This window comes from Monodelphis domestica, chromosome 7 (genome assembly GCF_027887165.1).
Source record: "Monodelphis domestica isolate mMonDom1 chromosome 7, mMonDom1.pri, whole genome shotgun sequence".
NCBI lineage: Eukaryota > Metazoa > Chordata > Mammalia > Didelphimorphia > Didelphidae > Monodelphis > Monodelphis domestica.
Window position 1 is genome coordinate 65031965 of NC_077233.1, and position 288358 is coordinate 65320322.

The following is a 288358-nucleotide window of genomic DNA, read 5'->3' on the forward strand; positions in this document are numbered from 1 at the left end:
GGTCTATCTCAGCCTCATTTATTGGGTCATCTTTCAAGTTTCTTCTTGTATGATTTCTCCTTAAACCTGCTCTGGGCTTTCTTCTCACCTCTTTCTATATCCCTTTCAGCAATCTCAGTGGGCATTTCACAGACCCATTTATCATATAGTTATCCAGAAGAGCTAGTTATATGGCACTTTGAGGTTTGCAACCTGCCTTACAAATATTATCTCAATTCGACACTCACGGTAATGATAGCTACTTTTATTATCTCCATTTTAGAGATGAGGAATGGAGGAAGACAAAGGTTAAGTGATTTGCTCAGAGTTAAACAGCCAATAAATGTCTGTCTGAGCTCAGGCCTTCTGACTGGCTCTGGCACTCTATCCACTGTGATACTTAGCTGCCTTATATCTATGTAAATGATTTCAAATTCTATATGTTGTTGTTTTTTCGGTCATTTCAGCTGTCTGACTCTCTGTGATCCCATTTGGCATTTCCTTGGCAAAGTCCTGGTTTGCCATTTTTGTCTCCAGCTCATTTTGCAGATGAGGAACTGAGGCAAACAGGGTTAAGTGACTTGACTAGGATCACCAGCTGGTAATTGTCTGCAGCCACATTTAAACTCAAAAAGATGAGCTTTTCTGACTCCATAGCTAGCTACATTTATATAATTATATACACGGGGGTATATAATTATATAATTCTAAACATTTTGCTACCTAACTGTGCCCCCAACCCTACTTCTATAATCTAGCTATTATTCCTCTCTTGATTTCTAGTTCTGCTTCTCTAGTGCCCTGTTAGACATTTCTGCCATAGATCCCAAAGATATTTAAAACTCAACCTGTCCAAAGTGGAAAGTATTGTCTTCCCCACTAAACCTGGGCTTCCTTCAAAGCTATTTATTTTTGTGAAGGGCACCACCATCCTTCAAGCTATCCAGAATCGATGCCTCACTCTCTCTACCCCTCTACTCCCATAGCTGATAAGTTGCCAAATCTCATCAATTCTCTCTCTACAACATTTGTTCTTGTCCTTTCTTCCCATTCACAAATCACTATCCTAGTACAGGCCCTCATCACCTTGTACACAGATTATTGCAACAGTCTCCTAATTAAATCTGCCTGCTTCCTGTTTCCTCCAATCCACCTTCCACATAGCTATTAAAGTTATCTTAAAGCAGAGGCCTGACTATGTTCCTTCCCTGATCAAGAATTATGCAAGAGTCTCTCTAGCTCCTAGGATAAAATGTCAACTCCTCAGTGTGGCCTTTAAAATTCTTCTCATTCTAGGTCTAGCCTACCTTTCTAGACTTATTTCACTTTAACCTCCTTTGTGCACTCTGGGTTCCAGCCAAGTTGGCCCACTTTCACATAACTACTCCTTCTTGAACTCTGTGACCAATCTCCTTCCTCCATCTCTTTACACAAACTGTCTCATATGTCTGGAATCTATTCCTTCTTCATTTCTAACTCTTAAAATCCTTTGAGTTTTTTTTTTTTTCCAAGGCTAAAATCAGGTGTTACCTCCTACAGGAAGCTTTTCCTGATTATCTTGAATTTTACTGTTCTCTTTGCTCCTCAAATTATCTTGCCCTTACTAATTTCTATAAACATCCAGATAGTCTTCCCTCCTTGGCCAGGTTTTCTTCCAATTTCCATTCCAATTCCTGGATCCTTTTTTCATTATTAGTGACAAGTATTGTTACAATTGTTCACAGCTGAGGCAGTCATCACTAATAAAGAATCTATATAGCCCTATAAGGTAAGGATAAGGGATAGGAAAAATGCATGATTGTCTTTAAGAGGAAAGAAGGAGAATTTAGACACAAACCCTGGGAGAAGATTTCTCAAAGGAGAGGAAGATCTTGGGAGTTTACTGGGTTTAATGTTCTCTCCTGATCTGGCTTTCCTCTGAGTTAGTAAGGAGGATCTTTGCTCTGGCATCCCTGGGAAAAGACTAATCTTGTGGAAAGATTAGGAATTCCTGGGTTGGAGAACTGCTTTGGAGGAGACCTGCCTTTCCCTGAAGTACAGATATCAAGATCTCTGAAACAACTTGGTTAAAATAAACCCAAGAGTTTTGTCACCTGGGACTTTGGGTTTACCTAGGAAGCCAACCGGCTTTGGGTAAGGTACATTTGTGAGTCCTACATCTTCAGCCTTTTAAAGACAATCTATAGTATATAGGTAGTCAGATAGCTTTTTGGAGTCTAGATAAGATCAGGGAATGAATAAGAAGGGCTTAAGAAGACCAGAAGAACAAACCCTGTGAGGGGGAGAGTAGATTGGTAGAAGGAGTTATAATTGTGAGATTTAGGACTTATTATTATTGTGAGATTTAGGACAATAAACAAGCAAGTTTATTGAGGGTAATCATTTCCCTACCCTCAATAAACTTGCTTGTTTTTTTTTTTTTAAATAATTTCCAGGGTTGTAAAAAAAAAATAATTTCCCGGGTTGTGCTTCACTGGCTCTGGGAGGTTCCTAGTTAGGTTTTCTTTTGACATTTCCAATCCCTCTAGGTCCTTTCCATTAAACTCTCTCCTTTTGGAGGTACTTTTCTCTTTCAATAATACCCAGGGTTTATAACTGGGGACCTGGAGACCATGGCCTAGGAAATGGACTATCTGTTGGACTGAAGGGGGCCTATCTCATGATTCAAAGCGCCAATAATTATGAATTTCTGCATGTAGAATTAAGGCTGTGATAGAACAAGCTCCAACATGGGTGGGTCTAATTATTATAGAATATTGAAATCTTTAGCATAATCCCCATTTTGGAGGCTTCCTTTCTCAAGTAGAAGAAACATTTATATTAATTGTGTATTATAATAATTTCATGTTGAATTTATATTATTCTTTATAATATATTATTCCCTTTGTAACATTTCTTAGAAACTTTACTACATAGACTTTGCCTGCATGCCCTTACTCTATGATAATGATAGCATTTTCCAAGTTCATTTTCGAGGATTACTCTTTCCTCAGAGTCATTGCCATGGAGATCTGGTGGGCTGAGATGTCAGGCAAACATTATGTAGGCTACTCAAATTCCTGTGGATTTTTGGACTTAGAATGGATTTCCAAGAAAAGATAGTGATGGCCACTGTGAAGGGAATGGGATCCAGACAGAACTAGCATTCTACACTAGCAGAGCAGTAATTTTTGGCAGTTTCCCAGTTGATGAACATAAAATGCAGTGAGATGAAGACTAGACTAGCTTGCAAGTTAGTCAAACCAGGATAGGGGCTAGTGAGATGTACGTGTCTGGTCTCCAATACCTTTGTCTTCATTTCTAGATAAAGAAGCCAGACTCTGAATACCAGTTACAACTAATTGCCATAGCTCCCCCTCTGAGCAGTGAGAAAAGGGAAAAGGTGGGAGAAATGTAAGTTCTATCTCCTGTGGACTATAGCTCCATGCATTCAACATTTGGATAAGGAAACATAAGGAAGGTTATTCCTTAATTGCTTACTTTTGTTCTCTATGCTATTTGAAATTGTTATAAAACCTGGATGGCCATCAATCAGAGATTGCTCGAAAATATGTGGGCTAAATTAAAAAAGAAGAAATTGGAGTTTGGTGTGAAGAGGAAAGATAAAGGAAGATAAATCTGTCTATCCGTTTGTTTACTAATTAATTCGTCTATTTTTTTATTTGCCAGCTAAACTGGAGAGTCAAGGGAAGAATAGTTACCATAGCCCCTTGCTAAAAGTCCAAAGAAGAGGTGATATTGATTGTATCACAACAAAGAGTACCTCACAAAAAGAGACCTTTAGCCTTCTCTTCTCATTCCACAAAGTGACCCATTCTCCTTGGCTCAATCACCATTCCTCTTTGAGATAATCCCCAATCACTAAAATCAATAAGAGATTGCTTTGTTATCCCAAAGTAAGAGTGTGTCCTTCAACAAAAAGCTAGTACACATGCCCAGCTCTATCACTATTACATTAATATAATTATTACTTACATTGGATAGGCTTTAATTAAAAAAAAAAAAGTCCTCCTCACCAAGGGACCTAAGCAGTACCTTGTGCATAATGACTACAGCAGGACTTGGACTAGTATTATTAGTACTTTATCAGCAGCATGATATTGCACTTTAAATAATTTGTATTGGTCTACCCTTGGCATGCATATGAAGATTTTCCCACTATAGAAAGGGTAGATGAGAATGATTTGTTCCAATGGCCAGGAAGACAGTGTAAGCAGGCACTATGGAGTGCTTAGAGCTTGGTTAGACATAGACATGACCATCCACTGCAATCTGAGCCATACCAGTCAGCTTGACCTTTGTCTTGCCTCTGAACTTTGATGACTCTGGAAAAACAAGTGAGGCTGTTGACTTTGTGCAACATTGCCTTGCTGAAATCTAGTTTATGTGAGAGTCAGAAGATATCACCAGTGATGCTTTTTGGTCCTCTTTGAGTACAAAGAACAATCAACCAACAGTCTTAGAAGCTAATATCTGAAAGACTTGGAAGAGGAGCAGGTTTGGAAGAAAATGGTCTTATTTGTTAACTAGTCTTTGCAAAGATGCATAAATGAACAAAAGTAGCCAGCACAACTTGAGATATCTCATTAGAACTGTTAAGGAGTATTTGAAAATGTTCATCTTTGTTTTTTGTTAGGAAGTTGTCATCTTGAACAATGCCATAACTAATGAACTTCTCTTTGGTTGATGTGTTCCTCTTTTCCACTTTATTTTTTCTCCTTCTGAAAAGTTACCTCCCAAAGTTCCTGAAATGTATTATCCTTTGGCTAATTATGAGAAACTTCTCAGAACACTTCCCCCATCTATATAACCATCACCTGTGCATAAAGCTACTGAGAAAAGCTGCTCAAAAGATTAATAATGAGTTTAGAAAGACTGTCCACATGTTTTTCAATTCATTTTTAAAAGGAAATTTAATGTGATGAGCATTTATTAATCATCCACTATATGTTGGATACTGTTTCAGGTGCTGGCAATATAGATATTAAGAAAAGAAGAAAAGGAAGAGAAAAAGAAAGAAAAGGGAGGGAGGAGGATAGGAGAAATGAGAATAGAAAAATAGTTCCTATCCTCAAGGAGCATCCATTCTCCTGGAGGCAAATTATTCATTTTATTATTCACCTTCAGTAAACCACTCCTTTGAAAATGTCCCATGGGACAATAGCTTATCACAAAAATTTTACAGAAACTATGGACACTGCTTATTCCCAGAACCCTTCCTAGTTAACATCAAAGTGATTTCCTTGTTTTTAACTATCATAGAAAATAATTTTCTACAATAGTTGTTTATCTAAGGACAAAAGAGAGCTTGCCAGGCTAAGGGCAAATGGCCCACAAGAACCTATTTCTCCAATTTTAATCTTCAATACAAGGGAACACAAAGAAGAACTTGAATATGATAGGTGGACGTCCAGTCGTGAATATGTAAGAGGATACAGACAAGAGTTTCGCAGTCTTGGTAGGCATGGATGGGTTGCAATCTGCATCAATAGAGAGAATAGCTTTATTGATTAGGTCACAATATTGTGGGGTGAGGTGAAGTGTACTAAAATGTAACTTCCCATCAATCCTAGGACACAATAAGCTGCAACCACTTGTTATGAGAATGGTTAGCTTGTCAAGCCTCCCTAAAAACCACTTTTTATGCCAGCAAATGCTAGTGTACCTATAATCCCTACAGCTGAGCAGAGACATTAAAAATGAACTGTACACCTTTCCATATCTAGGTATGTGCCTCCAGAGCCAAATGAAGGTTTCATACACATAGTTACTAACTGCTAATAGTGGCTAAAATGATTTTCACAAGTTAAGATGGGTGTAATCCTCTTCAGAAATTCCTTTGAGAGCCAGAAGGTATCTTATGAAGAGTCCTTATTCACTTACCAAAGAAAGTTTGTTTCTAAATAGAGATCTGTCCATTAAGAAAAAGTGGCGGAACTTCCGGTTAAGATGGCGGCTTAGAGAAAGCTGAAGTTCAGATCTCCGGAAAACCCTTCCTGACCAATCTCAAACTAAAAGCTCCTAAGGCACCGAAACTCAAAACGATCAACAGCACAGACCCTGGGAACCCTCCTCCTGGACCTGGACCCGGTTCAAAAGGTACGGCTCCCCTTAAAAGCCAGAACCCGAGATCCCTCGGACCTCAGGGGTAGGAGCGCAGAGTCCAAGGCTCCAGGAAGCCGCAGCCGCGCCCGGCTCAGAGAGCAGGGTCTGAGGAACAACAACCCTCAGGGTCTTCTACCCAAGTCCCAGTCCAGGTGAAAGTTACTGCCTGGGGCTTCCGCTGCAGAGAGCCGGTCAGTCCGGGTGAAAGTTACTGCCTGGGGCCTCCGCTGCAGAGAGCTGGTCAAAACAACAGCAACCCTCAGGGCGGGCAAGACAGCCTCACGGGCTGGATCCTGCTATCCAAGTCTCAGTGAAAGTCTGTGCTCTCGGAGCTTGGGGAAGCGGCAGCCCATCCCCCCGCAGGCCGACGAAACAGCCTCACGGCCAGGGATTCTGAAGGCAACTTCCGGAAATCGAGCCAGGGGGAGAGTGTGGCTTCGTGGTCTGACCCTTCCATTCCAGTTCCAGTGAGGCATATTCAGTTTAACCCAGGGAACGCTCATAGAACCAACATCTGCCCAGGACTAAAGCCTCTGATCACCAGACAAAGACAAGAAAAGCCAATCCTCCACGTTCAGAGATGACAAACTCTACAGAAGCACAGAAGCCCCAAAATACCAAGAAAAATAAGAAGAAAGGGGCGACTCTGGACACATTCTATGGAGCCAAAATACAAAATACAGAGCAGATAGAAGAAGATATACAAGAAAATTCTCCAAAATCTTCCAAAGGAAATAGAAACTCTCCACAAACCCATGAAGAATTTGAATCAGAAAGGACCAAAAAGATGGAAGCCCTCTGGGAGGAAAAGTGGGAAATGATGCAAAAGAAATTCACGCATCTACAAAACCAGTTTGACCAAACTGTAAAAGAAAACCAGGCTTTAAAGCAAGAACTAATAAAGCAAAGCCAAAACACCAAGAAATTAGAAGAGAACATAAAATATCTCACCGACAAGGTGATAGATCTGGAAAACAGGGGGAGAAGAGAAAATTTAAGAATAATTGGACTCCCAGAAAAGCCAGAAATAAACACCAAACTGGACATGGTGATACAAGATATAATCAAAGAAAATTGCCCAGAGATTCTAGAACAAGGGGGCAATACATCCACTGACAGAGCTCACAGAACACCTTCTACACTAAACCCCCAAAAGACAACTCCCAGGAATGTAATTGCCAAATTCCAAAGCTATCAAACAAAAGAAAAAATCCTACAGGAAGCCAGAAAAAGACAATTTAGATATAAAGGAATGCCAATCAGGGTCACACAAGACCTTGCAAGTTCTACGCTGAATGATCGTAAGGCATGGAACATGATCTTCAGAAAGGCAAGAGAGCTGGGTCTCCAACCAAGAATCAGCTACCCAGCAAAACTGACTATATACTTCCAAGGGAAAGTATGGGCATTCAACAAAATAGAAGACTTCCAACTTTTTGCAAAGAAAAGACCAGAGCTCTGTGGAAAGTTTGATACCGAAAATCAAAGAGCAAGGAATACCTGAAAAGGTAAATATTAAGGAAAGGGGAAAAATGTTATCTTCTTTTACTCAAACTCTCTTCTATAAGGACTACATTTATATCAACCTATGTATACTAATATGTGGGGAAAATGTAATGTATAAATAGGGGGTAAAGAAAGACCAAATAGAATAATGGTTCTCACACAAAGATTCACAGGGGAAGGGGAGGGGAAGAAAACTCCTATAAGAAGGAGAGGAAGAGAGGGGGGGGGGGTTACTTAAACCTCAATCTCAGGGAAATCAACTCTGAGAGGGAAAAACCTCCAGATCCATTGGGATCTTGAATTCTATCTTACCCAACAAGGGTAAGGAGAAGGGAAAACCAAGGGGGGGAGGGGGAGAGGGAGAACAAAAAGGGAGGGAAAGAGAGGGGGGAGGGGGGAGGGGGAGGGAACAAAAAGGGAGGGACTAAAAAGGGAAACATCAAGGGAGGGGACAAGGGGGACTGATTCAAAGTAAATCACTGGACTAAAAGGTAGAGCCGAAGAAGAAAAGGTTAGAATTAGGGAAGGCAATCAAAATGCCAGGGAGTCCACAAATGACAATCATAACTTTGAACGTGAATGGGATGAACTCACCCATAAAACGTAGACGAATAGCTGAATGGATTAGAATCCAAAACCCTACCATATGTTGTCTTCAAGAAACACACATGAGGCGGGTTGACACCCACAAGGTCAGAATTAAAGGATGGAGTAAGACCTTCTGGGCCTCAACTGATAGAAAGAAGGCAGGAGTGGTAATCATGATATCTGATAAAGCCAATGCAAAAATAGACCTGATCAAAAGGGATAGGGAAGGTAATTATATTTTGTTAAAAGGGACTCTAGACAATGAGGAAATATCATTAATCAACATGTATGCACCAAATAATATAGCACCCAAATTTCTAATGGAGAAACTAGGAGAATTGAAGGAAGAAATAGACAATAAAACCATACTAGTGGGAGACTTAAACCAACCATTATCAAATTTAGATAAATCAAATCAAAAAATAAATAAGAAAGAGGTAAAAGAAGTGAATGAAATCTTAGAAAAATTAGAATTAATAGACATATGGAGAAAAATAAATAGGGATAAAAAGGAATACACCTTCTTCTCAGCACCACATGGCACATTCACAAAAATTGACCATACATTAGGTCACAGAAACATAGCACACAAATGCAAAAAAGCAGAAATAATGAATGCAGCCTTCTCAGATCACAAGGCAATAAAAATAATGATTAGTAATGGTACATGGAAAACCAAATCTAAAACCAATTGGAAATTAAACAATATGATACTCCAAAACCGTTTAGCTAAAGAAGAAATCATAGAAACAATTAATAATTTCATCAAGGAAAATGACAATGGCGAAACATCCTTTCAAACCTTTTGGGATGCAGCCAAAGCGGTAATCAGAGGCAAATTCATATCCCTGAAAGCTCATATTAACAAACAAGGGAGAGCAGAGATCAATCAATTGGAAATGCAATTGAAAAAACTCGAAAGCGATCAAATTAAAAACCCCCAGCAGAAAACCAAATTTGAAATCCTAAAAATTAAGGGAGAAATTAATAAAATCGAAAGTGATAGAACTATTGATTTAATAAATAAGACAAGAAGCTGGTACTTTGAAAAAACAAACAAAATAGACAAAGTACTGGTCAATCTAATTAAAAAAAGGAAGGAAGAAAAGCAAATTCACAGCATTAAAGATGAAAAGGGGGACAGCACCTCCAATGAGGAGGAAATTAAGGCAATCATTAGAAATTACTTTGCCCAATTATATGGCAATAAATACACCAATTTAGGAGAAATGGATGAATATATACAAAAATACAAACTGCCTAGACTAACAGAAGAGGAAATAGAATTCTTAAATAATCCCATATCAGAAATTGAAATCCATCAAGCCATCAAAGAACTTCCTAAGAAAAAATCCCCAGGGCCTGATGGATTCACCTGTGAATTCTATCAAACATTCAGAGAACAGTTAACCCCAATACTATACAAACTATTTGACATAATAAGCAAAGAGGGAGTTCTACCAAACTCCTTTTACGACACAAACATGGTACTGATTCCAAAACCAGGCAGGTCAAAAACAGAGAAAGAAAACTATAGACCAATCTCCCTAATGAATATAGATGCAAAAATTTTAAATAGGATACTAGCAAAAAGACTCCAGCAAGTGATCAGAAGGATCATTCACCATGATCAAGTAGGATTCATACCAGGGATGCAGGGCTGGTTCAACATTAGGAAAACCATCCACATAATTAACCACATCAACAAGCAAACTAGCAAGAACCACATGATTATCTCAATAGATGCAGAAAAAGCCTTTGATAAAATACAACACCCATTCCTATTAAAAACACTAGAAAGCATAGGAATAGAAGGGTCATTCCTAAAAATAATAAACAGTATATATCTAAAACCAACAGCTAATATCATCTGCAATGGGGATAAACTAGATGCATTCCCAATAAGATCAGGAGTGAAACAAGGATGCCCATTATCACCTCTACTATTTGACATTGTACTAGAAACACTAGCAGTAGCAATTAGAGAAGATAAAGAAATTGAAGGCATCAGAATAGGCAAGGAGGAGACCAAGTTATCACTCTTTGCGGATGACATGATGGTCTACTTAAAGAATCCTAGAGATTCAACCAAAAAGCTAATTGAAATAATCAACAACTTTAGCAAAGTTGCAGGATACAAAATAAACCCACATAAATCATCAGCTTTTCTATATATCTCCAACACAGCTCAGCAGCAAGAACTAGAAAGAGAAATCCCATTCAAAATCACCTTAGACAAAATAAAATACCTAGGAATCTATCTCCCAAGACAAACACAGGAACTATATGAACACAACTACAAAACACTCGCCACACAACTAAAACTAGACCTGAACAATTGGAAAAACATTAACTGCTCATGGATAGGACGAGCCAATATAATAAAAATGACCATCCTACCCAAACTTATTTATCTATTTAGTGCCATACCCATTGAACTACCAAAATACTTCTTCACTGATTTAGAAAAAACCATAACAAAGTTCATTTGGAAGAACAAAAGATCAAGGATATCCAGGGAAATAATGAAAAAAAACACATATGATGGGGGCCTTGCAGTCCCAGACCTCAAACTATATTACAAAGCAGCAGTCATCAAAACAATTTGGTACTGGCTAAGAAACAGAAAGGAAGATCAGTGGAATAGACTGGGGGAAAACGACCTCAGCAAGACAGTATACGATAAACCCAAAGATCCCAGCTTTTGGGACAAAAATCCACTATTCGATAAAAACTGCTGGGAAAATTGGAAGACAGTGTGGGAGAGACTAGGAATAGATCAACACCTCACACCCTACACCAAGATAAATTCAAAATGGGTGAGTGACTTAAACATAAAGAAGGAAACCATAAGTAAATTGGGTAAACACAGAATAGTATACATGTCAGACCTCTGGGAGGGGAAAGGCTTTAAAACCAAGCAAGATATAGAAAGAATCACAAAATGTAAAATAAATAATTTTGACTACATCAAACTAAAAAGCTTTTGTACAAACAAAACCAATATAACTAAAATCAGAAGGGAAACAACAAATTGGGAAAAAATCTTCATAGAAACCTCTGACAAAGGTTTAATTACTCATATTTATAATGAGCTAAATCAATTGTACAAAAAATCAAGCCATTCTCCAATTGATAAATGGGCAAGGGAAATGGATAGGCAGTTCTCAGATAAAGAAATCAAAACTATTAACAAGCACATGAAGAAGTGTTCTACATCTCTTATAATCAGAGAGATGCAAATCAAAACAACTCTGAGGTATCACCTCACACCTAGCAGATTGGCTAACATAACAGCAAAGGAAAGTAATGAATGCTGGAGGGGATGTGGCAAAATAGGGACATTAATTCATTGCTGGTGGAGCTGTGAACTGATCCAACCATTCTGGAGGGCAATTTGGAACTATGCCCAAAGGGCGACAAAAGAATATCTACCCTTTGACCCAGCCATAGCACTGCTGGGTCTGTACCCCAAAGAGATAATGGACACAAAGACTTGTACAAAAATATTCATAGCTGCGCTCTTTGTGGTGGCCCAAAACTGGAAAACGAGGGGATGCCCATCAATTGGGGAATGGCTGAACAAACTGTGGTATATGTTGGTGATGGAATACTATTGTGCTCAAAGGAATAATAAAGTGGAGAAGTTCCATGGAGACTGGAACAACCTCCAGGAAGTGATGCAGAGCGAGAGGAGCAGAACCAGGAGAACATTGTACACAGAGACTAATACACTGTGGTATAATCGAACGTAATGGACTTCTCCATTAGGGGCGGTGTAATGTCCCTGAACAACTTTCAGGGATCCAGGAGAAAAAAAACACCATTCACAAGCAAAGGATAAACTATGGGAGTGGAAACACCGAGAAAAAGCAACTGCCTGAATACAGAGGTTGAGGGGACATGACAGAGGACAGACTTTAAATGAACACTCTAATGCAAATACTATCAACAAAGCAATGAGTTCAAATCAAGAAAACATCTAATGCCCAGTGGACTTACGCGTCGGCTATGGGGGGGTGGGGGGGAGGAAAAGAAAATGATCTATGTCTTTAACGAATAATGCTTGGAAATGATCAAATAAAATATATTTAAAAAAAAAAAAGAAAGAAAAAGTGGCCCACAACCCAAGTGAATTCAAAGGATAAGACACTCTTCAGACCTTCTACTTAGTTACCATCATGACCATTTGCAGCTAAAGAAACTGTAACTTACCTTCTATGGATATCTCAGAGACACTTCTTGCCCATCACTTGCTACCTCTGAAAAGTATGAAGGATAATTTGATTTACAGTGGATTTCCCCCTTCCCATAAACATTGAGAATACTTTTAAATTCCTCTATATATGCACATATATAAGATCGTGACCAAAATGATAAACTGAGACTTGATAACATCTTCCTCTCTATCAGATGGTTATGCCTTTCTCATGACAATATTTAACTCAATACTTTGCAATAATAAATGCTCCTCATGCTGACTAGTCATGTAAGCTATGTGTTGCTCTCTGCTTTCCCTTTTTAATGGCATGGTGGTAACACTACATAACCATCCACCGACAGAGCATTTGCTGCTAAATGTTAGAGAATGAACAAGAGAGATTGATGACTTCTCTTCCCTCTGAAATTATGTCCTCAAAATCAAGACAAAATCCAAAGCCGTCAATGCCCCAAGGTACAAATTTAGGATTTCATTTGGGAGAGGTAAAGGTGAAATACTCTTTGTTGGCCATATTTTTATTTTAAACTTAACCAAGGATAAAGACTGTAATGAAATGGGGATGTCAATTGTGAATTTGGGAGTTGAATTAAAGGCTGGCTTGCATTTTTCCTAGGCATTTAGGAATAACTGTAATTTTTTATGGATTTCTTTTTATCCTTCCCCCTTTAGGTAGACAAGTGAAAGATCTAGTTTAGCAAATAATTAAATAGGAATGTAGATCAATATAGCATCAACAGCCTGGCAGCAACTAGGAGGGTTTCTGATTGGCTGAGAGCTAGCTTAAGGTTGTAAATTGGGTCCACAGGGACCTGAATAATTCCCAAATTGGTAGGACTGGGGATGGCAGAGGGAAAATGTCAAAAGAGGGTAGCTGTGCATAAATACTATTAAAAACCAAAAGGAAAAGACAAGAAATAGAGCCTAAGCAGATATTCAGGAATTTGAACCACATTAAGAGGCTCAGACAAGTCAGAATATTTATCAGACTCAGAGTTCCCAGTTTTAGGCTTAGCCCTGCCTTGACTTACTGTATAGCATCTTGAAAATCATTTCACTTCTCTGTGTTCCTAGTGTCCAGTTTGTTTGTTTTTTTAATGGAGGGTGTGGAATGAGGCGGGATAAATTGAGCACTCCTGGTTAAGTCCTTAACATCCCCAAGTTTCAGTTTTCTCAGCGGTAAAATAAGGAGATTGGACTTGATGACCTTTAAAACTCCTTCCAAGTCTCATCATCTATGAGTCTTTGGGATATAAATTCTTAATATGAAGTCTTGGTTCAATGTTCAAGAGTTGTGGCTGTTCTATAATTTTGCACAATTTACTTATCCTTCATCTAAGAAGGGCTTTCTTTCCTCCATCCCAAATAATAATGATTTTCTTGGGCATGAGAGTTTGCTAAGTAATAATAGCCCTTTCAGATTTCAACTTCTTGCATATTGGAAATTTTCTTTTTTTCCTCCTCCTTTCAATAAATACACCCCAAATTAAAGTGGTTGTCTAATGTAACTGGTAATTAAATCCTCTACAGAATTTTATTTGCTAATTATGTACAACATAAAATTGAACAAAGTAATAGAAGATCACTAAACACACTCTAATCTGTTCTTTTTATTGAGATTATTCAATTTCCTTGAGTTTGACAGAGCAGATCCAAATGAGTTCCATTCTAATTAATAGCAATGTAAAATACTCACAGACTTAGTGCACCCCCAATAGCTATCTAATGCACTCTGAGTGTGCCTGTGGTGTGAGTGCATGCATGGATCTATTTGTGTCTGTGTGTAAAGGTGAAGAGACCATAGCACACTGATGCTTTAAATTGCCTTTTCCCCTAATGGATTCAGAAAAGGTGCTAAAACGGAGATGACTTATTTATCAGAAAGGAGAGTGGAGTGAGAAGAATTAGGAATGAGGGGAGTGAATGACATGACAACAGCTTGTCTGAGGAGCCCTGATTTTAAAGCGTCATGTGATCTGAGATCCTTTCTTTGGCTGACCACAAGGGGAAAGGGCACCATGAGGTTTCCTGTTCGAATCATTAAAAGAGCAGATGGCTGTCAAGGAAGGTTGACTTTAGGGATTATTAGACTTGCTTCAGCTCTAAGGAGAAGCAACTAGCCAAAGCCTCACCCCAAGAGATATGTGAAAAAAGAAAGAGCTGTCGAAACGCCCAAAAGCCTCCTTTGGGATCTGGAGTGAAGAAGTGGCCCTTCCTCTTGCCAAGGTCAATCCATCTATTAAGGGTTCTTAACTATGAGCTTTAAAAATATTTTAATAATTTTATTTCAATATATAGTATTTAGTTTCCAATGTAATCCTATGTGAAAATAAATAAGATTACAAAGGAAGCTTATGATATGCATGTAAGTTTATGCATTTAAATCAATTTATGCATTTTAAAACATTCTGCACAGGGATCCATAGGCTTCATCAGGCTGTCAAAGAAGCCCGGGACACAAAAAACGTTAAGCTTTGCTCTACATACATTTTTAATTTTTATTTTTACACATATATAAGCATTCTTAAATAGTCCTTCTCCTATATTCTCCAGCAGAATTTCCCTACTGTCATTTCTACTCTCTTATATGCAGTCAGTCATTCCCCTTCCACTGATTCCAACTGTTGCCTATATAAACACATCCCTCTCTTCCTCTACCCCATCCTTAAAAATCCCTTCCCTCATCTTGACCATCCATACCAGCTGTTATTCTATATCTTTCCTCTATTTTTTAGCTAACCTCCTTGAGAAAGTTGTCTATATACTTAATACCTCTTCTGTACTCTTCTAAAAACCTCTGCAGTATGACTCCCAACCTCATCATTCATCTGAAACTGCTCTCGTTAAAGATACCAATGGTTTCTTAATTGCCAAAGCTAGTGACCTTACTTGAATCTTCAACATCTCTGCAGTATTTGATACTGATAACTGTCTTTTCTTCCAGGGTGGCACAGGGGATAGAACTCTGGTCCTAAAGTCAGGAAGACCTGAGTTCAAATCTAGCCTTAGACACTAGCTGTGTGGCCCTGGACAAATCACTTAATTTCTCTGTGCCCTAGTTTTTTCAGTTGTAAAATGATTATAATAATAGTACCTACCTCCTAGGGTTGTTGGAAAGATCAAATGGGACAATATTTTGTAAAGCACTTAGCATAACATCTGATCCTTCCTTTCTTCCTTAATTCCTTCCTTCCTTCTTTCCTTTTTCCCCGTCCTTCCCTCCCCAGGTTTCCACAGTAGTGCTCTCTCCTGGTTCTCCTATCTGACCATTTTGGAGTCCCCTTTGCTGATTCTTCATCCACTGGATGTCTAGCAAGCCTATTCCTGGGCCCTCTTCTTTTTTTCACTCCATGTTATCTCACGTGGTAATCTCAGATTACATCGGTTTGATGATAATCGCTATGCTAATGGTCAATAGATCGAAACATAGTCTCTCTCTTGAGTTCCAGCCTGTCAATATCAATTGTCTTTTGGGCGTTTTGAACTAGATGTCCCATTGCCATCTCAAACTCAATATATCCCATAAATAACTTCTATTCTCCCCCAAACCTTCCCTTCTTCCTAACTCCCTCATTTTAAAAGACATTTCCATCCTCCCAGGCATTCAGTTTTCCAGTCTCAGTGTCAGCCTTGACTTCTCACTTACAGTCTGTATGTCCAAACCACTGCCAAATCTTGCCATTTCTACCCTCGTGCCATCTTTTGAAGGTGTGCCCTTCTTTCCATTTACCTAGCTGCCACCTGTATCGCCATCATCACCTGCCATCTGGACTAATGCCGTAATTTCCAGCTGCTCGTCCTGTCTCAAGACTTTTGCCTCTTCAATCTTTTCTTGTCAATGGGGTTTTCCCAAAGCACAGACGTATCCATATCACCTCCCTGTTTGGTGAACTCCAGTGGCTCCCTATTATCTCCAGGACCAAATATAAAATTCAGCATGTTCTCAGATACTGGCATGGGAGTCACAGAAAGTTTACAACTTAGGCCTGGCAGAGCACTACACTTAGTAATTGATAAAGGTTCATTCTTACAAGAGGAATATCTCATTGGTTTTAGGTCTTATATACCTGTTAGAAGAGAGAGAGGGAGTCTCTATCTTTCCCTTCTTAACATTAATAATTCCATATTAGGGGGCAGCTGGGTGGCTCAGTGACTAGAGACGGGAGGTCCTAGGTTCAAATTTGGCCTCAGACACTTCCCAGCTGTGTGACCCTGGGCAAGTCACTTGACCCCCATTGCCTAGCCCTTACCACTCTTCTGCCTTGGAGCCAATACACAGTATTGACTCCAAGATGGAAGGTAAGGTTTTTAAAAAATAATAATAATAATTCCATGTTAGCATATTTCCATTTCAGTGTAAATGGGCATCCTGCTAGACCCACAGAAACTTCTCTTTTTTATGAATCAACTGATACTTTTCTCTGCCTTGGCTTATAATTACAGATAAGGTAAAGCCTTTCTATTGACTTGTAGCCTGAACTTTAAGCAATTGCTTTTCTTTCCATGATACAGCTGCAAAGCTGCACAAAAATAGTGCTAAGTTAACTAATTTATGCTCTTGTTTTATGAAGAACTATGTTTTTACAGAAAAGAAAAGAATATTGGGATGATTATGTCTTAGATTCTGTTAGACAGCTAGACATATGGCTCTAAAGAACACACCACTGTCTACCAGGTTACAGAACTATTGTCTAAGAGGAACTCCACAAATTGTAGAAGGAACACTGTAAATCGAATCCAACTAAGTAATGATTGCTCTTCAGTAATTGTTTAGTCATGCCCAACTCTTCATGACCCCATTTGGGATTTTCTTGGCAAAGATAGGAGTGGTATGAATTTCCTTCTCCAGATCGTTTTGGGAAATTGAGGCAAACAGCGATTAAATGACTTCTCCAGGGTTACACCGTTTATAAGTGTCTGAAGCCAGATTTGAACTTATAAGATGAGCCTTCCTGACACTATCCACTGCACTACCTTGCTGTCCTAAATAATGGTAAATGTTACCTTCTGAGAGTTTATTATAGTATAGGAGTCTGCATATATACATATCCATCTATACATTTCAGTGTTGAGCATTTATATCTCCTTTCCATTCCCACTGCAATCATGCTAGTTTGTCCTGTCCCAGACTTGACCCATACAAAGATAAATCTGGAAGCCCCAGAGAGAAGAGCATGCGCCTAATGGTTACCCTAAACATTATCTAACAGAATTTCCTTTTCTCAAATTATATGATATTGACCACTAATCCTTTCCACCTTCCCCTTTAGATGAACTTTTTTTCTTCTGTTGTTTACTCATATTTCTCCCTTCTTTACCCCCTTGTAGTTGCCTGTAGTCTTGCTCCCCTCATTTTGTGCTGGATCTGTGAGTTTGGGCTGTTCTGTCCTGAAGGGGTTTCTTCTCTGTTCTGCTGTTTGATTGCATTGGTTTGATCTTCCCTGGCTGACAGTAGAAGCTAAAAAGGAGCTGGGCTTCCTGCCCTGTTGTCAAGGTTGTTTCCTGTAGTTTGTTGAAGACTTTGCCTTTGGAGCTTAGTCAAAGAGGCTCTCAGATCAGTCTGTGGGAGAAGAGTGTTAGAACTTGAGCTTCCGTGTCCTCTGAATGCTTCTTATCTGCCCTATTGATGAGATTGAGCCAGGGTGGAGATGATTTGCAAATCTGGCTGTGCCCTGAGGCCAAAACCTCCAGAAAGGGGGCAGGACAAGATGGAGCATTTTGGCTGCAACTGGGCTGCCTTCTCTGTGCTTCTCCTCTAGCTGCCTCTATGCTGCCTGTGTTCTAAGCCCTGAGCCTGGTACAGCTTTGCCAGCAAGGTTCTCCCTCCAGACTAGCACCCTTGCCCACCCAGAGATTCCAGCCACCCTGGAGGCTCAGTGCTATAGGTGGAGTTGGGGTCCTGGGACCTTCCTTCTTCCTTCCCCTTAAATCCACATGTTCTAGAGTTCAGGCTTTTGGGGGAATATACCTTTTAAGTTGGGTCCAGAAGGAGGGTTCCCTAGCTCTGTCCTATTGTTAGATTTGGTTTTCAGTAACCTGGAAGCATTGTATTTTTGATCGGTGAGGAAGGGTTTGTGGAGGTCTGAACTTTTGCTGCCTCTAAACCGCCATCTTGACTTCATCTCTCCAGATGAATTCTCTTTTGAGAGCACAAAGTTTCTCACTCTTCTCTTTGCTGGATCATTACCCAGGGCATGCCCCCAGAACTCTATCCAGGGTACTCTGTTCTTTTCCTCCACTCTTTTACTTATTCTGTCTATGTTATTGCCTGACATCTCTACTTGTTAAAATCCTATCCATCCTTCAAGGCTCATGTCAAATGCCACCTCTGGGCACTCTTTCCTTTATTTTCCCTGCTCCTACCTTAGCCCCCAGGGATTGATCTCTTCCTCTGAATATCTACAGTATTTCCACAGAGATATCAGATGTTAGAGTGAATCTCAGAGACATTTCAGGGCAGGTCTGAACTTGGGGTTAGTGGATCCACCAGGGGAACTATGGAGAAATTTTAGGGGATCTATGAATCTGAATAAGAAAATTATACTTTTATTTCAAGATAGTTGGTTTCTTTTGTAATGTTATTTTTAAAGTTTCTGCATTTAAAAACCTTATTCTGAAAATGAGAGGATGCCCTCTGGGGAATGGCTGAACAAATTGTGGTATCTGTTGGTGATGGAATACTATTGTGCTGAAAGGAATGATGAATTGGAGGAATTCCATGTGAACTGGAAGGACCTCCAAGAACTTATGCAGAGTGAAAGGAGCAGAACCTAGAGAGCCTTATACACAGAGATGGATACACTGTGGTACAATTGAACATAATGGACTTCTCTACTAGCAGCAATGCAATGACCCAGGACAATTCTGAGGGACTTATGAGAAAGAACACTATCCACATCCAGAGGAAGAACTGTGGGAGCAGAAACACAGAAGAAAAACAACTGCTTGATCACATGGGTTGATGGGAATATGATTGGGGATGTAGACCCTAAATGATCAGCCTAGTGCAAATATCAGTAACATGGAAATAGATCTTGATCAATGACACATGTAAAACCCAGTGGAATTGCTTGTTGGCTATGGGAGGGGAGTGGGAGGGAGAGAGAAAGAACATGAATCATGTAACCATGGGGAAATATTTTGAATTAATTAAATAAAAATTTTCAATTAAAAAAAACTTATTCTGAGAAGAGATCCATAGGATTCACCAGACCAATTAAGGGTGAACCCAGTAAAAGTTAAGAACCACTAGCCTAGACCAAACTATCTATCCAGGAATCCTCTTTCTAGCATCCTTGTTGAATGAGCATTCTACCTTTTCAAGACCTCTTACTGACACTTTGGCAATGACACTAGTTAATCTCTACTTTGTATTATACTTATCTGTATACTTGTACTTGTAGTGTGTTCTTAAGAGTGCCTAGGTGGCACCATAGAGCACAGAGTGCTGGGTCTGTAGTGAGGAAGACCTGAGCTTAAGTCCAACCTCAGACACTAGCTGTGTCATCTTGGGCAAGTCACTTAACCTCAGCTGTAAAATGAGGATAACAAAAGCACCTGCCTCATAGGATTGTATTGAGGATTAAATAAGATAATATTTGTAATGCACTTAGCACAGTTTCTGGCATATAATCAGTGTGATGTAAATGTTTCTTTCCTCCTCCTCCTCATCATCCTTATCATCCTTTTCATCCTCCTCCTCCCTTCTGGCTCTTCTTCCTTCTCCTTGTTCTTCTGATGAGATGATGTACTTGGCTTGTCTCTCTCACCCATCTTCTTGAGGCCAGAGACTATATTTTCTTCTTTATATGGCCCAGAGCAGGACACCCTTTAAGTCAGGTGAATAAACTTTTATTAAGTGCTACTATGTGCCAAGCAAGGAGCTACATAGTAGGTACTTAACAGCTGAACTTTTATAACTTTAGACTTTGTTATCATGTATTAATTCAACAAATATTTCCTGAGGCCTTATTTTATGCTCACAGCGAACTAGGCTCTGTAAAGGAATAGAAGAAAGCAATGCATTCCTGCCTTCTAAGAGCTTACAGAATGCTTAGCAATACAAGACACATACATGGAACACAGCGTAGAACTTTCAGTAGTGTATGTTAGTGTTACAGTGACTAATGCTATCCGAATAGATAGAGGCAATTTCATTTACTCTGAGATTGATTAGTATCTAGTTTGTGGATTACCCAGGCTCTGCCTCCCATCCATCTCCATATGTTTAAGAGACTATACAAGGGTATAAGAGGAAGGCATAGAAATCAGCTGATTTAGCACACTGTTAGCAATAAGAGGTTGATTGGAGAGAATGTAACAATAACAAAGGGAATGTTGGGCGATAGATGAACAGACTAAGGTACCAGAACTGGAAAATACCAAAGTTCAAAAGGGATTCAGAGATCCTTGCATCCAACCCTTCCATTCAATAGTATCTTTAAAAAATCACCTAGGATCTGCATGAAGATTTTTTAAATAAACTTTTATTTCAATTATCTTAACATCACGATTTCTGAATATATTTTCATGAATCTCCCAGAGTAAAAATAAAAGGTGTGGTGAGGGGGGGAGGGAAATTCAGCAAAACTAATCAAAGTGAAAAATTCTGACATTTTATATGGTGCTTCATACCCATCTGCATGAAATTTTTATGTCACAAGGTACTCATTGCTTTCATCAAAGGTCTATTCCAGTTTTGTTTAAGAATACGACTCCTTAGATCAACACCTTGCACCCTATACCAAGATAAGGTCAAAACGGGTAAATGACTCAAATATAAAGAGGGAAATTATAAGTAAATTGGGTGAACATAGAATAGTATAGTATACCTGTCAGATCTGTGAGAAAGCAAAGAATTTAAGACCAAGCAAGAGACATAGAATATTATAAAATGTAAAATGAATAATGTTGATTACTTTAAATTAAAAAGTAGTTCTACAAACAAAACCAATGCAACCAAAATTAGAAGAGAAGCAACAAATGGGGGGGGATTATAACAAAAAAAAACAGACAGACAAAAAACCTCTGACAAAGATCTAATTTCTCAAATTTATAAGGAGCTAAGTCAGTTGTACTGTATGTGCTGTAAGAAGTGATGAACTGGAGCAATTCCATGTGAACTGGAACGACCTTCAGGAAGTGATGTAGAGTGAAAGGAACAGAACCAAGAGAACCTTATACATGGTGGCAAAATTGAATATAATGGACTTCTCTACTAGCAGCAATGCAATGACCCAGGACAATCCTGAGGGACTCATAAGAAAGAAGCTATCCACATTGACAGAAAGAATTGTGGAAGTAGAAATGTAGAAGAAAAACATATGATGGATCACATGGTTCAATGGGTATATGATTAGGGATTTAACTTTAAACAATCATTCTATGGCAAATATAAATAATATGGAAGTGAGTTTTGAACAATGATGCTTGTATAACCCAGTAGAATTTCTTGCTGGCTCCAGGAGGTGGAAGGGAAGAGGGAAGAGAAAGAACATGAATTATGTAACCATGAAATCATATTCTAAATTTTAAAAATTTAATTAAAAAATTTAAAGAGTAAGACTCCTTGACTTGTCTTCTCTGAGGAGTTTGTGGTCATCTGCATGCTGAAGTCCATTGTTGATCAACATGGAAGTTTTGACTTGTTCTTTTTCTAACCTTGGTCATTTCATTCCTTCTTAGGCATCCTAGTGACCCCCCTGCCCCAGCTCCCAAAGGCTTGTCATGTCAGTGCTCTAGTTTGTATAGATATCTGATCAGCTTATCCCATTGCAGCTCAGAATTCCCTAGCTCAGGGAATCCCTTAGCTTCCACTTCTCTGGTAGCAGAAATTACAATCCAAGGCTATATATAATACTTTCTTTGGAGAGGATGGATCTATAAATCCCAGAAGACCATTATTAAGTCTTGTCTTCTTTCCTTCAGGATAAACATCATCAGTTACTTGAATAGACCTTCATAGAGAATTATTTTAGGCCCCCTCACTCCCTGTCCCTAGTTTGCCAATATCCTTCCCAGAATTTGACATAATGTTCCAGATGTGGTCAGCTGAGAAGAGTAAAATGGTACCATAACCTCCCTAGCTCTGGATGATAGGATTCATGAATGTAGCCCAACATTATATGATCTTTTGTGGCTGCTATGCCACACAGTTCACTTATATTCAGCTTGCATGCCACTAAACCCTCCCCCCAGGTCCTCTTCAAATGATCTGTTATCTAGCCACATCTTCCCCATCCTGTACCTATGACAGTTATTCTTTTTCTAACCCAGAACTGAGCCAAGAACAGAGCCTCTTAAGAGTACTCCAGAGTAATACTCTAAAGCATATTAAGACTTTCTTCCGAGTGGAATTTAATACTTTGATGGATCTGTAATTGATCAATGTGAATATATCCACAATCAGTATAAATTGAAAACCCATTTGTAGATGACTTGTCATCCCATCTGATTCTTGTCTATGTCTTCCCATTAATCTTTCATGAAAGATTCATTCTATGTGATGAAAGCTATGCTCTGCTTCTCTTGATTTTGTGTAGCTATATGGAGCAGGGGGTAGAGTGTTGGGCTTAAGAGTCAAGAAGGCTTCAGTTCAAATCTTTCCTTAGACATTTACTAGCTATATGGCCCTGGGCAAGTCACTGAACTCTCAGCCTCAGTTTTCCCATCTGTAAAATGAGGATAATAAAAGCATCTACCTTTCAGGGCAGTTGTGAGAATCAACTGAGATAACATATGTAAAGAGCTTTGCAAAACTTAAAAGCTATTTTATTGCTATTATTATTATTATTACCAACATGGAAAACAGCATGTCCATCAGTTATCACTATAGACTATTGCATGAGCAGTTCACCTTTCTCAATCATATATACTTTTGATAATGTCTTTCATATTGAAAGACATCATGGCAAAGTAGAGAGAAAGCTGGTCCCAGAGTCAGAAAAACCTAGGTTCTAGTATCGCCTTTGAAATATACTGGCTGTGTGACTCTAGATTAGTCAACTAGCTTCTCAATGCTCCCAGGCAACTCTACAGAATAGTTGCCAATTCATGAAGGGAATGTTCTCATTTGGAATTCCTTATACTCATGACTTCACAGATCTGGATCAAAACCAAGTTATTTCATGATGCTTTTCTGGAACTATCCTTGATTAGTAATATGCCACAACCTATTCACATCCAATAGAAATCACTCCAGTGACCTTTGCTAACCTGTACATTTAATTCTTTGGAGACTATAATAGTCCACGCTCTGTAGTTCTCTAGCATCAATATAAGAATATTGGGGGTTTTTAAATAGTCTATTGGTTTAGGAAAAATCTTCAAACTGTTAATGCATAATACTTTAATGTAATCCAAATCAAGTCAAGAAACATTTCTCAAATGCTCACTATGGGCCAGATACAGTACCAAGTGCTGGGAATACAAATACCAGCAGAAGTCAAGACAATCTCTACCCTTAAGGACCTTACATCCTAATGGTGGAGGGCAACATGCAAAAGGAAAATGAAAAGGCATTGGGGGAAGATATAGCAACATAGCATAGAAGCATTTTTAAAAAAAAACCTTTTCCTTCCTTCTATCCCAGAATGAATACTGTGTATTTATTCCAAGGCAGCAGAGTGGTAAAGGCTAGACAATGGAGGTTAAGTGACTTGCCCAGGGTCACACAGCTTGGAAGTGCTGGAGGTCATATTTAAACCCGGGACCTCCTGTCTCCAGGTCTGACTCTCAATCCACTGAGCCACCTAGTTTTGCCCTACCATAGGAGCATTTTGTGAAAGTTTGGAGAGTCAAGAGTGTAGCATGGAGAGGAATGAAGACATGGCTAGCCTCGGTGTCCTCCTTAAAACAGAGATGCTAGAAGAAACTAGTCAATCAGAGAGAGACTTCAAGGGCAAAGGATACTTCTGATGTGAGAAGTGTAGCAGTGAAGTGAGCTTTCAAGGTAAAGATGTTTTTTCTGGCAAGGTAGAGAAAATCCAGAGTGTCCAGATTATAGTCTCACTTTATTATAGTTACATTCTAGACCAGTGTATTCCATTTTCAATATGGACTAAAGGACTAGCCCTATGAGCTTTTAATCTAACTGTGTATCATTGTCTAGACAATATATATTCTTTATCAACTTGTTTTTTTCTCATGTAGATTGTTGGGTCAAAATCTTTTGAATGATTATGGAAGCTTTACAACCGTGCAAATCTTGATGTCATAAGCATAATACCATCTGCAAACAAGAGCATCTGAAGCATCTTACTACTAATCGAGAATCTCTTTGAATTGGATTCTGATGTGGGCACCATCTGCCATGACAACGGCAAACACATTTGATGAGCATATGTCTCATTGTCTGATATCTTACCTGATACAGAAGTCATCAATTCTCTATTGTTGAACCTTTCAAGATAGCTTGCATTTAAATAGTGTTTGAGGAAAGTCATTAAGGAGGCATTTTATTCCATTATATCAAATGCTTTTGGATAGTCAACAAACATTAAGCACAGATAGATCTTGAATTCCTGTGTTATCTATTTTTTTGGTCAATTGTGTGACTTTTCAGATGTGTTCTGCTATAGAAAATATTATAGGGATGGAAAAGTAAGTATACGGGTTGGTAGTTATTAATGTTTTTCATATTTGGGGGTAGCAATAGGATTTTTGAATTTTTTTCAAGAGCTATTTTCTCATTTTTTCAGATATCCTGAGAATAAATTCTGCAACACTCTCAAAATTGTCACCAGCCTGGGTCTCCTCTATATATAATTGGTCTATCTAGTTGTCCTCTCTATCTTTGTTTCCTTTAGTGTCATTTCTATTTCCTTATTCAGCAAGCACATCAGAAAGTAAATATCCTTAGAGTCCAAATGTAGTGGTTCTACTGCCATTGATGAAAAGAATAGCTTGTTATAGTAATCTTGACAGATCATTTCCATTTTTATCTGTTGTCCTCCTTCCAGTTTTATCCTTAAAAACTCTTGGCATGATATGTCTTAATTGGGTCTTCTGCCAAGATATTTGTAAATTTATTTTTTCCTCCATTTGCCTCTTGCTGTTTTATGGGGATGATGCTGCTCATAAGATTTTACAAACAAGTTTAAATTCTAAAACAGCATTGCTTTTGGCTGCCTTATTTTTCTGTTGTTTTTTTGTTGATGATAGGAAAAGCATTGGCTAAGGAAAATTTTAGACTCTTTTAGGCTCCTTTTTGTGGCATATTGATTTTTAGCTGTTAATCTTCCTGAGGAAATGGTAAGAGTCTATGTCAGTGTCTGTTCTTGTATCTGTTCCCATTTTTGGTTTCAGCATTTAATGGGAAAGGATTGTGTTGCAGTTATTTCACCTGCTCATATCATACATTTTCATTTTTATTCTTTCTTCTAACTTGGAATTGGTTTTGGTATTTGCCATAACAAGTTGATTGTCTGACTGTTCCACAGTTGATTTAAAAATGACTCTTACATCGATAATCTGCCATTTCCTGCCCATAAAGGTAGAATCAATTTCATTTCATGAGATTTGGCATGTTCCGCATTTCCTAATTCTCTTTTTGTGGAAAGTTCTCAATACATAGTTAGTCAATTGATTTAAGATTTCTGATTCTTATTTCTGAAAAGTATTTACCAATATCTTTTTTGTCAATCTCCCCATGTCTAAATTTGTACTGAAATATGCTGACATGATCAAGAATTTATTTTGAGTTCTTTAGAACATTTCCCCACCTCCTTTTTTTCTGCAACATATTTGGGGTATATGATGGATTTAACCTCATGGCTGCCTTTTTATTCATGTTCATTTTTAACACTGTGATATGAGATAACCAAATGTCCCATGAAATAAAAATTTTGACTGACTTTGGATACACAACATCAAGTTCATCAACTCCTTTATTGGTCTCTTCAAAGAGAACGTATGAGTTGCACAGTGTCTGACACACAGGAAGCACTTAATACATGCTTATTGATTGATAGATTTGTTGTCTTTTCATTTAACTATAACTTCCTTTTGTCTTCTACTTAGCATTACAGTAAATGTACAAATCTTGATACAGTTAATTTCCCCAGGATTATGTTTGGTTCTCATCACTAAATAGGGATCTAATATTTAATGTCCTAACAATTCAGCTTATTTTTATGGGAAGTCTGAAATTTGCATGATATTCTATGATATAATATTCTTTTTTGACACTGTCACCATAGCCACATAAGCAGAAAAGGACCACATGGGATTGCTGCCATTTTGAATCCTGCTTTGTTTCATAGGTATTCATAATCACTAGTTTTTCACCTGGTACTAATCTAATAGTAATGAGTTTTCCAATTTTAACACAGGATAATCCTTCAAAAGCAGAAATAGTATAGCTAGGGCCCCAAGACTTTCCAGAATGTGGTAACTGGTCAAAGTTTGTATTCTGCATATATAATATTCCAGAACTCAGGACTACCTCTTACCATGATGAAGTACCAGAGTAGAAACTTGTGACTAGGTGGATGTTCATCCATTAATCACCACTTTTGGTGGGGGGGTGGTAGGGAGAGATAGGTCATTCAATTACTTCCCAATCCATTTAATTGTATTATCACATAGTACACATCTCTTCATCTTTTCCAAAACTGTGTAGAGATTTTTTCAAATACCTTACCGAAATGCAATTATGTTTTATCTATGACAGTCCCATGATACCAGTCTAATAACCCTGTCAAAAAGCAAAATAGAAAAGAAGTAAGATAAGTCTGGAGTGGCATTCTTAATTAACCCATGTTGACTCTTAATGATCACTACTTCACACTTTTAATGCTTCCACAAACCATTCTTTAATAATTCATCTGAGAATTTTGCCAGAAAACAGTCATATGCTATGGTTAATAGTTTGAAGAATCATCCTTTTTTATAAAAACTGGGTCATCATTTGCCTATCTCCAATCCTATAGCATCTCTCTCCTCTGCCATGGTCTCTCAAAGATCACCAATAATGGCCTAGCAATAATATCCTTTAGTTTTTTAGGGATTATAGCTTAGAATTTGTCCTTGCCTGGTGAATTCAACTCATTAAAGGTATAAGTACCAAGGAGAATGAATAGATGAATGAATGAAGCACTTATTAAGCATTTACTGCATGCAAAGCACTGGGGTAGAAGAAAAACAAGACAATTGCTCTTTTTCCATAACTGAACTCATTTGGGGTTTCAATTTCCCATTATTAATTTAGTTTTCCAAGTTGGAAGGTCAAAGAATCACAACATTTCAAAATTGGAAGTGATTTCAGGGGTCATCCAATCCAACCCATGTCCAAAAAAGGATCCCCCACTAAAATATTCCCAACAAAGTAGACAAGTAGCTTCTGTTTAAAGGCCTTTAATTATGGGACATTCATTTATATCCTGAGGAAGTCTATAATATTTTTAGAGGGCCCTAGTTTTTTCCCCTGAAATTAAATCTGAATCTTCTTCTTTGAACTTCCATGTATTGCTCCTGGTTTTCTCTTCTGGATCCCAAGAGAACAAGTCTAATCCTGCTCCCACTTAACAATTTTTCAAGCCCTTGAAGAGATCTATTGTGTTCCCTCTGATGCTTCTCTAGGCTAAACATTTCTAACCAGTTTTTATATAGCTCAAGGCCCTTCACCAGCCTGGATGCCCTTCTTTTTTATTATTAATTATTAGTAATAATTATTAATATCTTTCCTAAACTGTAACAGTCAGAACTGAATTCAATTATCCAGATGCAATCTTACTAAGCAGAGTGCAATGGAGCTTCCATCTCCTTATTCCAAGAAACTGTCTCTTTTAAAGGAGACTAAAACCGCATTAACTTTTTTGACTGCCAGATTAAAACTATTGGCTAGTTTTTTGCATGTGGTCTCCCCTTTTAGTATGTGAGCTTCTTGGGGGCAAGACCATATTTTTATCTTTCTTTGTATTCTTGGTGCTTAACAGTGCCTGGCATCTAGTGAGCACTTAATGTTTTTGACTGACTTGGTAGAAAAAGCAATCAAAATAAAAGTTAAGTACTTCAACATTTCCTTCATCACATATGGCCATAAACCAATCCACCAAACAAGAACACTATTTCTTCTTTGACCCTTCCCTTGTCCCCAACATAATTTTAAAGCCCATGATTATTATCCCAACATCAATCAAAGCTTTAGTTTATTCTGGATTTTGGCTTTCCTGAGATCTTTACAGGCTCACCCTATTCAGATAATTCATCCTCAGAGACATCTTGCCATGGTTCCATGATCTCTTGGGAATCCATAGGGTTCTCTACTTCATCAATTATTGATTAATTTTCCTTTGTTTTGTCATGCTTATTTTTAGATGTTGGAATTCTTTTACCTGCTTTAGAGGCCATATTCCCTTCTGTTATTCTGTGAATTATTCCTCAAAGAATCATCACAAAATGTTAGAATTGGAAGAGACCTTAGAACATAGAACACTAGAACACAAAACATGGTTATAAAAGATTACTTGGTCTGGATCACTCCTTTGCATCCAACTTGCTCTGCCTTGATGCTGCCCTTTATGTTTGTGTGCCTGTTTTATCTCTCCACTCCCTACTCTGAGAGACTGCAAGCTTTTTGAAAATTAGACCATGTCATTTTGTCATATTTCTATCTTTAAGGCCTAGAAAAACTGTTATGTAGAGCAGGCATTCTAAAAATGTTCCTTGATTATGCCCAAAGGGCTTTAAAAGAATGCATGCCCTTTGATCCAGCAATACCACTAGCAGGTTTGTACCACAAAGAAATAATAAAAAGGATAGTTCAAAAATATTCATAGCCACGCTCTTTGTGGTGGCAAAAAATTAGAAAATGAGGGGGTGTTCCTCGATTGAGGAATGGCTGAACAAATTATGGTGGTGATGGAATACTATTGTGCTGAAGAAATGAAGAATGACTTGATTTCTATGTGAACTGAAGAGATTTCCATGAACTGATGCAGAGTGAATGAGCAGAACCAAGAGAGTACTGTACACAGAAACTGAAACATTGTGGGATGATCCAATGTAATGGGCTTTGCTACTAATAGCAATGCAATGATCCTGAGGGACTTATGAGAAAGAATTTTTTCCCCATTGAGAGAAAGAACTGTGAGAGTAGAAATGCAGAAGAAAAGCATACAATTTATCACTTGTTTATATGGGTAGATGATTTGGGGTTTTGGTTTTAAGATTATTACACAAATGAATAATATGGAATTGGAATTGCTCATCAGCTCTGGGAGGGAGGAGGGAAGAGGGAAGGGAGAGAAAATGAATCATGTAAACATGGGAAAATATTTAAAAATTAAAAAACAGGGATAACAAATATAAACATAAAAATTTCCTTGAATTGACTTGAATTCCTTCTGACTTCCATGGCCATACTTCTTGGAGTACAGGAGTGGGGAGAAGAAACAAACACATTTGGTGAATCAAACTCTGTTTTGTGACTCTACAGAGGGGACAGATAATCTTCTCTAGAGCAACCACCTTCCATTTTCTCTTTCACTTTTACCCTCTGCCTCAAAACTATAATTAGGGGAAGTCAAGTTAAATATCCTCCTCAGGTACAACACAGAGAAGGACATAGTGATAGATACCTGTGCATATATACAACACCATCACTACCAACACACACAAACACACACACACACACACACACACACGTCATATTTTTAACGCCAGTAAATTTCATTCTCCCTGATACACAGGGATTTATTTTGTGATAAGTCAGATAGTAGATATCTGAGTCTGAGAGTCAGGAGTCTAGAGTTCCAATCCTAGCTCTGTCATTTACAAGCTATATAAGTTTGATCAAGTTATTTTTTTCTGAAACTCTGTTCCCTTATCTTAAAAATGAAGTTAGTTTAATATTATATCCTGATCCTGGGCAAGACACTTTTCTCAATGCCTCTGAGATCATGAGTTACAAAGCTGGCACCAATTGGCATTGGCAAAGGGAGATTCCTCCCTGGAAGTTCTCCATAGTAATGAAATCTCAGGTCTTTCACACACATGTAACTTTAAGTGGCGTATATGGGGTGTTCAGAGAAGATTAGTGCCTCCAGGGTGAGGGCTGTTTCCTGGCTCCACAGAGGAGGCAGGTAATCTTTTCAGAACTACTCATCCACCTTTGATGTCACTGAAGAGATTGGAATTGATGAAAAATTGCCACATAGGCATATATGATTTTACCAATAGATATGACATACAATAGAATATTCCTGCAATCTCTGAAATACCAAACCATTAGACTCTATTGAATATAACTGAATCTTTCTTTAGCAATTCAGAAATTATTCACTTTGGGAGCTACCCTATTCTGCTTCTTACCATCTATAGTGTAAATTAAATATCTGGGCGACTTCCAACATAGTCTAGTCTCGAAAGACTCACCACAATAAGTAGTCATGGGAGTCACAGAGTCATGTGTCTTACTTAATCTGCCAGGAAGGCATGTCAGATTCCTAACTGGCAAAAGTCACAGAAGTCAGGAGATATGATGTATAGCGACTGAGGTGAAATCTTGGGTTAATTGAAGGATCCTGTGGGAGGGCTTAGACTGATCTTGAAAAGCCAACACGTGAAGCTCATGGGTTTTCTCTGCCATTCCTTTGGACTCGTGAAAGGATCTCTCTCTCTAAACCACCCAGCTTATCTATTTAGTCATCTATGTCAAGTGGTGTGACAAGGACTGGGCTAGGCTAGAACCCTGGACCTGAAATTAACTTGGCTGGCAACTTATTTTAAGTTAGAAAGGCTGGAAACCTTATTTCTCTCTTTCTTTCTCTTTACTAATTAATACTTATAAATTTAGTGTAAAGTCTCCAAGATTAATTTTTATTCATAACACTGTAGGACTGTAGACAAGAGACTTATCTTTTCATCAAGAAGCATTTCTCTATTTATAAAATAATGGAGTTGGACTAAATGACTTCCCTAGTAACTTATCTTTAAGTATGAAGATTCTATGCAGCATAGCCTCTATTGATCACTGGGGATTGTGGGTTTTCAAGAAGGAAAGGACTTGCTTCCCTGGTGGGAGGGCATGATGAGCCCTTTTCAAGGGCTGCCCATCTATCTCTGGTGTCTACCTATCACTTAACTCTCATTTGTGGCTTCAAGAAGTTGCAGTATGTATAATGGCCACAACTTGGTGAAACCATCTTTGTAAATGGGCTAAAACAGGTTGAGGGTAATTGATGGGCCTCAAATCCATCAGTGAGTTTGGGGGATGCCTACCTCAAACATGTGAAGGCTTCCCCCTATGAATTGGGCGAATGAGGACAATTTGTTTCAATGGCTATGAAGGCAGCTGAAACAGGTGTTAGAGCTTGGTCAGGAATTGAAGCCACCAATGTCATTCATTTTCTCTTGGGCCATGGCCAGCTGTCTGACTTTTGACTTTTCATTTTTGTCTTTACAATGGCCTTCAGTGACTCTGAAAGAGAGAATGAAGCTATTGACTTTATGCAAGCTCTGCCTCATTTGAATCCAACTCTCTTTTAAGTCAAAATATTACCCTCATTATCAATGATCCTCCTTGAAAAATGAAGAATCAACAACATCCTTTAAGTATAGGCATGGATGTATAAGCACATCTTGGTACAGAGTAGTGGTAAGGATAATAAGAGTGGGTACCACCTGATATTTGTACAGGGCTGCATGGCTTTCAAAGCACTGTTCTATCTGGTATTGTATTTTAGCCTATGGATAGAAGCAATGGTACTATAAAACTACATATTGATTACACATTTCTCTCATTTCATGTACATATAATCCATTGCATATAGTATAGTCTGTCAGAAAGGCTTCTAACATGAGCAGGGCTATAACTAGCAATTATGGTGCCCAGAACAAGTGCCACAAGATTCACTGAAAGCACTCTTCCCCCCCCCCCCTTTTAAACCCTTACCTGCTTTTTAGAATCAATACTAAGTATTGGTTCCAAGGCAGAATTGACTTGCTCCAGGCTGCATAGTTAGGAAGAGTGTGAGGCCAGATTTGAACCTAGGATCTCCTTCCTACCAAAAGCACCCTTAAATCAACCTTTTAAGACATGAAATAGAGGGAAGGAGGGAGAGGGAGGAAAGGGGAGGAAGTGGGAGAGAAGAGAGAGAGAGAGAGAGAGAGAGAGAGAGAGAGAGAGAGACAGAGACAGAGACAGAGACAGAGACAGAGACAGAGACAGAGAGACAGAGAGAGAGACAGAGAGAGAGAGAGACAGAGAGAGAGAGAGAGAGAGACAGAGACAGAGAGACAGAGAGAGAGAGAGAGAGAGAGAGAGAGAGAGAGAGAGACAGAGAGAGAGAGAGAGAGAGAGAGAGAGAGACAGAGAGAGACAGAGAGAGAGAGACAGAGAGAGAGAGAGAGAGAGAGAGAGAGAGAGAGAGAGATGTCTGTGTTTGGCAAGGGATATCAAATTTTGGAACACAAGGTTCCTTGAAGAAAGGATTTTGATCCCCATGGATGGAGTCCACAGTATACCAAATGGATGGAGAGAAGAGCAAAGCCAGGCTGGATAGGGGAGGAGGAGTATAGGTTAGAGAAGGAAGGAAGTGTGCCATTTATTAACTTTCCATTTGAATAAATGATTTCTCCTATCTTAGTGCTAGGCTCAATTGTGTCAACCTATAAATGAGTAAAAGTGCTATCAATCCCTCTCTAAACTCCAGCACCTTGTAGCAAAACCCTAGTCACTCTGCCCTAGTTATATCTCTGAGCAATGGGCCCAGTGATGTCTGTCATTGAAGGAAGAACCTAGCTTGGAAAGCACATGGCCATATTTGGCACTAGTTGCTTTTTAACTTAGACCCCGAAACTAATTGTACCATTTAGGCAAAGCAAAGCTGTGATTTGTACTAGGGGAGGGGGGAACCCCACGGACAATACTGTACATACATAAAGTATTAGAATGGTGGACATGCTCTGCACCATGGGCATAAACCTTCCATTGGCAGATAGAACAAGATCCCAAATAGGGAACCTTAATATTCTCCCCCGAAGCTAGCAAATGTCAAAGAGGGCCATTCTCGCCTCCATCTGAACTTACTTGTCCTTATGTTCAGCACAGTAAGGAACACTGACACATGAATTCAGAGCAGTTGGCTTTGATTCAATATTCCATGAACATTTGCTAAGTACCTACTATGTATATATCAGGGGCTGAGTTTCTACAAGAGAAAATAATACAGTCTGTCTTCGTGAGGACTACAATATAGAAGGGTCCCTCAGAAAGAAAGAGAAGGCCAGAAGTAGTTCCCACTTGGGCAGAGTATTATTTATCCTGCTTGTTTGAGGTTGGAGCTAACAGTTCCAGTAGTTCGGAGAGGCCTGAAAGTTCCTCAGGTTATATAGGCAGGTCCTGCCCTTAGATTTAATGAAACATCTTGAATTCCAACAGTGACTAGATAGAAATACTCAAAATGGAACTCATAACTGCACCTTGCCCCTTCCCAGCTCTCTCCATTCCCATCCTGGTATATCTGTGTCTAAATTTATCCAGGGATCTTTGGGAATATGCAAAATACTGGACAGAGCTAGATTTATTTCACCTGTTAAAACAGCAAATTCTTCCTTTGAACCAAGAGAAGTTTGTCCAAACGCCAAATTACCCTGGGCAAGCGTATTGGCCCCATCTTCATTAATGAGTGGCACAGGGGCTTCACTTTCTTTCTGTGTGGCAGGCACTGGAGGTAGAAATACAAGGAGTGAAAAAAACCCTTATTCCTAAGAGGCTTACTATTTGGATTACACTGGCATTCGTCATACCTGCTTTAAATCATACCTCTGACACTTAGCAGTTGTGTGATTGTGGGCATACATCACTTAGCCTCTCTGATCCCCCTTTATTTCTCTACAAAAGACCAGTACACCTCCTTGTTTTGATTTATTTCACTTTTTCAGGTATCAGTCAATTGCCCCCGACTCCAATAATCAGCATTTCTGCTAACTTCTTGGTTCAAAACACTTATTTGCCATTGCTCTTGTATATGTCTCCTACCTTATTAGAATGTAAACACCCAGAAGTCAAGGATTATCTGACTTGCTTTTATTTGTGTCCCCAGTGCTTAGTCCAGTGCTTGGCACATCGCATTTAAAAGAGGTTTTTACATCCATCCCTCTCTTCCTCTATCTATCCCTCCCTTTGCCCCTCCTTCCATTTATCCACCCATCTATCCATCCCTCCCTCCATCCCTCACTCCCTCCCTCCATTTATCCACCCATCTATCCATCCCTCCCTCCACCCCTCCCTCCCTCCCTCCATTTATCCACCCATCTATCCATCCCTCCCTCCACCCCTCCCTCCCTCCCTCCATTTATCCACCCATCTATCCATCCCTCCCTCCACCCCTCCCTCCCTCCCTCCATTTATCCACCCATCTATCCATCCCTCCCTCTCCCCATCCCTCCCTCCCTCCCTCCATTTATCCACCCATCTATCCATCCCTCCCTCCATCCCTCACTCCCTCCCTCCATTTATCCACCCATCTATCCATCCCTCCCTCCATCCCTCCCTCCCTCCCTCCCTCCATTTATCCACCCATCTATCCATCCCTCCCTCCATCCCTCACTCCCTCCCTCCATTTATCCACCCATCTATCCATCCCTCCCTCCACCCCTCCCTCCCTCCCTCCATTTATCCACCCATCTATCCATCCCTCCCTCTCCCCATCCCTCCCTCCACCTATCCATCCATCCATCCCTCTCTCTATCCCTCCATTCTGTACCTCTCACAGGGTTTCTAAGAAGATCGAATGAATTCATGTACATAGAGCATATTGTACCCTTCGGAGTGCTACAGGGCTGCCTGGCAGTAAAGTGGGCAAAATAACACTTGTACTTCCTGCTTCGTGGGGTTGTTGGGAGCAAAGCCTTTGTGAAACTGTAAGACTATAGAAGTGTGACTTGTTGAGCATCAGCTTTGCTCTCTTTCCTACTGCCACTTCTTTACAAGAAAATATTCCTTTCTTGTTCCCCTCCTGGAAGTTAGACTAGCAATTTGCTTGATCATGAAAAATAATACCTTCCATTTGCATAGTGCTTTTTAACTATTCAAAGCACTTTCAGCTCTAGGGCTTTATTATTGTAAGGAGAGGTTTCTGTATTGCACATTTCCAGTTTTTCTCTAACCCATCATTAAATCAGCAAAATGATTTCCCCTGGCGCTTCCTTCCTAGCACCAGATCTACAGGGCTTATTTTAAGGGCCCACGATTGGAGGAGCCTGCGAACTTGGGCTGATGGGGAAATTGTAGGGTTTAGAGTCAGAGGACACGGGTTCACACCCTAGCTCTGCCACTGACTGGGTGGTTTCAAATAAGTCCCTTTAGGCTCATTGGGTCTCTGTTTCCTTATCTATAAAATGAGGGGTATTTGAGGTCAAGCCTAGCCCAGGCTAGTCCAGTGATTCAGGCTCGGGATTAGAGTGCAAGGAGGTACTTGTGGGTCAGAAATGCGATAGATCCAATTTCAAGTCACTTCTGCATTCACCATAGTAATAGTTGGGCATTCTCCTAAAAGCTTCAGAGCACCAAGTCTCTGATGCTGGTGGGTCCTATCTCCATGAAGCACGGAAGTCGGGCCAATAATTCAAGTCCTAGTCCCTTGGGTCCAACATTTTCTGTCTTTTTTTTAACCCTTTCTTTTTATCTTAGTAACAACTATAAGACAGAAGGGCAAGGCAAACAAGGTTAAGTGACTTGCCCAAGGTCACACAGCTAGGAAATGTCTGAAGTCACATTTGAACCCAGGACTTTCTGATTCCAGGTCTGGTACTCTGTCTACTATGCCACCTAGCTGTCCTTAGGCAAAACATTTAAAATTGACCTCCTTGCCTTCTTTTTTCAAAATTTTCATTTTTTTTAAATTGCATGTAGAAATAATTTTGGACAATTGTTTTCTGACATTCTGTGATTCTGTTTTTCCCCTCCTTCTCCCCTCCCTGAGGCAGTAAATAGTTTGATATAGGTTATATCAGTGCTTTCATTCAATCTGTATTTTCATATCCCCATGTTGTGATTAAAGACACTTATCACAAATACAATAAAAAACTCATGAAGGAAATAAAGTGAAGGATGACACGCTTTTTGATCTGCAATCAGCTTCCAACAGTTCCTTCTTCTCCTTGTCTTCTTAAAGAGAAATAATTCCAGTCGATATAAAACAAGTGCCCCCTTTACCATGGTGGGACTGGACTCAGTTCATCTGTAAGGTGGTATATTCTAACTCAAAACCTGGGAGACATCTTTCCATAAATGGAGCCTAGAATCCCTAAAAACCAGGAGTTCTCAGCCTTCTGTGTGTCATGGACCCCTTTGGCAAGCCAGTGAGCCTTTCTCAGAATGTTTTAAAATATATGAAGGAAATGCTCAATTTAGTAAAAATCAAGATGTGGTTTTTCTTGCATCCCAATTCAGAGATCTCCTAAGATCTATGCATGGAAATCAGTGGAATCTTTAAATCTTGTAAATGGTTTTCATGCTGAAGAAATAATTACCTTGTGGAGGGGGCAGCTGGGTAGCTCAGAGGATTGAGAGCCAGGCCTAGAGACAGGAGGTCCTGGGTTCAAATCTGAATTCAGACACTCCCTTGCTGTATGACCCTGGGCAAGTCACTTATCCCCCATTGCCTAGCCATTACCACTCTTCTGACTTAGAACCAATACACAGTATTAATTCCAAGATGGAATGTAAGGATTAATAATAATAATAATAATAACCTCGTGGTCAGCCTTTCAGAAATAAACTTCTCTGGATTATCGTGGCTCACTGTTGGATGATACATCAGACTTTAAATCTTTCCTTGCTTGCAAAGAACTACAGCCATGGAATGTTAGAGCTGGAGGGAACCTTACAGATTACATAGCCCGATGCTTTTACTTTACAGATTGGTAAATTGAGGCCCAGAGAGGGCAAATATTTTGCCTAAGGTTATATACCTAGCCAGGAGCAAAGCTGAGACTAGCTCCAAATTGGTTGATTCTAAGTCAAGCGTTCTTTGCACAGTACATCATTTTTTCCAAAGTTGCTCTCCATTGACTTGGGTCTTTGGAACATGTTCTCCTGAATCCTGACATAGAATCATGAAGATCTATTTGAGGCAATCTGTTCAGGCAAAGTCCCTTCGCTCAGGAGGAGGACAGATAGGCAGGAAAAAAGAGCGTGAATGACTGATACTGAATACACAACTGCCACCCTTGAAACCCATCACCAGAGAGATTCTAGCAGCTCCATATGCATCATCTATGGCCATTATAAACAAAAGATGAATGGCTCCTGTTTGCCTTAGACCTGGGCTTAAAAAAAAAAAAGACCCTCATTCTGTTGTCTTTCCTGATGTATAAAAGAAGTCTAACACCCAAAGGGTTGGTGGAGGGCCTCTGGGACTCACCCTGTAGTTCTGGGAAGGATTGGCTCTCTGGAACTGCTACCTTTGCCACTTTGCCTCTCATAGACCAGAATCAGCTGATTTGGGTAGCTGCTGAGCTCACTGATGAATGTATCTTTGCATCCTTTTTGTAGGCAACGTCAGGATTCAGGCTGAGATCTCAGGGAACATATTAAGTTGTCTATTATAGGAAATGGTCTTTTAAAATCAATCTAGAAAAACACTCTCCACACTCAGAGGAAGAACTGTGGGAGTAGAAACACAGCAGAAAAACAGCTGCCTGATCACATGGGTCTATGGGGATGTGACTGGGGATATAGACTCTAAGTGAACATCCTAGTGCAAATATCAATAGGATGGAAATAGATCTGGATCAATGACACATGTAAAACCCAGTGGAAATGTGCATCAGCATGGCAGGGGGTAGGGAGAAGGGAGGGAAAAATATGAATCTTATAATGAATCTTATAACCATGAAAAAATATTCAAAATTAATTAAATAAAAATTTTAAAAATTTAAAAACAAAATAAATAAAAATCAGTCTAGTAGGAGAGCAGCTGGGTAGCTCAGTTAATTGAGAGCTAGGCCTAGAGACAGAAGGTCCTGGGTTCAAATCTCACCTCAAACACTTCCCAGCTGTGTGACCCTGGGCAAGTCACTTAACACCCATTGCCTATCCCTTACCACTCTTCTGCCTTAAAACCAATCTACAGTATTGATTCTAAGGCAGAAGGTAAGGGTTTAAAAAAATCAATAACCTGAGTCATCTGGGTTCAAATCCTGCCTCTGCCATATTTTCTCTGTGACTTGGAAAATCACTCCTTAGTGTTCACAACTATTCTCTTGAGATGGCAAGTTAAAGGCAAGTTGCAGATCTGCATTAGAGAAGGGAGTTTCCGCTCTGGGAGTAACCCACATGAATGACACAAATACAATTTATATTGTATTGCACAGTTTGCAAAACACTTTAGATGATCTCATGTGATCCTCACAATAAATTTCTGAGGTAGATGCAATTATTTATCTCATTTTGTAACTGAGGCAGACAGTGGTTAAATGACTTGTCCAGGGTTACACAATTAGTAAGTGCCCAAGTTAATCTATGATAGTTCTGGATGACCCCTCCTCCCCCTTAAAAGTGCTAAGGCCAAGAAGCGCAACTAGGTGGTGTAGTGGAGAGAGTGCCAAGACCGTGGCAAATCCATCTTCAGACACTTACTAACTATGTCACTTAACCCTGTTTGCCTCAGTTTCCTCATCTGTAAAATGAGATGGAGAAGGAAAGGGCTAACCACTCCAGAATCTTTGCCAAGAAAATCCCAAATGGGGTTATGAAAGAGTCAGACACAACTGAAAAACACCTGAACAAAGCTAAAGGCATGGAGCACATTGGGCTTGTGTGTGGATGCCAGGTCCAAGAAGCTCTGGTCCTTGATTACTTACAGTCAATCCATTTTAAAGCTTGAATATCTTATTGTGTGTATCTAAGAGGGCTCCCCCCCCCCCCCACGCTGGAAGGATATTGGTAAGGAATGTACTCGCTGCAATAAATAGCTACAGTAAAGAGAAGCAGCAGCATCAGGAAGAGAGATCTCTGCTTTTAACAATGGCAGTCGAGATTTCAGCACAGCTCAATTTGGCCGTAGGAGAATGAGAGAGCTTAGAGTTCAAGGGGGACACACAGGAAATGCACAGCACATTCACAGCAGCCCAGTGTGGAGAGCTGAGACAGCAGTGATGACGTTCTAGCTTGTTAGACAGTTCAGCTTGTTACCCACAATGACAAGTTACACTTGCTTACCAGTGGGGAGGAGAGCGAGAGAACCGTCCTTGAGTACTAGGGATGAGAAGCAAGCTCTGCCCAGGGGAAATCAGCTCCAATTCATCTTGGCTTGTTTCATATGAGAGGATCCATCTGAAGAAGTAAGGAGGGGTTGCTAAGTTGGGTGCCATGTTGAATCTGTCGCTTCACATTCTAATGGGACAGACCACATATAAGAAACTACGTTCCTGGAAGATATTGCCAGAGTAGTGGATGGCAGGTGATCTGGAAGGGAAGGCTCACTTGCCTTAGATCGGTGCATTTGAGAACTGTTTCAGCCTTTTTACCCTCTAAAATAAAACAATGAGAACCTTAAATGTTGGGCCCATAAAGAATCAAGCAACAGTTCTGAGAAGGGCTGAGTTTCTCACAACTATCACCCAATCTGCTTTGTTTCTCAGGCACCAGAATCCGGTTAGATTGAGTGGCTGATGAGACTGAATAACACCCATATTCTTGTCATGTGTGTATCACTGATGGTTTTTATATTATTCAACAAAATCCAAAGGGGCAGGAGAAGGGAGGAAGAGAATAAGCATTTCTGTATCATTCCTACTATGTGCCAAGCACTGCATTAAGCACTTTACATGATCTTATTGGAGCCATACGATAACTCTGTAAGGAAGCAGCTCTTGTTATTTCCATTTTTACGATTGAGGAAACCAAGGCAACCAGAGCTTAAGTCACAAAGCTAGTCTTCGAGGCTGGATTCGAACTCAAGTCTACCTTACTCCAAGTCCGTGGCTCTATCTATTGCACCTCTATAACCTCTTTAAAATATCAACTTCTCTGTTTGTCATTTAAGGCTATTTATCTTCTTTCTTCTCTTAACACACTCTACGTAGTCCAGCCACACTATGCTACTTGTCACTCAATGCTTTACCTCCTCTCTCTGTACTGATATAACTGTTTTGACACTTATATAGTGGTAGTCTCTCGGTGACCGAGAATGACTATTTGGATAATTCCAAGTTCAGAGGACGGTATTTTAGGGCTAGTAATCTGGCTGGGGAAGGGTAGACCAGCCCAGGGCAGGCAGAGCTAGACCCTGAGCTAATAAACACAAACAATATGTAATCTCAGGACAGTCTGGGTTTAATAAATAAGGGAAAGGTGGAAAGGGGTTTGGGATAGCAAAATTAAAGAATATAGACAAACCTCCCACCAAATCTAGCTGGTAGCTTCAGAGAGATGCTATCGGTGCTGTCAGTTCCGTCTCTACCTAAACAGCCCAGTTCCTACAATAAAACACACTCCACTAACCCTAACGCCCCCTTAGACGGTGATAGAGGTAATCCGGTTGGAAGGTAAGCAGGAATGGGGCTCAAAGGGAAGGACTCCCTGACAGATGGCTTTAGGTGTCACAAGCAGCTCTGTAGGAATATCTCTCAATCAGCATCAACAGGATACACGGGAACAGGGAGTTGGTAAGATGGAACACAGGAGAGAGAATAGCTAGTTCACCAGGTCCACCCTAGGAGACCAGACAAAACTCAGCCTCCAGCTTAACAGCCTGTCAGGAGAAGGCAGGCCGGTCACTTCTCCAGAATTCCAGAACCTTCCTGCTCCTGCTCATTTCCTTATAACAGTACCTTTGCACTGGCTGGACCTTATGCCTGGCATCCAGTAAGTGCTTAATTAATGCTTACTGGTTCATGGATCCTCAAGGGCAGCTCTGGGGTCCAGAGAGTAGGAGATACAACTCCATGATGCTCAAATCTGTCTTGCCTCCATCTCATTACAGTTATGCTATCTTCAAAGCCTTAAGCAAAATTTAAGAATTCTAATAAAATTTTCAAAATAAACAAGATTTAAGAATTCTGAGGCTGTCCGTGTTTCTTGGTTCCTTGAAATAAAGAACCAGACTTTGTTCCCAGGGTCTTAAGCTCAAGAGCTCATCAGGACTCTAGAGATCATCTAGAAAAGGACATTTGCCCCACATTGGAGAGAACAATGACTTCCCCAAAGTCACACAGCTAGGGAGTGTTAGCACTGAAATTTGAATTCATGACTCCAAAGTCCCTCCCAGGCTGCTGGAGAGATGAACTCCATTGATCTTCCCTAACTACAAACATCAGTTCTTTCCAGTGTCCCATGAAGCACTTTTCTGAGAAAGCATATAGCAAATCAATTAACCAAAGGGTAGGAGTCTCTGCTTTATTACCAACCCTCCCGAAATGATGATTATGAACTCTTTCACAACCAGCCACCTTATATTCCTCTGTCATGGAAACCAAGGTAGGTTGGACCAGATGTCATCTTGCTTGTTGGCAGGGAGAGTACTCGATGTACTAAGTGAAGTCTGGAAGGTCTTGTGCTTCTCATACTTGGGCAAATAGCAGGACAAGGGCTGCAAAAGACCCTTCTTGGATTCCTTGGAGGCTGGCTGATACCCAAGCTTGCTGCTCTGCAATGGGGAGGGCTGCCTGGTCCTGATAGGGGAAGGGAGAGGAAACAAGCACTCCTATAGTGTTACTATGTGCCAGCACTTGACAATCTCATTTGATCCTCACAACCTTATGAAGTAGGTACTATTATGATCTTCATTTTATATTCGTGGAAACAGAGGCAAATCGGTTAAGTGACTTGCCCAGGGTCACACAATTAGTTATTTGTCCAAGGTCAGATTTCAGTGCAGGAAGAGGAATCTTCCTGACTAAAGGCTCAGTGCTCTATTCACTCCTCCACCTAGCTACCTCTGATAGGGCCTGCTTGGTACATTGTCATTCTCGGTCACCAAGAGACTATCACTACTACTACTAACATGATGGGGTAAGGGAGGAGAGAAGAGACATTTGAAAACCACTAAAAAGTCAGCTATTTAAAGGCAGAGACCATTTTTCCTTTTACATTTCATCCAGAGCACTTAGCAGAGTGCCTGGCATGTTATAAACATTTAATAAATGGATTGATTTCCAGGATCCATTCAGATCAGCTTGGTTTCACATTTAGAAGTAGCTGACTGACATACTGAATAGACTGTTGAGTCTTCAAATCCTTCCCCAGACACTTATTAGCTGTGTGACCCTGGGCAAGTCACTAACCTCTGCTTGTCTCAACTGTGAAACAGAAAACAGCATTAGAATCTACCTCTTGTGAGTCTCAGATGAGATAAAGCTGTAAAGTGCTTACTTAGCATGGGTCCTTAGCGAATGCTAGGTCCTTTCTTCCCTCCCCTTCCTAAGTTCCCTCCCTCCTTTCTTTCTTCCCTCCCTTCCCTCCTTTCTTCCTTCCTTCCAGATGGCAGCTCACTCATGTCTACTTGTCCACAATCACCCCTTTGCCTTCCCTGCTTTCTCTTGACATTGTTGGAATACTAATGAATCAGCCAGACTGCCTTGGTTATCCCTCATTCTTTTCACTTGGTTGGTCCATCTTTTTCTGTTCATGTATTTCTTTGGTGACATCCATTACTTTGATGACATACTTTCCAGTTCTTCTTTGGTTCGTTTGGGATGAGTGGTACCCTGCTGATACCACACCAAGTGCCTTCCATTGTCCCCTGGGTAACACGTCTACTTCTAATAAAGTGAAAAAGTAAAAATTGTCTCTGCCATTAAAAAGCTGATGTCGCCCCTCTCCTTCCTCACTCACCAAGTCATAACCAAGCAGGTCCTATCAAGGGTAGCTGGCTAGGTGAGGAGAGTAGAGCACTGAGCCTTTAGGGAGGAAGACTCATCTTCCTGCATTCCAATCGGACCTCAAACAATTAGCTACTTGCGTGACCCTGGGCAAGTCACTTAACCTGTTTGCTTCCATTTCCTCAATTGCGGCTGGCCATCCTCAATGCCAGATATGTGCACTCTCCTTGCCTCTGCCTCTCAGTTTCTCTCTTCCTTTAAAATTTAGCTCGGTCACCATCTTCTACATGAAGTCTTTCTTCTTCCTTTCTATCCGTAATACCTCATAATAGACTATTTTGAATAGATCGCTATTAACTCTAGATTTGTATTACATATATTTATATAGGCATTTGCTTCCTTCATTAGAACATACACTCGTTTCTAGTAGGGAAATGAAGATGCATCTATTAAGTACATACCCTGTGCCAGACCCTGGGCTAAGTGCTTTACAATGATCTCATTTGATACTAAGGATTATTCCATTCTTTATATTTGTATTTTCAGTATGCAGCACATTGCCTGGCACATAGTAGGCGCTTACTTCTCATTGATGGACTTGCAGCCCTACAACGACCCTTAAAATCCTAAAAGTGAGTTTACTGAGTTAATATTTTGCTCAATCTATTCCTAAAGCCTAGAAATGCCTATTTCTGCCTACCAATCTAAATTCTACCCATGCTCTTCTACCATGCTTTCCCCTTGGCTATTTTCCTGATATAGGCATTAGGAAAACAAAAAAAAAAACCTCTTCCTAACAATTAGAGCTCTTCAAAAGTGGAAGGAGTTGCCTCAACTGGTGTGCTGGTGAATGTTTAACCACCGGCTCTCTGGGGAAAAAAAAGATATACACTCAATACAATTTTAAGTTTAATTATTTATTAACTAATTAAGTTTAATCATTAAAATTTTCTCATTCACTTTCTTAAGCCTAGACAATTGATAGAACAATACCCCAAGCCCTGAATTGGAGCATTTGTCAGTTTTTGAAGTATAAATGCTCATACTGAAAAATTAACAATCAGTTCTTCAAGCCGGCTCCAAGATCTCTCCGGTTCCTCCTCAAATGAGGTCTTTAAGAAAGGCTGAGCATCACTCCATAGGCATGTTGCAGAAGGGATCCATTTTCAGGTGCTGGTCAGTCAGTCAGTCAACAATCACTTACTAAGTGCCTACAATGTGCCAGGCACTGTGCTACATGCAAGGCATACAATGAGATGCAAAAAATCATTCCTGTCCTCAAAGGAACTCGCATTCTAATGGAGAAGACAATGCAAAAATGATGTGCAAGATATAAGCAGTGAAAAGGAAAAGCAATCTCAATTGGAATAAATGGTCTTGGAAGTCTATGAAGTCAGTCCTTCTCTTTAGGTCCTCAGTGTCCTCCTCAGCCTGGTGTAGTAGTAAGAACTGTCTTGGATGTGGAAATTTTGCCTTGTTGCCCTGAATCTGCTCTGATGTCCCAAGTGGTCTTGGACCTAAAATCTGCCCAAGCTTTGGGCTTTTAATCTGTAAAATGGGGAGAGCAATACTTCCAACACCTACCCCACAGGGTTGTTCGGGAGCAGCATGGTCTGTAAATTGTAAGGCGAAAAAGAATGTGGGAGCTACAAGCTGTAAATATACCTTCTGGAAAAGGAGATGGTTAGACCAGATGATCTCTAAGCACCTTTTCAATTTTATGAGTTGATACATAAAGCAAAGGAATGGGTCTCTGTGTGTATGCCAAAGGGATGGGTTTGCCCTTGAGGGATAAGCTTCAGAAAGCATTAAGAGCAACCTCCACTTCTCCAGGCTTTAATGAGAACAGAATGGAAACTCGATTGGTGAGGAACGCCATGTTGAACTCTCTTTAGTGGCTGCAAGAATCATCCCAAAATAACAGGCACAGGAGGCACAGCAAGTGAGAGACGGCAGAGTGCCGCGGAAAGGATGTCAGCTCAGGAGACAGACGACCTGAGTCTGCATCTGGGTTCTGCTTTTTGCTAATTTGTTCAGTCTTGGATAAATTTCTTAACTTTCCTTGGCCTCAGTGGTGTGACTTGTGAGATTGGGGGAGTTGAACTTTGTGGTCTTTAAAGTCATTTCCAGCTCTGCCATTTCTATGATGCCAGAATCTATATTTGAATCTTCAGTGCATAGCAGAGTGGCTGGTCCATGATTAATAATAAATGCTTTCTGATGTGTATTTGGGGTATTTGTTAACTGAAGCTTACATATCATATATAATCAAATAGGATCTGGGGTTTTCGTTTTAAAAGATGGACTCTATTACAAAAATGAATAATATGGAAATAGGTTTTAATATATGTACAAGCCAGTAGAATTGCTTGTTGGCTCTGAGAGAAGGGAGGGAAGCGGGGAGGGAGGGACCATGAATCATGGAACCATGGGAAAATATTTAAAAATAAATAATTTTATATATATGAAAATCAAGACTCATTCATGTGGGCAACTAGGTGGCTCAGTGGATAGAGAGCTAAGTCTAGAGACAATGGAAAGTCCTGGGTTCAAATCTGGCCTCAGATATTTCCTAACTGTGTGACCCTGGGCAAATCACGTAACCCCAACAGCCTACTGCTCTTCTGCCTTAGGATCAGTTCTAAGAAAGAAGGTAAGAGTTTAAAAAAAAAAGAGTCAGTAATGGTCGCATGCTATTATAGAATCTTATACAGCTTTATTAAATAAAACAAGTAGAAATGCTCATACGTACATCCAAGTTGTCAGTTTCAAGCTCATGTAGTACACAAGGCACAGTTCTTCCTTCCTTATGCAATGAAAATAAATTATATAACCTCACTTTGAAGGATTGGAGGGACATCACACTGCCTTCTCAATGGTTAATTACATAATATATCCCCCCAAAAGACAACAAAAGTGTCACGGAGACTGTCGGCTGTATAGATCCACAGCTCCAGGGTGGGGGGACCCACAAGATCATCTCATATATTTGCAAGTTTTTTCTCTTGAAAAAGGGCGAGTGGATTTTTGACTGTGGTGAAAAATCTGTTTAATTCTGTTTTCAGGAGGGCCATTGCCCACTCAGCCAATAGTCACCACTCAGTGGACAAAACCAATGTTGGCCATGTTTTAAATCATAGTCTCAGGGGTCTAAAGGTCCATTTCTGAGAGCCTTATGTGGACAACTAAGAAGAAAGTTTTCTCCAGGAAAGAGTAAATGTTTCAGTCTTCTGAATGGAGTTCAAATCTTTTTGTTGGGGTCGGTGGGGGCACTGTCCTGCCTCCTTCATACCCCACCAACATCCCTAACCTTCTCTCAAGCTCCCAGTGTTTTCTCAAACCTTCCAGCCATTCTCTTCTTCACAAGTAGCTTCTGAGGGCTGAAGCAACCTGCCCCCATCTCCCCCCACCCCATCCCGTCCCTTGGTCTAGAAGAGCTCAGTGCATTTTGTAGAGAGGCCAGCAAATCCCGGATTCACTCAAATGAGATTAGCTAGAGGACTCTCAGACAAAGGATGATGATCCTTTTTACAGTGGAGAAAGACAGAGGCTCAGTGTTTGCTGAGGTACTTGGATGTCTAAAAAACAAATTTAAAACACACAACCACAACTTTGTTTTAGCAGGACAAAACAGCATCTTGAAAAAAGGAAAAATCAAAAGCCCCTAACACGTCTCATCCTTCGGATGCAGAGTGTTTTCTGAATGTGAATGCACCATCCTTGCACGAAAAAGAAGCCAACTAAACTCTCTAGCATGAGATATCTGCTACACACAGTAAGAGCAATGGTGATAGACAAAAGTCACCATGTTAATACTTATTTTTCCCTTTTTTTTAAACACAGAAGACAGACACTATTCACATTTGCAAAAGAAAATAAATGCCCATTTCTAAATGATAATTCATAATCACATTGTAAGGCTAAAATATTGAGAGCACCAGTAAGGCAGTGCATTCCTGAGTCTTTCAGACACTTCGATTTAGACTCAAAAAGAAAAATTGGGGCCTTCGGAACACAGGACATTCACATTATTTTTTTTTTTACATTTTACTATTTCCCTTACTTAACAACCATGCTAAGGGGGAATTAGTTTTCACAGGGAGAAAATGAAATGCAAAAACAGCCCCTTCCCTAAGGCCTATGGCCTTGCCACATTAGATTAGCCTTTAGCCTTCTCTATCAGACTTTAAATGAAGCCTCGAACTGCCCCCGGCAAGCAGGAAAGCACAATTTTGGTGATGTGAGAAAAAAGAGCAACCTGGACCTAAAACCAAAGGCCGAGGCAGCGAGTTTCTAGGAATTCAAGAACCGATGGGTACCTGGGAAAGAACTATAGTTTTTTGTTTAAGAAGCCTGGGTAAAAAGCCAGAACTATCAAATCCAGACTTGCATGAGATCCAGTGAGATTTGTGCCACGCTTGTTGGGATGTCTCCAGTGTGAATGCATTTATCTATTATTAATAAAGGCACTAAAGTCTTTCCCCCAATGGTCGTTCACTCTGTGGCCAGTTTCTTCCATCGGACTCTAATGGGAAGCATAATCGGGGCTCCAGAGCCTGGACGGTGGGCTGGTTTTTCGATTGTGGGGCAGGGTGCTGAAAGGCATCGGCGCGGCAGCAAGGAAACCTAGGATGGAAAGAGAAGAGAGGCAGTGATGGGAAGAGAGGCTTGCTGCCGCAGCAGCCTACCGTCCACAGAAACTCAGAGGCTGAAAGGAATCGGTTGCTGGAAATTGTGTTTCACTAATAGAACTTTTCCCGAGTCATTTTTTTATCACTTGAAAAATTAGATGGTTTCTCCGCATCCCTCCGTAACCTCATGAATTGATGGCATGATGAAATGTCCAGGCAGTATATGTGCATGGAAATTTAGCTCGTGTAAATAAAAAATGGGATATCATTACCTTAGGCTTCATTTAATTCATAAGATCTGACAGGACATAATTTAATATAATGTTTCATACCCAGAACATATCCTGAGATGGCTTCTCCCCAGTCCTCTGTTACAGAGTTGCTAATTCCAAACAGGAGCGAATTTGTCTACTTATCTGGAGTGACTAGACCAGGAGCTAGAAGATCTGGGTTCCTGTTCCAGGTCTACCACTAACCTGCTATGTGCCTGGGGGCAAGTCCCTTTCTAGAACTCCGTTTCCTTATCTCTAAAGTGCCACAAGCACTTGTTTTAGTACTTTGCCCCCAGTGGTTGCTTAATAAATAAAATAAATAAATAAAACGTGGGTTGGATTCATCGAATTTACGAGGTTGGGACAGACGGTCTGAAGGGTTCCTTCCAGATCTAACACTTGTAATTCTGTGACTCTCTTCTCTTGACCTCCCTGACTGTCTGGATTTTGGCTGTGGTTTAGTGCTGCAGTGTTCTGGAGCTAATGAGCCCAATTCATGGCTGGTCAATGATGTCTGAATTCATTAACTACCCACTAAGAATCATGTTCTCCAGCCCACAGGAACAATGAAAGAAAGCCCTTTTCCCTGCAGTTGAGAACATTATCATTTAGAATCACCTGAGTATTAGGACTGCAGGGGTTTTAATGTGGTGTCTAAGAACTTGAGTTTTAAGCGATTTTGATAACCTACTTTCAATCTATAATTTTTTTTTGGTAATCCTACGTATTTCATCTTACACTTAAAAACATTATTCTGAGAAAGGATCCACAGACATCCGAAGACTGCTAAAGAGGACCATGGACATTGGCTCTCTCCCCTCATTTTACAGATAGTGAAAGAGAGAGAAGGAAAAAAGGGAAATGACTTGCTAAAGGTCCTACAGAACTAGTGGCAGAGTTGGGATGAGACTCTAGACTTCTTGGCTTCTAATTGTCTTTGTATTATATTATGCTGGAAAGATGCCAGAGAACTGAACCAAATTTCATTTTGTTCCAGGGGAAAACAATCTAGATGTAGCAACGTTGGGGCTTCAACATTTACTGGCACTGCCAAGCATTCTGCCAATTCATTTAAGAAAGATTCTGAGAAAGGCTCCTCTGCCAACGTTTAGTGTTCCTCATGAGACTCAGCCTGTGCCACGGAGTACCTTATGGGTACAAGGCACACATGTCTTCAGCAAGGCTTCCAGGAAGGCTGACTTAAATATAATCGCCAATCACAGATGCTTCCAGTGTGTCCATTGTCCCTGATCATTTCTCGACAGTCATAATCCACACCAGCTCAGTTAAGGAAGGTGTCAGATTTCACTAGACCCATCAGCATTTTTCCTTTTCCTGCCTTTCACAGTTACTTTTCGAGGAATTAACTGGTTTTCATCGTTTGCATTGACCAGAAAGGTTCACCTAGTTCCAGCTTTCATCTTGCAGATGAAAAAACTGAGGCTAGTTGAGGCGAGTCAAGCAACAAATATTTATTAAGCATCTACTGTGTGCCAGGCACTGGGCCAAACACTGAGGATACCAGGAAAAGAACAGTTCCTTCTCTCAAGGAGCTCCTAGTCTAATGAGGGCAGAGTGCATGCACAGAACTATACACAAACAAGATCAAGAATGGATCGATCAATTAGAGGAGAAGGGTAGCCATAGAGGGAAGGTACTAAGATTAGGGAGGACTGGGAAAGGGGAGACTTTGGCTAAGACTTAAAGGCAACAGGATTTGAAGATCTCCTGACATTGCTTGGGTGTATCAGACCGCCATCCTAGAGAGGCAGTCTAGTGTTGTGGATAAAGGTTAGGAAGTCTCCAGTTTGAATTCCTTTTCAGATACTTACAAGCTGGTGACCTTGGACAAGTCACTCAACTTTTGAGTGCCTTTGTTTCCTCATATGTAAAGTGGTGATAATACTACTTACCTCTTGTGCTGAGGTTCAAATGGGGTAATGGAAAGCATTTTTAGATTCATGGTTGTTGGTTGTTAATATTACTTTGAAACAAAATATTTCTGGATGTTTTCAAATGAGCATATTGGTGGCTCTATTAAGTAAAGTCTGGAATTGATAATAATTTTAAAAAACACTACCAAGTATTTCTCAAGCTGTTTTAAGTGAGCCATCTCTAATACTCAGCTTCCCTTTTTTTAGTTACTTTCAACCACTGTCAGGATGTCTGGAAGTATTTAACATGCAATTAGATCTCTAGGTTCCATTATTTCCTTTCTTGCCCCCCCCAAAAAAAATCCCAAATGAACCCCTCCAATGAAAAAAAAATAAAAAAGTATCAACTAAAGCAAACAGCTAAGCTAGTTCCTTAGTTGTGGTGGTTTTAACACCTTCTAAATAAAGGAAAATGAAGATGCTCACTTTCAAATGCCCCTTTAAGCTGTTTCTGGTATGTTTTCCTATTTCTAGATCTTGACAAATGGAAGGTAACAGCTGAGGCCATTTTCTTCAACCAGATTGGATTGTTCTCTGACCTTGAAACATCCCCTATGAGTTCCTGCCTCCATGCCTTTGCTCATGTTCTCTTTTGTGCCAAGAAGATGCCTCCTCCCCTTCTTCACCTGCTAGCTTTCTGCCCATTGGTTATGATAAATATGGGATAGTATAGCCATCCGTGGTGATGTCACCTAGACTCTCTATGCTATAAGCTTCATGAGGGCAGGAATCCTGCCTTATCTAAACTGGGCATCTCCCCAGGACCTAGTATGATGCTCTGCATTAGGAAGGTCCTTAACAAATGAGTGCTGAATGAATAGTGAATATTTCCAAGGTGACCTTTGGATGAGGACCTTTTGAGTTCTCTTCCAGCCCTAAATCAATCTGTTTGAGAAAATAGGTGCTCTCATTCTCTTGCAATAGCAAGCAATGTGATGTACCTAAACATGAGAGAGACAGAGACAGAAATACAGAGATAGAGAGAGAAAAAGAGACAGAGATATAGGCAGAGAAAGAGGGAGAGAGAGAAAAAGAGAGAGAGAGAGACAGAGAGACAGAGACAGAGAGAGAGAGACAGAGAGAGAGAGAAGAGAGAGAGAGAGAGAGAGAGAGAGAGAGAGAGAGAGAGAGAGAGAGAGAGAGAGAATGTCTGTGTTTTGCTAAAGGAGAATTTAATTGCAGAGCAATGCTAAGTTTGTCTGTGAACAGAACTTGTTCCATTGTGGCCATTCTGTTAGGGAAGAGTTTACTTGGGTCATCATCATCACTATCATATTTTTTGTTCTCCCATTTACTAAACTTACACGATAGTTACTTACTGTTAGGACTCTGTGAAGGGCTTGTTCTCGGGGTGAAGGCGGGGTGTGTATTGTGTTCTTTGGGCGAGAAAACAGCATGGTAAACTGAAAGACATGCAACAGTTCATTTAGATCAGGTGGCAGGAACAGAGTACAAGCTGAGAAACATCAGAATATAATATTTTACCTATGATCATAATAGCTGTCCCTGCCAGCAGTGCAAAAAGCGTGAAGAACATGACTTGATAGGAGTCGAGGAAGTGTTGGAATAGGCTGGCTCCTTCTGTGGAATCAATTGGAAAGGAAATCTCTGTTATTGTACAGATTATAAATAGTGTCCCAGCACCTTAATCTACTCAAACAAGCCTTCTCTCCCTGCCCTGGGCTCATACACTATCTCCTTTGGGTAGACGTGCCTCATTTGAATCCCCTGATTTGTTCAGATTACGAATGGGAAGCCACGTGCGCTCTGAATGTGCCTGTCAGTGATAGCTCAGGATAGATGGAGCTGCCACAGAGGCTGACACCACAGCCTAGAAATGCAAAGCAGTTTTGAAAACTTGAAGTCCTAGGTTAGATTCATGAAAAATTGGGCCACAGGAGAGGAAAACTGGCACCTTCGGGCAGCTACCAGCTGGCTGGGAAGGGACAGAAATCTTCAGAAAGGAAGAAACTAATCTTCTAATTTGAGCTGGGGGAAGGAAGAGGTGTTGTATTTGGCATCCTCTTATCTCAGACTCATCTAACTGACTTCTAAATAAAAATTATTACTCAAAAATCTTTAAGGTGCACCCTCCCTCCTCTATACCACTACTCTTAGGCGACAGAAGTAAGAGAACCCATCCAGTCCCCAAGGGCCAGAAGGTCACAGAGATGAACTTACGCTGACCAGGGCCTCCTCGCCTGTCGGTCACATAGACCACGGTGACTGGGAGAGAGATGGACTGGTCCGTCATGGGGCTGGAGATGGTCAGCGTGGTAGATAAGGACCTCTGGGTGAGGACTATTGGGTCAGAGATGCTGACAGTGTAGGTGACAAAGCTGGGCAATCCATAGGACTTCTCCTTCACAAAAGCAATCACTGCTGGTGACCCAGATTTCACCTAGAGAAAGAAAAGCCTTCCTTGGGAAAAAATGCAGATCTTGAAGGGCACAAAATGGTGACCTGATACTCCAGGTTGAGGTTCTCTGAGGTTATAATTAGTAAGGATATTCAGATCATCAACATCATTATAATTAATGATACTCTCTATATAAAATGGTACTATAAAAAAAGGCAACAATGACCCAAAGGACAGCCAGCCAGCTTTACAGTCAGAATGATACTGATACAACCCACAACTGGCACATATTGACCAGGGGACCTTGGTCAGCCTACTTAACTTCTCAGAGCCCAAAGTAATTCTCTAAGAAAGCAACATCAAACAGGGGGCAGGAGGCTGAAAGTGCTCAGAAACACTCCTGAGTGTAGCCCAACTAGACTGACATGGAATTGGGAAATCTTTGATGAAATAAATAAAAATACAGTAGAACAAAAATAATTATTAATATATGGTTTTCTAAGCCAACTTGTGCCAGCAGGGATCCTCATGTAGTTTCCATCTGAGTTTAATGCCATTGGTCTGATTCAGTTATGCTCAAGGCTGTTGCCACAGAGAGCCCTACTTAGGCATGCTGCAATGTGCCCACTTCCACCCTGGTGCTGATCTTTTAAGATGTTTTGGACTGAAAAATTCTTTTGTTCCATCTTTTTGTAGGTTCCACTGCTGAATTTGTTTTGAGTCATATCATTATTTGGAGGGTAATTTGGTAGCAATTAGGTGAGTCTATGTCTCTTTTCTGCCGTCTTGGCCAACACCACTGCTCTAAGACTAAAATTTCAGGAGCTAATCTTCATTTGCATGAGTTTCTACATTGGGGAGCCCCTTATGGGTGAAATCAAAGGTCCAGATCAAAAAAGAACCTCTCCCCAATTAAAAAATACATACGAAACATCCCTAATATCAATCATAGCATTAATTAGATGTCCCTGGATAGAAGGATGTTCTTTGATCAAGTCTAATTTTATCTTATGCAATCTTGAAGAGAAATGGACTGTACACTTTACTATGGAGGACAGGGGAATAGGAAGGTCTTTTGTTTTCTATTCCAGTCTGATGGTATGCTGGTGTATGTTTAAGGGAATGGAACACTGCAACTTATCCCACAAAAATCTGGCTCTTCTTCCCTTAAAACTCCACCTCCAAACAATAAAACAGAGAATGACCAAAAAAAAGAAAAAAGAAAAACAACAAAAAACACCAGGGAAAAAGAAAGACTTAAAGGAACAGACTAACTAAGGACCATTTAAGGAAATGGTTTCTCCTGATACTAGATGAGATAAAGTTTAGAGAAAAGAACACTGGATTTTTCAGTCAGAAGACCTAGATCAAGCCATGGCTTCACCAGTTATTGGGTAGAGAGGTGGCCCAATGGATAGAACCTTGGGTCAGAAAGACTTAAGTTCAAATCCAGGGTCAGATACTTCTTAGCATTGTGACTGACCCTCAGCAAGACACTCAACCTCTGTCTCCCTTCCTCCCTCTCCCAAGGTTATTGTGAGAATCAAATGTAATAATAAAGTAAAGCTCTTACCATGGTGCCTGGCAATAGTAGGTTCTTAATAAACACTTATCTCCTTGTTTTCCTATGTGGTGAGCCATTTTATCCTGAAGAACTTCTATTACTTCATGTGTAAAATGGGGATAAATAATAGTGCTTGGGCTATCTTCCTCTTGGGAATTGCTATCAGGAAAGTCCTTTGCCAACAGTAAAGCATCACACACGTACCTTCATATGACTGTATATAAGCACACACTAATGATAATGATGACATTCAAGAGTAATGTGACATCTGTCTCTTTCCTATATCAGTCTTTTGATTGTGTGTGTGTGTGTAGCTACTCAAGAAAGACTCAATAAATTGGACTGAAAACTATTGCAGTGGTCCATCTTACCCTATTTAACTTGAATTTGGTCCCAGAGCAGTTTGCACAGGAGATCTGAATACTCCAAAAGGACTTCAAAAGGACAAATCATGATATATAAATGTAATACCATACTATTATGCCCTAAGTTATAATAAAGAAGAATTCAGAGAAACAGGAAGATTTGTATGAACTGATGCAGAGTAAAGAAAGAGAAAATATCAACTATGACTATGTAAATGAAAGCAACACTGATGAAAACAAAACTCAGGCTGTACATAATGGGCAATATTGGTTCCAGAACAGTAAAGCAACACAGTTCTGTTTAGTCAGAAATGGCAAAGTAGAAAAATGGAAAGTTCTATGTACTATCAGATTAGCTGTAAACACACTATTAGGTAGTCTTGCTTAACTGTTTTTATGGAAAAATATGGAGAGGTAGCCTTTATTAGCAAGTAACACATCAAAGTGAAATGTATCAAAAATTTCACAGAAAAAATGAAAATCAAATGTGCGATTTGGATTAGCATTACCTACTTAATTAAATTTTATGAAATTCTCCAGGCCTGCCTAAGGAGACCCCAAATTAGAAATCTACCACTTAAAACAACAACAAACCGAAACCACTCACCTCTAGATTCTCAAGAATCTCTGTGGCTCCAAATATCTTTATCTCTGTGCTCATGTAATGGTTACTTAAGAGAATTTCTGCTTGGTCAGCATAAAGCCCAGGGTTGAAGGGCACTTCAGCACTGGTCTGGTCTCCAGAGAAGTGGCTGTCTTGGAGAGAAGCTGTGACCAGGAGAGCTGTCTTCTTCATGCTGAGGTGTTTGAGTTGCTTATCAGTAAGCCTGTGCATCATGATGGAGCATGTGTACTGGCCTGGAGCAATGAGATTTCATACCTTGTATGTAGAAACACGCTCAATGGTTAAACATTCCATGCTTGAATCCCTGGCACCTTCTATGATGATGACTTTGTCATCTATGATGCTATTTCTGTGTGACTCTAGGCAACTCTATAAGACTACAAATGGCTGAGAGGATGCCAGATCGCATCAGGAGATGGAGTTTCCTTACATGGTAGTTCTCTAGACTGAGAACAGAGATGCAATCCTTCTCCCCATCCTATGATGACATTTCAGTTCTGCCTGACATAGTTCCTGGCTCAGACAGAGACGGTGCTTAATAAATGCTTGTTGATACATGGATTAATCTATGATCCTCCCTTCCCATCATCACCACATCCAGTTAACTGCTAAGCCCCAACACTCCTACCTCCATTTAAATCCATTCCTTTATTGTCTCATCCTAGTAGGAAGCTTCAAAACCTTAAGTCAACCCCTTGAATCCCTTACCTCCCTGGCAGAAGGTGGGTGGCATGGCTCATCATCAGTCTTCTGTAGTGATAAAATGTTAATGGGTCTCTCTTCCTCCTAGTCTATATTATAGACACTGTTGCCATAACACTTCTCTACTCAAAAAATGTGAGAGGCTCCCCTTTGCCTACTGAGTCAAGTCCAAATACTTTAGCCTGGCAATCAAGGCTGATGGAAAGCTAAAAGTAAACTACTCGTCCAGTCTTGGCTCGCATTGCTTATCTTACACGTACTCAATGCTCTAGTCAAAAGGAATTACTCTCTATGCCATGAATGTGACCTACCTTCATGATTTTGATTTTACTCTTTTTAATGACTAGACTGTTTTCCCAAACTCTACTCATTAAAAATCTTCCCATTCCACAAGATCCAGATCAAATGTTGCCTAACCAAGGATATCCTCTCCTTAATCTATCCATATCTGAAGTGATCTCTCTCCACCCCGAGAACACATTTTTAGAACTTGTATTTGGATTCCCTAATTATCTGTATGATTGTCTTCCTGGATTTTAAGTCTCCTTAGAGCAAATGGTATGCCTTAGGCATTTGTATCACCCTTAGTACTTAGCAAAAAGCAGCCATTAAATATTATTGAATTTATTTCTTTTTGAATTATTGATTTATTGTTGAATTATTGATATTGAATAATTATTGAATTCAATATTATTGAAATTATTTCAAATTTATTGAATTCACTAGATCCCATGATGTTTGCCGTGGATCAAACTGTGTGCCAGGCTTGGTGCCCACTGCTGGGTAAATATGATAAAGCCTTTGGCAACCAAGAGCCTAAAGAAAAATGGCACCAGGGAAACCACCGAGAAATAAAAGTTTGTGTCAAAATGACTTCTGTCCAGCTGCCAGTGCTGTTAAAGATTGGAGCTTTTGCCAACTAAGGCACAATGATGGAAGAGAGAGCCAGCCAGCTGCCAGGTACATTTCCACACCTAGACTTTCTAGGAGCTGGCCCTGACCTTGCTGAGTTCTTGGAGCTTGCTTGTGACTCAGCAAGAATCAACTTCTCCCTCATTGTTTTAGCCTGGGTTCAGATGTCCCTGGGCAGGCATCTGCCCTTCTCTAAGTTAGCTGTGTGAGGACCGATGCAATGTCCAAGACCAACAGTTAGGTACCCCCTTTCAACCAAAGCGCTTCTGAGAATCACAGCAAAAATTCTTGAATTATTCCCGAGAATCATGACAATAGCAACGCTAATGATGACAAGAGGATGGGACATTTTAGAAAAAATAAATTCCTTGTGGCAGCAGCACTGAGCCATAAACCCAAGTGCCAACATTAATTTCCTCGGGTTGAATTGTCAGAATCATAGGCCTGTCTTGGTAGATGGCTTCTGTTAAACAAGAGGTCTTGTCCCATGTCTTGATATTTCCTCAAGTTACAGCTACTGCCTGGGACAATGTCAGTGCTTAGAGCTTGGCAAATTTACCTAAAGATGCATCAAATCCAGGTTCTGTTGTGAAAATATCATACGCTGGAAAATCGAATACTTCTTGGTTGAACTGGAGATGACAGGTGATGAGGCTTTCGGGATGAAGTTCGACAATGGTTTCCACCTGGACCGGCGAGCATTCCCCTAGAGACAACAGGTAGGAATGGGATGAGAAGGGACAAGAACAGGTCATGTACGAGTGGTCGCCATGCCTTCCCGTCCTTTGGACAAAGGCTTCTTCTTTTTTTTTTTTAATCTTTATACATTTCCCTCTCATTACAAGTTCTTAGTGTTTTCTAGATAGGAACAGGATAGTGCCTGGACCTATGATTTCACAGATACAGGGACTTTGCAGGTGAGGAAATTATTTCTCCCAATGTATCTCAGTCCCTTCTCTATATCTTAGAGTAGCAATTCATGAACTTTTTGGTCTTGAGACGCATTTATACTTTTTTTTAAAAAAAACTAAATTTTATTACCAGTTCCAGACTTTCTCTTTCCCTTTCTCTTCCCCAACCCAATGAAAAGAAACACAGTTTCTATGTGGATTCCAATATGAAGTCAGGCAAAATAAATGACCAAAATTAGCCAAGTTCTGGAAAAAAAGAAAAAGAAAGGAAAAAAATATGCTTCAAGTCACACTCTAAGTCCATCAGTTCTCTCTCTCTGGAGATAGAGAGCATTTTTCATCATGGGTCCTCTGGAACTGTGGTGGGTCATTGGGTTGATCAACATTACTATGTTTTCCACAGTTGATAATCCTTGAAATACTTTTACTGTGACTTCTTTATCTTTACATTTTTAAAAATTGTAGAGGACTCCAAAGAGATTTTGTTTATGTGGTTTATAGCTATTAACTTTATTGTAGAAGAAATTAGAATAATATTATGAAAATTGTTTTGACCTCTCAGACTTTTTGAAAGGGTCACCAGACCACACACTTGGAGAACCTTCTTAAGAGTCTTAGAAACTTGTCTCTGGTCCTAGATGATTCAGTGACTTGTCCAGGGTCACACAGTATGTGACAGAAGTGGGACTTGAACCCAGGTTCCAAGATCACTCATTTCTCTATCCACTTGTTTTCTAACCAAGTCTTATTATAACAAATATGGGGAGCAAAAGTATTACTGAAAGCTCTATAATAATAGCAGCATTATGAAAGGAGGGGCATAGATTGGTGCCACGTGTATAAGTCATACTACATCACCAACAATTTCAGTTTATTTCAGCATCTGTTCTAGATCTTGTACCTCATGAGTGAGGTGGCTGAACGAGTCCCACTAATACAGTCTTCTCCCCCCCCCCCCCATCAGTCAGAAAGAGGGATAATTTATTTCTGAACATCACTAGGCCAATAGTTCTCCAATAATATACTAAATATCATTTCAACAACAGCATAATGTCATGCACTTGTACTATGTCGAAGAAAAAAAAGGCCACGGTGATGTAATAAAGTCTGGCTCATTAATCAGAACAAGAATGGTGATATTTAATTTTACAAGTTAAGTGGCTTTAAAAACAGCATTTTTTGTTGTTGTTGTTGTCAAGGCTAGTAATGGGCAAGAGAGAACAGGCTTAATGCTGGTAGAGTCACTTTTTAAAAGGTAATTATAAAAATCAAAGCCTGTGAGAGGCTTGCTGGTGGTTTATTTCTAGAATTCTCCATTGCAAGGTAGAGCTCTCCTTTAGCACTTATGAGGTTGAAATGCATCTTTTATTCAAAGTGACAAATTTCAGTTAAGCTATTGTGTGTACAAATATTGTCCTGCCAAGTACCCACATGAAACCCAAAGTTCAATTAATCCAAAAAGGAAAACAGGAGAAAGGGGAAAGTTATGCGGAGGGTCTGTCTGTCTTTGCCATTTATTAACTGTCGAGTCTCCAGACTGTGTCCTCATTTGAAGAACACTGACAAAAGTACTAACCCTGAAAGGTTCATCAAATCACAGATTTAGGGCTGGGAGAGACCTCAGATTAGAGGCTAGCGCATCCAACCCCTTGTTTTATAGATAATAAAGCTGAGATACTAGGAAATTAAGTAATCAAAAAACCATTAAGTATCTGAATCTGGATTTGAACCCAGGTCTTCCTGATTCCAAATATAGTGTCCTAGACACTATGCAATGATATCTTTCCATCCCAGAACATCCTTTGAGCTGGAATCAAGTGTAAGTCATCAGTATTCTCATTAGCAGGAATACCTAGAAAACGACAAACACTGATCATTTATATACTTTCAATATACAGCACTTCAAAATAAAATTTCGTCTTTCTCTAATTACATGTAAAAATAATTTTTAACATTAAAAAAATTTGAGGTCCAAATTATCTTCCTTCCTCCCCCTCTCTCTCCTTCCCTTGCCCCTTCCCTGCGACAGTAAGCAATCTGATATTGATTTTACATGTGCGAACACTGATCATTCACAGCCCACTTTATGGTATAAAAAAAGGAGTTGGCTCACCATCCCCTATGAAGGAAGAGCTGTAAATATTCTAGAGTTGAAGCAATGGAGGCTCGAGGATTGAGAGATTTATCCTCAGGTAGCTGGGCTACTTTGTAGCAGAATTAGCCCATGAGTCCAGAACTTTGAAAATCAGCTCCGGAGGTATCCTTTCCATGATTCCACCCTTGTCTCTACCATAATCCAAATGATTTGTTTACTGCCACGGCTCTGCCGGACCTTTTCCAAGGCCCTCTCCTTTTCCAGATCTTATACTGAGGTATGTATAAAAGTCCAGGAAGTTTCCTCCATTTAAAACAGCACAGTGTAAGTGGCAAAGGAGAAGGTGTGCAAGCCTTGGAGTTGTACCATTTTATTTACTGTCAGACCCTATCTAAGGTGCTTCATCTCTTTGAAAAGCCTCTGTTTCTTCTCCTCTAAAATAGGGATAACAAGACTTGCATCTCCTGACTCTTGGGGCTATTCTAACAAAAGTGCTGTCTGAAACTGGAAGCGCCTGGTGAAATGTTAGTCATTATTATGATCATTACCTCTCAAGTTGGTACTTCCCTCTCCAGTGACAACTATCACTTTGGAGGCAGTGATCCCCTGAAAGTTGGTTGGGATACCACTGATGTGGGTGGCCACGATCCTCTGGGGGCTGCTGATCCAGATCTAGGAAATAAACCAAAAAACAAAGACCTCTAACACCAAACCAAACAATTGGCTTCTGTAAGAATCCACACCTTGCCCTCTGGAGGCCATGTCAAACAAGCAGAAATTAAAGCAGGAACAGTTGTTTGTAAGGTGGGCATTGATTTTTGCTGGAGATTGTGAGCCTCCTAGCTTCTCATAAAGATGATGTTTGTTCAATTGGGTGAATTGGTTTTTCAGAAAAGGAGGGGAAAAGTCATCTTATTTTATTACCATTAATTTGAAATAAATCAACCGGCTTATGAAACAAACAAAAGGTTGTACTTCACATCCCAGTACCAGGGTGGGCCCCATTACTCCTAAAGACAGACAACAAATATTTACATGGTGCCATCCCTTTGGCTTTCATGGAAAGGGGTCTAGGCTGAGTAGAGGTCAGTATGCAAGGCTGAGTCTTCCCCCAAAAGCAGCTGAATTCTGTTAGTTCTCCCATGCAAATACTGGAAATTCATTCACACAATCAGAGCTTTATTAATCTGAAGTTGTTCAGCATCTGCCTCTCTTATGCTGCAGAAAGGGGAATTAAGTTGCTGCCTCACGGAAACCAAGCTAAATATGCAAACTATTAGGTTAAACTCCCTTATTCAATCCAGCACACGCTCACTATAAAAATGAGATGCATTTGGATAGAGACCAGGCACTTTCCATTGATTCACTCTGGTTTGCAGATAAATAGTAAAGAAAGAGAAATGACTTTGTTCACCTCCTGGAAGATTCAGAAGGTGACTTCCTAGGGAAGTTTTTGCATTTAGTAAGGAAGAGGTTGAATCCTAACAAGCTTGAATATCTTACCCCCACAGCCCCTCTGAGTCCTTGATGGCTTCTTGGCAAACTTCCAGCCACAGTCATTCTAGACCCTTCTGTGGCTTGGCAGCAACCCCCTCTCAATGTCTCATTTCCCAACCTTGTGACCAAAAGCTTTAGAGAGCAAGCTCATCTTCAGATGGAAGGGTTTTTTAAACAGAATTTGACGTCGAGTTTTTCTTTAGCCCCTGTCCTTTCTTTTCTACACATCTATCTGCAATAACATGAGATGGCTAGAAATACTCAGAGGGAGAAAGCCCTGGTGCCTTACCTCCTTATATGTCCTGAGAACTCCAGCAATCTCATAATAAAGAGTCGCCGCTCCAGAGTCTCTTGCCACAGCCACACCAGTCTTGGGATCAACTTGGAGAATATTACTGGCTGAAGAGCTCCATGTCCCTGAGAGACCTGGGAAGGAGACCTCTCCTTGTTAGAGGATGTTTTAGGTGTCTTTCTCCTGGTCTAGGTCCCTATACCAGCTGAAACGTATCTCAAATAGAAAATTCATGATAGCATGTTGCAGGGGAGAAAACTGAAGCCCAGGTTAGGTGAGTAATTTGCTCAAGGTCACACAGATAATGGGCATTAGAGGTGGAATTTGAACTCTTGTCTTCCAGGCATCAGAAACATCCATCAAGTCAGAAATGGGGATTTGTAACAGGGGCATCTTGGGTATCTCTTACCATCTGGGTTGATGAGGACCGTGCTCAAACAGAGGACATCTCCTACTACGACAGTCTCGGTTAGTTCTGGAGAGATGACCTGCTGGACAGGCAGTGGCACATAATCTGAGAGGCCAGCGTGTTCCATGTCCCATACAGCAAGCAGAGTCAGGCCGACATTGACTGTGCGGATGACGCAGGTATTATTGGTAGTTCCCTTCCCAATCTGGACAAAGTCATCTCTGGACATTGAAGGAAGAAAAATGTGTTTCCAAGAGTAATCGTCACACCTAAAAGAATACTGGACTCCATCCAGAGAAGGATGGATTCCAATCTGATCACTTATGGGGGAGAAGATGACTAGTTAGTTGGACTCATTGTTTCATTTTTTTAAAAGTGTTGTTTTCTTTTCCCTTGCCTATTCCAGAAGTGTGATGTGATCTAGTGAAAAGGGAACAATAGAAAAATCAAAACCCCTGGGTTCTAAGCCTGGCTTCATCACTTTTTTTTTTGTTCTTCAGTTATTTCAGTCTTGTCTGACTCTCTGTGGCCCCATTTGAGGTTTTCTTGGCAAAGACACTGGAGTGGTTTGCCAGTTCCTTCTCTACATCATTTTATAGATGAGGAAACTGAGGGAAACAAGGTTAAGTGACTTGCCCAGGATCACACTGCTAGTAAGTGTTTGAATCCAGATTGGAACACAGGAAGATGAGTCTTCCTGATTCCAGGGCCAGCACTCTATCCATTGCACCACTTAGCAGCCCATCACTATTTTACCTTAACTGTATCATTTTTCTTCTCTAATAATAAGGAAAAAAACTCACTATTTTAGCTCAACTACATTATTTTTCTTCTCTAATAAGGGGAAAGAACCCACTATTTTACTTCAAGTATATAAATTTTCTTCTCTAATAAGCCTTGTCTTAACCATCTATGAAATGGACCTGAAAAGAGGCCAGATTCTCAGTGAATATAGCCTCAAAGGGAGCCTAATGACAAATTTAACTCAACCATATCATTTTTATTCTCTATTAAGCCTTGACTTAACCATATGTGAAATGGGCCTGAAAAAGGGGCCAGATGCTCTGAGTTAATATGGCAGCTTTATACTCAAAGGGTTAGCTCAAGGCTGAGATGGTTTTGATAACTCCCTGTTGCTTATCTTCTATACTGATCTTGAGATTTAAATATGTCTATATCAGCTCCTGGGAAGAACTGCAAGAAACCATTTTTGCTGTTGTTGTTGCTGTAATGAGGGATTACATAGAAAATGTCTCCAGTTAAAATCTGAAATCCGGCCCTCATTTTCCTGTTTGAATTTCTCTAATGAGATTGTTTCATTAGAAACTCCCTCTAATTTCCATCTCATAATAAATTCAACAACAAGGCTGATACATCCTACTGGCTTTCTTAGCTCTTGTCTATGGCTCAAGTTAGAAACTGAATAATGTCTGAAAGCAATCTGTTTCTTCAATTTCACAGCTTGTACCCTCTCTTCCTATCACTGGGATTTCCTCTTTTTTCCTTTCTGTGTTTACCACATCAGCAGTGAGAGTCACAGAGCTATAGAATTGGAAGAAGCCTCAGAGGTCCTTTAGTCCAGAATTGACCTGAAGCATGACTCTCCCCACAACCTTCCTGGGAAGCTTGCTGTCAGATAACCAGTGGGGAGAATGGCCCCCATTCAAAGGCGAGAGCCACAGAGTAGCTAGGTGGTACAGTGGTTAGAGCATTAGACACCACCTAGCTACTCTGTGGCTCTGGTCTTTGAATGGGGGCCATTCTGACTTCAAACACTAGCTGTGTGACTCTGGGCAAATTACTTAACTCCTATTTATCTCAGTTTCCTCATCTGTAAAATGAAGAGTAAAAATAGCATCTACCCCCTAGGTTGATTGTGAGAATCAGATGAGATAGTAATTATAAAACACAATGTCTGGCATATAGTAATCACTATAGAAATGTTAATTAATGTTTATTGAACGTATGAAAAAAATAATGGAAAGGAGTCAGAAGACCTGAGTTCAAGTCTCTGCTCTGCTGTATGGTAAATAGGTGATTTTTACCTGCATGTAAAAATGGGGACAATATACACTAGTGACCTAAAGAAATACTGTGATGATTTATTAATTTATTCCACATTCATTTGCTTTCCATTAACTAGGCAACAAGATAAAGTGCATAGAGGGCACTGTGGCTGTCTTTTTGCCTTTCTCTGTAAATCCAGGGCTCAGCACAGTAATAGACAAATAGTAGGTGCTTAATAAATACTTTTGAGTGAATATACCACAAAAAAAGTCATTTGTTTTTATCATTACTTTGACTGAATCCAGAGATGGATATCAAGGTCATAGCTCAGGAAGTGTCAGTGTTTCATTCAGGATGTTCATGGATTCCTTCCTTCCTTCCTCACATCTCACTCTGACAGTCAAAGAAAAGCCCCAAGCTCTTTTTGGAAAGATTTGAACACTCTAAAATTCCTCAAACTATTAATATAGATGGCATGAAGGGTCCTTCAAATGGTCCATTTGTCTTCTAGTTTGGAAAGGGAAATCTGGGTGATCACCAGCTACCTGTTCGTTGCAAAGTTGAGGACGGAGTTATGAGCATGGAAAATCTCTCCAGAATTGTCATGAAAATGCACAGTGAAGGTCAGGGTCATTCCCAGAGGCAGAGCTGCCAAAACCTCCTTATTCTGGGCATGCAGAATGGGGCTCACTGAAATCCTCAGGTATGAAACAGGAGACACCTAAAATGCGTAGTCCAGGAGGGAAAAGAATGCAAGTTTAAAATTGTTCACCTGGTCTTCCCTGATCCCATTGAAGACAGACTCAAATCTTATACTGAGGCACAGTTTGTTTCATATTGAATAAAATGTAGAATGTATATCATATAACAATATATTCTTCATATTACTCTTAATTCTTCATATATAACAGAAGAACATGGTTTGATTGCTGCCTGGGGATCACATCTTTGGAGGGGATCATTTCCTTCATGACAGAGAAAAGATTAAAGCTCCAGCCACATTCTCTGCCTTCATCAAGCTCACTGACTCCTTCAGGTTCCAAACACAGAGGCCACGCCAAAACTCCAAGATGGGCATCCTGGTTATGCTATTTTCTTATACCAAAATCAGGATATACCAAACAGCTAAATACATTTTAGAAGGATTCTTTGCTTTTAGGAACAGATTCAGGGATCTACAGGGGTTCTTTAAATAGATAGGTCTGCTATGGCAAATAAAAACATGATTTTTGATGGAAAGAAAAGAAGTCTTCAATGCAGAGAACTCTTCAATTTATGTATCTCTCGACTGGAAAAGAAGGCTAAGATGGGGAAGAGGGAAGGGACCTTGATTCTACGAGGTCTTAAGCTGGATCCCAGGAGCTAACCCAGCATCAACTCACTGGATAACCTTATTGTTTTGGGAATCTGGTTTCTTTCTTTGTAAAATGAACAGGCTGCATTTGCAAATCTATGGCTAATTTCAAAATTCGTCCATACACACTGGCTCTAAAAGTGCTATCTCTTCAAGACAAATGAATGCACAATCAATTTTGACCTGGATAAGAACTGGATGGGGTGAGGGGTCTGGGGGGTGGGGAGTTAGGGTAAGCCTTTGCAAGTCAACTCTCTTGAGAGAAGGATCTGTTAATTAATGAAATAGGCCAAGAGTGCTATAGGAAATGTCTCAAAAATAAAATGAATGTATTCCCTATTGGACAAGATTCTAGAAAGAGATTAATAAAAATAAGGAAAGGAAACTCTCTTTCCTGACTGGGGAGGCAGGATCTTGACTTGCCTGCCCACATCAGCCTGAAGTTTCTTTCAAGACTCATCAACTGTGAGAAATAGAAGGAACTTAAAAGATTACCTAGAATGAGGGTCCACAGATTTTAAGGAGTCTATGAACTTGAACAGGAAAAAAAATGTATATTTTACTGCATTTGTTTTTCTTTGTGATTCTATTATATTACATGCATTGAAAAACATTATTCTGAGAAGTGGTTCCATAAGCTTCACCAAACTGACAAAAGAATCCATCACACGAAAAAGGTGAAGAACTCCTGTTCCCTAATAACTCTCCCATTTTACAGATAAGAAAAACGGGGCCCCATGAGGTGATAGCTTACCCACAGTTACATAGCGAGTAATTGTTAGAGGCAAGAGCCAAACCCATAACTGCCAATGCATAATAGCAATCAAATAACCCACAGCTAGTAACTGTTTGAGGCAAGATTTAAATCCATAGCTAGTGCCGCATATAAGAAATCTAGTAACTCATATTCAGTAAGTTTTGGAGGCAAGATTCAAGCTCCGGTCTCCTCTGACTCAGTTTATGATGGGACTTGCTCACATCATAGTAAACAGCAGAATCCAAACTGTTATCCAGGTCCTCTGACTCCAATTTTGAGAACAAAAAAGTCTATTTACCAAATTGAATCTTAAGGACTTCCACAGCCTGGCTCCATCTTTATTTTCCACCTTTTTTCATAGGACTTCTTTTCAAGGTCATTAAATTCTAGCTAATCTAGGTAGCTGGCCATTCTGTGGCCTCTGAGTTCATTGCTAGGGTCTCTGCAGACCTATCTCAGTGGGTTTGGGGATCTATCTAATATTTTGTCATGCAGAGGGGGACAAATGATGATAGGGAACCTTTTGTAGATATCCATGAGATACTAGAACCCAAGGAGTGTTGGCAGAATCAGGACAAGCATTTGCGTACCCCCAGTCAAAGCTTGGAAACTGTACCCCGTGGCTCGCTTATTCACCAGAGTTCTCATTGAAATATACAGGATGCGACATCATCAGGGATAGAAGAATCTGGCGAAAGGGTGTTAAATTAAGACTCAAGAGAGAGATTTGGGAATGAATCTTGCCTCCAAAAATTACCAGATTTGACTGTGGAACAGCTATTTAATCTGTATAGGTCTTGGTTTGTTCTTCTCTAAAACAAATAATAATACTTCACAGTTGTGAGAAAAGAACCTTATGAATAGCATTCCAGAAAAATCAGTTATCAGGGAAAAAAACCCAACTATGGGCCAAGGAGAAATGAAATTTCTGATAGTAAAGCATATGCATTTATTTAAAATATTTCAAAGCACTGAGCATTTTGCCTCCATGTTAATTATATCCTAGGTGGTTGCCTATCTTACCTAAGCCTGGTTTCAGCTCTGATCCCAGGCTGGAAGGCCTAATAGAGACCATCCATTCTAATCTCCAGCCTTCAGAAAGCCAGGAAATCACTTGGCTGATTATTTTCTTTTATCACGTTTATGTACCATGCAAGTCAAGTAGCAGAAAATGAGATTAAATTGTCAACTGGTAGCTATGCATTGTGGGAGATGAAACTCTTCAAGGGAATTAGCCAATGAAAGAGAAAAAGATGGGCCCTTTGTGAAGTCATGCTCATTCTATCTGACCCATTCTTTCTGACAAGCAAAATGCTGTCTGAGGAGACAAAGGCTCTTTAATACAAGTCCACAGATCATGGATTTAGCCCAGAAGGCTCAGGAAGTTAAATGGCTTATGCAAGGTCACAATGGCAAGATTTGAACACAAGTCAAAGTCAGAATTGAAATAATTTTTCAATTATATCATGCTCCTTAATAGTTCTAAAAGAATAGCTTTCTCTGGGTGAGAGAATAGGCATCAATTTTACCGCCAAATAAGCAGCACAGAAATATTCATTTATTTGATCATTAGGCAGCCTGTATAGTGGAAGAGTGTTTGTCATAGAAACAAAGTGCCTATATTTGAGAACCAGCTCTGCTCTTTTAACTAAGTGACGTTAGATGAGTCTCTTCACTTTCCTAGTCCACTGGTAATTATTCCCACCTGAGAGAAGATGCTCAATGTCCTCCTTTCTCATATGGGAATAAATTATCCATGCATGAGGACTCTCATACGACCAACAAGAGAGACCTAAACATTTTCTTTGATCCTCATGACCTCTCAAATCTCTCCATAATAGGAATTATGTTAAAGAGATGAAGCAATATCTTTATCTACATGGTCTGAGACATCAAGAATTCAACTAACATCAAGGAAGGCTAATTTCTATCTACTCACAAAGCTCCATTCCCCAACATCCACCACCATCAGGCAATGGGACTGTATAAGCTGCCCTATAGACTTGCAACAGAACTCAACTCTACTTCACCTCTTCTCAGTGACAGCAAAGCAAAAAGCAGAAGTTTGCTTAGGTTGGAAGAGTGGCATGGTGCTGCAACAGAAGGAACTGGTTTAACATAAGTGTGTATGTTTGTATCTATGTGTATATGTATGGAACTAAACCTGAGGGAAAGAGTCCAGCACTCAATTGGGGCCAATTCTGTCCCTTCAGAAATTACCTCAGGCTGACTTGAAAGCTAGTGAAATATAAATTATCAAATGTAGGAAGGGGCCAAGATGTTTTGAAGTCTAGCCTCCAGAGGAACTGCCACCAAAGGGGAAGGAGTTAAAAATAGACGAACTTAAGGGGGGGAAAAAAGATCTCAGGAGGAAGAAAACTTAATAAGAGATCTTGAATATAAACAGAAAAATCAATGGGGAAGAATATGGTCTCCTGATCAGGTAAAAGAGTTCAGACAGCTATGAGGAAAAATATAAAGTCAAATGAAAATGGCATCAACACCTGATGAGGCAGGGGACTCTATAGATTAAAAAAAAAAAAACTGAAACTACAGCCAGATAGTCCAGAATGGTTTAAAAGAGAATTAAGAATTGTGAAAGCAGAATTTGTGGCCTGCACAGCAGAAAAAATTGTCAGAATAAAAAATTTTGAATCTAAGTGGAAGATCTCATCAAAGAAACAAAAGTGAAAATTGGGAATGCAAATATACAGAAATGAAGGACAATCTGAAAGAAGATTAGCAAAAAATAATCAAGTTAATCACTAATTTTTATATGTATAAATCTTGGAAATCTAGGAAAATAAAAGTAACACCAAGAAAAAAGTAATGGAGTTAAAAGACATGATCTCTACACAAGTGAAAAATAGTGATCTCTGACACATAGAGATAACATGAAGAATATTATGGGGTCTGTTAAAAAATGTGAACACTATAATGCAAGAAGTAACTGCCCAGCCCTTTTCAATACAGAAAGCAAAAGGCCAACTGAAAGAATCCACAGATCATCTCCAGGAAAAAAAAAATCAATTCACCACTTATTCTCATACAGCAGTTGTCAGGGAAGTGCTTTTAAATCATAAAGCACTATATAAATGTGAACCAATAGTATTATTCATGTGACTTGTTTACCACTCAAGTATGAAATGGTTTTTTTCTTTAAAAATACAACCATCTGGTCTCTATAGAGGTTAAACTTCACATACTTGCAAGGAGAAAGAATGTATAAATCCAAAAGATTTTATTATTCCAGGAAGAGAAGAAAAGAAAAATCATTCTATCCTACCTTCACAGCTACAATAATTGTCTGGTTGACTCCAAACAGCTCTTGTGAAATCACTTCAATTGTTGATGTCCCAATCAGCGACCCAGATACCAGGAAGCCCTTTTCATCGACATATACAACAGGAACCTTTTCTGGTCCATCCAGAATGCGGTAACTCAGAGATGCAACTCCATCCCTCAATGAAGCAAAAACAGACTCTTTTAAGAAAGATTTGTTTGCACAGGAAGCTGAAGAGGCTGATGGGGTCAAATCAGGGAAAAGGCTGGGTGGTTGTGACGCTAACAGACTGGATCCAAAGAGCTCTGGTATACAATCTAAAGATCTCCTTCACAAATTCTGATTTCAGACTGCTGAGTGGAGAGTAAAAAAGCCTTATCTTGCCTTGGCCATGTATCAGGACCTACTTGCTGTCAGCTCTTCAGCAGCCTCATCACTCACTGATAGAAAACTTAATTTGGAAAACTAATGGTTATAAAGGACAACAGACCTCCTCAGAAGTTATTTGGTGAACAATGTCTAATGGGGATTAATCTGCCAAAAAAAGAAAGAAAGGCTGAGAGGCCTAAACATCCACCAGACACAAGATTTTTAATCACTTCAAAATATTTTGAAAGCACTTGACACCCTCACGGAAAGCCACAACTAGACCCAACCTTCTCCCTTTCAGGTCTTTCATCTGGACTCCAGATCTGCAGTGTTTTCAGGCTCCAGATTTGGGTCTGTTGCTGCTATCACCACATCTGGCCACAAGGGGTGCACTGAGCCCTCCCAATGTTGATACCACTTGGAAAATCTGACTTTCCCTTATAACTGGGGCAAAGGAGGTTGGAGGTTTCCAAAATGAACTTTTACTAGGAGACTGGGAGTTGAGGAAATAAGTAGCAAGTGGGCAAAAGCAGAGAAAAGAATGAATTTTCTGAATTTAGCTAAAATTTCTAGCCATGCTTTGGCTTAAGTGGCTGCTTACAAGGCACCCCAAACTCTGTTGCACTTCCTCTTTGGGTCTGAACCAGGAGCCTGTCTCATACCCATTGGTAGAATGAAATGACTGGGAGTTCTTGAGTTTCAAAAATACTCTATGCTTTTCAAGGTAAGAGAACACACATGCATGAATTATTAAGATTCCTCTCAACAGCCAGATTTGAAACAGATCTTGGGGATGAGCTGAACAAACAAGAACATATTAATGCAAGGGGATATTATTGTACTACACAAGGATGAAAAGGAGGAATTCAGGGAATCACAGAGAAACTTGTATGAACTCATGCAGTGTGAAGTAAGCAGAACTAAGAGAACAATATAGTTAGTGGTTTTGTGAATGCAAATGAAAAGGGCACTAAAAAGAAGTCAAACCCTCCATGACTGTAAGGATCAATCTTGGAGATTGAGAGAAATGATAATCAAATGTTTCCCTCCTCTCCTTAGAGATGGAGAAGCAGGGGTGGGTGCAGAATGTTGCATACTCTGTTAATATGATTCTTTGGGGTTTAGTTTTGCTTAGCTGGGGGAGGAGTTCAATGCCAGGGGCTAGGGGTGATACATCCACAAATGACTGTGAAATAAACCCAAGGGACATCACAAAACATTTTTTTAAATCTACCAATAGCTAGGGTTTTTTCCTGGCTCAGTTTATTCATCTGTAAAATGGGAATAATAGTAATAATAATAATTTCCTATGAATCTACTTAAGAGGAAGCAGGATATTGAGGATAGAGAACCAGCCTCAAAGTCAGGAAGACTTGGCTTCAAGGTCAACCTTGACATCTATTGTCTCACATGCCCCTGCACAAAGCACTTAACTTCTCAGTCTTCAGAGTAACTCTCAAAGATTAAAACTGCACAGAGAGTGCCAACTTGAAAAGGAATTTTCTAACCTGGGAGTTCTGTATACTTAATGACAGTTCCAGTCCATCTCCCTATCCCATCTACTGCATAAATTATCAGAAAAGCTCTTTGTAAATTATAAAGTACTATATAAAAGTGAGTAGTTATTCCCTTGACAAATAAATAAAATGGGGGTAGCTAGGTAGCACAGTGGAGAGGACTACAGGCTTGGAGTTGAGAGGATCAGGGTTCAAATCTGACCTCAGACAATTCTTAGTTGGGTGACCTGGGAAAGTCACTTAATCCTGCTTGCCTCGCCCTTGCACTCTTCTGTCTTAGCATTGGTACTAAGACAGAGAGTAAGGGTTTAAAAAATAATAACTAAATAAATACATAAAATGGATACCAATAAGCATGAGTTCAATTACTTTGAAAACTCATCAGTTTGAATACTCCAATATAGCAAATTTCCCTCTTTTATGTAGAGAAATTTGACTAGATACCTTTACTATCTGTCCATTTGAAAAGGCAGTGCCATATACTGGAAAGAATTCTGTATGGAGGAGGGTCAGAAGACTCAGGTAGGAGCCCCCCTTTCATCTTACTAGCTGTGTGATGTTAGGAAAGATTCTTTGTAAGTTTCCTCCTCATTAAAACTTCCTTATTTATCCCAAAGGATCATTGATAAGAATCACATAAAGAACTGTATGTAAAGTGTCCTGTGATTCCAAAGCTTTACCTAAAGGCGAGTAATTCTATAGCCCAAGGAGAAAAGTAAAGAAAGAATATGTTGTAAAGAACTAGGGAAGGAGGAGAAATGAGATGAGGCATGTAAATTTTTCATGCAATATTATAGAAAGCCATACAAGGCATTTCAAGTTTTCACACACAGACATAGACACACACGGTCATGTACCTGTTTGTCTGAAGCTTTATAAATGAGTTTGGTGACATTAATATTTGTTCAGCTTTTATTTCAGGATTAAGCAGTAGAAGCTTTTCAAATACCTATAAAAGAAAGAAAGTTTTATTACCTTGAGGACCATCTGAGTCACAAACATCTGTTTAGATTCCCTCATGGGGTAGGAGCCAAGAAAAGTGAGAGAACAGAAGGCCAGAGCAATTGTTTCAAGCTACTTACAATCAAATAATTATTGAACTTCCCTTTAACAGTAAACTAAATTTTTCAAATAGGAAGAAGATATGATGAAAACAACTGAACAGGCCACTTCCATCTGTCCTTTATTACAATAAAGGTGGGGCAATAACTCCTTTAAGCAAGGACAAATCTGCAAAGAACACCTATTTGATATTGCTACCTAAAGTTCTATAGTTCTACTTAATAATGTTTGCAAACGGCTGGGCTATCAAAAGCTGGCAGAATGAGGACTTTAATGTCATTCCAAAGATGATGCCTCCAACACCAAGACCTCCTTCTCCCCCACCTCCCCTTCTCAATAATATGGTCTAATTTCCATTCCCTTCATGATAAGTGAACATCCTGATCATCACGGATACCTGCTCAGACTCTGATTTCCTGTTTCATCACTTCACTGCCTTATCTCATCCCTTTCCTATCTTGACACATTCTGACAGTATCTACAAAGATCCAGGCAAGTGGCAAGTAAAACCACCCTGAGATGAATTCAATCAAGCAGATAGTGAATCTTAAAACTCAGGCCCAATGTTTTCCCTCAAATGTCAGTAGCCTTACCTGGCTTTATTCCAACTTAAGACTATGGTCTGTCTGGATTCAGTATTGTTAACTCCTAGAGACCCAGGCTCTTTCATTGGCTTACTCAGCTTTATCACACAGTTGTGCCACCAGACCAGTATGACCCAGTACAATGATTGTGGAGAGACTGCCATCAGAAGTAGTATGGTGGAGAGGGTCTCATATAGAAGACTCTCCCAATTATTACCTACATGACTGGACAAGTTGCCTAACATTTTTGGACCTGTTTCTCTATTTGTAAAACAAAAACAGTAGAACTAAGTAATCTAATATTCCTTTTAATTCTAAATCTCTGATCCCCAAACTTGAGTTCTGGTATTGCCACCTATGATCTGTGAGTCCTTGGACAAGTTACAGCTTCTCTGTTTCCCAGTTTTCTTATGTATAAAAAAGGATTTCTACCATATAAATGAAGAGGTCTATGGTGAAGATCAAATAAGGTAATATATGAAGAATGTCTTTATAATTGTAAAGAACCCCAGAAATGTTAGCTATCACTATTAGTCCCCTGGGTATGGAGGGAGGAGGGAATATGGGACACTTCCCGATTCCCACCTGTACTGTCTGCCCAAGTCATTTGTCTGCCTCTTATTTCTCTTTTCTAAGGCACCACCTTCTTGATGATCTTCATTAACATATCCTTCTCCTAGGATATCATAAAGATATCTCAGAGCAAACAAAGGCATCTGCTTTCAAAAAACATACTCAGAGGCCCATTCTCCATCCTCGTACATTCTCTGAGGCTTAGGAAGCCAAACCAGGAAGGACAGAATTAATAGTCAATGGGATAAAGGCAGGGGAATGTGGGGAGTCAGCTCATGAACCAGCTCTTGAGAGCTGATTGTTTAAAAAAAAAAAAAGCAAATGCTACAAAAACAAGGATTGATTTCTTGATTATCTAGACGTAAGAAAGTAAAGAAAAATGCTAAAAATGCAGATTAAACTTAAATGGTTGTTATGGGAACTAGCCCCCACCCCACCTCAAAGATCAGAGTTATTAAACATTTACAACATCCCCCTAGATAGTCAGGAGGTCTGGTTTCCAGTCCTAGTTCAGAACCTTATGGTCCTGGTTCCAGTCCTAGTTCTGAACCAAACTGTCTGGATACAAGCATATCTTTCATCTCCTTTAGCCTTGGTTTAGTGTTGTGAAGAAAGGACACTTTGAAAACCAGGAAGGCAATTTATCAACCATAAAACCCCAATAAATATAAGCCATTTATTATTGTTGTTAATATTCTCACCAAAGCCTAAGCCACTTATAGAGATCTATAAGAGAGGTACTCCAAGGGGACATAGTGCATGGCAAGAGTTTCTGGGATGAACTGAGAAGAACCATGGGGAGATTTTCTATTATATAGCACTTTGTAGCTTGCAAATCAATTTCATATACATATAGTTTATGTACATATACATATATGTAGCTGTTATTCTACATATTATAATAGATATTTATGTGTGTGTAAACATATACAAATCACCTCATTGGAATTGCACAACAGTCCTGTGAAAAGAAATGACATTATCTTTGCTCTATACATGAGACCAAGGTCCAGAGAAGGTAAATATGTTCTCTAAGGTCAAACAAGTAATATGTGATAGCATGTAAAGTCCTTGAAGGCATGGGGCATCTTACTTCTCTCTTCGTATTTCCATCCCTAGGACCATGACCAGCAAATAGCAAAGTGCTTAATAAAAGCCTGCGCATTAATTGGTAGAACCAGATTTCAAATCTGGGTCTTCTAACTCCAAAGGCTGGCATTCTTTCCAGTGCTACATATTTCATGAACCATTGGGTCCACTGTTGACTGTCATTAGACTCAGCCAGGTTTCAATTAGGGCCCGGATACATGGGCCTGAATTCTTTTTATTGTTCTGTCTGTCTGTCTGTCTGTCTGTCTATCTGTCTGAATCAGGATTAAGTGACTTATCCCAGATCACACAGCTAGGAAGTGTCTGAGGCAGATTTAAATCTGTCTCCCCAACTCTAAAACTGGTTGACTCCATTTGCTATCTAGTTGCCCCTGCATATCTATTTCTAAAATAATTCTATTCCCAAAGAATTGGGAATTCGCATCCATTTCTTGTAAAACTCAGTCAGTGTGTGGGAGATGAAAAGAATTCTTTCCTAGAAATCTCCATTTGGAGAAGAAACCAGTGTTATCTCTGAGGAAGGGTCACTTCAGCTGCCGTGCTCTCTGAAAATGAGCAACACTAAACCTGCTTTTTTTTCTGCTTCAGTGAATCTGTGATCTGTACCTCAAAATGAGCTCTTTCCATTTCTCTACTCCACTGACCCCACCTGCCAAGTGAAAGAGAGCCTGTTTGGGGGTGGGGTGGGAGTGGGGGTGGGGGCCCAAGCAGTATCTGTTAACAACCTTGTGCTAGGAGATCTGGCCAAATGTCAGGGCTGAAAAGGGCAGGAAATCAACTGCCCATTAACCTCAAAGGCTTAGGCACTACTATCTCCAGAGATGACTGGCTAAGAGATAACACTTGGGAAAAGTAAATGTCCTTTCCCTTTTCATTGCTATCCTCACCATTACCATCACCTCTGCTGCCTTCTTCAGGACCATCAGTGCTTATTTGGACACAGAGATGCTCAAGACATCCCAGAGAATTACAGCAAACACCCTCTGCTTTCTGACCTGGCTCAGCTGTTTGTGGGCAGCAGAGGGTAGTGAAAGTTCCCAAGCATGGTCTGTTGTAAGGGAATCATTCCAAAGTGGTCAGGGAAGGGGACATAGGCAAGAACTATCAAAGAAGGAGCAAATCTCAGGCAGTATCTTTAACTGGAATTCAGTCTGTAGCCGTGTAGGAGAGGAGTAAGATAAGGGGTTATTGACAAATGTGTCAGGAAACATGGAAATCCAGAATGGCTCAGCTGATCCACGCTTCAAAGACTGGCTCTGCTCCTTTGTACAAGGGGTTAGAGAAGGCTCCCTCCCTGCTCGCCTGGGTCTCCTCCAAGGACCGGATCAGCGCCATCTCCTGTATGAGGCTTTTCCTACCTCCTCTAGTTATTAGCACTCTCTCCCTCCTGAAATTACTCTTTACATAATCAATCAACAAGCATATATTAAGAATATGCTCTGTGCTTATTTTTATTATTCATTCACTCATTTTTTGGTTTATTTATCTAGTACTGTGCTAGGTAGATATTGAGGATACAAAGGCAAAAATGCTGACAGTCTCTGCCCTCAAAGAGAACTCTTTACTAAATGGTTGGCATCGAATAAGCACTTAATTAATGCTTTTTCACTTATTCATTTTATCAGGGAAAACAACATATACACACAAGAATGTACTACATACCTGTTTATGGGGTATGGGGGCAGGGGAGGCAGCTGTGCCTGGGGTAGGGCACCAGCTGTTACTGGGGTGGGAAGAGGGGACAATCTTTTAGGGGAGGGATTAGGTAGGATCTCAGGAAAAGTAGGAGGCTAGAGTGAAGCTTTGAAGGAAACTAAGGATACTAAAAGGGAAAGGGAAATACAAATGTTTTCTATTCACTAACTTTGTGTATATATTGTATCCTCCCAAGAAAGAGTGAATTCCTTGAGGGCAGGACCTCAGGGTTTTGTCTTTGTACCCCTAGTCTGGAAGAGAGTCTGGCTCTTTAAGAAATATGGGTTGAGGGGCTGCTAGGTGACTCAGTGGATTGAGTAAATGTCAGGCCTGGAGTTGAGGACTTGGGTTTAAATCTGACCTCAGACACTTTCTAGTTGTGTGACCCTGGGCAAATCACTTAACTCCATTAGCCTAATCCTTGTCCTTCAGTCATAGAGTAGTTAGGACAACAGAAAGTAAGGGTTTAAAAAAAAAAGAAAAATGGGTTGAACTGAAAAGATAAGCAGCAAAGGGTTGGAGTCTTTCTTTTTTTCACTGCTTAAGACTTTTTACCTATTCAGGCTCCAACTCCAGTAAAAGAAAAGCTCTCCAAGGACAGACAATGTTTTGTTTCATTTTGGTTTCTGTTTTTGATCTACATATTCCCAGTGTCTGACACATAGTAGGTGCTTACTACACATTTGTTAAACCGAATCACTAATCAGCCATCACCTACTACTGAGAAATAGACTTCTTGAATAAAATATTAGATTTGGGAAGGAGCTTAGCATCAAAGTCAACCTTGATTTTGATAGACTGTCAAACTTGGGTACAGAGACAAATTAATGTGCCCAAGGTCTCACCCTCAGTTTACCTTTCTAAGCTAACTGCTCATTATTCCCCCTCTACATTCTGACTTGTCTAGACTCTACAGTTCTCCATACACAGAATGCTATCTTCCACCTCTGTGTCTTTGTGAAATCTGTCCTCTATATCTGAAATGTCCTTCCTTCTCACCTCTTGGTTTCTGATCAAGTGCTACCTCCTTTAAAGGGTCTTTCTGCAACTGTCATTTCCCCTACACAAATCACTTGGTATTAATTTTGTATATATGCTGTATTTGCTTATCTGTGTTTATTTCTCATGTTGTCCTCTCTATGCCAGGGTAAAATGTAGGTTCAGCAGGGGTAAGGACAAATTCACTTTTGTCTGTGCTCCTAGAAAATAGTGATATATCTGTTGCAGAGTAGTTGCAATAAATTCTTACTGATGGTCTAGAGAAAAATCTAATCCAAGGAATCAGAGGCAACAGTGTATAGCAAAAGGCACTGCCTTCTGAGCACACAACCCAGGTCCTAGGATTGAAATGGATGATCCATATGATTCAGCTTTGAAATTCTGTGAAACTAAATGATTCTCTATAAGAATCATGTGCCCAAAGGACCACTTTGTAGCACAGCTCCAAGGAATATAAGCTTCATGGGGAAACTACTGAGATTAGCCATTTTCTCTCTGAGCCTCAGTTTCCTGAGCTGTATAACTGAGGAAATAATCCTGCTTCTCAGGATCAAATAAGATCCTATCTGAAATCCTTAAAGCATTGTACAAATATCAGGGATGATGATAATGATTATAGTTGTAATTTATATAGTCCTTTATAGGACTTGAACTCACATTTCCTCTGCTACACAAAAGACACAACTGTTATTTGCTATGAGTGAATTGGCACTATCATGACTTACTCATTTAAGACTAAGTGGTACTACAAGGCAAGCAATGAATTGACCTACAATGTCCAGCTTTCCATGGTTTCTCCTCTGTTTCAGACAATCAGGGAAGAAAAACATATAAGCAAAGAAAGAAATGCTAATTAGCCCCCTTCTTCTCCCTCCCCCCCCCCCCAGCTTCTTGGTAGCTGGGTTACTGAAGGACTAAACCAAAGAGTTGCTGGGCTAGAATTCCTACAGGTAGGAAAGATGGAGTCAGTCATAATCTCATTCCCTAAGTGGGAGGAGACCTTTGAGCTCCTCCAACTCCAACTTGAGGCAGGAATCCTCTCTATAACATCCTGGGAAAACATGATTCTTGACATATGTTAAGTCATAGGACTTCCTTGTATCTACACTTTGTGAAATACTCAGACAAGTACCAAAGTTTGACTATCATCCTGGCTCCCTATATCCCTGAGAATGACAACAACAACAACAACAAAATCAGACCAGGGAATGGCATTTCCCTATCCAAATAAAATTCTAGTTCTTTTTCTTCTTATAGTATGGCAACTTCCTGTAGTCTTGGCTGCAAATGGGTAAGTGAAATATTGCTGCATTCTGTCCTACATGCTTGTGGGATTAGAAATTACTTTATTTGGACCCTAATACAAGGGTCTGTTAGAAATTTATTAAACCAAAATAAGGGCCTATTTTGAATTTTTTTTTCCTTTCTCCCAAAAGTTTTAACTTTCTTCCATTTCTCTTTCTCTCTTCATTATGTTTTTGTTTTTTGTTTTTCTCTTCTTTTGATAATTAACTCATATACCCCCATAACTCAACCATGCATCCTAACCTGAACTGGATGTTTCTTAACACTCACTTCGGGGTGGGTGTGGGGGATTGTATTTTAATAAAAATACAAGGTTTTGAAATTTTATTAGAGAAAAGATCTTCAAGGAAAGAAGCTTGCTAACTCCTAAATCCTGAGAATGAACTGTTGCAGAAAGATGCCAGAAAACCTACACTACATCAAGAAGATCCAGAATGAGCTTTGGGTGTGGTTGATTGAATTGAATTGAATTGAATTGAAGTTTGACTGAACATTTATTTGAATGTATACTCTTATGCTAAAAGGGGACTGCCCCCTAATTGGTTTTTGTCAATATGCCCAGCAAACATTCGTTTTGCTGTCTGTCTTTCTTCTATTTCCTTCTTCTATATAACTATTGTAATTTCCTCTTAGAAGGTAAAATTATGTATGCACCTGCAGTTAGAAAATTTGGAGGTGCAGGATGATTATGTTTAGTGATCAATTGGGGAGACTAGTTTCCCAATCATCATCAGGGGGTTTGTGAACTTTAGATAACTCCACCCTACTTAGTCTAACAAAAACAGGAATGTCTACACCCATACTTAAGGATTAAGTATTTAGAAGGATGGCCTATGACAGACATGTGCTAGCAAATGAAAAATCAGAAACAACTGACAGATCCCTGGGCTGTCCTAAGTCAAGCTTAAGCTACCATTGGTACATGTGAGATGCAGGAAAGTGATGTAAAACCGTCTATATATTTCACGTCACTTCCTCTTTCCAGACTCTTGGCAGAGAGGTGGCTCTGGTGGCAGCTTGCTGAGCATTTCAGCATCTTGGCATGGTGGCAGCTATTGTCCAGTTTTGGCGGTGAATTTTCCTTGATTCGATACTGGGAGAAGCTGAGTAGCCTAGTTCAAGTGAAGCATCTTCACTGAGCTTTCTTGGAGTTTAGGCTGATTCTTTTCTCCTTTAAATTCCAAACACTATACTCTTAGAAAAGCCTCTAATCTTCTTCAAAGACCTCATAGCAGAGGTCTTTGAACTCCCTCTGGCACAGGCCAAGTGGGAGGAATTCTATACCCTCTTCTCTCTCTTCTCCTTAATTCCTTCCCTCTATATTAATTAAAATCACCATAAATTTCCAAACTGACTTGGATATTTTATTTGGGGGTATATGAGTTAATTATTATGGCATCCAAATAAATTTAGATTAGGTCACAACCCTAAAATTATCCTTACAGTCCTCTGCTTAAAAATCTATAGTGAGAGGAATTCACTGATTTCTGAGACAGCCCACTATGTGATTGTTGCTCTAAATGGTATGCAGTTTGATTTTACGTTTAGCCAAAGCCTGACTCTCTTCTAACTTCCCCTCTTTGTCCTATTCCACCATTTGGGTGTATATGTTGTGATGCCCATCTCCTTCTTTTCCAGAATAAGTCTACTCCCTTTTTGACATGGCAACCCTTCCCATACCTGAAGATAGTGATCAGATTTCCTCTCCCCAGCTTCAGACACCCCTAGATCGATTTCTTGTGTTTGCTACTTCCCTCTCATGTGTCCTTGTATTTACCTGGATTTGGATTTCATCTGAAAGCTCTTTTGCCATGCCAAAGAGCTGTCCTTTTGAGGGGTCCAAGGCTTTGACCACAACCTTCAAACCAGTTCTCCCCTTCACTCGGCCATAAACACTCATCGCGAAGTTATATTTGGATGGGAGCCGGAGAGAAGCCTGGAACATGGGGAGCAGAGCCAATATAATTAAAGCAACAATCCTAATCAACATTCTTTCAAATACAACACCTCCTGGTTTCTGTCTAAAGGAATAGGCCTTTTTCAAACCCCAACTTCAAACTGTTTCAGGGTATAGCCTAGGACTCAAGTGGCATATCATGGTTCTGGTGCCAAAGACCTAGTCTGGTCTTTGCTTTCTGTCTCTATTTCTTCCTTCCTATTTCTTTCTGGTCAAGATAGCTCATAAAACAATGAAAAAAATAAACTCCAAAGTAATGAGAAATAGCAGTCACCAATAAAACAAAGACAAAATTAGAAACCCCACTCTCTATTCCAAGCTGTACATTTCCTCAGTTACTACTCCTGGAAGCAGATTAAGATATTAAGAATAATGCTAGATTTGGAATAATGAGACTAGTGTTCAAATCCTGGATCACTCTCCTTTACTATGTGATGTGATCAAATCAGCTAAACTCTCTGAATCTTATTTTCCTCATCTAGAAAATAAAGACAATAATGTTCTGTGAATAATGGGCATTGCAAACCTTAAAGAATGATAAAAGCTTAAGTTAATATTAGTTTTTTCAGATTCATTTATGAGCATAGAAACAAGGATTTTTGCTTAGCTACTCAGAAATCTCTAAAAAGAGAAACCCTAGCTTTTGATTCACTTGTATCTCTGATTTACAGATAGGATGCCTCCTATTTATTCATATCACCCACTATGCTGGGAAATGAGCCCAAAGCTATGAGGATTGAGGGCCTCTTCTAGGTCATCTGTTGGCAACATGGTGACCCTAGTGAGGCATAGATAAATACCTCATTATGTCTTGCTCTGACATCCAGGATGTCTCTCTTGGTGACAGACCAGTGAAAAGTTAGCCCCGGAATGGCATTCCCAAAGGAGAAAGGACTTTGGCTGTTGGTGATACCTGTGACGTAGACTGGCATCTAGGAGGGGAGAGGACAAGATGTATCACTATTAGAAATGAAATGAGATATAATAGAAGGTAAGTATTTACATTTTTAGCATAACACAAAGCCATGTTATAGGAGAGGCACTGTGATCCAAGTGGATTAAAAAGTGGCCTCCACATTTGGGACATCCCTATACCAATCAAATCATAAGTTCAGGATTTAATCCTATACCTAAGACAAGGCTGTCTTCAGATACAAACTGTCCTGTTTTGTTCTCAATTGCTTCGTCTCTAAATATGATCCCTAGTCTGCAAGCTTGTTGAGGACAGGGACCATGACTTTTCCTCATTTTTCACTTCTCCCCATTCCTTTACTGTTATTCCGCCCTCTTCTCTAGGGTCTAACACAGGGGTAGGAAAACTGTGGATACTCAGTACTTAATGGTTGAATTGAACTGAATTTGGGTGGGGGGAAGAGGCGGAGGCAGAGACAAACCCATATTGGCCATTGTCCCTCACCCCTTTGACCATGTCCCAGGGAAAGGAATGAAGAACAAAACCTAACCCAGGTTATTTGTTAATTCTATATTCATTTGATCCAAGAGAGATAAAAAAAAGGAAGTTTGTCTTTTTGATTTTGTTTTTTTTTTAACCAAAGCATTTCAAAGCATTTTAACCAAAGTATTTCAATACCAGAGAAATTAAGTACAAAATCCAGCAATGATAGAAAAGAGTGTCAGGATCCCAAAATCTTGAGTGCAAGATGCTCTAAAGAAAAAGATGGATTCTTAAAGTTGGTGAAATTGGTGAAGATGGTTAAGAAGATCCTCCAACCATCATCACTACCCTCAGCTCACTCCTCCAGGAATATGGAAGTGGAACCAGAATATACTCTAAGGATCCTTACATCTTTAATATTCTATGGTTCCATGGTTCTATGACCCCAAACTAACAAACTAACATGAGGAATAAGATTATGACCTAACAGCATGAAGGAATGAAAAGGATCAACATATACACCCCTTTGTCTCACCTGGGTCCCAGTCTTCATTCTTGTGATTGGAGCTCGAATTCTCACAGCCTTGAGATATACCACCTCCACATCTACTCGATCCTTTTAAAGAAAAGGTTTAGAATCTCTGAATGGCACAAAGGCCATTAAACAGGCTTCGAGTTAGGTCTTAGGGCTGAAGGGTGTGGGCAGAGGGTCTGGTACTTGCCAACAAAGGAGGCCAGGAGGAAAAACCATTCAACTAGATAGTGTAGTTAGGAAAACTGGGTTATAGGACCCAGGAGACACAGCATTAGTAGTGGACTGTGTTCAGATCTCCAAGTTGCCAACCCTGGATTCAGTTGGAGCTTCCTACCTAACTATCTCCCTTTTCATCTGTCTGAGATTTTAGAGATTCCCCTTCCCAACAGTACTCCAACTCTAATGAAGATACAGATCTGTAGAGAGGGAAAATCATTTATTCAAAGTATTACTTTAAATAAGACCAAAGATTTAGAGCTGGAAGGAATCTCAAAAAGACACAGATGAAAGAATTCACTCTCTTTACATGGTCCCTTTCTCATCAAGTTTCTAACAGTTTCAAATAAGATGGGTGACCTTTTAAAAATCAAGGCCTTGAGGATAGAGAATTAATTGCATGCTTAAAATAAAAATCAATTCCAAAGCATTATATCTTTAAAAAAATAATAATAATTCCAGGGGCAGTTGGGTAGCTCAGTGGATTGAGAGCCAAGTCTAGAGACAGGAGGTCCTAGGTTCAAATCTGGTCTCAGACACATCCCATCTGTGTGACTCTGGACAAGTCACTTGACCCCCATTGCCTAGCCCTTACCACTCTTCTTCTGCCTTGGAGCCAATACACAGTATTGATTACAAGACGGAAGGTAAGGATTTAAAAAATAACAACTAATAATTTATTCTAGTATGTTAAATTATATTCCAAAATGATAAGCTATCTAAATATAGATGATCAAACCATAAAAAATGTAGAAAAATGGATGGATACATTTTCAAAATTATGTCTAGGATGGGGGTGGTGATAAAAGGTAGAATTCTTAACCAAAAGAGATAGAGAAGATGACAGCAGATAACACAGACAAATTTGATGACATGACATGGAAATGCACAAACAAAATCAATGCAGCTCGGCTAAGAAATAAAACTCTAGATGGGGGGGGGGGGATCTTATCACATATCTCTAACAAAGGTCTGATATCAAAGCTATGTAGAGATGAAACACAAAGGCACACATATCAAGTCATTCCTTAAAAATCATTAGTCAAAGTACATGAGCATATAAATCTCCAAAGAAAAATTGCATACTATTAACTGTCATATGAGAGATTGCACCAAATCAGTAATAGGAGAAATACAAATGAGAAACTACTCTGAGATTTTACTTTATGTCCAGCATATTGGCAAAGATGGAAATAGTCGATTCTGGAAAGACTGTAAGAAGATCAGAATGCTGATAATGGAGATATAAACTGTCCAACCATTATGGAAAAGAATTTGCAATTCCATTTTTAAAAAGTGGGCTAATCCTGCAAAGTATGTACCCTGAAGAGATAAGACAGAAAATCCTTCAATGCATGCCAAAAGATTCATAGTAGCATTTTCTTTAATAGCAAAGAACTAGACAAGAGAATACCTATCAACTGGGAAACAGCTCACATATAAATTGTGACATATGAATATAACAAAGTATTATTATGGAATATTTCCATCTTTCCTGCGATATGTATACCATGGAACAAATATTTATATTGGGAATGCCATCATCTCTAATGCCACCTCATTCTACAGGTTAATTTCTGATCTTTCTCCTTAGTACAATTAAATTTCTCCACTGGTGGAAGGATATAGTAAAAGAGCTTCATTTCTATGGCCCTATTTCAAACTTGTTTCTCAACCAAGTAAAAAAACCCAATCCATGTCCAATCGAAAACCCACTATAATTAAGCATGAAAAAAGTCTACAGCTTGGGAGGGAAGAGAGCTCCTAAGAATCTTCCTGGAATAGCCAGGTTCTCTGTCTGCCCCCCTTCCTCGCTTTTCTAGAAAGGAAACTGAGTTATAACTGGAGGCAACCAGATGTCGAAAAAGAGATAGAAGATTGCTCTCTAGGCAAACAGTGGAATTTGGGGAAAATTTCCCAATGGATAGCAAATTTTAGTTGACATAGTAATGAAAAGATATAGCCTTCTAAATTCTTCCCCAATAGAAGCAGGAGATTGTTTGGGGATGTTTGGGTCTAAGAGAGATATACATCCTGGGGCTGAAGGATCTTCATTGTAACAGGTATATTAAAGGACAAAAGCAATTTGGAATCACTTAGCTAGTCTGGCTTTTGCAAATGTCATGTGCCTTTTGATTGACTAAATATTTGTTCATGAAATATATTCTTTTTTCCTCAGGAGCATAAAACCAGGCATAAAATCTAGTCAATGCTCAATTATTCATGCTAATGATAGTCAGGTCTAGCAAGATTCACTGAAATGGTGTGGATAATCTATATATATACTCTCCCACCCAAATTTCCACTAGGATTATTAAATTTAAAAAGCAAAGCAGACAAGAGAATTTTAGTTCTTTTTCCTTCCTCTTCCTAGCCCTCCATGGACATGCCAATGACATAAAGGTCAGTGAAAGGAGGAGGAGGAAGAGAAAAAGGACAAGAAGTAGTATTCCACAATAGCCTGAGATAAACAAAGAATACTGAGGGGGTACATTACCTGAGACACTATGATAACTTTTCCAGTCTCTGCATCAACAGCTTGAACAAGCCCTGATACTGTCCCATTGCCAACGGCGAGGCCCCTGACCAGACCAGTGCTGTTCACTGATGCAATCTTCTCATCACTGATGGAGAAAATGATGTTGGATTGAGGTTGGGGACCTCCTTCTGAAGTGATCTGGAGTTGTAGAAAACAACAGTGAGCACCAGCAGCATCTCCTCTAGTCTTGCTCTGCTCTAGTTAATACTTGTATAAATTTCCATTTTGCAGATATGACGGGTTCATTATAGACAGCAACTCATCTTCAGAGAGCTGACACTTATTTTGCTGAAAGCATGTTGACTGTATCCAATTTAAGCCTCCATTCTGACAACAAGTTATAACAGAAAGATGGCCAAGTGTGGACATGTCTGAGAGTTGGAGAATCTGGGGATAGGAAAAACAGCCCTCCACAGAGGGGCATGGATACAACCCAATCTATGGTCCTCATTAGAGTCCAGCACAGAAAGACTAGAGGAGTGTGAAGGGTCAGTGAGTGGCATCCACTGGACACAATGTCACAAAAGCACTCTACTCCTGGGGTAGGACCACCTTAAAGCAAGCAAAAGAAAACTGATTCTCACCTGCATCATTGCACCAATTATCAAAGTAACTTTTCTTGGTATCAGTCTGAAGGGAGGAAAAACCTGATGGTGAAGAAAGAAATGAAAACAAGTGGCTTTATGTTCTTGTCTCAAACCATTTCAGCCAAAGCTCGGTCTGGCAGTGAAAACCCTGAAAAATCAATCTTTAGACTATTTTAAAATGTTCACAGTGAAAAAAAAATGGATCTGGAGTCAGAGGACCTTTGGTCCTGCCATTTCTTACATTGTGACCTTTGGGCAATTCACATAGGGTAGTAACTCTCTCTCTCTCTCTCTCTCTCTCTCTCTCTCTCTCTCTCTCTCTCTCTCTGGGTCTCAGTTTCTTTTCTACAAAACAAAGGGGAACAAACTTAATGGCTTCTAAGGTCTCTTTCAGCTCTAAATTTGTGGTCCTATAACTTGATGCATATCAGTTTCCTTTTCACAATCTATATTAAAAACACAAAATGACCTACTCAGTGTTTGCCAAACTCAGCATCATCTGTCTCTAACTTTGCACAGGATGTCACTCAAGGATGTAATACACCCCTTCCTTTCATCTACCCATTAAAATTTCTGGCATTCTTAAAGGTATAACTTATGTACCACTTCCTCCAGAAAGTCTTCCCTGATGCTCCCAGCTGTGAGTGCCCTTCTTTTTCAAATGATCATGTCTATACCAATCTGTTTATGTACTGCATGCATGCATTAGAAAGTTCCTTGAGGGCAGAGGCAGGTTTTCATTTTGCATATGTATCCCTAGTGCCTAGAGAAGCAGTGTGGGAGTAGTGGATAGAAGGCCAGCAACAGATTCTTGACCTGGATTCATGTCCTCTCCCTGCCACATGTTAGCTGTGTGACCCCAAGGGCACACTCTGTGCCCCTAAACTTGTCTCTAACGCTATACATTACAGAAAAGATGCTGCTCTGAATTAACTAAAGGAATCTCTTCACTTGGAGTTTCCTTAGACACATAGATCTGGACCAAAATGAAAAACAGAGACACCAATGCCTACTGAAGTGCCTTGCACATAACACGCTTACTAACTGATGGCTGGATTGGGTGGATAATTAACAATTCCCTACACGTACCCCCAAAGCAAAAGGAAGGTAATCTTTACAAAATCACCCTGTCAGAACAGCTGCACGTTCCCAAATTACTTTCATGCTTCAAAAGAGAATAATAACAATCTTTCACATATGCATAGTTGATAAATTACTTTGTATTTCTTTTTTTTCATAATTTGTATTTACTTATTGTATATACGTATCCCCTAAGTCAGGGGCTTTTTCTCTTGCTTGTTCTCTCCTCCTGCTTTGTCTCCAGTGGGTCCAGCATAGTGGTTGGCACATTACAGGTTTAAAAAAACATAAGTTGAACTGATCTGAACAAACTGATTTCACACTCATTTTTGCACCAGGGCAAACAAACTGAGGTTTTCTTAGATCCTGGTTGGCCTATGACACTTGAGATAATTGCAATGCAATACAACCTCATTACACTTGGCACCCAAGTGACTCTGTTTTGTTTGGGACAGTCTAGCATTGTACCTCCAACGTCTATAACCTAGAATATATATTATATATGTTATTATATATTATGCTACATGTGTACATATATTTATATACTATAACTTAAAATAATTTTCTTCCTTTCTTCAATTCTTCCAGATGTTTCATACTGATATAATGTCTTAGAATTGTTTTATTTTTAAATCAAGTTCATATTTGCTGGTTTTGCTTACTAAACTATGCTATATAAGCTCTTTAATGGTACTTTTTGGTTTATATCTTTCTTTGTATTCAATTGAATGAGCATTTAACTAGGTATCTGCTAAAATGCTAGGTGCTCAGGATACAGAGACAGAATGGAAAAAAACCCCATCTCTGCCCTTCAGAAAATTGCATTCTACATGAGGGAATGTAACGAATGTCTAAAGGGAAAAGTACATATGTGTTTATTTGGGTAGGGAATTACAGTAGCAGCTAGGAGGCACTGAAGAGGCTTCTGGAAAGAAGTGGCATCTACAGGGATTCTAGAAGTCAGAGGTAAGAAGGGCATACATTCTGAGTTTGGGAGAGATCCACGAAAAAGCCAGAAGCTAGAATGTTGATTTCTGTGACCAGCTAGCAAGTAGGACACAGAGTTTGTGAAGAAGATTAATAAACCTATAAAAAGTAAGCTGATGAGAGATTGTGAAAGTCTTTAAATGCCAAGCAAAGGGACACAGACTGGACCTGGGATTTTATTGTAGAAGGCACTCTAAGATAAAGAAACTCCCTCTCCAAGAAAGAATAGTACCTCTTAATAAGTGCTGAAGAGAGCTGCCCATAGCACCAAGAAGTTCAATGACTTTCCCAGGATCCCATAGTCAGTGTGTGTCAAAGGAAGGACTTGAACTCAGGTTTTCACAACCTCAAGGATGGCTTTCTAAGCCACTACACCATGCTGCCTCTTATCAAACCAAGGGGTTTGCAATCTATTGCAGAGATAATAGAGAATCCCTAAAAGTTCTTGAGCAAGGTCAGACATGATGTTAAATGAATGGATGATGTAGAATCAGAGGATTTACCATCAGAAAAGACCATCTATCTATCATCCATTTCAACTTCTCCTTTTACAAAGGAAACTGAGGGAAGGGAAGTGACTTGTACCAGGTAACAAATAGCAAGCTCAGAATTTGAATCCAGATTTTCTGATTCCAGATGGACATCTCTTCCCATTTGCTCTATGCTCCTCATAGAAGACAGCTTCCTTGTGGAAGAACATAATATTTTCTGTAAGAGTATTATTTATCGGGAGAAATGCATCCCATTCCACTAGAAATGGTTTCATCTGGAGAAGCAAACCAAATTAAAGGGCCTGTCAAAAAAGCCCAACAGCACATCATGACAGCTACAGAGGAAGTGGAAAGAGAGCTGGGGTGGGGGGGAGGGGAGGAGCCAGGCCACAAGTTCTAATCCTAGCTCTGCCACTAACTCACAGGCTGGCCTTGGCTTAATAATGTCCCCTCTTAGGGCTAGGGTTTTTTTACCTGTAAAAAGATGGCTTGGGACTACATTCTCTTCAAAGTCCCTTTGGGCACCACATTTTATGAATAATTCATCACCAGCTTCTAGATGACATTGAGCTCTCCAGAAGATGCTACAGTAAACAATTAGAGGTGATTTCTTGGCCAATATCACTACAACCTAGGGCACCTGAGATGTAAATAGGTGTGCACAAGCTCCTGGGGAGTTCCTCCTGGGTGTGAGCAGTTGCACAATCATTTTTATACAACCATTTCTCTTCATCAGAGATGCTCAGTCCTGACTATCTTGAAGGGCTACAGACATTTTTAAGGGGGTTAGTTCTGCTCTGCAAAGATCACAAGGAAGTGGGAAAAATCAGGTTTTCCTCCCACCAACACCCATGCAGTCTGCATCAACTCCACCCTTCTGTCTCTAGCAAATGCAACAGTGCATGCCAGTCACAAGGTTGAGTGTTCGTAGGTCCAATTTGCCTGTGCTGAAAACTGCTAGATTTTCTAACAATGTGCCTCCTGCATTTGCTTAGGCTGTGTTTTTTTTTATTTTTTAAAAATCATTTATTAAAAGTCAATTATTACATGATAATGTACTTATTTGAACTTATTCCTTCCTCTCTAGAGCTCGATGTACTGTGGAGAGACACACTGAGAGGCAGTACATCCCTCAAGTCTAACGCTCCCTTGATTGGCTTTCTTTCTCCTAAATCAGCCTTATTGCTTGCTGGCTCCAGCTTCCTTTGGGGTCTATTAAAATCCCACATTTTACAAAATGGACATTACCATGTACAGAGAACCATGCAAATGAGGAACTGATGATCATCTGTTTGCTTCATTTTCCTAAGCAGCTGCAACATTTTAAAAATCATAAAAATCTTAATCCACTTGACTTTTCTCTTAAGCCCTTCCAAACAAGCCCTTGATGATGTGACAGCATGCCAAGTGTCACTCCTTACCTCGATTTGCTGTGGGGCAGAGTTGATTTTTTGTCCAACTTTATCAGTCACAGTTGCTGTCAGGCTAGTCTGCCCAATGGCAATTCCATGGACTAGAAATGTGGCAGTATAGTCATCTAAAGCTTCGCTGAGAGCCCTGACATAGAGAGGACAGAGGATGAAATAGAGACCATTAAAACATATGAATTCACTGTAGGGACACGGGGGGTTGGCATCACACTGATACCCCTCCTTCCTAGCTGAATCTTGCTCAGTGTTCCCAGGTCCCATTCTCAGGAGCCAGTGCTAGACATAATGCTGGTGTCTAAAAGCCAAAAGGATTCCAACATTTCAGGTGCCCATGAGGGAAACTCACTCTAATGTGACAATCTGGGATGCTGCTCGGAGTCTTAAGTCCATGAAGGAGAAATACTTGGTCAGAAAAGGCTTCTTGGAGAAATCCAGCACTCGGACATATGCCTTGACACTTTTCCCAATCTCCACCTGCAATACATAATGGATAAAATTATTGATGCTTCCCATAGAAGGACTGCAATGTCCAGAGTAAAGAAAGCATATCCTTAATAAAATCCTGACTTATGCAGTAATTTATAATATGGATTTATAAAGATGAAGAAGTTGTAAAGAATACAGAGTGCTCCCTGAACTGACTGGCTCATGAATCAGGAAGGCCTAGGTTGATTCATTTCCCCTCTCTGAATCGTGGGTCTTGATCCTGGTTAAGTCATTTCACCTTTTAGTTGTCACTAGAAGAGAATTTCCTCACCCTAAGTTGCCTATTCAAAAGAAAGCAAAAGTCTACAGGGGAAAAAAATATGAAGATCATCTAATGAAAGCTTAGGTCATACAATAAAAATTTATTAATTAAAGTTAATTAAAATATGTCAATTTGGACAATTTCCATATTAAAGAAATCATAAAAGGAAAAAAATCTTTGAAAGACTTTACATTCTAGTCAATGCAACGACTAGCCAAGACTCAAGAGGACAGATGATGAAGTGTGCTCCCATCGCCAGATAGAGTGGTGAGATACTCTAGGTAGAGAAGGAAAAATTTATTTTTAGATATGGCAAATGTGTGGATGCATTTTCTTTGGCTAAGCTTTCTTTGCTAAAAGGATTGTATTTTTCAATTTTTTACTTGGTGAGGATAAGGGAGCTAGTAATAGCAGTGACAAGAAAAGAAAAGAAAGACAATAGGGTCAATGAGCCATTTCAAAATTCAATGAAAGGAACAGAAGGCAGTTCCGAAAGACACAAAGACAAGAGGGACAGCTTTGAAAGTGATATGTTCAATATAACATCTGCTTTGAAAAAAACTAAGGATTTGTAATAGATTCAAAATTTCATGTATAATTTTTTCATTCACTTTATATTCAGAAATGTTCATTTTTAAAAGTGTTTGTTAAATTCAAAATGTTTAAAAATTAAATAAAAGAATATATTTATTTGGAATTTGTAAGAATTCTCCTAAATTATTCTGCCATACCTTTAATGTCCTAAAGTCTCAATAGGAGTCAACAGGATGAGAGGCAGTTTAAAAGCCAAGGCTATGTCAACAGGAATAAAGTGTACACAACTGGGAAATGTTCTGATTTCCTGTACTTTGACCAAACAACCTGTTGAATATACATGTAGAGAATTCTAGCTCTTAAATGTTAGAAGGGATATTGATAAGCCATAATGAATTCTGAAGAAAGTATACATTATGGTGCAGGAATTCAAAACCATATTATAGGAAGATGAATTGAAGGAAGTAGAAATTGTCAGATTATGAAAGAGAAGACGGGAGAGTAGGGGGTAGGAAACTGGTTCGATCATTTAAAAAATATAACTGAAAGACTGTGAAAAAGAAAAAAAGAAGCCTTGAGGCTAGTGGGAAGAAGTTTTAAGGAGGGAGAAATTGGTTCCATATGAAGAAGACTTTTCTAACATTTAGAACTGCCTCAAAATTAAATAAGCTATCTCAGTAGGGAGTAAGGTCTCCATCATTGAAGGCCTTTAAGTAGGGATTGGATGACAACTTGTTATAGAACAAATATATGAAAAGGTAACTAAGATTAATATATGGGTGATATATACCAAATGAGGATTTGGCAGATGGGATCCTTGAGAAGGAGTGCCATTTGACAGTTTGAAATCAAAGAGGGAAATGCTGGGAAAAGTAGCATGAATGCCTTAGAGTTCATGGAAATATATTTTTAAAAATCCTAGGAAAAGATAAGTAAAACCCCATGGCCTAAGTAAGGCTCTAAGAGGGAAGAAGGCCCAGGAAGAATTGGCAAAAGCTGGAATTTATCATGTCATAACCAGAAATGATTCTGCTAAACAACAACAACAAAAAAAGGAGAGGTGTCTAGAGAGTCCATTGTGGCTATACAATGTGCTTACTGTCAAGCTCAGATTTTTAAAGGAAACACATAAAGGATGGAAGCAAGGTCAGGTAATTGAGGACATATATGATGAGTGGCACTTACATAATCCTATAAGAATAAAGGCCAGAATGGTTAAAGACTAAAATGAATTGAGCCTTCTGATAAATACTAAGGATAACAAAAGGATTTTTTTATCCATACTAGATGAAAGAGAAAGAACAAAGGAAGAAAAGTACTACCATTTGGAATGGAAGGAAGGATGATAATAGGGTATGGATCATAGGATCCTGAATGCAGAGCTAGAAGAGAAATTAGAGGCCACTGTGTCCAAACATTTCATTTTATAGATGAGGAACTGAGGACCCAAAACATTAAGATTCTTCCCCAGGATATGGAAAGTGTTTGAGGTAGGATTTGAACCACCAGTTGTCCTGGCTGTTTTATTAAGAAAAGATCATAAAATCATACATTTAAAAGAGGAAAGGACCTCAGGGGTCACCAAGTCCTACATCTCCATTTTATAGATGAGAAAGCTAAGGATTAGAGGGGTTAAGTGGCTTGCCCCCGCCACACAATGAATGAATGTCAAAAATGAGATCTGAACCCAGGCCAGTGCCTTTCCACAATGTGATGCTGCCTCTCAAAAAAGAAGTCTTAATCAAATGTAATCTTATTTTTCTCAACCAATCAGAAAGCTTTTCAGAAGAATAAAAGAAGAAAAATAGCTAGTGAAGAATGAAAATTCAAAATAAATCAAGGAGTGAGAAGAGATAATGCTAGGATTCTGTGATTCAATGATGGAATTATAAAAGTTCAGAACACTGAGAAAGAGAAAACTTGTAGGTCATGTGGGTGTAGAAGGCTTCATGGAAAAGCAGCAGCCAATGAATAGTGCCAGGAAAATGTTTCAGGCTATGCAACAGAGCAAACATTTTGAGCAATCTGGAATTCTTCAAAAGTGCCCATTCATTTATAAACAACAAATTCTTTTTCCATATTCATTAAAACAATGACCCTAAATAATTCTACTGGATAGTTCTTTGTTGGCTTACTTCCAGCTCCTGTATGTACTTTCAGTGACTAAATTTCACTCTTCTAAAAATATTCCATAGTTCAGGGTTTGTGCTAATTCGGTCCATATTATTATGGTTTATGCTATCACCATTAAAATTTCACCAAGAATCAACAATGCACTGGTCCCAAGGGAGAATAACCAGACACGGTCCCTAACCAGCTGGTTTTCAACTTAAATAAGCTACTGGGCATAAATTCTCACTCAAGGCTAATAGGAGGGAGAAATGTACAGAATTCATACCAAAATATAACGTCAATAGAAATGAATAATTCTGACATAAAACCATTTATTTGCATCAGTTGAAAGACTGAAGATAAAAGAGTGCTTGGAGCCCACTTTCACTGCCAGGCAATTAAACAATTAATGAATTAATAAGCATTTATTAAATGTCTATTGTATGTCTAGCTCTATGGTGGGTGATGTGGATACAAACGCAAAAATCAAACAGTCCTTTCCCCAAAAGCATCTCACATTCCATCGGGGAGTATGTCAATATACGAGAATATACAAGATAAATATAAGCTAATTTGGGGGGTGGAAGGCACTAGCACCTGTTTGGGAAGGGGGCAACAAGGAAAGGCTTCATGTAGAAGATAGCACTTAAGTTGAACTTTGAAGGAAATTAGGGATCATAAGAGGCAGAAATGAAAAAGTGGGGCATTGCAGGCATGAGGAATAACCTATGCAAGGGCATGAAGTAAGAGATGGAGTACAATGCATTATTAGAACAGCAAAAAGTCAATTTAGCCAGATTGTAGATTGTATTAAAGGGAGTAATACCTAATAAGGCTGGAAAGATTGGTGAGAATCAGGGCATATAAGGCATTAAATGGTCATCAGAGGAGTTTGTCTTTCATCCTAGAGGCTATAGGGATCTGCTATATATATATATATATCCTTATATTTTACTGAGTAGTATGACAAGATCAAACATGTACTTTGGGAAAACCACTAATGATAGCTATGTGAAGGATGGATTAAAGAGTGGAGACTTGAGATGGGGAGCCTAATTGCAATGAGCTATCATTGCAATTATCCAGGAGAAAGGTGGTGATAAGGGTGGTAGCCACATGATTAGAGAAAAGAATGGACACAAGGTGCTGTGGTGGTCAAATAAATAAGACTGGACAACTGAGTAAACCTATGGAGTCCAGGATGGGGAGACATGGATAACTCCAACTTTGAGGACTCGGGTAACTAGAAAGATAGCAGTAGCTTGGACAGAAATAGAAAAGTCAGAATGTGGGTTGGGTTTGGGATGAAGAGATTATGAGTTTAGCTTTGGAAATCTTGAGTTTGAGAAGCTTACAGAGTATTCCATTTGAATTATCCAATAGGCAATTGGAGATGCTTGACTATAGCTCAAAAGAGAGATGAGGGCTGTATATACATCTGGGATTTGTCTATACTGAGAGGAAAATGAAACCCATGGGAACTGATGAGGAGTTTTGGAATGAGAAAAGAAATGGAGGCAATAAGGGTAAACAGCATTTTCAAGATCTTGGCTGTAAAAGAAAAGGAAGATACAGGATAATAATTTGAGGGTCTAGTAGAGTCTGGTGAAGGTTTTATTTTTTAAAGGATGGGGAAAACTTGGGGTATTTTTAAAAGGCAATATGAAAGAAATGACTGGGATTGAAGATTAAAAAGAGGGAGATGATTTAGTGAGTAATTTACTGAAGAAGATGGGAGGAAATGTGATTAAAAGAACATGTAGAATGACTGGCCTGAGCAGGGGGAAGCACAAGTCATTATTAGAGACTGGCAGAAAGGAAGAGAGGGTTGGGATGATTGCAAAAGTTGAAGAGTCTTTCTTAACCCTTATAGGAGTCCACATATTCAGAGAGGGATTGGTCTAGGTAAGAAGAAGGGCCACCTTTTCATGGAGTTGCTGGTGAAATATGCCAAAGGGTTTTTAGACACAGAGATGGGGAGGAGAATCTCTCCCAGTTGTGAGGCTTATAATTTTCCCAATTTAAAAAAGAATAATTCTTCCAATAGAAGAAATGAATTAAATCTTAATTAAATGCTTGCTGAACTGAAATGAAAAATTCATGCATTTGATTTTTTTAAAAAGAGAACAAAATACAATAAAATTAAGTGCTGGCACAGCTATGGTAAAACAGGCATGCTAATATACTGTTTGTGAGTTGTGAATTGGATTAATCTTTTGCAATATGGAAATTTTATTGTTTCTCCCACGATTCCTGCCAAAATTGCAATACTATTCATACTTATAGACCCAGTGATCCCACTACTAGAACTATAACCAAAGAAGATTATTATCAGAAAAAAAAGACTCATCAATTCAAAAATATTTAGTAATAACAAAAAACTGGAGGCAGACTACATGTCCAATGATTAGGAATGAGTTGAAATTATGCCACATGAATATTAAGGAATAATTATTGTACCACAGATAACAAAGAAAATGAAGATTTCAAAGAAATATGGCATCACTTGTATGCAGTGAATCAAAGGGAATAAATCAGAACGAAAAACCAATATACACAGACTACAACTATGTAATTAAAGGCAATAATAACAGCCATAAGTCTGTGTCAAATACCCAGAAAAGGAGGTCAAAAAAGGTCACAAAAACAAGTAAGATGATGTGGTCCCTACAGTATTAAAGGCAATATACACAGTTCTTGTTCAGGTTTATCAACCAGCAAATAAAGAGGTTTATGTAAACATGCACAGTCATTACAATCTCTCTTCTTTTGTTTCCATTTCATTCATTAATTCTTCTTTCTTTCCTTTAATCCTTATTTACATACAGGGCTGTTTGTATATCTCAGTTTTTAAAAGTTGTTTTTTTTTTCTTAAAGAGAGACAGAAGTATTTTCTGGAGTGTTTTTCCTAAAATATATTAAGTATCTGAAAGAGGGTACAATACCATAAGCATGAAACCACAAACCTTGTCAACCACTCGGACATATAGTTCCTGAATATCCGATACGAAGATTTCAGCTTTCGCAGGGGCTGGAAAGACCAGACACAAGTCATGAATCATGACTGTTAACATTCCTGGGAAGAGCGGATACACCTGAAATGCCAGAAAAGAAAAGGAAAAAAAAAGCTTATTTTAACAATACTACAAGGCTTCCACCTTTTCCAATTCAATCCTTTCCCTCTTCTAGCAAGGACTAGTGATACCTCACTGATAGGGCTTCCTCATGCAGCTAAATCTACTCAGACAAATTCTGAACTTGATTCTGAAACCATGGAGAAGACAAAGCCTCACTCGGACATCACCCTGCCTGCCATCTTCCCTCCTACAAGAGGATCCAGATCTTGGAAACTTCAGGTGAAAAAGACTATTAATCAGGGTTAGCCCTAGAGAGCATTATAATAATCATCATAGAGCAACGTCATAATAATAACTAACATTTCTATGGAAGTTAAGTGGCACCATAATGCACAGAGTGCTAGACCTGAAGTAAAGAAAATCCAAGTTCAAGTCCAGTCTCAGACATTACTAGCTGTGTGACCCTGGACAAATCACTTACCCTCTGCTGCAAATCCCTCAACTGTGAAATGGATATAATAACATTACCTTCCTTGCAAAGGTTATTGTGAACATCAAGTGATAATATTTGTTAAACACTTACATAAATGTTCATTCCCTTCCTCCTTCTTTCCCCTTTTATGGATTACAAAATCTATCTACTATCTTTCTATCTATCTATCTATCTATCTATCTATCTATCTATCTATCTGTCTGTCTGTCTGTCTGTCTATCTATGAATATATGTTTTTGTTATTCAATCATTTTCGTTATATCTGACTTTTTATGGCCCCACTTTGGGATTTTCTTGGAAAAAAACATTGGAGTGGTTTTCCATTTACTGCTCCAGCTCATTTTACAGATGAGGAAATGGAGGCAAACAGGGTTAAATGACTTGCTATGGGTCACACAGCTAGTAAATGTATGAGGGCAGATTGAACTCAGGTTTTCCTGACTCTAGGCCCAGTGCTCTATCTATTGTACCACCTAGCCACCCAGAATACACACATACATGCCTGCATTTATATAATATATGGGTTTTTGCAAATATACTCATTTGATGCTCAAAGTAATAATGAAAAGTAGGGGCTCTTATCCCTATTTTATAGATGAGGAAATTAAGGCTGAAAAAAGTTGTGAGGTATAGGATCATACAGATATTAAGTATCTGAGGCTGGATTTGAATTTGGGGCCTTTTGGTTTCCAAATTTGATCCTCTAACCATTAACAACAGTGGTAGTCCTTATACATGATTCACATTTTACATTTTATAAAGCCAAATGTTAAGTACAGTAATGTTATCTCATTTTATCCTCATAATAACCCTGTTGGGGTGGGGGGGGTGCACCTGGGTGGCTCAGTGGATTGAAAGCCAAGCCTAGAGATGGGAGGTCCTAGGTTCAAATCTGGCCTCAGACATTTCCCAGATGTGTGACCCTGGGCAAGTCACTTGACCCCCATTGCCTAGCCCTTACCACTCTTCTGCCTTGGAGCCAATACACAGTATTGACTCCAAGACGGATGGTAAGGGTTTAAAAAAAATAACCCTGTGAGGGAAGTAGCATAAATAATGTTATACCTATTTTATAGATGAGGAAGTCTAAGTTTAGAGAGAAAACAGGGATGGGATCATGAAAAGTAGGGCAGTAAGCTTTGATGGGAAAAGTAGAAGTTAGAGCATGGTGAATACTGCAAAGACTGGGATAGACTGGAAGAGATCATGTCAAATGAGGATGGAAGGGATGTCCATGACAAGCCCCAACTACTTCACCATTTCCTGATGGAATAGCCTTGGAACTAAAGTTAGTCTATAGCTAAAACCAAGGGTCTCTGGCCACACCAGGCAGCTTTCATAGCCTTTAGGAGCTTTCTCTAATGAGTTTCCTCAAGATGGAAACATATGCCCCAATAAAGAAGCCATTGCCTCACTTCGTGCCCCTTTCCCCCACCCAGGGTCCATTCATTGCTCCAAGTACTTTTCAATGTTCTCTAATGAATGAAATAAAGAATGGATTCAAGTTTCCTTCTGTTCACACTGGAATTACAACCTCAGAGGCCACAGAATTCTGGCTGATGAATTCTGTACCACTAACTTACCTGCAAACTCTTGCTCTCACCACCTATGTGATTAGTCACCTAGCACCCTGTAGATGATTTGGTCTGACTCCCACACACCTCTGGAAAAATAGGTGCCATGTAATCCACGATCTTGATTGTCAAAGGTGTCATACCAACTCATATCAACCATATATACCTTTCCTATTATGAAATGGCAATATTATCTAAAATTACAGTTATTTTAGAATTGAAAGGGGCCTTGGCTATTAACTCCTCCAACCCACTGAAATTGTAATATCTTGTTTTTATATCACCTTCATTTTGTAATATGTCACCCTCCTCTTCCTTGTTCAAAGAAGCATCACTTATGATGAAGAATAAAACAGGAAAAATTTCACTTTGGCCGTTAATCAGTACACGAACCAAGTCTAATGTTATATACATTGTTCTCCTCCCATAATACCCCACCTCTGCAAATAGAAGTGAGAGGAATATTCTCACATCTCTTCTTTGGAAGCAAGCTTGGCTATATATTGTCTGACTAATCTTGAAAGATGGGAAAACTAAAGTACCTTGTTCAAAGTTTAAGAATCCAATGGCTGGAAGATTATCTAGTCCAATCTCCACTTGAAACATGAATCTCTTCTATAACATTCCAGCCTCCACTCATATAGCTCCAGTGATAGGCAATCCTCTCCATTTTTGGATAGGTCTCATTGTTGGGAAGGTTTCCTTTATAACTAGCCAAAGTCTACCTTCTTGTAACTGCTACCCATTAATTCTGGCTCTCCTCTCCAGGTCAAGCTCTTCTTCCTGATAAGTCTTTGAAATAATTGCATTACTAAGTGACCAGATCAACATCAGAATATAGATTTTTGGATTCATAATCTACCACTTTCTCATTTCTAAGTTCTCCCCAGCTGGACCCTTTGTCTTGGAGAGCATAAAAGAAGCCATTCCACCATTCCAGGTGTCCAAAAACTGGACTAGCTGACCTCTAGATCTGGGATTTTACCAGTTGAGATTTCTTGACAGGCAAATCCCAGTACTGTTGACACCATGTATGACTTCCTTTGAGATAGCAGCACATTATCTTCTGAGGGCTTCCTTTTCACCTTAAGGCCCTGACTTAAACAGCTGCCTCCTGTAACCAGACAGCTCCCTGTCACTCTGGAGAAGAGATCCTCAATGGAGGGTCAGTAGGCTGAGAGAACAGCAGGAAGTGCTTTTAAAAAATGTGCCAATAATGGAAAGATCCAGTGTCAACAGTCAATCTAAGGTATTAGCAAGGCCACCAGACAAGATGAAAGTAAGTGCAGTTGATTCAATAATGCAGCTGGCTGGATGATGCTTGAATCATTTCACATAATAGTTTAAAATATATGAGGAAAGGTCCCCTAGTGCATATCACAAGAAATAATGAGGTCCCTGTAATGGGAGCCCTCACCACAGTAACCTAATATTAAATACAGACTAAGAAGCTGGGCTCACATACCATTAGGTTTCTGAATTGTCCAAAGGAAATCCGCTAGGGCCTATTACATTTCCAAAAGAAAATTTCTTTAAAAGAATTAACACACACACACACACACACAAAAGACCGAGTGCTTTCTCTGAAAAGATAATCTGAGAACCCAATTCCTGAGACATTGCAAAAGCTGCCACGCCACTCAGATGCCGGGATGCTCATTGGAACATGCTGAAATTACACAGGATACACAAGTGTGTTAAAATGCCGACAGGTCCATGTGGGAGAAGGGTTGGAGGTGTTCATTTTCAGGGGAGCAGCTATGTAAACTTTAAATGGAGACACAAAATGAAAAACACATGGAAAGGTTTCTTCTTCTAGATGGTGCAGCAGTTTCTCAGCAAAGGGATTTCAAATCAGCTTTCTGCAAGCAGTAGCAACAAGATGAGTGTTTGATGCTCATTCATTTTTTTTCCTAATTTACAGTGGAATTTTAATCTTGGGGGAAAAAAGTCATCATTCTGAATGAATTCTAATTTCTAAGTGTTGAAGGTGCCACCTGAGAATGTCTGTGAAGAATAAGCCGGAGGGAAAATCCTGTCATCTCTTCATAGAAGATGCATGTATTATTGCTGTTTAATAATGCTGCATCCAATAGGCAAAGTGAAGTGTGGAGTTGAGGAGATGCTCTGAGATGTTGATTAAAATGGAGAGAGTGAGTCAATCATTCCTGCTCCAACCCCAATGCCTTCACCCCATGATTTGGGTTCTACCTGAATTACCTCAGCTTCCATTTCCCTGTCAGTGAGTAACACTTGCTACTTGCCCCTTGCTAGTCAGCATTTGTAGACGAACTGTGAAGTCCCAGTTTCTTCACCTACAAAAAATTTTAAATGTCACTGAAGCAATCAGCTTGCATTTTCTATATTGCTGAACTCCTTCGGTGTTCTTATAAATCTTGCATGATGGCACCAGAGCTTCAGTGCAGATAAAAGTCTAGCTCTGACGTCACTACTTAGCAGTCTTCAGAAGTCTGTGGGGGATAATACCAGGCACAGCTTCTGCATTTTCTAGTCCGGTGGGCAATCTACCGCCTGGAGCTCACAGTGCTATGTTTATATGAAAATAACCCAGAATCTGAAAGGTCTTGGCACTGGTATGAACAATAGCTCATCCAGCACCCTCAGGAACGCTGAGGAGGTTTCTGTGGGTGGGTGCTAAGATTAAAGATAAGTTATTAAGCATAATTACTCAATAATTACATGATTTTCAGCTTCCAAGGCTTTTTTCTTAATTAAAAATAACACCACCACTGGAAAGAACTCCATTTTGGAAAGAAAACTTAGGCTTGAATCAGCTATAAATTTCTTTCAGCAAACTGACAATAGGGAGAGGGGTGGAGCCTATGATTTCATTAGCATAGGGAGCTTTTGACCAACATTGGTTGGGGCTTTCTCAGTAAAATCTAGACTTCAAAAATTTGCTAGAGTGCTGATTGGTTAAGTGCTTTCCAAGATTCTAACAAATTAGGAAAAAAATGGACCAGAGGAAGGTCTTCTTGAGGCCAGCTCTCTATCCAATACACTGTATTTTCTTTGACAAAATAATAAGGATGCTGATGATGATGACAACAATGACAAGGAAGGTAATCTCAGATATGAACCATGGCACAATGGGAAAAGCACTGGACTGAGAATCAAGAAACCTGCATTCAAATCCTAGCTAGACGTTCTCTAGTAGTTAGGTGGCATGATGGATAGAGTTCTAGGCTTGGAGTCAAGAAGACCTGAATTCAAATCCTGCCTCAGACTTTTATTTGTTATGTGACTCTGAGCAAGTCACTTAACTCTATTTGTCTCAGTTTCCCTAAAATGAGTTGAAGAAGGAAATGGCAAACCACTCCAGTATTCTTGCCAAAAAACAAAAACAAAAAAACAAATAAGGTCATGAAAAGTCAGATACAACTGAATGAGGACAAGGCACAGATTTTATTTGTGACCTTAAATTCTGTCTCACTAGACTTAAATTTTCCCCCATGGGTCATTTCCAGTTTAAATATTCAAAGATTCTTGTCAAGCTCTGACATTTCATCTTCTAGGTATCTTCCCATGACGTTCTATATTATAAGGCAGAAGTGTCAAACTCACAGTAGTGATTCATTTTACTCCAGAAGTACCAAGGCAGATTAAAATGCATTTGGGAGTGCAGCTAGGTGGCTCAGTGGATAGAGAGCCAGACCTGAGGATGGGTGATTCAAGTTTCAAAGCTGGCATCAGGCACTTCCTAGCTGTGTGACCCTGAGTAAGTCACTTAACTCCAATTGCCTAGCCTTTACCACTCTTCTGCCTTTGATTTTGATATTTTAAAATGTAATTGGGAAATGTTTAACAAAATAAATAGAAATACAACACAACATAGACAATATTAATTCATGGTGTTCCAAGTCCATAGGCAGCCTGTAGAGATCCATTTCTATTTGAGTAGAAAATATGGTAAATCTAAGCAATTTCAGCTCTCTGTCATTTTTCTTCTAAAGTGCTTTGTTGTTTTTTTTTCTCTTTTAATTCTGATATTCTATATTCTGAGGTTCCTTTCACTTCTGACATTCTATACTCCAGGATCTCCTTTCTATTCTGATATTCTGAGTGCTAAGACTCCTCCCAGCTCTGACCACATGCTGTATTATATGATCTTTCCCACTCCCATAGAGTCTATGCTCTAATGTCCTTTCACATTTTAATGATGTACAATTCGTTTAAATTTTCTATTTTCCTAAAAGTTCTGGTGTTTTCTCTAGTTGGAAATTTCTATTACAGAAGTAAAGAGTACTTGGAAACCTCATCCATACACAAAAACTTTTGCAATGTTTGCATAGCTTCTTCCATAGGTTCATGGGTTATTAGAGGTAGAATGGGCTTAGGCTAATTCTCTCATTTTTCAGACAAGGAAATTGAGCTTCAGAGAAAAACAACTTGGACAAGGTCACAGCGCTACACATGGCAAAACCGAGACTAGAACCCGAGTCTCTTGACTCTTTCTATATGACGTTGCTTTCGAAGCCTAAAATGATTCACAAGCCATTCATGTGTTTTGAGCATATGCTGGTAGGAAGTTAAGAGAGACGTTTTCTTCTACCTAATTGAAGAGTTGTAGGCATTCTTGTCTCTGTGATTAAGGGAAATGAGAACACTGTTAATTAGCTCCTGAAAATGCCAAGAAAATGTGTAAGCTACCTTCAAAAACAACCAAGGAAAGAAGCTGTTAGGACTTGTGACAGGTTATCAACACCATGTGGGGGAAGAAAAAAAACTACTTTCCCTACTTTGTGGAAGTGGCAAAAGCCATCTAACAGAATTTTCACTTTCAACAACTTTCAGTTGTTAGTACCTGGCATGAAGGTCTTCCTTCTTCTCATGTAGTCTTATGGGTTTATGGGACTTGGCCAGGGCCACTGACCAAAGGTAATAAATGAGAGATTAAACACGGAGAGAAGAGAGACAAAGGTTAGGGATCGCCGCAGTGTGTGACACATTGCGTTCTCTCAGTGTACTCATCGGAAGGGAGGCAGAGCTCAGAACCCAAGAGTGAAATTTCAATAACCAGTTGCCAAAAATGCCAAATTGTTTCTGGGGGCAGATGGTAGGATGGTGATGAGTTGTTCATTTGGAGATAAAGGATAGTACATTGCTATTTGTGATAGCAAAATGGTATGTGAAAAGCCTGGAATACTTAAGCAAAAAGGAATCCAGCCAAGCTGGGCTCTTAACTGTAGATACTCATGCTTTATACTTTGTTAAACTTGACTGGACCACTAGATGGCACAGTGGATAGAGCACTGAGCCTGGAGTCTGCAAGACATCTTCCTGGGTTCAAATCTGGCTCAGCCACTTACTAGCTGTGTGACTCTACACAAGTCACTTAACCCTGTTTGCCTCAGTTTCTTATCTGTAAAATGAGCTACAGAAGCAAATGGCCAACCATTTCAGTATCTTTGCCAAGAAAACTCCAAATGGGGTCACGAAGAGTCAGACACAACTGAAAAATGATTTTAACAATTTGTTCCTGAGGACAACCAAAATCTGTGGAAGGAAGCCCCGTTTGTATTTTATCCACTGTTTCACACACACACCCACAGTTTCATCTTAACTTACCTAAAGAGAGAAGATATTTTAAAATGGTTTCACTAGCAATAAAGAAAGTAGAGTAAAAATAAGCATAAAGAGTATAGACTAAGTTACAGAACATAAAAATGTGTCCAAATGGGCTTTTATAACTTCTAATGCTAATTAGTCTCATTTCCACTTACTTAGCATCTGCCTCAACTTCATAGAGAGCCATTAGGATAACTGGGAGGAAAGATACAGGCATGCCTCCCCAGCCACACTCAGGACCCAACTCCTCAGTTAATATTCCATTTTAAAGTTGGAGCCTCTTTGACCAACTACCAGGATCAGTTGTTTCTACCAGCAACAGTCCTCCTTAGCAGCTTTATTAACTATGCCATCTACCTGAACATTAGGAGAACTCAATGGTAGTCCCCAGGAGAACTGACTTAAATCTGGCAAGATATGAACTCTTCAATGGCACTATAAAACACAAAGATTTCTCTTGCTTCCTCCCCTCACCCTATTTCTCCTGCAAAACAAGGCTTTCTGGGGAGGTCAAGTCCCTCTGCTAGTTCTCTCCAAGAATTAACAAAGCAAAACTCTTTTCCTGCAGGTACAAAATCAATCATTCATGGTCATTCCAGAGGAAAATAGGATTTCACAATCCTCTCCTCACCTTATAAGACCAGCATTCTAAGTACATGAAATCTGTATTCTGGTGGGGTTATTTTCTTATAGCAGTTTTTCCTCAATGAATCAATACAACCCTTTGTTCTTTTGTCCCGTCAGCCAATTTCCAAGAATCCTGATCAAGGACACCAGTCAGTATTACTCAACAAACACCCACTAGTCAATATATCAAGTTTCACATGTTGTTTAGAGAAGTTGATCAGGGTACTTCTTTGAGATTGCCCCCATCACTCAGATTCTCTCATTTCCTGGACAAAAGGCCAGATTCCTCAGGATCTCAAGTTCCTTCTAGACAGCTAAGAGCCAACAGTTTTATACCCAGCATTCCACAGGATGGCAAAGTATTTAGAAATCAACCAAACAACAAATATCTATTGTACTCCCACTGTATGCTTATTATTGTTTGTAATCATAATACCAACTACTTCCCTAACAATCTGAAACTTTTACCTTGTTGCTGACTGGGTAGACTTTTTATTTTTCTTCTTAAGGGAAAGAAAAAATAAGGCAGATTTCTCATTTTCAGAATTATTTAGGATTCTTTTTCTTTTCTTCTTTTTTTTTGCCCTTTCTTTTCACAAGAGGAGGTCAGCAAAAGAAAGCTCATTTGCTCAGGAGGAAGACAGGCTATGGAATGTATTTTTAAAGCAGGAAGAAAAAATACTTAGGGGAAAGCTCCCCAAGCCCCAACCTATCCAAACCCTCAACATTTTCCTTTCAACAATGACCATTTGTTTCAAAGAGCAAAATGAATGGTTTTCTTTGCTATGATTTATGGGTGACAGTTGCAGGAGGAGCCATTAACAACCAGGATTTGGGCCAATGTTTCCCCAAAGAGGAGAAGAGGAAAACTGTGATTGGCGCCAGCAATAGGGCATGATTGCAGATAGTAGCCACAGTCACATTCTAAAGTCAGGGACATTAAAAATCAACAGTGGAAACTGAAGGGCAATCACCATTTCTCTTCTCATTTTCTTTAATATCTTTAAGTGAAGGATTCCTAAATAAATGCAGAAATCACAAAATTAACTAAGTGGCCAAGTGGAAAGATAAGATTAAAGGGCTTCATTCAGGGGACCAGGAACCCCAGCTCTACTAAGGAGCTATTTGTTCTTTAAAACAAATAGTCTGGGTATACTTGGGGACAAGTCCTAACCACTGTGGGAGCCAGTATCCTCATATATAAAGTGAAAAGTTTTCAGGACAGTAGAAAGTACATTGAACTGGAAGCTGTGGGGGACAGATTCTAGTTCTGTCTCTGACACTGGGTGACTTTAGTTAAGTCATTTCCCTGTTGTGGCCCTTATGTGTCTTTATCTGTAAAACAGGGGGACGGGATGATAAGATCCCTAAAGGCCCTTTTGACTAGCATTGTATGACTCTAATAGCCTTCTCTAAACACATCCACATCACCATTTAATTGTCACTCCACACGAAGAATTAAAATGACTTTATCAGACACTCCTTCCACTTACCGTAGCGACGCCTCGAGCTTCTTGGTAAGACACTTTGACAATGTTTGTGATGCTGGTGTTGATGAAAAAGTACCCAGAGCCTTCTTTAATGAGGAGTTCAGCCTGTTTGATGAAAACACATGAGAGAATCAGGAAGAAGAAACTGTCCCTCAGATCCCTGGTTATAAGTAGGAAGCTGAAGTTTACATCCTTTCATGCAAACTCGAGTGGACAGAAGAAAAAAGTGGTTTACCTGGACCCCAGGATGGTTGTAGATAGTTATATGATGGGGCGTCACTTTCACATCTTCCACAAGAATCAGCTCAATGGTTGCAGAGACAGGCATGAGAGGTTCATACTGAAAAGGTGAAAATGACTCGTGAACCGCAGAAGGAAACGGCTGGGAAGAAATAGGCTCTAAGTTTTAATGGGGCATGAAACCAGAAATGATAACCAGGACTGTAGGGCATACTCTGTATGCCAAAGGACAGTTCTATGCACTTGATTCCCACAGACTGCAAAACATAGTCATCCCCAAAGAGGTGTTTAAGGGGCCCAAATGCAATGCGATTTAGTGGAAAGGCACGAGCTGTGGAATCTGAGATCCTGGGTTCAACTACTTTGGGCGAGTCATTTATTGTCCCCAAGTCCTTGTTAGCCCTAGCTATAAAATTAAGAGAGCTGTACCATTTTGAACTCTGAGGTTCCTTCAAGCTTCAGATCCAGGATTATTTACTTCAATTTTTTTTCTCTCTTATGCACGCCATATTGATGGTCTGCTAACAGCAATCCACACTTACATAGCACTTTGGGGTTTACAAAGGGCTTTCCTCATAGTATTACTGAGAAGTGATAATGAAGTAGGGTAAACATTATTTTCCCCATATTACAGATGAGGAAACTGAGTCTCAGAGAAATTAAGTGACTTTACCCAAATTACCCAGTTAGTCAGTGAAAGAGATGAAATTGAAACCCAAGCCTTTCTGGGTCTCAAGCCCAGCCTTCTGCATCATCAAACTGCCTTCCCACTTTATGGATGGCCTATTATATCCTAAGGATTATGAGTGCATTCCTACTAATACACCTGAATTTAATTACTAAAAAAAAAAAGCATTTATTAAATATGTACTACATTCCAAGCTCTGTGCTGAGTGCTGAAGATGCACATAGGAAACATGTGCTCTAATTTGAGCTAAAAGAAGCTCATATTATTAGATGGTATAGACAATACTTAAAAGAAAGTCTGGCTTCAGGGCAGACAGGAAGCTCTGGAAGTCCTAAAGCTGCAAGGATGGAGCAGGTGGCAAGATCAAGGGGTCCTTAAGTTACTTAAGCAGTCATATGACATCACCAGGGGACTGGGGTGCACAGAGACAAGGCAGATGGGAAGGCCAGAAGGACCTTAAGAAGGCAGTGGACAGGGCAGTTGATAATGGATGCTGGTCCTCCATCTCATCCTAAGAAATGGAGTTGTTGAATGCTATCTCATTTATAATCTGTAAGCAGTCAAGCAGCCCAGGTGAAGAAGGCAAAAGGGCAAGACTCTCCCAGAAATACTGTTCTTGCCTGGCCATCCAGGATGGATTTGGGGGCAGCCTGGGTCCCAGAAGCTGTCCCAAATAAGTTCTGAGATGGCCCCGGGTTGGGGAGGAAGAAGATGAAAAGGGAAGGCAAGGGACAGAGTGTTCTTTCCCCCTCACAGTGGAGACTCTTTCCATCATGACCTCACCTTCCTTCTAGGATTCACCTTGCCCTGAACGGGGCACAGGGGACTGACCACAACCTTGATATTTCAGTGGTCAAGCTAGAAGTCTGTCCCACAGGACCTGTGTTTGTGAGCAGATTTGGGGTCTCTTGCCACTGTCAGGCTGTCCCTTTTGAGCTATGATTTCACTCTGGCTGGATTAACAAAAGGAAATGCAACTCCAGGCTAAGTCAGTCTCATGCACAGAACTGAAATGAAATGGCTGGCTGGTAAGGTCTGTGCTCTAGGCCCAATGCTGACCAGGCAGCGGGACCAGAAGCAAAATGCACTATCCTCAGCCTCTCTTCTGTTTCCTGGGATGTGGAGGTCAGTGTTCTATTAGAACAAATGTATATGTAGGTGTGCTGTAGAGAAAGGACAGACAGTGGACCATGGATAGTGCCTTTCAAACAAGGCAGTCTATCATACTGTGGCCAAATGACCACTAGCCCCTCTTATCCTTCCTCTCCATATTCAGGCTCTTATCCTCTCCTAACTAGATAATGTATTAGCTTCCAAACTTATCTTATTGCCTCCAGTCTCTTTGATCCTTCATATTAATATTTCCATAACACCACTTTCACCATGTCATTTTCTGTCAAAATTACTCCACTGGTCCCAAGATAAAGTCCATATTCTCTCATCCGGGCATTCAAGATGGCTTCTGAGAATCACTAACTCCAATCAAATCTCAGTTTGAGCATGGCCATTGGCCTTTCCAGATTTCTCCCTACAAAACAGGGCCAGCAAAGATTACTCTGTGTTTACCCTGGGCTTACCCTTTCAGTGATCCAATCAACTCTCTAGGACTAAGTTGCAGAGAAAATGTCCTCCCTGGAAGATACCTAGACTAAATGAAATCATGGCTTCAGTTCCTGTCCTTCCATATTTTCATCTCATCCTGCAAACATATTTAGGTAAAAACCTAAATGAATTTTAACTCTTTTTAAGCAGATGCTGTTTTCATTTTTGCTTCTGTATCCCCAAAATTTACCACAGTACCAAGCATAGCATAGGCACTTAATAAACGCTTCCTGAATCAAATTGAACTTAATTGTACCATTTCAACTCACTCTGGTCTTGTTTCTTCTGAGAAAACGAGCCTCCCAAATTATCTTTCTTGCATGGCCTAGTGAATGGAGTATGGGGTTTGGACTCAGAAAGATCCAAGTTCAATTCAAGACACTTATAAGCTGCTTGATGTTGGGCAAATCCCTTTACCATTGTCTACCTCAGTTTCCTTCTCTATAAAATGGGGATAATAATAGCACTTACTTCCTAGGGCTATTGTGAGGATAAAAAAAGACATCGCTAAAGTGCTTTGCAAGCTTTAAAGCACTATATAAATGTTAGCTATTTGTTATTCTTCTTCTTTGACCCCCAAAACCTTCTGTCTGTACCAGTAAGTGAAACATTTAGTCACAAAATGTCCTGCCTCATGTCTCAACAGTTTGATGTGCTCTCTACAACTGAGCTATAAGCTTCTGGGTTAGGGTTGGTTTTATTCTTCTTTTATGGCCCTGCTGCCTCTCCTCATGGCTTCCCCATACCCCAGCATAATGTAGGGCAATAGCACGCATATTGTAGCTACTCAGTAAATGAATACGTGCCAGAGAATATGGGACCTTCTCCATTCTCCATTGGTGGAGATGTATGGCCAGCTCCTAGTGTCTCCCCTCCCAAAATTAGCATGTCCTTTTTGGAGTCTGCATTCTCTGTGTAAATACTTATTTGTTTTTGTATATTTGTATTTGTAAATTATTTTTTTGTAAATCATTAATTTTTAATTTTGTAAATTATATTTGTAAATATACTTATCTGTGTCACGCACACACAGACACATGCAAACTTCTTGAGGACAAGGATGGTTTCATTTTAGTCACCATGTTTCTTCATGGCACATAAAAGATACTAAATGAGTGTTTGTTGGTTCTCTGATTGCTACTCTGGAGCCTGCTAGTGCAGGCTAAGGAAAGGCTCCCTCATGTGAGCACTGTAGACCTATGCCAAGAATGACCATGTCTCTGACAAGACCTGTTCTAGGAGGGTACGGAAAGCTTGGAGGATCTGGGTCAGGTGCATCGCTGGGAAGTGTTGGGCTGGACAGCACTGCTCTGTCTGGGGACAGCCGCAAATATTCTACTTTCCCCCCAGGGTGGCCGTGCCAAGCACATGGTGGCTTCCTCTGGACACAATGGTTGGCAGGGCTCCAGTTCCAGAAAGAAAAACAAACAAATCAATACACCAGATGCTGCATAGCTAAACAAGATACAAATCTGTTCCCTCAGTGTCCCAGCAGCAAGCATCCTCCAGATACAGGAATGGAAACAGGGCAATGACCTAGCAACAAAGGATAATGAGCTGGTCCCTCCAACAAATGCTACCCAGTGGGCTTAGCTCACTTTTATGACATCATTTCTTAGCTCAAGAACCAATAATGGCTCCCTATTACCTAGAGGGTCAGGTCCTGACTCTTCGGTTTTAGCATTTCAGGCTCTCCATGATCTGACCTGACTTAATTTCCAACTGCTCCCCACATAAGCTCTGTTTCAGCCAGCTGATCTTTTTACTTGCCCCCAGGTACACCACTTTCATTTCTTCAGGTCATTTCTCATATTGTTGTTCGGCTGTGAAAATGTCCTTCTCATACCTCTCAACCTATTTCAATCCTATAGACCATTTAGGGACAAACTCAAGGCTCAAAATTTTCATGAAGCCTTTTCTGACTCACTCTGGCCCAGCAGAGATTACTGTAGGTCTAAAGAGGGTGGTGCCTTCTAACAATCTCCTTTGTCCTAGCTCTTAACCACAACCTGTTTACATTGCTATCTATATACCTATATTTATATACCTTTATGTAGCTCATTGTCTCAAAAGATTACCTTTATGCTTTCAAGGAACCATGGTAGCAAAGCATAGCATTGCCTCTGGACTCCAAGGACCTGGATTCAAATCTCACCCTAAGCTTTTACCTATGTAATCTTAGGCAAGTTGTTTCTGGACTCCACTTCCTCTTCTATATAAGGAGATAGTGGTATGGTGGTGGTTGTCTAGGAGATTTCTATGGTCCCTCCCTTTCAGCTCCATATCTGGGAACCTATGAACTCCCTATTCTGGTTTTTCTCATGGTACCAGGCATAGTGATAAGAATATAATGGCTATTTAGTAAATATTTGAGATATAACCTAAATCAGAACAAAAACATTCCTGGCTTCTGAAATGCTCTGAACTTTTAAGCTTGGGAAACAAAAGTGCAGGTTAGGCGCCCAACAGAGAGCAAAAGATAAGTGGATGATTCCCTCCCTGGCCCTTATTCCCTCCTTCCCACACCATCCCAGGTTCCTCTCTCTGAGAAAGTACCGGGAGTTGTATTTTGGCAGCACTGAGATGAGAATGATGGTAGCCAGCAGCTGTTGCAGAAATTGCAGTGGTTCCTGATACATGGTAAACTGAGACAGTCTGCAAGCCTGAAATAAGAAAAAGAGAAAGATTAAAGAGGCTCCAGGGTAACAACCCTCAGCCTCATCTTGAAAATGAAGTCAGCTATTTATACCCAAAGGAAAAAATTTTTTTAATCTTTTATCGTGGTTTTCTTAATACTACTGTAAATGAAAGAAAGAATCCTCTAGGTCATGATACTAAACTACACCCTGCCACCCCATCAAACAACTCGTAATCCACAGCAGATCTTTACCATGAAGTTTCTTTTGGCCACTGCCATCATCTTTCAGTATCAGCTGCATAGGCAGGCTGGGTTCAATGCTGGCCAGAGACGCCCTAGTGGACTCCCATTTGATGTTTAAGGAACTGAAGTTGTCAAATCGACGGCCTTGTTGATCATAAGCAGCCAAGTCTAAATCAGGGTTTCGATAATTGGAAACAGGCACCTGTGAGGAAAACATCAAACCCTTGAAGACATTCTGCATCCCGGAGAGACATACACTGGGTCCCTGTGACCAGAGAGTAATGCTAATGCCACTTATAGCACAGGTTTAGTTGTATCCAATCTGTTTGGCTCTAAAAGGCAGAGCTGACAGAAACTGGTACAAGTTGCAGAAGAGGCAGATAGAGGTGTGGTGTAAAGGGAAGCAACAGTTTCCCAACAATCTGAGTTGCCCAAAAATGGAATTAGGAAGTAGTGGGTACTTCCTTATTGGAGGTCTTCAAAGAAATTTTGGATGACTATTTGTGGGGTATGTTATTGAAGGCATTCTTGTTTAAGAATGCCTGAGAGTGGGGACAGATGGTGATTTAGTGGATAGAGAGACAGGCCCAGAGATTCCCTGGGTTGCTGGGTTCAAATCTGGCTGCAGACAATTTCATAACTGTGTGACCCTGGCTAGTCACTTAACCCCCATTGCTCTCACTGCTCTTCTGCCCTGGACACCATACACAATGTTGATTCTAAGATGGAAGGTAAGGGTTTAAAAATGGAATGAATGGGATTAGATGGCCTCCGAGGTCCCTTCCACTTCTGACATTCTGTGATCCTCTCATGAACCACATCCCACACTATACACCAAACACAAGACAAGCTAGCCATTTTAGAAATGGGAGCCACCAATCACAAGAGGTACCAGGAATGGAAGTGGGAGTGGTTGCAAAGTGACATTTCATTGTGATCCAACCTTTGAATTTTACTTCTACATATCCTACTCTATATTATTACTGGTCCAGTTAACTTAGCCTTTTCATTGTCCTACCTTCTTTCCACTCTCATCCAAATTCTACTTACCTTCAGGACCCAAACTAAAATTCTGTTTTCCAAAATTGCTCCATTTCTTAATCATAGAACCTTAGAGTTGGAAGGGACCTCAATGGTCACCTAGTATAATCTATACATTAACAAGGGTCCTCTCTGCAATAGCCTGATAAGGAGAGTCTTCATTTGAAGACTTCTATGGATGGCAAATCCACTGCTTCCTATAGGAGTCAAGTCTACTTATAAATATATGCAGTCATTACAAAGTTCTTACTACACTGAGTCTTAATCTGACTCTTTGTAACTACTAGACAAAATTCCTAGTTACATCCTTTGGAAGCCAAGCAGAAAAAGTCTAATCTCTCTTCCACATGAAGGCCCCACAAATCCCTGGAGATCACTGTCACATCTTTTCTATTCCAAGTTTAACTATCTGAATTCCCTCAAACAATCCTTGTATATCAGGGTCTCCAATTCCCTAACCATCCTGGTTGTCCTTTTCTCAATGCTCTCTTATTTATCAATGATCTTCCTAAAATGTGCTGCCAAGAATGATCTCTTCTGCCTCTGGACTCCTTCTGTCCTTTTTGCCCGTTCCACATTATGTGGTCACACACTGTCCCACACTGTTCTCTAATTATTTCATATATGAATTTCTTGCCTTTGCGAATCAGACTGCAAGTCTTTTGAAGGCTGGGATGGCATCATCATCTCTTCTCACCTCTCCCCCACAGTGCCTGGCACAAAGCTGATCACACTGAAGATTTTCCATAAAAATACACTGTTTCATCAACAGGCAGCGGAAGAAGAACACTAAGTGCATGCCTGACTAATAACTGGTCAGTAGCATCATCTGTGCCCTACTGAGGTTCCTAGTGTAATGGGAGAAGATTTATCATCTCAAGTCCTTGTTGATCACATGATACTATAGAAAAAGAAAATCAATGGCATTAACTTTCTCTCCTATTCACCAGGCATGCATATTTACTCTCCTTAGGAAAGAAAAGTAGCTACTTCCCAGGCAGGTCATGTCTATATCTGCTCAATTCCATATCCTCATTATGCTCCACGCTTAAGACTATACAAGGTTAATCAGAGCCAATTTCTACTAAGAAACTCAACTGTCTAATATGATCTAGTCTCTTCTATCCTAGCATCTCACTTCACCAATTATTTACTTAGAAAATATTTCCTTGGTGGTTTTTGGATTCAAAGAAATATAAAATTAAAGTAATGTTGCACACAGGACAGAGTAGAGAGATATATCCCCCCCTTGTCCAAGGACACCTAATGAGATTATAAATTGCAATAGTAATGCCAGAGTGGCTCAGGGCTACTGACTTAAGATTGATTGATCACATGAAAATTCTGCCTCCCTGGTATGTTACTGCCTGGAGATATCTATGACACATTTACCACTAGCCCATCAAAGGCTGTACTCTTAAGTCTGACTCTCACCTCAGTAAGACAGCCATTCTATAAACATGAGAATAGGAGGACATGCTACCATGGACAGTTCAAGGCTAGTGTGTAAAGGGAATGTTTACTCCAAAGGATCTACTCTGAAAAGGCTCTGTATAGCTCCTGGACACACACACACACACACACACACACACACACACACACACACACCCCACACACATACCCCCATTACTCTATTTGTATGTGTTTTGGGGGGACACACCCCTCTGAATTCAGAGTCTGGGTAAACAATGGAGCTGAAGACACTAAACCATCTATATTTTACCTTGACTTATATCTCACTGAGCTATTAATTCCTAAGGGAGACAGAATCTAAACAATCAATCCCTAGGACTACAGGGGATAAAACAGCTAAATCCCAGCAGGTGTGACTGTGGTCAATAAATCATGAAGGGAACAGAGAGAGTGAAATGTGACTTCACAAAATCCCAGATGCTAGAACTGTGGGGGCCCTCCTGGATTGGATAAAGGTAAATTTAGATCAAATAAAAGGCTATTGTACTTTACCCAGTAGGGAGTAAAGTGATGGCACTCGTTATTCCAAGAAATAGTACATTCAGGTCAGAAAAACAATAGCAATAATCATAACAGCAATAGCTAACTCTTCTATATGGTTACAAAGATATTCACAGATATTATTTCACTTAATTTAAACATCTGCAAAACAGGCAGGGAAGGATAACAGATTCAACAGCTATTAAGAAGAACTAGGGATTGATAACCTCAACCTCTAATACTGGGGGCAGCCAGCCCTTCCTTCCCTCCCCTCCTCTTCCCTTTTTTTCTTTTCTCCTTTAATTCCCCTCTCCTTTCCTTCCTGGAATAGTTCACTTTATTTTCTGTTCATGCAAAAATATTTCTGTGGTAATCACAGCTTCTGCCTAGGCTCTCTGGACAGGTACTTAAGCTCATTTATGAGTCTTTACAAGATGGTTGGTGAACTCCTGAATCTCCTTCCTAGGTTTGGAATTAGGTAGCTGTAGGTTTTTGAGATGACATCAAGGATTATTTTAGAAAAGTTGTACAGAGACACTATCACCCCTAGCAGAAGTGTAGCAGTCATCAATTCCAGCCATTAGCATTAACTGCTGAGACAATACCGGTACCTTTAGGGGCAAGGATCCACAAGGGCCAGGGACCTTGCTGAACACTGTGAGAGGCTTGACAGTCTTGTGCCTACCAAAGACACATCTCATAGGAATGAGAGACAGTTTGGCCAGAAGAGCACTACAAACAGCTGTAGCCACTTCCTTGGAACACCTGACACCCAAGTTGATGAGGCCATTATAGTCACCAATGGCCACAATAGCCTTGAATCTGATATGACAACCCAATCTACTCTTATTTCTGAATAGGCATGATCTTTAGAACCCCTCTCCCTCATATAGTCCAGTCTCCACTCAGCTCTCAAACTAATTATCCTAAAACACAGTTTGTCATCTTGATTACCTCCAAGATCAAATATAAAATTTGGGGTTTGGTATTCGAAGTCCATCCTAACCTAACCAGTTCTCACCACTCCAGACTTCCCATAACTTATTCCCTCAGCCCTATACTCTTAGAACCTCATCTTTTGGGGGGAGGGGAGGGAAAGAGGGTCTCAGACTCCTAGATGGGAAGGTTGAAAAAAAAAGATGGGTCTCTGCCAAGGCCTTGGTTTTTATATTCTGAACTAGATGGTCCAGTGTAACTACAGGAACTCACTCCTTGCCTTTGGCCTTTCCCCAGGCCCCATAGCCTTGACTTGCCCTCAACCTCAACTTCCAAAGTCAATGCAGAAGCTACCTCTGCCTCCCACCTCAAGGGTGTTCCCCACCACCTCCTGAAGCAACAATGTCATCTACCATTTTGTGCTTCCTAGGAAGAAGTCAGTCATGCTTTTTCACAAAATACCCTCATTAGAGATAGATTCGTGGACTGGACAAAACTTGAGGCTGACTAAAGATATAAGTATAGAGGTCACATGTGTGCACGTGCAAACATTTTTCTGTGTATTTCTATCTGGGAGGAAGAACAAACTTTCTATGAAAGGCAGCCCTTTGGGGATATTCATGAGGAAGTGGAATACATTAAGAGGAGTTCACAGAGTCAACAATGCGAAGTACAAGTTTCTGAGCCTCCAATCTACAGAAGAAAAGTGCTTAACTTACAGTATTTTCTAATATTGTTTTTTCAGGGTTCAAATATCCTGAAAAGAAAGGTCTGAGTTAAAATCAGCCTAATTCATAGCATTTGGTCTAATTGGACTACACAATTGGATTTCAATTTTCCTTCCCTTATCCCACCTTCCAGATTAACTGGCTTTATTTCTCATTGGGTATCAATTTCTTCCATCCTCCCTATGCCACTCCTCCCCTTTTCTTTCTGTTGGATCTAACTGAATTAATTTTGGTTGCATGAGAACTCTGAAAATCCTTTATGAAAACAAAATCATATCCATTCTCTTAGCCTCAGTTTCCCCATTAAGAAACTGAGATAACTAGAATATTCCACGTCTAAACTCCTTTCCAGTTCTGACATTTCAGGATATCATGAATACAATGGCTAGCCTACCTATCTTACTGATTTTCTCCTTTATGGCCATGTCCACTTTCTGAAGCTTGGCCTGTGGACACCTAATACTTATAACCTTACTTGTCAACACTCAGAAGTGAGTTTCCAGAGTCCTCTATTCCTTCTAGGAACATGATCTGTTTCTTCATAGCCAGCAATGATCTGTTAGAAATATATGGTTCCTTCTGAGAGTGTCCTTCACACAAGTATCTACTTTCCCATAATACCTTTGGCCTTGGCTCACACTTACCACTTGTTTGTTCTGCTGCATCAAAGGGCAGGATAGATCTAGCTGAGGACTAGTATAAACAGGTGTAAGGGTGAGTCTTGAAGGTGGAGCACAGATAAACTTCACCACAGCTGGCTCTGTGGCTGGGAAGGGGTTAGTGACACTGGGCTTGTTTCCAACTGTAAGAGCGATGACCTGTATGAAACCCATGGAAAGAATATCACCAAGGAGGAAAAGTAACAGACCGACACAGGACAGCTGAGTTCCTTTCCCTTTCCATTTCTGAATCATTCCATGACCCTCATCACGTTATTTAATTATTCTGTTCTGTCTCTATTTTCCCACCTATAAAATGGGAATGATGATTATCTGTCTGCTACCTACCCCTGAGGGATGATATGAAGACAGATAAATTAATATGGGTGAGACATTTTGAGCTTCTCAGACAAAAAAAGTCACTATAAAAATTCAAGGTTGTATTACCATATTCACAAGTTCACAGGTTTTTAATGAGAATTTAAACAGATTTGAAAAGGCAGACATAAAAAATGAAATATAGATATAAGCTATAGCATGAAAAAAAGGTAAGAGTACAGAGGACACATAGGAGATCATTAGAAGAGGCTAGGACATAGGACCTATATGGAAGTACTTAGAACTGGTACTATTTAAAGATAGATCAGGGAAAATTCAGAAAGATATAATAATGGCCTGGGAATCATAGACCAGAGGTCATAAATTATATTATATTAGAGCTAGAAGGAACATTAGAAGTCATTTTGCCAAACCTTATTTTACAGATGAGGAAAATGAGCCTCTGAAAAGTTATGTAGCTTTTCCAGTCACAATTAAGGAAAGCAGCAGGGCTGTGACTCAAATTCAAGTCTTTTGATTCCCAAGTCCATTTTATTTACCACTGTGCCATGTGCTTCACAGATAATCTCTCGTGTGTGTGTTTTGCATATGTGTGGATAATTCAAACCATAATAAAAAATGATTCAATTGATAACTAATTTCTCATGATTAGAGGCATCATGACTTTAGAAGAAAGAGAATCAGTGCCAGTACCAGGAAAAGCTGGGTGCAAGTCTCAGCTCTGATATATCCTGAATGATCAGAATTCCAGAAATTCTCAAGGACTACAACTTTCAGAGCAGGATTACAGGGTCATGGGATATCAACCTAGGGTTGGAAGTGATTTTGATTTTATCTAGTCCAGCCCCATCATTTTACAGGGAAGGGAACTGAGGCCGAGGGAAGTTATAAGTGATTTTCTCATTTCTCAAGGCACAATGGAAGTAAGAACCAGAAACTGGCTTTTGTAAATGGATACTGACTCCAAAGTCAATGATAACTGTGTTGTACTGGCAGAGGTAGTTTCCTCACTAGGAGTTCCATATACCATGCCATGATTCATAGGTCAAGTCCCCCCACCCCCCAAATCAATATTCAGCAAAAAAACACTGTGAAATGCAAGACAATAGCTTTTTGCTGCTTTTTCACTAGTAATTTCTTCTTAGAGGAGAAAATCATTTAATGAGAGGAACTAATTGGTTCCTTCCTGTTCTGATATTCTATGTCCTAAGGACCATTCTAGCTTTGACATTCTATATTCTAAGGCTTTTTCGAACTCTGGCATTTTATGTTCTATTAATGTTGTAGGTGGTTGCTTCTACTGACTGCTACTCAGGATGAATTTGTTCATCAGATGCCTTCCAATTGGACAGCTGGGTAAATTTTTTCTGAGGAAGAAGGAGAGGGAATAGCTAGTGGGAAAAGTCAGGAGTGCAAATGCTACCCAGGTAAAGAAGATCTAGTGAGGTATAAGGGAAAGCCTACATGAATTTCTCAAAAGAAGAAGGGGTGGGGGCCACAATCAAACTGCCAGTGTCCTGGTTCTGCCAAGTAATTGTATTGATTGGTATGCTCCAAGAGGCTCCTCAGTCTGGGTACTACCTCAGTCTTTTCTATACTTCCCCTTCAGGACTCTCCTGATCTCTGTCCCTATCACTTACCTGCTCTCCCAAGGATTTACAGGTCACTCGGATCCAATGCTGCAGAAAGTTCCGGGATGCAGGAGGACCAAACAGGGATAGACCAATGCTCTCAGGGTCCTCTGATGTGATGTTTCGAAAGAATTTAGAAGGCTCTAGGACCCAGGGCTTAGGACCCCCTTCAAATAACATCTCTTTGGAAGAACCCAGAGTTACCAGAGCCACAGAAGAAGGATCAATAGTCTGAAAAGGAAAAAAAAATGACAAGACATTTTTATGGGGAAGGCAGGGAGGATTGAAGGCAAGAATGAATAATGAAGAGTCAGGTTACAAGTCCTAGCTTGTCCACTCACTAGCTATGGGACCACAGGAAGTCACAACTTTCTATGCCCAAATTTCTTCATCTACAAAATAAGATAACATAACCATTCTACCTATCTGCTGACTTGTAAAGATCACAGTCTCTAGAACCAGAAGGAACCAGAAAGAAATCCCATCATTTTACAGATGAAGAACTAAAGAAGGTGGAAAACATTGGGTCATGTAGGTAGAGCATAGCAGAATGAGAATGCAAACCTAGGTACCCTAAACACAATGTTCCTTCCAGTGCACCACACTATTATAATGATTTAAAAGCACTCTGAAAATGACATGGTGCTACACTGGCCCAAACAGATCCAAAACTGAACTCATTATTCTTCCAAACTCTCTCTCTTTCCCAAGCTCTCTATTACTGTTGCTTCAAGGAACCACCATTATCATCCAGACTCAGAACTTGATTCTGTACTCTCTCAACCCACATATTTAGTATGTTGCTAAGTCCTGTCGATTTGACTATTTTAACATCTCTTGTATTTGCCCCTCTTTTCCTCTAACATTGCTACCAACCTCACCATGTCCCTCCTAGATTACAATAATAACCTTGGTCAGTCTTCCTGACTCGATTCTCTCCCCTAACAGCTCATCCTCTACTCAGTTGTTAAACTGATTATCTTAAAGCACAGATTTTACCATTTCTTTCATCTCAGGATCAAATATGAAATTCTGGGTTTGGCATTCAAAGCCCTTCATAACCTATCCCCCTCTTTCTTCTTTCCATATTTCCTATAAATTACTCCTCCCACCAAGAACTCTATGATCCAGTGAGACTGACCTTTTTCTGTTCTTTGGATTAGATAGTCCACCCCATGCTGACCATTTTCACTGGATGTTTCCCAATTATGGAACTCTCTCTCTGCTCACTGTAATCTCCTGTCTTCCTTCAAATCCCAGCTAAACTCTCATCTTTCACAAGAAATCTTTCCTGATCCTCTGAGTTCAAATCTTGCCTCAGCTATTTTACCACCTCTGTAACCCTGGATAAGTCATTCAACCTCTGCCATCCTCAATTTCCCCAACTATAAAATAGGGATCATAATATTACCTGCCGCATAGGGTTATTGTGAGGATCAAATGAGATATTTATAACATGCCAAGCTTAATAAAGTCTTATTCTATTTCCCCTTCCTTTCCCTCAACAATAATGCCAACCTTTTCTTGATTATTTCCAATTTATCCCATACATTGAACTTGTTTGTACATAGTTATTTTATTATTTTCTCTTCCATTAGAATATTAGACAGTGAGATTCTTGAGGGCAGGTATTGTCATTTTTTCTGTATTCCCAGAACTAAGCACAATGCTTCACACAAGGTTGATGCTTAATAAATGTTTGTTGACTTGACTGACATAAAAGTTTATTATTAAAGATGAAGCAAAGTTTAACAGATAGTATTGGACTTCTGAGTCAGGAAGAACTGAGTTTAATGCCACCTCTAGCATGTACTTACTAGCTGTGCAAACCCAAGCAAGTTTTTAGATACTTCTTGTCCTTAGGCAACTTTATAAAACCATAGTTTACAGAAGAGTTGCAGTCTATGATACTAGAGGGAGTTTCTTGACCAACAAAATGTAAAAGGTCCTTGACAAATTTGGATGAATACAAGTCACCTCCTCCAATTGAATATAAGCTTCTTAAGGCCAGAGACTGCTTTGATTTTTTTCTTCTTCAAATGCGTAGCACTCACCAGCACATGGTCCATAGTACTATAGTATTGAATAAATGCTTCTTGATTGATATTAACATGTTATTGTTCTTACAAAATATAATTATTACAGAATGTAAAGAGAAGGCACTGAACTAGGTGATGAATGGCCCCAACAACAGAATGTTAATGTGGTACACACTAGGAGAAAAAAAGTATTAGAAACCTGCAGAAGCTACATGCTATCACATGTAGGTAGGATACACATCTTCCTGATAGTCAACAATGAGAGGCCACTGCTTGGTGGGTAGAGATGAGATGGGGGCTCTCAAAGTAGGGAACTGAGAAATTTCATAAATATTTCCTTTTATTGTGTAGCCAGAATGCTTAAGGGGTAAAATATCATGCTGAACAGTACAATTTTTTTTCCTAGGCAATTCTCAGTAGAGATTTTATTCACAAAGAATGTAACGCCCTCTTTGTCCCAAGAGTCTCATGCATGAGCTATAGCTCTGTGAGGAAGGTAAAAACATCTACTTCCTAGGGGTATTATGTGGATAAAATGTGATATTTGTGGTGGTTTGCAAACCTCCAAGAACTGCATAAATGCTAGTTATTATAGATTGCTATTGTTATTATTATTATACTTAACACCATCTCTGTTATACACAGGTAGTCATTGAGGCTTGTGGAAGTTACCTGCCAGTGTTACTCAAGTCAGTGGCAAAAGCAGGATAAGAGCTCAGGTCTCCTGACTCCCACTGCAGTGACTTTAGCCATGCATCCACCAAAAGGTTCCTATAAGTAATGGGTTCCCTTCCTTTATCCAAGTGTTTGCTTACACATCATTAACTTTTTGGCAGTGAGCCCAAGAGGACCAAAAAAGACAGAGCTAAAAAATAATTATTCCTTGTGTTGGTTTCGTATTTTGCAATTCAGAGAGTACTTTCAAATCAATTATTTTATCTGACTTTCATCATAACCCTCTTTAATAGCCTGGGCTGGGACGAGCTAGAAGGTCAGGAATACTTCCCTAGGGCAGCTCAATTCCCCGAGTTTTAATCTAGTCTCAGATACTCACTAGCTATAGGACCCAGAGCAAGTCATTTAACTGTTTGCCTCAGTGTCCTCATCTGTTAAAGGAGCTGAAGAAAGAAATGGTAAACTATTCCAGTATCTTTGCCAAGAAAATCCCAAATAGACTTCTCTACTAGCAACAATCCAATGATCCAGGACAATTCTGAGGGACTTATGAGAAAGAACACTATTCACATTCAGAGAAAGAACTGTGGGAGGAGAAACACAGAAGAAAAACAACTGCTCGATCACACGGGTTGATGGGGATATGATTGGGGATGCTGACTTAAAATGATCACTCTATTGCAAATATTAATAATATGGAAATAGATTTTGAACAATGATACATGTAAAACCCAGTGGAATTGCTCATTGGCTGCAGGAGCAGGGTGGGAGGAGGGGAGGGACAGAACATGATCATGTAACCATGGGGAAATATTTGAAATTAATTAAATACATTTTTTAAAAAAGAAAATCCAAAATGGGGTCACAAAGAGTTGGACACAACTGTACTGAAACTGGGAATGACTGAACAAACAATAGTAATGTTGCTTCTGATGTTAATGTAAAGAATGCTACAATAGGAAGTCAAATGAACTCATTCACTTCTCTTTGCCTCAGTTTCCTTTCCTACAAAGTTTGGACTAAGTGTTCTGCAGAGTCCCTTTAAACTCTGCACTTTCTTTTTATGTGTTTTGAAAAAATACAAATATTATGGATTTTAACATTAAGTAATAAGGCTGAGGGGTTACAGGATCATAGATTTAGAGTTGGAGGAGCCATAGAGGTCATCTACTTGGCCAAGGTCACCCAGAAGTTGAGTAATTGAACTAGAAAACTGAATCTAAATTTCCCAACTACACATTTACCTGAAATCTCAGTTCCAGCCTAGAGAACTTCCAAATTAGACCTGCCACACTGTTATTTTTTATCTTTAAATAATGCATTATGCACTTAATTTTTAGCAGAACCAAATAAACACACATTTACAATTATTTGCACCTAAAAATGAATTTCTACATACAGCATGTCCACAACAGCTTTTTTGCTACCCCTTCTGTATCCCTTCCTTTCTCTGTTTACTTCATTGTTTTCTGAAAGTGTAATCATCAGATTCAGAACAAACACCTAAAAAAACAGGGACTTGTGTGGGTGGCGCTATGTGTGCTGGGTACTGGGAAATTCACTTAAAAAGAAAGCATATAATCCCCTGAGGAATGGAAACAAAGACAGGTAACTCTGAAACCAAGTAATTTTTTGGTTTCTTCTTCCCATTACCCCAGCTAGGTATGGGCTGGACAGTGCCAAAATCATTCTAAATGTAAATCAAATCTGTAAATCAAAAGCCTCTGACATCACCATGTCCATTCAATGAATAATAACAGAAGCTAAGAGTGACCTTAGAGGCCACCTTAGTCTAAGTCATACATTCACAAAGATCCCTTATGCAACATACCTCATAAGTAGTCCATTTCTACTTGAAGATCTGCAGTAACAGGGATCCCCAAACCTATTTGGACTGTCTACTTTTGGACAACTGCTGTTAAGAAGTTTTTCTGATGTGGCTTTCATTCATTAATCCTATTCCTGCTCTCAAGGATAACCTGATCTTCAAGATACAGTTTAAAATTCTGTCTTCTTCATTGTTTGCCCCCTCCTTACCTCACCCTTTCCTATAAAACTACTGCCATTTACATTGTATATATCTGGTGGGTACATAGTTACCTGCATGCTGTCTCCCCCATGAGAATATCAGCTCCCTGAGAACAGGAACCATGTTTTTTTGCCTTAATGTAGTGCTTGTCACATAGTAAGTGCTTAAAAAATTCATATTGACTGACTGGCATTTGTTCTATTGAATCATAGCAGATTCCATATAAAAATGAGTCCTGCTGAAGTTAACCTTTGCCTGCTCAATGAAAATAAAATTTATATTGATTAAATTATTAATGTAAACAAGACCATAGGGAGAATGTTTAACCTACCTAAGAAGAAAAAAATTATTTCAACTTCCACATTGAATTGAAATTCTTTTCAATTCCAATACTCTTGAGACCAATTTAGAAGCATCCATCTGCAGATAATTAATGGGAGTGAGCTTATAAAGTAATGAGGCTTTTCAAAAACAATATCTGAACTTCTACACATAAACTGTATATATCACCGTGGGAAGCTACAATTTACCAATGATTCTGTTACTATTCAAAGGAATTTTAATGGAAACTTTTCAAAACTTATTTATCAGTAACAAAAAAAAAATCAGTTCTAAGGAGGTGGTTCAGTAGATAAAGTGACAGGCCCAGAAACAGGAGGTCCTGGGTTCAAATCTGACCTCAGACACTTTTTAGCTGTGTGACTCTGGACAAGTCACTTAAACCTCCATTCCCTAAGCCTTACTGCTCTTCTGTCTTGGAACTAATAAACAGTATTGATTCTAAAATGGAAAGTATGGGGTTTTTAAATTTAGTTTTAATAAATTCTAATCACAATTCATTTTTAAAAATCAAAATCCCTGCATTATAACTAGCTGATCTTGCACTCAAGTCAGTCATGGCATCCTTCAAAGTGCAACTGCATATTTTAGATATTTCCAGTCCCCTTCTGTTCTGCCCACCTGAAGAAAGTTTCTCAATTGTTCGCTCTTATTTTAGCACTGCCAAATCCCTATCACTCCTTGGGATCATCCATCTTATTCATAGGATTTGACTCTGAATAAGCTTGGACTGATTCTCAAAAACTCATCTACGACATCAAAGAATGAAGACTTAAAGAGATTTTAAGGGCAGCTCTGAAGGCAATTCCCAAAGAGAAATAATCTGAGCCTCATGAAGGTTTATTGGAATAAGTGGATATCATACCACAGAAGACTACTCTAAAAGGGAATCGCACTTATTTACATGTTTAAATGTTGGTCTGTTTATTTGAAAAAAAATAGTCTCATTACCTTAAGTCATACCTCATCTTATTAACTGTAAACTATTCACACCCACTCATTAAAGACTGTTGGCGAAAGCCACTGTATACATTTAAAATAAGATACGGCTCATTTCCTGTTTTTAAAAATTCACTAATCCAGACCTTCCATGAATTTAGACAGACATTCATTCCCTCTAGGTACATTGAATTTATGAGATTCTGTAAACTTTTCAATCCTCTCTAGTCGGCAGCAGTCAGGTTTAATGAGGTGACAGGATGTCTAGATGCTGCTGCTCCCACTCAGAAGAAGTCAGATGGAAGGACTGCTCTGAGAGGAACTAAAGGAAACACAGGCATCTTGCTATCTTTGATTTCATCAGCTGATTTCAACGGGGAAGGTTAATGAGGTCAGTTTCTGTCCTGGTCAGATTGACCTCCGCTTTCTGGCTGGCACTTCTCCTTAGGCAAAGAGCTTAGGAATACATCTGTACATCTGGAAAGGACACACTTGTCTCTGCTACTGGGGGCTGTTGTCTGTCACCCAGTCACTGGGCAGAGGATGATTTGTGCCATCTTCTTGTACAGTACAGGGTCAGGACTGCACTCTACACCTGGGCTGTCATGCCTAAAGCACATGGCTGGAAACATCACAGAATTATTGTGTGCAGCTCACATTAATTCATCTGGGATTAGGGTGCTAGGCAGAACCGTTCAGAAGCAAACACTTGGGGACTGAAGCAAATTAATCAGAACAATAAAGGACACTGAAGCTGACTTATGGCATGATGGAGGGAACATGAAATTTGCTGTCAGAGGCTCCTCATTTAAATCTTGCACTGTTAACTGTCTGCCACATCATCTTTCTAAGCCTCAGTTTCCCTATTTGTAAAATTAGACAATTGGAAGCAGTACCAACTATAAGATACTCTGAGGTAACTGCTGAGAATGCAAGGGAAAACAAATAGATATGCAAATACAAAAGAAGCAGCTTATTTCTTGAGCAGTAATTGTTCCATTAGCAGGTTCAGAACACAAGTTACAAGGGAGGCATCTGGAGTGACAATACAAGGGAACTCAAAGAGTGATCTTCCTTGGGAGAAAGAGAAGAGTTATGTGGACTTTGTAGACTATTAGAATGAGATGAAGAGAATTCTAATCTCCTTGTCTCAATAACAGAAAGGATCCTGGACTACTAAAGTTCCATAAATCAATTCTCACTACATGATACTGGAGAAAATATAAAAATATAAAAGGGTATAGGTAGAAATGTAGGGGAAAGACAATGAACACAAGGCAGAGAAGGTGGAAAGGCACACCACATACACATGCACAAAATATACAACTATAACTCAGACACAAAGCTGACTTAATAAGATGACAGATTTTGATCTGGGAAGGCCCTTAAAGATCATCCAGTACAAGCCCCTAGTTTTTTAGATGAGGAAACTGAGGTTCAAAAGCATTAAGTGACTTGTACAAGATCACATACAGATAGGATGTGGAAGAGATGAGACTTGAATCCAGAGGCTTCGATTCCAATACTACTATCCCATACTATATAGGAAATTGGATTAAATATATCCTGGGCTCATACCATGTCATGGATGAGTGTGTGCATGCTTTGTTTTAATTTTTTAAGATAAACAAATCCTTAATATCAATAAAAAAGGAACTCATTCAATTGGAGAGTTTGTTTTGGTCAAGTAAAGGATTTACTCTAAAGAGAAAGAAAGCATAGAGTCATGGTATACATAAATTTTTCCTATGTAGTCAATGCTTAAGACACTAATTGTATCTACCTATGTAATGGCAAACCACTTAACTCTTCTCTGTACTTCAGTTTCTTCATCTATCAAAAGGAGATGATAATATCTGCTCTGCTCGCCTTGTAGTGATGTTCTGAAATGATTCACATGATAGTATTATATAAATGTGATAGCTTCTTAACTATATTATGGTTTAAGTCTGGACTCATTTCTTCCAGGATGGGAACCTCTAGGCTTTTGCATCAGGTCTAGGTACAATTCAAGTTTCAATAGAGTGCCTCTCCTCCATGAAGTCTTCCTTGACCCCCCCCCATCAGAAATAAGCTTTTCTCCCTTGGGTTTCACGTCAGAGTTGTACTTTTCCTAAGCCCTTCTCATGTTCCATTATGTTATAGAGAGAGAGAATGGAGAAACAAATAGAGTTCTGGGATTGGAGTGAGGAATACCTGGGTTGAAGTCCTACCTCAGAAAATATGTGACTCTGTAGGTGACAGTTCATCTATGAAAAGGGAGTAGTTATAGCACCTATTCACAGGGTTCTTGTGAGGATCAAATGAGACAGGGCATTGAGAGTGCCTTGTGAACTTTATAGCACTCCAAAAATGTTAGCTGTTAGAATTATATGTTTATTTGTCTATGCCTGGATTGCATCACCCCTACTAGAATAAAGACTCATAAAGGACAGAAACTAGGTGTTATTTGCCCTTGAATTTCTATGGGCTCTTAGCAGAACTCAGTTTAATTGTTAAGTTGGGCTTACCTTCAGTGGGAGGTAGGCAGCAATGGTGATCTTGGCACTCAGGTGAATGTGACCGTGTTTATAACTCACAAGGAGTGTGGTATATCCCTGGATTTCGGCTCTGACCCGGACGCCACTGCAGTAATCTGACCCTGGTTTAAGCCTCCCTACCAGAAAAAACAAACACAAAAGTTAAGAGCAAACCTTTCATTCAAGCTATGGTGAAGACTGTTGTGGAGGGAAGAGGGACTCAAAACATCCCCTGACTTCACACAATTAGATTTTCTTTAGAAACACGTTGGTTTTGTTGCAGTTTTGCCCGTGGCTGCAGAAATTAATATAGTGAAGAATGAAAACAGAAATTCCCTAATGGTTGGAGAACAGGGCATAGATAAGAGGTGATGCTTATCCAGAAAAAAAATATGAAGAAAATGATGGTCTAACTGGAGAGAAAGCACACTAGCAAAATCTACTTGCTTATTTCCTTAATTCCAGAGGCAGGTATAATGGGAAAACATGAGCTTGAGGTAGGTCTAGCACTGAGAGATTTCAGCTGTGGTGCCGAGAGAGAGAGAGAGAGAGAGAGAGAGAGAGAGAGAGAGAGAGAGAGAGAGAGAGAGAGAGAGAGAGACAGAGACAGAGAGACAGAGAGACAGAGAGACAGAGAGACAGAGACAGAGAGAGACAGAGACAAAGAGAGAGAGAGAGACAAAGAGAGAGAGAGAGACAGAGAGAGAGACAGAGAGACAGAGAGAGAGACAGAGAGAGACAGAGAGAGACAGAGAGACAGAGACACAGAGACAGAGAGACAGAGAGAAAGAGACAGAGACAGAGAGATAAGAATATTGGAGAAGACAAATTCATGCTTAGGCCCCAGCTGAGTAAATTTGAGAGATTTAGCTGAAATCTCTCAGTGCTAGACCTACCTCAAGCTCATGTTTTCCCATTATACCTGCCTCTGGAATTAAGGAAATAAGCAAGTAGATTTTGCTAGTGTGCTTTCTCTCCAGTTAGGTCTGGATATATTTAAGGAGGTCTGGAATCATGCTTATTTGGGTGGGTATTTGGTTTCAAGGATAGTAATCATCAAGAGACTTCCAAGACACAGCTTTCATTAAACATGGACACCAGCACTGGTTTATTTAGGGCTTGCAGGAATTCTTAGACAATCACTTCCCATATTTTACAATCATCCCCCTTTATTTTGATATTTCCAGAGTCATCATTTCATTGATGTCAATTCTTCCTCCACCAATGACAATAGCAATGATGACAGTCCTGTTGATGTAGCATTTTTTAAAGTTCAATACTATTTTTTTTTCAATTAAGGGTTCATATTGGCTCCTAGACATTACACAAAAAGGGGTCTTGGCATATAAAGCTGAAATTTCCCAAGTCAGCAAACTGACTGATGTCCATTTTGAGCTATGGGCATGCTGGAGTAATCTGGCCACAATTCCTCTTTCTAGAAACCTTAAAATTTTGCACTGCTCTTATTTCAACCCAAACACATACAGCATGTAGAGAGACCCTTCTCTCAACCTTACACTGATTATTAAAATCAAATTCTCCTTGATAGGTAAGTCTCAAGCTCATGCTATGACAGTATTCTCTCTTCTGCCCAATAACATACTGTCTCCAATTCTAAAATGGTTACCTTCCTGGAGATATTTAAATTTAATAAATTTCGATTTCTCCTAGGCAGCTTACAAAGCACACAGTACAATTCTCAAGGGAGAGACAGTAATATAGTTTGCTTGTGTTCCTCAGAAACACGGCATTGTTTTTCCATGTCATTCTAAATTAAAACAGCTCTACAAGCAATTGGAAACACAAAACAGAATGCTCAATCCTTTCTTTGCTAAAGGCAGGAAGAAGGTATATGCTCTATGACTTTGAGATACGAGATAGGAAAATGGAAGCTCTAAAATTCTTTTGCAGAGGTAGTGTCTTCCAAGAAAAAAGAGAATAACTTTGCACAGTTCATGTTCCAGTAGAGAATGCATGACAATTCTGAAACTGGAGGACCTAGTTTTGTGCCCCTGAACTGATGCTAACTACCTTTATGGCTTTGGTAATCACCTAAGCAATTTTAGCCTCAGTTTCCTCATCTGTAAAAGGAGAAGGTTGGACTAGATGGCTTCTAAAGTCCCTCTGAATTATCATTATCTGATTTCATTAAGATTGAATTTTGGGAAGCAGTGTGGTGAAGTAGAAGGATGTGGGGCTATGAATAAAGATCTCCAGAATTAGGAAGGAAGTTGGGGGAAAAAAGAATTTTTTAAGTGCCAAACACTGCACTAAGTTCTTAACAAATATTATCCCATTTGACCCTTACAACAACCGTGGGAGGTATGTACTATGTTAGTTCCATTTTACACATGAAGAAAATGAGGCAGATAGCAATGAGGTGGCTTGTGCAGAGTCACAGAGCAAGTATCTGAAACCAGATTTGAATTCAGGTCTTCCTGACTCCAAGACCAGAACTTTAACCATTCTACCACTAGATGCCTTTACATCTTGAGTCTGTCACTCCTTCCCTTTTCTGGACAGAGGCAGAGTGACATAATGAGGGGGAAAAAAAAACAGTATTAGTTCTAAAATCAAAGGACAAGGGTTCATATCCCACCCCTGACATTTCTTGTGTGACCTTAAACAAATCACTTAAACTCCTTGGGCCTCCTCTATAAAATGAGAGGATTGGAATAGATCATCATTTAATGCTATGATTCTTATTTGAAAGGAAGACTAAATTGCATTACCTACAAGGGCTTCAGGGGAAAGGACAATAGATATTATAAATTAGTGAAAACTTGAAAGAAACTGAATATAGTGTCATGTCATGATGGCTACAGTGTATACCAAGCCTAGAGTCTCTGAGCCAGTTCATATTATTAATCATTGGTAAATGTAGAGTTTATCTTGAGCAAATGGTGCAGAACGACCCTCAAAATGATTCTGCCCTTCTCTGGGAAAAGAGGAATATGTAGTAGGGTTCTGATTGCCAGGTCTGGGCTCTGAAAAATTGGCCAGCTAATGTTCAAGTTCCCAGTCTGAAAACTGTATGAAAGAACACTTGTCTTCCATTTTCAACCTAATGACAAGTTTCTTTCGGCAAATTCAAAATGTTTTTAGGCTCCTACTAGATACATGGTCTTGTTAGGCACTCTGAGGACAGTAAAGATAAAAAGATATGTGTGTGTGTGTGTGTGTGTGTGTGTGTGTGTGTACACATATATGAATATATTACATATGCCTTGTATTCACTTACCTTATAGTTTAGAAGGGGGAGATGTAGAAATGAGACAGGTGCCCAGATAAATATCATATAAGTCAGAATATGCTAAATGTAAATGAAGAATGAACAAGGTGTGAAAACTTTGGAAAGGGAGAGACTGCTTCTAGTTTAAGAGATCCTGGAAAGCTTACTGGAAAGGATGGCACCATTTTGCTTGTGTTTCATGAGGAAGCTTTTATTTTGAGAGGGTAACTTAGAGGTGGGATGTGTAGTAAAACAAAAAATAAGAAATGAGTCTCAATGAATTTTTTTAAGAGAACAAAAAGAAATCTAGAAGGGAAAACAGAAAAGTCTTATTTCAAATAGATTAAATATATGTTCATATAAAGTATATAAGCATTCTCTTAAAATTCTATACAATAAAAGTCCAAAGTTGCCATATAAAATCTTCTCTCCTTTTTTGCATGTTGAAATATTCATGTTTTTTATATTTTTTGAGTTCATAATAGAAGAAAGTTCAAAATAGAAGAAAAGGTGAAGACAGGAAAGTATACTACAAGCAAAAGGAAAAATATAGGAAACAAAAAATCAAGAGGAGGGAGAAAACAGAAAGAAGTCATCTGGTCTCATTGGAATGAAGAATACATAAAGCAAGGAGAATGAGAGAAGACTAGAAAGGAGGCCAATTGGAGCCACATGGTAGAAGGTTTGGAATGTTGTACTAAGGATTCTGGATTGTAATAGAAAGACAATGAGGGAGTGTCAACCCATGAAGATATAGCAAGAAGCTTATAGGAAGACATAAAAAGGAAGAATAGGCCAGAAGTGCCCACCAAGCCTGAACCAGGAGCAATTGGCAGTACGTTTGTATATTGAATCTTGGGGAAGGGAATAAGGCTAGGAAATAGTCAACAAGGAACAACCTAGGATGCAACTTATCTAGGAAATGCAGAAATTCATTGGGTCTCAGGTGGGCTCTATTGAAGTGAATCTACTATGATGCTTTTGGATAAACAAGAAAAGCTGAGGTTTGCTCACTTAAAGTGTTGGCTCCACTCTTCCACTCAGATCTGCCAATGAGTCTCAGTTGGGAATAGATGGGGAGCTACTAAAGTATTTGGAGCAGAGGACTAATGTGAAATGCTGGAAAGATTACTCTGGTAATATCTTCAGGATAGACTAAATAGATGGGAAGAAACGTGAGAGAGGGAAACCAGACAGAAGATTTACTACACCAAGAAATGCTTTCTTCATTAGGGGCTGTTAGTACATCAAAGAGATTTTTAAAAATTCAATCTGAGGCGAAAAAAAAAAAGAGCAATCATGAGCAAAATGTTTTACTTTACTAAGTTTAATACACCCCATTTCTATGTGTCGAGTCTATAATATCTCCCTGGATTGCCTGCAGTACCAGATTTCTGAGCAGAATACTACAGAGTCAACAATGATACAGTCAAATCACTTATTGACCGCTGATGGACATTAGTTGGTTTCAGAAATTTAGTCACAATAAGCATGTATTCATTCTATTTTATATAAAGAGTTTCCTGACTAAGAAGTAGGCTTTCTCTAATTCTAACACTGCCTACAGATATCCCTGGTGCCTGGTATATACACACACACAGTGACCTTCTAGGAAAGGAACTCCAGGGGATGGCTACATCTGCTTCCCAGCTACTGCAAAAATTTAGCACCCCCAGCCCTGGCAGAATGATTGGCCCTTCCATGATTGCAGGCACATGAAACTATTCCCAAAGGCAGGTGAGACATTTTGAGGGCCAACAGCTAGTGTGATAGTGGGAGCAACAGCTGGAGATGGGCTGTAGGAGGAAAAATGCTGATAACCAGTCACCATTAGACAGATGGTAGCCTCTCCTTAAACAGCTAAAGTGGCTTCACTGATAATGTAAAACAGAACTTTCTTCTTTTTGAGGAAAGCACTGTGAAGAACCACATTAGAAATTGTGGCTCCCACTTGAGGAAGAAATGACTGATGCCAAAGTTAGTTGGCAATATCTGGAGAAAACATAAATGTAGTAATAATGTGCAAGTCTCAAACTCGATAACTGTACTAGTCAGTGAACACAAATTAAACAGCAATGGCAATGGAACCATACTGAGCCATGTCAGATGGAAATCAAAGAAAAGAGAAGGTAGCCGACTTGTATAGGATCTATGGGTATAATCTAGTCTAGGTTTTGTTCAGTTGTTTCAGTCATGCCCAATTCTTCATGACCTCAATGGGGCTTTCTTGGAAAAGCTGCTAGAGTGGTTTGCCATTTCCAACTCCAGCTCATTTTAAAGATTAAGAAACGGAGGCAAAAAAGATTAAATGACTTGTCCAGGGTCACCACAGCTAGTAAATGTCTGAAGCCAGATTTAAACTCAGGAAGATGAGTGCTTCTGGCTCCAAGTCTAGCATTCTATCCATTTCACCACCTACATATCCCTCTGGTATAGTTTAGCCTCTACAGTAGTAGACTATATCAACTGGTATAGTCTACCATAAGCCAGTATATTTAGATCCTTTATTGGGACTCCAACATCCAGGGACATGATAGCAAATATTTAATACCTGGGCTGTGCTGGGGAAAATATATTTATTGACTGCGTAAAAATAAAAGTAAAAGAAGATTTAAAATAAAGGACATCATCAAAGAAACATGTAATTGAAAAGAAATGGACTGGTCACATGGCAAGTGCAATGGATAACTCATGAACACCCTCTCTTCTCCCCAAGTCTCCTCACTATGTCAAAAGAAAGTGACAAAGTTCTTGAGTAGGCTAGATGGACTTCATGGTGACCTCTTGGGAGGATGTGGTTAGGAGTCACTTAAGAGAGACAGGCACAAATGGGTGGTGAATGGCATTGTTGATGGGCATAGCCATATGGATGAGGTTACAGATCTAGCAGAACAGATAAATCATAACTCTCCTCCCCACTCCCACCCCAAGCCCAAACAATTACTATTTTAATGCTGACATCAGGAATGACACTGAATGAATCTTCTTGCTTATACCTTCCAGTCTAGAGAGCTCTTTGGCTTACCTGGGAGTGGTTGGAATACTCCATGATTCTCTACATCCACCATCAGGTCAAAGTGTGAACAGTCACTCAGTGTGACCACCTCATTGACTTCCCCTGGCATGAGACCATTGATCCTCAAGGGAAGCTCCAAGGTTTGGCCCACCCGAGCTTCCACCTGGCAGGGTGTGAACTCCATGCTGCTGGGCTCTATCACATATACCTGGGTGGGAAACACAAAGGACAGAATTATGGCTTGGGCATGGAATGAACATAAGGACTAGTCATTTAAAAAGTATGGAATTTGCCATTAGCTTCCTTCTCTGCAATCTTCTATGCTCCCATCTCTTCTTTTAGCAGTCCCAAACTCTTGGGCCCACTGTCCATATTGTGACTTTCAGAGGGCCACCATGAACAAGTTCTTTTTCCACTAGTAATCCATTAGTGCTAAACATTTCTACTTCCTCTCCACTAAGATTGCAATTGGATTTCAAATAATTCAAACACAAAATATGTAAGTCTTCCTTGCTATAGTTTGAAATCATCTCTTCCATTAATATTCAGGGACTGTGGTCTTGATGGGGGGGGCGGGCAACTAGCTAGAAGTCACCTTTGGCAAAACAAACATTGAAGAAATAGAGCTACCACAAAGAAGCACGGTGTCAACTAGGGTTCTAGTTCCACTCTCTCAAAAACAAGGTATATGCCTATGGCCACTTAAATTTTCTGGACTAAAGTTTCCTCAGCTGTAAAATGAAGGACATGGAGTATATGAGATCTGAGATTGGGCAGTGTAGCAGATAAAATTCAGGAATTTTGATCAGGAGGACCTGAGTTCAAATCAAGCCTCAACATTTCCTAAAAAGATATTTATAAATAATGGAACCTACCTCCTGAAGTTGTGAGGATAAGATGAGACAATATTTGTAAAGTGCACTGTAAATCTTAAAGCACTATGCAAATGCTAGCTATTATAATAAATATTACCATTATTACTTGGAGCACCAATGTTCTAGTACTACCTACCCACAAAATTGCTGTAAGAAAAGTGAGCAATGAAGAATAAAAGTTTATGTAATTGTGAATTACCAACATCATCATCACTATAATTAGTCATAGTAGTGGTAGTGGGGAGGATGATGAAGTATTAGGAATGAATCAGTCAACAAACATTTATTAAGCGCATACTAAGTGCTTAGAATTGTGCTAAATGAGAGGAAATCAAGGCAATCATTAAAAACTACTATGCCCAATTACATGGCAAAAAAGATGGCAATCTAAGTGATATGGATGAATACTTACAAAAATATAAATTGCCTAGACTAAAAGAAGAAGAAATAAAAAAGAAATTGAACAAGCCATCAAAGAACTCCCTAAGAAAAAATCCCCAGGGCCAGATGGATTCACAAATGAATTCTATCAAACATTCAAAGAACAGCTAATCCCAATACTATACAAACTATTTGACAGAATAAGCCAAGAAGGGGTTCTACCAAATTCTTTTTAGGACACAAATATGGTACTGATCCCAAAACCAGGCAGGTTAAAAACAGAGAAAGAAAACTATAGGCCAATCTCCCTAATGAATATAGATGCAAAAATCTTAAATAGGATACTAGCAAAAAGACTCCAGCAAGTCATCACAAGGGTTATCCACTACAATCAGGTAGGATTCATTCCAGGAATGCAAGGATGGTTCAATATTAGGAAAACTATCCACATAATTGACCATATGAACAAGCAAACCGACAAAAATCACATGATTATTTCAATAGATGCAGAAAAAGCCTTTGACAAAATACAACACCCATACCTATTGAAAACACTAGAAAGTATAGGAATAGAAGGGCCTTTCCTAAAAATAATAAACAGTATATACCTAAAACCATCAGCAAACATCATCTGGAATGGGGTTAAACTCAAAGTCTTCCCAATAAGATCAGGAGTCAAACAAGGATGCCCATTATCACCTTTATTATTTAATATTGTACTAGAAACACTAGCAATAGCAATTACAGAAGAAAAAGAAATTGAAGGTATTAAAATTGGCAATGAGGAGACCAAGCTGTCACTCTTTGTGGATGATATGATGATTTACTTAAAGAATCCCAGGGAAATCAACCAAAAAGCTAATCGAAATAATCAACTTTAGCAAAGTTACAAAATAAACTCACATAAGTCATCAGTATTTCTATATATCTCCAACCCAGTTCAGCAGCAAGAATTAGAAAGAGAAATTCCATTTAAAGTCACCTGAGACAATATAAAATACTTAGGAATCTATCTGCCGAGACAAACACAGGAACTATATGAACACAACTACAAAACACTCTCCACACAATTAAAACTAGATCTAAACAATTGGAAAAACATTGATTGCTCATGGGTGGGACGAGCTAACATAATAAAAATGACCATCCTACCCAAGCTTATCTATCTATTTAGTGCCATACCCATTGAACTACCAAAAAACTATTTTACTGAATCAGAGAAAACCATAACAAAGTTTATTTGGAAGAATAAAGGATCAAGGATATCCAGGGAAATAATGAAAAAAAAATACAAAGGAAGGTGGCCTTGCAGTCCCAGATCTCAAACTATATTACAAAACAGCGGTCATCAAAACAATTTGGTACTGGCTAAGAGACAGAAAGGAGGATCAGTGGAATAGACTTGGGGTAAATGACCTCAGTAAGACAGTCTTTGACAAACCCAAAGACCCCAGTTTTTGGGACAAAAATCCAGTATTTGATAAAAACTGCTGGGAAAATTGGAAGACAGTGTGGGAGAGATTGGATCAATACCTCACACCCTACACCAAGATAAACTCAGAATGGACAGATGACTTGAATATAAAGAAAGAAACTATAAGTAAATTAGGTGAACATAGAATAGTATACATGTCAGAACTTTGGGAAGGGAAAGATTTTAAAACCAAGCAAGACTTAGAAAGACTCACAAAATGCAAAATAAATAATTTTGACTACATCAAATTAAAAAGGTTTTGTACAAACAAAACCAATGTAACTAAAATTAGAAGGAAAGAAACAAATTGGGAAACAATCTTCATAACAAAAACCTCTGACAAAGGTCTAATTACTCAAATCTATAAAGAGCTAAACCAGTTATACAAAAAATCAAGCCATTCTCCAATTGAAAAATGGGCAAGGGACACGAATGGGCAATTTTCAGTTAAAGAAATCAAGACTATTAATAAGCACATGAAAAAGTGTTCTAGATCTCTTATAATCAGAGAGATGCAAATCAAAACAACTTTGAGGTATCACCTCACACCTAGCAGATTGTTCAACATGACAGCAAAGGAAAGTAATGAATGCTGGAGGGGATGTGGCAAAGTGTAGTGGAGTTGTGAATTGATCCAACCATTCTGCAGGGCAATTTGGAACTATGCCCAAAGGGCGATAAAAGACTGTCTGCCCTTTGATCCAGCCACAGCACTGCTGGGTTTGTACCCCAAAGAGATAATAAGGAAAAAGACTTGTGCAAGAATATTCATAGCTGCGCTTTTTGTGGTGGCCAAAAATTGGAAAATGAGGGGATGCTCTTCAATTGGAGAATGGCTGAACAAATTGTGGTATGTGTTGGTGATGGAATACTATTGTGCTCAAAGGAATAATAAAGTTGAGGAATTCCATGGAGACTGGAACAACCTCCAGGAAGTGATGCAGAGTGAGAGGAGCAGAACCAGGAGAACATTGTACACAGAGACTGACACATTGTGGTACAAGAGAACGTAATGGACTTCTCCAGTAATGGCTTTACAATGTCCCTGAACAACCTGCAGCGATCTACGAGAAAAAAAAACAAACTAAACTAAACTATCCTCAAGCAGAGAACAAACTGAAGGAGTAAAAACTCCGAGGAAAAGCAACTGCTTGACTACAGAGGTTGAGGGCACATGATCGAGGAGAGATGCTAAATGAGCACCCTAATGCAAATACCAACAACAAGGAAATGGGTTCAGAGCAAGGACACATGTGATACCCAGATGAATCGCGCGTCGGCTAGGGAAGGAGTGGGGGGGGGGGGGGGGGAGAAAATGATCTGTTTCCAATGAACAATGTATGAAAATGACCAAATAAAATAATGTTTTTTAAAAAAAAAGAATTGTGCTAAATGCTGAGGAGATATAAAGAAAAGCAAAAACAGTCTCTGCTCTCAAAGGGCTCATACTCTAATAGGGGAGACAACATAAAAACAACTATGTACAAATAAGATCTAGACAGGATGAATTAGAGATAATTGCAGAGGAAGACACCAACACTAAGAGGTAGTCTAGGGGGAGGAGAAGCCAAAATGGAGGACTTGAGGAAGCATTTTGATGAGCTCTTCTAACATTGCCCTCCAAACAACTTTAAAATAACACTACAAATAGAATTCTGAAGTGGCAAAGCCAACAAAAGCTCCAGCCCAAGACAATATAGGAGATTGGAAAGAGAAACCATTGACAAAAGCAACAGTAGCATTGTGAGCTCTCAAGCCAAAAATGGTAAGGACATCTGGCAGCTGATCAGAAAGATATAATAGGGTATCACTATGTTAGTACTAGATGCAAGACCAGACATTGTTTGACAACTCCATAGCCTATACTCAAACATGGGCTATATTTCAAGGGCACAGAGAGGTACTTTGGCTCAAGAGGGAGTGGAAACCCTGAGAAGTAGTATCACCTCTGGCTCCAAGGAAGAATGGACCACAAGAACAGTATCATTTATGGTTCAAAATGGGCAGGGGCCATGAGAAGCAATATCCATTGCAATGCCAAGGGGTTAGGGAGCCTTCTTGGAGAGAGAACAGAGTGTAGACCAGGAGAATATTGAGTCCACCTTTCCCTATATCATACCACTTTAGAAGCACTGAAAACTTCCAAATACCCTGAATTAGTTCTTAAAAACAGCAATGCAAAAACGCTTGAAACTTAAGACAGTATCTCTACCCCATAAAGTAGGAAGAGAGTTCAACTTTACCATAAAGTTCCAAATCGAGAAACAGGGTGGAAGAATGAGCTAACAATACCAATGAAAAAAACCTTAAAATACCATATGATATTTTTAAAACCATAAAAATCTATGATGGTGATAAGGAAAAACAAAACACAAAACTCAGAAGAAAATGATGAAGTCAGAACAGCTATCAGCAAAATCTCAAAGAAAAATGTGAACAGGACATAAGCCTAACAATAATTCCTGGAAAAACTTAAAAATTACTTTAAAAATCAAATAAGAATGGTAGAATAAAAATAGAAAAATAAATGAGAGCAAAGAAAGAAAATTATTAAGACAATTAACAGGGGAAGCTAAGTGGCACAGTGGATAGAATGCCAGGCACCGGGTCAGAAGGATTTGAGTTCAAATGTGGCCTCAGATGCTTCCTAGCTGGGTGACCCATGGCATGTCACTTAACTCCATTTGCCTAGTACATGCCTTTTTGTCTTAGAGTTGCTACTAGGATAGAAGGTAAGGTTTTTGTTTATTTTTTTAAAGATAATTCACAGCTTGGAAAAAGAGGCACAAAAATCACTACAGAAAATAATGCTTTAAATAACACAACTGGCCAAATGGATGAAGTACAAAAATTCACTAAGACTCCTTAAAAAGTAGAATTGGCCAAATGAAAAAAAGGTACATCTTACTAAAGAGAACTCCAAACTCTCTACTGAAACTGCTACTCAATTCATGCCGATTTGTTTGTTTGGGGTTTTTTCCCTACTTTTTTCCCAGTCACTCTCCTTACCAGCTGTTTTTAGCTGGGGGACTCTTGGCTGAGAAGAGATAAGCCGCTTCTCTTGCCCATTTGTGTGAGCCAGCATTCCCCATTCCTAGCTGCTGCCTTTGGTTGCTGCTGCCTAGCCTACTTGCTCCTAGTCCTAGTCCTGTTCCTATTCCTGTTCCTGTCCCTGCTCTGGCATTGGCCCAGGCCCTGACTTTGTCCCTGCTGGTACCTGTGGCTATATCTCTGAACTCACAAACTTGGAGCAGCTCTCTGGGCAGCTGGTAAAAACCAGAGTGTATTTTCCTTAGGCAAAGATTAGCATCCTAACTCCCTCTTCACGTGGCTGGGGAAACAAATTGCTCCCTAGCATTTTACCTCAGGGGGAAAAAGGAAGGAGGTTACTCTTCCAAAAAGGACATAAAATTGGAAGCATGGGGCATTCTTTGAAAGAGCAGTGCATTACTTATCTAAAAGCTTCCAGTTTTAGTATGTTTTCTACCATTCATGAGTGCACTGATCCTTTCAATTATCTTGCCAGAGATTCAGGGGAGAAATTCATCTCCATACAACCCTTTGCCATTTGGGCCTGCCCAGTCTCTAAGATTCATTCAGTTTGGGATGCCTCAAAACCATGTTCTCACATGCTATGGGAAATACCAGAGCTCTAACGAAAGGAATCTGAATGGATAGAGAAAGGAACTTTAAAGACAACGGAGGTGAAAATTTTAAGCCTTTTCAGACTCCATTGTTTTATGAAAGTCTCTGTATTTTATTGTATTTTGTTGATTATTTTGCTTTAAGATTGAATTTTATTGTTTTAAGTTCATATATTAATGTATTCAACACTATTCTGTTACACTGAGTCAGTTTAATTTTCTGTGTTTTAACTATTAGTTATATTCTGTTACCTTTCCCCTATAACTATACAGAACAAAATATTGTAAAGTCAATAAACAGCTCTTTCATCTATTTTGCATTTAAGTGTCACATAGATGATGGGTCGACTCAACCTGGCTAACAAACTTTGAAGAATTTAATAAGCTAAGAATTTTAAATTGTAATTTTTAGGGGTCTTCAGAACTAATTTTAGGTAACTAGTGGTTTCTGAATAGATGATATTTTCTATTTCTATTTATATTATAACGAATGTTGTATTAAAGATAGAGAACCAAAGAGATGTTCCTACCAAGGTGTTTACCTGAAGCAGGAAGCCGAAAAGAGTTCCTACAAAACTCATCAGCTTAATTTATTTCCACCAGAACAATCTAGATTTCTTGATGATGTTCTAGACCCAAATAAGTTTTACTTTGTTTAAAGATGTTTGCCAAGGTGGAAAGATTTGCTAAATCTGTAAAAATTGTGACAATTATCCATCAGTTAATGGGGTTTTTTTATGCCATACAGCAACTTATATAAAATATGATAGTGGGTTTGTTTGCTATTGTAATTAACTGAGCTATTGTGAATTTGGGGGACTTTGGTACTTCTTTGAATGTGCTTTACATGTTGAACTATTGTTCTTCAAAAAAACTGTTACTTTGTAAAAAGTTGATCATGGCCAAGTTTGAAAAGGAAATGGATCTCATTTTTGAGTGAGAAACCTTTATATTCTACCTTTCCTTAGCTGACACAGTGTGTCAATGATTATAAGCTATATATTTTTTATTTTTAAAAACTTTTTTATTATTGTTTTTGCTTGCATGTGCAATATACTATTTCAGTTTTATTTTTTCTCTCCTTTTTGTATTTGAAGTGCATCAACACTATTGAGAAGATTTTTCATTAATTTTTTTATTTTGTAGTAACATAAGTTTAAAATACATTTGTTCTAATATTAATGCATACCCAAAAAGCTTTGGACTATAAAAATGATGCCACTGATTATTTTTAAAAAATTATGGGACTTTGCTTAATTATTTTTTCTGATTCCAGGAGAAGGGAATAGAAAAAGAGCTATTGCACAGTGCCAACGAAGCACAAAGCTAAACTGCTTAGTACCAAGCAAGTATGAGGTCAAAGAGATCAACCAATCCCAATGGAACTGATGAAATTTTGAGCCAAGACAAGAGGATTTTAACTTGTTTGGGGTTCGAAGATGTAGCTGTTTAGACATATGTCAAATGCGGGTCTTCCTTGTCCCACATTATAACAAGCATCTCAAATGTGGCTCCTACCTGGCTGCTATAATCTGGTACCTTTTCTCTCTTTTATTATATATCAAACTTTCTATAGTCCTGGCTACTGATTGGGTAAATGCATAATTGCTTAAATCATTTTAATTGGGCCCTGATTCAAGGACATGTTACAGATTTATTTTTTCTTTACTTAACTTTGAAACTTTATATTTAATCCAGAAGTTATTTTTTCTCTTTTATTTGGATTTTTTTGGATGTTTTTGATTTCTCTTGTCAATTGATTCATATAACTCATAACTCAGCCATGCATCCCTAAGTGATTCCTGTGTTTTTAAACACCCTCTTCAGGGGATTATGTATAATTATTCTAAAATGCAAAGTTTAAATTCTTATGAGAGTAATTTTAGGTTAAGAAACATGCTAACTCTTCGAATATAGAAAGTGAACTGTTTGGAGAAGGCACCATGAAGATGCCTCCACAGACCACACGCTGTACCAGAAGATCCAGAGTAAACTTTGGGATGTGGTGATTTGAACTGTGTGGGATTGAATGCATTTGTTTTGTATGTATACTCTTATGCCGAAGGGGACTGCCCCCTAACTGGCTTTGTGTCAATATACCTAGCAATCATTGGTTTTGTTCTCTTTTCCTCTTATTCTCAAATTATTGTCATTTCAAAGTTGGTAATGTTTACAAGATCTATTAGAGAGACTAGTCTTCCACAGATCTCAAAGGGGAATGTATAATTAAAAATCTGTTACCCTAAAAAAGAACTACATTTCCCAGGAGCGCACTGACTTCCTGTCATGACATATTTCCTATAGACAGGGGATAAATTGTGTAGGCATTACTATTTTTGCCTCTTTGGCCCTTTTGGGGAGCATTGTGGTGGTGAATGAGGATTTTGAAATGGCTACTCAGCCATGGGTAAGTGGTCTTTTATTAATATTTAATTTTAATTTTTACAGAAGTGCTTTCCTAGTAAAAACAACAGACCTGGAAAATAGATTTATTGGCCATGATCAAACAAAGAGATTAAGACAACATATTTCAAGAAATTATCAAGGAAAACTGACTTGATATCCTAGAACTAGAGGGTAAAATAAAAATTTTAAGAATCTACCAATCACCATCCAAAAGAAATCCCAAAATGAAAACTCCCAGGAATATTATAGCTAAATTACAGAGCCTCTCAAATTGAAGAAAATACTTCAAGCAGCCACAAAAATACCATTCAGGAATCATGGAGCCACAGTCAGGATTATACAATACTTAGCTGATTCTTATTAAAGAGAAGAGTGCTTGGAATATGATATTTCAGAAGGCAAAATAACTGGGATTATAAGCAAGAATAAACTATGCAGCAAAATTTAGTATAGTGGTTCAAAGGGAAGGATATTCAGTGAAATAGAGAACTTTCTGGCCTTCTTAAAGTAAAATCAGTGCTCAACAGAAAGTATGACTTTCAAATACAAAATTCTAAGGTAAACATGAATAAGAAATGAGAAACTCAATAAAATTAAATTGTCTACATTCTTTTTAAAAAAGTGGGATTGGGGTAGATTTGCACATTGGCTACGGGAAGGGAGAGGGAGAGGGGAAGGAATAATGTTCTAAATTGACTAAATTAAATTGTCAAAAATAAAAGTGGGATTGAGAAAGGCTTCTTACAAAGGTTAGATTTTAGTTGAGACTTAAAGGAAGCCAGGGAGTCAGCAATGAGGAAGAATAACATTCTAGGTATGAGGAAAAGCCAGTGAAAATGCCAAAAGTTAGGAGTTAGGAGATAGAGTGTCTAGTGAGAGAAATAGTAAAATACCAGTGTCACTGGATTGAAGAGTACATAAGGAATATGGGAGTAAGAATAATGGAAAGGTACAAAGTGTCAAAGTCATGGGAAACTTTAAAAATCAGAAAATTTTAGAAATATCTATGATTGCTCCCTTCTCATGTAATCTTTGATCCAATCCAACTGTATTTTTGTTCCCAAATCCCACATTCTCCTTCCTCTTTATACCCTGTACCTGAATGCCCTTCCTTCTCAATAACATCTTAGATCCTTAGTTGTTTTCAGAGCTCAGTTCAAACACCACCTCCTACATAAAATCTTCCTTGATCCCCTTCATCAACTAGTGTTTCCCTGCTAAAATTACCTTGGATTTAAAAAATATTTAAAAGTATGTTTTGTCTTGCCATGAAGAATATCAATTCCTTGGAGGACAGAGAATGTTTTCTATTTTCTTTTTATCTCTACTGCACAGCAAAGACCCTAGTATAAAGTAGGTACTTAATAAATGCTTAGCGACTGATTCATTGATTGAATCCGACATCTGAAAACCTGGTATTAAATCCTATCTCTGCTACTAATTCGTTATGTGAATTTAGAGAAGTCAATTTAACTTATTGGTGTTTCAGTTTCTTTAACCATAAAATGAGGTGTTGGGGTTAGATGATCTCCATAGACTTGTTCAAGGACTAAATCCTATGATCAAGAGCTTTGAAACTATTTCCTAGTAAAAGGGTGATAGCAAGTCTTCATGGCATTGTATCTGCTCTGAGTTGTTTACATCCAGTATCTAAATTTTGAAAATCTTACTCAGTGGGTTACTCAGTGGGTTAAGGAAACTGATGGGCTCGATAATAAGAGAATACTTACATCCTGCTTTTGAATTTTCAAAGCATTTCCACAAAAGCTACATCACTTGATAATAACAACAGGTCATATTTATTTAGCACTTTGTTGTTTACGAATAATTAAAGCATTTGGGGCAGACTTCATGATTGTATTTTAGAGATGACATAATTGAGTCAAAGGAAGTTAAATGCCTCCATAGGTTGTCCCAGATCTCACTCATGGCAGGGCTAGGACTTGACCACAGTTCTCCCAATTTTCATTTGTAGGTTCCTTCCATTAAATAACAAACTGTATCATGGTATGTTGAAAAAGTACTATTAAACATGATGGCTAGTTTTTCTTTCCCTATCCCATCCACTATCTTATCTTGCACATATTAAGTGGTTAATAAATGTTTGAACTGAAAATTGAGGCCAGCAGATCAATTTGATTCCAAAACTCTGTCCAAACAGGCCAAATACTGCTGGACACGTGAACTGATATTTGGTAGCTCCCAAAATGTTCAGGCATGGAGAACGTGGTAAAATTGACCTGCCAGTTAAGGAAGATTCTTTCAGGATTTTTTTTCACAGTCAAAAGAAAATATTTATATGGAATGGAGTGTTTAAATGGAAATAGTAGTCCCAGACTGTGAGATCCTTGAAGACCTATGTATCTTTGTATCCTCCCAACAATACCCAGTTCCTTGTACATAGTAGATGGTAGGATCACAAAACATATATACTAAGACTTGGAAAGGACCTCAGTGACCATCTAAATAGCTTCCTCATTTCACAGATGAGGAAATTGAGGCCCAGATGTAAAATGAGTTGTCCAAGGCCACAACGTTAATAATCATCAAAAGAAAACAGGAATCCACACTGAGTTAATAAATGTTTTATACATTCACATTTCTTAAATGAATGAATCAAACTATGGTCTCTTGCTGAAACCACTTGAGTGGTTCAAAAGGCATTTTGGGGCACCTGATTTCGGAAAAGATAGAAGGAGGGGGTTCATGTTATAGGCTAAGCCAGATAAATACTCTACTCAGATCCAGGTGACCTTCTGAGATGACAATTCTTTTATAACTTCAGAGAGATGACAGAAAACACCATAATGGTGATTTTCTGGTTTAAACCATGATGGAGATCAAATATTCAAAAGCCATGGGGAATTGTATAGCCTAAATTGGCTAAAGTAGGATAAGCAGGGAAGGTCCTAAAACAGTCCTCTTTTATCCCCTGACCTTCAGTGTCTAGAATGTCCTCTCTCCCCCTCTCTCTTCTGGAATCCACAACTTTCTTCAAAGTTTATGATCTCCAACTACTAATTCCTCCTCCTTTGCCCAATATCTTTGATATATTTTGGGTTGACTTATACAGGTGTAGGTACTATTTCCCCCAAATGAATGTACATATAAGGTATCTAGGAAAGATGTTATTCTATTTTACTGAAAACGTAACTGAGGTACATTTCCCACAAGAAGGAATGGCAGCTCCTCAAGGTAAAGCTTTTTTGTCTTTGGCTTGGCATCCCCAGTGCCTACACAGTGCCTGATACAAAGGAGGTACCAAGCAAATACCTATTGATTGATTTTAAGTAGGAATGCCTTCCTCTCTCCATTATCATTGACTTTTTGAACTCTCCTCTCCACATAAGAGTCAATCGAGAATCTTGAGTTTTTGATCCATGTACTCATTCCAATACCTTCATGTCTCCGTAGTGTAAAGGATTCTGTACATCATGCGCCTGGATCACGCTAACGCCAATGTCACTGCTGGTTGTCATCACACCCTTGACTGTGACCGTGGCTACCATGTGGCTCGACGAGGACCAGGTGAAGTTCCCACTCCCACCGTGAGCCTAGAAAGGAAGAGAATATTAGTTCAGCATACTGACCTCTCCTTCCCTGAGGGACTTTGATGACTCACCATGTGGGGCATCAGAGGAAGCCTTGCCAAAGGCAGGGGAAATGGAGTCTGGAAACAGAGCACCAGCCCTACATATCGAGAGTCCTTACAGAAAGAAACTCTCTTTCTCAGGGCAGAAATTGGCAGATCTTTGGCTAGTCATCTGTTACTCACTCAAATGCGTGCTGGTCCTGTCTTTCCCAGAATATCTGACATAAGTGCACCACTCTGAGATGTGGCCTACCTAGACACCTGTGATTGCTTATGCCACTGCCTCTGTGGTCAGAGACCCAGCCCACATGAGTCACCTTTCACTATCTGGAAATCAGGCTCCTGGACCCAGATCCTGAGGCAGTGGAGGGTCCTAGTATAAGGACACTAGGGATATCAGCCTTCAAAAATGCAAGGAAGAGATAGAAAGGATCAATGAAAACGAAATGGATTTCTTTTCTTTGTGACACTTTTATGTTTTGCCCCCAAAACAGCAAAGTCCAGTTGGATGTAGGGGCTGAAGAGAGCATGGGTTAGGGGAGAAGGATAGTTTCCCCAATATTCTAGCAGTCTGTATCCCTTTTGGGAGATGTGTGTGTAGGGAAGGTTCAGATCTCTGATTTCTTCAGTGATAAGAATCCCTGAGGGATCTGCTATAGACATTTTCTGCAACTTCTAGTCCTAGAAATTGACAGGGGCTCTGGCATGTCACTTAGCTTGTCTAGGATCAAATAGTCAATATATTCTAGAAGTTTTAAACCAGAACCTGAAACCAGATCTTACAGACTCAAAGGCCAAGCTATACCATGCTCCCTACCTCTCTTAATCCTTTTGACAAAAGGAATTTTCTACATTGTGAACTCTGTAAGGGGAGGAAACACATTTCCTTTGTCCCTGCATCTCCCTCAAAGATTAGTAAAATAAAGTGTTCTGTTTGGAAAGTGCTTAATAAATAGCTGTGAAGAAGTGAATGAATTTCCAGATTGAAAGCATGGTGGCTCTCATTCCAGGGATCTAAACCAGGAGACTTAAGGCCACATTTCCATTTTAAAGGGTCAGGGAGAAGTTTCTTGAGTTCTGTTTTGTTTTGTTTTTTGTAAAAGGATCAGAAAGGAATGGTTCAAAAGTGAAAGAATCCTAAGAAGTTTTATTTCTATGCTCCTTTCCTCCCTAGGCCCAATTCCACTTTTTGGGGGAATGCCATGAAGTAAGGAAGCCATAAGAAGTAGGTACTGACAGGCTAACATTGCAACATAGCAAAACATGGGTGCCTTTCCTAAAGTGGAAAACAGGTATCCAGTTCTCTACCCTGAAAACCAGGCAGGCAAAGGAACAGACTGGACAGAGAGAACTTCTGGCTTAGATTTCTTTCTCTACTAAAACTCTGACTAAGAGAAGGGGTGTTATTGACCCAGTTCTTCCCTCTCCAATAACAGTTCTCCCTTCTCTTGTCTGTAGCTTCTATAGGGAGATGCAACTGCTCAAGAACCAGCTCAGCAGGTCAACCTGCACTGGTACTCTCTGTACCCCAATTCCCCTTTGCCATTCATTTAATTAAAAACTGAATGAATGGGCATGAGTGGTGGGAGAGAACCATGAATTGTGATTTTAAGCAGGAAGGATATGGCCAGAGTCCCCAGAGGCAAGGACCGATGGTGAGTGAGTCATCAGATTTGTTAACAGTCACATCTCCTTTTCACCCATTTCAATAACTATCCTGTTTCATGTATTAGCATATTAGTTGGAGCAGTGAAGGGCAAACAGAATGTCCAAGACCTTTGAGAATGGAAAGACCAAGTTCAAGAAACTTGAAATCCATGAGGAAACTTAAACCTGACCCACATATTTATCTACAAGATTCTAATTCAGCCTTCCACCAGAAATGGAATGTCTCTGTCCCTCCTGAAAAAACAAAACAACACAAAACAAAGCTGGACCTTGTCTAAGAAGGAGATGAAGTTGTCTCCAAGAGGAGTTACAGCCAGGCTACCTTGCCATCTCTGTCATGGAGGTAGTCATGGAGAAAAACAAACCTTTTACAAAATGCATGGAAGAAAGTAAATAATCCACTTGTCCAGAGGGCAATGGTCAGAAGATGATTTACTAGACAAAACCAGTTTAAGCCAGAGCCAAACGTGTCCTGAGATAACTTCAAAGGTTCATTTCCTCTTCACAACAAGGTTGGGGACAAAGTGGAATGACAATACAATTCCCCATGAAAAATACCCATGACAACCGTAACATTGGTTATTTTAGAGACACTTCTTCACTATGATTCAGCATTCAGCATTTTCTGTGGTTGACACTTTTTACCTTTATTGTATATTGATAGGCTCCTGTTTTGGGCTGCCATGGAAACGTCAAGATGCTCGGTGAAAGGGTGATAGGCACATAAATTTCAACTTCCTGTTGATTCCGGACAGGAACTGGTAACGTGTGGACACCTCCATCCTAATAAGGGAAAGCAATAGTTACCATGGCAACTATTTCATCTCACTATCTTTCAAATCAATAAGCTCCTTCTCACCTATCTCCCCACTCCCAGGCCCAGGAATCAGGGGAAAAAAAGAGAGAGAGACAGAGAAAGAGAAAGTGCCACAAACTAGCACCTGCCCATATGATGATGGATGAAAAGCAAACAATGCAATAAACCCTGGCCTCATTGTTTCCATTTTCCCAAGGACAGAGGTTTTAAGTGACACTGGATCTATGGGGGAGAAGAGGAGTGACTAGGCATGTCCTAATGCTGGAATGATCTTTCCTCATCTCTGATTCACAGAATCTCTAGCCTACTTCAAAGAACATTTCAGGTGCCACCTCCTACACATGACCATTACTGATCACTCCCAGTAGTTGAGTGTCCTCTCTCTCTCAAAATTACTTTGTATATATGTTGTATTGATTTATCTGTGTATATGCTGTAACCAACCCACAGAATAAGCTCCATATTAGGAGCACACATGGACAGTACATCAATCTCCATGATTTCCTTGAAGGCAAAGGGCTATTTCATTTTTACCTTTCATTCCCCTGCTCTTAGGATAATACCTTGCACATAGTAATCAATTAATAAATTTTTGTTCAATCAAAGAGAATCCTGTAAAATACAGGTTGGGGGAAATTTATAGGAAAGGAGGGGAAAATGGGGGAAATGGCCAATTTCTGCCAAATCCATGACAATTATGCATTCTGGTAGAAATCATTACAGACCAGAAGATGACTGATTTACATGCAAGAATATGGGGGGGCGGGGGGGGGGTTGAGAATTCTATCCTGAAAAAGATGGTTTTTTTCCATTATTCCTTATCATGAACACAATTAGACACAGCAGGCCAAGGGTTCAGAACTACAATGTCCCCAAACGCAATGGTTTCAAGTGTTTGCCCTGAATCTTAGCAAACTTTACTCTTTGGATAAAGAAGGGAAAGCACACCAAACTTTGTGATTTCCCCCTAGAGAAGTATCATTTCTTTTTGTTGAAGAAACTGCCATGGTAGAGGATTAAAAGAGATGAAGGAAAAAATGAAGGGCTTATTAGGAAAGGTTTACCTGATCCACCACAGAGGTGAGAGCTGCATCAATCACTGTCTGTCCCTTTTTTATTGCCTTAACTTGATGGTATGACCCATTCTTAGAGGACTCAAGTACCTCAAAATACTCCATAGGCAATGTGGTATCAATTCTGATATTCTGGAAATCAAAACAGATAAGATTAATAGCTCCCAATTACTGACCTATAGAAGTATGACTAAAATACTTCCATTTAAAAAGAAAGAGAAACTTAATATTAAGGCCTTAGTAAATCTAATTTCCAAGAAGGAAAAATTGGCCTTTTTGATTCAATTGAATAAGAAGAGGGAAAAGAGCAACTTCTCTGAAAAAATCAGACACTTATTTCTTTCCCTGGATATTAACCCCACTTTGACCTAGAAAACAAGCTATTATCAAGAAATTTGGACTAAGAAAAATAAAACAAATGCAACAGGAAACACATGAGAATTCTCTAATTTATCTGTCATTCCCATGCTGAGAAATTCATTAGAATGCACAAATTATCAGTCAGAAAATGCACGTGACACTGGCTACATGAAGACATTGCCTCAAGGTCTACACCTGAAATATCATTGCTTACAAAAACAAAAAACAAATAAACAAAAAATCCAGTTCTTCAAGCACTCCTAAAGTGCAGGGACAATCATTACACTGAAGAAGAGAAGATAATGTGGTGACTGTAAAAAAAAAAAATCTCTTTTACTCTTAACCCAGTCTTAAACCAAGGTCTTTTTATCACTTCCCTCTTTCCATGTCCATATTTCGATTAACTTTTAACAACTGTTGGATTTACTTTTAGCCAATGTTTACAGGCTAATGTTTAAAAGCATTGGAATTAGGGTACTGTGTATAAACTCAATTCTCTTTGGATCTGAGTGTTGTCAGGCAAGACTATGAGCCTTCTTTAAGAATATGACAAGCCAATGAGTAGGTAAAGGATTCTGACATTAACCACTAAATTAACCACTCTTGGAAACCCTTCAGAACTCAAAAGTCGCAGGGGGATGCTTGAATGGTTGCTATATTCATGGCTGGTATGACTCTGAATTAGACCCAGGGACATTGTAGGGAATCATTCCTTGGTATTTACTTACATCTGATAAATACACCTTGTTGCTTGATTTATCATATACTTCAATGCTGATTTCATAAAACCGGCCAGTTTCAAGGACCCATCTATCCCCAGGCTGTATCGTGAAGCCTATAAAGCATAGAAACAAAGCAGTTTGACTATTTAATTTTTGCAATAGAAGTCTATCTATCATTAAATGTTCTTACTCAATAGCTGCCCCTTTATATGGAGAGAGAATGTTACTACTCCACCATTAGAATGTAACAAGAAAATCAATTTTACATCCTTATCCCATAGTTAAAAAAAAAATGGGGGAGGGGGCTAGGCTGAGTCATCCCCCCTCTCCTTTTACTGGCTCCCATTCATAATACATTTGAAAGACGATTAAGCAAACCTAGAGGAATCAGTCAGCATCCAGGACTATTGGGGTTAGTCTATAATCATGGGAAAGATTGAAATTAATTGGCCAATGAGGTTCATACTGATAGCTTTGTCTGCATGAATCCTGTGTTCTAGGTAAATGAACTGACCAGCAAATACCAGCAAATGTAATGACCCATGATGAAACCAATAATGCCTAAGATGCCCAGAACATATTTTAAAAGCCCAGATTTGGCTTCCTCAGCTATATGAAAATAATAATCTGACAATGATATTTTCAAAAAGAATTGAATTCTAACCAGGGCAAAAATTCCAAATTTTTGGCAGCAAATCTAAAATGATCTCTACCACCACATAGTGTCAGAGGTTGACATCACTGAGGTATCACAGCACATTTAATGTATAAGTGGTTTCAAATAGAAGGAAAAAAATGGCACATTCGTGAAATGCTATATGATGTATGTCCTAAACTTCTCTCAAATGGCTAGTATGGTTAGAGAGGCTCTTTTCCCTTGCTTCTTTCCTTTGTCCTCTACGATCAGCTCTCCTTCCCAAATACTCCAGTTTCATGACAAATTGCCTATAAATCCACAATCCCATCATGCCCACTTTCCCAAGGGAGGGAGGAAAATAGAATGAAACAAAGGGACATTTTTAGGACTTGAGTGTAAGTTTTCTAATAAAGAGATACCTTAAGAAATTCATAAAAAAACAATACTGATGATCCTCAGGCTTTTCTGGGTATCTCAAAATATTCTCTCTATTTTATTCCTCTTCCTTCCCCTTCCTTTTTGCCAAACCATCACCAAGGATCAAACTGAGTGGGCCTGTATTCTGCTTTTTCTCCATATGTCTGCACACTGCCCTGGTAGAAATGCTGGGAAGAAGCAATAGCCAAAAAGTAGCCAGCACAAAGAGGACAACTAAAGGGCTTGCATTCAACTACTAATAAGATCCTCAAGGTCCACATGGGCCAGAATAGGGTGAATCACCTTTACATGTGTTTAAAAAAATATACACACATGTGTGTATACACACACAAGTATACATGTTCACATATGCATGTTTGTATGTGCATATACACCTGTGTTGTAGAAATATTGCCTAAACACATAAAAGATACTATATCTACATAGTTATATTAACATACACTTAAATGCATGCATACATATGGTGGGTAGGTATGAGCGTCTGTATGTGTAAGCCTGTGACATTTTAAGAATTGTTCTAATAAATTGTGATTTTGAATTCACTGTAAAGTAGTCAGGAAATAGATACTCACCCAAGTATCCAGGTTCCACAACATAAATCGTGCTATTGGGTAATCTGGAAGCACCCTGCATACGAATGCCTAAAGTCTTAATTAAGGAACAAAGCCATTGGGAGAAAATAAACTTATTAGATGGGGACTAAGCTCATTTTTGCCTGATTGATTAACTGGTATTTGTGTCAGAGACCAAATCTCTAAAGAGATCAAAATAATTTTTAAAATATATAATTGCCTCTGGCTGTTTTCCACATTGGCAGTCTGGAATAGTTATTTCCCAGAACTCTAGACAACATGATGGATAGCTTTTTATACCAACAGAATGATTTCTTTACCAAAAACAACCACTGAACTAAAAACAACAACAAACTTTCAGAGAATCCCAGGTGTCTATGCAGAAACTATCTAATCCTCAGATGATTTTTCCAATAATCTATAGCACAGACCATTGTGAAAGGCTTCTAAGCCCTTAAGAAGATTCTGGACAAAAAGAATGATGCCATCCCTTTATTTGCGATTTCTCATTTCTAGGGTTTGAACTAGTGAGTCATCTGGAGAGGTGTGTGATTCAGTGTTGCTATTGCAACTCTTTCTGATTTTCAGATCATTGGGAGAAGGCAGGGATATTTTTAGCCTGGCCATGGGTTTGGAAGAGAAAAACATCTCCACATCAAAAGGCATTTGGGGAACTCAAGTACATCCTGAGCAAGAGTGCACATGCACACACACACACACACACACACACACACACACACACTCACACACAGGATATTTTTGTGTCCCAGCACCAGGTTAGTCTGTCCCTGCTGCAATGCAGTCACTGTTGATGTCGCTTGAATCAACTTGGCGACAGGCCGTGTTGGGTCTCCCTCGGGGCCAAGAACGTTGTTCTGGAGCTGCAGTTCGTACTGATCAGAAGGCATCGTTAATTCTGTACGTGGGAAAGACAAAACAAGAACGAGGAGAAAAGTAGAACAATAATGTTGCTCCCTTGCCAAGAACTATGAATCTTGTTAAAGGCAGCAGATAGACTTGAAAAATGGAAAAGAAAGCAAAAATCAGACTGTCACAGCATATGGAAAAAGCTGACAGTTTTGCTAAGAAATCTACAGAAGAGCATAGTCATAAACAACCTGGGACCTCCTTCCCCCTTTAAATTAACTATAGCCTTTGAGGAAAATTTCCCAGCTACTTAAAGAATAATGACATTAGAGTCATTTCTGTTCACCACAGCAGGAGATTTTTAGGGTATCAGTTGAGCTCGTTGCTATGCCATCTTGAAAGCAGGAGCAGGGCAAGCTGAATAAGCCACATCAGCTATGGTTACTAAAAAGCTTCTGAAAGATAATCTTCGTTAGTTTGAGGATGTTGGGGGTCTGTAATTTGTAGGGAATTTTACCCTAATCTCCAGTAGATACTATCTTGATGACCCATCAACTTTGTCTTCTTTTGTTCTATCAGGGACATTTTGGAGCAACTAATAAATTAGTAACATAAGAAACATGATTTCTTAAGGGAAATTTGTGATTTTTGTTGTAGCACTTGTGATTTGGTATTCATTTGTTTCTTTTATAAGATAGATGGAGAACACAATTTCAGTCATCTTATTTTACTTGAGGGATGGGGGAGAGTGGTCAGTCAAATCTTTAGATTTCTATCCTATGTGACCTCCTTTCACTGAAATCCCTTTATTAAAGTGACATGGGAGAGGAGAGTCATGATATAAGGAACCAGGGGCATTATAGCTAGAAGCATTTTCACAGTTCCAAAGAACTATGCCCCAAATTATGGCCCCAAGATGGCTCAGTCACTGATTTTTTTTCTCCTTTCTTGTTTATTAGCAACATAAGAAGAAAGTAAGTCTATTCCTTCTAAATTTTTTACCATATACTCAGAATACGAGTCACTATAGGTTAAAAATCATTACAAGACCTAATTGTCAACTCAAGCAGCATCATTTCAATATTCTAAAAACACCTGCTAAGAGTCAGCTTCTCCTAAAACCCAAAAATACTTCCAAAATATATGAAGCACTTTCAAAAACTGTATAAACTCATTCTGACCCTGTGACAGAAGGTAGTTCAGTGTTCTCTCTATTCATATACCTAACACAGTGCTGGCTATTGCCTAATAAACATTTGTTGATTGTTATGTACAGCATTTATCAATACAGACGAAGAAAGATACTAGGTTATATCAGGCATGAGAAGTTCACTTTATTGAGTGACATGAGAGACGAGAACCCCAATATAAGTGCCAGGGGCATGAGAGTGAAGGGGCTTTTTCCCCATAATTTCCACCCTAAATTATGGGCCCAAACTGGGGCCACAAATAACTAGCAAAATTGATGATACTGATGAGTAAAATTGATGATGCAAAGTAGAAAGAGCACTGAAATAGGATTCTGAAGATCTGGGTTTCAGTTCTAGCTCTTCTTCCCTGTATGACTCTGGGGGACTTTCCAGGTCTGTTTTCTCATTTGTAAAATGAAGAGTATGGACTCAAGGATATCAAAGGACTATTCCAGCTCTAAATCTGTGACTTTATGATGTGCTTCTGAGGGATTGATCACAGAAGCCAATAACAATCCTTCCAACATATAGAAGGGTAGGGACTGCACTTTCCAAAACAGCTTGAGGAAAACCCAATTCTATGAAAGTCTGGATTTGCCAAACTCAGTGAGAAAAAAGGATCCTTTACTTGATAAGATGTTGTGGCAAACACTCTCTTATAGGACACTTAGGTGTTGGTTTTTAGAAGTAATCACCTAAGTAATTGTTAGAGAATTTCAGAGTGAGATAGGTCATTAGAGATGATGTCTACTCCAACTTTTTCATTTTATAGATTAGGAAATGAATCTTAGAGGAAGAAGGTATTGATTGACTGCCCACTTTGTACCAGGAAGATACTCTTGACAGAGACTGAAGCTAGCATGAGGGAATGATTAGACAGAGCTGATGAGAATATCTGCTGACCCTAGCAAGGCTCGATATTATACTCAGGGGCCTGACTGCTGCCTGATGCCCTGCCAAGCCCCCAGCTTCATCAAGCTCTGATTTGACTCTAGTGTTCTACCCTTGCTTCAAATTACAGAAATCAAAGCCAGCTAATTAACTCCAAAATGAAGATGTTGGTCACTGTAGCTTCAGAGAAATGTATCAGTGACCTATGGCAGCTGTGCTCAAGAGACATGGTCCAGGGAGAATCGTGTGGGAAGATCTATGCACCCCTCTCTGTGCCTTTTTCCAGCTTCTTGCCCTGATGTTCTTCTCTCCTGTCCTATCATAATACAATGGGAAACTGTGGCTCAATCTATAGTTATGTAATCTATGTACAACTTTATAGAAATATGACCATTAAGACTCAACAAATAAAGCATACTGTCCTCCATAAACAAAGATCATGGACAACATTAGTGGTCTACTATATAAAGAGTACTTGCTTTGAGCTTTTCTCTACTCATTAAATTGGATTTATACTGAACCATCCATGCTCTCACCCAGGTCTCTTACCATTGTCTCTTTAGCTCATTATTCAGAGTACAAAATTAAACTCTATCAAGGAGAAACCTGAACATTGAGAGGCTCTGGCTCAATGAATTTAACAAAATCTCATCAACATAAAAGAAGAGTTTCAATATACAATTTTTTAAATGGAATATAATTCCTTAAGCATGACCTAGTATAGCAAGGATAAGAAATGTAAAAGGAATCTACTGTTGTATTAATAACATTGCATATTCAAAGTTTGGGCTTTAATCTACAACCATAGTTTCTTTAAAATTTCATTCCAGACTTCTAATCACTTTATGGTCCTTAAATTTTTAAAAAGACAGATTCCCAAAGAGCAGCAAAAGAGGCAGGATAATGGGCAATGGGCTAACAGGCAATTTCCACCATCTGCACATGTATAAACACATGTGGACTATTCCAAAAGGATCCCACGATCTGGTGGGACCAAATACCAACTTTACTAGAAGAAAACAGTTTCTCTTTCTATCTAAAAAGGGCAGAACTGTTTTGAAACTTGTTCATAGTTCTAACTCTATTCAATGTCCTTCAAACAAACCCATTTTCATAAACGGGAGCCTGTTCCAAAGACAAGACTTTCATCATCATTTTAACACCTCCTATCTCTTATGTATTTTAAAACACCAACTTCTTTGACATTTTTTGAAGAGGGATAACTTTTGAAGAAGGATAATCTGGATATAAGGGCTTCCCTAAAAGTAGCATCCTTGGACCTTACCTGGTCCGTCCCCAAACTTCAAATCTACCCCATCCACCTCACTCGCAAAGGATAATCTCAATTTCCAATTCAATCAACTCCTCTACTCCATATGTCAAAGCTTCTCTAGATCTTCACCCATTGCTTCTTCCTTCCCCTCTAGCTCAGAAGAAGAGATGGTTCTTCTTCTTCTTCTTCTTCTTCTTCTTCTTCTTCTTCTTCTTCTTCTTTTTTTAAACCCTTACCTTCCACCTTAGAAACAATACTATGTATTTGGTTCTAAGACAGAAGAGTGGTAAGGGCTAGGCAATGGGGGTTAAGTAACTTGCCCAGGATCACCCAGCTAGGAAGTATCTATGGTCAGATTTGAACTGAGGACCTCCCATCTCTAAGCCTGGCTCTCAATCCACTCAGCTACCCAGCTGCCCCCAGAGATGGTGCTTCTTGCACTCCAAGTCTAACTCTTTTAGATGTACCACTGATCTCTTCCCATCTGTCTATCCTACCATACCTGAACCCTTACTGAAATGCCTCTCTTTAAGGTGACCAATAATATACTAGCTTTGAAATCCAATTGTCTTTCTTCTTTAAATCTGTATCCATACTAAGTATCAGCTCCAAAGCAGAATGGTATGGGTTAGGCAATGGGAGTTAAGTGACTTGTCCAGGGTCATACCACTAGGAAGTATCCAAGGTCATATTTGAATCCAGGACCTCTTATCTCCAAGTATCCATTAAGATACCCAACTTCCTTTTCCTAGTCTTTGTTCTCCTTAATCTCTCTGAAAAATTGGATACTACTGACCACTAATTTTCTGATGCTCTCTCTGCCACTAATTTCCTTGGGAAACTTACTAGATTAATCATCTGCCCCTTCCCAAGTTACTATCCCAACCAATTCATTTTCATCTTGTTATGATTAATATTATCTTAACAGACTGACTTTTTGGTAAGAATATAAATTTACTGATTATATTAGGTTTATTGGCTAGGCCATCATCATAATCAATAAAGTTATAGTCTCTAATAATTGATTCTCAAAAACCAGAGACCTCACCTAACTAGGCTAGGCAGTCTAATAGATTTTTAGGAGCTTATTATTCAGGTCCTCCCTTGACCATTCTAAGACATTTTAAATTAAATCCTCTCCCCACCTCCCCATACCAACATCACGGGAAACACATAAACAGAACAATTTCCCCCTTCAATTATTAAACAAAATCTGTTAAAAAGGAAGATATTCCTAGGGGTTCCCAAGGACAAAGAAAATGCAAAAAGCAGCAGACTAGATAGCATCTGTGAAGATCCCAAACAGAGAAATACATGGTAATTCCCCCTAATATATAGGAATTAAAATGGTAGATTGAAAATTGTGAGAATTTTTTTTTAATCTACTCTTCTACATTGACTCCTTCTTCTCAACCATCCTTTTTGACCTCTTTGCAACCTTTAACATTGTTGATCATAATCTCCTCCCAGATACTCCTTCTTCTCTTGAGTATTTATGTATCTATTCTCTCCTGGTTCTCTTATATAATCTCTTCTAGGTTTCTGATTCCTTTCCTAACTGTCTGACTACTCCTTGTTCATCTCCTTTTGCTGGTCTTCATCACAGATCACATTCATTAACTGTGGGTATCCCTGAAGGTTCCTATCACAGTCTCCTTTGGCTTTCCACTCCATATTATTTCAATCTACTCAGTTTTCATGGGTTCAACTATTGTTTCTATGCAGATGATTCCCATATTCCTATATATAGCCCTCAACTTTTTCTTGAGTTCCAGCCTCATATCACCAACTGCCTCTTAGACATTTCAAATTAGATATCTCATAGGTATCTCAAACTTAACCTCTCCAAAAGAGTATTTATAATCTTTCTCTCCTCCTTCCAAAATCTTATACTCGATCTCATGAATAGTAATGAAAGGAAATTTATTTTTGTTCACTGAATATTTTTTAAATTTAAATTAAAAAAAAACATCAAGGAAAACAAAAACTTCTGCTTTCCTACACTACCCAAAGCACCTTTTCCTCACTTCTGCTCTTGAAAATTAAATAAACTTACATAAAGGACAAAGTTAAGCAAAACTCACCTGTAATTTTTCCTTGCCTGATTTTCTGGACCTTGTAGTGAATAGAGGTCCCCACCAACAGATAAATGTCATAAGCTGGGTTCAAAAGGATGTTTTCCAAAATTAGTAGCCTGACTTCTGCAGGATGGACATTCTTCAAATACAGAAATGGAAAGGGTCAGACAAAGATTTTATATGCATAATTTATTTTTAAATTTTAGCCTGGGGTGGGGAAATTAAAGAAAAATAAAAAGTAGACTATTATGCAATAATTGCACATCTTCCTGTAAAAAACCCCAAATCTCAAATAGCTGGTACAGAACCCCTAAAGGCATTGCATCAAAGTCTATTGCAATAAATGTCACTACAACAATTTCCAAATAACAAATAGGTCTTCTAATCTCTACTGTATATAACCAGACATTCCAGACAGTCCCTTTGAATGGATTAGAAAAAGGATTTGACAATATTCCTTGAGTAGAAACTCTATTATTACTGATGTTTCTCAGCCATAATATGGGGTCTTTGTTTCCCTTCACTCAAAAGTTAGATAACATAACAAATAACAAGAGAGAGACAAAGCCAGAGAAAGACATGTGGACTAATTTTCTATTTTATACATTTAAGGCAAAGATATAGAAGACCAAGGAAGAAAGAGAGAAGAAAATAAAGAGAAGGAGAGAACAGAATTTGAGAGAATGAATATAGAGATAGACAAAGAATGCCTAAGAGTGGGAGAAGGCAAAAGAACCAAAGAGAGAATAGAGGATAAATTCACATATTTGTAGGCTAAATATAGACATTTGCAGAGTAATGTCATCTTGAGTCACTGGGAACAAGCACTTCCTACTACTTGCTCTAGTAGCTGGTTGAAGTTGAAAGGAACGACCTCCAGGAAGTGATGCATAGTGAAAGGAGCAGAACCAGGAGAACATTTTACACAGAGATGGATACACTGTGGTATAATCAAATGTAATGGGCTTCTCTACTAGCAATAGTGCAATGATCCAAGACAATTCTGAGGGACTTATGAGAAAGAGCATCATCTACATTCAGAGGAAGAACTGTGGGAGCAGAAACACAGAAGAAAAACAACTGTTCAATCACATGGGTCAATGGGGATGTGATTGGGGATGTAGACTCTAAACGATTACCCTAGTACCAAAATTAATGGTATAGAAATGGGTCTTGATCAATGACACATGTAAAACCCAGAGGAATTGCGTGTCAGCTACAGAAGAGGGGTTGTGGGAGGGTAGGGAAAGAACATGAATCTTATAACCATGAAAATTTTTTCTAAATTAAATAAGATTTTAAAAAAAGAAAGAAAGAAATTAAGCTGAAAGGCTGATTCAACCCCTGGAATAGAAATTGTCTACTCCTGCTCTAGCAAGCTGAAATCTAGCCAAGGGACATGAACAGTCATCACAAATGGGAAAATTTCTTGCAACTTCTTGCAAATGGCTTGACATTTTTCAACTAGTTTTCATTCCATCATGTAATTCCCAGCACTCAAACCACAAATGGTACGAGCATCTTTTTGCATGAAAGCCTTACCAACACATAGTCTCTTGGCCAATGTCATCTATCATAAGGGAATGGCCCGCTGCAAATATTGGAGATTTGAGAGTAATGCTCAATTCAATTGTATGTAGGGCACTGTTTTAATATGTGAACTCTATATGGAAGAATGCTTTTGATACTGGAACTCTTTGTCAGGATCAAATGCATGCTCAAAAATCAAGAATAAAAAAGTCAAATCATATTTATAAGCACTTATTATATGCTTGCTAAGTTCCAAACACTGCTAAACACAAGGATAAATAACCTTGTATGACAAGAAGCTGCATGGCACAGTGGTATAAGAGGACTGGGCTTGGAGACAGGGAGTTCAGTTGTTTTTCCTTTGTGTCTGACTCTTTATGACACCATTTGGGATTGTCTTGGCAAAACATTGGAATGGTTTGCCATTTCCTTCTCCAGTTCATTTTATAGAAGTGGAAATTAAAGCAAGCAGGGTTAAGTGATTTGCCCACAATAACATAGTTTGAGGCCAGATTTGAACTCAGGAAGATGAATCTTCCTAATTCCAGGCTCTATTCGCTTTTTTTAAACCCTTACCTTCTGTCTTGGAGCCAATACTGTGTATTGGTTCCAAGGCAGAAGAGTGGTAAGGGCTAGGCAATGGGGGTCAAGTGACTTGCCCAAGGTCACCCAGCTGGGAAGTGTCTGAGGCCAGATTTGAACCTAGGACCTCCCATCTCTAGGCCTGGCTCTCAATCCACTGAGCTACCCAGCTGCCCCCCCCCCCAGCTCTATTCTTTATGCCACCCTGCTAGCTGGAATCAGGGAGACCTGTGTTCAAATTTTGCCTCAAACATTTACTAGTTCTAGGTTAAATAACTTAACCTTTTTCAGTCTCAGTTTCTTCAGTGGTAATATGAGGGGGTTGGATTCAATGACCTATAAGGTAATACTAGCTCTAAATTCATAAAATCCTATGAAAAAGGTCAAGATTAATGAGAAACATCCAGAGACTATTACATCAATTTTTAGAGTTCAGTAAAACATTTACATATCACAAGATCAATCAATCAATAAGTCAATCATTATAATTTATTAAGTACCTACCATATGCAAGACACTGTGCTAAGTAACGGGGATACAAAAAAGAAATCCTCAAGGAACTCACAATATAATGGCTATTTAGCCATTCCCCAATTAATGGGCATTTGTTTTGATTTCAGTTCTTTGTTATTTTCAAAAGTTCCATATAGAGGCCTTGATGTATATGGGACCTAGTTGTGACATTCTTGAAACTAGATATATGGAGATAAATCACTGGGTCAAATAAGATGGACCTTTTAGTCACTTTATGAGCATAATTTCAAATTGCACCCTGGAATGATTGGACCAGATATTGTTGTAAATAGCTCCTTGCATGCTGTCTTACTCTTTAGACTGTAAGCTCCCAGAAGGCAAGGACTGCTTTTTGCTTTTCCTTGTATCTCTAGTGTTCTGAACAGTGCCTGGCATATAATAAATAGTTGTTTATTGGCTAGAGAAAATCAAATCCTTATTTAGATTTCAGACTAAGTCTATCTCTGCCAATATCTAGTATTTTAACTGTTGCCTATTTTGCTTTATGGTCTTTCTTCTCATCTCCTTCTGGATATATACTGAGGTTGTGCAAATATTCCAAACATTTGGTATAAAAATTAATTTCCCATTTTTACTGAGTGGCAATTGTGAAAGATTCAAGACTCTTTTGTGCTAGTTGACCTCTGGCAAATTATCTGACTTCTCCGTGCCTCTGTTTTCCTATCTGTTAAATGGGGATGGTAATATTTTGTTTTTGTTGAGTCATTTTTCAAATACATCTGAGTCTTTGTGACCCCATCTGGGATTTTCTTGGTAAATATACTCAAGCAGTTTGCCTTTTCCTTCTCCAACTCCTTTGACATATGAAAAACATTTAGGCAAACTGGGTTAAGTCACTCAACCAGGGTCACCGCTAGTAAATGTCTGAGGCTGGATTTGAACTCAGGAAGATGAATCTTCCTGACTCTCAGCCTGGCATTCTATCCACTGCACCACCTAGCTGCCCCACAGAAATAGTTAAAACTACCTAATGGCAGAAAGTGGAGAGTGTACCATGTGAGCTATCATTATTATTAGAACTATTCCAATCTAAGTTAACACATTTTATTTCCCACCAAAACTTTCAATGCTTCTAATATCATCCACTTAACAGATACATAAAGTGAATCAAATGAGCTAAATGTAAGTGGGTATCACTTTCTTGGTTGGTTAAGTTACAAAATTAGGAAATGTAAATGAAATGCAAAAATCTTCCTATTTAAAAAAAATGCCCAAAGAGCCTGGAAAGTGGATTGTGCTAACCAGAAAGGGCAATTTCATTACGGTGGTTAAAATGGAAATACGGTTACCTTAGATTACAAAGTAATGAAAAGCATAAATTCACACAAGAGCTGGGAAGGGTGCCAGGATAGCAGTTAAGCACACTTGTCTATTGGCCCTTTGATCACAACATCTTTTAGAGATGAGAAGCTAATGAGATGGAATATGTTTCTGAATGAGGTCGAGAACAACTTGGGGCAGGAGGGGGTGGTCAGAAGGGTGGTCAGTCCTCCATTCAATAGCCCTCTGAAGTCAATTCAGAAATGAACTGATTTTTCATCAGAAAATTTGCAGCCTAAGAGCCAAATAGGAAGAGCAAAAGAGCTCTTCGCAGACTGGGTGTTGGGTATTAGGGAGCAGGAAAGTGTGTAGAAAGAGATCCTCTGACATAGTTAGGAATCCTAAATCACTTGACTATCTCTCAGTAGTCAGAGAGACAATCTTGAGGCAAAACCCCAAGTTATTGGGGAGCTGCCAGCACAGCTCCTCTCAGCTATCAGAGATGAGAATGAATGAATGAATGGCAATTTGTGGTGAGGGGAAAACTTGGACACGTGATTCTTGTTCCTCCATCAATCTTTGTGTCACAGCTTCAGAACTTCAGCTCTTGAGGGGAAAAGTGCATTAAATATCTCTGTTAAAGGTCTGATATCCAAGATATTGATGAAACAGATACAAATAGAGAAAATTAAGAACCCTTTAATACATAGGTGGTCAAAGGATATGAACGAATAGTTTTCAGAAGAATTTTAAGAAGCCAACAACCATGAGATAAAAAATGTTCTGAATTAAAAATGTTAAGGGAAATGACAATAAACCAAACCTGGGGTTTCATTTCACACCCAGAAAATTGGAAAAGATGATAAAAGACTAAAATAGTCTATGTTGAAGGGGCCATAGGACGACAAGCATACTAATATATGGGTGGTGGAGCTGTGACAGAGTCTAATCATTCTATGAAATAATTTGCAACCAAACTAGAAAACTGACTAAACATTCTATATCTTTTACCCCATGATCCCACTACTGTACATAGAGTACAGAGAGGTCAAAAAAAAAAGAGGAGAATGGGGCAGCTTGATGGCTCAGTGGATAGAGGGTCAGGCCTGGAGTCAAGAGGATATGGGTTCAAATCTGGCCTCAGACACTTCCTTGAGGTATGACTCTGGGTAAGTCACTTAACCCCAATTGCCTAGTCCTTACTGCTTCTTCTACCTTGGAACTGATACTTCTAAGACAAAAGGTAAGGCTTTTTTTTTTTTTAAAGAGGTTTCATATGTACCAAAATATTCATACTAGCACATTCTGTGGTACCATAAACCAGGAAACAAAAAGTGGGAATGCAATGAATGGCTGAACCATTTGTAGGACATGAATATATTGTTATATTATTGAGCCCTAAGAAATAATATCAAGAAAACTGAAAAATTCAGGAAGACGTGTATGAACTGAAGAAAAGTGAAATAAATAAAGCAAAAAATAATACACAAAGGGACCACAACAATGATAAAGGAAACAACAGGAAGAAAATGCTGAAATTCAGGTGACTCTAATGAAGACAAAAACCTATCTCAACCCTCTAGGACTGGTAAGGAAATATTGCACCACCTTGCCCTCCCCTCTTGATAGTGAACAAGAAGGGCACAATGAAGTACCTGCTCCCAAACAAGCAATTTGGCATCTTTCTTTGTTCAAGTGGGTTTTTTCTTTGTTTTTAACAAAGGTTTCATTGTGTGTCAGGTGAGAGACATGTGGCTATTGGGAATTGACATTGATGGTTTAGAAAGAAAAAACATCATTAAAAATTTAAACCATCCTTTTGAGGTTTCTTTGTTATGAAATATTGAGCTAGAAAATTTGTTCTTACTTATATTGAGGGATTTTTGCTTTAATTCTCAGGTCCCTATGACACACTTTCCTAGGTATGTTTTCTCTTTTCCTTGGGGATTATTGGGAATTTGCAAATCACTATGTAATATTACCTTGTATACCACTTCTTGAATTCGTGCTTTAAGCTTGGAACTCCCTGTCTTCATTCCAGACACCAAAATTGTGTCTCCTTGTTTGGCCACTTTTTCCATCTCTGATATGTAGGAAGGAGGTATATAAGTAGACTCTAAAAATTTGAGGATCCTGGAATAGAAATGATACATTATATAGACTCAGGAGAATAGGACACCGGAAAATGTAATTCACTATTCATTCAGGGCTCTTTAGATTTTATGGAGACATTTAAATTCTACAGTGTGTCTAAATTTGTACACTTGGTACATCACCTGTAACAAAAGACTCACAAATAAATTGGAGATTTCATCCATACAAGAAGAGCATTCAGCTAAACACATTTTTATTCTCACCAAGGTCACTTAGCCTTCTGGAATCATTTGTTTTGTACTTGGTTTTACCAGGTATCACATACTAAATTTGTTGAAAAAGCAAAATGCTTTCTAAAAAAAATTATGCTTCTTTTTTATAATCAGCAAAACTCTGTCTGTCAAAATATTCTTTACATGCTTGTCATCTTGAAGTTGGCTATCCTCCTGCTCAACTACATAAGTGCTTTTAAACTTGGGCAGTCCATCCTGGTGGAGAAAGAGCTCAAGAGATATAGAAAGAGTCTGCTGCCCCACCATCCAGATAAATTGAATGGGAGTTGTAAGGCAATTTCCCTTTGAATGCAGAAAAAAGCATAGATAGGAGAGCATCTTAGAAAGACAGGTGTGACAGGTGCAGAGCATGACAAATGCTAGGAGAATCTAGGTAAATCAAAAGGCCATAGCTATGGCACTCACTCATTGAGTATCAGCCAATTGTGAGGAATGTGTGCCAGGCTTGTAAAGGGTAAATAAAATAAAAGGAGAAGACAAGATGGTTCTCTTAATGAAATAAAGCTTCCTCGAATACTGCTAACAATGTCAACTAAGTCAAGAAAACTCCCATCTTCGACTCTGGTTGCAAAATAAGTGTGAGCATCTAAATGCCTGGGAAAGCAGCCATTTAACATATAGATTATTAGCAGAAGTCTAATGAATCAATGAATCTATTTTACGTCTGGCAAATGGACAACAAAAAACTCCCCTATAGGTAGTCCTTTAATCAATTGTACTTTTGCCTTTTCCATTCTATACTTATTGTTATTCTTTTTAAAAACTCAAAGGCACACCATAATTATTTCTAAATGTAATTCCACTCTTACCTATGAGAGTGAGCCATGACCCTAAGGTCCTTCCATTATTTCTGTATTACATTTTGATTATAAGCTAGATAGAACTATTCTGCCCATACCCTATATAATGACCAAATTTAACCCCCCCCCCATAATTTGGGATCCTGATCTTATCATCTGATATCTTAGCTCAGATCAGAAATTAAACCTGGAAGGGGGGAAAAGGAGAGGGCAGCTAGGTGCCTCAGTGAATTGAGAACCAGATCTAGCATCAGGAGGTCCTCAGTTCATATCTGCCCTCAGTCACTTCCTAGCTGTGTGACCCTGGGCAAGTCACTTAATCCCCATTACCTACCTCCTACCACTCTTCTGCCTTGGAACCAATACACAGTATTGATTCTAAGATAGAAGATAAGGGTATAAAAACAAAATGTTGGAAGGGTCCTTAGAAATTAGCCCAACTCCCTCAGATAAAGAAACTGAGACCCCCAACAGTAAAGTAATTTGTCCAAAATTATACAGGTAGACTATAACAGAACTGGGATCCAAACCTAGTTTCTTTGAGTCAAAACTCAGTGATCTTTCCCTACTGGTTTTGAGATATTTGCAAATTTGATAAACATGTGTAAGTCTTCCATTTAGGCCTAATAAATAAATATATTTGTATTTCTAGCATGTAGGATAGTACATGGAATATAGTAAGCATTTAATAAAACTTTTTTCATTCATTCATTCATTCATAAAGGTAGCTGGTGGCATAATGAAAAGACTTCTGGGCTTGGAGTTGGGATTATTCTAAATTCTACCTCAGGCACTTATTAGCTATGTGACTATGGGCAAGTTACAACTTCTCTCAGTTTTCTTAGCTATAAATTGAGAGGGTTGGACTCTATGGTCTTTAAATTTTTTATAGCTTTTAATCTCTCATCCTATGACCACTCACCACCCCCCAATAGGGCCAAGGTCACAGGTTGATCCCTAACACCTCCTTCCAGATTGACATTTGTAAAGATTAAAATTAATATCCAATACTCCAAGTATTATTTTAATACTATTTATTAAAATCGACTTAGAGCAAACAGAAATTTAAAAAACTCTAGCAAGCACCCAAAATGCTCCCTCCTTCCTGCTAGTATGAGCCCAGAGAGTCAAGACTCCTGGGTGGAAAAAGAAACTCAAAACTCCCTCTAGCTAAGGAGACAAACAGGAAAAGGAAAACAGGATTGTGGGAAATGTAGTCTCTAGGGTTCAAGATTCTAAATCAATACACATCCATCACTTAATCCACAATTTTAACTGCCCTATTAGCCAGCCCTCATTTCTCCAACTTATGCACAAGGCAATCAAAATAAACTCTGTCCAAGGTCTGGATGAAATCAAAATAACTTTCACCAATATCATAAGATCATAGATTTGGAATTGGAGGGGATTCTAGGGAACAGTTACATGCCCAGAAGGGTTGTATTCCTTCCCCAAGGTAACACAAGCAAAAAATAGCCAGGTGGAAATTTGAACCTGGATGTTCTGACTCCAAATCCATTTCTTTCTACAGAATCACAGTCTTCCATTTTATTGTTTATGAAGAAAAGGGAGAATTACTAAGAATAAGAGAAGAAATCAAGAAAGTAGGTTCAAGATAAGTTGTAGATTAATTAATTTCCTTTGAGTAAGTCACTCAGTATGAACAGCCATGACACTTCTGATTCATCTGTTTCACAAACGATAGTGAATTTCACCATTACATTTTAGGCTACTTAGAGCACCACTCATGACATTCAGGAGTTTCCCTGAGGCTATATCTTGAACTTCCTTTGAGTAAAGAAAAGAATCCAAAGGGAATGGTGGCGAGGAAACAAGACAAAGTGATTAAATGGGATGGCTTTGTGAAATTGAAGATAAAGATTGGCAGTGAGCTTCATTAGTTTCCTGGCAATGGGGAGAATGGCCTACTACAATCATCTTTTAGTCAAGTGGTTGTGGGAAGATCTGTGTTACTGGCCCTAACATGAAACTTCCCAATTGTTAAGGGTTAGAGCATAGATTTTTAAACTTACTAACAGGAGATTTAGAAGTTGGACTGAGCCAATCTAAACCAAAGAGTATTGAGGAGAATAATCTAGATTCTAGAGACGAGGGATCCAAGAAAATATGAATTCAAATCCCAATAAGAATTTTGAGATTGGGGGGCAGCTGGGTGGCTCAGTGGATTGAGAACCAGGCCCAGAGATGGGAGGTCCTGGGTTCAAATCTGGCCTCAGACACTTCCCAGCTATGTGACCCTGGGCAAGTCACTTGACCCCCATTGCCTAGCCCTTACCACTCTTCTGCCTTGGAGCCAATACACAGTATTGACTCCAAGACGGAAGGTAAGGGTTTAAAAAAAAAAAAAAAGAATTTTGAGATTGGCGTCTAGCTTGGGCTTCAATGACCCATGGGATTTTGAAGGAACGGTAACAACAACAACAACAACAAAACCGGTGTAGATGTAGTAAGCTTTAATGACACTGGCTAGTTATGGTCAAATAATTTTTCATACCAATATTCTTAATAATTCATCTATGAATAAATGTTTATTAAGTGCCTATAATGTACCAGGCCCTGCTAGGGTTACAAAGACAAAAGTAAGTTTACATCATAAAAAATGGAGACTATTTACATATTTAAGTATATACAGAACAAAATAAAATGAGGTCATTTGGGGAGGGAAGGTCTCAACAGCTGGTATAGGGACAAAGGCTTCACATAGCCTGCTCCTTTATGCTGTTTATATATCACCTTTTCCAAATCACTTGCCTTGCAAATGAAGAAGAGATTACGGTACAAAGAAAACAGTGCACAGGTCAAATCCTGGTGATGCCATTATTTGTGTCACCCTGGGCAAACTCCTTGACAGTATCTCCTCCATAAAGCAGAGGGGCTGGATTGCCACAATCCTTTCTAGTTCTAAATCTATGATCCTATACAAAACCTTCATAAAACACACCTGGAGCTCTGAGTATATATACCAACGTAAAATCTAAAATTATATCTCTAATAATAAAAATATTATATGAGGTTTATTAAGGATCATCAGAAATCAAGGAATAAAGAGGATACAAAATAGAAACCATGTGCCCATGGCTGATTAGCTCACTTACAATCCCCGCACTTAGCTTACCACCATACTTGCTGCATCATCCCAAAGAAAGAGCACATGGTAGGAGTTACCACCAGTTAAATACCAATAACATGATCCCACCAACTTGGAGACACAGGAGAGATTATAGAGAATTTTGGGAAATACTAAGGACATCTGGGGAATGAAGTCAATGGTTCAAAATCTCCATTTATATACCAAGGGGACAAAAAGAGTGGATAATGGCACTTTGGGCATCTATATGACAGCATTTTTTCATGGGATGAAAGAATAATATCACATAACTAGCATTTACCCAATACTTTGAAATTTGCAAAGCATTTTATACATATTATCTCATTTAAGCCTCATGAAAAGCCAATGAGCTTAAAATAGGTATTATTACCTCCATTTTGAAGATGAAAAAACTGGAGCTCAGAGAGTTGAATTTACTTGCCCAAGACTACAATGAGTGTCAAGAGGTGGGATTTAATCTCAAGTATCTCTTGCTAGATTCTAGTACTCTTTCACCTAGATCTCAATGTCTCTAGGTGGCAGAGGGCAAGGTACTAAGTTCAATACCATAGCAGGCCTTGATTTTAGAAGGGAAAGAGAAATTATCCAGGTCCCAGCCTAGAAATTAACATCTGAAATCTGTACTGACCAGATACAGAAAAATGAGAACTTTCTGTGAGACACATTCTTCAAAAACACACAGTCATCCAGCCAACCATATTTTGGAATATCATTTTAATACTAAAAGCAAATGAATAAATTTCTGGACTATATTAAAGACCAAGTCTATACTATGAATTTAAATAATAACTCTGAGAATTCAAAACCAGCAAAATTCTTTTAAGGGAGGCACCATGATTTAAGAAAAAGGCAATGGTCCTAAAATAAGAAGTCTTGCATCTGCTCCTTATTCAGATGTGACCATACGCAAGCTGCCTTAGCTAGAGGATCTCTGGGTTACATGCTAGTTTTAATCTTTAGCCTTGTGATCCAAAGACCTCAAATTTTTGAGACTTAGTTTCTTTATCTAGTAATGATATTTTTACTAACTACTTCAGAGATGCTACAAGGATAAAATGAAAATCTATGTAAAATATCTGTGAAACTTAGAGCACTATATAATTGTTAGCAATAGTGGTGAAGATGATGACGATGTAAATCGCCTTCATCATTATCTAAAATCAGAATTTCTGGTTAAATTCTAACTGAATCCTCTCTAACCTTTCTTAAGAGAATGAGCATAGAACAGTGGAAAGAGCACAGGATTAAATCAAGAAAATCTGGGTTCGAATGCCACCTTAGATACTTGCTACTTTTGTAGCCCTGAGCAAATCATTTATATTCTCTAGTTCTCGGTTCCTTCATGGAAAATGAATGTGAATGGGAGTAATAGCACCCACATCAGTTTTGTCGGAGGATCAATATCAAGTCTTTTGCAAACCTTGAAGTACTACAAAAATTGACATCCATAATCTAGCATTGACAATTTGTTTGTTATATGCCAAGCCCTGTGCTAAGCACTAGGCATATAAAAAAAGATGAAAATACTCCCTGCTCTTAAGGAGCTCACAGTCTAATGGGGGGAGACAACATACAAATAACTATATGTAAACAATACACAGAGAGAATAAATTGGATATCATTGACAGAGAAAAAGAACTAGCAATAAGAGGGATTTTAAAATAATTTATCAAACAAAAATGAACTAGGAACAAAGTTCTAAAAAAAAAGTAAAAAAGAATCATCTCCGTGGATTGTCAACAAAACAATGTATCAAAATGCCCTGAGAAAAGTAAAAAGAATACAATAAATTCATTCCATGATGTACTCAATCCTGAGGATTAATACTGCAAAATTAGTTTTATGTCTAATTTTGATCAAATAAAATGTATCTTCTCTCTTAAAAAATAAGGAAAATATGCAAAGACCCCTCGCTTACCTGAGAGCATTGTGAGAGTCAGAAAAACCATCAGCTTCTGTATCCTTTACTATTGTCCAATCAAAAACCAAGCCAGCCAAAGTGCTGAATGTGTTGCCTGGAAAAAACCACAGATAGATAGGGAGAAATGAACAGGAGCCACATTAGCCTTTATTATTAGTCAAATGTATAAATATAATACTTATATTAGGTTGAGTGCTTGGAAGGATAAAAAGAAATGTAAGAAATGGTAGTATCCTATGACTACAGATGGAAATCCAAGACTAAGGCATATGAAACAGTTTATAATTAAGTGCTAAATTGTGTGCACAGAGGACCAGCAGACTTACCCAGTCTAGACCTTGAGGGGTCTATGCAATCTGTTTGTGCCAGAGTATCACTCTTGGGAGGTTTTGAATTATTGCTTGCTTTGCCCTTTCTTTCTGTGTTTTAATCATCCAGGTGTTTCTGTATTTGGTTGCTTTGTAGTGATTTGTAAAGCCTTGATCCCTTCATCCCTACTATGAACTGATTGATACCTTTGTTCTGATTTATGTTGTCTTGTATTAAAAAGCTTGAGGCTGAGAATTCAGTCCTGGGTCTCCCCAAACTGCACATCTCTGCACCTCCTTCATGGTGAATATTCAAAGGACATCTGTGCTGCAGGACAACCTAGAGTTAAGGGATCCTGAGATTTGGAAGTGATTATGTGGCAGAAGTAGCCAATGTTCCTACATGCTTCCTTTCCCTGTTATTGAGCATCACAGGTTGGGATGACCTGACAAACACTACATTTGGCAGTTTATTCCTTGCTTCAGCTCTGACCCCCCCCCCCAAGAACAAACCTGACCAATAGAGTCAGCTGGGCAATATTCACTATAGAGCTGGGAACATCAAAAAGGAAGAATAGAACCTGAAGCAGTCAGAAAAAAAATTCTTGAAAGAGATAGGTCTTGAGTTGGACCTCAAACATGCCACACTAAAAACAACCTCACTTACATAGGATACTCACCAACCTTCTAACTGTATAAGAAGCACGCCTTTGTTTAAGTGGTCTAGCTTGCTGAGTATTGATTACCCATGGGGCACTGGTCTGTTTGGGGAAAATATCATTTCGCTCTGTCCACAGGGATATTTATCATCCAAATAACATCTGCATTGCTACATACCTGCTGACAGAATGACAATGAACTCATGGGGAAGAAGAAGACATATATTTTTTGGACATAACCAATTCAGAAATTTGTTTTGCTTAATTATAAATATATGCTTCAATGGTTTTGTTTTTCTTTTTTTTTTCTGCAATAGTATAGGAGGGAAAATTTGATTGTTGTTAGTTGAAAAAAATTCCACAAAATTTAAGAAAACAAACTAATGAAAACAATTCACTCCTATATTTCAAAAGATCTAGAAATTTCTTTATACACATGGATAAGGGGTATGTATTTTCTGGCATCCTTGCAAAATATCTCTAAATACTTAAGGAATTCAATGGACCAAGTTCATTCTTTCCACAGTTAGTAAATTGGTAAGCAAACATTTAGTAAACAATTACTATATTCTAGGCACGGTACTGAGCACCAGGTATAGAGCGAGAGGCAAAAACATTGTTCCAAGCTCCATGGAGCTTTCATTCTAATGGGGAAATAGCATGCAAATAACTATATGAATATGAAAAATATACAGAGTAGATGAAATTTAACCTCAGAAGAAAGATACTAGGGAGAGGGGAAGGAAGGAAAGAACTCCTGGAAAAGAAAGATTCAAGCTGAACTCTAAATGAAGCCAGGGAAACTAAAAGAAATGAAGAGGGGGAACATTCCAGGCACAGGGGAAAACCAGGGCAAAAGCACAGTTGGGAAATCGTGTCATGTGCAAATAATAACCAGTAGGCACTATGTAGCCAGAACAGAGTACAAGACTGAAAGTATAAGAAAGTTTTGAAGGGCTCTAAATGCCTAATAGAAGACTTTATATTAGACCTTGGAGTTAACAGAAAGTCACTAAAGTTTACTGAATTTGAAGTAGGGAAAAGATGATTTAGTCAGACCTAGATTTGGGGAAATCACATTAGCATTGAGTGAAGAATGGATTAGAAGAGATATTTGAAAGAAAAAGACCAATTAGAAGGCTACTACAATAGTCTCAATGACAGGTGATGAGGATCTGTGCTGGGGTGGAAGCTTTATGTGAGTAGAAAGAGATATAGCTGAGCAATATGACCTATAAAGGTAAAAAAAAAAAGATTTGAAAATAGGTTAGACATATATATAGGGTGAATTTAGGAAAACCCTGAGGTTGTAAGCCTGGATAACTGACAATATGGTGGGCCCTTGATAAAGATCATTAGACTAAAATATGATCACTGGCTACCTTTTCTAATCCTCTCCAAAAGAGGGCTTATGTGTAAATGATGAAGCTACGATCTAAGATGATGAGAACCCAAATGAGATAACTCAATGAACTAACAGCAGAAGTAGTTAATAATCCCTGATCCCTAACATCACTCAACACTGACAGTCTGGCAGGGGTGTATAAGTTGATCCATAGGCTTCCAAGAGGAGTTAATTCTATCCCACCCCTTCCTCATGCCACAAAAAGCCAAAAGCCAGAAGTTTAGTCTAGCTAGAACTGTAGTAAGGCAACATATTGTGTTGCAATAATATTCAAGTATAGAATTGAGAAATAGAGGGAAGTAGGACAGGGCACAAGTAAGTGGGAGGCTCAACTAGGCCTAGGAAAAAAATGGGGTGGGGGGACTGGAATCCAACTGTGATCAGTTCTGTACTCTCAAAAGCCACTTTCAGCTCCTAGGGAAACATCTATCAAAAGGGAAGGAGTCTGAAAATAAACAATAGGGAAATATTAAGAAGGAAAAAAAGACAAATTACCAAAGATCTCAGCAGGACAAAATTTAAAGACCTTGAATACAAGCAGATAAACCGACAGGGAAGATATTAATAACAGAAAGAAATAGGGTATCTAGACCATCTAAATGAATATAAATATCATAAGACAAAGGAAAATGAATCAACATCTGATGATACAGCAGAGTTTGAGATGCAAAGGGGAAAAAAATTTTCAGTCATCCAAAAGGTAACTGGTGATATGACAGTAGAATTCAGGAGAGAGACTAGAATTGGCTATATAGATCTGGGATTTATATATAGATATGATAACTGGACCTATGGCGGCAAAGAAAATCTTTAAAAGAGAGAGTAGTGAAGAAAAAAGGGATACCCTTAGTTAGTGGACAGATGCAGCTGCAGCAAAATGGTTAAGAGCACTATGCCTGGAATCAGGAAGACCTAAGGTCAAATTAAGCCTCAGATACTCCCTAGTTGTGTGACCTTGGGCAAATCACTTAAGCTCTGTATACATAGAAGGCAGCTCGGTAGCTCAGTGGATAGAATGATGCGCTTGGCATCAGAAAGACCTGAGTTCAAAATTGGCCTTGAACATTTCCTAGTTATGTAACCCTGGGCACTTACTTAACCTCTGCCTGATTTAAAAAAAAAGTCACTGGAGAAGGAAATGGCAAACCACTACAGTATTCTTGCCAAGAAAAACTTCATAGAGATCTATGGTCTATGGGACCATGAAGAGTTGGGCATGCGACTCATAGATCAATCAGTTAATAATCATTTATTTAGCACCTTCTGTATTCCAAGCAGTAAGTTAGGCACTAGGGATGAAAAAAAAAGAATGAAACAATCTCTATTCTCTATTTTATCTATCTCTGTTTTATCAGGGAGAGAACATATTATAACTATGCAAAGAATAAATAAATGCTAATAAGTACAGTGTAGAAAAGGAGAGAAGACAATGGCATTTGAGGGATCAGGAAAGGCTTTTTATCATATTTGATTTACATTTTGAAGAAAGAGAAGGACTCTATGAGAAGGAAGGGAGGAGGGAATACATTCTAGGCATTAGAAACAGCCAGTGCAAGGTACAGAGATAGAAGATGTGATGCTGGGTAAGGAACAGGGAAGCAGCCATTTAAGAGTATGGAGAAAGATAGAGTGGATAATATGGATAGAAAAAGAAATTAGGGACAGTTTGTGAAAGAATTTAAAAGCCAAAGTAGTTTATATTTTATCCTAGAAGTAATAGGGAGCCATTGGAGTTTATTGAAAAGGGGAGTAGCATGGTCCAATCTGTATTTAAAGAAAATTATTTTAGCAGCTATGTGGAGGAAGGAATAGTTTGCAGGTCTTAGGGACACTTAAGTCAGGGAGACAAATTAAAAGGCAATTTCAATAATTCAGAGAGGTGATGAGTGCCTGAAATAAGGTCTTGACTGTGTGAATGGAAGGAAGGGGCTGGATTTAAGAGATGGTGTGGAAGTAGAAATAACAAGATATGGCAGCTGATTAGCTATGCAGGATGAGGAATTGAGGATATTACTGAGGTTTAAAATATGGGAAAATGGAAAAAATCATAATGCCTTTGACAGAACTAGGGAAGTTTGCAGTGATGTGAATTTTGGGGAAAAGATAAGTTCTTTATCATACATTTTGAATTTGAGACATTCTTGGGACAGTCAGTTTCAAATATTATTTATTAAACAATTGGTGATTCAGGACTGAAGCCCAGGGGAGAGGCTAGAGCTGGATACCTAAATCTGAGTCACCTGATTGAAATGATAATAATACCCTAGAGATTTGATGAGGGCACTGAGTAAAAGACACAAAGAAGGCCCAGGTCAGATCTCTGGAAAATATACATATTTAGGGAATGTGGTATGATGAGCCAGCAAAGGAAACTGAGAAAAAATATGCAGACACATAAGAGGAGAACTGGGAGAGAATAGGGTCATGAAAACCCAGAGAGGAAAAAGTATCGAAGAAGAAATTATGGTCAATAGTGTGTCAAATAGTACAGAGAAATCAAGAAGGAAAAAGACTGAGAAAAAAGTAATCATATTTGGCAGTATGACACTGATAACTTTGGAGAGATCAGGGAACATTATGAACAAGCAGTCAATAGAGTAATTGTAAGAAAATGTTGACTCACCTTTCATTTTCCAGTCTTTACTACCAACTTTAAAAGATTCTTTCTTGAAATGTCTTTCCTTAAATCTGAGCCATTTACCAGTGGGTGGGGTAATGTAATGCAAAATTCTAGGGAGGCATATTTACAATTATCATTTCAGATGTCTAATGCAGGACCCAGAAGACCTTTCCAAACTGGAAAACTAATTAAGTTCTCTTCTGGTTCATGTTTTAAGCAGAATGACAGAAAGAGGGCAGAGAAAGGAGGGAGAGTAGAGAAAAGGGAGAGAAAGGAGGGAGAATAAAGGAAAAAAAGAGGGAAGGGAGAGAGAGAGATAGAGGGCAGGGAAAAGAGAGAGAGAGAGAGAGAGAGGGAAGGAGGAAGGAAAAGATGGAGGGAGGAAAGGAAAGAAGGAAGGAGAGGGGGAGAGGGAAAAGACAACAGTGGATATTTCCTCCCTGCTTTCCACTGCCCATCCTTCTCAAATTAAACAATTCACAATCTCTGGCAGGTACAGAATGGTGGATTTCAGCATCCAAATTTTAAATACTGAGAAAATCATGTAATTTTAACCAGTTTAGTGACTTGAAGATCAACCAAACTGCCACCATCATGTATGTATTCCTAGAAAGCACGCAAGGAATTATTTAAGTCTCTTACTGTCCTTCTCTATCTGCTTATTGATTGACTAAGGTGGAATTATGTTGATTGTAGTTTTATACTCTGTAAAATAAGTTGGCTTAGATCAGGAACTCTGACTTGGGATCCATAAACTTAGTTGCTGCTGATATTTTTTTAAATTATTTTGATAATTGAGTTTCAACATAATTAATTTCCCTTATAATCCTACATTATTTCATGCATCTAAAAACATTATTTTGAGAAGGTATCTACAGGCTTCATCACTCTGCTAAAGGAGCCCAAGAAAAGATAATGAATAAGATTCCCAGGCCCAGATGTTCTCTAACATCTTGTCCAGCTCAAAAGTGTTCTGAAACCATTTGCAGCTCTGGTATTCCATATCCTGTGATATGAGCTTCCAGGGCTTCAGAGGTCACCCAGGGCAGCCAATACCTGAAAAAAGAACCCCATCTATGACATGCCTGACAAGCATCTGCCCAGTATTTCTTTAATGACTACCACTGAAAGGTAAATCTCCTCCCTTTGTGGGCAGCCCATTCCACTTAAACTGGCTAAGTTACTTCTCTAATTGACAGGAAGTATTTATACACATCAAGTCTAAACTTTCATCTCAAAAAAAAAATGTCCTCTTTGCAGCTTCCCCCACTGCTCCTAGTTATGCCTTCTGGTGCCAAGCAGAACAAGGCTAATCCCGCTTCCCCATGGCAGCCCATCCATTCCATCACACCTAGAAATTTAAAAGTTTGATAGGGACAAATACTCACTGGAGTTACATTGGTCCTCACTGGCTCAATCTGATCAACCATAGAAAGGCCCCACTGGCACAAGAGTTTGAAATGCCATCTTATTTTTGAAGGAATTATAATCCTAATCTAAACTGGCTTCCATCCCTCTGAACAAAGAGCCAAAGCCATATTTCTTCAGTCGCGTGTTCCTTTTTGATAAGAATGGATTTTCCAATCACGTGATTAGATCATAAAATAATCACCAATGGCTAGATAAAAGAAATCTCATTATTTGTGGTTACTTCTTATCATATGTTCCCTTATCAAATAGCAAGGGAAGCTTTTTTTTTAATGGTGATAGGAAATGACTTCTCAATATGGTTTAGATGAAAAGAAAAAAATTAATAGCAATGATATCTTAGTATTTTCTAACCCTTCTTAAAAGATTTCTTTGCCAAGTTCCCTATCAAAAGTATAGATAGCTTCAAATACCTGGCAGGAGTATCCTAAGCCAACAGAATTTTAGATAACCATTCTAAAGATAAAAAGTACTTTCAATTTTAAATATCCCACACTGTTTTGCACAAATTGACAATAACAGAACAGCATACCTGACTTCCCAAAAGACAAAAAACAAAGGAGAAAAATATACCAGTGTCATCTCATACATGCATAGAGTATCATGGCTCAAAAGGTCTTTAAAGGTCATTCAAACCTTCATTTTACAGATAAGAAAAAGCCAAGATAAAATTGCTTATTTAGCATGCACTGGAAAAAGAAGGCAAGAGATACTTGTGTGACAGATTTAATTCAAAGTGCTTAATGTGTTTAAAGCAATGTGTTATGGGCTACAGGCATTAAGATTTTTAAAAAATGAAGCCTGGCCTCAAAAAATTTACATTCTATTCTATATTAGTTCATAAGAGTGAAATTCTGTACTTAAAAAAACTTTTAGATTAGTGGGGAAACAGAGAAAGAAGACATATACTAGCTATAATAAGTAGGATAGGCACAAATTTTCTTTATCCTATTAAATTTAACAACTATGTTCTAAAAAGATACATCTAACTTCTATTATAAGTATTTTTACATATCTTACTCTGTCCTTATGCCCCTGATATATTATAAGCACCCAGAGAGCAGGAATCATATAGCATCACAGATTTATATTAATAGCTGGAAGAGATGCTAATGGCCATCAAGTTCAACCCCTCTGCCAGTGGTAGAGGTTACAGAACTTACCCAGGGTCACACAACTGATAAGTGTCTGAGGCAGGATTTATATATTGGTCTGCCTGATTCCAAGTCCAGGGCTCTATCCACCATGCCACCCAGTGGGACTGCATTATTTTTTTATTTTTGCATAAACTGAGTGATTTGCCCGTAGAGTTGCTCCTGGTCTTCAAACCAAGAAATCTCTCAGCTCATCTACAGGTTCCAGGATTTAGCATGGATCAGAGTAGAGCAGAAAGTTATCTTCTTGATCCGGAAGGTACCTTTACATGTTATAGGAGTCCATTTCCCTTGGTTTGGTCTACTCTAGTCAAGAAGGTTTTATTGGGATAGTTAAGCTTGTTTGTTGAGTCATTTTTCATTTGTGTCTGACTTTTTATGAGTCCATTTAGGGTTTTCTTGGCAAAGATATTGGAAAGGTTTGCCATTCCTTCTTCTCTAGATCTCTAAAGAGAAAACTAAAGCAAATAGGGTTAAGTGACTTGTCCAGGGTCACATAGCTACTAATTGTCTGAGGCTGGATTCAAAGACAGAAAGATGAGTCTTAAAGTCTAGCATGCCCATCCACTATGCTGCCGTATTGGCCTATAGTTAAACTAGACAACTACTGATTTGGGATTCTTGTCAAAGCACTTAAGTTCTAGTATGGATTGGACTAGATAACCTTATATATATTTTTTCTAATTCTAAGATTCGAAGATTCTCTTCCACACTCTATGGAATGCAAATGAAAAGACTGGCCAATAAAACAAAGTTCAGAAAAATAAAGTTTAGTCATCTACAAAGAGAATTAAATTCATTATTCTCTCAGAAGATATCTGGTGCACTATAAAGAGGGAAGGATTTAGAGTTAGAGACTGTAGGTTCAAATCTGAGCACTGCCACTTAACAGCTATATGATCTTAGAGAAGTCATTTAACATCTCTGGACCTCAGAGTCCTCATCTATAAAATAAGAGGGTTAGACAGATAACCTACAAGTCCCTTTCAGCTCTAAAACTATAGGCTCAATCATTCTGTTATGCTGATCATACCTTTCTCCCCACACAACATATGCCGACTAAAAGCTGACCTAATAAAAGGGAGAAGATAGAAGAGTGAGAATGCAGTCTTACATGTAGGAAATAACATAAAGGGATTATGATACTTCAGCTTCCCCTGGGTAGGGATTAGTGGTTGGCTTTATGGAACTAAGAACATATTTGGGACACCATAGAATAGTCTCAGTAGAATGTGACCATTCAAGCTAGTGAATAGCAATAGGCTTCCAAGTTGGGCCAGCTGGACTAAGGATACAGAGAGACTGGGCTATCACTGGGAGGAGCATGGAAAATAAGAGAAACATCATAAAATCTGAAATACCATTTCAAGAGGAAAATTTCCCCCTATTGGCCCCACGTAGTAGTAATGGAAAATTAATCAGAGGAATACTGGCAGAAACCCAGGTGAGAAAACATTCCTTTGGGAGTTCCCTGAATGGAATGGGCAGGAAGGGAATAGAAGGTCCTTCATTTTGTCACATAAGCAGCCTGGGAATAAAAGTCTTCCACATAATTTTTTTGGGGACAGAATCAAGCACAACTTGAAATAATCCTCAATGGTAATGAACTACATAGCAGTAGACAGATAATATGACTAGCAACAGTCACCATGTTTGGGCATGCTAATTCAAGTATTTGGCTTTATAAAACATAAACCTCATTCAATGCAACCACTGAAAAATTAAAAGGCATCATTACAGTTCATAAATGCAATTAAAATCAGTAATAAAAACATAATTAGTGGAAAAATAAGTTATAAATTTGCACCAGGCATTTATTTTTGTAACTTCTGTCTACATTCTAAATCTCATTGAAATTCATTAAAAATATGGAAGCTTTTATCATTTGAAAGTTTTGTGGTAGACTGATCCACAAAAGAGGCCTCTTGATTTTCTAGACAGCATCCCATATTCATTCTTAATCAGTTTACTTAACAAGTGACAGGAGAATGACTTCAAAAGATCAGCCATGAGAATCACCAGTCAAGAACTGGAGGGGAACTCAGGGACCATTTAGTGCAAATCCATCATTTTGCAGATAAAGAAATCAAGGCCCAGTTAAGTGAGGTTTCATACATAGCAAGTGTCAAAGTCAGGAAATGAACCCAAGTCCTCTGGCTCCAGAATCAATGCTCTTTTCATGGTTCATCAGTATGCACACTTCCTCTACCAATATGGAACCCAATCCTATCTAGTCTTAATAGACAGTTTGTGGTTTACTATGGTCAAAATACAATACTAAATCATCCTTCTGGTGATGAGCCTCTCTAAACTTATCTAGGCTGGCTGGCCTTTATATGGCACAGACACATTTCATCATGATGTACACTCAAAGTGATTCCAGCTTGGTTTGATTTTTGTTACAATTTTGAGAATTTAAGGTCATCTCTATACTTTGATGAAGCATAGGAAAGCCCTTTAGTGAAACAGAATTAATTCAAAATTCTGGTTGGGAAAACATTTCATTTTTTGGAACTATCTTCTCTAGGAGGCAGTCTGGGACAGTAGACAAATGACTAGCATCTGCATTATTAAGTTCTGCCTCTGACAGTTACTAGTTATGGAATTCAGGTTACCTCTGGCAATTGTCTAATACCAAAACTTTCAGCAGTGATCCTTGTTCAAGTTCTCCACAATGATTAAATCAAAGCTCTATTTTTTTTTTAAAAAGGGATAGAGGACTTTACATGGTGGCAGCTATCTAGATATATAAAAATTCAGATAATTACCCTTCCAAGAGGACAAAGGGTCAGTGCTCCCCTCAAGAAGAAAACTATAGTTTTAATTGAGCTAAAATACAGATGAATATATAGCCAAGATCGAAATAAGAGGCCTTTGTTCTTTACCTATTTACCAGTAATAAGCACTCCTAGCAGTAAAGAACAAGAAGCAATGCCACAATTATCTTCTGTTTATATAAACACATTGATTGCTTATGAATAAAAAGTTGCCCCTTGATTACAGGTCCTTATGGTTATTATTAAGTGGAACTGTTGGAAGTTTGAATCTTATACTCTTGAATTTCTTACCAGGGAAACAAATTTTTAGATACAAATACTTTTGGTCAAAGGCCTGATCAAAGCAGGATTTAAACAAATTAACAATCTTTATTCCTGGACATTTCAGGATGGGGCAACTGTCAAAGTCCCACACAATAGTCAATTCAATAAAAATCAGTCAACGCATATTTTTAAGCATCTGTGTTCCCTAATACAGCTGGACAGCATGAAAGAGATCTGTCCTTAGGTTAATATTATATTAGATTACAAACTCCTCAAGGGCAAGGGATCACATCTTATTTATCATTATACAGGATAACCACAAAGTATTAGGGCAGCTTTAAGCTTTAAAGGAAAAGAAAAACTTTTTATAAAATTATCAATATCATTAACCAAATCAATAACAGAAACAAAAATTATATGATTTCAGCACATTCAGAAAATCTTGAGAAAATGTAACATGCATACTTATAAAAAAACCACAATGTTAAGTAGTCCCTATCTAAAGCCAAAGGCAAACATTATTTGTAATGAGGACAAACTAGATGCCTTTCTAATGAGATCAGAGATAAAAAAGGATGTCCAGTGTTGGATATCAATATTGTACTAGACATATACATATCATACACACATAGACAGATAGCAATAAGAAAAAGAAAATGAAGGAATAAGCATAGGCAATAAGTTAACAAAACAATCACTCTTTGCAGATGATATGATGACTTACTTAGGCAACCCTAAGAGAATCAACTAAAAAACTAGTCAAAAAAATGAACAACTGCAGCAAAGTTGCAGAATATAAAATAAATTCACATGAATCATTAGCATCTCTATAGCTTACCAACAAAACCTAAGAGCAAGAAACATAAAAAGAAATTCCATTTAAAATAACTGCAGGGGGCAGGTGGGTAGCTCAGTGGATTGAGAACCAGGCCTAGAGACTGGAGGTCCAAGGTTCAAATCTGGCCTCAGACACTTCCCAGCTGTGTGACCCTGGGCAAGTCACTTGACCCCCATTGCCTAGCCCTTACGACTCTTCTGCCTTGGAGCCAATACACAGTATTGACTCCAAGACAGAAGGTAAGGGTTTAAAAAATAAAATAAAATAAAATAACTGCAAATAGTATAAAATACTTACAAGTCTACCTGTCAAGATACACACCCATAAACTATAAACACAATTATAAAATTCTTCACACAAATAAAGGTAGATTAAATAATTGGAGAAATATTAGTTGCTCATTGTTATGCTGGGACAAAATGATAAAAGTGACAATGCTACATTAATTTTCTTATCCAGTGCCGTGCCTATCAAACCTTGGAAGAATTTTATAGTTAGAAAAAATAATAAAATTCATCTGGAGCAACAAAAGGTCAAAAAAATCAAGGGAATCAATGAGAAAAAAAATGTGGAAGAAGGCAGTTTAGAAGTACCAGGTCTCAACCTATACTATGAAGCTGTAATCATCTAAATAATTTGGTATTGGACAAGAAATAAGAGTGACTGATCAATGGAACAGATTAGGTACACAATAAGAAGCAAATGAACACAGTAAGTTAGTATTTGATAAACACCAAATTTCCAGCCACTGGGGAAAGAGCTCACTAGCTGATAAAATTTGCTAGGAAAACCAGAAAGTAGTCTGGCAGAAACTAAGCACAGATCAATATCTCACACCAGAAAAGCTCAAAATGGGTATATGATTTAGATAAAAAGGCAAAAATACAAAGCTATCATAAGCAAATAGGTGGAGCATAGAAGAAATTGCATGTTAAATTTCTGAGTAGGGAAAAGGTCAAGATTAAATAAGAGATAGCAAGATTCAAAAGTACTAAAAAGGTTAATTCTGCATATGTAAAATTAAAAAGGTTTTGTACAAACAAAACCAAAACACAGCCAAAGAAGGAAAGTGGGAAGAAATTCTTTGCTGCAAGTTTAGCTGATAAAGGTCTCACTTCTCAAATATATAGTCAATTCCCAACTGGAAAGTGGTCGAGGAATACAAATGGGTAGTTTTCAGAAAAAGAAATCAAAGCTATTAATAGTCACATTAAAAAAAACACTCTAAATCACTAATAATTAGAGAAATGCTAATAAAAATACTAAGGTATCACCTCATACCCATCAGATTAGCAAAGATGAGAGGAAAAGGAAATGACAAATCATGGAGGGTATATGGGAAAATAGATTCGCTAATGCACAAGTAGCAAAGCTGTGAACTGGTCCAACAATTCTGGAAAGCAATTTGGAACTACATCCAAACAGCTTTTAAACTATGTATTCCCTTTCACTCAGCAAAATCATTACTATGTCTATCACCCAAAGAGATTTTTAAAAAAAGGAAAAAGACTCCCGTATACAAAAATATGCCAGCATTTTTGTGATGGCAATGAATTAGAAACTGGAGGGATGCCACCAATTGGGAAACAACCAGTTGAACAAGTTGTGGTAAGTAATTGTGATGGAATACTTCTTAGCTATAAGAAATAATGAAGGAGATGGTTTCAGAGAAACCTGGGAAGCTTTATATGTACTGATACAGAGTAATGTAAGCAGAACCAGAAGAACAATTTATATAATCACATCATAAAGATGACCAAGTAAATTACTTAGTAACTCTAATCTACAATGATCTACCACAATTTCAAAGGACTCATGATGGAAAATATTAGCCACTTTCAGATTGAGTACTCATGGGAAAGACTTAAAGAGTGCAGACTGAAGCATATTTTTTCCTCTTCATTTCTTTTTCTTCTCCTTCCCCCCAACAGAATATAACTAATGTGGAATATGTTTTGCATGACTTCATATTTGTAATTTATATTGTGTTTCTTGCTTTCTCAGTGGGAAGGGGTAGGAGAAGAAGAAGATTTGGAACTGAAAAAAAAATTGCTCACCAACCACTGAGCTCCCTAGCCCACCAGTTTTAACAGTTTTAAATTGGACTAAGACTTTTGGAATAGCCTATATTGCTTCCAATACCTAGTACATTCATTACACCTGGCAGATGATTAACACATGTCTAATGAATGAATAAATTAATGGCTAGAGAGGCAAGATCCACAACAATTAGGGGACAATGAAGAACTATGTGATCTCTGGCATGGTGGAAGTGACTACTTCAAAAGATCAGAGAAGGAGGTATGTGAACTGGGATAATCAGTGAACCTGAGATAAATTCCAAATACCTAAATGTTCTGGAGGCAACAAGATGGCTCAGTGAATTGAGAGATGGGAGGTCTTGGGTTCAAATCTGGCCTCAGATACTGCCTAGTTATGTGACCCTGGGCAAGTCACTTAACCTTCATTACCTAGCTCTTACCACGCTTCTGCCTTGGAACCAATACACAGTAGTGATTCTAAGACAGAAGGTAAGAGTTTAAAAAAGAGAAAGAGAGACCTATCTAAATGTCCAGAAGTTGAAATATAAAACCCTTATGCTCCTTTGTAATAACAGACTTTATTGCTTTCTTGCAAGAACAAATATTTCTTATACATTGTTTCTTCTGGCTCACTACTTAAAAGTAACTTTTTGAGAGTGAGGTAGAAGAAGTCTGGAACTATGATTGCATTGCTGGGGAGGAGCTTCCAGTATGGAAACTCCCTCCATCAATGAAGATCAGCAACTTAACTGTAACTTGTTATATTAGAGAGCTGCTTAGGGCAAGTAAGGTTAAGCAATTTACAGTCTCACAGCAACAATGTGTCAGAGTTAGGCTGAGAATACAGGGTTTCATGACTTCAAGACTGACTCATCACCTATAATACCATGCTGTCTCTCCATGGAATAAACAGGGTCTGGATTTTCACCCTTTCTGTATCATGGACACCTTGAGCAGTCTAGTGAAGCCTATAGAGTCCTTCACAAAATAATGTTCTAAATGCATAGAATTACAAAGGAAACTAAGTAAATGGAAATATAGTTTATCTACCTATCTTCTATATCTTCTTCTATATCTTATATATATATAGTCACATGGATGTGTGTATATGCATGCGTGTGTAGACCAACAGCTATGTAGGTAATAAAACAACATAGGTTCACAGTCCCCAGGGAGGGCAAAGAAAATGTTCCTGCAGTCAAAGTCCCCATTTGAGCCTGGTTTCAACCACAGTGTAAGTAAAACCCAATTTTATTTTTCATTGGAGCAAAGAACTTTTAAGTGTGTCAGTTCTGTGTTACTGAAATGATTCCCTGCAAACATGTAAGGAATTTGGTCAAGAAAGCCAAATTGATATTACAACATATTAGGAGGCAAAACTTCCTTCAATATTTACAATGTGGTTTGCTAATTGGACTCATCCCGTCATGTCTGTCACTCTGTATTCTAGCCTGGCAAAGTGGAACATTGTTACTGTCAAGTGGTGACAGGCTTTCAAAGTGTTTCTTTTCTTCTAGTCTAACTCCAGCATTAAGGGCATAGCATCTGACTCGACAGCCCTCACAGGACTCCACAAACAAACTGATCTTGGCTGTGAGCCATCCCAACCCAAAGTCATGAAGGGGACAGCGGCATAAAAGCCACAGTGAGTCACTTGATCTCAATCAGAAAATGCTTCTGCTTTTCTCTTCTACAATATGGTCTAACTCCCTTTCAGCGCACCCATCAACCACCAAAATGTAAACAGGAATAAGAGGCAGGTCCACATGGGGCCAGGCAGAGGGTGTCAAATTCTCAACAATCCTAAAAGAAAAAAAATGGTGGCAGGAGCCACTTGTGTCTTAGGAAAGGAGAATAGTGCCCTTCTCATCCTACCAAGGAGAATGGGGCCAGAGGGAATAGCATCTTTCTCTGCAAGTTCCAAAACTCCACTGGGCTAAATGAAGACAAACAGCTTAGAAAATGACTAGGATGGTAAAGGGAAATGCAAGTATAGGGAAGCAATTATTTGGATAATTTGGGGAAAGGAGAAAAAAGAATATTTTAAAGGTTTTGAATTAATTATATCTAGAAGCCTACTCACCTTCTGAATCCAAAGCCTGAATCTTCAGTTCCAAGGGAGAGTCTTCAAGGTAGAGTTCCCGGGTGGTGGAGACAATCTGAATGCCATGGATGATGTCCACTATAGCATCACAGCGCAGAACTTGGCCAGTCACTAAAGGAAATGGCCCAGATACATGATTAGCTCCTTGGCTTGGAAATCTTGCTACTTCTTCCTGCCCTCTTTCTCTACTAAGCTGGTAAAAGACTTCATCTGGATTAGGGATATGCCCACAGGAAATGGGAAAGGAAAAGTCTAGAAAATCTAGAAAATACAACCCAAACCAGTATGAAAGGGTTCCATTGACCATGAAAAGAATACCACTAGAAGATTCTAAATTTCCTTTCTGAGGATTAACACCATTAGCTCTTCTAGAAGATGATATTAATTCCTGTTCTCTTGGAATCTACTTATTGCTCCCTAAGGTATTCAGACTAACATAGCCCCACAGAGAGATACCCTCTACTATACCCATCAAAATCTTAAATACAGGATCATATTTTTCTCCCTCATAAACATTAGACTATCCCTTTAGGAAGAAAGGAGTTAAAAATCTTAGATTCAATTGGTATAGAGAACTGCCGGTGAGAAATTCCCCTCCACTTAGCCTATCAGCAACTGTTATTCAACTTATAATTATTATTATTACATCTTCAAGTATTATATCTTCAAGTATAAAAAGTGTCTGAGAGAACTAAGGAATTAAGTGACTTGTCTAGGGGAATGTGTCAGAGGTTAAATTTGAACTCTAAGGCCAGAGCTCTATCTACTACACCAGATGATCCAAGCATAAATTTAAAATGAAAATACACTAAAAAAAATGGAAATCAGATAAAACTAATCCTTAAACTGATGCTATTCAGATAAACCAATAAACTCTTTGGGTTAGAAGGTGGCATTATTGAGGCCAAAATCTCAAGTTCAGTCTCTGAAATAGCAATTTTCTTCAATAAAAACTATTTGCCAGCCATAGTCTGAATTTCTTCATCCAAAGTGGTCAAATGAATTGATATGAACTTTTCAAATAAAATATACTTGTAGATACACGTCCAAGAATAAGCCTGTTTTCAGTGTTTGTCATCTACTAAAATAAACATAGGGAATAGTTTGTAATCGTGAATAGTCTTTGATGCTACTTAAAAATCTATAATGGATGCACAAGGACTTTCAACTCACCCCAGTATAAGAGGTAGAGAAGAAAGGCTGCTATGTCTATAACTTTCAGACATTTTCCTGAAAATAACACCATGCTGGGAAATAACTGAACAAAAGTGGTCTAAGCTAGACTTTCAGTACCAGGCAAGCACCTTAGAATGAAGGCCCCGTGACATAAAGGGGATAAGGTGAAAGCATGTGGATGGGTCCGCATGTTAGAAAAATTCAGAGCTTGAGAATACTTTAGCAGAAGCATTCTCACAGATGTACCTCTGTGTAAACCCTGTAGGAAAGCCTATAAATTGGTATGTCCATGAAGTATCTATATGCTGTGATGGGAACTGAGTGTATGATGGAGGAAGAAACTGGCTTTGGCACAAAGCACTTTGTACTACTCTCTAGTATAGTTTTAAAATATAGTAAGAGCCTAATAAATGTTTACTGGATTGACTATGTATCATGATACACTGGAGTGTCATCAGAAACTACTGTCCTGGTCCATGGTCTCTCTAGAACAGCGGTTCTCAACCTCTCAATTTGTAGCAATGAGAATACATAATGCATATCATTCTGAATCATAACTGTAGCAAAATGACAGTTTTGAAGTAGCCACCAAAATAATTTTTTAGTTTGGGGTCACTGCAACATGAGGAACTATATTGCAGGGTCACGGCATTAGAAAGGTTGAGAACCACTGCTCTAGAATGTCTGGAATAACCCTAGAGCAAAGACTAGGTTTTCTCCTCATGTATCCCACTAGAGTTTAACATGTGGCTGGATACATATCAGGTGATCAGTAAAAATATTTGTAACCAGAACATTGTGACTTCTGTTGGGGGGATATCCCTGTATGAGTAGTTTTTGCCTGTTGTTTTTTTTTCCTTGCTAAAAAATATGGAGGGCTCAGTCTGGAGAGAGAGAATTTTTTTTTGTCTCCCCCACCAGAAATATAATTATGGTGTAAATATAAACAGCATTATTAAGATGTGTTTTCAAAAGAGTTATGCCATTTAAAGAAATAACCAGAGTGCTTACTGATATCTTCTGCAAAGATGATGCTAGTGAGGCGGGTTGGCTGTGATAGGCGAGCCTGTACAACTGCCTTTTGAGAACATTGTCTTTCATCCAGCTCCACAGGTTCAATGCTGGCCACTTCGGGTCTGGTAGATGACCTGGAAACAAAGGACTTTAAGTTATTAAAAGGGTTCCCACCTGTAACAGTGCCAGAGATATTGTTCTTTCAACAACCACCCATAACTAAGACAAGTAGCCCTCCCACTTCAGTCTTCCTATAAAGCTTCATTCATTGGATCTCCACATGTAATTGTCCTCTGGGTTATTAATGTAACCTGAACCATACATTAGCAGGATACAAATCAATCAGTCAGGAAGTATTTGTTAAACATCTGCCATATGCCAAACACTATCCTAGGTAATGGAGATACAAACAAGTAAAAAGAATAAAATAATCCCCAATCTCAAGGAGTTTGCATTATAATAAAGGGAATGATTGTGACAATATCTTTTTATTTTTTCCTGAAGACACACATACACCTGACTTTATACACTAGGTATGAGCTGAAAAGTTAATAGAGTATTAAGTTGGAAGGGACTTTAGACATAATCTAACTCCCTCTTTTTCCACATAAAGAAGTGAAGTCTAGAAATGCTAAGTAATTTGCCAAACATCACACAGGTTGTAAATAGTTATAAAAATTAAATTGAGTTGCACAATTACATTCAATATACATCTATTAAGGGCTTATGTGCAAAGCACTGAGTGATCACTCTCAATTTCTAAGCCAAAATTCTTTTTACTACATCATATTATATATAAATAGTCTTTTCTTTTGGAAAATAAAATCAGCATTTTAAAAATACTAAATGAGGTCATTGTTCAAAGGAATCTCTCAAATTGAAAAATCCTTTTGAAATGTGAATTTTCACCCCACAAATATACTAGGTTTGACTTTTTTCCTCTACAGATTTGCAAAATTACCAGTCTAACTTTCAGCTGAGCAAAAAGGCAGCAATGATCACATGACCAGCAACATATTTCTCATAAGTGAATGCAGTCCCAGTGAGCTAATGAGGCCTCCAGGCTGATATCTCACTCTGTGGCACTTGCTAGATGTTACTAAGCTACATAATCCCATTTCTAATGGTGCACTCGTGCTCTTTGTTCTTTTTGGCACAGGCAACTACCTCCTTAAGAAAGTTTGAAACCTTTTATTCCCCCCTCATAGACCTTTTAAGGCTGTCTGATAGAACCTATGATTCCTTTGCAGTTTTAAAATGCAAAAAATAAAATGCATAGTTTTATAAATATAGTTATCAAATCATTTTTAAGTGCATAGATTCCAGATTTAAGAATCCCTCCCTTAAAGCATTTCCCTTCATTTATTTTCTAGATGAACAGAATTATAAATTAAATTTTTTCTTTTTCTTAAGTCATTATATAAGGTATAAAAGTGCAAGCAGATCCTAAAATATTTAGGGACCCTCACAGCTGGAATACATCCCTCTACCCACATATAACAGTAAGAAGAATTTGGGAGTAATAGAGGAAAGACTGAGGAATGAGAAAATGAGGGGCTGCTATTATATTCTGTTCAGGGGCCTGCAGTTTACATAAACTGTGATTTATTCCCAAGGGTTCCCATTATTTCTGAGTTCCCAATTTACTTAACAAAAAAAAAAAGGTGAGGATGGATGTTTTTATCAGCAAAAGCACTTAAGAATTGCTTACTGAAAATCTTTCTAGTCACAAGATTCACTGGGTAGCTAGAAATAGATGGTTTCAAAATGACAACAAAAAGAACTCATTCTGTTTTTATTTAAATTAGATTTTGAACACTTAATTTCTTAAATCTTTTTGTTTATAGAAAGCACCTATGGAAAAGTGGGGAATTGTAATAATTTTTAATTATACAGTATATAAAACAATATATTCATAGTAACCAAAAAGAATTTGGAGCTGCCAATATTAGGCCGAGTCCCTGAGGCACTGCTTTGGGTTTTAGAAGATGAAAGAAAACTCTCTAGCTAAGGGGAGCCAGTGTTCAGTCAATTAAATGGATTCCATTAAGCATCAAAGAGATGCCTAACTTCTTCCAAACCATGGATTTGTATTTCCAGGCATGGCATATGTGGAAAGGATATATAACAAAACTGATTAGCTCTTATTGTCTCTCCACTAATTTCTGTACACACTGAAGACCCATCTTCATTTGAAGTGCAAACTCTCAAGAATGCAAATATATGGAAACAAATCATCTGAATTTGAAGAATATCTATTGTTATAACAAAAGAATGTACTTTTTGTAAGATAAAAATGGACTCAATTTTAGCTTCCTAATTACTGCAACATTATGAGACACTTATTTAAATGAGTTTTATTTAAATCAAATCTACCTTGCCAACAAACTAGAATCATGTTAAATGATTTGGTTTGAGTTTGAGATGGGGGTAGGAGGAATGAGGGAGTATTGATTTCAAATAAGAAGCCAATGATATGACAAGTTAAGTGTTTTGCAACTAAAAAAAATTTAATTTCATTAAATATTTTCCAGTTACATGCAAAGATATTTTTAACATTTAAAAAATATTGTATTCCAAATTTCGTATCTCTCCCCCTCACCCCCTATTTTAATATGGAAAAATTTATTTAATTAATTAATTAAGAATATTTTCCCACAGTTACAAGATTCATATTCTTTCCCTGCTCTCTCCATACCACCTCCCACAGACGACAAGCAATTCCACTGGGTTTAACATGTGTCATGGATCAAGACCTATTTCCATATTACTGATATTTGCACTAGAGTAATGATTTAGTCTATATCCCCAATCATATCCCCATCAGCCCATGTGCCCCTCACCCCTTTTTGAGAAGACAAACGATTTAATATCAATTATGCATGTGACAACTGGAAAAGCATAGTTCTATATTAGCCATGTAGTAAAGGAAAATACAGACAAAAAATAAAACAATAAAAATCAAGAATATAGAAAAAATGTTCCATTTTGTATTCAGAGTTCATCATTTCTCTCTCTGGAGGTGGATAGCATATTTTCATCATGAATCCTTTGGAGTTATCTTTGATCATTGTCTTGATCAGAGTAGCTAAGTCTTTGACAGCTAACTATCCTTAAAATATTGCTGTCTCTGTGTATAATGCTCTCCCAGTTCTGCTCACTTTATTTTGCATGAGTTCATCACAGGTTTTTCTGAAATCATCCTGCTCATTATTATGGTTCCTAATCCATTCTGTTATCCACTTTCATTTTATGGGTGAATTCATCTCATTCACATTCCTGATTACTAACTGTATTTCTCACTATCCTATATTCTTCTCTCTCTTTTGTCTCCTTTTCTCTCTTTTTTAACTCTGTTCCTCCTCTAAAGTCTGTTTTGCATCCAAGTACTCCTTCTTTTGTCTGCCCATCCTTTTATTATCTGCTCCCTTTCCCTTCCCCTCTTCCCCTTTCTACTTCTCTGTTGGGTAAGATAAGTTTCTATTCTCACTTGAGTGTGTATGTGTCATACACACACACACACACACACACACACACACACACACATATTTTTCCCCTCCTAAATAAATTTAGACATGAGTGAAGTTCAATGATTGCACACCTCTCCCTTACCATCTTCTCCACTGTAAAAGCTCTTCCTTGTACACCTCTTTTATGTGGGTTAATCTCCATTCTTCACTCCTCTTTCTCATCTATCCATTTTCTTTTACATAAATATAACATAAGCAATTCACTCCCACACCTTCTTTCTATGTAGAATCCTTCTAGCTGCTTTAATAATGATAGTTCTGAGTACTTACATGTATTATCTTTCCACATTAAAAAATTAGCTGTTTAACTTTATTGAATCCCTTGTGATTTCTTTATCATGTTTATTTTTTTATGCTTCTCTTGAATATTGTATTGGGAAAATTTTTTTCTATTCAGCTCTGGCCTTTTTCATCCAGAATGCTGGTAAATCCTTCTTTTCATTAAAAATCCATCTTTCTCCTTAAAGGATTATACTCAGTTTTCCTGAGTGGGTTATTCTTGGCTATTATATTAGTTATTTTGCCTTCCAGAATATCATATTCCAAGCCCTCTTCTCTTTTAACATTGGAGCTGATAAATCTTGTGTGAGCCTGATTGTAGCTTCAAAGTATTTGAATGCTTTCCTTTTTTGGTTGCTTGAAATATTTTTTCTTTCACCTAAGAACTCTGGAATTTGGCTATAATGTTCCTGGAAGTTTTCTTTATCAGATCTCTTTCAGGTGGTGAATGGTGGATTATTTCAATTCTATTTTATCATCTGGTTCTTGGATATCAGGGCAGTTTTCCTTGATAATTTCTTGAACTATGATGTCTTGGCTCTTTCTTTGATCCTGTCTTTCAGGTAGTCCAATAATTGTTAAATGCTCTCTCTTCAATCGAGTTTTCCCCAGATCAGTTGGTTTTTTTTATGACATATTTCACATTTTCTTTATCCATTCTTTTGGCTTTGATTGATTCTCATTATCTTAGGGAGTCATTAGTTTCCATTTGCTACATTCAAATTTTTAATATTTATTTTCTGATATTTTATAATCCATATTCTCTCCCTCCCTCCCAAAGAAGGCAGGTAATATATCAGTTGTACATGTGTTATAATGCATATGTCTATGTTCATCATGCTGGTAAAGAAGACATATTTTAGGTACATATTATAGAAGAAAAAAATTCATAGAGAAAATAAAATAAAGAATGGTATATTTCAATTTGCATTCATGCTCCATATGTTCCTTCTATGACAGTAGATATCCTTTTTTTTCATAATTAATCTCTTGGAACTGTCCTGGGTTCTTGTCTTATTGATAATAATTAAGTCATTCACAGTTCATTATCAAACATCTTTTTTGTTACTGTGTACAATGTTCTGGTTCTGGTCACTTGATATGTCTTTCCAGGTTTTTTTGTGATCATCTTGTTTATCATTTCTTATGGCAAAATAGTATTCCATTACAAACATATACCATAATTTATTTAGCTATCCCCCAACTGATGGGCATCCCTTCAATTTCCAGTATTTTTCCACCACAAAAAGAGCTGTTATAAATATTTTTGTATAGGTAGGTTCTTCTCCCCTATCTTTAATGTCTTTGGGATACAAACCTAGTAGTACTATTGCTGGGTCAAAGTATATGCACAATTTGATCACCCGTTGGCCATGATTTCAGAATGTTTGTATTAGTTTGCAGTTCCAAATACTATGCATTATATAATACATATATTATATAATTTTTCCACATCCACTTCAGCATTTATCATTTTCTTTTTTGTCATGTCAGAGAATATGATAGGTATGAGAAGATGCCTCAGAGTTGTTTTAATTTGCATTTCTCTAATCAATAATGATTTGGAGCAATTTTTATTCATATGGATAAAGATAGTTTTCATTTCTTCATCTGAGAATTGCCCATTCATATCTTTTGATCATCTGTCAACTGGGAAATGCTTTTTTCTTATAGATTTGACTTAGTTTTCTATATATTTTCAAAATGGAGTCCTTGTCAGAAAGACTTGCTATTAAGATTCTTTCCCCAGGTTTCTATTTAACTTAATCTTAGATTCATCGCTTTCATTTGTACAGAAACATTTTGTCATGTGTTGATCTAATTCTTCCCATATACATAGATCTGGGAGGTAAACTACTTTGTTCTCCCCTAATTTGTTTATGGTATCACCCTTTATGTCTAAATCAGGCATCGATTTTGACTTGACACCTTGGTATATGGCATTAAGTGTTGGACTATACCTAATTTCTGCCATACTGTTTTCCAGTTTACCCAGAAGTTGCTGTCAAATAATGAGTTATTTTTTAAGAAGCATGGATCTTCGAATTTGTCAAACAAATTTACCATTGCATGCTGATTGCCTAATCTATTCCATTGGTCTTCCACTCTATTTCTTAGCCAATACTACATTGTTTTGTTGGCTTCCACATTATAATACAGTATGAGATCCAGTACAACTATGCCACCTCCCTTTATATTTTTTTCACTAATTCCTTGATATTCTCCAGCTTAATTTTGACATTATTTTTCCCAGCTATATGAGATAATTTTAAGCAGTTTAGATTGGTATGTCACTGAAATAGTACATTAATTTAGGAAGAACTGTCATTTTACTTAGAATATTTGGCTTACCCATGAGTAATTAATTTTTTTTCAGTTCTTTAGGGCTCAATTTATTTCTGTGAAGTGTTTTGTAGTTGTGATCATATAGTTCCTGGGTTTGTCTTGGCAGGTAGATTCCCAGGTATTTTATATTGTCTATAGTAATTTTAAATGGGATTTCTCTTTCTTTCTCCTGCTATTGAACTTGTTTGGTAGTATAGAGAAATGCCAATGATTTTGTGGGTAATTAGATTTAAAAAAAATTTTTTTACTATACCAGAAATTGTTGTATTCAATTCACATTTTTTTTCGAGGCTTTGCTTATACTCATTTTGACTTCCTCTGAGTTTCTTCATTATGTATTGATCTTCCTGTAGCATTTTATGATCACATTCTTTTTTTTCTTGTTTACTTATTTTTCCACCCTATTTCTTGATTTGGAACTTTACATAAAAGTTGGGCTCTGTTTCTACCTTGGTTTGAAGGAACTGTCTCAAGCTTTAGGCCCTCTTCTACTGCTATTTCCAGAGCTCATTCTGGGGATTTAGAAGTTTCCAGTGCTTTCAAGGTGGTGTGATCTGGGGACATCTGTAGCCACTGTTCTCCTGATCTGCATTCTGGTCCTTAAACAGAAAGATCCCTGATTGTTTTGGATTATAATGTGTACTTCTCAAGATTTCCTCTTCCCTTAGGACAAGATAGATATTATTCCTCAGTGTCCCTCCTCCTTTAGGACCAGAAATGATACTGCCCCTCCTTAAGGCTTCTACTCTTTCCTGACCAAAGTATTCCTCTCTGCTCTTAAACTATGACCCAGAAATTCGAAGAGGTAATAGAGTTGTCAAATAGCATCTGGTCCTATGTATAGTACTAGAACAAGGTCCCCTATAAGGGTTGTCAGGTCCCCTTACTCTCTGACTTGAGCTTCCAAAGCTACAAATGCTTCTCTTACTATTTCTTAGTCCTACCATTGGTCCTTCATCTACATTATCTCTAACTGAACATGTATCTATGTGTCACAGATCTCTCTCTCTCTCTGTATCTGTCTCTCTCTCACTCACTCTCTCTCACACACACATACATACACACACACACACACACACACACACACACACACACACACATACCCCTCCTAAATTGTCTTGGGCTTGCAGAATATCTCTGATTTTCATTGGCTCTACCATTCCAGAAAGCAATTTGAGACATTTTGTTAAAATAGTAGGAGAAAGAAAGGGAAAATATGAATAAACAACTGAAAAAAAAAAGAAATTACAATCAACAGCTTCTATCCAGGCAAAGAACAAAAAGCAAATGAAACAGGAAGATCAGGGGACAACAAGAAAAAACACAGAAACTACAGCATACTGGACACAGGTTTTAGAAGAATTCAAAATACAATTCGAAAAAGAATTAAGAGAGGCTGAAGACAACTGGGGAAAGAACTTGAAAAGCAAAATGAATCATCTGGAAACAGAAAAAAGTGTCTTAAAAGACAAAATTAATCAGCTTAAAAATGAGGCAAAGAAGATGAAAGATGAAGCAAAGAAGATGAAAGATAACCTTCAAGAAAATCAGACCAGAAGGAGAAGTATGACCAAAAAGTCAGGAATAAAATTCAGTCATTAAAACAAGAATGCAACAACTAGAAGCAAACAACTTCACAAGGCAGCAGGAAACAATAAAACAAAATTGAAAGAATGAAAATATTGAGGAAAATATGAAACACCTCATCGACAAAACAGAAGATTTAGAAAACAGGTCCAGGAGACAACTTAGGAATCATTAGTCCGTGGAGGAATTCCATGGAGACTGGAACAACCTCCAGGAAGTGATGCAGAGCAAGAGGAGCAGAACCAGGAAAACATTGTACACAGAGACTGATACACTGTGGTACAATCAAACATAATGGACTTCTCCATTAGTGGCAATGCAATGTCCCTAAACAATCTGCAGGGATCTAGGAGAAAAACACTATCCACAAGCAGAGGACAAACTATGGGAGTAAAAACACCGAGGAAAAGCAACTGCTTGACTACAGGGGTTGAAGGGACATGTCTGAGGAGACACTCTAAATGAACACTCTAATGCAAATACAACACGGAAATGGGTTCAAATCAAGAACACATGTGATACCCAGTGGAATCACCATGGGAGAGGTGGGGAGGGGGGGGGGGGAGAAAATTATCTTTGTCTCCAGTGAATAATGTTTGGAAATGCTCAAATAAAAAAAATAATAAATAAATAAAGATTCAAAAAATTAAAAAAAAAAGAATCATTGGTCTACAAAAAGATCATGAAAAAAGAAAAGGTCTGAACATCATTCTACAGGGAATTATCCAAGAAACCTACCCAGACATTCAAGAGCAAGAGGGAAAAGTGGAGACTGAAAGAAATAAAAGATCACCTTCTAAATTGACAACACCCAGGAATGTTAAAGCCAAATTCAAGAACTACCAGACCAAGGCAAAAATAGTTCAAGCTGCTACAAAGATGTTATTCAGATATCATGGAACCACAGTGAGGATAACACAAGATCTAGCTGCATCTACATTAAAGGATCAAAAGGCATGGAATGTGATATTCCTGAAAGCAAGGGAACTAGGTCTACCACCAAGCATCAATTACCCTGCAAAACTGACTATATTCTTGCAGGGGAAAAGTATGGTCATTTAATAAAATAGAAGACTTCCAAGCATTCATAAAGAAAAGATCTGAATCAGAAAATTTGATGCCCAAACAGAGAACTCAAGAGAATCACTAAAATGTAATTAATAAAGGAAAATAAAACAAACAAAAAAAAACCTTTTTTAAGGGACCCAATAACTTAAAATGATTTGTATCTCTACACAAAAAGAGGATATCAGTTACTTTTAAAATATGTTATTATCACCTGTGTAACTAGAAGAATTATACTTAGAGGGAAAGGTGACAAACTGTATAGGATGAAATGCCAAGACATACATATGTAGACATATATAAGCGTGAATACATATGTGTGTGTGTATAAAACTAGAGGTAAAAAGAGAGGTTAATACTAATAGAAATGGGAAAAAAACAAAATGAGGTAAATTTATGTCATAAAGAAGCACATAGGAGGAGTGGGGGAGAACACCAATACACTGGAAGGGCAAAGAGGTTGGAGAAAGAAAATACTTAATTCTTACATGAATTGCAATTGACTCAAAAAGGGAAGAACAATAAGATCCATTAGGGCAGAGAATTGATTAGCACCCCATAGAGAAGTAGAAGGGTAACAAACAGACTAGTGGGAAGGGAAGCAACACAAGGGAGGGAGAGCATGGGGGAGGGGGGTAGATTAAAAAGACCCTAAAAAATAAAAGGAGAATAATAAGGGTGGAGAGAAGAAAAACAAGGGTGGGAAATAGGGGGACTGATTAAAAACAAAACACTGTAGAAGGAAATAGTGAAAGAAGAAAAGGCAGGACTAGGAGTGAAAATAAAAATGTTGGGAAATACACAGCTGGTAATCATAACTATGAATGTGAATGGAATGAACTCACCCATAAAACACAAGCAAATGGCAGAATGGATTAGAAACCAAAATCCTACTATATGTTGTCTACAAGAAACAAACATGAGGAAGGTATACATACACAGGGTAAAGCTAAGTGGATGGAGCAAAATCTATTGGGCATTAACTGAGAAAAAGAAGGCAGGACTCAAAATAATATATGACAAAGCCAAAGTAAAAATAGATCTGATTAAAAGAGATAGGGAAGGTAATTACAACCCAATAAAAGGCAGTGTAGACAATGAGGAAATATCAGTACTCAACATGTATGCAACAAATGATATAGCATCCAAATTTCTAAAGGAGAAACTAGTGGAGTTGAAGGAAGAAATAGATAGTAAAACTATACTAGTGGGAGACCTGAACCTTTCTCTATCAAATCTAGATAAATAAAACCAAAAAATAAGAAAGAGGTAAGAAATGAATGAAACCTTAGAAAATTTTAAGTTAATAGATGTGTGGAGAAAAATGAATAGGAACAAAAAGGAATACACCTTCTTTTCAGCAGCACATGGTACATTCACAAAGATTGACCATGTACTAGGGCATAAAAACATGGCAAACAAAAAAGCAGAAATAATAAATGCAATGTTTTCAGATCATAAGGCAATAAAAAATAATAATTAGTAAAGGTATATGGAGAGCAAAAAGAAAAATTAATTGGAAATTAAATAATATGGTTCTCCAAAATCAGGTAGTTAAAGAACAAATCATAGAAACAATTAACAATTTCATTAAAGAAAATGACAATGATGAAACATCCTTTCAAAAATCTATGGGATGCAGCCAAACTAGTACTCAGGGGGAAAATTCATATCCTTGAGTTCATATATTAACAAATTAGGGAGGGCAGAGTTCAATAAATTGGGTATGCAATTAAAATACTTAAAAGTGAACAAATTCAAAATCCCCAGATGAAAACTAAATTAGAGATGCTAAAGATTAAAGGAGAAATTAATCAAATTGAAAGTCAAAGAAATGTTGAATTAATAAATAAAACTAGAAGTTGGTAGTTTGAAAAAAACAAATAAAATAGACAAAGAACTGGTCAAACTAATAAAAAAAGGAAAGAAAATTAAATTAACAGTATCATAGATGAAAAGGGGGACCTCACTTCTAATGAAGTGGAAATTAAGACAATTATTAAAAAAACATTTTGCCCATTTATATGGCAATAAATATGACAATCTAGGTAATATGGATGAATATTTACAAAAATATAAATTGCCTAGATTAACAGAAGAAATAGAATACCTAAATAACCCCGTCTCCGAAAAAGAAATTGAACAAGCCATCAAAAACTCCCGAAGATATTGACTCCAAGATAGAAGGTAAGGGTTTAAAAAAAAAAAACTCCCGAAGAAAAAATCCCCAGGAAGTGATGGATTGACAAGTGAATTTTATCAAACATTCAAAGAACAACTAACCCCAATATTATACAAACTATTTGACAGAATAAACAAAGAAGGAGTTCTAACAAATTCCTTTTATGATAAAATATGGTACTGATTCCAAAGCCAGACAGGTCTAAAACAGAGAAAGAAAACTATAAACCAATCTCCTTCATGAACATAGATACAAAAATCCTAAATAGAATACTAGCAAAAAGACTCCAACAACTGATCAAGAGGGTTATTCATTATGATCAGGTGGAATTTATACCAGGAATGCAATGATGGTTCAATATTAGGAAAACCATTCACATAATTTATCATATCAACAAGCAAATCAACAAAAATCACATGATTATCTCAATAGATGCAAAAAAAGCCTTTGACAAAATACAACACTCATTCCTACTGAAAACACTAGAAAGTATAGGAATAGAAGAGCCTTTCCTAAAAATAATAAACAATATATATCTAAAACCATCAGCAAGTATCATCTGAAATGGAGATAAATTAGAAGCATTCCCTATAAGATCGAGAGTGAAACAAGGATGCCCATTATCACCTCTTATTATTTAACATTGTACTAGAAACACTAGAAGTAGCGATCAGAGAAGAAAAAGAAATTGAAGGTATTCAAATAGGTAATGAAGAGAACAAGCTGTCACTCTTTGTGGATGATATGATGGTCTACTTAAAGAATCCTAGAAAATCACCTAAAAAGCTTGTAGAAATCATCAACAACTTTAGCAAAGTTGCAGGATACAAAATAAACCCACGTAAGTCATTAGCATTTCTACAGATCTCCAACACATCTCAGAAACAAGAATTAGAAAGAGAAATTCCATTTAAAATCACCCTAGACAATATAAAATTCTTAGGAATCTATATGCCAAGACAAACACAAGAACCATTTGTACACATCTACAAAACACTCTACACAAAATTAAAACTAGATCTAAATAATTGGAAAAACATTGATTGCTCATGGGTAGAATGAGCTAACATAATAAAAATGACAATCCTACCCAAACTAATTTACTTATTTAGTGCCATACCCATCGAATTACGAAAAACTTTTTTTACTGAATTAGAAAAAAACCATAACAAAGTTCATTTGGAAGAACAAAAGATTAAGGATATCCAGGGAAATAATGAAAAAAAAAAGTGAAGGTAGGTGGCCTAGCAGTACCAGATCTCAAACTATATTATAAAGCAATGGTCATCAAAACAATATAGTACTGGCTAAGAGACAGAAAGGAGGATCGGTGGAATAGACTTGGGGTAAGTGATCTCAGCAAGACAGTCTATGATAAACCCAAAGATCTCAGCTTTTGGAACAAAAATCCAGTATTTGACAAAAACTTCTGGGAAAATTAGAAGTGCATAATTGAAAATATGTTTTGCTTTGAATTTTTGCTTCCATTTTCCCACTTCCTTTTCATTATAGGAAAGTGATAAATTTAAGTCATCAGTGGTTGTTAATGTAAAAATTAATTCAGGCCCTTCTATGGCCACTAGTTTTGCAACAGTGTCTGCCTGGTCATTTCCCCTAGAGACAAGGTCAGTGCCACATGTATGAGCAGAGCAATGAACCACAGCTAGGGCTTTGGGCAGCTGGAGAGCAAAAAGAACTTCATTAATAATTTCTGCATTAGATATAGATTTTCCAGCAGAGGTTCAAAATCCTCTTTGGAGCCATAGCATACCCACTGAATGGCAAATGCCAAAAGCATATCTAGAATCTATATTAATTGTTGCCTTTTTAATCTTGGCAATTACACAGGTGTCTTTCAGGGCTATGAATTCTGCACCTTAAGCATTAATATTTGAGGGCAGTGAAGTTGACCACTCAGTGGCAAATTCTGTAGCATATGCCATCCCTCATAAAAGAAGAACCATCAGTAAATAAGACTAAATCTGGGTTCTCTAAGGGGGTGTCCAAGAGATTATCTCAAGGTTTTCTGCCATGGACACTAGTGTTTCACAACTGTGTAACAGTTCTCCTGAAGTTGGTAAATATGGACCTAAGATGGCAGGGTTAAGAGTTGCACAGCATTTTAAAGTGTAAAAAATAGACTCGAATACAGGACTACAATCCCCACAAGCCTTTGCTCCACTTCCCCAAAATGCTTTGTAATCTCACGGGAATTCTGAGGTGGGCTGAGATCGAGGAAGAATTTAAGCTGATGGCAAAGGTTTTTGGGCTCTCTTTTGGAGCAGATGCATCTCTTCTGTGATGTGAGGTTTTCTGGCCTAGGCCTCTGGCCTAGGCACATGTTTTTTCTTATCCTGTATTTTCTTTAATCTTTAACCTTTAATAAACCTCTAAAAAATATAATACTCCTTGCAGAGAGAAACTAATTTCTACCTGCCTCAGTCTCCCCATATTCCCTAATTTTAATCTTTACAAAAGTGATGTTTTTGTTGTTCAACAGGGTTATTTCATATGTTGTTATTGGCTGATCAGAAAATGCCTGTGTTCTATGCCTTAGAAACAATGCTTCTACTTCATGTGGGCACATGATTGTTAATGGGCATCCCAATACTAGATCAATAGTTTTTGCCACTAGTAAAGCTGTAGCAGCTAAGCCTCTGGGTTCAGCTGGGTTGAATAATAAGCAACTGGGCACTGAGGAGATCCCAAAGTTTGAGCTAAAACACCTGAAGCTACCACTCTACACTCATGTACATGGCTTGTTATAATCTGGAATGCCTAGAGCAGGGGCAAACACAATAGCCTGTTTTAGATTTGACAGGGCTGACAGGTGTTCTGGTTCTAATTTAAGTAGTTCAGGGACTGAATCCCTTGTCAGTGCTATAAGGGGCTTAGTAATTTCCCCATAGCAAGTGATCCATTGTCTACAAAACCCTGTTGCTCCTAAAATTGCTTTTAACTGTTTCTTAGTGGTAGGAGTTCTTAATTTTTTAATATTTTCAATTAGCTTGGGAGAAATGAAATGGGCACCAGCAGTCAGAATGAACCCCAAATATCCCACATTGCCACTGAACCTTATCCTTCGAAATATTATGCCTTCTTTTATGCAGTTCTTCTTGTCATGCCTCTGCATCTGTTGAAGCAAGAGTAGATCATCTACACGTTTGATTAATTTGCTGTTTTTAAATTTTATATTATCTGTGCCTTGGCTCAAAATTTGTGCAAATAAACTGGGGCTTTCCATGAACCACTGGTGCAGATGAAACCCATGTATACTGAAAGTCCTTCCAGCTGAAAGCAAAGATATGCCTGGAATCATCATGTATGGGTATGGAAAAGAAGGCTGAGCACAAGTCCACTACTGTAAAGTATGTAGCTGTACTAGGAATAGAAGAAACAATAGCATTTATGTTGGAAACTATGGGGTGTCTCTTTATAACATGATTATTCACAGCTCTCAAATCCTATATGAATCTATAGAGGTGCTTGCCACTGGGTCCCAATTTGTTTTTTAATGATGCCATTGATTTTTTTTTTAATTGTATGGGACTTTGCTCAATGATTCTTTCCGCTTCTTGAGAAGGGAATATAAAAAGAGCCACTGAACAGTGCCAAAGAAGCACAAAGCTACTTGCATAGTACCAAAGAGCACAAGGTCAAAGAGACCAAACCAATCCTACATGGATTGATGACATTCTGTGCAAAGAGCGCAAGGACTTAATCATGTGTGAAACTAGAGGTTGCTACTGTTTAACATGAGTTAAATGCAGGACTTCCTTGTAACACACACTCTATATCAACTACATAACATCAATTGTTCTGGATCCAGTATCCCTGAGAAAAATGCATAAATGACACTTCCCTATCAGTCCTTTTTTCTCTCTTATAGTATGGCAACTTCTTGTAGTCTTTGTTGCAGATGGGTAAGTGAAATGTTACTGCAATTTGTCCTACAGACTTGTGGGATAGAAATCACTTTAATTGGGCCCTGATTCAAGGATCTGTTATAGGTTTATTTTCTTTTAAAATTTTTACACATAAGACTTTGATAGTCTATATTTCATCGACAAATTATTTTCTCTTTTATTTGGATTTTTTTGTTGGTGTTTTTTATTTCTCTTGTCAATTTATTCATAAACCTCATAACTCAGCCATGCATTCTTAAGTGATCCCTGTGTTTTTCAACATCCTCTTCAGGAGGGAATGTATAATTATTCTAAATTACAAAGTTTAAATTCTTTTTGAGAGTAATTTTAGGTTAAGAAACATGATACCTCTCCAAATCCAGAAATTGAATTGTTTGGAGAAGACAACATGAAGATGCCTCCACAGACCACATGCTGCACCAGAAGATACAGAGTGAGCTTTGGGATGTGGTTATTTGAATTGCATGGGGTTTAATGCATTTGTTTTGTATGTATGCTCTTATGCCTAAGGGGACTGCCCCCTAACTGGCTTTTCATCAATGCACCTAGCAATCATTAGTTTTGTTCTCTTTTCATCTTATCCTCAAATTATTGTAATTTCTAAGTTGGTATATTTACAAGACCCATCTGAAATACTAGTTTTCCTCGGCTCTCAGGGGAATATATATATAATTGAAAATCTGTTACCCTAAAAAAATAACTACATATTCTGAGAGCCCACTGGCTTCCTGTCATTACATACTTCCTATAGACAGAGAATAAAGTGAGTGGGCATTGAGGCTCTGCCTCATCTTTGGCATGATGCAGCAAGTATGGTGGTAAGCTAAGCACATTTTAAATGGGCTGATCAGCCATGGGCATATGGTTTTTATTTTGTATCCTCTTTATTCCTTGATTTCTAATGATCATTTCATGAATTCCTTAAAATATAACATTTTTATTATTAAGATATAATTTTAATTTTCACAGAAGACAGTATGGGAGAGATTGAGTTTGGATCAACATCTCACATCCTATACCAAAATAAACTCAGAATGGGTGAATGACTTAAATATATAGAAGGAAACTATAAGTAAATTAGGTGAACACAGAATAGTATATGTGTCAGCTCTTTGGGAAAGGAAATAGTTTAAGATCAAGCAAGAATTAGAAAAAATTACAAAATGGTAAATAAATATTTTTGATTACATCAAATTAAAAAGGTTTTGTATAAACAAAAACAATGCAACCAAAATTAGAAGGGAAGCAACAAATTGGGGAAAAATCTTCATAACAAAAACCTCTGACAAAGGTCTAATTACTCAAATTTATAAAGAGCTAAATCAATTGTACAAAAAAAAAATCAAGACATTCCCCAATTGATAAATGGACAAGGAACATGAATAGGCGATTTTCAGATAAAGAAATCAAAACTATTTATAAGCACATGAAAAAGTGTTCTAAATCTCTTATAATCAGAGATGCAAATAAAAACAACTCTTAGATACCACCTCATACCCAGAAGATTGGCTAACATGACTGCAAAGGAAAGTAATGAATGTTGGACAGGATGTGGCAAAACTGGGACATTAATGCATTTGCTGGTGGAGCTGTGAATTGATCCAACCATTCTGGAAGGCAATTTGGAACTATTTGTTTGTGGTGGCAAAAAAAATTGGAAAATAAGGGGATGCCATCAAATTGTAGAATGGCTGAACAAATTGTGGTATATGTTGGTGATGGAACACTATTGTGCTCAAAGGAATAATCAACTGGAGGAATTCCATGTGAACTGGAATGACCTCTAGCAATTGATGCAGAGTGAAAGGAATGGAACCAGGAGAACATTATATACAGAAACTGATACACTGTGGTACAATCAAGTGTAATGTACTTCTCCATTAGTAGCAATGCTGTGATCCAGAACTATTCGGAGGGAATTATGAGAAAGAACACTATCCACATTCAGAGGAAAAACAACTGCTTGATCACATGGCTCAATGGGGATATGATTGGGGATGTAGACTCTAAATGATCACCCTATTTCAAACATCAACAACATGGAAATAGGTTTTGATCAAGGATACATGTAAAACCCAGTGGAATTGCACATTGGCTATGGGAAGAGGGGAGGGGAGGGGAGGGAAAGAATATGTTCTTGTAACTGAGGAAAAATGTTCTAAATTGACTAATTAAATAAATTTTTCCAAAAAAGAAATAATAGATCTGCCATTGTTTTGCCACTCAGAGTCTGTAAGTTGCCTAGGAACCTGAGAAGTTAAGTGATTTTTCCAGGATTATATTGCCAGTATAAGAGTGCCCTTCATGTCTTCAGTCAGTTTTACGGTATAAAAGTTTAAAACTGCTCTAAAACTTTGGAGATACCCTGTTTTTCAGAGGAAGGACTTAAATCGTGGTCTCTCCATCCATTACACCAGGCTGCCATAAATGATATAGAATTATTATCCAGACTAGTGGTTCTCAAACTGTAGTGGGAGGTCCTCTGAGGGCTCCCCAAAACCCTTTCAGGGGAATCTGTGAGGTCAAAACTATTTTCATAATACTAGGATGTTTTCATTTCTAATAGTATAAACATATAAACATAACTCACATAAATAAAAACATTGAGGTACTCAATAATTTTTAAGAAAGCAAACAGGTTCAGGAGCCATAAAAGTTTGAGAATCCTTCTCTTGCAAGATATTTAGTGCCTTGTTGTATTTGCATGGCTCACTTTAGCTCTGAGCTGCACAACAAGCAGAAGACAAGCTTGAATTCTCTAAGTTCATATAAAACATTAATTTCTCTAAGCTCTTAAAAGGAAACTTGTAAAGATTGCTTGGTGTTAAAATCTATGGTGTGAAACACACCAAAATAGATGTGCCTGAGAACTTTCAAGACTGAAGCCAAATATTTCAAAAGGAGGTGGGTGCACCCAAAGGCTGCAAGCAGATCCCTCTGATCACACAGACAGACAAACAAGGGTGAACCCACCCAGAGCTGTTGATGGGAAGTTTAAAAATTGATCAAACATCTATATTTGAAAACTCACTGAAAACAAATTATACCCAGCCAACATCTGAAAGTTACATGCCATCAGAGAGAAAACATTCAAGCAGAAGGTTTTTTTTTTCTCTTAAGAAAACACTTCAAAGACTGGGGGAACAGAAATATTATGATAAAATAAGGACAGACTTACACCCTTTAAGGAGAAGATGTTACTTGCATTAATTCTTTTAATAATAACCCAGACATTTGTTTATGTAATTTAAGGATACATTAAGAATGAGTCTGGGGGGTGAAAGGAGATGTGAAGAGAACCTATGTTCTCATTGGTATAGGCTACTTGTAGAATGGAAACTCCCCAAGTCAGCAACTCACTGTGCTCTCTCCTTAGAGAATTATGAGATCACTGAGGGGTTTTTTGATTGGCTTGCTTACGATTGCACAATTAACACATACTAAGGCAGGACTTGAATAAAGGTTTACCTTACTCCAGTGTTAGCCATCTATACACTCTGAACCAGGCTACTTTTCATACAGAAAGATATTTATATATGTATATGCATGCAACCCCTGATAAACTTCATGACAGTCCAGGAATATAAAGAAGCATCTATGTAATCCAAAAACAGATAATTAACCTTAAAGCACTATGTAAATGTGAGCTAGTCTTTAAAAAGTAAGAAATATTTTTTTTAAAGCAGGTTGTTTTTCCTGATTCCAGTTGCCATAGTCAAATGTTTGAAGTGGTTGCCATTTCTGAGCATCCAGATGCCACTGGACATGTTAGGGTACCCCATAAGGGAACTTGATGGCAAAGGGAAGCAGAGAAACATTAAAACTCTAAGGCAGTTGAATACAGAGGTTGAGGGGACATGACAGAGGAGAGACTCTAAATGAACACTCTAATGCAAATACTATCAACAAAGCAATGGGTTCAAATCAAGAAAACATCTAATGCCCAGTGGACTTACGTGTCGGCTATGGGGGGTGGGGGGGAGGAAAAGAAAATGATCTATGTCTTTAACGAATAATGCTTGGAAATGATCAAATAAAATATATTAAAAAAAAACTCTAAGGCAGTTAGGTGGTACAGTGGGTAGCTAGATGGTTGCTGTAAGAAATATTTTTTTTAAAGCAGGTTGTTTTTCCTGATTCCAGTTGCCATAGTCAAATGTTTGAAGTGGTTGCCATTTCTGAGCATCCAGATGCCACTGGGCATGTTAGGGTACCCCATAAGGGAACTTGATGGCAAAGGGAAGCAGAGAAACATTAAAACTCTAAGGCAGTTAGGTGGTACAGTGGGTAGCTAGTGGGTTGCTATAGTGCACAAGCGCTAAGCCTGGAGTCAGTTTAGCAATGAAGGGAAGTATAGAGATGGGATGGTGAATAGATGGGTCAAGGGAAATCTCCATTCTGCATTAAAATGCCTATACTCCCCTTCAATTAGCCTGATCTCCATCCCAGAGGTAATCTTGAACTCAACTCCTGGATCCTATAGCTCTGATAGGTAAATTTTCACAATACATTGCCCAGGCCAGGCCTCACACTGCATTGCATTACCTCCTATGCACCTCTCACTCTCTTCCAGCTCCCCTTTATGTGTTGAGTTCCTTCATAAGAATGAAATTTTCTTGGGGACAGGAACTATCTTGCTTGTTTTTGTATCCCCAACATTTAACATATATAGTAAGTACTTAATAAATGTCCTATCCATGGAAGACCTTCACATATTTCTAGATAGATAGGAAGAAGCCAGAAAAGATTAAAAATTCAAAAAAAGGGGGATGATTGCTGGAGTAAAAACCAGAAGTGGGGGGGAAATGGGATCAATGGTATCGGTAGAAGATTAACTTAATGCACACTAGGAACTCCCCTCCAAGCCACTCTCTCCAAAGACCACATGGCATATATCACTCCCTGAGGCTAAGCAGTCTAGGTCCTTTTCCCTGTTTCTTGGTCCCCCTCCCACTAACCCCACCACACACACAGACCCATACAGCTTTCCACCTCTTACTCTGAAAACTACAGTTAAGCCAATATGTGTATATCAATTTCACAAATGTGAGAAAAGCATGTATAGACACATATGCATATAAACATACAGGTGTATATGTGCATACTACTTCACAGTGATTAGAGATGCCACTAAAGGGGTCAAGTATTGTTCAGGTACTGATGGAATCAATATGCTCCTAGAAAGGGCATATCCACTGATTGCCCCACTGTTTCATTCACTCACCATATTCCAGGCCATAATTCTCAAACTGCCTCCCCTGTACTGTTTCCTTCATTGGAATGTAGGCTTCTCCAGGGATGCTTTTTTTTTTGGTATTTGTTTCCCCAACACTTAGTACAATGCTTCACACATAGTAAGGATTTAATGAGTGCTTTTCATTTATTCTTTCATCAGATGGAAGGAGTGGGGGTTTTGAAGAATAGAGGAAGGGACATGAATGAATTAATTCTTATTGGACGGTCTCCATTTTCTCAGTAAAGTAGGACGGCTGGTGATCTGCTGTATAAGGGGATAATTGGTGTTAAGAGAAAAATAAAGGTTTAGAACAGTCACTAGGGGAAATGAGATAAGGACTCAATAAGAGTTTGGAAGGGGGATAGCTAGCTGGGTAGCTCAGTGGATTGAGAGCCATGCCTAGAGATGGGAAGTCCTAGGTTCAAATCTGGCCTCAGTCACTTCCCAGCTGTGTGACCCTGGGCAAGTCACTTAACCCTCATTGCCTAGCCCTTACCACTCTTCTGCCTTGGAACCAATACATAGTATTGATTCCAAGATGGAAAGTAAGGGTTTAAAAAAAAAGTTTGGAAGGATTGTTAAGTAGGAACAAGGACTCAGATGAGGTTATATACTATGAGTTTCTAGTGTGTTAAATCAGTTCAAACAACACATTAATAAATTCTGGCAGCATTGGCTTTTGGACACCAACCTTATGTTTGGTTTACTAAATATATATTAGGTTCTGATTCCTAAACAGTTGATTAGTAGTACTAAATGTTGATTATTAAATATAGACTTCATTCTCTATGCAGTCTAGATCAGTGGTATAGAAATTATAGAAAATGACAGAAATAGTGGAAAAATAGAAAATAGAAATAATTTCCATTTTCAAATAGAAAATTGGCTGAATATAAGGATCTCTTCAGGGAACATATTCCTTGGAAATCCACATATTTACATTATTTATGTTCTGTTGTATTTTATTTATTTTGTTAAATATTTCCCAATTATATTTTAGGGGTTTAACCCAGAAGTTTGACTCCTTTGCTCTGGACCATTCTTTTCCTCCTACTTAATTATTGGCCCAGCTCATTTGTTCATCAACAGGATCTGTCCAAGATATATATGCTAATGAATGAATTTCATGAACTGTCCATCTACCTACATGTGATAATCTGACCAATACGCAGATTCCATCTGTGTAATTAGAAATCTTCTCCCCAGGACTCCAATTCCCAGCACCCCACTTTCCTTCTCATGTTCTGTCCTTACATTTTGGAGATAAAAGTTTGTGTGTAACCTCTCCTCTCTCTCTTTTCACACAAACGTGGCTAGAAAAACTTCTCTTTACTCAGGTTTACTTTTGTCTTTTTTTATTTCTTCTACTTCAAGTGATTATTAGTAAATCTTATAAAATATAATATTTGGAGTTATTGGATATTAATTTTAATCTTATACATCTATTTGGATATTCCTGTGTGATTCTTCAATTGATTTTTTTTAAGTAAGCATAGACACCACTAAAGAGGTCCAGAATCATTCAGGTATTGATGTAATCAGTTCAATGCCAGAATTTTAAACAAACTCAAGATACTCTCCAATGCCCAAAATGTAAAGATTAAAATTTTGGGGGAAACTGAGGCAGGTAGAAATTAGTTTCTCTCTAGAAGCATTATATTTTTAGAGGTTTATTTAAGATAAGGAATTTAGGAAAATACAAGTAATAAAGGCATGTGCTAGGCCCAGAGAGCCTATTCACGACCACTCACATCTTGCCTGCTAGGTGGAGAGCCACGTGTGTATGTATGTATATATGTGTGTATGAACCATCAGCCTATTTCAAAGAAAAGGCTAGTATGTTTTCTAGGCTCATATCATATAATGCCTTTTGAAAAGTATAGTATAGGCCTTCAAATTAATGAATGAGGAAATCATCCTATAATTTGGTATAGAGATAAAAAGTCCTCGGCTAGAAACAAACCATCTGGATTCTAGCCTTGACTTGGCCACTAGATAAATCACTCACTGTGATGACTTCTGGAACACTACTAACATAGATCTCAGTTACTCATATGTAAAATGGGGAGAAGAATCCTTACTTAGTCTGACTATCTCAGAGGGTTCCTAGGAGAATCAAATGAGGCAATGAATGTTCAGGGCCCTTGAAAATCATAAGAAAGCAATACAAATATACTATTGTTACTGCTCTAAAACCAAAAGTTTTATCACCAGAGCCATGAGAGGAGCTGAATGCTGGACAGACCACCAATTGGTTAGAACGCCTCTTCAAATGCGCATTGTGCCTCACCATCCAAAACATGCCCAGACAGTTCGCGCATTTTACAGCGTGAGTCATCTTAGAGATCCATCTTATTTGCAAACATTCCAGTCCTGCCTGGACAACAAGCTGTCTGCCAAGGGACCACTCACTGGAAGCTCAACCGAGAAATGGAACCAGAAACATCAAAGGCAGTCCCAGGCCCAAAACAATGCAACCACCAGGACTGGTTCCAGGAGAACAACACTGCTATTGAAGACCTATTGAGCAAGAAGAACAAAGCCTTTATGGAGTGGCAAAATAACCCAAACTCTGCTTCTAAAAAGGACAGATTCAAGTCTCTCCAAGCCACGGCGCAGCGTGAGATCAGGAAGATGCAAGACCTATGGTGGGAAAAAAAGGCAGAAGAAATCCAGCGCTTTGCTGATATGAAAAACTACAAACAATTTTTCAGTGCCCTCAAGACTGCCTATGGGCCATTAAAACCCACCACCACTCCCTTGCTATCCTCTGACGGTGACATTCTCATAAAAGATAAAAAAAAGGCATCAGCAACAGGTGGAAAGAACACTTCAGTCAGCTTCTCAACCGACCCCCTTCAGTCAACCAAAGCGCCCTTGACCAGATCCCCCAAAACCTCTCCATTGAACAACTTGACGTCCCTCCTTCAAAAGAGGAAGTCCAAAAAGCCATTAAACAAATGAGTGCAGGCAAGGCACCCGGTAAAGACGGGATCCCAACCAAGGTGTACAAGGCCTTAAATGGAAAGGCTCTCCAGGCATTCCACATAGTGCTGACCAGCATATGGGAAGAGGAAGACATGCCCCAGAACTCAGAGATGCCTCCATTGTAGCCCTATACAAGAACAAAGGCTCACGAGCAGCCTGTGACAACTACAGAGGCATCTCACTACTCTCCACTGCTGGAAAGATCTTTGCCCGTGTTATACTCAACAGACTCCTGTCATCTGTTTCAGAGCAGAACCTACCTGAATCACAATGTGGCTTCCGACCAGATCGCAGCACCATCAACATGGTCTTCACGGTGAGGCAAATGCAGGAAAAATGCCTTGAGCAGAACCTGAGTCTCTACATTGTGTTCATAGACCTGACAAAGGTGTTCGACACAGTGAACAGGGATGCATTGTGGGTGATCCTCAGCAAGCTTGGTTGCCCAGCAAAATTCATCAAACTGATCCAGCTCTTTCATGTCGACATGACAGGGGAAGTCCTAGGCTGTGTCCTTGCTCCAGTACTATTCAACCTATTTTTCACCCAAGTATTACGGCATGCTGTGATGGATCTAGACCTGGGTGTCTACATCAAATACTGACTGGATGGTTCACTATTCGACCTTCGCCGCCTGACTGCAAAAACAAAGACAACAGAGAGACTCATCCTGGAAGCTCTCTTCGCAGATGACTGTGCTCTCATGGCCCACCAAGAAAATCATCGCCAAACCATTGTGGACAGGTTCTCCATCTCAACAAAACTGTTTGGCCTGACTATCAGCCTCAGGAAAACAGAGCTGCTGTTCCAGCCTGCACCAGGGAGGCCAACTAACCAGCCGTGCATTACAATCGATGGCACGCAGCTTTCTAACGTCAACACTTTCAAGTACCTGGGCAGCACCATCGCCAACAATGGGTCCCTAGACCACGAGATTAATGCCAGGATCCAAAAGGCCAGCCAGGCACTTGGGCGGCTGCGCTGCAAAGTCCTCCAACCCAGAGGTGTAAGCACTGCGACGAAGCTCAAAGTGTACAACGCAGTGGTCCTCATCTCGCTCCTGTACGGTTGTGAGACATGGACACTGTACTGGAAGCACATGAAACAGCTGGAGCAATTCCACCAACGCTCCCTCCGGTCAATCATGAGGATCCGATGGCAGGACCGAATCACCAATCAGGAAGTCCTCGACAGAGCCAACTCCACCAGCATCGAAGTCCTGGTCCTCAAAACCCAGCTACGATGGTCTGGACACGTCATCCGCATGGACCCACAGTGAATACCAAGACAGGTATTCTATGGTGAACTGTCAGCTGGACTCAGGAAATAAGGCCGACCAAAGAAAAGATTCAAGGATCAGCTAAAGTCCAACTTGAAGTGGGCTGGCATTACACCAAAGCAACTAGAACTCACTGCCTCTGACAGAAGCAGCTGGCAAACCCACATTAACCATGCCGCCACCACCTTTGAAGATGAGCAACATCGACATCTTGCCGCTGCGCGTGAACGCCGACACCAGGCCACAACCGCACCTCCCATAACAACTGACATCCCATGCCCCATGTGCCACAAACTGTGCGCCTCAGCCTTTGGACTCCAAAGCCACATGAGGGGACACCCTAGATGAAACTGCACAAAGACAATAGTCATTCTCAAACCCTGAGAGACTACCACTATAAAACCAAAAGTTTTATTTTGCCAGTTACTGATAGTGACAGAAAAAATTTGCCAATTCTTATCCAGTGATTTAGGAGCCTTCTATCTGCCAAAGTCATCAGCAGTGTGGTTGATCACACAAGTTGTAGTCTGGAAAATTGCTATTCGGAGGGGCAACAAAAGAGTCACCTCCCAAAGGAGGGGCAGGCTGTTAATTCTTTCCAGATACAATGGTTAATCAAATTGAACTGGAGACACAGTCAAGAGGAAAGCAAAAGGAGATAAGAAAGTAACAGATACTCAGCCAAAATCTAATTTATGGTAAGTGTTGATGCTTTTAGCGGACAATTGATAAAAATAAAAACACACACAGAAAGGAGTAGAGAACTGTAGCTAGAGGTTGGAGGTAAAGAGACTGGGTACAACATATTTTACATCTGGAAAAGAATTTGTTTATTTTTTAATAACACTTACCTTTTTACTTAGAATAGATACAAAGTATCAGTTCCAAGAGAGATGAGCTTAAGGGCCAGGTAATAGAGATTAACTGATTTGCCCAGAGTCAAATTTGAACCCAGGTCTTCCTATCTCCAGTCCTGGCTTTCTATCCACTGAGCAACTTAACTACCCTCAGCCCCACCCCACCCCATCAGAGATTTAAAAAAACAAATAAACCTATTTTTCAGCATTTCTGAAAAAAAAAAGAAAAATGTTGTAGTGTTCCTTATTTACTCTCTCCCTCTATAGACTGCATATATTTACTCCCTACTTTATAAACTGCATATCTCCCAAATAACTTCCACTAAAGGAGGCCGTGTAGGACTTGGGTTCAAACCCTAGCCCTGTTATTTTCTACCTGTATGATCTCTGGTAATTCACTTAATCTTTCTGGCCTAAATTTCCTCACTTGTAAAATGAGAGGGTTAGACTAGAACAGGAAGGAGTTCTTAGCATTTATATGTGTCATGGACCCTTTTTACAGTGTATGAAGCACAATGGACCTCTTCTCCAAAAAATGGTTTTAATGCTCTAAATAAAATGGGATTACAAAGGAAGATAACAAATTTTAGCATTATCAAATTTTTTTTTAATTTAACAGGCTTTTGGTTAAGAAATCTTAAAATCAATCTCTAAAGTCACTCAAATCTACAGTGCCACAGAAGACCAGAGTAACTGTCCCAAATCACTAGATTTTGCTAGCTGGCAAGCAATGCTTGAAAACTGCTATAACTAAACATAATTCATTGACTCTGAGAGTTTCATTTTAATTATTTATTGGAAATGTCCAAGAACATCTTAGATATCACAAAGCATTCAAGGAAACTGATCTCACTATACTCTCCCTTATGCTATTAGGTATTTGTTGAAAAGTAGAGTCTAGGGAAGCTGACTGATTTCAGGGATTCATTGGGGGTGTGGATTAATAGGGTAAAAGTTTGTCAAGTTGTCCTAATTAACTGAAAATCACAAAAGGAAACACAGATAATATGTGTTTGGTCTTAATGAAAGCTACTGCTACTGGTACAAATGCCACAGTCACACCAGTATGTCTACAGTTATGGAAATCAGCCAAACAAGAAATATTAATTGCAAGCTTCCTATGTGCCAGTCACTATGCCAAGCACTGATGATACAAAGAAATCCAAGAATAAATAGTTCCCGCCCTCAAAAAAAACTGTAAAATACAATAAGGTAGACAGAAGGTAAAGCATTAGCAGCTGGGGAACCAAGAAAAGCTTCCTACTGAAGGTAGGATTCAAACTCAAGATTTCAAAAAAGGAAGGGAAACTAAAAAGTAGAAGTGAAGAGAAAGAATATTTCAAGCATGGGGGACACATCACGGCAAAGATGTGTTGGTAGGAGATGGAGTGTCCCAACTGAAGAACTGTAGGGTAGATCAGTGTTACTAGATTGGAGAAACCCTTTCAAAAAACACTCAAAAGGAAGATAGAGACCAGGTATGAAGAGCTTCAAACATCAATAGAGGAGTTAATAGTTAATCCTGGAGATAACAATGAGCAGGAAAGTGATATGGTCAGACAGATACTTTAGGAAGAATCACTGATAACTCAGAGAAAGATGGATGAAGACTAGCAAAGGAGACTAAATTCTTCAAGTTCAGGAGTTCCATGTGAAGGATTAGTCAGACAGATAGGAGGAGAAGCAGGAGAAGCTTTGTCTCAAAAACTCAAAAAGGGACGAGTATCCAAGATGAGGTAACTAATGGTGTCAAATGCTGCAGAAAGGTCAAAAAGGATGAGGACTGAGAAACAGCTATTAGATTTGGGAACTGAGATCATTAATAACTTTGGAAAGAATAGTTTCAGTTACAAAGTAGGACCTCATTTTACATGACCAGTACATTCCAAAATCTTTCGCATGAGTTGAAAATTGTGCATGATAGTGAGCCCCATTATTTAATAATAAGTATTTCACATATGAGCATACATAGGCACTTTATAACTTTTGTTAGGCTTATCAGAGCTACCAACATCACTACTCTTGTACTGTGGAGCCATTATTAATAACTAAATAGCCTTAATGGAACAAAGAGAAGGACTGCTCTAACATGGACATAACTTGTTACAAGTGAGAACTCTGGACAAAGACCAAAGCAGAAGCTAATATTTGACCAAAACAATAACATGACTCACACTAACACTTCTCAAAGTGAGAATAAGTATAATTGGATGAACTGCTGTGAAACTTTATTCCACTTTGGAAAATGGCACAGATTAAATTTTATACTTTAGGCAGTTTTCTGCCCTTATATTTTTCTGATTGCCAATTGATTATACCTGAATCTGAGTATTTTGAGTTTGTGTAAAATGAGGTACAGCTCTTTAATGAGGTTGGAAGTCAGATTACTGAGGATTTCGATTGGAGTGAGGGAGGAAGAGAAGATAATTTGATGGAGAAGTTGGAAAGGAACAGAATCAAAGGTTCCTGGCCAGGAGTTTGTCTTTGCAAGGAGAAAGGCTACCTTGTCATATGAAACAGGAGAGAAAGAGTCAAGAGAAAATGTTTCATGGGAGTTATGGAGGGCAGAAGGACCTTTCAGTGAATGGTCTCAATTTTTTCATTGAAGTATCAATGGAGATCCTCATTAGGTAGGCTAGGGTTTATGATTTGACCCAAGCCTGAGACACTTTTCTAGAGAAGTAACATGATACTATAAAGTAAGAAGTCCTTAGGGGTCCCTGGAAAGATTTCATGAGACCCACAAACTTGGATGGGAAAAATTATATATTTGTCACTAATCTCCAAATGAAATTGTGCATCCCCTTCAACTATTTAATAACATTATTCTGAGAAGGGATATCAGTGTCAACAGATTTTCAAAGATGTCTGTGACACAAAAAAGATTAAGTGTTACTACTAGAGAGGAACATTATGACAGGAATATTAACCATTGCAAACAGTTGGAGGGAAAGGCAGCTATTTAAACAACTTAGCTTTCCTCTGTGTTTGTGTATGTGTGCATACATGCATGCATGTGTGAGTGTATAGATATGCATATATGTGTTTGTTTCCCAACTGTGAAAATTCTAACAATGTTCAGTGTGAACATTTATACTGCAGAAATGGGCAAACACCATAAATCAGAACTTGATTTGTTATTTTGTTGATTATCTAGATTTAAGAATGTGGAGAAAATGTTAGTAATGCAGATTAAACTCCTGCTTAAAGTATTTTTTTTTTAAAAACCCTTACCTTCCGTCTTGGAGTCAATACTGTGTATTGGTTCCAAGGCAGAAGAGTGGTAAGGGCTAGGCAATGGGGGTCAAGTGACTTGCCCAGGGTCACACAGCTGGGAAGTGTCTGAGGTCAGATTTGAACCTAGGACTTCCCATCTCTAGGCCTGGCTCTCAATCCACTGAGCTACCCAGCTGACCCCTTTAAAGTATTTTTAATGCTGACTTAACCCAATGAGACTTATAAACTGCATGACCAGAGCATTTGCATTCATTGTCTCTAATTACATCTTTGTCTTGGGGTAAAAGGACCAGAGAAAACTTTTCAAGAGAAAGAATATATCATTGACAGTCTGGTCTATTAGCAACAATTAGGCTGCTTAGAGACCATCCATTGTGGGATCTGGAACATCCAGAAAACCTGCTGCTTTATGAGTTTAACTGATATCTCAAAGCCTATCCATTTCCCTTGTCTGCATTCAGAGGCTATTCAAGCCTTTCTGCCCCTCACTAACTCACTATGTGGATGATCCATGGACATGTTCCCTTTATGAACCTCAACTTCCCCATCTGTAAACAGAGAAGGTTAGATGAGTTGATCTCCAAGGTTCCTGTCAATTCTTACACTCTCTGACACTTAAAAAATACTATTGAATATACAACTAAAAAAAAAAACTCCCCACAAATCATTTTCCCTTAGAAGAAAAAAAAATGTGCTATAGTAGTTAAAGTTCTATTCTTGCCTTTCTTTATAAACTTACTAAATGCTTGTTGATTTGATTTGATTGGTCTTGAATTGGTCCATTTCCTAAACCATGGTGCCCAGAACTGGACTATATGCATTTAATCATGTGTAAACTCATTAAACTCCTTTAAAGCCTTATCTTCCATCTTAATATCTGTACTAAGTATCTTGATTCTAAGACAGAAGAGTGATAAAGGCTGGGCATTTGAAGTTAAGTGATTTGCTCAGTCACACACAGTTGAAATTGTCTGGGGCCACATTTGAACCCAGGTCCTCTCCACTCTGGGTCCAGTACTCTATCCACTGAGTTACCTAGCTGTTCCATCCCCTTTTAAAACTCTTACCTTCTTAGAATGACACTATCATTTCTAAGGTAGAAGACTGATAAGGGCTAGACAATTTAACTCTTAAAGCCTCAGTTTCCTTATCCATATAAGGAAGGTAATAATACTCATAATACCAACCTTATAGAGTTGTTGTGAGAAAACACAAACATTAAAGGATTAAAGTAAACACTCTTATCATCATTCTAATTATTACTATTATAAAATCTATAAAAGCAAAGCAGAAGAATGCAGAAGGAATCAGGAGACTTGGGAATTCCCTGTTGGTTCACTATATGGCCTCTGGCATCTTAAATCTGCCCAAGTAGTTGAGCAGAGAGAATTATACATGTGTGTGTACACACACACACACACACACACACACACATATACATGCGCGTGCCTATCTCTACCTCCCAGAGATCTGGAATGTTCAGTGCTTTGAGCCCCTTAGAGGAAGACAATGCTAAATATAAGTCTATAAGTCTCGGGAAAGATGATTATTATGATTGGCCCAACATTAAACATTCCCCAACTTGGCTTTAGCCTGGGTAGCCAGCTCTTCTTGCAAAGCAAGTTTGGGCAAACTCCCAAGAAAAGTGATGCACCTATAATTTTCCCAATAGGCTATTAGGAATCTCATAGAATTCTAGAATTGGAAGAGAACTGAGAGGCCATCAAGTCTGCCCTATACCCAGTAAGAAATACCCTCTTACAACCCACTTGACAAGTGATCCAAAACCTCTAGCTAGCTGAAGGTCTAGTGACAGAGAACTCCCTACCTCCCAAAGCAGCTCCATTCCTTTTTGGGGCAGCTTTTGGGTAGAGAGTTTTCCCCAACACTATGCCTAAACTAGCCCTCTTTACAACTTCCACCCACAATTCCCAGGTTCGGCTCTCTGGGACCAAACAGAACAAGTTTCCACATGACAGCCTTTCAAACAGCTGAACAGAGCTCTCCTAACTCCTGCCCCCTCCCCTCATTCTTGGTTTCTTTCTCTTCAAACTAAACAACTCTGTTTCTCTTAATGCAGCCTCATGATATTGCCTCAAGGCCTTTGACGACTTTGGTTGTCCTCTCCTGGATGCTTCAGTTTATCATGCCTTTCCTAAACCATGGGGCCCAGAACTGGACAAAATATACCAGACACTAGCAGAGGACAGAGGGGTCATTACCTCTTTATTCTTTGAGGGAGTGATCCTCCCCAAATTATATGAGGAGTTTTTTTGAGAGTTTTTTCCTTGGCTTTCACATTATCCTGATGCTCATGATGAACCTATCTGCTTGGGCATAGTTGGGTATTCCCATTCTTAAGTATGATAGCAGAATTACTTAGATTCCTCTCATTCAATGTTCTTTGGAATAGTTATCAAGCAACTATTTTGTGCAAAATGTTATACTAAGGAATTTTGTATTCCAATGTGATTTGATCCAACAAACATTTATTAAGCACCTTCTAGGTGGCAGGCAGTGTACTAAGCAGTAGGCTTACAATTAATTTGTTAATAAAAAAAGTCCCTGCCCACAAGGAGTTTATAATCTGCACATTGAAGGTCCCTAAAACTTGAACTTGAACCTAGTTTTTTTTTAAAGCAAAAACTTATATACAAAAAAACAAAGAACAGAAAACTTAACAATCAACATACAAATAAGTATAAGGCCAAATAAGAAAATGGAATAGGATCCCTATCCCATGGATCCAGGTCTGTAGCATTGATTTAAAATACATATTTCCTAAGCAAAACTTTGTTAAGAGTTTGCTCACATTCACTAACCCAGCACAATCTCTATTGTGCCAAAATGAATCTTCCCTACACAAGATGATTTAGCAAAAGCTTCCTATCCCTGTTGTCATCTCTGGCCTGTTGTTTAGCATTTTTGGTTAAAAAGTGCTCTCATGGATAGCTAGATGGCTCACTCTATAGACAGCCAAGCCTAGTGACAGGAGGTGCTGGGTTCAAATGTCACCTCAGATACTTTCTAGCTGTGTGACCCTGGGCAAGTCACTTCACCTCCATTGCCTAGCCCTTACTACTCTATTGGTTCCAAGATAGAAAGGGCTTAGTTTTTTTCTTGAAAAAGTGCTTTCATGTGTATTAGATCAAATAACTCAGCTGATCCTCACACCATCTTCTGTGAGACAGGTTCAGACTCAAACGTATAGTGGGTTATATGCAGGTTCCTCCAGTTCTATCTCTGCAGCCTAGACCAAATCCTTCCATCTCTATTCTCCAGTCAATGTCTGGGCCTCTTTTATTTTTTTTTAACTGTATCTCTCATTTTCCTTCCTGTGTAGGGTTACCTTAATTAAATCAATATACCAGACATAAAATCATTATATTGAAATGTCTGCTTAAAGAATCAGAGGATTTAGAACTTGAGAAGATCTTAGTAATCATCAAGTTCACAGATCTTATCTTAGAAAAATTGAGGTCTGGACAAGTATTGTGAATAGCCCCAAAGCTCTTCTGCAGAAAGAATTTAAAATATGGAATGTGTTACCCTTTCACATATAATTCCCCAAAGTTGTCTCATCTGCATTGTGCATAATCATTCCACAGCCCCAGTACAAAGCATTGAGAGGCATAAAAGAAAGCATGACACACCCCTTGCCCTAACAGTTTTTTTTTTAATTTTTATTCATATTTTTCTTTTCCAGATTACATGTAGATACAGTTTTTAATAACTGTTTTCTGATGTTGCAATTTATGATCTCCCCTTTCCTCTTAAAGCCTTCCTTGAGGCCTTCAGTTACTAAAGTCCTCTCTTTCTTCAGATTGCTTTCTACTGAGATATACTTACCTAGATACAGGTGGAATTCCCCTAGGGGAACTCAGGCTTCTTAAGTACAGGGACAAATGTTTTTTTTTTTTGTTTTGTTTTGTTTTTCGGTATCCCAACTATCTACCTTAGAGTAATTGCTTAATAAATGCTTGTTGAATGGAAAGATTTTTTTTGGGGGGGGGTTACATAAAACACCTACTAAGGACAGTAAGGAAGAACAGTGGATAGAGGGCTAGACCTGAAGTTGGGTATAGTTGAGTTAAAATTTGACCCTAAAGACTTCCTAGTTGTGTGACCCTGGCAAGTCACTTAACCTCAATTACCTAGCCCATCCCACATTCCTGCCTTGAAATTGATACTTGGTACTAATTCTAAAATAGAAGGTAACGGTTTTAAGAGAAAAAAAATTCCAATAGATAACTAAACTACAAGCTCTTGGTGGGCAGGGACAAGCCCTATATAATGATCTGCAGTAGCCTTGGAGAGCACCTTGCCAAAAGAAAGCACTAAATGTTACAGATCATGACTGAGCAAACTGCAAGGTAGCAAACTTAGAACCTGACCACAAAATTCAACCCACAGTTGGAAATTTTAACATGGTCTTGGGATGGAAAATGTTGCTGACCTCAGGAAGAAGGTAGGGAAACAATCTGGAAGATGAAAAACTTCGAGTGGGAATAGAGGAGCATGATAGCTATATACTTACTTGCAATACTGTCACTGGGATGTGCATTTGAGGCAGTTTAGGAAAGTAAAAGAAACACTGGCCTTAGCATATGAGGTCCTAGGTTAGAATTCCAACTCTGACAACTTGGTAGTTGCTTCACCTTGTTGGATCTGTTTCCTTACCTATAAAATGGGGAGAATGGCACTTACATTGTCTACTCTCAAAAAGTCAGGAGAAAAGCGATTCATAAACTTCAAAGTATTAAGTAAATCTATTTCAGAGCTCTTAAAATTTGGTTTGAGAAGCAACCCAAGACTCTTTCAAGAGATTTTGGAGGAGGTCAAAACTATTTTTCTCATAATACTAATACTATCATTTCTAATAAAGAAAATATTGATAGATGTCATTTGTATAAATAAAAGTTATTTGGGTAGCCTAGATAATCTATGAAAGTGTAAAGCAGTATTGAGACCAAAAGGACTTGAGAACTTTACAGAATAGGGAAGAGATTTAATGTTATTCCAAAGGAAGAGAGGGCTCAATGGATATAATTTACAAAAATGTCAGTTTCACGAGGGGATGCCCATCAATTGGGGAATGGCTGAACAAATTGTGGTATATGTTGGTGATGGAATATTATTGTGCAAAAAGGAATAATAAAGTGGAGGAATTCCATGGAGACTGGAACGACCTCCAGGAAGTGATGCAGAGCGAGAGGAGCAGAACCAGGAGAACATTGTACACAGAGACAAACACACTGTGGTATAATCGAACGTAATGGACTTCTCCATTAGTGTAGGTGTAATGTCCATGAACAATCTGCAGGGATCTAGGAGAAAAGACACTATCCATAAGCAGAGGACAAACTGTGGGTGTAGAAACACCGAGGAAAAGCAACTGCCTGACTACAGCGGTTGAGGGGACATGACAGAGGAGAGACTCTAAAGGAACACTCTAATGCAAATATTAACAATGTGGCAATGGGTTCGAATCAAGAATACATGTGATACCCAGTGGAATCACACGTCAGCTACAGGGGGTGGGGGAGAGGAAAAGAAAATGATCTTTGTCTTTAATGAATAATGCATGGAAATTATCAAATAAAATACTATAAAATTTAAAAAAATAAAAACAAAAAAAAGGATGTCAGTTTCAGTTCAATGAAAAAGGAAAAATCTTCTAATAATGAAAATGTCCAACCAGAGAAAGGATAGATTCCTTCCAGCTATATCTCTGATCCTATGATCTTTGAAAGGAGTAAGTTCTACTTGGACCAGTTTTCAAGTCCAAATTTAGCTAGCTCTTTTCTCCTCTGAGTAACTCTACAACTTCTCCCAGATTCAGAGAGCTCTCATATTTTTTTAAACCCTTACCTTCCATCTTGGAATTAATTCTGTGTATTGGTTCCAAGGCAGAAGAATGGTAAAGGCCAGTAATTAGGGGTTAAGTGGCTTGCCCAGGGTCACACAGCTAGGACTGAGGTCAAATTTGAACCTAGGACCTCCCATCTCTAGGCTTGGCTCTCAATTCACTGAGCTACCCAGCTGCCCCCTCTCTTTTATCTTTTAATAAAAAGAAAACTCTCCCCACTATCTAATTTGATCCCCACAACAAATTTGGGAGCTAAATGCTCCAGTTTTATACATGGGAAAATGAGGCAGGCAGAGGTTAAGTGACTTGCCCAGGGTCACACAACTAATAAGTTTTCTGAGAGAAGATATAATCTTGATTCTTCCTGAATCCATGGCCAACTAGATCATCACTGTGCCACCTAGCTGTCTAAGGTAGTATCCCTGTTTCTTATATAAGGAAACTTACACCAAAAACAGTGGTGGCACCAGTCAGATCTTTTGCTTTTGCTTTATAATATTTTCTTCCCAGCCTTACACTTCATTCTTCCTACAACCAGCCATTTCTCCATCTCTAAAGTTCCCTAAGGATATCTCAGGATATTTAGCACCTACCATGTGAAAACAATGCCTGCAAATTTCAGGCAGAAAGAGCCAACATTACCCAATTAATTAAGCCTTGTACCTAACTCCATTCCAGATCACTATCTATCTTTTTAGGCTGTGGACAACACTCATGAAATGTGTAGCAGTTAATCCAAGGCCAGAAGCTGAAACTGCTTGAAGCACCTTCTTCCAGCACTTGTGTGCACTAAGATTCTCTGGTTCCTCAGCCCTTTTCTTGGAGGATATCCAGGAACAGCAAAGGTCAGGGAGGAGTTGTTATTTTGAAAATATTCCCCCAAATTTCCCTCACTGTCAGGAAGCAGCTGGAACAAGGAGTTGTATATGTATATATATTTAAATGAAGCTGTCCTCTCTCCCACTGCTCCTAAGAATCACATCTGCAGCCACTGCCCTACTTTTTACTCCATCTGGAAGTTTCTAACAAGGGCAAAGTTTGCTTCCTTCGGGACTTCTTTCTCACAGGCCTCTATTTCAAACCTAGCATCAAAAACTCCAAGTAAAGCCTCTTATTACCTGATGTGTAAAATTAAAGACTTAGACTAGATGACCTCTAAGATCGCTTCCAGTTTCAGTTAGATTCATGATCCTATGAACCTCTGTGATGACAAAGAGGCAGGATATGGCACATCAAAGTTATAGAACACCTACTAGAACAGTTTGGATAGAACAGGGAGTGCAAAAAGAGTAATATAAAAATATGAGGAAGCAAAATGACATTCCTGAAGTCTGATTTCTATCATTTCCCTGTTCAAAAGTTTTTAGGTCTCTCTATCAACTCTAAGATAAAATTCAAACATTTTTGTTGAACATTTAAAAGACATTACAAAAATTTTGGAGGGAAGGAAAGGGAGAGTTTGAACTTTTAAAAAGCAATTAAAATGTAAAAAAAAAGAATTTTTAAAGTTTCTATGCTTTAAAAAATGTTTTTAAATAAAGGACTTCACAATCAATCAATGTTTATTAAGTACCTATTATGGGCCAAGCACAGTGACTCCAGCCTATCCCTTCCATTATTCTCTTTCACACTAGAAGTGATAGAACAATAATACTTGCAGACCTGCACTAGGTCACAGTGGAAGTGACAACAGTAAGTGCCCTTGCTGTACCCTATATATCAGTCCACCTCCCATCTCCAAACATTTGAACAGGCAGTTTCTTAGACCTGAAATAGATTCCTTTGTCAGATTGCCTTAGAACCACCAGCTTCCATGCAAAACCTGTCCAAGTGCTTCCCTCCTATATGAAGCCTTTTCTGATATTCCCCAGGTGTTAACACATGTTCTGAAATTATAGTGTACTTACATTGTACACATGTACATATATATGTATATATGCATGTGTATGACTATATATACATGGGAATATACATAGATAATAATAGCTATCATTTGTGGTCTGCAAAGCACTTTACAAATATTACCTTATTTGGTCCTCATAACAACCTAGTGAGGGAATTAAGGGAGTTAAGACAGCAGATGGTTGTCTAGTTTGATACAGTGATTTTCCTGAGGAAAAGAAATGATGTTTTATTCTTTCTCAGATGCCCCCACAGCATACTGTACAACCTTGAGAATATCATGGGTAATCAGTAAGACTTGAGTTGAAACATTAAGAAATTAAAAATTAAGGGGGCAGCTGGGTGGCCCAGTGGATTGAGAGTCAGACTTAGGGACGGGAGGTCCCAGGTTCAAATCTGGTCTCAGACACTTCCCAGCTGTGTGACCCTGGGCAAGTCACTTGACCCCCATTGCCTAGCCCTTACCACTCTTTTGCCTTGGAGCCAATACACAGTATTGACTCCAAGATGGAAGGTAAAGGTTTAAAAAAAAATTAAAAATTAAGACCTCCATGACACCATGTGAAATCAAACGAACATTTGATGATTATATACTGAAACTCACAGATTTTAAGTTCTCCCAAGTCAAAGCTTCTAATGTACTATCTCTTTACAGTCAGGCTATTTCTAGTCTAAATTTCCATGAATTTTTCCTAGATATGTGATAGCTGACTCTCCAGAGAGGTATTTTCTGATAAGATTGAAATATTGCTTGCTCTCTTTAGCAGAGGTATTTAGCACATCAAAATGAGGTTTGTGGAGCCCTATAAAGTGAGAGCATTATTGATTCTCTAATTCTCAAGGCTAATTTATTTGTGTTTTCTTTTAAGTACTTTTGGATTGGCTAAACAATCCCTAAAGGGGGCAGTTCTGAGAACAGATGTGGCCACATGGATACAATCTGCTAATTGATCATTTGGGGGAAATTTCCATTTTCACAGATTCATCTTTTCAATATTTATGCAAGGATTTCTGATCTATCTGAAGATCTTCAGCTCTGTAGCTTGTAGGTAGAACTATTGCTTTGGTCTTGCCCTGGAGACCTACAGTAAACTACAATAATCTGCTGATCAATGATGAAGGGAAAAAGATATCCATCCATCCATACCTATATATGTATATATATACACACACACACACACTCTCTCTTTCAAGTCTTAACTTTTGGTGGGGGAGAAAGGGAGCTAGAATTAGGTCAGAAAGCTGTAGAAAGAAGAAGTGAGAATTACACAAGAGAAAGGGTGGGGGAGGAGAAATGTGGGTTAAATTGAATTGGGAGTAGCATCATGTTACAATTTTCCTGACTTGTAAATAATCAGACCTGGAGGAGACTTTATAGATCATTCAGGGCAAACAGCTCATTTTAATGGGGGTGGGGGGTGGGGTAATATGATTATAGCAGAAATAGTTTTGGACTAATAAATTGAAGACTTAAATGGTATCCCAAATTGTGGGCATGTATCAGTTGTGAACTTGGGCAAGTCCAATTCAACACATCTGATCAGCCATCTTGATGTAGTTATTTTGTAGCTTAGAGGACTAAAATGATAAAGTTATTTGTAACCATAAAGTGCCCCCATAAACGTGAATACAATCCTGGCCATCTTTTAAGATGCAACAGAAGCACCACATTCTATACAAAGCCTTTTCTGATCCTTCCAACTGCCAGTGGCTTCCTTCCCTAACTTAACTACTTTTTATTTATTCTTTATATGTGTATTGATGCATATGTTGTCTTCCTCAATAGAATTCAAACCCCTAGAAAGCAAAGACCATTTCCTTTTGTGATTGTTTTTGTTGGCTTTGTAACCCCAAGCCTAGCACACAGTAGATACAAACACATGATTGCTAATTGATTGGTTTAGATAAGAGGTATGTAAGGAAGGTGAGGGAATTCTTTCTCTCCAGAGACTAGAAGCATCAGTCTTGGGAATAAAGTTTTGAATGGGAGAGCAGAGAATCTCAAATGCATGATAGGACAGGCTTATTTTGAAGAGTCAGTATGAAAAATCATAGCAGAGCCTGCCTACATGAAGCAATAGCAAAAGAAGCAGTCCAAAAAAAACCAAAGATGGGTGTTAAAGTGGTTCAGGAAAAATTGACAGTACCCAAGAAACCTTCCGGCCTCACCCCACCACTATCCGTCCCCTGACCACATCTATACATATCTGTACCACCTACATCCTGCACCAGGCCCCTTACACACTAGACAGGCAAGAAGAGACACATTCTAGCTTTATGCTACACACCCAAAGGCAAATACTCTAAAGAGACTGAGATTCTGGGGTTGAAATTTGTGTACACACATACATTATAATTAATACAGAGAAGCCTCAAAAGCAGAGTATTAGACCTGAAAGAGGTCTTAGGGGTAATTTAGTCTGATTATTTTACGGATGAGAAAACTCAGATCCAGAACAAAGTTACTTACTCAGTTTCACAAAGCTAATGGAATGGGAGAGTGAGGATTAGAATCCAGGTCTTCTGACTCATAATCTCCCATTCCCCCACAACACATCTCACAACCCATGTTATATGTCAATATTTTGTGATTAAAAACTAGCAAAAAACTGGATCTGCCAAGAGACAAGTAGCCATTCATAAGATAAATATCATTCACACTGCTTAATTCTCAGCAACAGCTCTATAGCATGTTTCAGAAGAACTCAACCCAGCAGAATACAAATTGCCAACTTATATATTCTCTCTTCTGAAATATGGAATGATACTATTGACAAAACTAATCTCAGGCTTTCAGGGTATGAAGAATATTCAGGTGCCTGGGTCAATGACATCTTTTACCTATTAGATGTACATCAAGCTATTTTAGAAAGGGATTCAGTCAGTACAAAGAAGAGATAATAGGTAAAGGTAGGGGTCAATGCTTTTGCTTAGGTTTTACAAGCTAGGAACCCAATAGAAGGGCCAATTTTCTTTCCCTCTTGACAATTTGGGACTTTTGGTGTGGTTTATCAGAAAGAGCTCTGCAATGATATAAAGGAAAACAAAATTGAAAGACATCAAAATTCTGATAAACGTAACAACCAGTCAACATCTGCAGGCTGGAGGTGAAATATGTCTCCCTTCCACCTCTCATCAGAAAGGTAGGGAAATTACAGGTTCAGGTTGAGGCATGTGTTCTTAGATGTGACCAAGGTGACAGTTTGGTTTGCTTGTATATATATATATATATATATATATATATATATATATATATATATATATATATATATATATATATATATATATATATATATATATATATACATACACACACACAAAGGTTCTATGGAGGTAGGGAAAGATGTTACCAAGAAGGAATAGCAAATTCAGCTGCCAAGTGATTTTTATAAAGGACATTTCTGACTGATACTCCACACCTCCTACTCAGTAAGCTCTAGTGTCTATCTGTTACCTCCAAGGATCAAATATGAAGTCCTTTGTTTAGCATTTAAAAGTTGTCATATTCTCCCTTTCTACATCTTTTTTGTTTTCTCTTTCTCTAGGCAATATCTGATACAGCCATACAGGCTTACTTGCTATCCCTCCATTCAATCTCCCATCTCCCATTTCTGTGTCTTTGTACTTGGTCTGTAATGTTCTCCCTCCTTACCTTACCCACTTAGTTGCCCTAACTTCTTTCAAATCTCAATTTAAGCCCAACCTGTTGCAGCAGGCCTTTCCCAGAATTCCCAGATCTTGTGTTTTCTCCTCTGAGATTACCTTACATCTACAAACTATGATTATAATCTTGTTTATACCTAATTATTCACATTTTTTCTCCTCTAATAGCCTGTGAGTTCCTTGAAGGCCAGGGATGTTTTTTACCTTTCTTTTATATAATAGTAAAATAGGCCATAAGTATCTATATGGAGGCATTGGGAGCATTCTTCAGAGAATACACAATGGAGAGGCCCTTCCCTCCCTGTGTCAGAGCAGTACAAATGTGCATATAAACGGTTTGATAAACACTCTGGGTCTCTGTCTCCATCTCTCTTCCGATCTCTTTCCCTCCCCAAATGCCAGTAGGGATGCCAAAGAGAGGTAATAGGAATAACCATGGCAGTGAAGGCTGCCTTATCTCCCTTATATAAAGAGATATCCTCTTATCTCATGGTTACCATATGGCCATGAATAAGTGATACTTTTGGAGTTTGTCCTTTTTTTTTTAATCTCTTTGTATTTACTCTTTCCTGATATTAAGTGAATGAACACTGGAGATGGAATGAACCAGGTTACAACCTTGTGAGCTTGAAGAACAGTCCCTTCAACAACCAGAACCAGTAGCAGCAATAAATGAGTAGTGAGCAGCCAGCCCAGAGAAGTGAAATGCTTGACAGCTCAGCAGCCAAAATATCACTCCATAAGGGAAAGAGAAGCTTTTACATTGGCTGTGCCCAAATTTTGTGAATTTGATGGAAACTCTTGAAAAGGGAGAAAGGATTCCCAAAGTTAGGCAATATTCTTGGGGGAGGGGTTTAGGGAGGAGTGTTTTATTACAACGACTTTAAGAATGAGCCCACTCTTCCTAAGGCCTAAATGTGTGTGTAGAGGGGGAAATGGACCTGGTTTGGTGGACAATTTATGTTCTCACATTTCTTCTAAGTCTATGCATAATTACAACCAGGGAGTAATGGAAAAATAATGATAGACCATATTACATATAGTACACTTTCCCCACAACAACCTTGCAAGGTAGGTAGTGTAAATACTATTACCCCCATTTTGCAGATGAGGAACTGCGACTTAAAGAAATTAAGTAACTGGTTCATGATTATAAATAGTAGAGCTATAATTTGAATCCAGGTCTTCTGACTCTAAGGCTATCATACTATCCTAAGTAATTATAGACTGGCTATTTATAAGTGTAGCATAGTGCCTGGCACAGAGGTAGACAGGAACTGGTTTCCCCCCTTTTTTGCCTTTCTTCCTCAGCGCATAGTGCTTTTCAAAAAGTAAGTATGAAATAAATGTTTGCTGATTCTGTATGTGAATGTTTGCTGTATAGTACACACACAAGCACATATAAAAATATAATTTAACTCAGAGATTCCTACCAATTCTTTGGGTGGGAAGGAATCTCCTCCAGGCTTCAATAACTGAAAATAAATAGCTGTATGCTGTGCCGCTCAAAAATCTCAAGAGAAGGCAATTCTGCAGAGCTGAAGAGATAAATAACTGTACTAAGAACAGTACCACTAAAATTAAAGAAAACATTTTGAATGCATGACTAATAATGTTTCTCTGCAAAGTAAAGCTGGGGGGAAATCACAATCACCAAACACCTCTCAGAATACATTTAGAACAGACAGACACACATTTACTGTAAGATTCTTCTATCAGATCCGGCACAAGCTCATTTCAGATACATCACAAGGGAAAGTTCTCTCCCTTAGCCCATTTACTCTTGTGGACAAATTTAAGTGAAAATGAATTTTCCACATTTCATTCACTTTTGGAAAAGAGGACATAGTAAGAAAACGTGCATGCTATCATTTTAGAAAAAAGTGTGGATAAATAACCTCAGAGGAAACAGCATTCATCTAAAGCCAGATGTTTCTAGTAATTTGTTTCCTTTTACTGTCCATCAAAAATACTGACAAGTCCAACATAAGAAGATATAAATGCACAAATTTTAACATGCTAACTAATGAATGGCTGTACATCCTCCGCAAAGAGGCCCTGAGCACTAATCTTGAAGGTCTCAAGCTGAATCCTGAAAACACCACTGATGCAGTGTCACTTCCCCTCAGTTCTTCATCTAACCAGACATGCTTGTCTAAGATCCCCTTCCAATTCTCAAGAGGTTGGAATCCAAAGTCATTCAAGAAAATAGCAAATACTAACACTTCTATTTGCAGACACAATGTTGCAATGGTTCAGCTTCCAACATGGACACTTGAAAGAAGAAATCTGCTTCAAAGATCTCAAGTAAGAAAATAGCTAAAAGATCTAGAAACCCTAAAACACAGAATCAGATTCACAGCTGAAAGGGACCTTAAAGATCCTGTAATGCAACGCTATTATTTAAGAAATGAAAAAAAAATGAGAGCAAGAGACATGACTTGTCCAAGTTAACAAATGTAACTTAGAAATAACACTAGGATTTAAACCTAGGTTTCTCAGATTCCAAATCCAACTCTTTCTAACTAAGGGACCCAAATTCAAGGATACCCAATGCCTTGACAGAGAGTCAAAAAATAAAAACTTCTACAAAATGAAGTTCTCATGTCTTTTATTAGAACACCAGTGGTAAAAGATGAGATTTAAACCCTGGCAAAGGGAATATCTAGTGGCTCAGTGGTTTGAGAGTCAGGTCTAGAGACCAGAGGTCCTGGGTTCAAATTTAATCTCAGACACTTCCTAACTGTGACTCTGGGCAAGTTACTTAACCCCCATTGCCTAGCTTTTACCACTCTTCTGCCTTTGATTAACTACATAGTGTTGAGTCTAAGATACAGGGTAAGGGTTTTTTAAAACAAATAAATAAAAATAAACCCTGGCAAAGCACCATAGAATCTTGAACAATGGCCCAAAGTTTTGGATCACTGTAGAGTGAACAGGTCAAGAACAACATCAAACTCAACTCTCTTTTCATTTATATTTCACCTACAGCAGAATTTGAAAATGATTTAGCGTGAATCATACATATAACCACCAATATAACTTTATTATATGAGAGAGTATCTGGAAAGAGTGCAGAAGAGAATCAGAAGATGTGGATAAAAATACTAGTTCCATTTACTGTCTGTACATTCTTAGGTAAACAATGAAATCTCTCTTAGACTCAGTTTCTACTTCTGTAAAGTTGAAGGGCTTAGCCTGTCTAATATTGAAGGTCTTGGAACTTCCAACTTTGACATTCTATGAGCTTTAATCCTTGAGGGGGCTAGTTTTGCTTTTTAATATCTCTACCACAAGATAATCACTCTTGCCATGTGATACTTGATTAGGACCAGGTTTTCTCACTTCCTTTTAAGTAGGAACTGCAATAACCAAGTCTATCTGGCAAAAAAAAAGTAGTATAACGCATATGTACATAATGGTATATATAGTATAAAGTATAATGGGAAATAGATAATGGTGGGCAATGGACAGGATTTGAACAGACACTCTTCTGGCTTCTAGTGGCAGAGTGTGAGACCTATTGCTGTTTTCCTGGGATTTAGGCCTGGGTTCTTGTTCCAGATTCATTATAAATATGACAAGAAACTACCTGCCCTGTACTCCCACATTTTCTCCAAGCTGCAAGTGGGAACTCCTTCCAAAACATTTGTAAAGTGAAGTAATGGGAACTTTATTCAAAATTTGTAAGGGGAACTTCTTGAAAAATATTATCTCAGAGCCTGGCACAGAGAAGATACTTAATAAATGTTTATTCCCTTCCAAGGTATGTTGCCTCAAGACATCTTCAACTGAAAAAAGGCCCCGTAATTGGCCATTTTGATTTGGCCCTTTCAGATTACAGGCTAGATTCACTTCTGTGGTCAGTAATTAAGTATCCAGTGCTCAACCCTGACTTCCCCGGGGAAGAAAAACTCTTCCACGCAGGCGCAAAACCCGGTTAGGGGCCAGGTCCTTGCCCTCGGCTTGCCCCCGGGGCACCCATAATGCCAAGGCCAGCCAAGCCTTTAATACTGCCCAGAGTCAATACTTGGCTCGACAGGGGTATCAGAGGTCGGCGCGCCCCGCGCCTTTTCCTTCCCACGGTTTTGAGTGGGCGAAAGGCCCTGGCGCATGGCTGCAGACGAGCCCCACGAGGAGGAGGCCCGGGCACCCACCCAGCCACCGTTCTGCGGCAGGCGACCGAAATCGGGCTGCCTTTCGGCCCCCTTTCTCCCTCCATCGCCAGAGGCGGCGGTGGCGGCCGACACGGGTCTAGACTCCGCGTCAGGCCCACTCCTCTAGAGGCTGGGGGAAGGGAGGATTGGAAGAGCCGGAGCATCCCAAGGGGCGGGGCCGACCCGAATCGCTGCAGAGCCTGGCCGCCCCTCTCGGATCCTCCAGACGCCATGTGCAACCCTCTTAATCCAGCTGACTGGGGAGGATTCCTCTCGGGCCCCTTGGGCCCAAGCTTCCCTCCCTGGCCCGAGGAGGGCCGTCACCGTAGTCCAGGTTGGCTAAGACGCACCTGCCCGGAGCCGCATAGAGAGGGCAAGCGCCGCCCTTCCTGCAGCTGAGACTGCGGCCCGGGCCTGCCCCGAACCGACCCTGTGGCCTCGCGCACCCCCTTCACCCCTCTCGGCTGCAGGTCGAGAAGCTGCCCCTACTCGCCGCCCCCTGCGCCAGCTCCAGCCTGTGCTCTCGCCCTCGCTCCCTCCTTCTCCGCCTTGGCCCCAGGGGAGGAGATAGGATGGCTGCGAGGAGAGGACGGCTCTTACTGGCTCACTCACCAGCGGTAGCAGCCCTCTGAGGCCTCCAGTGTGAAGTTGATGCGGGTGCCCCGCGTAAATGGTAGCAGCACTTTGGGTATGTTGAGCTTGGAGGAGGCAGCGCGGTCCCCGGCCAGCGCCGCCAGCAACAGCAGTAGCAGCAACAGCGGCGGCGATAGATGCCAGCCTCTTGGCGGCCCTTGGGCCCGAGCTGCCATCATCCCTCCTCCCTTTCTCCCCACCCAGCGCCTGGCTTGCTCGCTCACTAGCTAGCTCGTAATCTCTAGCGGGCCGCCTGGCGCCCTCCCAGCTCTTCCCCAGAGCGCCCTACAGCCCAGCCTGAGGACCGCACTGTAGCTGCCCCGGCAGCAGGTGATAAGGCGTGGAGGGGGAGGGGCGTGGGAGATCCCTCCAGATCTGAATGCAACTTCCTGGGCCGTTGGCTGGGCCTGGGTGGAGAGGGCGGGTAGGGGGACCCAGGCGCGGGCTTCTGCTGGGTAGGCGGGCCGATCGGGGTCCCGGACGATTGACCCCGGCAAAGCTAGCGAGGCTGCGCGGGCGGCCCACCCTAAGTCGCAGGCCCCGACAGCCTTGTTAGTGCAAACTGGAAATCGCGGGAAACGTGGAGGAAGTCCCGAGCGATTCAAAGTTGCCGGGGGAGGGGGAGGTATTCGCCACAGTATCCTGAGCTGCAGCCTGTTCGTCCCCTCCTCCTCCCTCCTCACCCCGGCTAAGGCGCCACCTGCGGACGCAGCAGCTAGAGCAGCCTAGGGATGCGCTGAGTTCGCTCAAAAACCTATCGCGGAGTGCTCTGGGACTGTACGGAGGAGGAATGGAGCTGAAAGAAAGGGGAGACCCTCTGCCTCTTGGGGTTCACGGAGACCCCTAAGAGGCTTACGACTGAGCTGCGGTAGCCTCCCCTCCCCTCGTGCATTTGTCCTCGAAGAGAGCTGAAGCCCAAGTTGGATGCCAAAGAGAACTTGAGTCTGGTTGAGTATGAATGGGGATGGAGATAAGAGACATGGCATATATTACCCAGGAGGTAATGCAGGTAGAAATTGAGACCCAAGATGTATTGCTGCCATGCCAGAAAAGAATTGGTGCTCCCTCCTAATTTTGAGGGGCATTGATGTCAAATAAGGTTGGAAGGTAGGCATAGGCAGCTTGTTAAATCTGCAAATTAAGTTGTACCCAGTAGAGAAAGGTTTCATTCTTGTTGCTAAGCTCTGGGATGAGAAGCTCTCTGAACACCTGTCCTCCCATTGCTTTTCAAATGTGGCCCAACCTCCATAGGCTTAAAAAACATTTTTTTAAAAAGCTTCCTTTAACCACTAGCTTCTCTGATAGTGGAAAGCCAGAAGAGATGAGATTCCAAGGTACCTGATACATGACAGTGGGGAAAGAATCTCAGTGGACTCAATATTCTCCTAAAGCCCCATTCAGCTATAACATTCATGAAATAGAAAACTGAGCAGGCTTATTCCCCAAGGACGACTGTGTGGGTGGGACATTTTCTTAGACACTTATGGCCTCAGCTCTAACAACCCCCATATTCTGAGCATAAAGCAAAGTATTGCAGCTCTCAGAAAGTTCCCAAATAGTAAGCCAGTGAGATTGGGCCCTCTCTCCCCCCCTTCTCTCTGGCTGCAGAGGCAGTACCAAAAGTTCCAAATAGTGAATTGTTACTTGAAATTTTAAAGTATACTATTAGAGTCCTGGGCTGGGAGAGAGGGAGGAGAGCAATGTTTAAAGAGGGTAGGAAGACTTAGGAATTGTTGCTTTAATCCTATTAGGCAGTCTCCTAATAAAAATGACCCCTCAGAAACCCCAGTGCAAACTACTTTAAAAATCCGAATCATGATGAATAACCCAGTTCAATCAAAGCAATCTCAGCTTTTTATCAAAGTTGAGACATGCAACTTTGCTATTGGAATTTCCCCTGTTTATACTTTTTCTCTAATATTATATCATTATATTTATAGTATTTATCACCAAAGTGCACAGATAGATGCTGTTTGATTAATCCAATTATTCCAATTAATCCAATATAAAAATGGCTATTATGAGCCATTTAATAGCTTTAATCCATATATTTAACTCACTTTTTTCCCTGGTAAATATTTTATCAGGGCTAATTCTGTGGAGTCCTATAAAAGCAGTAAAACAGTTTCTGCATTCACCATTGGCTCCCATTTCAAACAAACCTTTCCATTTCTTCAGATAATGAGTCAGCCCCCTTCTTCCTGCTAAAGAAAGAAAAGAGAGGACCATACGAATAAAATACAGTTCAACAGTACACACATAATCATTTGGAGAAGTTGAAAATACTGCTATGTACACCAAAAAAAAAAAAGGCACCATGTAACCAAAATTCTACTTGTTGGCACAAAAATTTCCCAACCTTTCCCTCCAAAGTATGACTACAGCCTTTGCTTTGTCCCCCACTAGACCTGGCATTATTATATTAAGCAAATAACCTTGCCTACAACCAGGGCTAGCCTTAGAGAGTAGTTTACACTGAAGTGGATGAAGGCCTCTGTAAGAAAACATCTCCCCCATTGCCTGTTGTCATTAAAAATTCAGTGATTTTGGTTTCCAAGACTTTATAACCTTCACAACTTCCCCACAATTAAAATATAAATACTAAAGCCTTAGGATGGGATGCTTAATACCTTAGTGAAGATTAAATGGGATATAAGAGAGACTCCTAAAGTAAGAGGACAGGGCTATCCACTTTATTTCCATCATGAGTTTTTCATCACATATGGGATATGTATATTCAGTCATGACAGTGGGAAATATGGAAATATATATTGCATGAAAGCAGTGATATAACATATATTGGAATATTGTCTGTTTTGGGGAGGCAGGGAGAGAAACTGAATTGCAAAATATCAGAAAACACTTGTTGAAAATTGTTTCTATGTGTAATTGAAAAATTAAATTAAATAATAAAAAAAGAGGATAGAGCCATGAGAGGGATCAGAAAGGATCAGAATCAGAAAGGATTTCCTTAGAGTAGTAGAAAGAACTGTCAACTCCTAGGCAGGAGACAAAAGGATGACATTAAACCAAAATTGAGTAACATGGGCTCCAGGCTCCAAACGTAATGTGCTATGTAGGTAAGATAAATTTGCCCTGGTTCTCAGTTTCCTCATCTATAAAATAATTGTCCATTCATAGTGCTTTATGTTAGGGAAAAAGCACCTTATAATTATCCTATGGTGCTATGAATAGAATTATACCCATTTTTTTTTTCAGAAAAGAAAACCAAGGCTTAATGAAAGGAAATAACTTAAACAAAAGTTATGCAATGAATAAGTGGTAGTGCCAGTATTTGAAGCCAGATCTTCTGATTCAATCTACTACCTCACTTTACTGTTGTTGTTTTTTAACCCTTACCTTCCACCTTGGAGTCAATACTGTGTATTGGCTCCAAAGCAGAAGAGTGGTAAGGGCTAGGCAATGGGGGTCAAGTGACTTGCCCAGGGTCACACAGCTGGGAAGTGTCTGAGACCAGATTTGACCTCCTGTCTCTAGCCTTGGTTCTCAATCCACTGAGCTACCCAGCTGCCCCCTCCTCACTTTACTGTTAAAAAAAAAAAGGTAGGTAGAAGTAGCTGAATATACTGGAAAGAACACTGGATTGAGAGTCTGGTAACCTGAATTCAAATTCTAGTACTACCTAGTTACAGGGCCAGAAGCTAGTTATTTAACCTTCAGTCTCAGTGTCCTTATCTATAAAATGAGGGATTCAAAATAGACTCAATTGAAATCAACCATAATGTTTGACACATACCTACAATTCAGGGCACTGGGGGGGGGGGGTGATTCAAAGGTGGAAAACAAAGTCATTGACCTCTGGGAACTGAGCCATGAAGAGAGAAAAAGATTTCAAGAGGCAGAATTGTGGAGAAAATGTGTTCCAGATATGGGGGGCAGTGGGGAGGGCAGCTCATAAAAATTCATGGAAGCCAAGATATAAAGGAACAGCAAGTAGTCCCATTTGCCTGGAACTGCGTGAAGAAGAATAGATTGAAATAAGGCAAGAAAAGTAGATTGGAACCAATTTGTGGCAAGCCTTCAATGCTAGGCTAAAGAATTGGTATTTTATCCTGAAGGTAAATGGCGAGTTTCTGAAAGTTTTTGATTAGTGGAATGACACGGTCAGATCTGTGCACTAAGAATATTTGGGCCACTTATGAGAAAGCTATTCCAATAGAGAGAGGTCAAGAGAGCCTGAATGAGAGTGGTAGATGCGGAAATTGAGAGGAAAAGATAGAGAAGAAAAGTATTGCCAAATTCACTGCTGCTACCTTCTTTGTGACCTTAAAATACCCTTTTAGCTCTGAGATTTTCTTGTTCTAGTCACAATTTTGATTCAGCAGTCCTGCTTAGCACCTCTCCTCTAAAATACACATTCCCTTTATTATTGTATATCACTGAGACCCCCCATTCCATCCTATGTCCTCCTTTAATGCTGCCTCACATGGAGAAATGCCCTTCTTCCTTACTGAGGCCAACATAAGCATTTTCTCAAACAGATTATCTTGCGTCATCCTTACTCTCTAATAAACTTCAATCTCTTCCTGGTTGCTCCTCTTCTTCCTATATACACATTAATGTCTCCCTCATCCTCACTTTATTCATCCATCCCTGATAACTGTTGTCCCATATCCTCCCTTTTGTAGCTCAATTCCTTATGAAGGCTATCTGTAGTTGATGCCTCCTTGTCTTTTCTTCTCACTCTATTCTTAATCCTCTAGAATTTGGCTTCTGACCTCATCATTTAACTGAAATTTCTCTCTCCAGAGTTATCAATAAATCTCTTAATAACAAAATTGCCTTTTCTTAATAATAGTCCTTTCTGTTCACTCTGTAGCCTTTGATGCTGTTAGTCACCCTTTTCTTCTTTCTATTCTCTTCTTTCTAGACTTTTATGACACTACTCCCTTGATTCTCTTCCTGCCTGTCAGATTGCTCCTTTTCAGTATCCTTTATTGCATCTTCATCCAGTTCATGCCCACTAAACACGGGTATCCCAAGATGATCTCTCTTAGACTCTTTTCCCTTCTCCCTTAATAATTTGGCTGGGAGATCAGTTGTGGATTCAAGCGTCATCTCATTACTGATGATTCCCAGATCTCCTCATCCAGCCCTAATTTCTCTCCTAACTTCTAGTCTCATATCCAACGGTCTATTAGACATCTTTAATTAGATGTTTCTTTTGTTACTTGAACAACATATCTAAACCTGAACTCCTCTTCTCACACACACACACACACACACACACACACACACACACACACACACAGTCAAGAGTTGACACCATTCTCCCAATTTCATGTGTAGATATAATCCTCAATTATCATTCTTTCTGCCATATCCAATCACGTCAAGATCTGTCAATTCTGCCTTTGTAACATTTCTCATTTAGACCTCCTTTTCTTTTCTTATACTGCTACCACTATGGTATAGGCCTTTATCATGTCACAACTGAACTATTGAAGTATGCTTCTGGTTAGACCCCCTTACTCAAGTCACTACCTCTCTATTCTGATACCTCCAGAATCAAATCTAAAAGTCTGTTTGGCATTCAAAGCCCTTTATAACCTAGCATCTTAGCCCCTTCCTACCTTCCCATTCTTTTTAAACCTTCCTTCCACTGACCTCACATTCTCTGTGATTCAGTAACAATGGCCTCTACTTTTTTTTTTTTTTTGGATATCTTCAATGCTTAGAAAATTCTCCTTAAATATCTCTTGGCCTCTCTGGCTTCCTACAAATCCCAGACAAAATTCTACCTTCTACAAGACAACTTTCCCCATCTCCTTAAGGCTAATAATTTCTTCTCTCTGTTGATAACTTCCAAGTTATCCTGTTATTAAATGAGCCCAGCAGTGTTCTTAACATTTCCAGAATCCCAGAACATAAGGTAACATTGATCTCAAAGTATCTATTTAAAAGTTACTGAGAAGCTAAGCACCTAAATCAGTGCTACTTTCTCCTAGGTGTATAATAGATGATTTTTTGTCATCAGTATTGAAAACAGGACTGTGGAAGATGGACAGGGAACAATGTTGCTTTTCTCATTTGAAGGGCTTTCATTTTAGTCCATAGCTAACATGGGAAAAAAGGTTTGTGTACATCCTTCTCAGTCCCTAATGTCCTTGCTACCATTCTTTCCCCCACTTCTATCTTCTAAATATTAGGATTAGTCTAAATGATTACCCTAGTACAAATATCAATAATATGGAAATAGGTCTTGACCAAAGACACATGTAAAACCCAATGGAATTGTGCATTGGATATGGGAGGGGGTTAGGGGGAAGGGAGGGAAAGAACATGATTTTTGTAATCCTGGAAAAATGCTCTAAATTAATCAATTAAATAAATTTTTTTAAAAGAATTAATAAATAAATATTAGGTTTAGTGATAAGAACAATGGGGAATGGGCAGCAGAAAAAGGAAATAAGAAAGGGCATCAGCCCAATCCCTCTAGCCCAAATCCCTTTATTTCAAGTCTTAGTGATGAATTTGACAATAGTTTGTCTCTGCCCCCCACTCACTGCCCACCCTGCTGAGAGGGTAGTAATAGGGATGAGGAGAATTGGAAAGACCAGGCAGACAAATTCTAATCTGAGAATCAGTTTGGGTAGTAAATAGCAGAGCCAAGAATCAAGCGTGGTGGTTTTTTCTCCTAAGCAAGTGCCAAAATTGCTTCAGTATAATAAATTCTGTTTAATTCAACACATTTATTCTGTGCTTACTATATGCAAAGCAAATCAATAAATAATTATTAAATACCTACTTTGTGTTAGATAATCTCACTAAGCTTTGCAAATAAGACAGTGAAAAAATGCATGGCCTCTGCAGGCAGGAGCTCATAGTTTAGTAGCAGTATGAGACATACATGCAAATAACTATTTTATAGCTTGGAAAATTAGTGTATAATATGGGGTCAAAAATGGCTCAAGAAATTCAAACTGGAGAAATCAGAAAAATCCAATAGAACAGAGTAAGCTTAACTGGGGATGAATCATGATTCTGACATTTACTAGTTGTGTAAACAAGAAAACAATCTGTCAACTTCTTTAAGCTTCAGTTTCCTTATCTTAAATATATGAGTCAATGATACCTATTCTGCCTGTGTTGGGGTGGTTATGAATATTAAGTGAGATAATGCATATAAAATGCTTTATAAATCTTAAACTCTCAGTTGCTCTAATCATCATCATGGATACTCTCTTCCTTCTCATGATTACTTCCTTTTCAGCTCTTGAAGGAGTTCAGATAGAAACAGTCCTGGGACAAGTTGCAGGCCAGCTATTATTCTTTTATACTTAATGTTCCATGAACTATCACATAGGTAGGTTGCTTTTTTAAATTGAATAAAATTATTGAAATGCAAATGCATTTTCTGCTGGTCCTCTGAAAGCATCCTCCATGCTCATCAATTAGGAAATAACTGAACAAGTTGTGGTTCAGAACAATATGATTGTGATGGATTACTTTTGTGCTGATAGAAATGAGAGATAATTTCAGAAAAAACTTGGGAAGACTTATATGAGCTGATGCAAAGTGAAGTGGGCAGAACTAAGAATATTATTAGGTAACATTGTCAGGATGATAAACTGTGAAAGATTTAGCTACTCTGATCAATGTAATGATCAGAACAATTCCAAATGATTTACGATGAAAAATACTGTCTACCTCCCAGAGAGAGAACTGATGGATTGAGTACAGATTGAAGCCTTTTTAACTTTATTTTTCTTGCTCTTTATTGCATAATAAGGCTAATGTGGAAATATGTTTTACATGATGTCATATATGTGACCACAAAAATATGGGTTTCAAGACTGGGAGTTGCCCAAACTGTAAAGATAATTTTTAGCATCTTGATTTTATATCAAAAATAAGTGGTCGCCATGGGAAAAATTCCCCAATATGAAATGCCCATGTCAGCTGGGTTTTATGGAGATTTTAATTAATATAAATGAAGGAATTAAGGAAAGGGAAAGAGACAGAGTAAGAGGAAATAGTAGGAAAAGGCTTCTCTCTTTAAGAGAGAAACTAAGTCAGTCTTTAATCATTCACCACAAGATCTTTCCAAGCAAAACTCTAGTGTTCAGAGACCCAGCAGCCTCCTCTGACTCCTGACCTCCAATTCAGCTACCAAAGCTGAACTAATTGAACTACCTTGAACTGGTTCAGACAGCTCCTTTGAAAGAGAAATTTCTCTTGTGTTACCTCCCCTAAATTTTCACATCTACTAATCACAGCAGACGCTTTTCCTGGGACAGCCCATTCTTAGTTTTTAGTTCTCACCTTCTCTGGGTAGATTATAGCTTCTGAGTACTTCACACCTCTTTGTTAAGCTTGCCCCTTGCAAATTGCCTGATCTTTTAGTGATTAATTTAACCTTCATATGTACTTAGCACCTTTTTGTGTTAGATCTAAAAATAGACCTAGCTTAAGGGCTTTTGCCTCACTATAAGTTTGGGTTAAGTACTTTTTCATTGTTCAGTGAGGAGTTTACAACTTTATCTTCCCCTAAAATATGCCTAAATGTGGGTGGAGTAATGTTAGGGTTCCCAATAGATTCCTGACCAAGTACCTCCATTATTTAAATGGGGAATAACCTTAACCATAACCTTAAGATAATGTTCCAAGGTAGAGTCTGAGAAATTTTAAGATTCACATATATATAATAGGTATATTTCTTGCCTTCTCAATGAGTGGAGGACAAGATGGAGGGAGAGAAGAAGAGAATTTGGAACTGAAAATACAAAGAAAAAAGGTGAAGAAACAAACACATCCTCAGTACAACTCAGTAGTAGATAGAACAACAGTAGAGGACCTCGTGTAGTTCCCAAATAGTTTTGATTTCTTCCACTATTTCTATGTTTGGAAAACTTTTCATTTCATGTAGTTTAGAGATCATGAATACTTGGCAAGGTAATATTTATTAAAAACAATTATTAAAAATAGTATTAAATAAATAGTATCCTCCCAAAAATGTATTGACCTATAACCTTGGGGTTATCTTGGGCTGGATGCCTGGCTTTGCTATTAACTACCTTTGTGATATCCTTTTGGAGTCTCAGTTCCTTTATCTTTAATATGAAGGGAGTTAAATAAGAGCTAAGGTTTTTTATCCTGGCATCTATTAACTTGTTTTATTTTTTTTTAATGCTTCTATAATTATAATTCAACATAATTGGTTTCCTATGTAGTCATACTATTTTTATGTTATGTATTAAAAACATTATAAGAAAGCATCCATAGGCTTCAAAAGACTGCAGAAGGAAGCCATAACTTAGAAAAGATTAAGAGCCGCTAGACCCAAGAATCTCTCTTTCAGCTCTAAATAATAGAATTCTTTACTTTCTACCTTTGGCTCTGGCTCATTGGACTAGTTTTAAATTTACCTTATTTTGCACTCCCCTCCCCCCCCCAACATGTGGCCCAGTCCAAACTGTTAGACTACAGGTTAGATCTGTTATTAAGAGGAGCAAGTAATTTATAAACCTTAGATAAAAGAAAAGCTTTTGAATATTTTTCAATTTACTTGGTTTAGTTTTGTCATTTGTGGTGGTGGTGATGGCATGTGTTTATTTTGTCTTATTTTGTTTTGTAACCTTTGTACTGGCTTCTAACAAAGTTGTTGTTGGTTTTTTTTTTAACCCTTACTTTCTGTCCTAGAATGCATACTAAGTATCTGTTCCAAGGCAGAAGAGGAATAAGGGCTAGGCAATTGGGGTTAAGTGACTTGCCCAGTATACAACTAGAAAGTGTCTGAGGCCATAATTGAACAAAGGACCTTTCATCTTCAGGCCTTGTGCACTATCCACTGAGCCACCTAGCTCTCTCCCCCAACAAAAGCTTTTCATTTTGAATTCAAGTTCTGGAAATTCTCTGTGAGTCCCAGTTTTGATATGAGATTGATTGGGCAATTCTGAATCTCCCTCTACTTGTATAATTGACTCAACTGAAGAGAATGAAGTAGGGGAAAGAAGAGCATCATTGAGGTATGAAATACTTAAATTAGATCATGATGATTCTGACCCTTAATAGTTATTCAACCATGGGTAATTCACGTAACCTCTCAGTATCCCAGCTTGCTAAGACTACCACATACAGATGGACTGCTCATCCATGTCAGTAAAAGGTATTTCCAGCCAAGAATTTCATTATATCAATAAAAATTTCAGGTCTAAATAAAATAATAAAAACAATAACTAATATCAATTCTCAATGCCATTCTTCCTCAGCTGGGATAAATAAGTTAACTCAATTGAAGCAGATTCAGAATCAGCCCATTCTTTATTAAAACTGAGACATAGAGGGGGCAGCTGTGTAGCTCAGTGGATTGAGAGCCAGGCCTAGAGATGGGAGGTCCTAGGTTCAAATCTGGCCTCAGACACTTCCCAGCTGTGTGACCCTGGGCAAGTCACTTGACCCCCATTGCCTACCCTTACCAGTCTTCTGCCTATTGACTCCAAGATGGAAGGTAAGGGTTTAAAAAAAAACTGAGACATAGAGAAAATTTTCTAGTTGTGAGTTAAGCCTTAACCATAATAATATATTTTTCATCTTTCAATAATAGAACTAAATATGACTTCCAAGTTAACAGAGAAGTTGTGCCACAATATTTTTTCATCACTTGATATACACATATAGGTAACATGAAATTCTATGGCCTCATTTAAAGCTGTACTAAATCCTTTCTCCATTTCATGGAATCTTTCTGCATTGATATCATGTACTTTATAAAGAACAGTGACAAGAACAGTGGTTCTGAGTCAGAGAATCCTGCCTCTGACACCACCTGCATAAGTGAAAGCCAGTTCTAACTTCCTGGGCCTCATTGGTTTCCTCATCAATAAAATAAGGGAGTTGGGTTAACTGACCTTTAAGGTCACCTCCAAAATTGGAATTATGATACTGTGATAAGTAGAAAATATTAATGTATTCCAAGAAAAGATAGAAAAGACTTAAAGAATGAATCCATGGAAAGCAACAAGGTTCATGAGCTGATTGACAGTCAGATCTAGAGACAGGAGGTCCTGGGCTCAAATCTGACCTCAGACACTTCCAAACTGTCCAAACTGTGTGACCTTGGGCAAGTCATTTAATCCCAGTTGTCTAGTCCTTATTGCTCTTCTGCCTTGGAACCAATATTTCGTGTTGGTAAGGGTTATTTTTTTAAAAAAGAATGAATCCAAGGGTCAAATTTACCAGTGGATAAAGGAGATAAAATATTCTTTCAAGCAAAACATATCACACATAAAACTGTCAAGGAAGAAAAGCTTTGACTTTATGTCATGAGACTTATTGGAATCTTGAAACCAAAGTTTAATGGAAAAATATGTTTGAAGAAATTTATGTCTAAATAATACCAATCTCACCATACCCTATAAAATGGACCATAACAGATTTGGAAAATATCCAAATAATCTCTTATGTATGGGAAAGAAAGAAAAAACATTCCTTCTCCTTGTTTTCAGTATTTCCTAATACAGAAGTTTAAACAAATCAGATTGCCATTTCTGAAATCAATAATTTATAAATTCTTAACATGAGATCATTTTACTATGCATGTCTTAAGGATTCAGGTTCTTGCATTAAAAAAACAACAACCTGTCTTTCAGACTGATAGGCATACTGACCTCAAAGGTCTAGTGTAACAATCAACTGTTACAATGTATGTAAGCATGATTTGAAAACTATAAAGCATCCCCAAAACAACAAAAAAAAAAGTATCCTAACTAAAAAAAAATGCTATACAATAGTAATGAAATACAGAACCTGTAATTTTAAGGCAACTAGGGAAAGACATCCTTGCCAAAAAAAGAAGAAGATTGATAGACATTTCCAGAGCACCTAGTAAACACATTTAAAACTTCTAAAAGCATTATTGAAACAAGTCACTCATCAAAAAAAGACTGAAAACAGGTACACATCACTAGATTTGTTGAATGTAACCAAAAGAGGTTGAATTCTGCACAGAACCTGTGAAATGGCTAAGATATAAGATATAAGGAATCAAAAGGCGCTCTAAGGACAACGTCTTTGTAACTCAACCAACAATATGTCACCAAAAAATGGTGGAGTGAACAACTGTCATGCAAATTTGTTTATAAAAACAGGAGTTTATAGAAATTCAGGAGCAAGTAATTGTCAATGGAAATTATATATGGGCTATTCTTGGGCATCCCAAGTTAACTGATCAATGCAGATCATGCAAATAAATGGTTGAAACTGTTCAATACATCACATAGGTTGCAAAAATTTAGTGATTAAGTATCTACCCAATACCTAGCAAGAGAGTGATCTAGTGGATACATCAAAAGTTTACTATCTTTTAATAAACTACTTGATGCAAGCTGCTAGATGGTACAATGGATAGAATGCTGGACCTGCAGTAAGGAAGACTCCAATTCAAATGGAGCCTCAAGACACTTACTATGAGCCTGGGCAAGCCATTTAACTTCTATGTGCCTCAATTTCCTCATCTATAAAATGGAAATAATAATAGCACCCAAGAACCAGAAAAACTGTATGTAGTATCAGTAATATTCTGGAATGATCAAATGTGATAGACTTAGCTACTATCTGCAGTACAATGATCCAGAACAATTCTTGGGAAATTATGAAAAAGAATGCTCTCCATCTCCAGAGAAAGAACTGTTAGAGTAGGAATCCAGATGAAAGCATATAAATTATTGCTTCTTTATTTGGGCATATGTTTGGAGATTTTAGTTTTATAAGATTATTCCGTTGCAAAAATGAATAATATGGGAATGTCTTGCATGATAATACATGTATAACCCAGATTGAATTGCTTGTCAGCTCCAGGTGGGGGAAGGGAAGAAAGAAGGAAGACAATCTGGAAACTTGTTATTAAAATTTTTTAACTAAAAAATAATAATAGCATCTATTTCCCAGTGTTGTTAGGATAAAATTAGTTAATATTTGCTTTTATTTTATTTTTTTTTGCAGATGGCAGCATATTTTCTTTCCTTTCTTTTTCTTTTTAAATATCTTTCCATGGTTACATGATTCATATTCTCTCCCTCTCTTCTTCCCTCCCCCCTCCCAGAGCTGACAAGCAATTCCACTGGATTATACATGTATTATCACTTGAAACCCATTTTCCATATTATTCATTTTTGTAACCAACCCATCTTTTAAAACTAAAACCCCAGGAGGTATCTATGAGAAAAAACATTATCCACATTCAGAGGTAAAACTGTGGAAGGAGAAACAGAAGAAAAACAACTACTTGAATATATGGGTCAAGGGGATATGGCTGGGGATGTAGACTCTAAATGAACATCCTAATGTAAACACCAACAATGTGAAAAATAGGTTCTGATCAAGGACATGTAATACCCAATGAAATTGTGCATCAGCTGCGGGAAGGGTGGGGCAAGGAAGGGAGGGAAATAATGTGATTCTTGTAACCAAGGAATAATGTTCTAAAGTGACTAAATAAATTAATTCAAAAGCAAAATAAAAAAATATACTAAAATCCCAAATCATATACTCATAAAAACAAGTGATAAGTCATATGTTTTTCTTCTACATTTCTACTCCCACAGTTCTTTCTCTAGATGTGGATCATATTCTTTCTCATATGTCCCTCCAGATTGTCCTGGAGCATCACATTGCTACTAGTAGCAAATTCAATTACATTTGATTGTTCAACAATGTTTCTGTTTCTGTGTACAATGTTCTCTTGGTTCTGTTCATTTCACTCTTCATCAAGTTCATGGAAGTCTTTCTAGGTTATATAGAAATCAAGCAGTTTATCATTCCTTAAGGCCCAATAGTATGCCATCACCATTATATACCACAATCTGTTCAGCCATTTATCAATCTAGGGCCACCCATTCATTTTCCAAAAATTGGTTAACATTTGTAAGGCACTCTGACAATCTTAAAGCACTACATAAATGCTATCATTATGAAAAATGACCATGCTGAAAATGCAGACTTCAAAATAGCCTAAAGAATTCAACCAATAAAACATACAACCAACAGACCATTATCAGTGACTGAAATGTAATGTCACACTTTGAAATGTTATTGTTATCTTTTGTTTTGATATCATTGACATATTCCAGTATAGCCTTTTTACCCATCTCCCAGAGAATCACTATCCTTTCTCAGGTAATTTGATGTCTTGGAGTGTTTTTGTCCCTCCATTTTGTTATGGTCAAACTAAAGCTGCTATGGGTAAAACTATTTTGTAGGTGGTAGACAGAAGGCCTGAAGCACTTTGGTACACCACCAACAGCTATTTATTATCAGGAGAGTAGAGATAGGAAACAGGAATTAAGAAATAAAAATAGGAAATCTCTTAATCCTTATATCTAAAAATCTAAAATTTATACTAAAATCTATCTAATAAACCCCAAAATCTAACCTGCTTTCTTTACAGTTTCTTCTTGCCTGAAAGAGGAGGCCTAAACTTATCTACTCTGCCTAAATTAATATTAAATTTCACTATCTTTAACTAACTAATCAATGAACATTTATCAGTAACAAACTCTTTAAAGTAATTCTTCTATTAACTATCAGTAGAGAAACTGCCTGTTAGAGTTAACACAGACAGTGCAGCTGCTCTCTCAGAATAAGGAGAAAAAAACAGCAGCCCCCTCAGTAACAGACTTCTTCTCAATCTAGTAGCTCAGATCTAACTCCCCAACCTAAGCTGCCAGTTTCTTTTCACAGAGAAAACTGACCCAGGATCTTCAAACTCCTCTCAGACTAAAACCAGAGCAAAATGGAGTTATTCTAACTGACATTTTCTCTGTTGTATAGTTTTCTCTTAAAGAGACAGAGGGCAAGAGCTGCCTGTTGCCATCTTTTAAGGTGAAGGTGTACAAATTAAAAACCTTCCTCTGACTCCTTATGAGAATCTATGACCCCCCCCCACTCTGTTATTTCTCTTGCAATTGTTCCTCTAAATGAATTTTGTTATTTTGTCTAGCTCCACTAACAATACCCAAAATTTTACTGGTATAATGCCAAGTGAATTGAGTTTTGGTGGTATCATTTTAATGATATTAGTAAAGCCCCACCCTGAGAAATGAATGAGTTGCAATTATTTAAGTTGTTCTAATTAAGGAATGTTTTGTATTTTTTTAAAGGACTTCAGTGTGCATTTACTGATTTACTACAAGATATTTAATGCATTTGTAGTTGTATTGAGTAAAACTTTTCTTTTTGTTATTTCCTCCTAGATTTTGCTATTATTATGTAGAAATGCTGTTGATTTTTGTGGATTTTGTTACCTGCTCCTTTAGGGAAGTCATTACAGGGACTTGTTTCTCTGCTAATTCTCTAGCATTTCCCTACATAATCCATCATGTCATCAAAAATAGGTATCATTTTGTTCCAACTTGGTACTTCTTATGTCTTATCACTAACATTTCTAAAATTGTCAAATAACAGTGGAGAAAGAAACATCTTTGCCTGACTCCTACATTTATTAGGAAACCTTTCACTAATTCCTTATTCTATGTAATGTTAGCTGGGGGTTTATATTAAAAACAAAATTCTTTTGTGCCTATGCTTTATAGGATATTTCTATCTTAAATGAATGTTGTACTTTGTCAAAAGCCTTTTCATTTATTGATATCTATGTGATTTTATATGTTTTTTTTATTATCATTATTTACATTAATTTTCCTAATATTAAACCATCCTTGAATTCCTGGAATAAATCCATCTTGATCATAATGAATAAATTTTGGATGAACTCTAAAAGTCTGTTTTGTGTTAAGGTTTAATTTAAATTTTAAAATTAATATTCATTAAGAAATGGGTCTTTTTTCCTCTATTCATTCTCTTGTTTTGGTGTTAGAATTATCTTTGTATCATAAAGAAAGTTAAGTATAATGTTTTCATTATCAATATTTGAAAATAATTTGTATAGTATAAGTATTAATTTTCTTTAAAAATTTAATAGAATTCTTTAAATTTATCTGTAATTTCTCCCCTTTACAATTAGTTCAATTTTTCTTTCACAAATTGGATTGTTGAAAATCTCTATTTGGTGTTCTGGTAATTTAGTTATTTTGAGTTTGTGTAGTTGATCTGTTTATTTTAATGTCTAGGTTTTGTTGGCATTTAATTGTGCATAGTAGGTTCTGACAATTATTTTTATTTTTTATGTGTTGTGATTTCACCTTCTTAATTATTTATTTTGTTAACTTGATTTTATTTTATCTTTTTAATCAGATGAACTGAAGGTCTATTGATTTTGTTAGTTTTTTCTAATAACCAACTTTTTTTTTTGGTCATTCATTCTCTATGTTTTCTAATGTAGCTTTTTCTCCTCTAATTTTTACATTTTCTTCTTTTGGCTCACTTTGGTTCATTTATTGACTTTATAATTTTTAAGTTCAAATTCAGTTAATTAATCATCTCTATTTCTATTTTGGACTGAAATGGGGAGCAGAGCCAATATGGTGGCATAGTAGCAGCAAAATCCTGAAACTGCTCTGAATATTCTTCCAAATCAAACCTTAAAAGGTGCCTCAAAAGGATAAGAGTCCAAACAGGACAAGTGAGGGGACTCTCACTCTCGAATGAATACAACAGGAAAGGTAAGCATAGAAAGTGATTTCTATGACCTAAGGGGAACCAACTGGAGGCAAGGCTACACAAGGAAAAGTGCAGGCTGACCCCCACACTACCATGCAAATTGCAGAACCAGGACCTGGGCAACCTCAGAATCTTGGGACCTGTGCTAAACCAACAAAAGAGTACCTCAGATCTACCCCCTGGAAGTTTTAGGGCTTGGTAGTGAGATTTGGAGCTCCATAGCACTAGGCACACTTAGGCCTCTCAGGAGGTGATAAAGATAGCCCCAGGGCAAACCCCTGCAAGCCAGAAAATTAGTAATACAGAAATGGCCAGCGACTGCAGATCTCCCAGTCCTCAAGTAGGAAAATGAGCAAACAATAGCAAAAAAAAAAAGCGCTTGACCCTGGAAATTTCTATAGGGAAAAAAAGAACAAAAAACAGAAGAAAGAGGAGATGGTGAAAAATAAGGAAACTCTCCCCAAAAAATGGAAGTTGGAGGTGGAGCCAATCTAGATGGTGGTGTAGTAGCAGAATCTTGGAGCCACTCTCTTCCAACCAATCATTACAAAATGTTTCAAAATGACAGAAATCAAAACCGGACAAGTAAAGGAGTTCTCCCATTGGACACAGCATGAAAGGTAGGTAGTGAATGGGAATTCCCATATTATAAGGGGAGAAAACTGCATACATCAAAGCCTAAGCTTACCACCCCTCCCCCCAACTTCTACTGCTCCAGAGCTAAAGCCAGGGCCAGGGAAATTTCCAAATTCTCAGTAGCTGGCTGAAAACACCACAGACTTACCCCTGTGGCTGTGCCAGGCTTTGGCAGTGAGACTCAAGACAAAATAATATAGAACTGGGTCCTTGCAATAGGGAGAGCAACATAGTTGCCACTTCAAAAGCAGCCAGGGTGGGAAGATGACCTTAAGGCAAAACATGCTACACCACAGACCCACCCTTGAAAATCCAAGCAGCAGGAGCTAAAAAGGATAACCTAAGGGCAAAATACTTTGAAGCATGCTAGTCAAAAAACATTATAAATCTACCTGCCCTCACTGAGCCTTCTGACAAGAAAGGGAAGATAGCACCAAGGCAAAGTCCTGCAAGACAGAAGCTAAGAAAACAATGACCACCAACATTCAGGAATCCCAATCTTCCAGTGGCAAAAGGAGTAAACACAGCAAAAAAAATCTCTTGAACTTGGAAAATTTCTATGGAGAAAAAGAGCAAACTATAGAAGCAACAGGAGAGATTGAGAAATAAGCAAATCCATCCAAAAAGCCCTCCAAAAAATGGAAATTGGACACAAGATGTGTAGGAACTCAAAAAGGAGTTCAAGAACCAGTAAGAAAGATAGAAGAAAATGGGAAGAAAAGTGGGAAAAATAAATGAAAGTAATACAAAAAGAAAAATTGCCCAAAAGGAAAACAAGGCACAGAAGTCAAATGAAGTAATAAGCAAATTGGAGACCAGAAATGACCTGCTGGAAGTCATGAAAAGCAGGATAGACCAAACTGAAAAAGAAAATCAAAAGAGTATACCTGAAAATCAGTCTTTAAAAACTAGTATTGGGCAAGTAGAAGCTAATAATCTTAGGAGACAACAAGAAATAATAAAGGAAAATCAAAAGAATGAAAATATAGAAGGAAACATGAAATATCTAATTGAAAAGACAACTGACCTGGAAAACATATCCAAGAGAGATGATTTGAGAATTATTGGACTACCTGAAAGCCTAGAACATTTAAAAAAAAAAGCCTAGATATCATATTAAAATAAGTTATCCAAAAAAACTGCCCTGATATTCTTGAACAAGAAGGCAAAATAGATGTTGAAAAAATCCACAGAAGTCCTCAAAAGACAACTCCCAGCAATGTTATGGCTGAATTCAAGAGCTTCAAGGCCAAGGAGAGAATGCTGCAAATGGCCAGAAAGAAATTGATATCACATAGCACCAGTCAGGATTACACAAGATCCAAAAGCTTCCATGGTAAAAGATCACAAGGCTTGGAATATGATATTTAGGAAGGCAAGAGAACTGGCATGCAAACAACCAAGAATCACCTACCCATTAAAACTGACTATATAGTTTATAGGAAATATCAGCACTTAACAAAATAGAAGATTTCCAAGCATGCCTAAAGAAAAGATCAGAACTACATGGAAAAATTGATGTCCAAATACAAAATTCAAGAGAACCATTAAAAGGTAAATAAGAAAGAGGGAGGAAAAAATTTTAAGGGGTTTAGTAAGGTCAAATTGATTATATTCCTCTATGGAAAATTGATATCTGTAACTCTTTAAAATTGTTTTCATTATCATAGTAGAGAGAAGAAATATTCATAGGAAGAGGTTGTGGTATTAACCTGTTTAAGATGATATGTAAAAAAAAAAAATTGGGGGCAGAGGGGGTGAATGCCACAAAAAAACTTAATGGTACTAATAGAAACTCAAAGGAAGAAGAAAAATAGGAAAAATTATACCACATAAAGAAGAACATGAGGGAAGGGTGGTAAGAATACTATTATAATACTATTATACTAATATAAAGGGAGGATGAGGATAATAATAGGTAACACTTAAACCTTACTTTCAGTGGAATTAGTTCTGAGGGGGAAGAACAGCCAGATCTATTGGGATATAAAATTCTATCTTACCCTACAGGGAAGTTGAAAGGGAATAAGGAAGAGGAGGAGTGAGGAAATGACTATTAAAAGGAAGGGAAAGAATGGGGCAAGGGGAATTAATAGACTTTAAAGAGAAATAAGAGCAGAATAAGAAGGAAAGGGGTGGGAAGGAAAGATAAATGGTGGGGAAGAAAATGGAGACTGATTAAAAGCAAAACAGTGTGGAAAGTAATGAATGCTGGAGGAGATATGGTAAAGTAGGGACACTAATTCCTTGCTGGTGGAGTTGTGAATTGATCCAACCATTCTGGAGGGCAATTTGGAACTATGCCCAAAGGGCAATAAAAGACTGTCTGCCCTTTGATCCAGCCATAGCACTGTTGGGTTTGTACCCCAAAGAGATAATAAGGAAAAAGACTTGTACAAGAATATTCATAGCTGCACTCTTTGTGGTGGCGAAAAATTGGAAAATGAGGGGATACCCTTCAATTGAGGAGTGGTTGAACAAATTGTGGTATATGTTGGTGATGGAATACTATTGTGCTCAAAGGAATAATGAAGTGGAGGAATTCCATGAAGACTGGAGCAACCTCCAGGAAGTGATGCAGAGCGAAAGGAGCAGAACCAGGAAAACATTGTACACAGAGACTGATACACTGTGGTACAATCGAATGTAATGGACTTCTCCTTTAGTATCAATGCAACGTCCCTGAACAATCTGCAGGGATCTAAAAAACACTATCCACAAGCAAAGGATAAACTGTGGGTGTAAAAACACTGATGAAAAGCAACTGCTTGACTACAGGGGTTGAGGGGATATCACTGAGGAGAGACTCCAAATGAACACTCTAATGCAAATACCAACAACATGGAAATGGGTTTGAATCAAGGACACATGTGATACCCAGTGGAATCGCGTGTTGGCTATGGGGGGGGGGGGGGAGAGGAAAAGAAAATGATCTTTGTTTCCAATGAATAATGTTTGGAAATGACCAAATAAAATAATGTTTTAAAAAAAAAAGCTAAACAGTGATGTGGAAGGAAATAGTGAAGGAAGAAATGGTGGGAATAAAAGAGGAAATAGAAATGAGGGGGAATACACAAGTGGTAATCATAACTCTCAATGTGAATGGGAATAACTCACCCATAAAACAGAAACAGAGTGAATTAAAAACCAAAATCCTACCATATGTTGCCTACAAGAAATGCACATGAGACAGGTAGACACACACAGGGTAAAGGTAAAAGGCTAGAGCAGAATTTACTGGACATCAATTGAGAAAAAGAAGGCAGGAGTCACAATCATGATATCTGACAAAGCCAAAGTAAAAATAGACACAATTAAAAGATACAAGGAAGATAATTATATCCTGATAAAAGGCAATATAGACAATAAAGAAATATCAATACTCAACACATATGCACCAAATGATATAGTGTCCAGATTTTTAAAGGAGAAACTATTGGAACTTAAGGAGGAAATAAAAAGCAAAACTATACTACTGAGAGAACTCACCCTTCCTCTATCAGATCTAGATAAATCAAACCAAAAAATAAATAAGAAAATAAGAAATGGGAATGAAGTTTTAGAAAAATTAGTTAATAGATATATGGAGAAAAGTGAATAGGGATAAAAGGAATATGTCTCCTTTTCAGCAGTACATGGTATATTTAGAAAGATTGACCATGTATTAGGGCATAAAAACATTGCAACAAATGCAGAAGAACAGAAATAATAAATGCAACTTTTTCATATAATGCAATAAAAATGATAATTAGTAAGGGTACATGGGGAGGAAAATTAAAAATTAATTGGAAATTAAACAATCTTATTCTCTAAAACTTGTGGGTTAAAGAACAAATCATAGAAACAATTATTGATATCATTGAAGAGAATTACAATGAGGAAACCACATATCGAAATTTATGGGATACAACAAAAGTATTATGGGGGAGGGGGGATTTATATCCCCAAGTGACTATATTGACAATAATGAGAAAGAGGAAATTAATAGATTGGGCATGCAACTAAAAAAACTAGAAAAAGAACACATTAAGACCCCTCAGATAAAAACCAAATTAGAAATACTAAAGATCAAAGGGGAAATTAATAAATTTGAAAGTAAAAGAACTATTGAACTAATAAATAAGAGTAGGAACTGGTATTTTGAAAAAAAACAATAAAGTATCAGTTAATCTAATTTAAAAAAGGAAAGAAGAGAAACAAATTAACAGTATCATGAATGTAAATCTTGAAATCTCTCAGACTTGTGAATGTTAAAAATTTCCCCATCGGGGAATTCTTAATTGGAACAAATTCCCTACTGAGAAACATTCCCCATTTTGATGTGAGAACTTGCCAGGATCAGAAATGGGAGGACCTCTACTCCAACCGTACTTAAGACTGCTTTAGGGGAGAAAACTCCTTGCTATGGGAGGACCCCTACTCTACCCATACTTAAGACTGCTTTAGGAGAGAAAACTCCTTGCTAAACAATGAAAGTACTTGGACCCATGCTTATAATAAAACAAGGAGTTCTTGGAGCCAGGCCTGTTTTTAGAATTGATACAATGGGATGCTAGGTACCTAAAAGGGTCAGGCAAGTTTTCTCTTGATGAGATTAGTTGACTCAGCTGTGTTTTCTCTAGTTCAGACTTACTGAGGAGATTGGTTGACACAGCAGCATTTTTTCTGATTCAGACTTACTGAGGAGATTGGTTAACTTAGCAGGAATTTAGATGGGCAGTCCTTTGGAAAGCATCTACAGTGATTGGTAGATGTAGGGACTTACAGGAGGTGACATGGGAGAAAAAACCCTATATAAGAAAAAGCAGAATCTCTTGAGGAGATATCCTTTTGGAGAAATCCTTTTGGAGGATCTCTGATGAGGATCGCTTGGGAAGAATCTCTTGAGAGAGGCTCTGGAGAAGGGAAGCTCTTGGAGGACAATCTCTAAGGAGGTCTCCCTGGAGCTCCTCTGATGGACTCTGTCCCTCTGGAGGCTCTGGAGAGAGGCCTTTGGGAACAGTCTCTGGCTGAAAGGCTCTCTGGTGAAGTCAGCTGAGATGGAGCTGGCCTGGTGTCACTAGAATCCTTGTTTAGGCAGACCTTGTGGTGAGTGTTAAAAGACTGACTGACTGATTCTCTCTCTTAAGACTCAGGTCTAGGATATATTGGCTTGAGGCCCTTCATAATTATTCCTTTCCTACTCTTTCTCTCTTTCTCTAAATCCTCATTATATTATTAATTAAAATCTCTATAAAACCCAGTTGACTTGGGTATTTGAATAATTGGGAATATTTCCCTGGCGACCACCTTATATTTGATTTAAAACCCAAGACACTGTAGTGAAACATATTTTCTGCGGTCAAATTTACTCACCCTCTCTTATATCTATCACAATTTATATCTTCCACCATTTTAACTCACTACAGTTTATGGGCTTCACTATTTTAAATCTCACATGAATGAAAAGGGTAACCTCACCTCTAATGAAGAGGAAATTAAGGCAATCATTAAGATCTATTTTGCCCAATTATATGACAATAAATACAGCAATTTAGGTAAAATGGACAAATTATAAATTGCCTAGATTAACAGAAGAGGAAATAGAATACCTAAATAATGCCATATCAGAAAAAGAAATTGAACAAGCCATTAAGGAACTCCCTAAGGAAAAAAACCACCAGGGCCAGATGGATTCACAAGTGAATTCTATCAAACATTTAAAGATCAAGTAATCCCAATAATCTACAAACTATTTCACAAAATAGGTAAAGAAGGAATCTTAAACTTTTTATGATATAAATATGGGACTGATTCCCAAACCAGGAAGACCAAAAACATAGAAAGAAAACTATAGACCAATATTGTTAATGAAAATAGATGCTGAAAGGTTTGTATATTCCCTTTTTCTATTTTGAGTTAATCAAGAACTAAAAGTACCCCTACTTACAATTTAGTAATCCACTAAGTAAGAGAGTTCACAAGTCATTTACTAGAGAAAAAAATTAAAACCTTCAAAGGCCACAAGCACTGCCTTGCCTTGGGCAGTGCTAAGCAAATTGGGAGGCTGGATGGTTCCCTTCAACTGGGAGACAGACAGGAAGTGACATGAAAAAAGGATTATAAAAGGAGAGATCAAGGAGAATATTCATTCCTTTCTTGGCTCCTCAGTGAGAACTCTCTCTCAGTTGGCACTTTGGTAGGACACTCTCTTCAATGTGAGCTTTGGTGAGATTCATGGAGGTCTTAGCCTCATGTGCACTGAAGATTTTCAGTGCATTTTTTTTAGCATCTCCTGGCTCTTCATATTTTGCCTTCCTGATTAAGACCTTAGATTCTGGTGATATTTGCTTTCAGGTTCACATTCATAGTATGGAGGCAATAGGATTAAGACTTAGGGTATTTGTAGCTAGGTGATTTTTTCTACTTCTTTCCTATATTTCCCACTTTAATATCTCTACCATGCTGTTAATTAAAATGGCTAATAGTCATTTTTACTTATTAATAAACAGTGACCACAACAATAATTTTTAAATTCTTATATTTGTCAAATCCATTTCAATTATTACTATGCAAAAATATTAAATAAAATACTAGCTAAAAGACTACAGCAAATTATCACAAGGATAATTCACTATGACCAGGTGGGATTTATATCAGAAATGCAAAACTGGTTCATTATTAGGAAAATCATCCACATAATGAACTATATTAACAACCAAACTAATATAAATCATATGATTATCTCAATAGATGCAGAAAAAGACTTTGACAAAATACAACACCCTATTGAAAACACTAGAAAATATAAGAATAAAAGTGCTTTTCCTCAAAAGAATAAGCAGTATATATTTTAAACCATCAGCAAGTATCATCTACAATGGAGATGAATTAGAAGCCAACCCAATAAGATCAAGAGTGATGCTGGGATGCCAATTATCACAAGCACTATTAAATTTTGTACTAGAAATGCTGGCAGTAGCAATTAGAAAAGAAAAAGAAATTGAAGGCATCAAAGTAGGCAATAAGGAAATTAAACTATCACTCTTTGCAGATGACATGATTGTATATGTAAAGAATCTGAGAAAATCAACTAAAAAGATAGTAGAAATAATAACTTTAGCAAAGTAGCAGAGTACAAAATAAACCCACATAAATCATCAGTATTCCAATATATTTCCAACAAAACCCAGTAGCAAGAGTTAGAAAGAGAAACTCCATTTAAAATCACTCTAGACAATATAAAATACCTAGGAACCTATTTGCCAAGACAAATTCAGGAATTATATGAACACAACTACAAAACACTTTTTACACAAAACTAGATCTAAACAAATGGAAAGACATTAATTACTCATGGGTAGGATGAGCTAATATAATAAAAAAGACAATTCTACCTAAATTAATTTACATATTCAATGCTATACCTATCAAAATTACAAAAAAAAAACTTTTTTATGGACCTGGAAACATTAAAATTCATCTGGAAGAACAAAAGATCAAGTATATCAAGGGAACTAATGAAAAAAAAAATGTGAAGGATGGAGGCCTAGTGTTACCAGATCTCAAACTATACTATAAAGCAGTGATCCTCAAAACAATATGGTACTGGCTAAGAGATAGAAGGGTGGATCATTGGTATAGTTAAATGACAGCAGAAAGATAGTGTTCAATAAATCCAAAGATCTCAGATATTGGAACAAGAAACTACTATTTGACAAAAACCGCTGGAAGAATTGGAAAGCAGTATGGGAGAAATTAGGTTTATATCAACATCTTACACCCTATACTAAGATAATTTAAAAATTGGTAAATGACAAATATAAGGAAGGAAATTATAAACAAATTAGGTGAACATAGAATAGTATACCTGTCAGATCTATGGAAAGGAAGGAATTTAAAACCAAGGAAGATATCGAGAACATTACAAAATATAAAATAAATACATTTTATTATATTAAATTTAAAAGTTTCCATACAAACAAAACCAATGCAACCCAAATTAGAAGAGAAGAAACAAATTGAGAAAAAAATTTATAACAAAAACCTCTGACAAAGGTCTAATTTCTCAAATTTATAAAGAGCTAAGTCAATTGTACAAAAAATTAAGCCACTCTCCAATTGACAAATGGTCAAGGGACACGAATAGGCAGTTTTCAGATAAAAAAATCAAAATTATCAATAAGCACATGAAAAAGTGGTCAAAATCCCTCATAATTAGAGAAATGCAAATCAAAACAATGCTGAGGTACCACCTCACACCTAGCAGATTGTCCAATATGTCAGTAAAGGAAAATAATAAATGTTGGAGGGGTTGTGGCAAAATTGGAACACTAATGCATTGATAGTGTAGTTGTGAATTAATCCAACCATTCTAGAAGGCAATTTGGAATTATGCACAAAGGGCTTTAAAAGAATGCATACCTTTTCATCAAGCATTAACACTATTGGGTTTATACCCCAAAGAGATAATAAGGAAAAATGTTTGTACAAAAATATTCATAGCTGTACTCTTCATGGTGGCAAAAAACTGGAAAATGAGGGGGGTATCCATCGATTGGGGAATGACTGAACAAATTGTGTTATTTGATGGTGATGGAATACTATTGTGCTATAAGGAGTGATGAACTGGATGATTTCTCTATGAACTAGAAAGATCTCTAAGAACTGTTGTAGAGTGAAATGAGCAGAATCAAATTAACATTGCACACTGAATGTGAAACATTTTGAAACTATCCAATGTAAGACTTTACTACTAGTAGTAATACAATAATCCAGGACATTTCTGAGAGATTTCTGAGGAAGAATGCTATCCACATTGAGTGAAAGAACTATGGGAATAGAAACAGAAAAGAAAAACATGACTTATTATTTGTGCGGGCATATGATTTGGGTTTTTATCTTTAAAAGATTGCTCTATGGTAAAAATGAATAATGTGAAAATAGGTATCAAATTATGACATTTGTACAACTCAGTGTAATTGCTTGTCGGCTCTGGGAGGGGGGGGAGAAGAGGGAAGGGAAAGAAAATGAATCATGTAAACATGGAAAAATATTTTTAATATAAAAAAGGGAAAAATTGGTTGCAAACTCTGGATGAACTCAAAAAGGAGTTAAAAATCAAATAAGAAAGGCAGAAGAAAAATGGGGGAAAGAAATGTAAATAATGCAAAAAGAAAATAACAGTTTAAAAAGCAAAATTGGTCAAGTGACAAAAGAGAGACAGAAATAAAATGAAGAAATAACCAGATTAAACCAGATTAAAAACCAGAACCGCCCTACTAGAAGAACTTGCAAAAAAGTTCAATGAAAAATAGACTACCATGAAAAAGAATGGACCAAATGGAAAAGATCAATGGAGAAATTCAGTCTTTAAAAACTAGAATTGGCACTATCCACATTGTGACAGAGGCTGGCACTAGAAAAAAAGTACCAAGACTGAAGAGTATGTGAAATTGATCACCTTGATGAGGGAGGGGCCCCAGGAGTGGATTCCAGAGGAGGAGGAGACTCTGTCTTGGAGAGCAGTGAGAGGGTCTCTCCATCTTGAGAAGCTGAAAAGAGAAGATGGGAAAAAGATTTTCTCCTGAGGGTTTTTTTTTCCTGCTGGTGACTGGAAATCTTTCCCCCCAACACTTCCCAATTGAAGAGACTTCTGAAGAGAAACCTGAGCAGACTTTACCTCAGCTCCTGTTGTCCAGGGGTGAGTCAACCTGACTTTCTCTCAGGGGGCTCAGGCTGCCAAGGCTCAAGGAGGGAGGGAAAGTGTTTAGATAGAGTCAGGGACCCCCTTTTCCCACTTTCCTTTTCCCATTCTTCCCTGCCCATTATTCCTTTTGTATTATCTGATTGAGTTAACATTAAAAGTTATCTGTTTCCCAAGCTGAGTGTGAGTGAATGGATCAAGGGGAAACCTTTTGGTCTCGAGTAGTGGAGGGGGGGGGGGAAGAGGGACAAGAGCAAATTGGGGAGAGCAGCTTTAGCTAAAGAGGGAAGGCAGAAGGGGGAAAATGTTGAAACCCCTTCTCCTCTCTCTGAGCCAATCCATTATATCTGCTATCTCCCTTGAACCCCACTTTGAGAAGGGAGGTTCTCTTCTCTTTCCCCCTCTCCATACTGAATGTCCTAGCTTCCCTTGGGGTACAAAACTTCCCCTTATTAACTTTTTTTAATATAACATCCAGAGGAATAACTGTGGGAACAGAAACACCAACTAAAAACAACTGCTTGATTACATGGGTTGAGGGGGATATGATTGGGGATATAGACTCTAAATGATCATCCTAGTGCAAACATCAACAACATGGAAATAGGTTCTGATCAAGGACACATGTAAAACCCAGTGTAATTGTGCATCAGCTACAGGAAGGGGTGGGGGAGGGGAGGGGAGGGGAGGGAGGGAAAGAAATATGATTCTTGTAACCAAGGAATAATGTTCTAAATTGACTAAATAAAATTATCAAATAAAAAACAAGAATTGGGCAAGTAGAAGTTATAAATAAATCCCCAAATAACAACTCCCAGGGATGTTATAGCCATGTTCAAGAGCTTCCAGGTCAAGGAGAAAATACTGAAAATGGCCAAAAAGAAACAATTCAGATATCATGCAGCCCCAGTCAGAATTATACAGGGTCTGGCAGCTTCCGCATTGAAGGACCACAAGGCTTGGAATATGATATTCAGTAAGGCAAGAGAACTGGGTCTACAACCAAGAATCACTTTGTAAATGTTAAAATTTCTTAGACTTATGAATGTTGGAAATTTCCCCATTGGGAAATTTCATACTTGAAAAATTTCCTACTGATAGTAAGAACTCTATTGGAATGTGAAAACCCTTGGCATGGGAGGGTCCTTCTCCTCCCTACTTAAGACTACTTTAGGACAGAAACCTTTTGCTAAACAATGGAAAGGGCTTTGACCTATGCTTAAGCATAGAACAGGAAGTTCTTTGAGTCATGATTGATTTTAGAATTGATACAGTAGAGATACTTGGAATGACAGAACCAGGTCTTGGAACTTACAATCTCCACCCTACTCAGTCTAACAGGATTTAGGAAGGGCTGCAGCAAAGAGCAAGATTTAATTATTTGAGAATATGACCTTCAACAGACATGTGCAAAGGAAACAAACCTCTTGGCGGTCCTGGGTTAAGCTAGAGCCACCATTGGCACAGGGGAGACATCGACAGTGATTGGTAGATGTGAGAACTGAGGGGAGGGGACTTATATGGTGTCCTTAAAGATAGCGGGGTCTGAGGAGGTGAGGAGTTTTTGCTCTGAGGGTTTTTGCTCTGAGAGTTTTTTGCTCGGAGGAGGTTTTGCTCTGAGGAGGTTTTGCTCTGAGAGGAGGGCTTGCTCTGAAGGAGGCTGGAGGTGGATGCCCCTGAGACTGTTTCTCCATTTTGGTCACGTGAGTGATAGGGACTGATCTCTTTTCTTTGCCTCAGCTATCTAAGGGCTTGGGCCTTTGGCCCAGCCTAAGCAGAGGGGGTATTTAAGCCCTATTCCCTTCTTTCCCCTTTCTCTCTCTCTCTCTCTCTCTCTCTCTCTCTCTCTCTCTCTCTCTCTCTCTCTCTCTCTCTCTCATACCTTTCTTCCTCCTGTTTGTAATTAAAAACTCCATAAAAGGTTGACTGCTGACTTGAGTTTTCATTTAGGAATTACATAGCTGAATTCCTTGGAGACCTTAAATTAATATATATCAGTCTTTTAAAGTGATTTCCATGTCACAACTTACCCATTAAAACGCTATATACGAGGACTTCCGGTTAAGATGGCGGCTTAGAGAAAGCTGAAGTTCAGATCTCCGGAAAACCCTTCCCGACCGATCTCAAACTAGAAGCTCCTAAGGCGCCGAAATTCAAAACGATCAACAGCACAGACCCTGGGAACCCTCCTCCTGGACCTGGACCCGGTTCAAAAGGTACGGCTCCCCTTAAAAGCCAGAACCCGAGATCCCTCGGACCTCAGGGGTAGGAGCGCAGAGTCCAAGGCTCCCGGAAGCCGCAGCCGTGCCGGGCTCAGAGAGCAGGGTCTGAGGAACAACAACCCTCAGGGTCTTCTACCCAAGTCCCAGTCCGGGTGAAAGTTACTGCCTGGGGCTTCCGCTGCAAAGAGCCGGTCGGTCAAAGAGCCGCTAGGTCCGGGTGAAAGTTACTGCCTGGGGCCTCCGCTGCAAAGAGCCGCTAGGTCCGGGTGAAAGTTACTGCCTGGGGCCTCCGCTGCAGAGAGCTGGTCAAAACAACAGCAACCCTCAGGGCGGGCAAGACAGCCTCACGGGCTGGATCCTGCTATCCAAGTCTCAGTGAAAGTCTGTGCTCTCGGAGCTTGGGGAAGCGGCAGCCCATCCCCCCGCAGGCCGAGGAAACAGCCTCACGGCCAGGGATTCTGAAGGCAACTTCCGGAAATCGAGCCAGGGGGAGAGTGTGGCCTCGTGGTCCGACCCTTCCATTCCAGTTCCAGTGAGGCATATTCAGTTTAACCCAGGGAAAGTCATAGAACCATCTGCCCAGGACTAAAGCCTCTGATCACCAGACAAAGACAAGAAAAGCCAATCCTCCACGTTCAGAGATGACAAACTCCACAGAAGCACAGAAGCCCCAAAATACCAAGAAAAATAAGAAGAAAGGGGCGACTCTGGACACATTCTATGGAGCCAAAATACAAAATACAGAGCAGATAGAAGAAGATATACAAGAAAATTCTCCAAAATCTTCCAAAGGAAACAGAAACTCTCCACAAACCTATGAAGAATTTGAATCAGAAAGGACCAAAAAGATGGAAGCCCTCTGGGAGGAAAAGTGGGAAATGATGCAAAAGAAATTCACGCATCTACAAAACCAGTTTGACCAAACTGTAAAAGAAAACCAGGCTTTAAAGCAAGAACTAATAAAGCAAAACCAAAACACCAAGGAATTAGAAGAGAACATAAAATATCTCACCGACAAGGTGATAGATCTGGAAAACAGGGGGAGAAGAGAAAATTTAAGAATAATTGGACTCCCAGAAAAGCCAGAAATAAACACCAAACTGGACATGGTGATACAAGATATAATCAAAGAAAATTGCCCAGAGATTCTAGAACAAGGGGGCAATACAGCCACTGACAGAGCTCACAGAACACCTTCTACACTAAACCCCCAAAAGACAACTCCCAGGAATGTAATTGCCAAATTCCAAAGCTATCAAACAAAAGAAAAAATCCTACAGGAAGCCAGAAAAAGACAATTTAGATATAAAGGAATGCCAATCAGGGTCACACAAGACCTTGCAAGTTCTACGCTGAATGATCGTAAGGCATGGAACATGATCTTCAGAAAGGCAAGAGAGCTGGGTCTCCAACCAAGAATCAGCTACCCAGCAAAACTGACTATATACTTCCAAGGGAAAGTATGGGCATTCAACAAAATAGAAGACTTCCAACTTTTTGCAAAGAAAAGACCAGAGCTCTGTGGAAAGTTTGATACCGAAAATCAAAGAGCAAGGAATACCTGAAAAGGTAAATATTAAGGAAAGGGGAAAAATGTTATCTTCTTTTACTCAAACTCTCTTCTATAAGGACTACATTTATATCAATCTATGTATACTAATATGTGGGGAAAATGTAATGTATAAATAGGGGGTAAAGAAAGACCAAATAGAATAATGGTTCTCACACAAAGATTCACAGGGGAAGGGGAGGGGAAGAAAACTCCTATAAGAAGGAGAGGAAGAGAGGGGGGGGGGGTTACTTAAACCTCAATCTCAGGGAAATCAACTCTGAGAGGGAAAAACATCCAGATCCATTGGGATCTTGAATTCTATCTTACCCAACAAGGGTAAGGAGAAGGGAAAACCAAGGGGGGGAGGGGGAGAGGGAGAACAAAAAGGGAGGGAAAGAGAGGGGGGAGGGGGAGGGAACAAAAAGGGAGGGACTAAAAAGGGAAACATCAAGGGAGGGGACAAGGGGGACTGATTCAAAGTAAATCACTGGACTAAAAGGTAGAGCCGAAGAAGAAAAGGTTAGAATTAGGGAAGGCAATCAAAATGCCAGGGAGTCCACAAATGACAATCATAACTTTGAACGTGAATGGGATGAACTCACCCATAAAACGTAGACGAATAGCTGAATGGATTAGAATCCAAAACCCTACCATATGTTGTCTTCAAGAAACACACATGAGGCGGGTTGACACCCACAAGGTCAGAATTAAAGGATGGAGTAAGACCTTCTGGGCCTCAACTGATAGAAAGAAGGCAGGAGTGGCAATCATGATATCTGATAAAGCCAATGCAAAAATAGACCTGATCAAAAGGGATGGGGAAGGTAATTATATTTTGTTAAAAGGGACTCTAGACAATGAGGAAATATCATTAATCAACATGTATGCACCAAATAATATAGCACCCAAATTTCTAATGGAGAAACTAGGAGAATTGAAGGAAGAAATAGACAATAAAACCATACTAGTGGGAGACTTAAACCAACCATTATCAAATTTAGACAAATCAAATCAAAAAATAAATAAGAAAGAGGTAAAAGAAGTGAATGAAATCTTAGAAAAATTAGAATTAATAGACATATGGAGAAAAATAAATAGGGATAAAAAGGAATACACCTTCTTCTCAGCACCACATGGCACATTCACAAAAATTGACCATACGTTAGGTCACAGAAACATAGCACACAAATGCAAAAAAGCAGAAATAATGAATGCAGCCTTCTCAGATCACAAGGCAATAAAAATAATGATTAGTAATGGTACATGGAAAACCAAATCTAAAACCAATTGGAAATTAAACAATATGATACTCCAAAACCGTTTAGCTAAAGAAGAAATCATAGAAACAATTAATAATTTCATCAAGGAAAATGACAATGGCGAAACATCCTTTCAAACCTTTTGGGATGCAGCCAAAGCGGTAATCAGAGGCAAATTCATATCCCTGAAAGCTCATATTAACAAACAAGGGAGAGCAGAGATCAATCAATTGGAAATGCAATTGAAAAAACTCGAAAGCGATCAAATTAAAAACCCCCAGCAGAAAACCAAATTAGAAATCCTAAAAATTAAGGGAGAAATTAATAAAATCGAAAGTGATAGAACTATTGATTTAATAAATAAGACAAGAAGCTGGTACTTTGAAAAAACAAACAAAATAGACAAAGTACTGGTCAATCTAATTAAAAAAAGGAAGGAAGAAAAGCAAATTCACAGCATTAAAGATGAAAAGGGGGACAGCACCTCCAATGAGGAGGAAATTAAGGCAATCATTAGAAATTACTTTGCCCAATTATATGGCAATAAATACACCAATTTAGGAGAAATGGATGAATATATACAAAAATACAAACTGCCTAGACTAACAGAAGAGGAAATAGAATTCTTAAATAATCCCATATCAGAAATTGAAATCCATCAAGCCATCAAAGAACTTCCTAAGAAAAAATCCCCAGGGCCTGATGGATTCACCTGTGAATTCTATCAAACATTCAGAGAACAGTTAACCCCAATACTATACAAACTATTTGACATAATAAGCAAAGAGGGAGTTCTACCAAACTCCTTTTACGACACAAACATGGTACTGATTCCAAAACCAGGCAGGTCAAAAACAGAGAAAGAAAACTATAGACCAATCTCCCTAATGAATATAGATGCAAAAATTTTAAATAGGATACTAGCAAAAAGACTCCAGCAAGTGATCAGAAGGATCATTCACCATGATCAAGTAGGATTCATACCAGGGATGCAGGGCTGGTTCAACATTAGGAAAACCATCCACATAATTGACCACATCAACAAGCAAACTAGCAAGAACCACATGATTATCTCAATAGATGCAGAAAAAGCCTTTGATAAAATACAACACCCATTCCTATTAAAAACACTAGAAAGCATAGGAATAGAAGGGTCATTCCTAAAAATAATAAACAGTATATATCTAAAACCAACAGCTAATATCATCTGCAATGGGGATAAACTAGATGCATTCCCAATAAGATCAGGAGTGAAACAAGGATGCCCATTATCACCTCTACTATTTGACATTGTACTAGAAACACTAGCAGTAGCAATTAGAGAAGATAAAGAAATTGAAGGCATCAGAATAGGCAAGGAGGAGACCAAGTTATCACTCTTTGCGGATGACATGATGGTCTACTTAAAGAATCCTAGAGATTCAACCAAAAAGCTAATTGAAATAATCAACAACTTTAGCAAAGTTGCAGGATACAAAATAAACCCACATAAATCATCAGCTTTTCTATATATCTCCAACACAGCTCAGCAGCAAGAACTAGAAAGAGAAATCCCATTCAAAATCACCTTAGACAAAATAAAATACCTAGGAATCTATCTCCCAAGACAAACACAGGAACTATATGAACACAACTACAAAACACTCGCCACACAACTAAAACTAGACTTGAACAATTGGAAAAACATTAACTGCTCATGGATAGGACGAGCCAATATAATAAAAATGACCATCCTACCCAAACTTATTTATCTATTTAGTGCCATACCCATTGAACTACCAAAATATTTCTTCACTGATTTAGAAAAAACCATAACAAAGTTCATTTGGAAGAACAAAAGATCAAGGATATCCAGGGAAATAATGAAAAAAAACACATATGATGGGGGCCTTGCAGTCCCAGACCTCAAGCTATATTACAAAGCAGCAGTCATCAAAACAATTTGGTACTGGCTAAGAAACAGAAAGGAAGATCAGTGGAATAGACTGGGGGAAAACGACCTCAGCAAGACAGTATACGATAAACCCAAAGATCCCAGCTTTTGGGACAAAAATCCACTATTCGATAAAAACTGCTGGGAAAATTGGAAGACAGTGTGGGAGAGACTAGGAATAGATCAACACCTCACACCCTACACCAAGATAAATTCAAAATGGGTGAGTGACTTAAACATAAAGAAGGAAACCATAAGTAAATTGGGTAAACACAGAATAGTATACATGTCAGACCTTTGGGAGGGGAAAGGCTTTAAAACCAAGCAAGATATAGAAAGAATCACAAAATGTAAAATAAATAATTTTGACTACATCAAACTAAAAAGCTTTTGTACAAACAAAACCAATATAACTAAAATCAGAAGGAAAACAACAAATTGGGAAAAAATCTTCATAGAAACCTCTGACAAAGGTTTAATTACTCATATTTATAATGAGCTAAATCAATTGTACAAAAAATCAAGCCATTCTCCAATTGATAAATGGGCAAGGGAAATGGATAGGCAGTTCTCAGATAAAGAAATCAAAACTATTAACAAGCACATGAAGAAGTGTTCTACATCTCTTATAATCAGAGAGATGCAAATCAAAACAACTCTGAGGTATCACCTCACACCTAGCAGATTGGCTAACATAACAGCAAAGGAAAGTAATGAATGCTGGAGGGGATGTGGCAAAGTAGGGACATTAATTCATTGCTGGTGGAGCTGTGAACTGATCCAACCATTCTGGAGGGCAATTTGGAACTATGCCCAAAGGGCGACAAAAGAATATCTACCCTTTGACCCAGCCATAGCACTGCTGGGTCTGTACCCCAAAGAGATAATGGACACAAAGACTTGTACAAAAATATTCATAGCTGCGCTCTTTGTGGTGGCCCAAAACTGGAAAACGAGGGGATGTCCATCAATTGGGGAATGGCTGAACAAACTGTGGTATATGTTGGTGATGGAATACTATTGTGCTCAAAGGAATAATAAAGTGGAGAAGTTCCATGGAGACTGGAACAACCTCCAGGAAGTGATGCAGAGCGAGAGGAGCAGAACCAGGAGAACATTGTACACAGAGACTAATACACTGTGGTATAATCGAACGTAATGGACTTCTACATTAGGGGTGGTGTAATGTCCCTGAACAACTTTCAGGGATCCAGGAGAAAAAAAAAACACCATTCATAAGCAAAGGATAAACTATGGGAGTGGAAACACCGAGAAAAAGCAACTGCCTGAATACAGAGGTTGAGGGGACATGACAGAGGATAGACTTTAAATGAACACTCTAATGCAAATACTAACAACAAAGCAATGGGTTCAAATCAAGAAAACATCTAATGCCCAGTGGACTTACGCGTCGGCTATGGGGGGTGGGGGGAGGAAAAGAAAATGATCTATGTCTTTAACGAATAATGCTTGGAAATGATCAAATAAAATATATTAAAAAAAAAAAAACGCTATATACTTCCACAGGAAAGTATGGGTATCTATTTCTATTTTGTTAAAGTCTTTTATTTTTATTTTTATTTTATTTATATTTATATATATTATATTTATTTTAATATTTCTTGGGAAATATTAACATATTCTCTTATGAGAACAACCTTTTCAATTATTATTACTACACTTATTACTTAAAGTCTCTAAGTAAAATAGAATAAGAAACTTTCAAATATAGATATAAGAAAAAATCAAAACATATGTGAAGATGATGAGGTACATACTATCCCCATCATTTTGTCTGCTACTGGAGTAGCACAAAGATATTTTTAGTGAGTTACATAAGATAAACATATCCCAGTACTTTTATTCGATTACAAAAAAGTTATTTTATCTACCTATTTAATAGTTCCTAGAAGTATATAAAAGGCTTGTAGCAAGATAACAGTTTGTTCCATTACAGTTTCTATCTAAATTCTGTTGTAAAAGAAGACAATGAAATAAGAATACCGCCCCCCCCCCCAATACCCTTAGTTTGGGGCAGCTACATGACTCATTGGTTTTAAAGCCAGGCCTACAGATGGGAGGTCCTGGTTTCCAATATGGCCTTAGACGCTTCCTAGCTATATAACTCTGAGTAAAAACTGTTGTTGCCTAGTCATTACTCTTCTTCTGCCTTGGAACCAATAGACAGTATTGAGTCTGAGACAAAAGGTAAGGGTTTGGTTTTTTTAATGCCTTAGTTTCTTCATCTTTTAAATGAGGGTAATGGAGGATCTATGTGATCCTTTCAAACTCTAAATATGTTTTGCAATGAATAATAAAGATTCTAGTACTCTGGGAATTTGGAAAAAGGAGTAAGCAGAATGGGTTAGAATAATTGTATAAGGTTTCAGGACTTGTAATTTATAACTTTTGGATAATCTTTTCATTCCAGATAAACATTCTAAAAAATTGTTGGGTGCTGCTAAGAAGCAAAACAATGAAAATATTTCCAGTGTCTGGGATTCAATATTATCATTATTAAAATAAATGAGACCTAGAAGCAGACTTTTTGTAGCACTTTAAGATAAATACTTTATTTCATTTGATCCTCACAGCACTCCTTTTAGGTGGTAATAATAGCTATTATTACTCCTTTTATTTGAAGAAGAAAACTGAGACACATAGAGTTAGTCTTTCATAGGATCCTACCATTAGAGATGGAAGGGACATTGGAGGACAACTAATACAACTCTCATTTGATAGGTGAGGAAATTGAAGCATTAGGAGGGTTGAGTGATTTTCTCTGGGTCAAGTCCTGCCTCCGACATATATTACCTTTGTGTTCATGTCAAGACAGTTAATCTCATAGTGCCAGGAATGTATGTCTGATTCCACTATAGTGTTCTGACTTCTAGCTCAGGGTCACATGATAAGTAATTCTCAGAACCAGGATTTAAATTTATGACTTTCTGACTTCAAGTTCACAGCTTTTTTTTTTTTTTAAACCCTTACCTTCCGTCTTGGAATCAATACTGTGTATTGGCTCCAAGGCAGAAGAGTGGTAAGGGCTAGGCAATGGGGGTTAAGTGACTTGCCCAAGGTCACACAGCTAGGAAGTGGCTGAGGCCAGATTTGAACCTAGGACCTCCCGTCTCTAGAACTGGCTCTTAATCCACTGAGCTACCCAGCTGCCCCCTCACAGCTTTTTTTAAAACAATACTGCACTGTCCCTTCAAGGGAGACTGAATTTGATTATCTCTAAGGCCACCTCCCCTTTGGAAATATTGAAAGTACAAACACAACAAATGGTCCTAGATGACTAACCAAATGAAAAAAAGGAATGACATTTTTTGGGAAGCTTGTTGAAAAGGGAAACTATGTGCTATGTCCTGAAAGAGAACCCTTTCCCCTATCCCTTAAGTAAATATGTCTCTAAACTAACACAATTTACCAGTCACAAATTTACCTTATTAGAAATTCAAACAAGCACTCATCAAAGAAATGTTTTTTGACCTGAAATTCAAGTTCACTTTCTTTTTCTTCATGCCACTGTATTTCTAAAGGAGAAGGCTCAGCAGTAGAACTCCTGAAATAGGATGCTTCCTACCTTCCTCTCTACCTAAGATATGAGGCAACTAAAACAAAAGATTTCCTGCTCTAGTGTAATAGAGAGGATCCTGAACTGGAAGTTGGGGATCTGGATTTTAGTTCCAACCCTACTATTTCTGTTTATTTTTAGCTGTGAAATAGAATTGATACAATAATTGCATGAAAATGGCAAGATTTATAAATATATCTGTGACAGGGGTGTGAAAATAGTCACAATGATTCATAAGGTAATTTTAGAACAGGAGAGGTACCATTCCAGCTCCCTAATGTTGAACTGAGGAAACTGAGGACCAAATAAGTTGTGGCTTATCTGATATCATATAGGTAATTCTTTTCCAAGCTACATTCATCCTACATCAGCAGCTCCCCCTTTTTCCTCATCTTGCCTTTTGGTGAACTAATTCAATTCTAGATTGTCCTCTTTTATTGAATGCCTAGGCTCTTTATCATTTTTACAATTGCACCTTGCCACACCTCAGCTTTGGAGCACTCTCACCATCAGAAAACCTTGCAAAAGACTTACATGAACTGATGCACAGTGAAGTGAACAGAACCTGGAAAGCATTATACACAGCAGCAGCAATAATGTATGATATACAACTATAAATGATTTATCTCTTCTTAGAAATACATTAATCCTAGACAATCCCAAGAAATTCATGTTGAAAAATGTCATCTGCCTCTAGAGAAAGAGCTGATGGAATCTGAATCCAGATCAAAGCATACTATATGGCACTTTATTTCTTTTATTTGTGTGTTTTGAGTTTTATTCCACAAGAGGACTAATATGGGAAACTGTCTTACAGAATTGCACATGTAAAATCTATAACAGTTTGATTACTACCTCATGGAGGGAGGAGAAGGAGGAGAGAATTCAGGACTCAAACAAAAAAAAAAGAATGTTGAAACTGTTTTAACATGAATTGAGAAAAAAATACATTGAAAGTAGAGGAATATTTCAAATGGCTGGCAGAAAATTGAATTGTATTTCATTTACATCCACTGTACTTACATAAAAATGGATACCATATATATAATGTGTATATATGTGTACATAATATGTGCATATATGTATTTATATAGAGAGAAATTGAATGTACAAAAGTAACACAGATATGTGAATAAATGTTTTTTATGTTATGAATATGCACATGTATATGTGTATATATATATATATATATATACGTACTAGATCAGTTCTTAGGATGCCTGAATTTTTAAAACACATTCTGATAACTATATTTAATATAATTTATTTCCTTTGCAGCCCTATCTATTTCATTTTATGGATTTAAAAGCATTATTTGGGGAATGGATCCATGGATCCAGAGTTCCATGACACAAAGTAAATTTAAGAGTAGGAGAAGCTAGGTGGCTCAGTGAATTGAGAGCCAGACCTATAGGTGAGAGGTCCTGGGTTCAAATATAGCCTCAGATATATCCCAGGTATATGATCCTGGGCAAGTCACTTGACCCTCATTATCTAGCCCTTACTGTTCTGCCTTGGAACCAATAAACAGTATTGATTCTAAGAGGAAAGGTGAGGGTTTTGTTTTGGGGTTTGGGGGGAGGTTGTTTTAAGAAAGAAAGGTAAAGAGCTCCTGAACTGCATAGATATAGGCAGTTAGATGGTGCAGTGAATAGAATGAATAGAGTGCTGGGCCTGGATTCAGGAAGACCTGAGTTGAAGTTCAGCCTCAGATATGTACTAGCTGTGTGACCCTGAGCAAATCATTTAACCTCTATTTACTCAACTGTAAAATGGAAATAATAATAGCACCTACCGCCCAGGCTTATTGTGAGAATCAAATGAGATAATATTTTTTTAAGTTCTTGACACATAATAGATGCTTCATAAATGCCAGCTGTTAGAATTATATTCATGTCAAGTCCATATCAAATAACTCTGTGTGTATATATATATTACACACAGAGTTATATATATATATTCTTGGTTGTCTCTCCATCCGAGGATGACGATTGTCTTTGTGGGTTTTTGTGCACAAAGACACTTATGCATGAAGATTTAAGTGGAAAAGTCGATGCACAGAGACAGTCCCACTCTCTCGGCATTGGAAGCCTGGGTCCAGTGGCACGAAAAGTCGTTACACCTGGAGACTTCCTCAGCTGCACTGGATGGCCATGTTGTCTTTTGTGCTCCAACACGCCCTAAGCACTCCACAGTGCTTTGCTGCGTTGCCCTCTCAACTGTTGAACCTTCTTGTTGGTTTCTTCCGCCTGTTTGGCAGAAGCAGTCTTCACATGCTGGGTGAGCAAAGCCCTGGTTCACCAGGGGTCGACGTCGACCCAATGGCTACCCTCACAAGGTTTAGCCGGCCTGTCGAAGCCATTGCCCGGGGTGTGGCCGCTGCCGCATGCTAGCAGCTACTAGGAGCCCCAAGTGAGAGCTGGGTGTCAGGTGAGGGTCAGTGGCTGGAGAACTGCCCTAGGAGGGTACGACAAGCCCTCCATACCAGAGATATTACCCCTCCCTGAGCATCCCATACACCCCATATGTATGTGTATATGAAATATTTGTGAGGCACAAGGTCCAAATAGAGTTTTTTACTTCAATTTATAATTCATTTGGTATGGAAAATTCCTAGTGTGGAAACTCCTTCCACTGTGATAGATCAACAATTGGTCTATAACTTATAGTGGCAGAGAGTTGTGTAAGGCACTAAGAAGTTTCATGATGTGCCGTAGTCAACCAGGTAGTATGTGTTAGAGGCAGGACTCAAACCAAAGTCTTTAAGACTCCCAAACTAGGGGGCAGCTGGGTAGCTCAGTGGATTGAGAGCCAGGCCTAGAGACGGGAGGTCCTAGGTTCAAATCTGGCCTCAGACACTTCCCAGCTGTGTGACCCTGGGCAAGTCACTTAACCCCCATTGCTTAGCCCTTACCACTCTTCTACCTTAGAGTCAATACACAGTATTGACTCCAAGACAGAAGGTAAGGGTTTAAAAAAAAAAACAACTCCCAAACCAGACCTCTATCAAATGAGATTGTATCTATAAGTGTATACACTTATAGAGATTATATCTATAAGTGTACATTCTTATAGATATAATCTCATTTGCTATATATACACATGTATGTAATACATGTTTTATAATATATTACATATAAAGCATATATTTATAAGTATATTATATATTATATAAATTAAAGTGCATTATATTTATATATTGTATATACTTTATATTTACAAAGTGCTTAGAACACTGGCTGATATGTAGTAAGCATTTATGAAATGCTTTTTGCTCCTCCTTCTTCCATACCCCTCCACCATACTGAAGCTTATATGTATTGTGCCTATACATATAGGTATACTTGTACATGCATGTATGTTTATATCAATGTGAACATATTTGTGAAATTCTAATTCAAAGATGTAGCACTGCTATGCTAGAATTGCAATTTTGGCAAAAATATTACCTGGACACGTTATAAGACTTTCAGTTTTCCATTATGTTACCTCCAAGAGGAAACTATATTTTACTTTGTGTCGCTTTACTTTTAGACTATTTCTTATTCATCTAAGAAAATCAGGTCAGATGTTGCATGGATAACATGTTACTCGTTGAGTACACTAGGAAGTCAGTGTTGCTTAGGTTAATAGCTTGTCTAGGATCAGGTATTTATATTTAGTGAACACACTGAAATAGGAGCAACATTTACATCTAGAAGACATTCATTTTTATTAGACAATCTCATGCTTTATAGACTTCTACACCCTGTCTCAGCCTGCCTGAATAATTTAAGACTCCAGATTTTACATCCAGCAGGAAATCTTTAGAAGTTCAATGTATAATTAAGGGGAAAATTGCCTCCTTCCCATTCATTAAACTGTGGGGTGTGCATACTCCCCCTTGGAAGCAGAAATCACCCAGATTTCTAGTTTTATAGTGGCTATCATTTTATCGTTATCTCCACAGAGAAGGACAGCCTCATAACCTCTTCTTTATTCAAATGAGGGCATAAAAATGTGAATGAAGGAAATGACAGTGATACTGGAGTCAATTTGGAGGGTGCTAAAGAAATAATTGGAGAAGAATCTTCCTTTATGGATGCCTCTTTGAACAATAATTGATTTTTAAAAGAATGCAAAGGAAATACTGACAAAAAAAATTATGGAACGAGGCAATACATTACAGTTCCATTACTAAACCCAAAATTAATGGTCTAGCATGTAAGACACTGAAAATACAAGATAATAAAGGGGAGCTGGCAGGAAATTGTGTGGCTTCCTTCATGCTACTTTTTAAAGCCTATTCCTATGACAAGAAATGTATTTAATAAGCATTTATAATAACGTGAGTTTAATCATCTACCAAGATTGTCTTTAAAGCACGTTACAAACATTTAATCACTGTGTGGATGTTGTCAGGATACTGGCTTCGTCTGTTTCAACTTCAGTTGTCATTCAGTATCACTGTGGGGTTCCCAGACTTGGACATTATGTGTGAGAGGACACTATTTCTAAAGGGGCCATTTAAAGTAAAAACTTTATCATGCTAACCGTCAAAAAAGAAGAGTATTCTTTGTAAATCTGGTCCTTGATATTAAAAATCTTCTACTCCCTCTCCAAGAAAGGGAGCAAGAAACCATGATATAAAAAGAACTGAATTCATGATGTGATGAGAAAGAATTATATGGGAATATTGTTTATATATGGAGCAGCCACTATTTTTAGCAGGCTTGAATGAGAAGTCAATTACCTTTCCATACAAGGGACAAATTACTGGTAAAGGGAATACAGAATTTGGAGTCAGGAGACCTGAGTTCTAGTTCCAGCTCTACCACTAACTATGATTTTGGGCAAGTCATTTATTTCAGCTTGCTGGGCTCTGTAGTGGCACTCCTAAAATCTGTTTGTTCATTTTTTTTTCATTCATAAAAAGTGATAATTATACCTTAGCAAAGATGCTAGGAACTGCTAGGCAGAGTGCTATATGCATTCTCAGATACAGTCCCTGGAACAAGTATTTTTACTTACCTGTTTTTCTTTAGGATAAAGAAGGGTCAAGAATGGGGGAGGGAGTGTGTCTAGAAATTAGTATTGTATAAATATAAGAAGCATCCATAAAATTAAAAATTAAAAGTATAGGGTGGAATTTTTTGCCTGCCCCCCCCCCTTCATTTGCTGAGTAGTAGGTGGCTCACCTTTCTGGTGACCCACCTAATTCAGAAAGTTTCTGAATTCAGGAAAATATTTATTTATTTTTGCTTAAAAAGCTCAAAATCAAATTAACCAAAAAAAAAAAGCAAAAGAAAAAAGCAAATTGACCATCTTGAGACTTCAGATTATCAGGAGCAGGTAATATATGTGTTTCCTACTCCATGGATTTTTGTCCTTTGATTTATTATGGGAAAGGGCTTTAGCCTCAAGAGGCAGGTGTAGTCCCATTCTTTGACACAATAAAAAGAAGAGCATACTGGTTATGTGGGAGATTAGCTACCTACAGGTGATTATCACTTTATCTGCTCAAACACTAAAAAATTGTTTCTTTCTCAGTGGTCTAGATTGTAGGAGGACCCAAAGGCTGCCAGAAAGCAGATGGATGTATTACCTGTTCTAGTCCAGGTGAGGAGAGGCAACATGATGCTAGAAGATAAAGGAAGAATACTGAGCTAGAAGAAAGCAGTTACCCTAGACCCCAATCCCCCTACCCCAACTTCCTGCCATTTGCTGGTTGTATGAGATGGGTCACAAGCATTACTGGGTACAGAATAAAAAGACCTGAATATAAACCCCTACTCAGCTCTGTGATCTTTACCTCTCAGGATCTGTTTACTCATCCTTACAATGAGGATAATAATATGTGTCCTATTTTGCTGCTTACTTCACAGTGCTGCTGTGAGGAAAATGCTTTTAAGTCTTAAATCATCCTAGAAATATAATGTATTTGTGTTTAGAGGGTAAACATCTAGCACACTGGACAGATCCTCTATCAAGGGTCTAAAGAAAGATATGCATACAAATTGAATAGGAGGGGAAAACACAGATGGGTAGCAATCTGCACTCTAGAAGAATAATTGGGAGCTTAGGATCTAAGATCTTTGGATGACCTTAGAGGTCATCTTTATATCTGAAGAAACTGAGACCCAGAGAGGATAAGCAATTTTCCTAAAGTAACACACAAAGTAGCAGTTACAATGAACACAGATCCTGGGACTCAAAATTCATCTCTTTCCACTCCCCACCCCTCATTATTACTGTCACCTACATTTTCTTTCTTTACATGTCCTGCTCTCTCTTTCTCTTTCTTTCCCTTTGTCATTTGACTTCCCAAAAGGTGTCGTAGGACTTCCAGTAGCTATAGTCTAGGAGATACAATCACAATACTATCTAGAATTTTAATGATCTGTTTGAAAGATTGTACTTGATCATATTGGACACCTAAGTGGCACAATGGAATGGAATGCATGACTTAGAGTCAGGAAGACCCAAGTTCAAAACTAGCCTTGGACACTTACTAGCTATGTGATCTAGGGAAAGCCATTTAATTCTATTTGCCTCAGTTTCCTTATCTATAAAATAAGCTGGAGAAGGAAATGGCAAACCACTCCAGTATCTTTGCCAAGAAAACCCCAAGCAGAATTACAGTCATACCTGACTGAACAACAACAACAAACTTGTCCTGTTAGGACTTTATTTTGGAGCCTCAGTACTTCCTTCTTAATTTGGCCTTTAAAAATCCTTAACTTCCTTCATGGCTCCGCTTAGGTGCCCACCTCTGACAGTAAAGCTATTCTGACCCTTCCTCCACCCCAGATGTCACTGTTCTCTTTCCTTCCATATGTTATCTTATATCTACTTATCTGTATATATCTATGTCCTATTGCCAGTAAAATGTCATCTCCTTGAAGGGAGGCAGTATTTCAACCTGGCTTGGCAGCTCTAGTGACTGGCACAGCTTCTTGTACCTAGCAAGTACTCAACCAAAATTAATTAGGTTGAAATGTGGCCAGACCTTTCCTAATGAGAATATAAGAAACTGAATTATACAGTTTAATACATTTGAACTATGCAGATGGATGATAAGGATTTTTTTTAATGTGGATTTTTTTTTATTCAGAAGTTTCCTGTTTTTGCTGTCCATATAACTCAATTCACCGGATAGCTGCCTGTTTTCTCCATTTCATTGGAGTTTTATAAATTTGGCCTTCAAGTGTCCTTAAGATATTTCCCTAAAGTCAAATGAAAAAGATGTGGCCATTCAGGAGGATCTGCTGATGTGTGTTAAACAATCCAAATCCACCAGCTTTGCAATTTATGGTGTTTGTCAGCAGAATGTAGAGAATAAATTGCTGTCAGAAAACCTGGAGCTCTGCTGAAAAGCAGCAGCAGAGAGGACACAGCAGTAACCTTTGCTAGCCTAGGGAGAGATTAGAGGAGACAGACAGAAGCCTGAAGCAATTTCCTCTGGTACCTTTTTAAATGCAACTCAGTTAAATGGTGATTCTTGAGGAAACTCACTCAATGTTCTGGAGACTCCCATTTACAATATGACATTACCTACAAAGCAGATGTTTCCCAAAGAGCTCAGAGCCCATCACACTTCTCATCTTATTTATCCTTAGAGCATTCATCAGAGAGTGGGGACATCAATCATTGTCTCCATTTTGCAGTTAGTACAACTGAGAGGCTGGACTGTTTCATGTCTTGTCCATAAACACACCAATGAGTGCTTTGCAAACCTTAACCCATTCATTAATTCAATAATGATTAGTAACTGGGTCAAGATTAATGCCAGGCCTTCAGACTGTGAATTCAGTGGTCTAGCCTCTTGGTAGGATGTGGCCACCATTAACACAAATAATTTTTGCTTGTGTGTTCCTATCATAAGTAGATACATCCCAGACAAATTAACCTCATGATATGAAGATTAACCAAAATGATCTAACAACTGGCTTGCTTTATAAAACAGGGAAAGAAAACAGAGAAAGCCTTATGTAACCATACCCATCTATATTATAGTATACATATCAAGACATATCCTAGTAAAAGAGGTCTGGATTTGGAATCAGAAGACATGGGCATGAGCCCCTCACTCTGTATTTTACTTCACATGAGAACCTTAGACTTGTCCCTTCTCTTCACTGGTCCTCAATTTTTTCAGCTATAGAATGAGGAGATTGGACAAGATGATTTCCAGAGTGCCTTCCAGTCCTAAATCCCAAGACCAGGTGGTTATAATCACATGTATATTTAAGGATGGAATCCTGACATGAAATTTAAACTAAGTCAAGTATTTTGGTCATTTTCTTTTCCAGCAAATGACTTTCGATTTGAAACCATTTTCTAGGGTATAAGCCAGTTCTATTTTGCAATCCAGCTATGCCCCAACTACTGAGTATGCACAACAGCCCTGAGAAAGCCTCTCTGGAGCCATTGATTTTGGATGGAAAAGAAGCAATTTGAACCCTATTGATGATACAAATACTTTAAGCAAACAGTTTCCTGCCATAAGAAGAAAAATCAATACAGGTATCCCTTCCACTTTGTGGGGTTTAGAGGTACAGTGCCTCCTCCCCCAATCTAGAAAATGCACGCAAAATATTCAGACCGCTTCATGTTAAAGAGGAAGTCTGATTTTTCCCTTTTTCTTTTATGGGGTGTTTATAGTACCTTATGGTAAAATTTGCATTAAGTATTTGGTCATAGGCTATATACGTATAGGTAGATCAATGTTAAGATACTTATGGTTTTATCCTTTGTGTGTCATCTGCTGGCTTTTGTGTTCTTTTTGCAAACTTTAACTCTTTACTTATGTTAACCTTAAAAAAGAAATTATATATATTTATGGCATTAAAAGATAAAATATGTTGATATGATACTACATATAATTTATATATTTCTGAGTTTCTAAATTTTTTTCTGTCATCTATTGCCTTAGTATACTATCTGCAACTTCTGCAAATCACCCACCCAAATTTCCATTTAATTTTGTATACCAACCTGCAATATATCAAAACTGTGATGGAGAAAGTCACAATGTGGAAGGGATACCTGTACTGTTATCATTAAACTTTAGACCTGGAAAAAATAAAATAAAATAAATTTTAGACCTGGAGAGGACCTTAGAACCTAGTTCAACTTTTTCTTTTTGTTCTTGTGAAAATAAAGATGAAGGAAGTTATATGGCATCCCCAGGGTCACACAGTCAATTGGTGGAATTAGGATTGGAGCCCAAGGTATCCAAAGGATGTAGGATGTGATACTGTTGTTAAGTGTCTGCTCTTCATAAAATGTATTTTGAACTCTCATTGTTTGCAACATTGCTGCTCTAAGTGTGCCTGAACCGTTAGTCCAGATATACCCAAAAGAATAGAAAAGAATTTGGAAAGTATTATCAAGAATGAAGCCACCACTGTCTTCACAAGACATCTTCATCACTGCCAACCCTTTCCCATTGTTGTACCTTATCAAGAAACTTATAATACAGCCCACTGGTTGAGACTTATCTCTAGAACATATACAACAGGGGAATACAGAAGGAACTCCCCCCTCCTAATCACTAGACTGGTACATTTTTTAGAATGATTATTACTAACTTCTGCCTTCTTGCTCCATATATCAATTGCCTTTCCTTCCTGAACATGGTAGAACTCGCATCTTGTGGTTATTTTTACTAAAGATTCACAAATACTTTTCCCCACCCCACATCTGAGTAATGTTAACATTATCTAGCTAGTATTAGCCTTATTCAGATTTTGGACATTAGCCATAACATCAGAAGTTCTCATCAATGGCTTCTTGTTTGTGAAAACTTCTAATCTAGAAGTCAGTCACCTGCAGATGTTCTACTGAAGCCAATATAACCAAAATGCCTAAGTTATACTAATGAAATAGTATATGAAATAATGAGTATTTATCAAGAACCTACTGTATGCCAGGCATTGTGCTTTATAAATATTATCTCATTTGATCCTCACAACACCAAGCGAAAGATGCTATTATTATCCCCATTTTAGAGTTGAAGAAACTGAGGCAAACAGTAATTTGCCCAGGTTCCATAGCTATGAAATGGTTGAGACCAGATTTAAATTCATTAAATTAAATTTTTCTGTCTCTAGACCCAAGACTCTAAATACCATGCCACCCATCTCCATCTAGGTATAGCATTATGGTGCCTGTGTAATAGACTAGAGATAATCAGGTAAAATAATTTATGTAAAGTACTTTGCAGTTTTTAAATGTCATTCGCTATTATTATTACTAGTCACTTCTATGTATATAAATAGTTTCTTCATATAGCTTCACTAACTTGTGAAATGTGAATACCAGCTGGAGGCCATTATTGCTATTGGCACCAATGCTTAAGGGCAGGTGCTACATACCTTTATGTTTGCATGACTTTGTCATAAAATCTCATTTTCTCTTCTCATAATAACTGCTTTTATAGCCATTCACACTGAATAGACAGTAACGCTAACATAAGCTTTGATTGACATATATTTCCCAAATACAGCAATCCAATCACCTGACAGCTGTTACCAATCTTGTATGTACACAAACATCACCATGATCTTTAGTGACTAAATCAGATCTCTTCTAACCACTCCCAAATCAGTATTCCCCTTATAAGAAGTGGCAAAAGAGCAAAGATTCCTGGGGAAACTGGAAAGTGACAAAAAAGCATTAAATGATATTGATGTTATTAATTTAGCAGTTCCTGAAACATTGGGGACATAAAATATTTGAAATTAATCACATATTATGTTTACCACATTTTATCATTCCCTTTTTAAATGGTGGTAATTAATCTTTATTGAGATGATACAGTTTATGATTTCACAGTTGGCAACAAATTTTGACACAAATAAGCACAAACATCTTACAAATTTAGAGCTGAAGTAGTCCTTTAAAGGACGATCTCTCATCAACCTCTCTTGTTTTTAGAGAAATTTTAAAAAACACCCCATGATTGGGTATAAAAAGTAACAAGAAAATTGACTTGCCCAAAGTCACATAGCTTCTAAGGTGCAGAGTCAGGATTTAAAGCCAAGTTGCCCCAATACTTTTGCCACTACATCATAACTACTTAAATCTGCCTAACTTTTATGTTGCATAAAACTTGTCCACACATTAGAAATTGAGGGAGGCCAAAATGACCAGCCTTGAAAATACAGGAAAGCCTTAACAAGCTGGCTAGCCTTGGAAGTTAGGAAGACCCCAATAAACATGCAGCTGCAGTAGGTACCAGATAAAGGCCAGGAAGACCCCAATAAACATGCCAAACCCCAGCTGCAGTAGGTACCAGATAAAGGCCAGGAAGACCCCAATAACATAAAATTGTCAAGGTCCCAAGAATAGTATGTAACCGATAAGGGCTGAGGGGAGCCAAACATGCCGGCAACATTCCAAGAATCGTATGTAGCAGATAAGGGGCTGGAAGGGGGGGGCATACATCCTGGAGAGTACTTAAGGCCCAGCCTCTCAGAAGCAACTTGGAACTCTTATGGCAGAGGTTCCCACTGATGCGTGTATCAGTTCAATAAATGGCCTTTCTCTGCCTGTTTGCATTTTCCACGGGTCTTCCTTGGTGGTGGGTGAAATCCCGGACCTTAACAAAATGAAGTGAATAATCAGTTTTAACCTGATAAGTTACACTAAAGCAGACCAACCATCACTTCACTTGTCTAGGTAAGCTTCTTCATTCCTAAAAGGAATAAATTAGACAAGAAGAATTTCTAAGTCTCCTTCCATCTCAAAAGTTAGGATCCTATGATCTATTTTTATCAAATAATTGATTCAAGACATTTAAAAACACACACATGTATATATATATATATACACATATATATTTATTTTTATAAGCCCTAATTGTACATACACATACCCCTTTTATTTTGTATGTACAGGCACACAAGCACAGTATGTCTGTCAAAGAATCACACTTCACTTTCCATGAGTGGCATAAATGTCAATGACCCTCATAGGCATGCAGAGCATTTGCCACTACCAGGGCCTTACGCAGAATGGCACCTTTCTAATTCCTGGCACCCTCTTCCCACCCCTAATCTACCTCCCCCCCCCCCATGTCCACATGCTGTTTTGAAAAGATGCAAAGCTTCTCCATCCATAGTTGTCTTTCCCCCAAACTGTATACATTTCAAAGTGACTTTTCCTCCTCATTATCACCAGTTAAAATTCCCATTCCTTCACTGTAACTGTACCAGCTAATGAGAAAGCTGTGGAATGAAAGTAATTCATGCTGAGATGATCCTCTAAGGCACTCTTTATATCTTACAAGATGAACTTGCCAACACACATGAATTTCTAATTGATAGATTATATCAGAGAGATGTTCTAATAAAGAAAGGTGCCTTTCTGATGACCTGTGAATCCACAACTGATCCCACTAGCACCTTGAAAAATAGGGATCATCAAATTGGTACCCCAGGAAGTTAATCCTTCATCTGGAAAGAATAAGCATTCTATAGCCAGTTGGCTTTTGAGCAGTCCAGTCTTGTTCAGAGATTGTCCTTCCTCACTATAAAATGTCCTTTGTTCTGAATTTGAACATTGTATTTGCCCAAACATCAAAATGCTTCAGAGGGCAAACTCTTGTCCAGCTTGATTGAGGGATGGAGCAATTGGACAATGTGACTTCCCCCTAGTAACTTTCTCGCTGTCTGTGCTACTCCTTAGTTACCATCTAAATAGCTTTTATAATAGCTTAAAAAATCTTCTATCTTCTATAATGGTTGAGAAATGTACTGCACTAGGAATCAGAATGCTTGGTTTCAAAGCCTATGTTTGTTACTCACTATCTGTGTGACAGGCAGCTATGTGGCTCAGTGGATAGAGTGCAGAGCCTAGAATCAGAAAGATTCATCTTCATGAGTTTAAATCTGGTCTCGAATACTTGCTAGCTGTATGATCCCAGACAAGTCACTTAATCCGGTCTTTCTCCATGTCCTATCTGCCTCTGGCTTTGTAAAATGAGCTAGGGAAGAAAATGTCAAACCAAAGACATGACTGAAAAAAAAATGAACAACAGGTGTGTGACATCAGACTATCTATGCCACATGTCTGAATTAGATATCATTCACTGATAAAAAGGATTCACTGGATCAAAGGTTCTTGAACTTTTCTGTATCATGATCCCTACTGGAAATCTGATGAAGTCAGGATCACATTTTAAAATTAATAATATGTATAGGATTACAAAGAAAAACAAACGTTAGTGAAAATAAAGATTTATTACAAATTTCCAGACTCTGAAGTTTCTCCAAAGGCCCTTTGGGGAATCTTTGGATCCCAGGTTAAGAACCCCTGGACTAGATCATATCTAAGATTGCTTCCAGCTCTGATATTATGGGAAACTGTTCCTTACTGTGGGACACTGCATAAAAGTCAATTAACCTCTCTGAGTTGCATGTTCTTTATCCATTAAATGAAGGTGAGCATACTTTCACAAAGTACCAAATGAGATGATGTATGTAAGTGTTTTCTAGCTATACAGTATTTTGTCAGCGTGAGCCAGTGGTGCTCCTATTAAACACTTACCCCAAAGGAGAAATAAGTTTTTTATCCTCTGTTGAAGCCACAACTTTGGACTGAAAGGGTTTGAGTTCCCTTGCACATGCATGAGAAGTGTTTTTATATCTTCTCTTTAGAAAGGTTCCTTAATTCCACGGTGGGTAACTTTTTCTTAGGTCTGCAAAGCTTGGGCATCAGACCAAAATAGCTTACTAATTCCCATGTAGAAGGTCAAAGAGAGACAATACTCTCTTCCCTTGAAAGAATTCTTAACTAGAGGGTCACTAAACTTATGTTTTGTTTTTAGTATATAATATGATCAACTTTTTTTTCGATATAACTAGTTTCCTTTGTAAGCCTAGGTGCTTTATTTACCAATTTGAAAATATGATTCTGAAAAAGGGTCCAGACTACTAAAGGGACCCATAATACATACAAAAGACTAAAAACCTCTGCCTTAATCAAGGTACCACCTCACAGCAAGGAATCACCAACTTTAAGGGAAGAATCCTGTCCATTCTGGTAAATTCAGTCATTTTAAACAATTGGGTCCCCAAATGTCCATGATTTTTATAAAACCAAAATCTGAAGTAAGGAATGACAGATGTAGGGAGTCTAATATGAAGTGATACCAGAGTGAAAAGAGCAGAACTCAAAAAACACAGCACGCAAAGACTTCAACTGTGTAAATGAAGAGAACACACTGCAACTATGCTGTCTCCTCATCACCAGCACTTGGAATCCATCTCCTTTTAATGCACAGTTCAGGTGCCACCTCCTACATGAGGCTTTTCCTGATTCTCCATTCCTCCACAATTATTAATTCTCACCTCCTAAAATTATTTAGGATGTGATTACTTTATAGATAGTTGATAAAATATCTGTGCACATATATGTCCTTGAAGGGACTGTTTCCTTTGTGTCTTTTTAGCTCCAGGATCTAGCCTAGTACTTTGTATACAGTAGGCATTTACTAAATGTTTGTTTAGTTAACAGTAAACATAATGGACATCATTACAGTTATATTGTTAAAGTTAATAAAGCACATGGTCTTTCCATAACCAGTGAGTAAACAACAAAATAAATACAACTATACGTGTTTATATTTTACATCGCTACAGGTTGGTTTGGAGTTTTATTTGTTCCATAGTTAAAATTATTATGGTGAAATGAATAAATAAATATTTAAAGCTATTCACCCCTTGATTTTTTGATTTCATCACTTCCATGTATGGAAAGATGCTTATGAACAAATGGATAAGCTCCAGTTCAGAAATGTCAAACACACATCCCACAAAACACAAGTGTGGCCCAAGCAGTTTAAAATGTAATTAAATTGCCAAAAAGTATTTTTTATTGAACTGGATAAAAATAATAAAATCCATTGGGAAAAACCAAAATGTCAAGAATATTAAAGGAAATAATGAAAAAAAGTTAAGGAAGGTGATCTAGCAGTACCAGATTTCAGGCTATATTGTAGAACAGTAATTATAAAAAATATCTGATATTGGTGAGGAAATGGAAAAGTAGATCAGTGGAACAGTGGAACAGAATAGACATACAACAAATAGTCATATTTTGTGTGTTAGACAAAGATAAAGTTCCAAGTTTTGAGAATAAGAAATCACTATTTGGTATAAATGGTTCAGAAAACTTGAAGGCAGTTTGACAGAAACTAAATATAGATCAATGCCTTAAATCATTTACCAAGACAGGATCAAAGATATGTGACCTAGGTATAAAGGGAGATATTATAAATAAATTAGGACAGGGAATGTATTACCTATCATATTTATAGGTAGGAGAAGGATTTATGAATTTACAAGAGATAGTATTATGAGTTGTAAAATGGATAATTTTGAATACACTATATTGAAGAGTTTTTTGTTGTGTTTTTTTCCCTGACAAATAAAACCAATGTAGCCAAATTTGAAACAAAGTGATAAGTTGGAAAAAATTTTTGTGGATCGTTTCTTGGATAGATATCTAATATCTAAAACATATAGAGAACTTTATCAATATATGAGTGTGAGCCATTCCCCAATTGATAAGTGGTCAAAAGATATGAACAGATAGTTTTAGGATGAAGAAATCTAAGCTCTTTATAAATCAAAACAGCTCTGAGATATCTCACAATATCAGATTGTCTAAAATGATAAAAGGGCAAAATGGCAAATGTTGGAGGGATGTGGAAAAATGGGGACACTTATAATTGTTGGTGGAACTGGGAACTGATCCAAACATTTTGGAGAGGAATCTGATGTTATACTCAAAGAGTTATAAAATAATGTATACCTTTTGACCCAGTAATACCACTATTAGGTTTATTTCCTAAGGTGATTGAGGAAAAAGGAAAATAAACTATATATTCTAAAATATTTATAGCAGCTCTTTTTGTGGTAGCAAAGAATTGAAAACTGAAAGGATGAATATCAATTGGGAAATGGCTGAACAAGTTGTGGTATATGATTGTAATGGAGTACTATTGTGCCATAAGAAGTGACAAGATGATCACAAAAAAATAGGAAAACTGATATGAAGCAATACAAAGAAAAGTTAGCAGAACCAGGAGAATGTTATATACAGTAATGACAATAATGTATGATGATCAACTGTGAATGGCAACTATTTTAAACAAGGCAAGAATCCAGGACAACTCCAAAGGACTCATGATGAAAAATGATATCCACTGCTATAGAAAGAACAGAGTATGAATGCAGATTAAAATAGATCACTCTTCATTTTATTTCCTCCATGAAATTTTCTGTAATGTGAGCAGTATGTCTCTTATTTCACAACATGATGAATAGGGAATATATTATATGATAATATATATACAATCTATATAATATTACCTACCTTCTTGAGAAGGGGAAAAAAGAATGAGACAGATTTTTGGACATAACTATTATGAGCATTTTTTTCTTAGAAAAGCATATTTATTATAATTTATTACATATTTATAATAAATCATATGGCTATATTATTATGTTACATATATTCTATTATATATAAAAATAAAAATATATGCTTTCTAAAAATGCAAGCAGGAAACATTTAGCAAAATAAATAAATATAGATAGTGTTAAAATGTGTTTTTCTAAGTTAATATGTACCCATAAGGATTCTTCTGTATGGTTTAGTGACCCCTTTTCTATTCAAGTTTGACACCACTGGTCTAAATCATTGTTTACCAAAAATAAAAAGGAGGACAGCCTTTAGCTACTCATGAAGATTTCAAATCACTAAGCCCAAATGGACTACATGCAGCCCAGGGTGATGAAAGCAATAGCTAGATGTGATACCTGAGTCAATGTTAATGATCTCTGAAAGATATTAAGGGAACTGGTATGACTAGGGATAGGCAAATGTCATAGTTCTTAAAATAGGAAAGAAATTGGAGTTTCAAAATTATATGCCAATAAGTGGCAAAATCCTATTCTGGACAAAATTCTGCAATAACTTCTCAATGGAATAGTTATTAAAGATTTAGGAAAAAAAAACCAGGGCTTACATGAACCAGTATGATTTCATTAAAAATAGTTCATGCCAAGAATAAAAGGTTAAGAATATTAAGGGAGCTAATGAAAAAAAATGTGAAGAATGGTGGCATAGGAGTATCACATCTTTTTTTTTTTTAACCCTTACCTTCCATCTTAGAATCAATGCTGGGTATTGGTTCTAAGGCAGAAGAGTGGTAAGAGCTAGGCAATGGGGGTTAAGTGACTTGCCCAGGGTCACACAGCTAGGAAGTGTCTCAAGTCATATTTGAACCCAGGACCTCCCATCTCTAGGCCTAACTCTCAATCCACTGAGCCACCCAACTGCCCCCGAGAATAATCTTTTAACTTAAAGATTCCTTACTTGAGTTCAAACTCTTTGCAATCCTTTGCAAAGATCAGCTAGGGCAAACCAAAGTTTTAACTATACAATATAAACACTGTTGAAACTTAAAATAAAACACACATATTAACAGTATATATAATCAACATGGCACAATATACAGAGTTTCCTTTGAAAGGATACTACAATGTGTAATAGATGGTAATATTAACAGATTTATGGTAATAGGACAGAGACACCAGGAAGCCAGCTAAAGGAAAGGCTGGATCTTACACTCTTCCCACACACACAACTTCCTGTCCCTTTCTCAACTGATCTAAAGGTTCTTCTCAGGAATGGTAAGCTTGAAGGGTTTCCCCAATAACTCATCCCACAATTTAGATATTTTTAACTAAGAGGGTTTTATTCTTTAAGGTAGAGGAAGTAAAGAGGGGGAGGGGGAAAGAGGAAAATAGGTTTCCCTAACTTCCTATGATTTCCTATTGATTGAAGATTTTTCACAATGTGTTCAAATCAGGAAATAAGGTTATTTTCTCTATGGAGAGATAGTGGTAGCAAAAACTGACAGAGATTCTTCAAAGCTAAGCTCCAAATCTTCTTAGTACTCAGTCAGATAAATAATCATTGACCAAGAGAGGAAT

The 288358-nt window shown here is 38.4% G+C and overlaps 1 protein-coding gene across 1 annotated transcript; it reads right to left on the bottom strand.

Annotated features, from left to right (window-relative positions):
- Positions 1–45862: 45862 nt before the first annotated feature.
- NUP210 (nucleoporin 210) lies at positions 45863–233532 on the bottom strand. Its single transcript, XM_007500347.3, has 40 exons — positions 232906–233532; positions 188188–188324; positions 185980–186111; positions 170399–170495; positions 164146–164296; positions 158264–158396; positions 152716–152874; positions 151959–152027; positions 150318–150424; positions 149221–149361; positions 147985–148122; positions 145478–145633; positions 133309–133507; positions 127043–127188; positions 118521–118742; positions 116527–116700; positions 111234–111426; positions 110900–111006; positions 106049–106153; positions 105817–105918; positions 95930–96058; positions 89916–90043; positions 89561–89696; positions 85579–85641; positions 84953–85132; positions 82240–82320; positions 81109–81240; positions 80129–80287; positions 71881–71972; positions 69141–69315; positions 64289–64464; positions 61737–61957; positions 61325–61461; positions 60087–60210; positions 57092–57238; positions 54901–55151; positions 52187–52406; positions 51491–51586; positions 51325–51408; positions 45863–47794 (listed from the first exon to the last, which is right to left on the bottom strand). Exons 1-40 carry the CDS (start codon positions 233103–233105, stop codon positions 47694–47696), a joined length of 5700 nt encoding a protein of 1899 aa, XP_007500409.2. The 5' UTR covers positions 233106–233532; the 3' UTR covers positions 45863–47693.
- Positions 233533–288358: the final 54826 nt, after the last annotated feature.

Bases quoted from the DNA above. Each gene is read 5' to 3' on its own strand.
- NUP210 (XM_007500347.3), bottom strand. From the start codon at position 233,105: ATGATGGCAGCTCGGGCCCAAGGGCCGCCAAGAGGCTGGCATCTATCG. The intron at 164,297-170,398 runs GTAAGCGAGGGG...TTTCTATTCCAG, and splicing joins GACTCTCACAATGCTCTCAG to GATCCTCAAATTTTTAGAGT. The intron at 106,154-110,899 runs GTACTTTCTCAG...TCACCTTTTCAG, and splicing joins CTGCCAAAATACAACTCCCG to TATGAACCTCTCATGCCTGT.